Source organism: Schistocerca gregaria, chromosome 10, assembly GCF_023897955.1.
Source record: "Schistocerca gregaria isolate iqSchGreg1 chromosome 10, iqSchGreg1.2, whole genome shotgun sequence".
NCBI classification, from domain to species: domain Eukaryota; kingdom Metazoa; phylum Arthropoda; class Insecta; order Orthoptera; family Acrididae; genus Schistocerca; species Schistocerca gregaria.
This window is the reverse complement of record NC_064929.1, coordinates 72,456,329-72,711,059: the sequence shown is the minus strand read 5'-3', so window position 1 is coordinate 72,711,059 and position 254,731 is coordinate 72,456,329. Positions and strand designations below refer to the sequence as shown.

General features: G+C 41.7%; 1 protein-coding gene across 3 annotated transcripts; it reads right to left on the bottom strand.

The window, feature by feature from the left end:
* Positions 1-27,094: 27,094 nt before the first annotated feature.
* LOC126293435 (uncharacterized) lies at positions 27,095-146,578 on the bottom strand. Of its 3 annotated transcripts, none has more exons than XM_049986660.1 (9): positions 146,039-146,578; positions 145,563-145,771; positions 126,143-126,571; positions 113,535-113,736; positions 95,257-95,564; positions 85,225-85,410; positions 62,264-62,443; positions 47,400-47,624; positions 27,095-27,743 (listed from the first exon to the last, which is right to left on the bottom strand). In XM_049986660.1, the coding sequence occupies exons 3-9, from the start codon at positions 126,544-126,546 to the stop codon at positions 27,422-27,424; spliced, it is 1,827 nt and encodes a 608-aa protein (XP_049842617.1). In that variant the 5' UTR covers positions 126,547-126,571; positions 145,563-145,771; positions 146,039-146,578; the 3' UTR covers positions 27,095-27,421. The 3 variants fall into 3 exon arrangements, with proteins under 3 accessions (XP_049842617.1, XP_049842618.1, XP_049842619.1); XM_049986661.1 differs by having other exon boundaries at positions 145,909-146,530; XM_049986662.1 differs by having other exon boundaries at positions 146,410-146,520.
* Positions 146,579-254,731: the final 108,153 nt, after the last annotated feature.

The window sequence follows — 254,731 nt, the reverse complement described above, 5'->3', positions numbered from 1 at the left end:
TGTCCCCTACAGCCTCCCAGAGTTTGTCGGTTTAAGTACTTTTCACCCTGTATTGATTGTCTTAGTGCTTGCCAAACCCTACCTTGGCCAGCGAGGGCACTGTATCCCTCACCAGTTGAGAACGTTTGGAGCATTATAGACATAGCCCTGCAGCCGGACTCTGTGACCGAGCGGTTCTAGGCGCTTCAGTCCGGACACGCGCTGCTGCTACCGACGCACGCACGAATCCTGCCTAGGGCATGGGTGTGTGTGATGTCCTTAGGTTAGTTAGGCTTAAGTAGTTCTAAGTCTAGGGGACTGATGACGTCAGATGTTAAGTCCCACAAGCCGGCCGCGGTGGCCGTGCGGTTCTGGCGCTGCAGTCCGGAATCGCGGGGCTGCTACGGTCGCAGGTTCGAATCCTGCCTCGGGCATGGGTGTGTGTGATGTCCTTAGGTTAGGTAGGTTTAAGTAGTTCTAAGTTCTAGGGGACTTGTGACCTAAGATGTTGAGTCCCATAGTGCTCAGAGCCATTTGAACCATTTGTTAAGTCCCATCGTGCTCAGAGCCATTTGAACCATTTGAGCCCTCCAACCATCTCGGCATTTTGTTGATCTAACGCGCCGATTGGACAGAATTTGCCACGATATCCCTCCGGAGGTCATTCAGCTACTCTATAAATAAATGCCAATCCGAATAACTGCTTGCTTAAGGATCAGAGGTGGACCAACACGCTATTGACTTTCTCAATGTGTGTAGCTTTTTCTCTTGAATAAATTATCCAAATTATCTGAAAATGTAATAATTTGTTTGTGTGTAACTTGTGACGGTACGTCACATAAATGTTGACATTTTTATCGGTTGTAAACCGCAGTTAAAGTATTCTATGAATATAATTAGTGTAAAAGATATAGTTAATGTTCTTGAAACAACTGATATGCAGCGATAATTTAAAAGTAGCATCTTTATTTAATGTCTATGAAAACAAAAAAGGATCGAAAGACACGCGATTGTACAGCCGAGGAGGAAGGACGTATTTTATGGTGCACACACTATTTTGTTTCGCTATACGGAAGACAGCCATTGAGCAGCTACACATATTTTATGTAAGTTATTCGTATTTTTGATACAATAAACTTGTTATTGTTATCACAAATTGAATTTCCTTGTAATGGTTGTCACCTCAAATGCTCGCAGTGGCTAATTATTTTTAATAAGCATTTTTCCAGTAATTTGCCCTGCGAGAGGCTCATCTTCCGATGCAGCCTCTGGTCGGCCATTACGCGCCGAAGTATTAATTTATTTTTCAGAGTTAACAGTAACTGTAAATGCGAGAGATTTCGTTGTAAGAACCTTTTTAAATTTCAACAGATAATTAATTTACGTTAAAGTTCATTTTTTAAATTATACAGATTCCAGGAGTTCAGTAAGTTTTATCTCGGCCGCTCCACGGCAACAATCGAAATTCTCTCGAGCCTTGCTTTGCAATCAATAATTAGAAATTAACAAAATTATATTCAGTTCAGTTAACAACAACTATATTTTAGTCATCACGTTCAAAATCTAAAGTTGGTACATGAATAACAGCGGCCCTTCAAGAACCCGTTTCATATTTACTTATGCACGAAAGTAAAAATGATAAGAAAAGACAATATCCCTGAGAGAAAGAATCATGCTCTAACTAAAGAAAAATTCATGCTGATAAATTAAAAATAAAAATATATATCTAATTTTTTTTTGTACATAACGTAACGAATGGCACCGACGTCACAAACTATACATCTACTGATTCCCGTCCCTTCCGATGACTCCTTCATAATGCGGCGCATCTTTTTCTTTGCTTTTTTGTATCTTAAAGTGGTAGTGCATCCTCTTCGGGATTTCGATAACAAAACTAGTTACAGCGCACGCAGAAGCCTGTAAGCTATTATTTCCTCACTCGCGAATAGAATTGTGTGAGGCCCTAATAACTGGTACGGTGCGAAGTCCCCTCCGCTACGCACTGTGCTGTGGCTTGCAAAATCTAGATGTAGATGTTGGCGAACGACAAAGGTAAACTGTCTCCGAAATCCGGTTTTCGCCTCCCGCAAGTTGTGCCGCCTGTACCGTGGTGAGGGGGCGGTGGAGAGACCAACATACTGGTGTGCGCATTTGGGGTCGCGCTATCGCAGATTTCGCTGTTGAAACGGCGCCCATATATGCTGGCGATGACTGCTTCTATGCGTGCGCCCCGGAGCGGCATGCGGGATGAACCGAGAGCGAGAATGTCCATCTCAAAACGGGTGTCAAAAGATTTAACTTTCATTTCATCCGGAGCTGACGTCCATGATTAACATCAGAATGACCTGCGATTTGTGTTGCTATACGTACTGGGTACGTACCATCTGGTGAGCTAGATGTATGAGACAGACGAAATTCCGTCAGACTTCAAGAAGAATATAATAATTCCAATCCCAAAGAAAGCAGGTGCTGACAGATGTGAAAATTACCGAGCTATCAGTTTAATAAGTCACAGCTGCAAAATACTAACGCGAATTCTTTACACACGAATGGAAAAACTGGTAGAAGTCGATCACGGGGAAGATCAGTTTGGATTCTGTAGAAATGTTGGAACACGTGAGGCAATACTGACCCTACGACTTATCTTAGAAGCTAGATTAAGGAAGGGCAAACCTATGTTTCTAGCATTTGTAGACTTAGAGAAAGCTTTTGACAATGTTGACTGGAATGCTCTCTTCCAAATTCTGAAGGTGGCAGGGGTAAAATACAGGGAGCGAAAGGCTATTTACAATTTGTACAGAAACCAGATGGCAGTTATTAGAGTCGAGGGGCATGAAAGGGAAGCAGTGGTTGGGAAAGGAGTGAGACAGGGTTGTAGCCTCTCCCCGATGTTATTCAATCTGTATATTGAGCAAGCAGTAAAGGAGACAAAAGAAAATTTCGGAGTAGGTATTAAGATCGATGGAGAAGAAATAAAAACTTTGAGGTTCGCCGATGACATCGTAATTCTATCAAAGACAGCAAAGGACTTGGAAGAGCAGTTGAATGGAGTGGATAGTGTCTTGAAAGGATTATATAAGATTGACATCAACAAAAGCAAAACGAGGATAATGGAATGTAGTCGAATTAAGTCGGGTGATGCCGAGGGAATTAGATTAGGAAATGAGACACTTAAAGTAGTAAAGGAGTTTTGCTATTTAGAGAGCAAAATAACTAATGATGGTCGAAATAGAGAGGATATAAAATGTAGACTGGCAATGGCAAGGAAAGCGTTTCTGAAGAAGAGAAATTTCATAACATCGAGTATAGATTTAAGTGTCAGGAAGTCGTTTCTGGAAGTATTTGTATGGAGTGTAGCCATGCATGGAAGTGAAACATGGACGATAAATAAAAAACTGGCAGAAGTAAAGCTGTGAGTACCGGGCGTGAGTCGTTCTTCGGTAGCTCAGTTGGTAGAGCACTTGCCCGCGAAAGGCAAAGGTCCCGAGTTCGAGTCTCGGGCGGGCACACAGTTTTAATCTGGCAGGAAGTTTCATATCAGCGCACACGCCGCTGCAGAGTGAAAATCTCATTCTGATGGACGATAAATAGTTTGGACAAGAAGAGAATAGAAGCTTTCGAAATGTGGTGCTACAGAAGAATGCTGAAGATTAGATGGGTAGATCACATAACTAATGAGGAAGTATTGAATAGGATTGGGGAGAAGAGAAGTTTGTGGCACAACTTGACCAGAAGAAGGGATCGGTTGGTAGGACATGGAGAGCTGCATCAAACCAGTCTCAGGACTGAAGACAACAACAACAACAACTGGAGTATCGCCCGGCGTGATGGTATGGGGTGCCATTGGTTACAGGTCTCGGTCACCTCTTGTTCGCACTGACGGCGGTTTGAACAGTGGTCGTTCCATTTCAGATATGTTACGACCCGTGGCTCTACCCTTCATTCGATCCCTGCGAAACCCTACATTTCAGCAGGATAATGCACGATCGCATATTGCAGGTCCTGTACGGGCCTTTTTGGATACAGAAAATGTTCGACTGCTGCCCTGGCCAGCACATTCTCCAGATCTCTCACCAGTTGAAAACGTCTGGTCAATGGTGGCCGAGCAACTGGCTCGTCATAATACGCCAGTCACTACTCTTGATGAACTGTGGTATCATGTTCAGCTGCATGGGCAGCTGTACCTGTACACGCCATCCAAGCTCTGACTCAATGCCCAGGATTATCAAGGCCGTTATTACCGCCAGAGGAGGTTGTTCTGGGTACTGATTTCTCAGGATCTATGCACCCAAATTGCGTGAAAATGTAATCACATGTCAGTTCTAGTATAATATATTTGTCCAATGGATACCCGTTTATGACCTGCATTTCTTCTTGGGGTAGCAATTTTAATGGCCAGTAGTGTAGCTACCAGTGTTGCGGAGTAGTACGTGAGGCGTGCACTTCTGGGTTGTTCAGGATAGAGAAATCCCTCCACAATCCTGTTCTGGGAGAGTATGAGGAAATCGGTGTTTGACGTCCCGTCGACAACGAGGTCATTAGAAACGCAGCATAAGCTCGGATTAGGGAAGGACAGAAGAGTAAATCGGCCCTGCTCTTTCAAAGGAACCATCCCGCCATTTCCCTTAAGCGATTTAGGGAAATCACGGAAAACCTAAATCTGGATGGTCACACGGGAGTCTCAACCGTCGCCCTCCCGAATGCGAGTCAAGTGTGCTACCTACTGCGGTACCTTGGTCGGTAGTCCCGTCTTGATTTCATAGAGAGAAGAATAACATCCACATTAAATAAAGGAAGTAGAATTCGGCATGGCAGATTATATAAAGAAAATGTTATTTTTATTCTATTCGTGTAGGACCAAATTGAGGAGCAAATCTCCAACATCGTGGAACGTTGTCAGTACATGAAATTGCAACAGAAAAGTAATAACACATAAAAATAAAATGTTTATGAACCCAAAGAAAGTCAAGCCATAAGTAAACGCAATTAACAATACAGGTAGAATTCGCTTAATTTCTCAAGGAACTCCTCAACAGAATGGAAGGAGTGAACCATGAGGAAACTCGTCAGTTTCGATTTGAAAGCGCGTGGATTACTGCTAAGATGTTTGAATTCTTGTGGTAGCTGATTGAAAATGCTTGCAGCAGTATACTGCACCCTTTTCTGCACAAGAGTTAAAAAGCCTGATCCAGATTCATGTTGAATTTCTGGTCAAAATACCCGGACTAGAAAACAGGGGTCGACAAGAGGTTCGCGAACTTATGCCACTTATGGCACGAACCGCACGCTCCTGAGCCAAAAATATTCTTTTAGAATGGGAAGAGTTACCCCAAAATATGTCATACAACATAGGCGAATTAAAATAAGTAAATGAGAACAATTTTTGTGTCGAACAATCAATTACTCGTACTTCAGATACCGTTTGAATAGTAAAAATGGCATCATTAAATATTCGAACAAGATCCTGAGCATGGGCTTTCCCCGTCAGTTCACTATCTGAACACGTAGAAACTTGAACTGTTCAGTTTCACTAGTCATATGCCCATTCTGTGAAATTAAAACGTCAGGTTTTGTTGTGTGTTAGAAACTGTAAAAACTGAGTCTTACTGTGATTTAGCGTTAAGTTTATTTTCTACATGCCATGAACTTACCTCATGAACTGCACTATTTGAAACCCAGCCAATGTCGCAAAACATCCTCTACTACCAAGCTAGTGTCATCAGCAAACAGAAATATTTTAGAATTACCTGTAATGCTAGAGCGCATATTATATATATATAAGGAACAGGAGTGGCCCCAACACTGATCCCTGGGGCAAACCCCATTTGACTGTACGCCACTAAGACCCCACATCACAGCCGTTGTCAACATTGAGCATAACGACCTTATTCTGTCTGTTGTCAAAGTAGGAGGTCAACCAATTGTGAGCTACTCCCTGTGTTCTGTAATTGTCCAACTCCTGGAGCAATATTTTGTGATCAACACAATTAAACGCCTTAGTTAAATCAAAGAAATATCCCTAGCTTTCGAAACCTTTTCTTTAATCCATCCAGTACCGCACAGAGAAGAGAGAATATAGCATTTCCAGTTGTTAAATCTCTTCTACATCCAAACTGTACATTTGATAGCAAATTGTGTGATATAAAACTATCAATTATCCTTACCTACACAGCCTTTTCAATAACTTAAGCAAACAATGATGGCATATAAATAGGTCTAAAATTGTCTACATTATCCCTTTCTCCCTTTTTATAAAGCGTCTTTACTACTTCAATCGTTCAAGAAACTGAGCATTCCTAAAGGAAAAATTACAAATGTGGCTAAAAACAGGGCTAACATGTGCAACACAGTGTTTTAGTATTGTGCTAGGCACTCCATCATATACATGAGAGTCCTTAGTCTTCAGTGATTTAATTATTGACTCAATCTCCCTCTGTCTGTATCACAGAGGAGTATTTCAGACATCAGTCTCAGAAAGGCATTCACCAAGAGAGTTTTATGATTCGCTGTAGAAACTAAATTTTTACTTAATTCACCAGCAGTACTCAGAAAATACTGTATATATATCTGACTTCTGTGTAACAGAAATATATTTACTACGACCTTGTGCTGCTGACCAGACACTTCCTTCACAACTGACCATAAGGTTTTAATTTTATCCTGTGAATTAGCTAGCTTATTTGCGTACCACATACTCTTTGCCTTCCTAACAACATTTTCAAGCACGTTACAATAATGCTTGTAATTGGCTACATTAGCTTGATTGTGACTACTTCTAACATTTTGATATAGTTCCCGCTTTCTTCTACATGATACCCTTATCGCACTACTCAGCCACCCAGGCTGCCTTTTACTGATAGTACCCCGTTTAGAACGTTCTAATGCAAAGCAACTCTCAAAGAGCATGAGAAATGTGTTAAGGAGAGCATTATATTTGTCATCTATGTTATCGGCACTATAAGCATCCTGCCGCTCTTGTTCCTTGACGAGTTTTAAAAAACTCTCCATTGCCTTTGGATTAACTTTCCTTCATAGTTTGTAATTATATGTGACATTTGTTTGAGTACAAAAGCCTTTTAGTGTTAAAATTTGTGTGTCATGGTCTGAAAGGCCATTCATACTTTTACTAACAGAACGCCCCTCTAGTAATGAAGAACGAATAAAAATATTGTCTACGGCTGTACTACTGTCCCCCTGCACCCTAGTTGGAAAGAACACCGTCTGCATCAGATCATATGAATTTAGGAGATCTACCAACCAGCCCTTCCTCAGATTGCTGCATATTTCAGTTCTAGGCCATCAACAAGCATCAGTGTGCAAACCATTCAACGAAGCATCATCCATATGGGTTTTCAGAGCCGAAGGCCCACTTGTATATTAACGACTGCACGACACAAAACTTTATGCCTTACCTGAGGCGGTCAACGCCGATATTGGACTGCTAATGAATTTAAACATTGCCGAGTCTCGTTTCAGTTTGTATCGAGTGGATGGTCGTGTACATGAATGGAGACAACCTCATGAATCCATTGACCCTGCATGTGAGAAGGGGACTGTTCAAGCTGGTGGAGGTTCTGTAATAGCGTAGGACGTGTGCAGTTGGAGTGATATGAAACACCTGATACATCTAGATACGACTCTGACAGGTGACACGTACGTAAGCATCCTGTCTGACCACCTGCATCCATTCACATCCATTGTGCATTCCGACGGACTTGGGAAATTCCAGGAGGACAATGCGACACCCCACATGTCCAGAATTAGTAAAGAGTTGCTCCAGGAACACTCTTCTGATTTTAAACATTTCCCCAGACATGAACATTATTGAGCGTATCTGGGATGCCTTGCAACGTGTTTCTCAGAGAAGATCTCCACCCCCTCGTACTCTTACGGATTTGTGGACAGCCCTGCAGGATTCATTCCAGTTCCCTCCAGCACTACTTCAGACATTAGTCGAGTCCACGCCACGTCGTGCTGCGGCACTTCTGCGTGCTCGCTGAGGCCCTACACGATTTTAGGCAGGTGTACCAGTTTCTTTGGCTCTTCAGTCTATTTCTCTACCGTTCCACCACCGAAAATCGGAAGGGGAAACACGAACATGTAAATCTTTCATTGAGAGCTCTATGTTTCCTTATTTTATTACGATGATCATGTCTCTCCATCTAGGACGGCGCCAAGAAAATATTTTCGCATTCCGACGAAAAAGATGACTGAAACTTCGTGACTAGATGTCACTCAAACGACAAAACCTCTTTGTTTTAATTATTATCAGCCCAATTTACCTATCATATCCGTGGCACTGTCTCCCTTATTTCACGATAATACAAAACTAGCTGCCCTTCCCCTAACCTATGAGATACCTATGCCACACCAAGCAGCAATACTCCAGAAGAGGATGGACAATTGTAGTGTAGGCAATCTCGTTAGTAGAATGTTGCATTTTCTGCGTTCTGCCAACAGAACGCCGTCTTCGGTTCAATTTCCACACAACATTATCTACATGATCGTTCCAATTTAAGTTATTAGTAACTGTAATTCCGAAGAATTTAGTTGAATTCACGGCCATTAGATTAGTCTAATTTATCGTGTAACCTAAATTTAAGGGATTCCTTTTAGTACTCATGTGGATGACCTCAAACTTTTAATTATTTTGAGTCATTTGGCACTTTTCGCACCGTAGAGTTATCTGGCACATATCATTTTAGAATTGGTTTTGGTCTTCTTTTGATTTCCAGCAACCAGAAAATGGCGTGTCACTGTCAACGGACAGAAATCTTCAGACGTAAAAGTTACTTCGTGCGTACACCAAGGAAGTGTTGCAGGTCCACTGCTTTTCACGATATACATAAACGACATATCAGACAAAAGAGGAAGTCCTATGTGTTTTTTTTTAGTAAGATGCTGTTGTATACAGAGAAGTCGCAAAGCTAGAAACTGTAGCGAAATGTAGTAAGACCTGGAGAGAATCGACGCTTGGTGTAGGGATTCGCAGTTGATCCTCAGCATAAACACACGTAACGAATTTGAGAAAAAGAGGCAGTAAGATCCATTATTCTATTACTGCACAATTGCAGCCGCATCCATAAAATACACGGGTTGGATAAACATTAGCGGTAACACTGGCATAACATGGTGTGCCCGCTGTCTGTAGGTCAGGGTCAGCTGAAGTAATGTAGTGAGCGGCGACAGCTGTGTCTAAGTCAGTCGGTGTGTCTTCTGTCTGAAAAAGCGGGAGGCCAGTTCAGGAGCCCTACCAACACAGGGTGTATTAAAAAAATCATCCAATTTGGTACATATATACGGGGATGAGTCGAATGAAAACCTTAAATCTGTGATAGCAAATCGAAATTTTGCGCTGTTATCCAATAAGTTGGTAAGCACGCTACAAACAAAGTGCAGAATGGCTTTTAGGTGGCAGCATACTGCAGATGCACACATACCGTCGCAATATCAGTATAAAGATGGCCGCCCCACTTGCGACTTGCACCCGCGAAGACCAGCGTTCTGTTATTCGGTTTTTGCCTACTGAAGGTGTGAAACCTATTGAAATTCATCGACGAATCAAGGTTTAGTACAGTGATTTATGATTGTCACAGCAGCATGTCTGCGAATGGAGTGGAGGTTCGCAAACTGTGCGACTTTTGTGGAAGATGCTCCTCATCCAGATCAGGCACGACGAGTTGTGACTCCACAAAACATTGCAGCAGTTGAAGCCGTAGTGAAGGAAAACCGCCGAGTCACACTGAATGACACTGCAGCATGTTTACAGATTAGTGATGGGTCAGCACACCACATTGTGCATTATGTGCTCCAGTTTCACAAAGTGTCTGCATGATGGGTACCACAGCAGCTGACTCCTGAAATGAGAGAACGACGTGTTGATGCTTGTTTAGATCTCATTTGGCACTTTGAATGAGAAAGTGATGGCTTCCTTGCAAGAATCGTTACTGGAGGCGGAACCTAGGTTCACTTTCACCAACCGGAAACGAAGAGAGTGAGCAAGGAATGGCACCATTCCTCATCACCAAAACCAAAGAATTTAGACCAATCAGCAGGGAAGGTTATGCTGACTATCTTTTGGGACGAAAAAGGCGTCATTTTGGAGCATTACATGCCTAGAGGGACCACTGTCACCAGTGCATCATACACACATCTCCTAAAAAATCATCTGCGGCCTGCAATCAAATCGAAGCGACGTGGATTGCTGTCAGCAGGTGTCCATTTGCAACGTGACAATGCAAGGCCCCACACTGCCTGTACGACAGTTGCAACAATCACAGACGTGCATTTTGAGTGTCTTCACCTTCCACTATACTCACCAGACCTTTCCCCAAGTGATTTCCATATGTTTGGACCACTCAAAGACGCAATGGGAGGAAAGAAGTTCCGTTCTGATGAAGAGGTACAGCACACAGTGCACGAGTGGTTGCGCGGACTACCAAAAGAATTTTTTTCTAAAGGAATTTATGCACTCTGTAAGCGCTGGAGGACTTGCATTGAGCGTGGGGGAGATTATGTTGAAAAGTGATACAGCTTTGTACTACTTCTGCACAATAAATAATATTTAAGGTTTTCATTTGACACATCTTTGTATTTCTGAAAGTAATAAACATGTACTAGGCATAGATCAGTGCAGTATTAAAATTGTTCCCACACTGCAGCGAGCACGTCTTGAGTTACAGCTTCCACAGCTGCTGTTATGTGATGTCTCAGTTTATTCATTGTTAACGGGGCGGGGGCACATAAACAGTCTTTTATAAATACACACAAGAAAGAATCACATACAGTGACCTTGGATCATTTGGTCCAATGCGACTGATCCATAGTTCAGTAAGCCTTTGATTAAAAATTCCCGCACTTCCAGATGCCAGTGTGGCGGTGCCCTATCCTGTTGGTAAATGAAGTCGTTCGAATCAGTCTCCAACTGTGAGAAAAGAAAGTTCTCAAGCATGTCGAGATATGTGCTTCTTGTAACAGTGTTCTTGGCAAAGAAAAATGGACCGTACACCTTTTGCTGTAAAACTGCACAAAACATATTAAATTTTGGAGAGTCTCTCATGTTGTAAAACTCCATGTCATTGTTCCATACCCCATATTCTTACATTGTGATGGTACACATTTCCTTTTAAATGGAATGTTGCCTCATCTCTAAGCACTAAGCATGGAAGAAAACTGTCAACCTCCATCTTGCCAATAATGGAATTACACAACTCCACACACTGTTGTTTGTCACCTTCACGAAGCTTGCAGTAGCTGAATTTTGTAAGATTTAATGTGTAAACGACGACACAACACTCGCCAGAGAGACATTGGGGGCATTTTGAGCTGTCTACCTGCACGGAGAATAGATTTCTGCAAAGTCTTTGTGAAACTATGGCGGATGTGTTCTACGTCTGTATCAGACACTCAGAGTCGGCCCGGCAATTTGCCTTTTCACAAAGAACCTGTTTCTCAGAATTGTTCATGCCGTTGTCTAATGCTCTGGGAGAGGATCCACACTAGACCTAGCATGAAACTCACATTGAACAGTTATTACTTACCCGCACTGTGCAAAACAGAACACAAAATGTCCTGAAACCATTTTTACTGGAACTGAAGCGAGCACACACTACTGCCAGTTATCGGGTGTTTTCTCTTTCCAACAGTATATTTTTCATGCACATATCTGAAATAAAATAACAGATGTGATGTTTTAAAATTGGATGATTCTTTTTGATACATCCTGTATGCATAGGAAACAAGAACAACATACGTGGATCAAGATTAAAGTGGCACATGGTAGGAGTGCACAGTACTGTTTCCTTCTGGCACTGCATTCCATCATCCTTCTTCACAATGGCACAAGGCCATGCAGCAGACCACATGCTGAAGTTTCCTAGTACATGGGGGCGAGAGATACTGTAACGTCTATCGAATTCACCCTATACGTGTCCGTGTGATTGCGACCTGTTAACCAAAGTGAGAGAATTTCTTCGTGGCATGCTCTACAACACAACAGATGACATCATCCGTTCCACAGGGCACTCCTTGGGAGTCATCGACAGAGATGAATGCACTGACGGTGTATGAGACCTTCCATCTCTGTGCTGGAAGGTGATCACAATGTGCAGCATGTAATACGTTGCACATATGGCAACAAATTCTGGTCTTAATTACAATCACATTGCCACTACTTTTTAACCAGCCCACGTATCTACGAGTATGTGTACGGAGCAATTTGAAATGACGCAGCCACATAAAATTAATTGAGAGTAAGACATATGCCAGACAGTTTCATTGGAAGAATCCTCAAGAAATGCAGTCTATCAACAACGGAAGTAGGTTACAGAACCCTTGTTCGACCAACACTTGAATACTGCTTGTCGGCCTGGGAGTCATACCAGATATGACTGGTAGAAGAAATAGACAAGATCCAAAGAAGAGCAGCACATTTTGTTACAGGTTCATTTAGTAACAACAAAAGCGTCAGAGAGATGAACAACCAGATGCTGCTGCAAAACAGGCATAATGCATCACAGTGTGATTTACTTTTACAAGTTGGAAGAGTATACGTGCCTATAAGAGTCAACCAATATATTGCTTCCTCCTATGTATATCTCAAAACAAAAGACCATAAAGGTAAAATCAGTGAGGTTCCAGCCCACACAGACACTTGCCACCAATCGTTTTTTCTGGGAACACTTTGCGATGGGAACAGGAAAGTAGTAAATGACAGTGGTACACAAACTACTCTCTGCCACACACCATAAGGTGCTTACAGAGGCAGAGAGGCATTAGTTTTCAACACACTTACTGGATCAGATCAGGGGGAACAGACTGGAGTAAGAGATCATATTGATTATAGTGTCAGTTTCATTTGATCACCTAAGTTAGTAGCCAGAAGAACCAACATATCAGCAGTTCAAATTTTAGCTACGCTCACCGATTCAGTTCCAGGAAGACCGGGTGGCAACGAAATGTGTATCTGTACTAAGAATGCAAATTGCACTGGCACAACTTATTTAGTTACATAGTATGCACAAACAATAATTTCAAATCACATTTCATTTCATATATAATACACTATCATTTAAAAGGCCTATTAGTTTTCTGATAAAATTGAATTTAATGTTTGAAATTGGTCTACAGTCATTGGAAATTCTTACAAATTTGTATTACTTCCTACAATATGTTCATGGAAAACCAAGACACAATGGCAACACGCTCGACATGATGAACAATGTCTATACAAGTGAATATAAAGATCCCTTGGCACAAAAACTTCATAGAATAATATACAATTTGCAGTATTGTGATTTTCCTGTAATTATTTATATTTATAATACTGATGCTACTCTAGTACAAACTTCCTGTGTGTACACAAATATTAGTGAATATAGTTGTTTCCAAGTTCAGAAACGTTATTTGATTGAGTAATTGTTAGAAGTCATCTCAATAAGACAATCATTTTACCAGTTAACATTTCGTCATATCAGAAACAGGATATGAGAAAACCACCGCATCTCCCAGAAGACAACGAGGCCAGCAATTGAATACCAAGATTAATATTTTATAACTCTGGATGAGGGGTTTGACGCAGCTTATTTAAAATAATCAACGTCTGTTTCAAAGACAGACTATCAAACAAACACCGAAGGCGCCATTACACGCTGTCATCGTTCCTTCGTGTTACCACTTCACATCTCGTCGATAACAATTGACTTGGGCAACTTTAGAAGGCTTGAAGTTTTCCTGATGGATTTGTAACTCATGTGACATTAAGTCATTATTAGCCCACATTTGAAGTCACTGAGCTCTGCTCATGCCCATTCTGCTGTTTCTGCTTCTTTCCTGACGACACAACACTGCCCGCCTCCTTTCACACTGGCAGGTTTGCCTCTCATGGGATCCAGTGGTCAATACTGTACTACTTAACACCGTCTGGATTCTTTCTGTCAAATAGTGTACACATGAGAGAAAATATGGCTGTTTTCATATGTGAATTAATATGTCACTTGATTTCAATCCGTCCACACAGTGTTAAATAATATCCTGAAGCAAAAAAATTATGTATTGTAAAATATGCAATTGTAAAAATATGAGGTTTTTTTATAGCATAAATTGACTTTAATGTATGAAATTACCCTTGTACATATTCTGTGTTTTCGCACAGTAATTTGAAGATAAATGAGCAAGACTTCTATTAATATATACACTGGTGTGCAAAACTTAATGAGTAAAGTAACTTTCGCACGTAATGTAGCTTGATAAATCTATAACCGTATGTTGAAAGAGGAATACTGAAATAAATATGCAATGAGACAAACAAAATTGACACAATTACGCTAAAGAATCGCAATTCATGATGGTCCAATGGATATTGTTTTTAGTAGGACATGTAATTACTACAGACAACAATGCATGTTCTGCAACATGTTTCTCTACTGTCCACAAGGTTGGTAAGGAATTCTTGTGGCAGAATGTTCTATTTCATTACCAGATGCACCCCTGAAAAAATGCACATGGTGAAGGAATACAGTGTTATTTAAACGTTGACCAGTGTGTGTACTGTATTCAAACATTTGCAGCTCAGTACGGCCATGCAACATTACGCCTCCCCAAATCATAACACCTGCCCCAGCAAAACAATCATATTTGATGACGCTGGACATACCCTCTTATGGTGAGAGACTGAAACACTTATTGCACCCAGGAACATTGTCAAACACGATCATTTTGGTGGTCCAGGTGTTACGGCTTGGCAAGGCATTATACTGCATGGCTGTACTGAACTCCAAATCTATGGTTACAGTACACACACTGGTCAATGTCACCTGAGTCGTGTGTGGCTCGTGTTCCCACCATCGAGTATTTTACACCTTGTTTTTAACATAATTACATCTTATTAAGTTAATTTAAATTACTGTCACCGAGTTGCTGCTTTGCCTGGCCGTGACCGGCACTAGCAGTGCGTATCGATATATTCCCTCTTGTAGTATCTTTGCTCGATTGCTATTACTTCCCGCTCATTGTCTCTTGTAAGGGAGTTGATCGCAGTTCGGCACTAGTGCAACCGTGTGTGTGTGTGTGTGTGTGTGTGTGTGTGTGTGTGTGTGTGTGTGTGTGTGTGTGTGTGTGTGTGTAATACCTCCGAGAGCTCACTCGCCTCATTGGGCAACGTGTATCTGGTCCTCAGAGTACTTCTGGGCCCCTTCATTTACCATCTTGTGGAAGTTGGGTCTGCCCTTTCCTGGTGCAGGGATGTCGTTTAGCCAGTGGGCGTGTTTCCTGCGCAGGGTTGGGTCCGAGCCAGTATTTCCGCCTTAGTGTGCCGGAAGTGAATGGGAGACAGACCAGCAGTGCAGTCAAGATGGACTAGCAGGCAGTCGATCGGTTGCTGCGAACCAGGGAAGTTACCTCCATGTGGTGCAGTCCCTTGGGTCCGCTGCCGACCCCTGTGCAGTGTCGGAGCAGGTGTGGAGCTGTCCGATCGTTACAAGCTTCACGGTTCACCGGCCCAGGACGCCAAAGTTCAGTGTGGTTTTAAATACCCAAGCCTCGTCAATTCGTGTTGTGGTTCGTTTCGGTGGTTCACTGTTGGGGAGGTTTTCCTGTGACCCACAGAGAGTGTTTGTACATATTTGAGTGTTGATAATTACGTCTGCAACTTTTTCTGTTCGAGTTCTCATGTACTGATTGATGGGAAGCAAGTCGTCGAGTCGGTTGGTCAGTGGCTGTCCCCTGGTTGCCGACGGATCAAGTGTAGTTGGGTTCACCACCTGTCTCGCCTAAGTGAACGATGGGAGACCGACCTCCCTGGAGGCTTCTGAGTGCCACCGGTGTTAAATTATCTGTTTTCAGCTGCTTAAAATCTAAGGCTTATGGTTATTTTCAGATTTTCTTAAAAATTTTGCAAAATTAATTATTAAATTTATCTCTCAACCTTCAACATTGTGGCCTTTTGCCTTTAAAAGCTTATGGTAATATATTTTAAAATTTTGAAACTTAATTGTGGCCTTCAGTAATTGGTGTTGCACCTTGCATATGTTTGTTCTATCTACTTTGCCTTGAAGCTTCCCACTTAGGCATGATTTTTTAAAATTTATTTTATTTGCCTTTTAATTGCATTTCTATCTTGTTGATGTTTAAGATTTCTTGTTTTTAAACATTGTGGCCTTCTGCCTTTAAAAGTCTATGGTAATTTATTCTAAAATTTTTAAACAATTGTGGCCTTCAGCCATTTGTATTGTGCCTCGCATATGTTTGTTATATCTAATTTGTGGTGATGTTTTTATTTAATTGTTTTATTGGTATCCTAATCTGATTTTATCTTATAGACTTGGTAAGATTTCTTGTCTGGAGGCCTTCAGCCGTGAAAGAGTTGTATTCGGTAAAGGTCTAGCTATGTGCCGCTTTGGTTGTGAAAATAAATTGCAATTAGAAGATGAAACTGACCCCAACCTATTTGGCCCTGTCCACAATCCTTATTACCTGTTATGCCCAGTGGGTTTAGCAGGCGTATCATTACCGTGACACTGTACTCCTTCCTCACATGTGTCTTTCCAGTGGTGCATTCACTCCCGTCTTCATTTTTATGGACGACAGTGTGCGATTCCATCAAACGGCGCAGGTGTAGTAGTTCTCGGAGTGAGAAGATATTCTGTGAACGGACTGGTCTGCCCATTCCTCCGACTTAAATCGCATCAAGCATGTGTGGGATGCACTGGGGAGACAGACTGCAGAATGTCCACATGCACCAACCACCATCTAGCAGTAGTCAGCCACACTGCTGGAGAAATGGTATGCCCCATCACAAGTAAATTTTACCAACCTTGTGGCCAGTGTGGAAGCACGTTGCACCACAAGTATTGCTGTCCACAGTGATCACACATCTTATTAAGAATCATCTCCTGCCCTTGGTAATGCCCAGGAAACTATAACGAATTGTTGTGATTTCAGTGTAATTACTGTCTTTGAATAAAAGTGTCATTTCTGTTTGTCTTGTTGAGTATTTCTTTCAGTTATCTTGTGCACTGTAGCAGTTGTTTCTATGTACAGTTCAACAAGTTTCATCGAACTATGTTACTCGACTGTGATTCAAGATGCGAAAGTTACTTTCATACCATACTTGCATACCAATGTATTTGTGTAGCCCTGTCTAACACATACAAAAAATGTATGTAGGTACTAGTACCTATGTATATTAAAGTAATCATTCACTTTTCTGAAATATGTTTACAGATATGCACGGACTTTACAAGCGTAATTTTTAAACTCCATGAAAACATGATGCATCCAATAACATCATAAAAATGGTGCACGGACAAATAAAACTATTAGTATTACTGCTATTACTAGCATGCATCCATTAACACTTCAATCTTGGAACTGTATTCTGAAGTGTAACGATTGTAAATGTTTGATAGATCCTTGATGTGGAGTTTTTAAAGTAGCCCCTCAAGAGCTCTTGTTACCTTACATATAAACCCACCACTACAGTTAAATAAAGCAAGAGAATAAATGAGGGTAACAATAAAATGAGCTGGAGATAAAAATTAACTAACTTTGATGGACTTTGCAAAATGTGACTGACGTGAGTAAGGATAATACAAGAATTATATTATAAGCAGTAAAATAAATATAACTTCCGCAAACTTGACAGTTATTTGCTCATCACAGTACTAACAAACTTTCATGAAAGCAAATTAATTTTCCCCTGAAAAGACATACATAGCCCCACTTACCTTAGAACAGAACAAGAGGCTGCTGCACATTGGATTAAAATAAATCTAGTGGTAATGCAGGGTATTTGGTCCCTAGTGAACCCCACAGCTTACATTGGGAGAGGGCACACTGACAAAACATTCGGTTTTCGCAACATGCGCAACCAATGAAAATAATCGCAATTAATCAGTTTCAGACATAACACGTAAAATTGAATAAGTATGACTTTTTCTTTTTATAAGAGTATATTAACACACATTTGTCTACACATCCATAAATATAGGCCATTAAGAGATAACACAAACATTTTTCAATAAATAAAACACTTATTACACCACAGTTTAAAAGACTTCCTCACGTGAAATTTGACCTCCAAAGGAACTACTTAGGATGCCACAGGTGTATTCACATATGGTAATACAACTAAGATACACATCAATTCACAACCACAGAAAGAAATGGGGGGAAAAGTGAATCAGTCACTAATCAGTCTGCCTCATAAATACATTTCACAGCCACTGAAATAGCGTTGAAGTTTACATCAGATTTAAATTTTTTATAGTATTTGGCTGATCCAGTCACTTTATAGATTCTAAACTTTTATCAGTTTTGAGCACAACACTGATCATTTTCAGGAGACAGTATATCAAGCAGCAGCTCACACACAGAAATCTCACTTTATCACTAAAATACACAAAGTGTATGATCCTTTGAAATGAGCAATGATTGGTCAAAGCAGATAAAAGGTTGCTAAAGTAAAACGACTGTTCCACTTGAATAAATACTGTAGAATAACAAATACCTCACTTGTACAATTTTTATTTCAGGGGACTGGTGTTGAGTTATAACATATATACAAAATTGGTGATTTTGACAAATCTTCTTCTTACTGTCTTGCAAAAGTGATCTATTCAATGATAAAGTACTGGGACTCCTGAAGCATATTTACAAATACACTTTACTGTCATAATAGCATATTACCTTATACATCATTTTGGCTCCCTTTGCAGTACCATGGGATCGAATGACATAATAGTACACCTGGAGATATGTTGTTTTGACACCAGTGGGTGTATATTTTTAGATGTGCATTGAAAATGTGGAGTGACCTTTACTTTAACATACTGCTGGTGCTAACGATTTATTGTGCAAATGATCCCCGGAACATACAATTAATTAACAAACTTGCAATAAACAATATCTGGAACAGTACATATCCATTATTGTGGTGGGTGATACACACCAATTCATTGCCAGCAATATGTCATTCAAGCCATTGTTCTTGTGGTGTCATGTCTTTTAGAGAAATAAAAACACTTAATCTTAAGAAAAACCAAAAGTGTGCAAATGAAGAGAATTCAAGTACACTTACCCTACCACAATATGCTTTCATCATCAGGTAGGAATTCTGTTGCAGGTTGTGGTAAGTTATGTTTCATAACAGACTTACTAGATTAAACAGACATACTAAATGCTGAGTTAAAGACACTTTTGCATTATTCGGTACTTGTACTGCAGAAAATGATGGCTGTATTAAAGAAATCACTTCCATGAAAGCTGAAGTTGACCGTAAACCTTTCAAAACTACTGGTGATTTTTATTTAGATTTGACATCTGACAACTCCATGAAGGATCCTAACAACCAGCCAGCAACAAATCATCGTGACAGTGATGGTATGTATAAGTCATGCAGTGTTAATACGAAGGAATTGATTCAGCATAAAAGTATAACAATTATTTATACATAAATAAGAAACTACACAATTCCTCTCATGTTATTAAGGTTGTTGATGATGATGAGTCCCATACTCCTTTACAGAGTGTAGGGGAGCGACGCAGGAGACCCACGCCGCCTTACTAGGCAAGGTCCTAGTGGAGGTGGTTTGCCATTGCCTTCCTCCGACCGTAATGGGGATGAATGATAATGATGAAGATAATGAAGATGACAACAACATCCAGTCATCTCGAGGTAGGAAAAATCCATGACCCCGCCGGGAATCGAACCCGGGACCCAGAGCTCGGGAAGCGAGAACGCTACTGCGAGACTATGAGCTGCGGACATTATTAAGGTTACATTTCTCAATATTATGCAATAGTATGGAAGAGACTAATGTGAACAGAAATAATTTGCAAGTGGAATTTTTCGTTCTCAAAAAAACTTCCAGGAGACATCAACCCATCGAAGGCATCTTCAGTGCCAAATGAGAGGACAATGCATGCTATGTCCAAGTCAAGAGCTGTGCCAGCGGGAGCACAGCTACCGACAGGGTCAACTGACCCGGAGTGGTCTTGACCGAGGAGCCACACAAAGTGTGTCCCACAACACAGGCCAGTGCCGGCTCTAGAGGTGTGGTGAAGCCAGCTTCTCTAAGGGAGTAAATCTCATACAAATCCTGGCCCCCAGGCTGAGGTTTTGGCATCGGCTGATAACCCCATGCTGTTAAAAAAAAATGGAAAATACGCAGGCAACTCAGCCTGGAACAATGAAAGAAATAGCCAATTAAATGTTAAAATTTAAAATTTTATGTATAACACTGTAGACTACAGGAAATAAGATGGCAAGGAAATGAGCAGATCAACAAACCCAAGAATTCATTAGCGTATTGTGGGTCAGAGGAAATACTGGGTCAATTTGGAACAGTTTTGTAATAACAAGGAAAAATAGTGACAGCTATTAATGACGGACTGTGCAAACCTACAATAAGAGTGCAATTTTGTAACATATCAACAGTAAGTGAACATGGAAGAACAGGTGGATATAATAATAGAACAGTTTCATAAAGATCTGAAAAAGTACATTGCACAGTACCTAAGCACGGCTCGATGCCAGTAGCCAGAAGTTTTAACACGAAAATTGGAAGGAATGAACTTTAACATGGAGTCTCTGGAAAGCATTCAGTGCACAAAGAAAGCAATGAAAAAGGAGATCTACTATGCCAGATCTCAGGAAGAAATAATATGATAACTAAGAGCACCTGCTTCCCACACAAAGGGATTCACCTCCGTTGAATAATCAACCATACTGACCACATTTTCACGAATACCCGTAGCTTCACCTCAATTATACATGTACAGACCTGCAAAGGACAAAATTGTGACACAGATCACAAGGTAGTAAAATGAGTCTCTAGAGAGAAACTGTCAATAGTGGATAGCAGTAGAACAGAAAATAGCACAAACTGGAATGGCCAGAGATAGCAGTCGTGTGTGTGAGGTGTGCTTGCTTATGTGAATATGCATGTGTTTCCTTTCTGAAGAATGCTTTGTCCGAAAGCTCAATGCATAACAGTCTTTCTGTTGTGCCACTCTGCAACTCAACATGTCATCTTTGCGGTAAGTCGCAGTCTATCCTTTGCACAATATTTTTAATACACATCTTAGTATCAGTAACATTAAGAAAAAGTTGGTAAAGATTAAAATTGATCAAGGTGGCAGGGCCTGATAGAATCCCCATCAGCTGCAGCTGCTATAGCCTCTGTTTTAACCATAATATATCATACATTAACTGAAGAAAAAACTGTACAAGGGTCTAATGGAAGCACAGGTTCTTTCATGTGAGTTCCACAGAGAAAGAAATTCACCATTCGGAAACAAGATGCCCACATGTATTCAAAGTTTCTGTCGAGGGCTACAAACAACAACATCAAGACCACAAGCTGTATCAGGAAAAACACATGCAACTGAATTTTATCTGGAGGCTGTCTGCTACTATCCAAAGACAGACACTAAAGCAGTGTTTTGTTGACAAAGGCTTCGTGTCTAAAACCTACTTGTACACAATACAACTTTGAAAGAAACCACATGCTACGTGTGGAGTCAAAGGACCGTCACACATGTATATGCAGGAACCACTGTATCGTTGTTTATAGTTTTCTAGGGGCAAAAAAAATTTTTTTTTCCTTTTTGGATACCTGTGGAGAGCAAAACAGAAATGTAGATGTGCTTACTATGTTCCTGTATGCTGTTGCTCATTTTGATAACCCTGTAATAAATCACGTGTTTTTTTGAGCCATAATGCTTGCAACTGGAATGCAGCTATGTTCGTACCTCAGTAGAGAAAAGCACAAGACCGCTTGATATATTTGATCCATCAGGATGGGTCGCAATCACTAGAATTACAGATGAAAATACGATGTCAGTGTAGCTTAGCAGAAGGTTATACTGAATTTCCCAGAATTAAGACGCTATATGAAAAAGAATAGAAAAGTTGAGTGCTGTAAATAATTTCAACTGTCTCAACATAATTTGGTTTTCGCACTGAAAAGAAAACTCTGAGTACATATATTGTAAATACAACAATACTCCTGAAGAATTTAAAAGAATGGAAATCTCCCAAAGAGCTAAAACAAAGCTGCAAGAATCTTTCAAACTACAGACTTTGTAGTCATCTCCAAATTTCACAAAGAAACATATGCTCTAGGATCTTATATAAATTTGCAACATAGGGGTTATACTGAAGCAGTATCATGATTTTGACAAGTCACTATTGGAGATTCAAAAGCTGGTCAAGCAACAGAAATTAATGCTGTTGATGACTAAAGTATATTCAACTTTCAGTAATGTATGTTTCACTGACATTTGCAGAAATAAATACAATTTTATGTTTCTTATTTATTTCACCATGTTCTCATGGTGGTAATCATTTTTAATGTTAAAATCACCTGGCATTATAATTGCTATGGTTTACATAATTTCTGAGGAATCATAACACACTTGCAAATGTATAAAACTGACCACAGTGCAGGAAAATAAATTTTGTATATTAGTGCATTCTTTGTTATCATTGTTATTATTACTATATTGTACCAACATGTTTAAAGTCAAAACAACATATCCATTATAGTGTTCATTTTATTGTCCCATGGTAGTTAATGTTAAAGCTGACAAGTCTAAACACACTCGCAGAACCATGAGGTATGATGATTTTTAGCAACATGAACTTATTTCCAGCAGTGGTAGTGTCTTCACTGTTACCTTGAAACACTCATTCTGTATGTACTTTTTATGGCTCTAAAGCCCCAGATCTGTAACGTGATGGCCTAATACATCACAATCGTTGTCTCTGTATGTTACTATCTAATTAAACCCATTTGTTTCTGAACAGTAAGTCAAAAACTTCTAATTACAATTTTGCAATGTACGAAAATATTTTGATTACAGTATTTATGATAGCAGACCTCATTTTATGTGACCAATACACATTTTTTTAAATTATTACTGTTATTAAAATCTTAAGTGACAGTAGAGGAAGCTGTGGACGAACTGCGCAATTTTAACCACTGTCTGACACAAATGTGAACAGTTCATCCACAGCTGCCCATTCAGGGGAATCACTCACAAGGATTACACTGATACACCTAAATTCTAATGATCACAGCCCATGTAAAGCATCAAATACAGCACAAAGCGAAGCATTGACACAACACCGAGTGGTTATAGGAAACAGTACCAATATCATTAGCTGCCACAGCAGCTTTCAGTATGAACTGTCTGTATAAAGCTGAAAACTTATGCTATCGTCGTTAGGAAACACCTCACCATCTTATCCTTTTGCTCATTTACTCGTTAGGAAGCACCTCACCACCTTATCTGTTTGCTCATTTACTATTCACATCTTCCAATGTCTTCTCAATTATCATAATTTACTACTAAGAGTAGAAATACTCTCATATTTTGACAAGAATCCAATACTCAACAAATCTGCTATAAGTAATCATTCTTGTTGATACAATCAAAAGTACAGATAATCCCAACCAGCCTCACCAATATGTTATCAGTTCACGTTAACATTCAAGTACTCTCTTGCTACACTGTAACACAGTGCTGGTCAACACATCCAGCATGCATAATTTTGCAAACTGAATTGCGGTACCGTAGACTGTAAGTACAGCAGTCTCTCTCTCTCTCTCTCTCTCTCTCTCTCTCTCTCTCTCTCTCTCTCTCTGTATTTTTTAAGGTGATGGGTGGGTGGTGCAGGTTGAAATGAGGGAGGGTGGGGTAGAACACACAATATGATGAACACAGCAGTCGTCTATCTTATGTAACAACTCTGTGATTATTACCAAGTTGTGTCATTGACAAAATGGAACACACCTCCTTTTTCTTCAAACGTATTTACTGGCTTGTAAGTTTTACACATTACCGAATTTGAAGCAAAGCAGCATCTCTAAGCACCTTGATAGGATGCATAAAGTAACAGATATTTGCAAACTTCTGCTGCCTCATACAGACCTGGGGTATTACACTACCAGTCTGTCTATACCAACCTTACCAGCAAAATGATATTACAATAAAATTGCTGGAAAGAACTCAGACAATTGGTCTATACTGGGGTGATGTGGCTTTCCGTTGTGTCACCCCACCTACAGATTATATTTTACAGCTATACTGTTACTAGCAACATGGCCCAGCTTCACATAGGTAGCATTAAGTATTTTGCTTGTATCTAGATCTGAAAGTTGAATGTTGTAGGGAAGTTCTTGTAGAATGTAAACACTTTAGACTTAGAGGAGATCACTCACTGAAAAGCAGAAGCGTTCATTTGTCAATAGGCACACATGAAAGGAAGAAATCTTGCTAACTTTTGCAGTTACTCTCTGATGAGCTAGAGGTAATGACATGTGTGCGCACATACAGTGCCACTGCTATTTTGCAGCTGGTGGACTGGTTGTGGAGGGGGTAGTGTCAGGAGCGGGAGGGGGTGTAGAGAGAGAGAGAGAGAGAGAGAGAGAGAGAGAGAGAGAGAGAGAGAGAGAGAGAGAGAGAGAGAGAGAGAGGAAGGCAGGAGGCAGAGAGAGGGATTGGAGACGGGTGGCTAGTATCTCGGAGGGAGGTGGCTAGTTTGGCGGCTAGGAATACTGGGAGGGAGGGGTGGCAGGTATATGAGCCAGAACAATTGTAGTGGTCAGTGGGTAGTAGCACATGCTGAAGGTGACAAGGAGACATGAACTGGGAGGAGGGTAACAGGACGGAGTACGACGAAGCTTTTGGGTGGGGGATGTGGGGCAGTGAGTTACCTAAGGTTGACACCACCCACCACCCTACAGTTTCCACTTCCTCTATCCTGTCGCCCCTCCCAATTAACTTCCCAATGTTGCCGTCAGTGTGTACCATTTCCCACTGGCCATACCAGTTGTGCATTATGTGCCTAACCCACATACCTGCCACCTCTCCATCCCACATTCCTAGCTGGCAAACCGGCCACCTCCCTCCAAGCTGCCATCCACTCATCTAGGCCCTCTTGGTCTCCTCCTCCATTTACCCACCCAACCCAATACCACACCCACCACAACCTGGCCACTTCTTGCAACATAGCTTTGGCACTGTCAGTCTAGCTGGTACTATGAAGGGGCTCAGGTGTAGGGGTGTGTGTGTGTGGGGGGGGGGGTGACCTCTAGCTCAGCAAAGGATAACTCCAAAAGCTAGCAGGTTTTCAGAAAGGAAGTGTGCACTGATATGAAACTTTGGGGCAAATTAAAACTGTGGATCGTACCAAGATTCGAAATTGGGACCTTTGCCTTTCACAGGCAAGTGCTCTATCGACTGAGCTGCCAAAGCATGACTCGCAACTCATCCTCAAAGCTTTACTTTTGCCAGTGTTCACCAGTACCTCATCTCCCCCACTTCACAGAGGCTCTCCAGCAAAACTTGCATGACTAGCACTCCTTGAACAGAGGATATTGTGGAGTCGTGGCTTAGCCACTGCCTAGGGGATGTCTCAAGAAGGGAATTAATCCATGTCTACACAGGATCCTTTCTTTGAAGAGAGCTAGTCTTGAAAGTCTCACAAGAGAGCTTCTGTTAAGTTTGGAAGGCAGGAGACAACGTACTTGTGGAAGTAAAGCTGTGAGAACTGGTTGTGAGTCACGGTTCGGTAGTTCCGTTGGTAGAGCACTTGTTTGCAAAATACAAAGGTCCCGAGTTCAAGTCTCAGTCCGGTACAAAGTTTTAACCTGGCAGGAATTTCAAGCTCCTTTCTTTTGTGTGTGCATATCAACAACTTAAAACTCCTGCTTTTTGGTGAGTGGTCTTCTTAAACCCAAATCCAATTGTTCCCATTGAATCTCCACATCACTTAGTGGTGAATGATACAGTAGTTTGAAAGGCACATTGGTAAACAGTGACCCAGTGGGGATTCAATTCTACAAGCTTCCCATTTCTAACTAGACGCATTATCACTAGATCACCGTACCATATATGAGCTTGTAGATCTCAATACACACATCCTGTCAAGGCATAAAAAAATGAAGCTATCTAGCTTCAAAACAGATAGCGAGTAAAACTGTCACCAATAAATATAGCTGATGAAAAACGGGAAAAAAGTTTTGTTCTAGTAACACTGAACAACTCACATCCCTAAGCACTGCCTTCTGTATACATGGAAGAATAAAGGTGTGGCATGTTCCAGAAACATAATAGTTAACATACCTAGTGTGTTCTGGTTGCTGGATCATTGTGTTAAAGAAGATGAAACAGTTTTTAAAAAATAATCATCAGTAGAGATGAAGTGTAATTTTATCATTTTGAAATGTAACATCTTGGAATGAAAACAGCCAGAGTCTGCACCCAAAACGAAATTCTTGAGTGAACCCTCTGTAGGAAGAGTGAAGGTCTAGTTTTTGGCACACACAAGGGCCAGTTCTGGAACATTACCTGCACCTGAGGACAGTGGAAACCTTGAGCAACAATGGAAGAAGTGCACTGAAAAAAAAGGGCAGGGTCACTATGTAGACAAATTATGTCAATGTAAATTTAGTAGAAAAAATGTTGCAGATACTATTAAGCTTAAAATCTTGTATGTAGAAGTACAGGTACTAGGGAATGAAACAAGGTGAAAAACAATGGATCTAAGGAGATTATGACATTAGCAGTAGGCCTTTATGTTTTCCAGCACTGAATGTTCACTTTTGATCAAAGTATTTTAAATGTAATTCATTTATCAACTGTTGATTTGGTTTTGCCAACTGTCACTTACTCTCTCCTTTAACTCCAGCAATTTAGAAGATGCAGCCACAGAATATAGGCACTTGCTCTGTGCGCCAATAATGACAGCGAAATATGGGGAAGCATCAATAATCAATTTTGTTTGGAGTTTCCCAATAAGGCAGTTATTTTGAACATAAGAACTTTAAAAAAAAGGCTTATTTCATTTTCAGTAGTGCACCACATGGGCATTTCCTTCAGTTTTCAACTTTTTGCACTAAAATACATCCCAATAACAGCTTTGTTCACAGTTGCAACAAGAGAAATTAACTGCATCACGAAACTCCTAATTTAACTTAACTGGTGTCTTTGGACAAACCTGAAAGCTGTCCAACAATCCTAACTAATACACTTGATATGTAACATCGCCATAGCTAAATGTTTAAGAAAACTGTAAGGTATTTGTTTGAGCAATAATGAATCCATCACATATATAACACAGATACAATTAGTGACTAGAATAAATTCTATGAAACCTAATACAAAATACAAAATTGACTTGCAACATTATTTTGAAATACTTGTTGGTACTATTAAAAGAAAATTATCCACCCTTTAGAAACAGGAGCCATAAAATAACATTACTGCAAAATTGCAGGTAATGTTACAGAAAACTTTTCTTCTTTCTTTCAGGTAACAAATTTCATCAAAGATCAGAGCATTTCACACTGTAGTGACAATTTTCATATTCTGAATCACACATGCAAATTCGTTTATTCTTCAAATGTGAAATTTCAGGGTCACTCTCAATGCTGGGTCACTCAAGCTCCCCATTCTCCAGAAAGAGGAGCGAGACGTCGACGTCTTCAATGTCGCTGCAGCCACCGCCGGCGCAGTAATTCTCAGAGTTGTAGTTTCCAGCTGCATTGCCGCCACCTGGACCCGCTCCATTCCCTCCACCCACATCGTCATCATCGTCATCATCATCATAATCGGAGGAGTCGTCACTCAAGTCGCTCTCCGAGAACACCGACGGAGGCTCGTCACGCACCATGCCAAAAATCTGCAGATCGGCCATTCGCTCGTGCAGTTCTTCCACGACACTTCGATCACCCTCGCTGTTCTCTAGATGCAGCTTCCTGTGCACAGATTGAAAAAAGTTAATTGTTGATACAGTTAGCATTATATTTCCAACTTACTTCCTTTCTTTCTTCAACAGTCATATGACGACACTGTAGAGCAAGGTAACTGACAAAACGAAACACTGAGGGCCATTCAGTTACATTTCACTAATATACTGTTACTGGGTAATCCATTCAGGTGTTTTATTTATGGTATTTAATTCAGATAACAGAGTCTGCACCGGATACCGTGGCCGATGTACAGTAACCAATTTGCATCCAAAGCACTGTGTGAGCTCATTTGTTTGTTAGCAAAGGGAGGCCGAAACTGTTTGCCCCATTTTGGCTGGTCAGCAATGACACACCCCGCAATCTTCCTCAAATGATTTTACAGAAACTATTTGTTAAGAAAAGTCATTTTGCTATTACTTTTAGTTTTACATGTCAGCTTCTTGATGATATGCCCATCATTTCATTCATGGCCATAGTTATTGTGATATTTCCACAGAAGTAAGACACTGCACAAAGTTCAAAAAAGCTTGCAATGGAAAATAGGGCTCTCTATGTTTTTGCATATTACATAATATGTTGCTGCATATGAAATTTAGCTAAGACGTTCTTTGGACTTGGGTGGTGGTTTCTGTCACAAATCTCATGAAAACTGATCTGATGCAGCACACTTATTTGCTATCACACACACCTGCAGAGAGAATTGCGAGAGAATTCTGTAAACATGTTTTATTAAATTTATTAAGTAAGGAAATGAGGAAAAACGAGTCAGTAGCTTATGAAAAAAATATGTCCTCAGCACAAAAATGTGTGTTATGTCTTCACTTATGCTGTTCCACAACCCACAGCACTTCTCGTTTAACCAGCTAACGATGGCCATTAAAAATTATGTTTTCACTGAAAGAGTATGTTTTAATAGAATAACATGGTAGATAATAAAGTTTTGTTTAATAACCATATGGCAAAATACTCTCCTCTTTGCGTTCTGTCATTTTCCAAAATCTCATTTTGATATTTCAAACCGTTTATGAAATATGAGCAATGTTGTAGATATTTCCCCTCTGGCTTTTTAACGGTGCCATGTACAGTCACAAGCGAGTGTGCCACACCAAATTAATTTTCTCCAGATTGGTGACAATGTTTAAAGAAAACATCAGTATTTTAGCTAAATTACATACGCAGCGACATATTATGTAATATGCACCAAATGCAAAATCATAGTGAGCCCTATTTTTCATTGCAAATTTTTTCGAATTTTGCACAGAATCTTACTTCCATGTAACTATCACAATAGCTATGATGATTGACAAACTGATGGGCACATGATGAATAAGCTGGTATATAAAACTATAAGTAACACAAAAATGATTTTTTTTAATAAAATAGTTACCGTAAAACCATTTGAGAAAGATTGAAGGGGGTGCACTTTGAGTCTGTGCATCACTGTCCTGCCAAAAGTAGACAAACTGTGTCAACCTCCTTCCCGAACAAACAAAGAAATTAACATATAGTTCTTTTCATAGAAGTGACATGTCTTGCTGTGGTAGGGAACCAGCAGAAAATGCTCCTGTTGGAGCACAAAAGAGGTGAGGTCATGTTAAAAAAAAATGACTGACAAGTGTTGTATCAGCTGCCTCACTATCTTTCTCAGCATCTCAAATTCTCCCAAAAATTTGGGCATGTAAATATGTTCACAGTTTTTATGCTGGGAGAGAAGGAGACAATGGCTGTGTGAGAGAAAGAGAGGGACACACTGGCAGTTGAACATAGTGAACACAGTTGACAGTGACAGAACAGTGCTAGGAAAATGTACTGACTTGGCAGAAAATACTAAGAAATTTTGGTCTTGTATCAAAGCAGTAGCTGGATCAAAACAAAATGTCCAGCCACTCTGCGACAAAAATGGTACTGAAGCAGAGGATGACAGACTAAAGGCTAAAATACTAAATGTCTTTTTCCAAAGCTGTTTCACAGAGGACTGCACTATAGTTCCTTCTGTAGATTGTCGAACAGATGACAAAATGGTAGATATCAAAATACATGACAGAAGGATAGAAAAACAATTAAAATCGCTCAAAAGAGGAAAGACCGTTGGACCTGATGGGATACCAGTTCGATTTTACAGAGTATGCGAAGGAACTTGGCCCCCTTCTTACAGCGGTGTACCATAGGTCTCTAGAAGAGCATAGTGTTCCAAAGGATTGGAAAAGGACACAGGTCATCCCCGTTTTCAAGAAGGGACGTCGAACAGATGTGCAGAACTATAGACCTATATCTCTAACATCGATCAGTTGTAGAATTTTGGAACACGTATTATGTTCAATTACTTTTCTAGGGACTAAAAATCTACTCTGTAGGAATCAGCATGGGCATCGAAAAAGACGATCGTGTGAAACCCAGCTCGCGCTATTCGTCCATAAGACTCAGAGGGCCATAGACACGGGTTCCCAGGTAGATGCCGTGTTTCTCGACTTCCTCAAGGCGTTCGATACAGTTCCCCACAGTCATTTAATGAACAAAGTAAGAGAATATGGACTATCAGGCCCATTGTGTGATTGGACTGAAGAGTTCCTAGATAACAGAACGCAGCATGTCATTCTCAATGGAGAGAAGTCTTCCGAAGTAAGAGTGATTTCATGTGTGCCGCAGGGGAGTGTTGTAGGACTGTTTGCTATTCACAATATACATAAATGACCTTGTGGATAACATCAGAAGTTCACTGAGGCTTTTTGCGGATGATGCTGTAGTATATCGAGAGGTTGCAACAATGGGAAATTGTACTGAAATGCAGGAGGATCTGCAACGAATTGACGCATGGTGCTGGGAATGGCAATTGAATCTCAATGTAGACAAGTGTAATGTGCTGCGAATACATAGAAAGAAAGATCACTTCTCATTTAGCTACAATATAGCAGGTCAGCAACTGGAAGCAGCTAATTCCATAAATTATCTGGTAGTATGCATTAGGAGTGATTTAAAACGGAATGATCATACAAAGTTGATCGTCGGTAAAGCAGGTGCCAGACTGAGATTCATTGGAAGAATCCTAAGGAAATGCAATCTGAAAACAAAGGAAGTAGGTTACAGTACGCTTGTTCACCCACTGCTTGATTACTGCTCAGCAGTGTGGGATCCATACCAGATATGGTTGATAGAAGAGAGAGAGAAGATCCAACGAAGAGCAGGGCACTTCGTTACAGGATCATTTAGTAACTGCAAAAGTGTTACGGAGATGATAGATAGACTCCAGTGGAAGACTGCAAGAGATATGCTCAGTAGCTCGGTATGCGCTTTTGTTGAAGTTTCTAGAACATACCTTCACTGAGGAGTCAAGCAGCATATTGCTCCCTCCTACGTGTATCTCGTGAAGAGCCCATGAGGATAAAATCAGAGAGATTAGAGCCCACACAGAGGCATACCGGCAATCTTTCTTTCCACGAACAATACGAGACTGGAACAGAAGGGTGAACCGATAGAGGTACTCAAGGTACCCTCCGCCACACACCGTCAGGTGGTTTGCTGAGTGTGGATGTAGATAATGAAGGAGACAGTACCAGTGGGGCATGAAAAAGGAGGAGGAGAAAATAGAAGTGGGCGAGAGCCACTGGTAATGAGAGAGAGTGAGCTTACGACAATGACAATGAGGAAGGGAGAGAGAGAGCAACAGTGGGAAGGAGTGAATGAGATATTAGCATTAAGAGAGAGCAAGGGGGAGGCAGTGTTGGCGAGAGGAGACTGTAGTAGGAGGACAGAATGAAGGAGACTGCGGCTGTGACACAGGAGACAGCGACAGTTAGAGAGATAATAACAATGAGTTGTGCAGAATGAGTGAGTGAGAATGTACAACTGAGAGTGGTCGAGTATGAGTGACTTACAGCAATGTGAGTGTGACCGAGTTAAAGTTACCGGAGCGTCGGGATTGAGAAGTGACTTGCATGTTAAAAAGACCAGAAATAGGTTCGCATACCAAAATTTTTGGGAAAATTTTTAAACGTGCTGAGGAAATTAGACTGAGGCAGTTGATAGCCCACTTTTCAGTCCGAGTTTTTTAGCTTGACTGTACATGACTAAGTCGTGGTAAAAAACTGCTGTTTTGAAGAGCGCGCCGCAGCGCGTAGTGTGAAGCAGTCGCCCTCCGTTTCTGGCGGTGGTGCTGCTGTGGCAATCGCAGCTTTGGTGTCTCCCTCTGGTGGGAAAGTGGAAAGGTTGCCTGTTCACGTGCATTTAAAGGGTGCTATCAGCTCTGCAGGGGGTCAGTCGGAGTGAATCTGGGTCAGTCACTCGTCACCAGTTGCTGGTCCGTCTCTCGTTCGCATTTGTGCAGCAGTTAGTGTCTGCCTGTCGTCGGAATGCTAGTATGTCTGTCGTTTGGATCAAACTTTAAAGCCAGAAAATAAGAGTCTTGCCACTCCGCCAGTAACAGAAGTCAGCTAGTAGTCACCCGGTTGGGCTGAGTTCCTGCATCTGAGTTTGCGTGTTGGGCCACCAGTCTGCTAGAGTTGCTCGGGCAATGGTAACTGGCGGTTGGATCGGTCGCGTACTGAGACACGAGATGACTTGTCCGCCTGGAGCGTCGGCGCACGTGAGGTCCCCACGCGAGTCCAGTGGGCAGTGGGCAGTGCTGTATAAAAGGGGTAGTGGCTTTGCGGTTCACACGAGAGCAACAGGAGCAAAACCATAAAATCGGGCTGGCCGGGGCGAGCTGCGACTGTGAGACGGGAGTCGGCCCGCCTTCCTGCGTCCGTTGAAGCAGCTGGCAGCGGACGGTTCGAGACAGCGTTGGGGGTGGAATGCCAGGTCTTTGGCAGAAATCACAGTTTATTAGAAGTTAAGTGATTGGAGATATGTTGTTTCATTTACTTGTTAAATTCTACTTGTTTTCTTGGTGAGGTCACCAGCTGCTTTGTTTTGGGGTCGTCCCACCATTCTTCTCCGTTTGCCCACCCGCGGGAAGGTTGTTATTTGTGAACTGGTTGGTACGTTTTTCCCTTGTAGAATTGGGGAGGTTTAGAGCAATCTGCGGTTCGGGTTGTTTAATAAACCCTACAACATGATTTCATATACTACCATGGTCCTGTAACACTTGCTCTGGCAATGGGATCCCCCTCTACCACTCAGCGTTGCCGAACCTCAAAAACCAAAAACCCACAGCCCATTATGCTGACAGTACACTTACTTTATGAACTAGTGTCATAAATTCAACGTGCGGAAATTAAAAATGGCTGGCCAGAGTGGCCGAGTGGTTCTAAAAAAGCGACCACTACGGTCGCAGGTTCGAATCCTGCCTCGGGCACACCTGTCGTGGATACTCTCTGAAATCAAGCACCTCAATGGTCTGAGGCAAGTGGGCTCACTGACATCAAGTATCCCGGTAGCAATAGACAACTATTACATCACATTGTCATTCCTGGATCGAGCTAAACATAGTATCTAACCAGACAGTGAAATGCTAACTATATTGTACTGTACAATGAAATCTGCATCACTAAATTAAATTTCCGATATAAATATCAACTGTCAGAACACAAAGGTTTACATTTACATCATATAAATGAAATGTAGAATCAAATGCATTGGTTCTTAATTACAAAAAAAGGCACACTTGATATAGGTCAATCACAGCGACATCTACCATGAATTAGAAACAATCGTTCGAGTAAACCATATATATTTTTTGGCCTGGAATCCAAATATGTAATAAAAATGGGGACTTTCCATTTGAAAATACAAAGCTGGCCCGTTCCATGCAGGAGGAGCAGTTAGGAGGAGGCCCGTTGTAGCAAAGACATATGTCTCTTTTACTAATTTCAGCTATTCATCCAGAACACTTTTTTCATATGGTTCTGAGATGTTTAGCTGTCTCAAGTTAATACAAAAACCCTGCATACTCATATAGGCCTACATCACTGAGGATCTTTCATGACTCTTACATCCTTGCTCAGCGCACACCTTACTAAAATGAACTGTGCAGAACTTGTAATTTTTATCCACTGATACTCTACATTCTTTGACTGAAGTATGCACATCAGAGACTTTGTAAAGTCAGGGCATCACACAGATTACACGACCTGCATATTAGTCAAACCAGAATTCTGTGTTGCGCTAAGGATGCCACAACCATGGTCCCTTCAGGATGTACAAATCACACACAGAAAAAAGGGAAAGCATAAGTACAAAAGTTCGTAGTGCCTAAAGGAGAGTATGAGGGGCATTTGAAAAGCCTGTGCAAAGTCCAAGAGATGGCACCACTTGTGCATTTCGAGGTCATATTTAGTTAGTAGCATCTTTGGAAAGAACGCACATCAAGTTTCAGGCATACTGATCTATTTCTTTGTGTTTGGGGAGTGATTGTCAAAAAACGGACAAAAAAGAATTTTGTGTTGTGATTAAACATTACTCTATGAAAGGCAAAACGCCTCAGGAGAGTAAAGAGAAGCTTGATGAACATTACAGTGACTCTGCACCTTTTGATTAGAACAGTTTATAAGTGGTTTCAGAATTTTCGGAGTGGCCATAGGGGCACAAGTGATGCTGAACATTCTGGACACCCTGCGGAGGTTAAGACTCCAGAAATCATTGATAAAATTCATGATATGGTGATGGAAGAGTTAAGGTGTGTGAGATTGGTAGTGCTGTGGACATCTCAAATGAATAGGTACATAATATTTTGCATAAGCGTATGGACATGAGAAAGCTACCCGCACGATGGGTTCTGCGATTGCTGACGCTTGACCAAAAATGGAATTGTGTGAAGTGTTGCAAGGACGGTTTGCAGCCCTTCAGGAAGAATTTGCAGGACTTTAATGTTGTTTCGTCACTATGGGTGAAACATGGATACATTACTATACTCTGGAGACCAAACAACAATCTAATCAATGGGTTATCAAGAAAGAATCTGCAGCAAAAAAGGCGAAGACCATTCCTTTGGCCGGAAAGGTTATGGCGACTGTCTTTTGGGATTCACAAGGGATTATCCTCATCGACTATCTGCCTAAAACTATTACAGGTGAATATTATTCATCATTACTGGACCGTTTGAAAACCAAGCTGCAAGAAAAATGCCGGCAATTGGACAACAAAAAGAGTCCTTTTCCATCACAATAATGCACCAGTACACACCTCAGTAGTTGTGGTTGCAAAATTAATGGAAATAGGATTCCAACTAGTTTCACATCCTCCCTATTCTCGAGACATGGCTCCCTCGGACTACTATTTGTTCCCCAGTTTGGAGAAATGGCTGGCGGGACAAAGATTTTATTCAAACGAGGACGAGATTGCAGCAACTAATAGTTATTCTGCAGACTTGGACAATTCCTATTATTCGGAAGGGATCAACAAATTAGAAGAGCATTGGACGAAGTGTATAAGTCTAAAAGGAGACTATATTGAAAAATAAAAAAGGTTTACCCCAAACACGTAAGTAGTTTTTATTTTTGCACGGACTTTTCAAACGCCCCTCGTACACCAAGCAAAAGCATGTAATGCACAGCTGACTGTGGCGGTTATTCTCCCAGCCAATGTGCTGGCATACACGGAATATGACCCTGCTAGTTACTATCTTAGCTTTCAGTTTATCATCCACCATCCGATGTCTGTGGTGAATGCCTACTGTACACTGTAAATCATGTCAGTGCATTTTCTAGATGCTCATACAGTCATTTGATGTCTCAGTGCCTTCATTTACAAAAAAACAACACTGTAAACAAATGATGCTTAACAACTCTCAAACAATTTTTATCAGCAGTTATCTGCATCATCCTCACTTTCATCGTCATGACAGGAATAGCGATCTTTCTTACTACCATCAATTCAAGCCGCTACTCTCCTGACCATACTGTGTGTGGTGTCTATTTTCTTCCTTTTTCTTTGCACAATTGTATTACGACAGTAAAATTACATTACTTATTTCAGCTAATCATCTACAATCCAATCAAGTCAAATTAATTGCAGTCAACTTTCTCCTTCAGCATTTGCATACACGGTGCCGAGTTAGATTCTCACGACTATCCTGTAGCATCCAGAGTGGCTGCTGTCTGTGAGACACGCAGCTAATAGTTAGCAGCTGAAAAGTCTCCACACATATCTGTAGCCACACTATCTGCAGTGCACTCCACTTGTGTCGAGTCAGTGCCGCAGTGGACGATCCACACAACAAACACAATCATTTACAACTACATGTTGTGATATTTTTCAAGAGTGACAGATTCCACATAGACAGATATTACAAAACTCAGACACACTGCACTTACACAATAAAAAATATCCCCTGAACCAGAAAGTTGCTGCAAGATAATACATTCTAGAAGCAAAAAGTACAATATCAGCAGCAAAATTAAAGTGGTTCAGACGTGTTTCGTTACTAAGTATTTTTTCTTTACAAAATTCCTTTATGCATTTTTTACCCTCATGTCACACAAAATAGTGCCATAACCAGTTTTGCCTTCTTAGGAAGTCATCATCAGATCATCTGAATACAATACATGGTAACTCGTCAAATTACAACTGCGCGAAAGAGCAAGACCGGACTATCCTACTTGTTCTTGTACCATTCCTGATGTCAATGTCATTTTTTTCCTTACTATGATCTAAATGTTCAAATGTGTGTGAAATCTTATGGGACTTCATTGCTAAGGTCATCAGTCTCTAAGCTTACACACTACTTAACCTAAATTATCCTAGGGACAAACACACACCCCAATGCCCGAGAGAGGACTCAAACCTCCGCCGGGATCAGCCACACAGTCCATGACTGCAGCGCCTTAGACCGCTCGGCTAATCCCGCGCAGCATAATATGATCTCATTTTATTATTAGTACATATATAATAGCGCCACGAAATATCCGTTTCCTTATTTAAAATGAGAGTCATAAGATTTCATTATTCACTGATGAGTTTCCCGATTATTGATGACATCAGTATTGTTAGTTTGATTGAAAATATTTAATTTAAAGAACTATTCATTATTTACAGCACATGCAAACTATGGGAAGTTGAAATTTCTGATTACGCTAAAAGTTGATCATTTCTAGACTGGTACAGCCCATTTCAAAGCTCTGATTTTCTTCTTTTAAAAAATGCTTAACCTTCGGCAAAGGCTTCATATTTGAAAAAATTTTTGCATTCGAAAGTTGTGTTTTCTGGAATGTCCCAATCTCCAAATGTAATTATTTCCAAAATCCAGTACCATAGTTTTGAAGCTCTGATTTTGCTGTTTTCAAACATGCATATTTTCAACTAAAATAATTTGTTAGTTTGTTATTTATTCCGATAAGAAAATTTAATTTTCCCTAGAACTTTTAGTGGATGTCAAGAATCCCCTATCACAGTGAACAAATTAATGGAAAAACTGATAGAAGCTGACCTCAGTGAAGATCAGTTTGGATTCCGCTGAAAAGTTGGAGCACTTGAGGCAATACTGACCCTACGACTTATCTTAGAAGAAAGATTAAGGAAAGGCAAACCTACATTTCTAGCATTTGTAGACTTGGAGAAAGCTTTTCACAATGTTGACTGAAGTACTCTCTTGCAAATTCTGAAGGTGGCAGGGGTAAAATACAGGGAGCGAAAGGTCTTTTACAATTTGTACAGAAACCAGATGGCAGTTATAAGAGTCGAGGGGCATGAAAGGGAAGCAGTGGTTGGGAAGGGAGTGAGACAGGGTTGTAGCCTATCCCTGATGTTATTCAATCTGTATATTGAGCAAGCAGTAAAGGAAACAAAAGATCAATTCGGAGTAGGTATTAAAAGCCATAGAGAAGAAATAAAAACTTTGAGGTTCGCCGATGACATTGTAATTCTGTCAGAACAAAGGACTTGGAAGAGCAGTTGAACGGAATGGATAGTGTCTTGAAAGGAGGATATAAGATGAACATCAACAAAAGCTAAACGAGGATAATGGAATGTAGTCGAATTAAGTCGGGTGATGCCGAGGGAATTAGATTAGGAAATGAGACAAAGTAGTAAAGGAGTTTTGCTATTTCGGGAGCAAAATAACTGATAATGGTCGAAGTAGAGAGGATATAAAATGTAGACTGGCAATGGCAAGGAAAGCGTTTCTGAAGAAGAGAAATTTGTTAACATTGAGTGTAGATTTAAGTGTCAGGAAGTCGTTCCTGAAAGTACACTACCGGCCATTAAAATTGCTACACCAAGAAGAAATGCAGATGATAAACGGGTATTCATTTGACAAATATATTATACTAGAACTGACATGCGATTACATTTTCACGCAATTTGGGTGCATAGATCCTGAGAAATCAGTACCCAGAACAACCACCTCTGGCGGTAATAACGGCCTTGATACGCCTGGGCATTGAGTCAAACAGAGCTTGGATGGCGTGTACAGGTACAGCTGCCTACGCAGCTTCAACACGATACCACAGTTCATCAAGAGCAGTGACTGGTGTATTGTGACGAGCCAGTTCCTCGACCACCATTGACCAGACATTTTCAATTGGTGAGAGATCTGGAGAAAGTGCTGGCCAGGCCAGAAGTAGAACATTTTTTGTATCCAGAAAGATCCGTACAGGACCTGCAACATGCGGTCGTGCATTATCCTGCTGAAATGTAGGATTTCAGCAGGGGTCGAATGAAGGGTAGAGCCACGGGTCGTAACACATCTGAAATGTAACTTTCACTGTTCAAAGTTCTGTCACCGCAAACAAGAGGTGACCAAGACGTGTAACCAACGGCACCCCATACCATCACGCCGGGTGATACGCCAGTATAGCAATGACGAATATACGCTTCCAATGTGTGTTCACCACGATGTTGCCAAACATGGATGCGACCATCACGATGCTGTAAACAATACATGGATTCATCCGAAAAAATGACATTTTGCCATTTATGCACCCAGGTTCATCATCGAGTACACCGTTGCAGGCACTCGCATCTGTGATGCAGCGTCAAGGGTAACTGCAGCCATGGTCTCCGAGCTGATAGTCCATGCTGCTGCAAACGTCGCCGAACTGTTTGTGCAGATGGATGTTGTCTTGCAAACATCCCCATCTGTTGACTCAGGGATCAAGACGTGGCTGCACGACCTGTTACAGCCATGCGGATAAGATGCCTGTTATCTCAACTGCTAGTGATACAAGGCCGTTGGGATCCAGCACAGCGTTCTGTATTACCTTCCTGAACCCACTGATTCCATATTCTGCTAACAGTCTTTGGATCTCGACCAATGTGAGTAGCAATGTTGTGATACAATAAACCGCAATCACGATAGGCTACATCCTGATCTTTATGAAAGTCTGAAACGTGATGGTACGCATTTCTCCTCCTCACACGAGGCATCACAACAAAGTTTCACCAGGCAACGTCGGTCAACTGCTGTTTGTGTATGAGAAATTGGTTGGAAACTTTTGTCATGTCAGATGTTGTAGGTGTTGCCATTGGAGCCAAGCTTGTGTGAATGCTCTGAAAAGCTAATCATTTCCATATCACAGCATCTTCTTCCTGTTGGTTAAATTTCGTGTCTGTAGCACGTAATCTTCGTGGTGCAGCAATTTTAATGGCCAGTAGTGTATTTGTATGGAGTATAGCCATGTATGGAAGTGAAAAATGGACGATAAATAGTTTGGACAAAAAGAGAATAGAGGCTATTGAAATGTGGTGCTACAGAAGATCAGATGGGTCAATCATGTAACTGATGAGGTGGTACTGAAAAGAATTTGGGAGAAGAGGAATTTGTGGCACACCTTCACTAGAAGAAGGAATCAGTTGCTAGGACACGTTCTGAGGCATCAACGGATCACCAATTTAGTACTGTAGGGAAGTGTGGAGGGTAAAAATCGTAGAGATGAATACACTAAGCAGATTCAGAAGGATGTAGGTTGCAGTAGGTAATGGGAGATGATGAAGCTTGCACAGTATAGAGTAGCACGGAGAGCTGCATCAAACCAGTCTCTGGACTGAAGATCATAGCAGCAGCAGCAGCAGCAGCAGCAGCAGCAGCAGCAGCAAGAAGATAGATGCACCCCCACTCTTGGATACTTCCTATTGGAGATTCATCCCACTCTCTAGCAGCACATGAATGTGTGTGTATTTGTTCTTACATCCCTCTCCATACATGTAACGGGGTGGAAATCACCCCCCCCCCCCCCCCTCTCCTGCAGAAATCAAAACAATGTTTTAATATCCCCTCCTGGAACAAATTCAGCCCAAGAGTCTTATCCTTAGCTACTAAATGTATGGTCTTCAGCGATATAATATTAAATGTTGTTTGCTTTGGCTGGTGAATCATCTGGATTTTGGGCACAGGATCAGAGCCTTAGGCTATAAATTGTGTGCCAACACACTGAAGCTAAGAGGACACAGCTCTGGGGGAAGTAGAATTCTATTCTAAGAATGTGTGAATATATCAAGAAGTTTTGATCTGAATGTCTCTAAAGCTGCAGGGTAAGTCGGAAAGCTAGTTCCCTTCTTTTACATCCATAACTCTGCTCAAGACATGTTTGTCTTTCTTGTGCTGTGATAGGATGATTTTTCATTCTAGTTCCCAACTTTCATTGTTGTAGGGTTGGGTGATGGCTGATCCAGTTTAAGGTTGTTTTCTCTCTCTCTCTCTCTTTTTGAACCATGTTGCTTAGTCCTGGGAATGGATAAAGCTTTCACAATACAACAGGACAACCATTAATGGCACTTATTTGTTTACATTCTTACCAATTTGCACGAGTTTGAAACCCAGAAGCAGCGCATAATAAAACTAACCAAGAAATGTTTTTTGCACATAAAATCTGAAAGAAGCTAGATTTTTTTAAAAAGTAAATTTTCAGATTAATAGAAGGAATGCATTTTCTATTTATCTCATTCACTTCAAACCATTTCCATACATATAACTCGCACAACAAATTTTACATGCTACAGTTAGCTCAACTTTAAACCATCGCAACTCATCAAAAGCTAATTGATGCGTAAAAGTTCGAAGTATAAGGGAGATGCGCTTCAAAAATCTCCCAGAAAAATGTGTGTTTTGCATATTTTTGGAAGTAAAATCCAAATGGTGCACATACAAATTGTGTCATTAGCTGAGCATTACTTTCAGGCCAATTAAAATCTTTTGCAATTAGGAATTTAAGGATTTGCGCAACTTGGCTAAGCACCAGCTCCTGTCCATCACTGAAACCTTCCTTAATATTACTGTAACATAGCTGCAGCAAGACATGTTTGAATAACTTGCCAAATGGCCAATGGCTGGGGCTACATCAAAAATTTTTTTGCACATAATATTTAAAGGTATCAAGATTTTTGAAAGTGAATTTTGAACTTAATTGTAGGAATGAATTTTTTATTTATCTGATTCACTTCTAACTGTTCCCACCCTTCAATTCACATAAAAACAAATTTTACGTGCCCAAACAGGAATCGAGCACTAACCCAAACCCTCACCCCAAACTGCGATTCTGCACATGTCCCTTTCAGACATTTTTGTTACAGCGGGGAAGGCCCGTCCACGGGGTAGAAAACCTGGACATTTGTCTGGGTTACTAAAATTTAGAGGTGCCATTTTGGCAGTAAATGTAAGAAAAATATTGATGTAATAAATATTCAGTAACAGAAAAACATTACTGCATGCAAACATAAAATGTAAGTTGCAGTCATGTTAGTGGTTTCAATCGCTTCAGTTAATAAATTTTCATTACTGTTAAACATCTCTTGCAGCGTGGCCTGTTGCTGCACAATCGAGAGCATCCGAGTTTCATCACTGTCCGCAGTGGCGAAGGTTCTCCATTCATTCTAAAACTCCATTGTCACAGTTGTATGAAGTATTGTTACATGACTCATGGTAAAGTGAGTGGCAGCCATGTTCCATTCGTGTAAAAATTCACCATAAGAACATAAAGGAAGTTCTCATACGAAGCACAAGATAGGCCCATGAGGCCCATGAAAGATCCAAAAAACAACATAAATTTTTTTTTTTAATTTTACAATTGATTAAGCATGAAATGCAGTAATCATACTAACTGTTTTAATTCTTGTATGATGTATATGGTTTAAATACCATGTCCAAAGAAATGCTACTAAAACACGGTAAGTATTTAGAATATATTGTAACTGATGATGAGTCTGTTGACATAAATGAGTTTGAATTACCAGAGGAAATTTCAACAGTATACCAATGGCACGCAATGAAAACCATGAACCCCACTCTGCTAAATTTTACAGGAGAAGCAGGTACGGTTTCATAAAAAATAACAAAGTACACCAGTTGCTCCATGTGTAACTATACAATAGAAGACTAGTCAGTGACAGATTAGAGAAATCCATGCACTTCTGAATTTCTCTTCGATACTGGAGTTGTTACTGGAACAACAAGGTAATCACAGACAGATGGAGTTAAGAGGTTTTCATTGCCTATCACTAGTATGTGCTTTTGGGCAGAAAAGCCTAAGCTATGTACTAAGTTTAATTCCAAAGTTCTCCAAATCTGGTTCTTTAAGTATATTGGTAATGGCACCAATAACTGTAGCAAATGGCGAAAGGTGTTTCTCTAAGTTAAAACTTCTAAAAGCCTTTTATGTTTCATACTGCTTGATTATCAGTGTTACCTTATGTGTTTCTTTCTAAAAATGTGTTTATGAAAATTTAATTTTAATTTTAGTCCGGGGTGAAGTAACCGCTACAGTATCAGGATCCTCTAGTTATATGGATTAACATTCCTGAATCCAATATTCTGATAAATTATACGAGATGTAGCTAAAAGGTATTCTCAAACACTGGAAATTTCAGGGCAAAATTATATCATTGTATGACACACAGTTCAGGAGATACAATGTAAATATTGGGACACTTGAGACGTTTGCTTTTGCTTAAAATTGAGTGCACAATTCGAGACCATATTCAGCCAATTTTTCATATTAATAAACTCTTAATTGTAGGATACAAAGTAAGAGGTGTATGACGTCATAAGTATTGAGATGCAGGAGAAACTTGCCTTTTATTCTTCAAACATGTGATGGCTTCACAAATGAATTAACATTTTAAATGCTTGATGTTAAGCTCATAACTGACAAAAAATTTAGAGATGGCTTGAAGTTGTGCTTAAAAAGTTTATTGGAAATTGCTGAGCGCTCTCAATATGAAACACTGGGTGAATATGGTCTTGCATTTTAAGCAAAAGCACGCTTTTCAAGCGTCCCAATATTTACATCGTATCTCCCGACCTGTGTGTAATACAATGATATAATTTTGCCCTGCAGTTTCCAGCATTTGAGAATAGCTTTTCAGCTACATCTCCTATAATTTATGAGAATATTGGATTCAGATCTTGACACTGTCAGTAGACAGATAGTTGATAGTAGTCTGTGTAAAGTTACACGAATGCTTTGTTTGATGCATCAGATGATAACAGCAGCTGAGGAGCAGCAGTGGCATTTTTAAAAATATAAACATTCTTTCTCCTGATACACTCACTATCAAGTCAAGAAGCAGTCCGTGTACCGAGACTGCAAATATGCTGAACTATGTTGTAGATAGTGCACGATCTCCGATTAGAAGTAGCACCTAAACATATTGGCTTTCAATTGTCAGCAACAATATGTCCGTTATCCTAACTGCAATTAGTAAGACCAAAGAAATTAATTGGCTGTTTGGCACTAGCTTCGCCACGTCATCCCAGCTCTAAATGACCAATGAAAAGTCAGAACTTTAAGGTCAATCAGAAAACACTAAGCTTCAACTGCATGGAAGTTTATGTTAATGTTCATTTTCATAAAAAAGTAGTTTTTAGTGCATTGAAGATTTATTACAAACATGTCACCCTTCGAAGGATTTCTTAGAATTAAATACGAGTTACAGAATCCCCCCCGAAAAAGTCATCTGGAGATCCTAACATGAAAAATGACTTAAGTGTTTTCACTATTTTCTTTGGCCATGTAGTTCTATTTTTAATTTTAGCGTTTCTGATGGATGCTGAGGCCAGCAATGATATTTCTATTCTTGTAGTGATATTTCTATTCTATCACAAATATTTGTTAGTTTTTTTCCCAACTATGTCACAATCTCCACTAGTACATGCACAAGGTGGTGTAAATTAACACGGTCGATTGTCGGGATCAAATAGTCTTTAACAAAGATGTGTTTTCTGAGACTGTGGAGGGGGTACGATGAAAATTAATTGATGCAAAGCACACAATTACAAATGTGTTCCATTTGAGGAGAAGTGACATCTGGGCTGGCCACATGTCCCACTTTTGCCAGGGCAGTCCTGGTTTTCACATGGCATTCTGCTATCCCACGAAAACCATTCAGGACACACATTTGTACCCATTTTTAATCAATAAACAAAACGCATGCGATAATAATTCTCACTTATTTAAATACATTTTCTAGAATTAGAAAGTATAGAAATACATGTTTTCACAATACCTCCTATAGCACTATCACATTGGGTTTAATTACTCTTAAGCCTACAGAAAGAGTAAGAGCACATATCCATCCTCACCTCTAACTTGTCGGCCTTCTATTTTGTAGTCCTCGATACAAGTGCTTAACCAAATCCAAACAAGGTATGAAAGTGCTTTATTTAAACCCTTTATCCTAATGGGACTGCAGCCATATGCAAGAATTTTGTGAAGAGAGTGGGCGATGCGGCATGTGTTAGCAGTCCTTATTGAATATTGTTTGGCACGTATGACGCTTGCCCTACCAGCCTGCAGTCAAACAAAATCTTAAATTTTAGTATGAAATGTATCATATGTATCTAATTACTGATTATCAATAATACACAGTTTTTTAGAATGAACAAATTGTACCTAAGCACCTATTATGGGAATTAACATTGTAGAAAATATATCCAAGTTATTGCAGTGAAATTCACATGTTGAACCAACGACGTCGTCAAGTGCAATAGCAGTGGGCACGGAACCATCACGGGTTCGATTGTCGATCAATGGTAGTGTGTCAGCACTTCAGGTGGCGTCACATTTTGCTACACTAGGAAGATGGTTGTCTCCACAAATGCCGTTACTGAGGTGAATGGCAGCTTTAAACGTGCAGCGCACCACGGAAGAAGCCTGGTGGGAGCAGTATTATGCTATGGGAGACATTCTTCTGCACTTGCACTGGACCTGTGGTAGCAACCGAAGACATGCTGATGGCTGCGTACCACCTGCCCACTGTCATGCTTGATGCCTTCCACCCAATGTAATCTTTCAGCAGTGTAACTATCCGTGTCTCTGAGTCAGAACAGTGCTACAGTGGTTTGAGGAACATTACTGTGAACTCATGTTGATGTCTTGGTGACCAAATCTGCCTGATGCAAGTCCTATGGAGCCCATCTGGGTTGCTACCAGGTGCTATCACCACGTATGCAAATCACCAGCTCTTTATTTATGTAGTTCGGTATTTTTTTTTTTTTGGTGGGAGGGGGGGGGGGGTATTAGGGCGCACAGCTACAGTGGTCATTAGCGCACAGACTAAATTATGAATGCACTGCGAGGCACAAAGTTAAAACAGCAACTAAAAAGGACAACAGTATAAAAGGCACATTAATAGGCAAGGGATTAAAAGAAAACAGCATAATCAAATGTCCTTAGACAGGTTTGTCAGGTGGATAAAACGAAGAATGCGAGCAGCTGCTCCTGGGCCATCTGCTAAAATTTCATCCAGAGTACATGGCAGGCCAAGATCAATGCTCAGTGTATTAAAATTCAGTCAGGACGTTAAAATGTGCCGTGCCATCAGTAAATGGCGGGGGAAGTGGCGGGGGAAGTGGCGGGGGAGGGGGGCGGTGATGTGTGGCGGGGGAGGGTGGCGGGAAGGGGAGCGGGGAAGGGGGCGGGGAAGGGGGCGGGGAATGAATTAAAAGGGAGAAAGGGGCAGGATGGGCAAGGGGGAGGGGGAGGGGAGGAATGGGCAAGAGGAGGGGAGGGGAAGGGGAGTGGGAAGGGAAAGAGGAGGGGAGCGATAAGGGGAGGGGAGGGGGAGGGAGAAGGGGAGTGGGAAAAGGAGAAGGGGTTGGAAAGGGAGGAGTGGGAAAAGGAGAGGGGGTTGGAAAGGGAGGAGTGGGAAAAGGAGAGGGGGTTGGAAAGGGAGGAGTGGGAAAAGGAGAGGGGGATGGGAAGGGAGGAGTGGGAAAACGAGAGGGGGATGGGAAGGGAGGAGTGGGAAAAGGAGAGGGGGATGGGAAGGGAGGAGTGGGAAAAGGAGAAGAGGATGGGAAGGGAGGAGTGGGAAAATGAGAAGGGGATGGGAAGGGAGGAGTGGGAAAAGGAGAGGGGGATGGGAAGGGAGGAGTGGGAAAAGGAGAAGGGGATGGGAAGGGAGGAGTGGGAAAAGGAGAAGGGGATGGGAAGGGAGGAGTGGGAAAAGGAGAGGGGGATGGGAAGGGAGGAGTGGGAAAAGGAGAGGGGGATGGGAAGGGAGGAGTGGGAAAAGGAGAGGGGGATGGGAAGGGAGGAGTGGGAAAAGGAGAAGTGGATGGGAAGGGAGGAGTGGGAAAAGGAGAAGTGGATGGGAAGGGAGGAGTGGGAAAAGGAGAAGTGGATGGGAAGGGAGGAATGGGAAAAGGAGAGGGGGATGGGAAGGGAGGAGTGGGAAAAGGAGAAGAGGATGGGAAGGGAGGAGTGGGAAAAGGAGAAGAGGATGGGAAGGGAGGAGTGGGAAAAGGAGAAGGGGATGGGAAGGGAGGAGTGGGAAAAGGAGAAGGGGATGGGAAGGGAGGAGTGGGAAAAGGAGAAGGGGATGGGAAGGGAGGAGTGGGAAAAGGAGAAGGGGATGGGAAGGGAGGAGTGGGAAAAGGAGAAGGGGATGGGAAGGGAGGATTGGGCAAAAGGAGAGGGGGATGGGAAGGGAGGAGTGGGAAAAGGAGAGGGGGATGGGAAGGGAGGAGTGGGAAAAGGAGAGGGGGATGGGAAGGGAGGAGTGGGAAAAGGAGAGGGGGATGGGAAGGGAGGAGTGGGAAAAGGAGAGGGGGATGGGAAGGGAGGAGTGGGAAAAGGAGAGGGGGATGGGAAGGGAGGAGTGGGAAAAGGAGAAGGAGAAGGGGATGGGAAGGGAGGAGTGGGAAAAGGAGAGGGGGATGGGAAGGGAGGAGTGGGAAAAGGAGAGGGGGATGGGAAGGGAGGAATGGGAAAAGGAGAAGGGGATGGGAAGGGAGGAGTGGGAACAGGAGAGGGGAATGGGAAGGGAGGAGTGGGAACAGGAGAGGGGAATGGGAAGGGAGGAGTGGGAACAGGAGAGGGGGATGGGAAGGGAGGAGTGGGAAGAGGGGGGGTGAGGGGACAAAGGAGCAGGAGGGGGGTGAAGGAGGGGGCAAGGGGAAGAGGAAGGGGGAATGGAAAGGAAAGGAGGCCGACACATTCCCACCTAGCTCCACATGTCTGCAGGCTCTGTCCATGTCCTTCACACTCTTTAGATCCCGCCGTTGGTTTAATGTTGTCGTGCATCCTCATTGGAAGTTGTGGATTCATAGCCCACCAAGATGAATCAGTTATATGAATGTGTGGTGTCTGCTTTTCCAACATGACTGAAAGACTAGACATCGTGCATTCGTATACTCTATCTTTTCCTTACATTCTGAACTGTAGCTTCCACTGTTTCATTTTATCCAGAAGCTAGTTATTACTCACCTGGATGACAAGGAACTTCACAAATGGAGCTCCATCAAATGCATACCTACTGATGTCTAACTCTAGTACAAGTGAGGAGCGAGAACGGTACCTGAGGTTTATCAGCCTGTCGGGGAACTTGGCGAACGGCACAGCTCGGACGTTGCAGGAGTTGAGGTTCAGACAGCGCAGATTGGTCAAGTCGAGGATGCAGGCGAGGCCCGGCTGGAGTTGCGACAAGTTCATCTCCTCCATGAGCAGAGCGCGCAGCACTGGGAGCCGCGCGAGGTACGGCATCAGGGCACCACCCAGTCCTTCACACGCGGACAGGTCCAGGCTGCACAGACAGACAGTGTCGTCTAGGAAGAAAGAACATTCTGTCTACAGAGAAGAGTGGCTGACATACTAAGCCCATTTTACACGAGGGACTCTGATCAAAATTTACTATTCTTGGTGGTTGCACGTACCACAATGTAACTTGGCCTCTAATCATGTTACAATTGGATTTGTGACACTGATAAGCAGTAATCAATAATCAACTGATTGTGCAAAGAGTAAATTTTTAAAATTTTTAAAACCTATATATATATATACTCCTGGAAATGGAAAAAAGAACACATTGACACCGGTGTGTCAGACCCACCATACTTGCTCCGGACACTGTGAGAGGGCTGTACAAGCAATGATCACACACACGGCACAGCGGACACACCAGGTACCGCGGTGTTGGCCGTCGAATGGCGCTAGCTGCGCAGCATTTGTGCACCGCCGCCGTCAGTGTCAGCCAGTTTGCCGTGGCATACGGAGCTCCATCGCAGTCTTTAACACTGGTAGCGTGCCGCGACAGCGTGGACGTAAACCGTATGTGCAGTTGACGGACTTTGAGTCAGGGCGTATAGTGGGCATGTGGGAGGCCGGGTGGATGTACCGCCGAATTGCTCAACACGTGGGGTGTGAGGTCTCCACAGTACATCGATGTTGACGCCAGTGGTCGGCGGAAGGTGCACGTGCCCGTCGACCTGGAACCGGACCGCAGCGACGCACGGATGCACGCCAAGTCCGTAGGATCCTACGCAGTGCCGTAGGGGACCGCACCGCACTTACCAGCAAATTAGGGACATTTTTTACTCCTGGGGTATCGGCGAGGACCATTCGCAACCGTCTCCATGAAGCTGGGCTACGGTCCCGCACACCGTTAGGCCGTCTTCCGCTCACGCCCCAACATCATGCAGCCCACTTCCAGTGGTGTCGCGACAGGCGTGAATGGAGGGACGAATGGAGACGTGTCGTCTTCAGCCATGAGAGTCGCTTCTGCCTTGGTGCTAATGATGGTCGTATGCGTGTTTGGCGCCGTGCAGGTGAGCGCCACAATCAGGACTGCATACGATCGAGGCACACAGGGCCAACACCCGGCATCATGGTGTGGGGAGCGATCTCCTACACTGGCCGTACACCTCTGGTGATCGTCGAGGGGACACTGAACAGTGCACGGTACATCCAAACCGTCATCGAACCCATCGTTCTACCATTCCTAGACCGGCAAGGGAACTTTCTGTTCCAACAGGACAATTCACGTCCGCATGTATCCCGTGCCACCCAACGTGCTCTAGAAGGTGTAAGTCAACTACCCTGGCCAGCAAGATCTCCGGATCTGTCCCCCATTGAGCATGTTTGGGACTGGATGAAGCGTCGTCTCACGCGGTCTGCATGTCCAGCACGAACGCTGGTCCAACTGAGGCGCCAGGTGGAAATGGCATGGCAAGCCATTCCACAGGACTACATCCAGCATCTCTACGATCGTCTCCATGGGAGAATAGCAGCCTGCATTGCTGCGAAAGGTGGATATACACTGTACTAGTGCCGACATTGTGCATGCTCTGTTGCCTGTGTCTATGTGCCTGTGGTTCTGTCAGTGAGAACATGTGATGTATCTGACCCCAGGAATGTGTCAATAAAGTTTCCCCTTCCTGGGACAATGAATTCACGGTGTTCTTATTTCAATTTCCAGGAGTGTATTTACAATCTATATATATTTCTGAAGAAGAGAAATTTGTTAACATCGAATATAGATTTAAGTGTCAGGAAGTCGTTTCTGAAAGTATTTGTATGTAGTGTAGCCATGTATGGAAGTGAAACATGGACAAGAAATAGTTTGGACAAGAAGAGAATAGAAGCTTTCAAAATGCGGTGCTACAGAAGAATGCTGAAGATTAGATGGGTAGATCACATAACTAATGGGGAGGTATTGAATAGGACTGGGGAGAAGAGAAGTTTGTGGCACAACTTGACTAGAAGAAGGGATCGGTTGGTTGGACATGTTCTGAAGCATCAAGGGATCACAAATTTAGCATTGGAAGGCAGCTTGGAAGGTAAAAATCGTAGAGGGAGATCAAGAGATGGATACACTAAGCAGATTCAGAAGGATGTAGGTTGCAGTAGGTACTGGGAAATGAAGGAGCTCGCACAGGATAGAGTAGCATGGAGAGCTGCATCAAACCAGTCTCAGGACTGAGGACCACCACCACCACCACCACCACCTCCCACCAACAACAACAACATACAAGGTGCTGCCTGAAAGCTCCCATAATACATCAGTAAATAAAATCACAGTATCCAGATCTCACTCCCCATCATCGCCTTCAAAATAGCCCCATTGAGCCTGTATATACTGCTTCCAGAGATTTTTCCATGAACAGAAAACTCCCTGCAATGTATTTTTTCAAGAGTGTGTGTAGTATGACTTGTGATTCTGATTGAGTTTCCTCAATTGTGTGGAATCTCCAGCCTTTTATCTTGAGTTTCTGTCCTAGGGAACTAAAACAAACAAACAAAAATCATTCAGAGCAAGACCGGGAGACTACAGCAGATGGGGAACAATCATTAACTTGTTATTCACCAGAAACTTCTGGATGGCCAATGAAGTGTGTAACCTCACATCGTCACGATGGAGGAGCCAACCGTCCACATGCCACTTTTCCAGATTTTTCTTCTTATGTTCTTCCTCAACTGTTTCAGGGCATCAAGGTATAACACTCCATTAATGGACTGACAACAAGGGTCGAAGTCCTAACGAACAATTACTTTCACATCGAAGGAACAGATGAGTGTGGATTTCACAACTCTCATCACTTGCAAATGTTTCTTGGAATGGGGTGATTATGGATTCTTCCATTGTGTACACTCAGCTTTCATAAGCAGTAATAATTATCAACATAAAATATAATTCACTTTCTAGCCTTTCATGAAATCCTCTGTGGACTAGTGATGCTGTTTCTGCTAATTGCTGAGAATTTGCAGCACAAAATTTATGGCAATCCATTGCTTGTACAATTCATTGGGCTTGGCCCATAAGACATCCCCACAAAATTTCATATGTTCTGGATAGTCTGTCTACCGTCTTCCAGCAACGTATTTTACACAGCAGCACCATCTTGAAGAGTAAAGCCGGCAGATGGCTGTCCTGTGTAGGGATCATCATGATTTTCAACCATTTGGAAAATGTTTAAAGCAGCTGTTAGTCCAACTCTGATGTAACATCTCTGTTTCTGCCACTGTTTTTCAAAGTCTGAAACAAAATTTTATGCACACACACTGTTCTTGGACACCTAAAAATGTCAATTTCACAAAACATGCAATACATGACAATGGGAAGTTTTTACTATACACAATCACCTATCAAAAAGCTACTTGAGATACTGACTCGTTAACGATATATGAGTTATCACCTGGTGGTGTTTTTTTTGCACTTGCTACACTTCAGAAGCTACACATATGTTTTGGGAACTTGTAGAGAGCATCTCTTCATTTCTGCATGCTTCAATTGCCATTTTTATACAAATGGACTACTACTTATTTTTAATTACATGTCACACACAAAAATCAATTTCTCATTGCAAACATACATTCTTCAATACTGATTTTTATAACCAATTGTTAATAAAGATTGTTTACATTAAAAACATACAAATCAATTTTTTTCAACTATGTATCTTACTTCTATCTTTAAAAAGGGCAATAACAATAAATGTAGTAACTATTGAAGCATAAGCCTCCTGGATTCAGCCTATAAATTATAAGCCAAAATTCCTAATGCAAGCTCTAAAAGATCATGGAAAAGCTAATCTCTATAGAACATTTAGGTTTTAGGAAAGAACAATCAACTATTCACAATGTTATTACAGAGCAACAAATTATAGAAAAAGAGACAAGAGTTCAGAATGGAAACCCACACTGCTTATATGGATTTTCAGAAAGCATTTGATACTGTGAATCGAGAAATGCTATGGAATATCCACCTCACCTCATAAATACCAGTAAGAGAATATACACAAACTCCAAAATTGATATAGATATGGGAAATATAACAACAAAGCCAATGAACACACAAACAAGTTCATTTATATTGATTTGACCATCAGCGAGAGCAGCACTGCTAGTTACAGCTACTAATAAGGCAAGTACACCATTCCTCGTGACATATTTTTACAAGCTTCAAACAGGAGCGACTGCAGTAATGGATATGAACTGTGATGGTTGTGTACAGATGCGAGCCGAGTTGGTGACCCTTCGCTCACAGCTCCAGGCTGCTTTGGATTCCATTACACGGCTTGAGGCTGCTGCCAAGGGACATCACTGTGGGGGATTGAACACGGCGATGGAACGGACATCAATCCCACGTGCCCTCCGATCAGTCCTCAGCTGTGGCTGCCCCGGGTACTGCCTGCACTGAGGGTGACCCCTCACCCACCGTCAAGTGGGAGATCATTCCAAAGTCTGCCACGCAGCGAAAAACTTTCCGAGGTGCTGATCGTAGGGCCTCCCCAGTTTGTTTGACAAACAGGTTTCGGGCGTTGTCTGTGGCTGACGATGTGTCTGAGCCTGATGCAGTTGTCCACCCTGTTCCAGAGGAAGCTTCTACACCCGCAAGGTCTGGGCATTCACAGAGGGTGGGTTTGCTGGTAGTTGGGAGCTACAATGTTAGACGTGTAATGGGGCTCCTGAGGGACATGGCTGCAAAGGAGGGGAAGGAAGCCAGTGTGCACTCTGTGTGCATACCGGGGGCAGTCATTCCGGATGTGGAAAGGGTGCTTCCGGATGCCATGAAGAGTACAGGGTGCAGCCAACTGCAAGGTGGTGGCTCATGTCGGTACCAGTGACGTGTGTCGCTTTAGATCAGAGCAGATTCTGTCTGGTTTCGGGCGGCTAGTGGAAATGGTAAAGACTGCCAGTCTTGGCGAAGCTCACCATCTGCAGCAATGTCAATAGAACCGACTGTGGTCCCTTGGTGCAGAGCCTAGTGGAGGGTCTGAATCAGAGGCTCAGGCGGTTCTGTGACCATGTAGCCCGCAGATTCCTTGACTTGCGCCATCGGGTGGTGGGTTTCCGGATTCCGCTTAATAGGTCAGGAATCCACTACACACAGGAGGCAGCTACACGGGTAGCGGGGGCTGTGTGGAAGAGACTGGGAGGTTTTTTAGGTTTGAGGGTCTCGGGGAATCACAGAAGGAACGTCCGTCTAAACTAGGACAGGTAAAACACAGTTAGGTAGTTGCAGAAACGATTTGGTATTGTAGTTTTAAATTTTCGTAGCTGTGTTGGGAAAAAAAAACAGAGCTCTAAGCCCTAATAGAAAGCACTGAATCTCAAATAGTTGTAGGTGCAGAGAGCTGGAAAAAGTCAGAAATAAGTTCAACCAAAATTTTTTCAAACAATCTAGCAGTGTTCAGAAAGGATGGATTAAATATAGTTGTTGGTGGAGTATTTATTGCTGTCAAAGGTAGTTTGCCTTGTAGCGAAACTGAAGTAGATAGTTCATGTGAAATAGTATGGTTGGAGGTTACACCTGACAATCGGACTTAACTATTAATTGGATCGTTTTACCAACCCCCCCGAATCAGAAGATAAGTAGCCTGCTCATACAATTATAGTTGGTGGTGACTTTAATCTATCCTCGATATGGTGGAAAAATTATACGTTTAAAGTTGGCAGCAGGCATAAAACATCATCCGAAATTGTACTGAACGCTTTCTCAGAAAATTATTTTGAACAATTAGTTCATGAGCCCACTCAAAGCGTAAATGGTTGCGAAAGCATTCTTGACCTTCCAGCAACAAATAGTTCTGGACAAACAGTGAGTATTGTGACGAATACAGGGATTAGCGACCACAAGGCAGTTGCTGCTAGGCTGAATATTATAACACTTACAACCATCAACCCCCCACCCCCATGAACCATGGACCTTGCCGTTGGTGGGGAGGCTTGCATGCCTCAGCGGTGCAGATGGACCGTAGGTGCAACCACAACGGAGGGGTATCTGTTGAGGGGCCAGACAAACGTGTGGTTCCTGAAGAGGGGCAGCAGCCTTTTCAGCAGTTGCAGGGGCAACAGTCTGGATGATTGACTGATCTGGCCTTGTAACATAACCAAAACGGCCTTGCTGTGCTGGTACTGCGAACGGCTGAAAGCAAGGGGAAACTACAGCTGTAATTTTTCCTGAAGGCATGCAGCTTTACTGTATGGTTAAATGATGATGGCGTCCTCTTGGCTAAAATATTCCGGAGGTAAAATAGTCCCCCATTCGGATCTCCGGGTGGGGACTACTCAAGAGGACGTCGTTATCAGGAGAAATAAAACTGGTGTTCTACAGATCGGAGCGTGGAATGTCAGATCCCTTAATCGGGCAGGTAGGTTAGAAAATTTAAAAAGGGAAATGAATAGGTTAAAGTTAGACATAGTAGGAATTAGTGAAGTTCGGTGCAGGAGGAACAAGACTTTTGGTCAGGTGAATACAGGGTTATAAATACAAAATCAAATAGGGGTAATGCAGGAGTAGGTTTAATAATGAATAAGAAAATAAGAGTGTGGGTAAGCTACTACAAACAGCATAGTGAACACATTATTGTAGCCAAGATAGACATGAAGCCCACACCTACTACAGTAGTAGAAGTTTATATGCCAACTAGCTCCGCATATGATGAAGAAATTGATGAAATGTATGATGAGATAAAAGAAATTATTCAGATAGTGAAGGGAGACGAAAATTTAATAGTCATGGGTAACTGGAACTCGGTAGTAGGAAAAGGGAGAGAAGGAAATGTAGTAGGTGAATATAGATTGGGGCTAAGAAATGAAAGAGGAAGCCGCCTGATAGAATTTTGCACAGAGCACAACTTAATCATAGCTAACACTTGGTTCAAGAATCATAAAAGATGGTTGTATACATGGAAGAATCCCGAAGATACTAAAAGGTATCAGATAGATTATATAATGGTAAGGCAGAGATTTAGGAATCAGGATTTAAATTGTAAGACATTTTCAGGGGCAGATGTGGACTCTGACCACAATCTGTTGGTTATGAACTGCAGATTAAAATTGAAGAAACTGCAAAAAGGTGGGAATTTAAGGAGATGGGACCTGGATAAACTGAAAGAACCAGAGGTTGTACAGAGTGTCAGGGAAAGCATAAGGGAACAATTGACAGCAGTGGGGGAAAGAAGTACAGTAGAAGAGGAATGGGTAGCTCTGAGGGATAAAGTAGTGAAGGCAGCAGAGGATCAAGTAGGTAAAAAGGCGAGGGCTGCTAGAAATCGTTGGGTAACAGAAGAAATATTGAATTTAATTGATGAAAGGAGAAAATATAAAAATGCAGTAAATGAAGCAGGCAAAAAGGAATACAAACGTCTCAAAAATGAGATCAACAGGAAGTGCAAAATGGCTAAGCAGGGATGGCTAGAGGACAAATGTAAGGATGTAGAGGCTTATCTCACTAGGGGTAAGATAGATACTGCCTACAGAAAAATTAAAGAGACCTTTGGAGAAAAGGGAACCACTTGCATGAATATCAAGAACTCAGATGGCAACCCAGTTCTAACCAAAGAAGGGAAAGCAGAAAGATGGAAGGAGTATATAGAGGGTCTATACAAGGGCGATGTAGTTGAGGACAATATTATAGAAATGGAAGAGAATATAGATGATGAAATGGGAGATACGATACTGCGTGAAGAGTTTGACAGAGCACTGAAAGACCTGAGCCGAAACAAGGCCCCAGGAGTGGACAACATTCCATTATAACTACTACATTCATGTCCATAGTGTATTCCAACGGACTTCAGCAATTCCAGCAGGACAATGCGACACCCCACACATCCAGAATTACTACAAAGTGGCTTCAGGAACACTCTTCTGATTTTAAACACTTCTGCTGGCCACCAAACTCCCCAGACATGAACATTATTTAGCATATCTGGGATGCATTACAATGTGCTCTTCAGAAGAGATGCCCACCCCCTCATACTCTTACCGATTTATTGACAGCCCTGCAGGATTAATAGTGTCAATTCCCTCCAGCACTACTCCAGACATTACTCGAGTCCATGCCACGTCATGTTGTGGCACTTCTGCGTGCTCGCAGGATGGCCTACACGATATTAGACAGGTGTATCATTTTCTTTGGCTCCTCAGTGTGTAAACAATTTAGGAAAAGATAGATTGCTACTTACTATATAAAGATGACACAAATAAAAGCCATTTGCATTTAAGCTTTCAGCCACAGCCTTTGTTAGAAAAAGAAATACACGTAATTCATTCACACAAGTAAGCACAACTAATACACACGACTGCAACACGTGGAAGCTGGGACAAGAATACAACTGCTGGAGTTGGTGGTCATGTGTGCATGAGGTGTGCTTGCCTGTGGGAATTAATGGTGCATGTTTCTTTTTCTGATGAGGACTGTGGCTGAAAGCTTATGTGTAAGTGTCTTTTGATTGTGCCGGCTGCAAGTTAAAGTGTCATCCTTATGGTAAGTAGCAATTTATCTTTTCCTACATTGTTGATATTCCAACCTGGAGTTTCCACAGGCAAATATAATTTACTTTTATACATATTTTCCTCATTTGGAAATACACTTTTCCCAGGATAAGGAAGGTTTTTAAGCCTGCATTGCAGAATGAAAGTGGTTGCATCAGGAGCCAGTTGTGCACAACCCCTCCTCATCTTCAAATTCTTGCCCTCCTAGGGCTCCTTTAAGTGGCCCAAACCAGCGAAAATCACAGGATGACAGTTCCAGGCTGTAGGGAGAATGATCCAAGCTGTGACCAGTGTCTAACTTCAAGTTTTGAGACAGGCAGAGTTGCAGGACAGAGCTGGAATTATTGTGGAGGATGATGTGCTCTCGAATCGGTCGCTCACATCTATTGTGACGCTATGCAGCCCTAACGTGGTTTGAGAGCTCACAGTAGTAATCAGCATCAGCTGTGTGTCACTAGTGCAAAAAGAAGTCAATGAATAAAATACTTCACCGAGAGCCAAAAACGGTTCAAAGAACCTTGCCAATTGCCAGTTGAGTCTCGGCTTTCACTGGCGCTGTCTCACCTTTCCTCCGACAAACCCTATGGGTTCGATTCAACTTGAGAGTGATCGGTTGATCAACGTTTCTTCACAGGTGACAGTCGGACTCAAATGTACATTATCTTCTTTCACAAACCTAGCTACAAGCCTCCGACTCACCTCCGAAGGTCTCAACTTCTGATCTGCAGTCGAAAGGGAAGGGATCCACCTGGCACAAACTTTACAGATCTTTAGGTCATTTGTGGAGACCACTTGATAGCTCCTGACCTGTTCTGCAGTTCCGGATATACACAACTGTCAATCTTTCTCAAGAATGTCTCTAACTATGCACAATTTTCCACTTGTAATACTGGGTCAACGGTGGCGATTGTGTTTCCGATTTTTCACTCATTCTCATCCCGTCCTTAGCTCTTTATGCCAGGTAAATACACGAGTCCTTGACCGTGTTTTATCCTCAAACTGTGCAGACACTCGCTCAACCTGAACTCCTTCACAGGCAAAATATTGTATACTTATGTGTTGCACCTGTTGCTTTGATGCCATGAACGTCACTGATGAACTGGTTGGGAGTGTGGAATGGCTAGCTCGCCCCACTTATAAAACTTCCTGGCAGATTATTACCGTGTGCCACCCCGAGACTCGAACTCGGGACCTTTGCATTTCACGGGCAAGTGCTCTTCCAACTGAGCTACCCAAGCACAACTCAAGCCCCATCCTCACAGCTGTAATTCTGCCAGTATCTCATCTCCTACCTTCCAAAGTTCACAGAAGCTCTCCTGCGAACCTTGCACAACTAGCACTTTTGGAAGAAAGGATACTGCGGAGACATTGCTTAGCCACAGCCTTGGCGGATGTTCCCAGAATGAGATTTTCTCTCCGCAGCAGAGTGTGCACCGATATGAAACTTCCCGGCAGATTAAAACAGTGTGCTGGACCGAGAATCGAACTCGGGACTTTTGCCTTTCGCAGGCAAGTGCTCTATCATATCAGCGCACACACTGCTCCAGAGTGAAAATCTGATTCTGGAAACATCCCCCAGGCTGTGGCTGTCTTCACAATATTCTTTCTTCCAGGAGTGCTAGTTCTGCAAGGTTCTCAGGATAGCTTCTGTGAATTTTGGAAGGTAGGAGACAAGACACTGGTAGAATTAAAGCTGTGAGGACAGGGTGTGAGTCGTGCTTGGGTAGCTCAGCTGGTAGAGCACTTGCCCACAAAAGGCAAAGGTCTCAATTTCGAGTCTCGGTCCAGTACACAGTTTTAATCTGCTAGGAAGTTTCATATCAGCACTCACTCTGCTGCAGAGTGAAAATCTCATTCAGGAAGTCTCCCCACTAAAGCCCCCTCCCACATCACCCCAAGATAACTAGATGCACAGGTCCAACCCTAACAAATGTAGATGCTCAGGAACAAAAATCCTGTTTATATATTTACTCATATTTGATCTCCACTAATACAAATATAAAATCCCTGATAACACAACAGAGGGCTGGTCATGAGCTGTGATCACATAGCTCAGTCAGTAGAGCACTGGTTGACTAAAGCCAAAGGGTCCTAATCTGCCAGGAAGTTTCAGATCAGTGCACACTGTGCTGCGAAGTGAAAATTAATCCTGGATTATCATCACTGCCATATTCTTAATTCTGTTACTATATTTAGACTTGTCATAAGATGAACAATCTGTCATAACCTCATTTTCATTCTTCAACTGCTAGACTGCACAGCAGCTTGCACTCTATAACATAGGCAATGCTGGCATTGCTGTGTGTGTGTGTAACAACCAGAACTGTTTTAGGTATACACCGAAAATCTTCGGATTCTGCAGTTATTGGTGGCATTTTGTCTAAAATACAATGAGTGTACGGTCTTTGGCGAATTACAACTAACACAACATAATGAAATTAAGAAATACAGGGCTACTATAAATGAGTCATTTATTTTCAAAGCTCTATATTTGGCAAAGTATTAAATGTCCAAATACTACTGACATGTGAACAGGGCAGTAAACTCAACAAGTTTACATTTTCCACTCGACAAACATTCTACGAGTGCCCTTCTACTCACACTACACACATCCAAGAGGTAGTCAAGTTTGTTCCATAGCTAATGTAGCAACATCCTGTAAGTGGTCATCCCAGCAGAATTTGTGTTCTCTGAGCTGTTCCAGAGTTCCTGGCAGTGGGGGTACACAAACACGGTCCTTAATGTACCCCCAAAGGAAAAAGTCAAGGCATTAGTTAAGATGACATGGGGGCCAACATCTTCACCATTAACCCCAATCCAGCAATGCAGTAGTTCGTCATTTAGGTAGGAACTCTTGGGTCAGTCCATGATGGATGCCGAGACAGAGAGTAATGTGTATGGACTCTCGTTTACTTAACTTTCTTCTGCAAGTACAAGTAATATTCCACACTAGTCCGTTACACAGACACATTCGTCATAAACAATCACAATGATAGAGGGGCACCCTAGCTAGCCTGCAAAGGCTCCAAGTAAACTCCACGATTAGACGGGATGGCATCAGTGTGGCACCTTCTGAAGGTGGTTCAGCAGTGGCATTACTCAGCTGTTGATTGGCAGGATAGTCACATATGTTATTGCCAACATCTGGACACAGGCAGTATACGACACCACAGCATTGAACACTGATGCTCCAATTAACGGGTGCTTCATCTTACTGTGAAATTCTCAGAATCAGCAGTAAGTTGTGGAAATAAAACACAAGTGTAACATGTCCAAGTGAGACATACTGGACATAGTCTTCTCACAAAAGAAAAAAAAAGAAAAAAAAAATTACCTTTGAGGAATCTCATTCATGCACCACAATTCCATGAGGATGTTCAGTACCCCAACATACTCAGTTTGTGGCAATTAACACTTCCAGATAAATGGAAGACTGCTTCAAAGCTGAATGTCAGCTTGGAGGCAAAATGTTCGTATCGTTTCCTGCATTGTCATGCAAAACTGAAGGCACCACCCGTAGTCTTCCAGTTTTACATGTTGCACTAGCTGTAAATGATATAGTTCAAAATTTAGCTGCCAGCACAAAACCTTCCACACACTTTGCTACAGTATTCCAAATTCGTGGCTTGTGTGAACCATACCTCCCCCCCCCCCCTCTCCCCTCCCCCATACAAAACTTCCCCTCATCCTCTCCCCGGTTGCATCTTGCGTACTTGATCAACTTATATAGTGGAGATGGTGAATAGCAACTATACTTTCATAATATTGTTTCATCCCATTCCAGATTTTCCATTGTTTAATTATTGCCACTTGATCAACCAGTAATTTTCTGTTTACAGAGACAACTAGTGTCCCTTAATTGCTGATACCATCAAACAATGCTCTGTTTACATGGTCGTCATTTCCCGTAACTCCTCCTGAATGTATGCTGCACTGTTACAACAGATAAGTGTCTTGCTTACTTCCACACATAGAAACTCTTTTCTTGCTTTGTCAAAAAATTTTTAGGCCTACCAATATTGGGCACAATGCAAACACTGTGGGTTATCAGTTGTTTTTACGAAGAAAAGTAATGGATCTTTTACAGTATCCTTATAGTTCTTTTTATCTTGCATAAGTGTGACTGGCACTGTTGGGCAACTGGTAGCACTGATGATACACTGTGTGATAAGTATCTGAACACCTGGCTGAAAATGACTTACAAGTTCATAGTGCCCCCATCGGTAATGCTGGAACTCAGTATAACGTTGGCCCACCCTTAGATTTGATGACAGCTTTCACTCTCACAGGCATACGCTCAATCAGGAGCTGGAAGGTTTCTTGGGAAATGGCGGCCCATTCTTCACAGAGTGCTGCACTGAAGAGAGGAATTGATGTCAGTTGGTGAGACCTTGCACGAAGTTGGCGTTCCAAAACATTGCAAAGGTGTTCAGTAAGATTCGGATCAGGACTCTGTGCAGGTCAGTCCATTACAGGGATGTTATTGTCATGTAACCTCTCCGCCACAGGCCGTGCATTATGAACAGGTGCTCGATTGTGTTGAAAGACGCAGTCTCAATCCCCTAATTGCTCTTCAACAGTGGGAAGCAAGAAGATGCTTAAAGCATCAATGTTAGCCTGTGCTGTGAGAATGCCACGCAAAACAACAAGGGGCGCAAGCCTCCTCCATGAAAACACGACCACACCGTAACACCACTGCCTCCAAATTTTACTGTTGGCGCTACACATGCTGGCAGATGACGTTCACCGGTTATTTGTCATACCCACACCCTGCCATCGAATTGCCATATTGTGTACTGTGATTCAACACTTCAAACAATGGTTTTCCACTGTTTGATCATCTAATGTTTACACTCCTTACACAACGCTAGGCGTCGCATGGCATTTCGCAGCGTGCGGTGTGGATTATGAGCAGCCACTTGACCATAAGATCCAAGTTTTCTCACCTCCCGTCTAACTGTCATAGTACTTGCAGTGGATCCAGATGCAGTTTGGAATTCCTGTGTGATGGACTGGGTAGATGTCTGCCTATTACACCTTACGACTCTCCAACTGTTTGCGGTCTCTGTCAGTCAACAGATGAGGTCAGCCTGTACGTGTTTGTGCTGTATGTGTCCCTTCACATTTCCACTTCACTATCACATCAGAAACTGTGGACCTAGGGATGTTTAGGGGAGTGGAAATCTCGTATACAGACGTATGACACAAAGGATGCCAAAACACCTGACCACATTCGAAGTCTGTGAGTTCCGTGGAGTGCCCCATTCTGCTCTCTCACGATATCTAATGACTACTGAGGTTGCTGATATGGGGTACCTGGTAGTAGGTGGCAGCACAATGCAAATATATGAAAAACATATGTTTTTGGGGGTGTCTGGATACTTTTAATCACATAGTGTACTAAACAAATGTCATCATATAAGCATCACTCCGACCACGAAGAGTTGTCAAAACATTGTGTTTACGATATAAGAAGGCCCTGTATGAGAAATAATGTACCTGACCTGAATTTGCTTGCAAATTTGGTGGTGAGGCAGTTACTTTTAATACAAGATTTACTAATTTATCAATAACAAATTATTCTTATTACTACTTGTGACATCAACTTACTTGCCTCTGCCATCAAGTTGGTTCAAGAAACTGGCAGACAACATTTAACTTGTGACAAACATGCTATCCTACAATGGAAAGTCCAGGGCTGACTTTGATGGAGCCTTTGTGGCTGGAGACAGTAGCCATATTTGCATGTGGCTGCACCCACACACGCACGTGTTTTACCAAAACGTATTTACACAGGTGCGTGCGCACACCTGCGCATGCACACATGAATGAGCATGGTGTGTGTGTGTGTGTGTGTGTGTGTGTGTGTGTGTGTGTGTGAGAGAGAGAGAGAGAGAGAGAGAGATAGAGAGAGAGAGCGACAGAGAGAGAGAGAGAGAGAGAGCGACAGAGAGAGAGAGAGAGAGAGAGAGTGACAGAGAGAGAGAGAGAGAGAGAGAGAGAGAGAGAGAGAGAGTGACAGAGAGAGAGAGAGAGAGAGAGCGACAGAGAGAGAGAGAGAGAGAGAATACATTTGGGTAAAACTGAACAACTGTGTCGTTGTAAGAAATAAATCATTCTCTACTCCCTAAGCAACTTCTACGCCCAAAAAAAAAACCACCTACTTACAGTTGCAAACATTTGAGATGGTGGATCTGCGAAAATGCAGCATCAGAAATCCGAATAGCATGACGCAGCCTCAGCTCCCGCAGAACAGGGCACCCCAGTGATATAGCGACTACAGCGTCGTCTTCCAGGCCGTATCCGTCCCACAGATCCAACAGCTTCAGCTTCGACAAGCCTCCATCCCTAAAACACAAAGACTGCATTGTATTATCTTATGTAACAAGCCAGAAGGTTATTTTTCTTCAATAAGGTTAATTCATGGTACAGTGTATTGTTAATCAACATGAAGTTAGTACAAGGGTCACTCCAAAAAAAATGCACACTATTTTTGTAAAAATACAGTTTTCATTCTGCATATCTGAAAGTTTTACAGAGTGTCGATACATCCTTCCTGCCTATTTTCAAACTTAGTTCAACCTCTTGCCGTGAGTGGCGTCGTCACAGCATGTCTTCAAGATGGCTGCTACACTTGACGTTTGTGAGAAGCAATGTGCTGTCATAGAATTCCTGTGCTGTGAAAATGAGACAGTGCGAAACATCCACAAGAGGTTGAAAAAGATGTACAGAGATGCCGCTGTCGATCGCAGTACAGTTAGTCGGTGAGCAAGCAGGTTACATGATGAAAGCGGGCACGGCAATATTAAGGATTGTCATCACAGCAGCATGCCTTGTACTGCACACATTCCAGACAATGTGCAAAGAGTTAACGAATTGGTGACTGCTGACACACGCATCACAGTGAACGAATTGTCACGCTACATTGGGATTGGGGAAGGAAGTGTTTGCAGAATACTGATAGTGTTGCTGTTCAAAAAGGTTTGTGCCAGGTGGGCTCCCAGGATGTTGACAGTGGCTCACAAAGAAACAAGAAAAACGGTATGCAGCGAACTTTTGGAACAGCACCAGAATGGTGGAGATGAATTTCTTGGAAGAATTGTGACAGGTGATGAAACATAGCTCCATCATTTTTCACCAGAGATGAAGAGGCAATCAATGGAGTGGCATCATGTAAATTCACCCAAGGAAAAAAAAATTCAAAACCACACCTGCTGGAAAAGTCATGGCTATGGTGTTTTTCGATTCTGAAGGACTCTTGCTTGTGGACATCGTGCCAAGTGGAACCACCATAAATTCTGATGCATATGTGACGGCACTAAGAAACTTCGAGCTCGGCTGAGTCGTGCTCGACCACATCGGCAAAAGCAGGAAGTTTTGCTTGTTGCACGACAATGCACACCTACATGTCAGTCAAAAAAACCATGGAAGCGATCACAAAACTTGAATGGACAACACTAAAACACCCGCCTTACAGTCCTGACCTGGCTCCATGAGACTATCATCTATTTGGGAAACTGAAAGACTCTCTTCGAGGAACAAGGTTTGAAGATGACGACTCCCTTGTGCACGCTGCCAAACAGTGGCTACAACAGGTTGGTCCAGAATTTTACCGTATGGGTATACAGGCGCTGGTTCCAAGATGGCGTAAGGCAGTTTAGAGGGATGGAAATTATGTGGAGATATGAAAATATTGTTCCTAAAGGATGTATCTACACACTTTAAAACTTTCAAACATGTAGAATTAAAGGTGGGTTTAAAGAAAAATTGTGTGCATTTTTATTTTTTTATTTTATTTTTTTGGAGTGATCGTCGTACTAATGGTGACAGAGCAATAAAGATTTCATTTCCAGTTTCAAAACTGGAGAGAACACTCGGCAGTGTGCTGAAGACCTAAAAAACTGTGACATCTGTGGGTGAGCAGGTGAATGGATACAGCCTTACCTAAACAGCAGATAATTAGCATGCTGAATTCATAGGATTGCTTCCATTACAATGCACATGCGCTAGACACAATCAGTCCATACTCACATACTTGTTTCTAAAGGGAAATTTGTTCTACATAGACTTCGCTCATTGAAATAATTCAAGAGCTGCACCTGAAAATGTGAGACCAGACCAAAGATGCTCTGCTTTTCTAGAATGGTTGCCTTAACCACCTCTGCCCCCAAACACGCTTCTCATTTGACATAAATTCCCAAGTGCTGCTTGTCACTAATGTTTTGTCCTGTTCATTTTCCCCTTGCATCCCACAATGGGATGAATGATGGTAAGCCTTTGCATTGAAAGTCATATGCCCATCAGGGCATATCCAAATAACTACATACTGAGCTGACAAAAGTTGTGGAATACCTCCTAATATTGCGCTTGACCTCCTTTTGACCTGTGTAGTGAAGCCACTTCATGTGGCATGAACTCAACAAGTCGCTGGAAGTTCGCTACAGGGATACTGAGCTGTGCTGTCTCTACAGCTGTCCATAGTTGCTAATGTTTTTTACTTATTGATTAATTTAACATGGCAAGAGTAGGGCCATCAGGCCCTCTCTTGCATCTAACCAGGCATTCTACTAATTTTACTTTCTTATGTTTCATGTGGGCATATTAAAATACATCTAGTATGAAAAATGAAATAAACAACTACAAAGGCTCACTTGGAAAAATACATACACATACAGTTTATATTCATAGATGCTGTTGTTGTCGTTGTCTTCAGTCCTGAGACTGGTTTGATGCAGCTCTCCATGCACCTCCATCCTGTGCAAGCTTCTTCATCTCCCAGTACTTACTGCAACCTACATCCTTCTGAATCTGTTTAGTGTATTCATGTCTTGGTCTCCCTCTACGATTTTTACCCTCCACACTGCCCTCCAATGCTAAATTTGTGATCCATTGATGCCTCAAAACATGTCCTACCAACCGATCCCTTCTTCTGGTCAAGTTGTGCCACAAACTTCTCTTCTCCCCAATCCTATTCAATACTTCCTCATTAGTTACGTGATCTATCCACCTTATCTTCAGCTTTCTTCTGTAGCACCACATTTCGAAAGCTTCTATTCTCTTCTTGTCCAAACTATTTATTGTCCATGTTTCACTTCCATACGTGGCTACACTCCATACAAATACTTACAGAAACGACTTCCTGATACATAAATCTATACTCGATGTTAACAAATTTCTCTTCTTCAGAAACGCTTTCCTTGCCATTGCCAGTCTACATTTTATATCTTCTCTACTTTGACCATCATCAGTTATTTTGCACCCCAAATAGCAAAACTCCTTTGCTACTTTAAGTGTAGCATTTCCTCATGTAATTCCCTCAGCATCACCCGATTTAATTTGACTACATTCCATTATCCTCATTTTGCTTTTGTTGATGTTCATCTCATATCCTCCTTTCAGGACACTGTCCATTCCGTTCAACTGCTCTTCCAGGTCCTTTGCTCTCTGACAGTATTACAATGTCATTGGCGAACCTCAAAGTGTTTATTTCTTTTCCATGGATTTTAATACCTAATCCGAATTTTTCTTTTGTTTACTTTACTGCTTGCTCAATATACAGATTGAATAACATCCTGGACAGGCTACAACCCTGTCTCACTCCCTTCACAACCACTGCTTCCCTTTCATGTCCCTTGACTCTTACAACTGCCAGTTGGTTTCTGTACAAATTGTAAATAGCCTTTTGCTCCCTCTATTTTGCCCCTGTCACCTTTAGAATTTGAAAGAGAATATTCCAGTCAACATTGTCAAAAACTTTCTCTAAGTCTACAAATGCTAGAAATGTAGGTTTGCTTTCCTTAATCTATTTTCTAAGATAAGTCGTAGGGTCAGTATTGCCTGACGTGTTCCAACATGATGATAAGTACTGCTATAATTACACGTAATGAAAGAGACAGATAGGAGTGCTAGCAGCAGGGAGTGTGAGGGCAACTGATGGTGAAGGGAGTAGTAGAATAGAGACATGATGAATCATAATTAAGGAAATAAAGGAAAAGAAGATTGTTTGGCTAATAGAGATAGATGAAGAGGAAGGCAACCCAGGAGCAAGATAGGAGACACTAGTTTTGCTATTGGACAGAGGGGAGGATTGGCCTTTTACATTAATTTCGTGGAGAACTTCATGAGGATGATAGTAGGAAATGCTTCAACTTCTTCTTAAAAGCAGCAGGGGATTGAATTTTGCAGAGGGTAAGGGGCAGTTGGTTCCAGAGGCGGGCAGCGGCAACTGTGAAGGAGTTTGCAAAAGTTTTTGTTTTGTGGTGGGCAAAGTTAGGATACCAAATAACAGTGACCTCGTGCTTCAATTATGATAGCATGAAAGGTGTTTTATCTCTGAAGCAAGGTACTGGGGTGCTTGCGCAACGAGGAGTTGCTGATGTAGACAGAGTGGGGTAGTCACACAATTTGTCCGGCCGCAGCCACCATAGCTGGGAGTATGAAGCACTAACATGATCATATCGGCGAATGTTGCAGGTGTAACGCACATGGGCATTCGTGGTTAGTTCTAGCCGTCTTTTGTTTTCACTACTCATATTTTATTGAATTACATCACAACAGTGGAGGTTTGGTAGAATGAGTGCTTGCATGAGCTGGCATTTCATGTCCTATGGAAATACATTCCAAAACTTTTTGAGTGCATAGAGACAAGTGGATGTCTTCCGGCCCACTGCGACTGTATTCTCCGCCCAGTTGAGATGTTCATCCAAAACTGCACCCAAGTTCTTAACTGTTGTCTGATATGGTATTGGAATACAGTCGACCAGAATAGGAGGCAGCCATTTGCGGAAATCTGAACTTATTAATTTATGATGAGCTATTACTATTACTTGTGTCATTTTTGCATTTAGTTTAAGCTCCAGGCTTTTCGCCCCTGTCACTACCGAAGACAGATCATCATTCATCTGAGTGACTGCAGTGTTTATATCTTCAGGTCTGATGCTTAGGTAGAGCTGGAGGTTGTCGGCATAGAAATGATGTTTACAGGAGGACAGAACCGACAAAATATCATTAACATACATAGAAAACAAAAGTGGTCCTAAGGACTGATCCTTGTGGCACTCCTGATGAGACATGTTTCCAGGAAGAGTTTTCATTTATGCAGGCAACATATTGCTGTCTGTCTTTTAAGTAGCTATCAAACCACCTTATTGCACTATCTGAGAAATTAAGCTGTTGCATTTTTCTGAGCAATATGTCACAGTTAACAGTGTCAAAAGTTTTGCTGAAGTCTAGGAGTGTCAATATTGTGGCATTGTGGCCTTTCGGCTGCTGGTGGCGTATTTCAGGCCATCAGTTACTTTAATTACAGCAGTGTTTGTGCTGTGGTGTTTACGGAAACCGGATTGAAATTTGTCATATACGCTGAATTCATGCAGGAGTTCAGAGATTTGATCATGAACAATATATTCAAGTGCTTTGGAAAGAGCAGGCAGTATGGTGACTGGCCGGTAATCACTTGGCAGTTGGGGGTTTTCGATCTTAGGGATGGGTCTAATCATGCTTCTTTTCAATGCAGTGAGGTATATTCCGTTCACAAGGGAGAAATTAAATATGTCAGTTAAGACAGGTACTAAGATATCTGCAACATTGTTAATCATGGTTATACCTATCACATGAGAAGAGATTCTCATTATTGCTTTTCTTGCTGTGTTTACGGTTACATGTTTTAGATGGAAAGTATTGTTGTTAGGAGATTCTTGTGGACAATAATGATCAGCCATATGGGTATTGAGAGGCGCAGAGAAGAAGTCATTTAATTCATTAGCTGAGACATGAAAAGCAGTTTCCAATTTTGCCTTTCTGACCCCAAGCTACGTAGATTCTTCCAGAGAGACGATGTCAGATCACTGCACACAACGGAGCAAGTGTGCCTGATATTAGCATTGCAAATGCATTGTTTCACTCTGTTCCGTGGCTTTCTATATTCTTCGAAATGCTCAGATTTCCGATCTGCCTTGAAACGCCTGTGGGCAGCATCCCTATTATTCATCATTTGACGTAAATCAACTGTCAGCCATGGAACAGGAGATTTTCCTACATGGATTGGGCCTAATGTTTCTGCTGCAGGATTTTGTGCACGAACTGACCTCTCGATTATGTCCCATTAATATACAGTGGGATTCATGTTGGGTGATCTGGATGACCAAATAATTCATTTGAACTGTCCACAATGTTCTCTGCACTAATTGTGAACTATTGTGCCCCAGTTATGTAGCTCATTGTCATCCAAAAAAATTCCACCATTGTTTGGGAACATGACATCCATGAATGGTTGCAAGTAGTCTCCAAGTAGCCCAGCATAACCCTTTTTCAGTCAATTATTAGTTCAGTTGGACCATAGGACTCAGTCTATTCCGTGTAAACAGAATCCAAGCCATTGTGGAGCCACCAACAGTCTGTAAGTGCCTTGTTGACAAACTGGAACCGTGGCTTTGTTAGGTCTGTGCCACACTCGTACCATACCATCAGCTATTACCAACTGAAATCGGCACTTGTCTGACCAGGCCACAGGTTTCCAGCCATCTAGGGTCCAACTGATAGTCATGAACCAAGGAGAGGCACTACAGGTGATGATGTGATGTGCCATTAGCAAAGGCACTTGCACCAGTCATCTGCTACCATAGCCCACTAGTGCCAAATTTCGCCACACTGCCCTAATGGATACATTCATCTTATGTCCCACAATGACTTCTGCAGTTATTTAATACAGCGTTGCTTGTCAGCACTGACAACTCTATGCCAAAGCTGCTCTCTCGGTTGTTAAGTGAAGGTCATCGATCACTGTACTGTCTGTTGTGTGAGGTAATGCATGAAATTTGGTATTCTTGGCACACTCTTGACTCTGTGGATCTTGGAATATTGAATTCCCTAACATTTTACAAAATGGAATGTGCCTCTTGCTCAAACTAACATAGCTTGGTTCGTCAATTCTCATCATGAGGCCATAATGTGTTGCAAATATTTCCACAGTAATCACGTAAGTACAGACAACAATTTCGTCAATGCACTACCCTTTTTATACCTTGTGTACATGATGCTACCGCCATCAGTATATGTGCATATCACTATTCCACAGCTTCTGTCACCTCAGTGTATGAGTGATGTAGTGTCTATCTGAAAGGACAGACACAACACAAGTACACTTGTTTCTAACATGCCACATACATTATCTGATGGAAAATATCCACACACCCCTATATATTGCAGAATTGGCCATGTCATAACAGGCAGACCTGCCAGTATAAAGGGAGATGGGGAGCATTGTGATGTCAGCAGAGAAGCGCTAACAGGAAGTGGGGTTAGTCAGGAGGGCTCAGTGGCTTCAAACATGGACTAATCACTGGATGTCACCTGAGTACCAAATAGATCTGGAACATTTCAACTGCTCTAAAGCTGCCCAGTTCAACTGTTGTCGATGTGACTGTCAAGTGGAAATGCAAAAGTGTGCTGTAGCTACACTGAGACTAGGCAAATCCCATGCACTAATGGACAGGGACTGCTGAGCACAAGGAGTGTGCTTGTAAAAAAAAAATCACACAAAATCAGAGGGAGGAATCACTTGTGAATTCCTGTGTATTATCAACAGCTAGCACAATGATTGTGCACGAGGAATTACAAGGGGCATTTGAAAAGTCAGTACAAAGTCTGGGAGATGGCACTACCGCTCTATATCGAGATCATGCTTGGTTATTAGGATGTTTGGAAAGAACACACATGAAGTTTCAGCCATACTGGTTTATTTCTTTCTGTTTGGCATTCGTGTGAATCAAGGAAATCGAGCGAGTGTCAAAAAATGGACGAAAATGAATTTCGTGTGTGATTAAACATTACTTCATGGAAGGCAAAACGCCTCAGGAGACTAAAGAGAAGCTTGATAAACATTACGGTGACTCCCATATGGGCACAAGTGATGCTGAACGTTCTGGACACCCTGTAGAGGTTACGACTCCAGAAATCATTGATAAAATCCATGATATGGTGATGGATGGCAGAAGAGTTAAGGTGTGTGAGATTGCTAGCGCTGTGGGCATCTCGAATGAATGTGTAAATAATATTTTGCATAAACATTTGGACATGAGAAAGCTCTCCGCAAGATGGGTTCTGTGATTGCTAATGCTTGACCAAAAACTGAGTAGTGTGAAGTGTTGCAAGGATGATCTGTACGACTTCAAGCGTTGATTCGTCACTGTGGATGAAACATGGATACATTACTATACTCCTGCGAGACCAAACAACAAACTAAACAATGGGTTACCAAGGGAGAACCTGCACCATTTCTTTGGCCGGAAAGGTTATGGTGATTGTCGTTGGGGATTCGCAAGGGATAATCCTCATTGACAATCTGGGAAAGGTAAAACTATTACAGGTCCATATTATTCATCATTGCTGGATCGTTTGAAAACCGAGCTGCAATAAAAATGCTGGCAATTGGACCACAAAAATGTCCTTTTCCACCACAACAATGCACCCACACACACCTCAGCAGTTGTGGTCACAAAATTAATGGAAATAGGATTAGAACTCGTTTCACATCCCCCCTATTCTTCAGATTTGGCTCCCTCGGACTACCATTTGTTTTGCAATTTGAAGAAATGGCTGATGGGACAAAGATGTTCTTCTAACGAGGAGGTGATTGCAGCATCTAATAGCTATTTTGCAGACTTGGACAATTCCTATTATTCGGAAGGGATCAACAAATTAGGACAGCATTGGACAAAGTGTATAAGTCTAAAAGAAGACTATGTTGAAACATAAAAACGGTTTACCCCTAACATGTAAGTAGTTTTTATTTTTGCATGGACTTTTCAAATGCCCCTCGTAAATGGAGTGGGGTACAGTGGTAGAGCAGGTTCTCATAAGCCACACACTTCTTCAATCATCACGAAGCAATGACTGATGTGGTGTACAAAGCAACACTGTCCAAGAATGACTGGAAATAATCGATTGGAGTGAGAGTCACTCTATAGCTGCAGTCAAAGTAATGGACCATGACACAATCAGACCACAGAAGACCAAAAACTGAACAGCCAGAAAAATTTTTTAAAGTATAAATTACTCAAGTAAATTATTTAAAAAATGTTCTGTAGATCACAGTGTGTTTGAGTAGAAAGAGTCTTTCCTTCTCATCCCATACAGTAAGTCTCCCTTGAGCTGCAGTTCTGGGTGACTTTCCCAAAATCTACCCTTTTTCCTAGACCTCTCCAGTCCTTTTCATTCACACTTCTTCCTTCCCCTTCAACCCTTCTGCCTGAAGAAGGAGCCACTGGCTCCGAAAGCTTGTCAATCACAACAGTCTTTTTCTGTGTCTTCTGCTGCCTCTTGGTCAGTAGATATTTTTATCTATCCCATTAAATAATTTAATCAATAATCGATTGTTTTCATTGCCACATTATTCTTATAGTATTTTGTAGTAACTGTGTGACTGATTTCAGCTCTGTTGTTAGGAGGTAGATTAAGTAGACAGCTGCTGTGCTGTCTAACACAGGACAGCGCACAGAAGAGTGGGGGCAGAAGGAATTGAACTGGTTGGCCGGCACAGTGTGTTATGTTGATCCAAATAAAAGCTCTGTACGCCCGAAGGAAAAGAAGGTAGGAGATGAAATACTGGTAGAAGTAAAGCTGTGGGGACGGAGCGTGAGTCATGTTTGGGTAGCTCAGATGGTAGACCACTTGCCTGCGAAAGGCAAAGGTCGCGAGTTCGAGTCTCGGTCTGGCACACAGTATTAATCTGCCAGGAAATTTCGAAAAGAATTTTATTTGATGAAATAGAAAATTTTATAAATCTATGTCTGACTAGCAATTTACTAAACCTCTTTTAATTGGAGCACGCATATTCATTATAAAACAATTTTTGTGCTTGTAACTCAAACAAAAGCTTAACACCATTTTATGAATCTTTGATGTGAAATGACAAATTTAGCTTCTGGGTGGGTGTACGTGGTGGTGATTACCTATGACAGGGAAGTGGCTCCTTTGCAGTGTGCCACTGTACACACTGATATTGAAGCAACTTTTTTGCAGTGTGACGATACACATTTTGTGCTTGGCGGCAGTATTTTTGTAAAGAATGACTCCAAATAAAAATAAATAAATTTCATCATCACATTGTCAGTAGTTGTTGCAATCTCATATGGAACTGTTGTTTTTGAAGATTGTAATTTTTTTACATTAATACAGATCCTAAAAATCATGAAGTTGATAGTGTAAATAGGTAGTTTTTGATTAAGTTGACTGAATAATATTGTTTTACGCTACCAGGCAGGCCTGGAGCTGTCCCAGTTTACCTTACAAGCAAAGAAATTGTTGCTCTTGTTAGAAGTGTCAATTTAAAGTGCCAAAACAAAATAATTTACCAGCAGTTCAATGAAAATATTCCTATGGGTACTGGAAAAACTCCATGCAGATCCAGCTTTTCACAAAATAAGCACAGCCTTACTAAAGCACTCTGTGAATGGGGAATGAAAAATCCGTCAAAGCAGCATTGCATGTGTGTTGGATGCTTAATAAACACCAGAAGCTATTCTCAGTTTCCAAGATAAATTTTTTACTATGTTTTAAATCACTGTGGAATTTTTTTAAAGAGAAAAAGGATGTTGCTGCCACAATTGTAGGTATCCAATTCTTGCCAAGAGGCAGCACAATGAGAACCAAAATTTTGGCTGCTGACAATAGAAGTAGTTTACGTGAACTTCTGCAGCAGACATCTTGCTCACCATAGCACTTCCTGAATCATGTGACATTGTTGATTACAACAAATGTCTCCTTTCATCCGATTTGTGGACACTGAAAGTAAAGCATTTAGGGAATACTCGATAGCAATATTTGCGTTTAAAGGCAAGACTCACTGAGAAGATTTATTTGAGACTTTTGATGATTTCATGAGAAAACCAAATATTAATTATGATAAAATGGCATCCCTTTCAACTGACAGTGCCACAGCAATGACTGACAAAAAGGGATTAATAAAGAGAATCGAGGATAGGAAAACTGAGCTACTACCATATCCCCAGTGCATAATTCACCAGACTTCATGCAACTATGAAAGAAGAGAAGAACAGCTTGATCAAGATGATTAATTTAATGAGGTGTTATTCTCCTTTTCAGCCCAGAGTTTCTACTCGAGTGTGATTCGGCACATTCTGACTTATTGCAGCACAACAATTTTTGTTGACTAAGTAAAGGTCAAGTGATTGAATCGTTTTGGTAAATACAAGAAGTAACCTCCTCCTCACACAACTTGGGTGCATGGCAAGCAAGGAAATATCTGGAGTGCCTAGCAAACGGACACTATAAGGTACCAGTGACTTTCTTGAAAGATATTCTGAAACATACAAATATGCTCAATACTGACCTACAAGGAAATGGGAAAGTAATGTGTGAGTTGATACAAGGTGTTTTCTTTCTGTTGCAAGTTCAATAGCTTCAAAAAAGAAATAGTCAACAATTATTCATTTTCCAACAATTTCTTGAATATAAAAATAATTCTGAAATAGACACTGCAGTATTTCCAAATTTCCTGTCAAATCCTAGGAAGAAATTTGCACCAAGTTTCTAAGACTTCACAGAGATAGGGAAGTTGTCACAATTCTTAAAATTGCTCTTTGAAGTTCTTCCAATGGCAGAATGGACTGATGTCACTGCAAAGTTCTTCCATCTTTCAAAGTCTCTAATGCAACTGGAGATAATGAACTTGCAAGAACATATAATCATGAAAACATATAAAACTGCATCTGATGAAGAATTCTGCAATGCAGCTTATTACTTGCTGTACAGTAACGAACCATAGCACAGCCAAGTTGACTCAATTTGTTTTCGAGTCTTGAGTGGTTACTGATTTGGAACTGTTGTATTTCTGCATTGACTTCATGGTGTCACAGGCTTGTTAGTGTGTTATTGCGTTATTCAATTCATGAACTTAGTCTATTGCAGACTTACCTACCAAATGGTGCTAGTGCACAATAAACTAGTACTGTATAGGGAATAGATCCTTTAATTGTAGGAGCACACTTTGCCACCTTTCTGACAACTTTTAGCTGGTGGCCAGTGCCTACAAAAAAAGGTGTGACTTCCACCAGATCACACTGCATCAAAGTAACCCAGCATCAGTATCCTTTCAGAAAGCAAACCTCTGAACTATAGCCCATAGATAGCTACAGCACCTAGTTCACCAGACCTACCCACTGTCAACTGTAGGTGTTCAGTTGAACTAAGATTTTGCCAGGTAATACCGCAGTTCTCCCATTTTTTGACTGCGTTTGCACATGTCCATGACTTGTCTGGACTTGGTACTGCATGGAAACAGTGCTGTGTCGACAGGGAACATATATATCAATCAGAAGCCAAAGCTGTCAAAAACAGATTGCCACAAAGTTCATTAACCCATTAACTGCTTTCAATGAAATATAATGCTTAGCCAACTGCAATCCATCTTGATTTTGGCAAAATATTACATTTCTGCACACAGTCTAATATTTTGTTTGTTTTGGAAGTCATAATTTGTAATATAACCTGTTTATGGTTGGTGCTGCACTCTGTTGGTATCGTCGGAGCTATTTTAGTGTTTTCTCCGCTTCCTTTAGCAGGAAGTTCTGTAAAAGGCTATTTAGAATGTGGTGACCTGGCAGGTGTTAGAAGTGCATGACTAAATGTCACCAGTTCATTGCTGTATTGTGCTTGGGATGATCCTGAATGTATTCTTTTGTGACCAGAAGTTTTCAGTGATGAGGAATAATTTGAAACGTCCAGCGAAAGTAGTGAAGCATTTAGTAGCAGTACGGTAAGTGACTCAGAGGACTGCAAGTTTGACATTTAAGTTTGTTCATTTACATTCTTTCATTAGCAGAACTTAAGGAACTTTAAGTGAATGTATTCCTTAACATTTATGCAGCACTAATATGTTCATTTAGTGGAAATCCAGGACTGAAAGTCACAATAAACGGGTGTGAATGAAAACTCTGAAAAGTGAAGCTCCAAGGCTTGCATCAAAGAATGTTAAGAGTCACGTTACCAATACGAAGGGTGTGGTGTTGGACTGTGTGTGGCCATCTGCTAGTAAATCTACCATTCACATAGAAAATTCTAACCTTATGATCAAGACTTTTTTTAATTATGGCATTCTGAAACACCTTCTGAATAAACTGCAAAATTTCATGTCTGTAAATCAAACATAAATTCAATTATCATGCACCCATCCTGCTCATGCTCTCAGACTAGAACACTGGGGAATGTATCAGTGAGCCAAATCGAAACAATTAAGGAGTTAATATGGACATTAGCATTTAACTGTTTGCAAATGATGTAGTTGTCAAGGAAACAGAGAAGACAGTATTATGTCCTGATTGCATGTTGATACTGAATGATGATTAAAATGTGGAATTGCTAGAGAGAAGAACATTTATTTCTACAACATCTGCAAGTTCCCTATGTATTTCTGTCACTAATCAGCTAAACTGGAAATGACAATCACACTGTCCATCAAAAACGAAGATCAATCATGATTGTTATGAAGCAGCTATCACAAACCAAAAAAGTTTGCCTTTTGACATCAGTTGGACAATAAGATCATAGCAACAGAACACAAACTCAGATTAAGGAAGGGTGGGAACAGAAATCAGATGTGTCCTTTTTGGAAGAACCATCCCAGCATTTGCTTGACCAATGGAAAATGTAAACCAGGGAACCATTAAAAGAATTTGATTTATTGTACTCCAGAATGAGAGTAATGTGTCTTACCACTGCAACACTTGGTGCCTCTGTCATATGCACACAAACAGCTTCCATCCACTGAGTTCGGGTTGTGTTGTTTGGGGAAGGAGACCAGACAGCGAGGTCATCGGTCTCATCAGATTATGGAAGGATGAGGAAGGAAGCCAGCTGTGCCCTTTCAAAGGAACCATCCCGGCATTTGCCTGGAGCGATTTAGGGAAATTACGGAAAACCTAAATCAGGTTGGCCGGATGCGGGATTGAACTGTCATCCTCCCAAATGCGAGTCCAGTGTCTAACCCCTCCGCCACCTCGCTCGGTCATGCACTGAGTAATGTAACGCCAATGTGTAGTAGTACTGGAGAACACAATACTCGAAATTAGTGTACAACCCAAAATACAAGTATATTTATATTCCGAAATTCTCTCTTCACCCTTTGCATTGACTTTCAGTTTTGCACTGGTATTTCTCAATTTTGATTACTTTTCAGGGATTTTTCATTCACTTTTATTGTCTACTTAGTAATTGAATCAACTAATAATGTCAATCAATAATACACACATACAGAGCAATGCAATGTTCACGTCCCTTAAATCTCATAATTTCCTTCACAATATGCCAGTGTAACAAAAATTATGTTCTCTGTAAAAGTAAACACAATAATAAATGTTAGAATTTATGTGGATAAATGTTAAAGACTTCAGTAACTGAGGAAATTATTAAATTAGAAGAAATTAAATTTTTGACATTTCACCAGAAAAAAAAATGTTAAAAAGTTATGATATTAATTACGTTGGAGAAATGTGAAAAGTAATCTGTCATGGGAAATGTACTGTTACATAACTTGAATTACAAAAAATTAATTACATAGTAAGCAGTAACGAAGGTAAGTTTAAGTTCATAGTCAAAAAGTTTGGACCAGTTAGTCTTCGAGTCATACATATTTGTGCAAGTTTATATGCGAGTCGAGGGGCAATGGCCTTGCCGCAGCGATAACACCGGATCCCATAAAATCACCGAAGTTAAGCACTGTCCGGCTACACTAGTGCTCGGATGGTGACCATCCGGTCTTCCGAGCACTTTTGGCTAGCGGGCTGCACTCAGACCTTGTGAGGCAAACTGAGGAGTTACTTGATTGAGAATTAGTGGCTCTGGTTTTGGAAACTGACATACAGCTTGGAGAGCGGTGTTGACCACATACCTCTCCGTATCTGTATCCAGTGATGCCTCTAGGCTGAGAATGACACGGTGGTTGGTCAGTACCGTTGGGCCTTCTCGGCCTGTTAGGACGGAGTTTTGTTTTTATATGAGGGTCTGCACTGGTGCTTTGAACATATTTGTAACTATGTCTCCAAAAAATAAATAAAAACTTGAGTGAAGATTGCAAGGGATTATTACTATAAAATAATAATCAAGGACCAGTAATTCTGTTTCCAAGTGAATGTCAAATATTTATTATCGTCCAAACAATGTTCACAACATTACTGGCATGTGGTGGTATGTTTCAGACAATCTTGCCAAATAAATCACTTGTCGATTTAATTTTATAAAAATATCTAATTTTTGGTAATGTTTAGATGAAGTATGATTATGTTAGAATTGCATATCACGCATCTTTGGACTATACCTACCATACAAGAAATTCACATTCACAAAATAAAAAAGTGCTTGCTCATATTGCAAAAAATGCAGTTAGGATCATTTTAAGGAAATCACCGTATGAAGCTCACAGGAACTGCTTTGAGAGACCACACATCTTGGTCTTAACATCTCTATAGATGTATTCATCAATGATATTCAAACGAGATAGCTCTGAGTGGAAAGCAAACGATGTGTCCACACCTATTACATAGAGCAGCAAAAGAGGAGGAAAGAGATGGAAGCATATTCAATTGACTAGTTGGTTTGTGGGGGTTAAAGGGACCAGACTGCTATGGTCATCGGTCCCTTTTTCCAAATACTAAAAACACCCACAGAGAATAAAAACAATCAACAGACGAGAAGACAGACGACACAGAACAAGAGAAACGTAGACAAAGACCAGACAAGATGAACTAAAATCACACAGAGTGTGACAGTGGTTGGCCGACCATACAAACAAAAAGCGAAAAGCCAACCACCGAGAAACACATGAAAAAACCAGACAAATCATATGCCATAGGCCAGAATCAACACAAAAACACACACTTACATTAAGCGATAAAATCACCCTGCCCGAATAAAACGCAGAACTAAGTCCGCTATGGAAGAGTCGTCAGATAAAAGTGCAGAGAGCGTATCAGGCAGTGCAAAAGTCTGCCAGAGCACAGTTAAAAGGGCGCACTCCAACAGAATATGGACCACCATCAAGGATGCCCCACAATGACAAAGAGGGGGATCCTCACGACACAGTAAATAACTGTGCATCAGTCAGGTGTGGCCAATGCGGAGCCGACAAAGGATGACTCAGTCCCTGTGGTTGGCTCGCATGGATAACCACCACACAGTCATCATCTCCTTGATACGACGGAGTTTGTTTGGCACGGGCAGGTTGTGCCAATCAGTGTCCCATAAATCAAAAACTTTGCGGCGTAATAGTGCCCGCAAATCAGTCACTGGGAGCCCAATCTCCAGAGATAGTGTACTGGTGGCCTCTTTCGGCAGGCGGTCAACAGTTTCATTGCTGGGTTTCCCAACATGGCCTGGGGTCCAAACAAAGACCACAGATCTGCCGCAACAGGCAAGAGTATGCAGGGACACCTGGATAGCCATCATCAGACGAGAACGAGGGAAACACTGGTCGAGAGCTCGTAAACCACTCAGGGAATCGCTACAGATAACGAAGGACTCACCTGAGCAGGAGTGGATATACTCTAGGGCTCAAAAGATGGCGACCAGCTCAGCAATGTAAACGCTGCAGCCAGCCGGCAATGAACGTTGTTCACAATGTTCCCCTAGAGTTAGCGTATAACCGACAAGACCAGCAACCATTGAACCATCAGTGTAGACAACGCCAGAGCCCTGATACATGGCTAAGAGGGAATAAAAGCGTCGGAGGAAGGCCTCTGGAGGGACTGAGTCCTTCGGGCCCTGCGCCAAGTTGAGCTGAAGGCAGGGGCAAGGAACACACCACGGGGCTGTATGCAGAGGGGCCTGGAAAGGAGGTGGAACAGGGAAAAACCCAAGCCCGAAGAGAAGCTCTTTGACACGTACGGCGATCGGACAACCCGACCAGGGCCGACTTTCTGGCAGATGGACGACTGACTGCAGGAACAAGACACAATAATTTGGATGCCCGGGCAAGCTAAAAACATGGGCAGCAGAAGCAGCCAGTAATTGTTGGTGTCTTAACCGCAGTGGAGAGACACCTGCCTCCACTAGTATGCTGTCCACAGGGCTGGTCCGAAAAGGCACCAGTGGCAAGTTGTATCCCGCTGTGTAGTATTGGGTCCAGCACCCGCAATGCAGATGGGGATGCTGAGCCATAAGCCAGACTCCCGTAGTCCAGACGGGACTGGATTAACGCCTGGTAAAGCCGTAGGAGAGTAGATCGGTCAGCTCCCCACCTGGTGTGGCTCAGGCATCGCAGAGCATTTAGATGCCGCCAACACGCCTGTTTAAGCTGCCGGATATGAGGCAGCTAAGTCAACCGGGCATCAAAAACCACCCCCAAAAACCTATGTGACTCTACCACTGTAAAAAGCTCGCCGTCAAGATAAAGCCGCTGCTCCGGATGAACAGTGCATCACCGGCAGAAATGCATAACGCAGGTCTTGGCTGCCGAAAACTGAAAACCATGCGCTACAGCCCAAGACTGCGCCTTGCGGACTGCGCCCTGTAGCTGACGTTCAGCAGCTGCAATGCCAATAGAGCTATAGTAAAGGCAGAAGTCGTCAGCATACAAGGACATTGAGACAGATGTTCCCACCGCAGCAACGAGCCCATTAATTGCTATTAAAAACAGGCAGACACTTAAAACAGAACCCTGTGGCACACCGTTCTCCATATTCCATTGACTGAATAATCCGAAAAGCAGCTCGGTACTTAGGTAATGTGGCTAAGAAATATGCCGAAAAACTTACAAAACGCTGACACATCAGAAAATTTGCAAAGAAGTGAGCCCTCCCAGCTCATATTGATAAATCAATCACTAGATTGTGGTATTAGTACATGATCTTTGGTGGTTCTCTGTGTGAGAGGCTTTGATTGGCACAAAAGCGGACAGTTAGAATTTGCTGGCCGAACTGGAAGGAGCACTAGTGGAGTGTGAGGCTGGTTTACCTCAGTTTTCTGGAGAGTAAATGACTTTTGAAGAGCAAAGGTCTCATCCTGTGAAGATGGTGCTTTGGTTTGTCTGTGGTGGTGGTGGGACTCTGGAAATTTGCCTGTGCTGAGCGTGTGGAGCTTTTGAGTGTCACTTCGCAACCGACTCTTCAAATATTTTGGTTAGTCTCTTTTTGTGGTTTCTGCAGCTTATTTGTTAACGCTTTAGTGCTGTGACTATTTTCTCCTTCCTGGAAGGTCTGCTGTATTCACTGTTTATGGGAGTTTGCTGCAAAAGAACTGAAGTTTGTCTTAATGGAAGCAACTCTGTTTCATTACAGACATTAGTCACAACTGTTTGTAAAATGTGTGGAAGTTGCATGGTCTATGTTACAGAGATGGTCGAGTTATATTAATCAGAATGGTCTGTTTAAATTGCTCATATTTTGAGTGGCTTACCATTTATCATGTTTAGGGCTGAACTGTGTGTTGTTCTTCCTTTTAAATAAAGTTAAGTCTAATTTTATTAGAGAGGCCCAATGACTGTAATTATTTTAGTTAAGCATTTGCGAAACATTTTAGTGGGGTTAATCTAATTTAATGAAAGTGCCTTTAACTGTAAAAATTATAGTTAAGTAATGTAAAACATTTTGGTAGGGTTGTTAGTTGACCCATTAAGATATTTTCTGTTTTAAATTCTGCTAAAATAAGAATGTACTTTTCCACTGTAGTTGTTATGGTCAGCCCGGTAATCTCAACTTTAACATCTGAGATTCAGTTGCTTAGCTATTTGAAATAGAGTTTACATTAGTAAGAGCTGTCCGATCTGTTACTTGTGGCTGGTGTCTTAGTGCAAATCATGTTAGAAGTTTGCAACTTTGAATTTTCTTCCACTTCAAAATAGTGTTTAATGACTGCTCATGCTGCATAATTAGTACAATCAACTGTTTGTCAATTCTGGGGCATTTAAGTGTTACTGATTTTCTTATTCCTGTAATAAGAGTGCTGCCAAGTGGTTAAGTGCTTGGTTGCTGATAACCATAATCACTGATTGGGCAGATGCTTATTTTTTATTTATTTATGTTTGGCTCCTAAATGGTAATACAATCAAATATGTGGCATCCATTGTAAAACAGTATACTGTTACTAGTTTTCTAAGGTTAGTCTGTTGTTGGTCACATTGTACGGGACCTGCCCTATCCACCAGCATCCCCACTGGTGCAGAGTTCACACTACCCACCCTGTATGTCGGGTTATCCCGCCTCTCACGAGGCTGAATTGTATCTGCATAACTTCTCCTAATTATGAACTTATGTCACCAATGGACATGATGCACTGCTTGTGTGGCTCTTGGGTGGCTCCTGTTAATTGTTACCAAATCTGCTGCAATCGTTTAAATTTTATATTTAAAAGCCAATTGAAAACTTGGCTGACTTCAGATACTTGTTAATTTTTGACAAATTGCTTGGTTTCCTCAATTGTTTAACAGATCTTTTGCTAGTGTCAATTGCTATTCTCATTTCCTCATTAATATTAGACAAGCTGTTCAATTTCTTACTTGTTTTTAAAAACTAGTGTACTGACCTTACGAGGTTGTTAACTTTTATTTAAATACAATGATTATGCATGTTTCCAACTGTGAATGCTATGTTCTTGCTTTCTGGCCCCGCCCTACTGTTCAACAGCATATTAAGCTGCTTTAGAGGAACTACCCACAGTTCCAGAAGCTCTAAGCCAGTCTAGGGGAAAAGGAATAGCACAGAGCTAAAGACTGCATAGTAAATTACACTTGTAAATTATGTAACTTAACAAGCAGTATTGCCAAGGCTAATAAAGATAGTTTCCCTGAGTAAACATGTGAAACTAAATGCTTCATATTCTTGGCTTTTCCTATGTTACATATACATTCCCTGCACACAATGTAACCCTTCAGTATCAAATAAAAATCAAATCAACTACGTAACACACAACTAGATCCTCTTTTGAAAGAACACATCATCAAAATACAGTGTGAGGCAAAAAGATGTTAACATTAACTGGGTGTTCTCTTTTTTGTTTTTTCGCAGACTAAACCATGGCCTCCTGATAATGAGGAATGGAGGAAAACAGCAACCTGCATGGAGTTCTTTTAGTCCCCAAGCATCATACAAGGAAAACTCGAGGCCTGGCCCAGACGGGATGCGTCATCATGCCTGACAATTGGAAGGATCACAGTATATACAGTTCCGTACAGTAAATGGCACAACTCCAGTAATAAATATAGACTTTGAACAGAAGTCTGTAGCTAAGGTAGAATTTTCAAAATTTTTAGGTGTGTCCATTGATGAGAGGTTAAACTGGACGCAACACATTGATGGTCTGCTGAAACGTCTGAGTTCGGCTACGTATGCTATTAGGGTTATTGCAAATTTTGGTGATAAGAATCTCAGTAAATTAGCTTACTATGCCTACTTTCATTCACTGCTTTCGTATTGTATATTGTGGGGTAATTCATCGTTGAGTAGAAAAGTATTCATTACTCAAAAACGTGTAATCAGAATACTTGCTGGAGTCCACCCGCGGTCATCCTGCAGACATCTATTTAAGGATCTAGGGATCCTCACAGTATATATATTCACTTATGAAATTTGTTGTTAATAATCCAGCCCAGTTCAAAAGTAATAGCAGTGTGCATAGCTATAACACCAGGAGAAAGGATGATCTTCACTATGCAGGGTTAAATCTGACTTTGGCACAGAAAGGGGTAAATTATGCTGCCACAAAAGTCTTTGGTCACCTACCAAACAGCATCAAAAGCCTGACAGGTAGTCAACCAACATTTAAAAATAAATTAAAAGAATTTCTAGATGACAACTCCTTCTACTCACTGGCTGAATTTTTAGATATAAATTAAGGGAGGGAAAAATCTAACTTAAGCATTAGTATCATGCAATATTTTGTGTAATGTAATATCTTGTACAGACATCTTTCATTAACCTGACACGTTCCACATCATTACGAAGTGTCGTATTCATGATCTATGGAACAAGTATTAATCTAATCTAATCTCTAATCTGAGAAGTTCGGAAGGACAAGACAATTGCAAGGGAAACAGTTGCAGAAAGAGATCTGTCTGAACTATAAAGATCATCATCCTCACCTAGGAAGCAATGGCAGCCAGCTCAATTGTGTTCTGACACAGACTTTCTCAAGAGACTAACATTTATCACTGGTGAGTGGTTAAAATTTTGCACCACGGTTTAGGAATGAAGCAATACCTCTTGCCGATTGTGGTGCAGTTCACAAATATGGGCATGCAAGCACGTGTGAGTGCTGCGCAAATTATCTTGGAAATGGTGCACATGGATCCCAACATTTCATTCATATTTCCTGATGAAGCAACAATCAGTGGCCATGTGTACTAGCACAACAGTGTCATCTCGGTGCCCGAGCACCCCCTCGAACGTCTTGCTTGGGTGATGGTCAACGGCATGTACAAATTTTAAAAAATACGTAACACTGTGCACTGTGCTGCCTTTAATATTGTCATTTTATTTTGCTAATGGTCTTGGTTCTAATCCATCACCAATGGCAGGAAAATTATCACAGATTTATCACGTCATACATGCTTTAAAATAAATTATCACAGGAAACCATAACTGCCAAGATAATATAAAACCAAAAATTTTTAGCTTGTTACAATTTTTTATTTTATATTAGCTTGGGCACAGGAAGGTACTGTCATTGAGCACCTATAGGAGGATACAAGATGATGTAGATAAAATTTTGTTAATAATAAATGATAAGCACCAGTTTGCTTTTGTTCTACAATGTTACTTTTATTGCTAACCGGTTTTCGGCTTACAAGGCCATCTTCAGACATTTACTGAGTATTATCACCAAAGAAGTTAAATGTTAGTTGGTGATAATACTCAGTAAATGCCTAAAGATGGCATTATAAGCTGAAAACCGGTTAGCAATAAAAGTAATATTGTAGAACAAAAGCAAACTGGTGCTTCTCATTTATTATTATAATGTTGTTCTACCAAGAACTGACGGAAGATTCTGTTAATACGAAAATTTTTGTTTGTGTGATGAATGGAAGTTAGCTCCAAATGTGAGAAACTTAAGTTAATGCAGATTAGCAAGAAAAACAACGCAATAATGTTTGAATACAACATCAGGTCTAGCATTGCAAAGCAACATGATATGGTATGAGCATGAAAGGATTGCAGTATGGAAGGGCAATCGCTGACTTTAATTTATTGGGGGAATTTTAGGAAAGTGTGATTCATCTGTAAAGGAGACCCATACAGGACACTAGTAAGACCCACTCTCGAATACTGCTTGAGTGTTTGGCATCTGCACCAGGTCAGATAAATGGAAGACATTGAAGCAATTCAGAGGCAGTGTGTTAGATTTGTTACCAGTAGGTTCATCAACATGATATATGCTTTGAGAACTCAAATTGGAATCCCTCGAGGGAAGATGACCTTTTTTTTTTTCTAGAAGTATTGTTGAGATCATTTAGAGAATTGGCATATGAAGCTGGCTGCAGAGCAATTCTACTACCACCAACATACATTTTGCATAAGGACCATGAAGATAAGAGAAATAGAGAGGCATATATACAGTCATTTTTCTCTCATTCTCTTTGTGAATGGAACAGGAAAGGAAATGAATAGTAGTGGTACAGGGTGCCCTCTGCTACTCACCATATGGTGACTTGTGGAGTATGCATGTAGATGTAGATAAGTGTGACTTCGTGTTTTGTTATGATAAGGTAACCTGCAGTTTATCTCTCATGTGAATTAGTGGATACTGTTTGTTTCTCTCTCATAAATAATGGATATGTGTACAATAGGCCATAAATTAGTGTTAGTTACACACATACAGGATGAACTAGAGAGGCACCGACAACTTCCACAGCTGGTAGTGTGGATGAAAATGAGGAAAATATGTCTGGTAAACACAAACTCTAAAATGCACAGCTTATGAGCTAATAGCACTGTTTCATCGCCACTAATGTGAAACACATCTCTTCTACTGAAGACATGCTAACAGCTCCTAAGATACACATTTCACAGTCCATGTTTACTTGCCACTTTTTGTCTTCTTTTGGTCCATACTATCACCTCAGAAAGTTTGTTACTGGGCTTCTGGTTCATCCTATATATGACACATATAGACTTAGCATTACTTACCTGAATGCCAGAGGAACAATTCCTGTCAAAGACGAGTCCAAGGACATTGAAGTGAGCTCTTGCAGGTTCTGAAGCTTGCCCAGAGCCACGAATGCCTCACGCGCCTCATTGCGAGGCACATCGTACTGGTAAAGTTCGAGGCGTTCCAAGGTGTCTGCACACACTGTTAGCAGTGGGACAATACATCTGCAAAACAACAGTGAACCAGATTGTATTATTTATTTATCCATTTATTTTACCTAGCCTTCATGCACTCTTTTACATCGATCCAGACATTCCTAATGAGTTTATATTACAGCAGTTGTAGTAAATAAACAATAAAAATAAAAATAATAATAATAACAATAGCAGATGTAGTGGAAAGAAACAAATTACAGGCAACTCCATCCTCTGTGGATGATATTGTGGTACTCCTGCAAGCCATGAGGAAGCGACCATCCAGATCAGGAAGCAGGAAAGTTGACCAATTAATATGCATGAATGTAATACTTCAACTAATATTGAGAACATAATAAAAAATTTTGAGGCATTTCTTTTCAGCACATCTTTTTACATGACTGACACTGAGTACTACACAGTGAGGGACAAAGTTTTATGATCAGATTAAGAAGAAAGAGAGAAGAAGGCAGAAGATAGCAGATCAATTTCTAATTTCAAGGATATCCTGGAGAAAATAGCCACTATGAAATAGCAATAGCCTGGGCATGTTGCCAGAAGAAATGATGGCTGGTGGACAAATGTGGCACTGGAATGAAGTCCAAGAGAGAGAGAGAGAGAGAGAGAGAGAGAGAGAGAGAGAGAGACAGACAGACAGACAGACAGACAGACAGACAGAGACACACACACACACACACACACACACACACACACAAAACAGCTGATTCCTCAAACTGGGGTGCTATCAAGCACGGGGTCCCACAGGGTTTGGTCTTAGGTCCTTTACTGTTCTTGATATACATTAATGACTTACCATTCCACATTGATGAAGATGCAAAGTTAGTTCTTTTTGCTGATGATACAAGTATAGTAATAACATCCAAAAACCAAGAACTAAGTGATGTAATTGTAAATGATGTTTTTCACAAAATTATTAAGTGGTTCTCAGCAAACGGACTCTCTTTAAATTTTGATAAAACACAGTATATACAGTTCCGTACAGTAAATGGCACAACTCCAGTAATAAATATAGAATTTGAACAGAAGTCTGTAGCTAAGGTAGAATTTTCAAAATTTTTAGGTGTGTCCATTGATGAGAGGTTAAACTGGAAGCAACACATTGATGGTCTGCTGAAACGTCTGAGTTCAGCTACGTATGCTATTAGGGTTATTGCAAATTTTGGTGATAAGAATCTCAGTAAATTAGCTTACTATGCCTACTTTCATTCACTGCTTTCGTATGGCATCATATTCTGGGGTAATTCATCGTTGAGTAGAAAAGTATTCATTGCACAAAAACGTGTAATCAGAATAATTGCTGGAGCCCACCCACGGTCATCCTGCAGACATCTATTTAAGGATCTAGGGATCCTCACAGTAACCTCACAGTATATATATTCCCTTATGAAATTTGTTGATAATAATCCAACCCAATTCAAAAGTAATAGCAGTGTGCATAGCTATAACACCAGGAGAAAGGATGATCTTCACTATGCAGGGTTAAATCTGACTTTGGCACAGAAAGGGGTAAATTATGCTGCCACAAAAGTCTTTGGGCACCTACCAAACAGCATCAAAAGCCTGACAGATAGCCAACTAACATTTAAAAATAAATTAAAAGAATTTCTAGATGACAACTCCTTCTATTCATTGGCTGAATTTTTAGATATAAAGTAAGTAAAAAAAACTTAATCATTAGTGTCATGCAATATTTTGTGTAATGTAATTTCTTGTACAGACATCTTTTATTAACCTGACACGTTCCACATCATTACGAAGTGTCGTATTCATGATCTACGGAACAAGTATTAATCTAATCTACACACACCACAAATAAGACTGCCAGGCCAACACGACAAAGACCTGCAGAAGGTCGCTGGAGTCAGTTGGCTACATATTGCCTGAGACTGTTCCCTGAGGAAGAAGTAGTTGCAAATACATTGTATCTGAGCACAGTACTCGAAAGAGATCTCGTGATTTAATGATAAAAACAGCTGATGATGATGGAACATTTAATACATATGACATAAGGACTCTCATGGTTATGATGGAGTGTCTAGCAGAATATTAAAGTACTGTGCTGCACATGTTAGCCTTATATTTATCCACATTTGTAATTTTTCCTTTAGGAATGGTCACTTTCCTGAGGGATTAAAGTACTCAGTAGTAAAGTTGCTTTATAAAAAGGGAGCAAGAGATAATGTAGATAATTTTAGACCTATTTCTATGCCATCAGTGTTTGCAAAAGTTATTGAAAAGGCTATGTATGTAAGGATAAGTGATCATTTTATATCACACAATTTCCTATCAAATGTACAGTTTCGGCTTTAGAAGTCGTTTAACAACTGAAAATGCTATATTCTCTTTGCTCTGTGAGGTACTGGATGGGCTAAACAAAAGGTTTCGAAAGCTTGGCATATTTGTTGATTTAACTAAGGCATTTGATTGTGTTGATCACAAAATACTGCTCCAGAAGTTGTACCTTTACGGAATACGGGGAGTAGCTCACAATTGGTTCATCTCTTACTCTATCAACAGGCAGCAAAAAGTCATTATTCGCATTGTTGATAACGGCTGTGATGTGGGGTCTGAGTGGGGTTCTGTCAAGTAAGGGGGCCAGGGATCAGTGTTGGGGCCACTCCTGTTCCTCATTTATATAAATGACATGCCCTCTAGTATTACAGGTAACTCTAAAATATTTCTGTTTGCTGATGACACTAGCTTGGTAGTAAAGGATGTAGTGTGCAACATTGGCTCGGTTTCAAATAGTGCAGTACATGACCTAAGTTCATGGCTTGTAGAAAATTAAACTAATGCTAAGTCACAATAAGACTCAGTTTTTACAGTTTCTAACACACAATTCAACAAAACCTGACATTTTAATTTCACAGAATGTGCATATGATTAGTGAAACTGAAGAGTACAAATTTCTAGGTGTTCAGGTAGATAGTAAGCTGTCGTGGAAAGCCCATGTTCAGAATCATGTTCAAAGACTTAATACTGCCATTTTTACTATTTGAACGGTATCAGAAGTGAGTGATCGACACGAAAATAATTAGTCTACTCTGCTTATTTTCATTTGCTTATGTAGTATGGTATTACATTTTGAGGTGACTCGACCCATTCTAAAAGCATATTTTTGGCTCATAAATGGGTGGTCCATCAATAAGTGATGTAAGTTCATGAATCTCTAGTCGACCCCTGTTTACGAGTCTAGGTATTTTGACATTGGCCTCTCAATATATATATATTCTTTACTGTTATTTCTTGTTAACAATATTAGCTTATTCCTGAGAATAAGCAGCTTTCACTTGGTTAATACTCAGCAGAAATCAAACCTGCATTTGGATCGGACTTCCTTAACTCTTGTGCAAAAAGGTGTGCAGTATACTGCTGCATCCATTTTCAATAAGCTACCACTCAAATTCAAAAATCTAAGCAGTAATCCACACACTTTCAAATCGAAACTGAAGAGTTTCCTCATGGGTCACTCCTTATATTCTTTCTAGGAGTTCCTTGAAAAATTAAGCTGATTCTTATTGTATTGTCAATTGGGTTTACTTAAACTTAGGAAGTGACTTTTTTTCGGGTTCATAAGCATTTATTTTGATCTGTTATTACTTTTATGTTGAAATTTCATGTACTGACACGTTCAATGACCTTTGAGACTTGCTCCTCAATTTGGTTCCACGGAACTTGATGCGTATATAAAATTTTTAAAAAATAATAAATAAATAAGGGGTGACCAAAACCTTTAGTGTCAACATCATACACATGAGAGAGGATCAAAGAAAGTGCTTCAAGATACGGGACTAATATTTGTAAATGAATATTTTATTAAATGGTCTCGAGTGCTTCTGTTAAAGACCTGCAATAATTTATACGGTTACAGTACAGTGGAGTAAAGAACATCAGATGGTGGCTGCTAAGTACTTTGGCAAGATGCAGAGACTGGCCTGCTTAGCCACAACAGGTGGAATTAGCAGCACATCCATTGTTCATATGGAGAGCATGCCGGACATGTCCCCATTACACCTTTGGATTAAAATGGGGACAGTGGCAGGGGCATACAAATTAAAAACTGGAAATATTTGGAAATCTTTATACTACCCAGCACTTCACACCAGCATAGTGCGTTAAGTATGGTTGAGAAAGTGTCGGCTGACCATACAGTAACTTCCAGCTGCTTCAGTAAGCCTTTCTATATAATTATAGGAGGTAGGGAACAGTAGAGGAAAGAACCATGACATTGTTCAGGAAACATAATCCGCTTTGCTGATGGGTCAAAAACAGATGAAGGTGATGGGGCTAGGTATACTGGATACAGCCTAGACCAGAAAGCACAGTCACAATCTCTCTAGGCAAGCCAGGTATGGTATTCCAGGTGGAGATCTTCACAATCAGAAAGTGCACAGAGCAGAATCTACACAGATGCTACAAAGATCATGGCATTTAGATTCATTCAGGCAGCCAAGCAGCTCTGAATGAGATCAAAGATCACTGCAGAATGCCATGAAGGCCTCGGGAGACTATGGGAAAGCTGGTCACTAAGGAATGGGTGGCAATGAACAAGCTGATATGTGATGGTTAAATGAAATGATCAAACTGAATAAAAAACAACAATGCAGAAGACTAATGATGCTAAAGCCATGTTTTAAGAGAAGTTCTGTAATCCTGGGCTTCAATAAGAGGCAGATTAAGTTTCGTGCCTGGTCATAGGAACTTCAGGAAACACCTGCACACAATGGGAATAGAGAAAGAAGATCCTAAGAGCAGACTGTGGTGTAGTGGACAAAACTGTACCATATTTAATTATCCGATGTAAAGCACTGGTGGCCAAAAGATGCACAATATTTGGGTCACAAATTCCTGAACAGATAGTGTGTATCAAAGACATACTAAAGGAACTCCCACTGCTCTTAAAGAGCATTGGCCGGCTTTCCTAGAATAGCATGGAGAGAACACATACAAACACAGTTTCAGTGTGGGCAATGGGGCACTAAGTCCACTGTGGTTTTGTCTCTGATAAAAAAATCTAATCAAATTAAGTTAAGTTTTCAAAACTAAGCTTCCAATGTATCTGGACAAAAAAGTTTGAGCCACTTTATCTTACCAGTTTTGACTTCTAGCAGCCAGACTTTCATTTTAATGCAAAATCCTTTCATTTAGAAACTGGAGGTTCTTCAGTGAGCTGTGCTGAAATGCACATTGGGAATCACTGGGAGAGAGAGGGGAACAGATAAGTGGGTCAGGGACAGAATGCTGAAAAAGACAATTAGAATAATGCAATGGACGTGGGCAGGAAATGTAGACAGGCTAATGGACAGTACATGGAGCGAGGGAGCTATCTGCTGCAGTCTGAGAGAGAGGACACTGATCTGACAAATGGCAGGCAGAAGACATTGCAAAATATGTGGTTGACACATGGAAGCGTACAATGAAAACTGTAATGCATTGAAAAGTGTGTAGTGGACTTTTCTATAGCAGTGAATGTCAAACAGTTGATGACGATCATGTACATGTAATGAGAATTACAAAAAATGTAAAACAACATAATTCCGGGTTTTAATTGAGAAAAACTGTTTTTCAAGCATCTCAATGTTTATTATGACATATCTCCAGAGCCGTGTTTCATGCAATGATATCTACATCTACTTCTACATGATTACTCTGCAATTCACAATTAAGTGCTAGACAGAGAGTTCATCTAACCACCTTCAAGCTGCTTCTCTAATATTTCACTCTCAAAAAGTGTAGGGTAAAAACAAACATTTAGATATTTCTGTGTGAGCTCTAATTTCTATTATTTTATCATGTTGATCTTTTCTAACTATGTAGATGGGTGTCAAAAAAATGTTTTACTCTGAGGAGAATGTTAGTGACTGAAATTTCACAAGAAGATCATGTTAGTGACTGAAATTTCACAAGAAGATCATGCCGCAATGCAAAATTCCTTTGTTTTAATGATTCCCACCCCAACTCGTGCATCATATCTACAATATTATCTCCCCTATTTCACAGTAAAATAAAAAGAGCTGACCTGCTTTGAACTTTTTTGATGTCCTCCATCAATTTTATCACCGTGCAGATCCTGCACTGCTCTACAACCTTCCCACAGAAGGTAAACAAGTCTTCGGTTTGCTTCCCCCACAACATTATCTGTGTGATAATTCTAATTTAAGTTCCCTGTAATTATAATACCCAAATATTTAGCTGAATTCACGGCCTTAAGATTTGTGCAATTTATTGTGTAACCATACTTTAGCAGATTCCTTTTAGTACTCATGTGGATGACTTCATGCTTTTCACTGTCAGAAATTACACTCAGCAAAAGATCATGTATCTAACGAGCGTGTGCAAAAACTCACCCATATTGAAACCCACCAACTCACTTCCTCAAAAAGTCAGTACTAAATGTGACAAACTCTGTGTTTTCCATCAAAATACGAGGGGCCTAAGAAGTAATGAAAATTAGCGACAATAATACTATTGATAATGCCGATACCATTTGTTTTACCGAACACCATGTAAATGAGGGTATCAATATGCTGAATCTAGATGGCTATCATATTGCCTCTCACTTTTGTAGAAACAGTGTGCAGAAGGGTGGTGTAATTATATGTGTAAAGAAGAATAGAATGTATAGATCTCTAGAGCTCACAAAATACTGTTTTGATCAGCATTTTGAAGCTTGTGATATAGAAATTAGCACCAAGACCCTGTCACTCATTGTAGTAACAGTGTATAGGGCCCCATCAGGGAAGCATTGTATGTTATTTAATCAACTCAAATCTCTTCTATCCCATAGGTTGTTTGTTGTCGTCTTCAGTCCTGAGACTGGTTTGATGCAGCTCTCCATGTTACTCTATCCTGTGCAAGTTTCTTCATCTCCCAGTACCTACTGCAACCTACATCCTTCTGAATCTGCTTAGTGTATTCATCTCTTGGTCTCCCTCTACGATTTTTACCCTCCACGCTGCCCTCCAATGCTAAATTTGTGATCCCTTGATGCCCCAAAACATGTCCTACCAACCGATCCTTTCTTCTAGTCAAGTTGTGCCACAAACTTCTCTTCTCCCCAATCCTATTCAATACTTCCTCATTAGTTACATGATCTATCCACCTTATCTTCAGCATTCTTCTGTAGCACCACATTTCGAAAGCTTCTATTCTCTTCTTGTCCAAACTAGTGATCGTCCATGTTTCACTTCCATACATGGCTACACTCCAAACAAATACTTTCAGAAATGACTTCCTGATACATAAATCTATATTCCATGTTAACAAATTTCTCTTCTTCAGAAACGCTTTCCTTGCCATTGCCAGTCTACATTTTATATCCTCTCTACTTCAGCCATCATCAGTTATTTTACTTCCTAAATAACAAAACTCCTTTACTACTTTAAGTGTCTCATTTCCTAATCTAATTCCCTCAGCATCACCCGATTTAATTTGACTACATTCCATTATCCTCGTTTTGCTTTTGTTCATGTTCATCTTATATCCACCTTTCAAGTCACTGTCCATTCCGTTCCACTGCTCTTCCAAGTCCTTTGCCGTCTCTGACAGAATTACAATGTCATCGGCGAACCTCAAAGTTTTTACTTCTTCTCCATGAATTTTAATACCTACTCCGAATTTTTCTTTTGTTTACTTTACTGCTTGATCAATATACAGATTGAATAACATCAGGGAGAGGCTACAACCCTGTCTCACTCCTTTCCCAACCACTGCTTCCCTTTCATGCCCCTCGACTCTTATGACTGCCATCTGGTTTCTGTACAAATTGTAAATAACCTTTCGCTCCCTGTATTTTACCCCTGTCACCTTCAGAATTTGAAAGAGAGTATTCCAGTCAACATTGTCAAAAGCTTTCTCTAAGTCTACAAATGCTAGAAACGTAGGTTTGCCTTTTCTTAATCTTTCTTCTATTCCATATATCTCATATATATACAAAAAATAAAAATACTGTAGTCTTAGGAGACTTTAACATTAACTTTCTAGATTATGATAGTAATAGAGCTGACCTGCTATATATATAATGAACGCATACAATTTCACACCCATGGTAGATTCCCCACAAGGGTTACGAACTATTGTTCAAGTCTTATGATAATATTTTCAATGATGAGAATAGAAACACCAATGCAACAGTAAAACAAGTCCTAAATGGTCTTTCAGACCATGGTGGCCAATTGCTAACTATCAACGATATATGCCCACACAAGAAGGACTAAGTCTGTAAAAGGTCATTTAGGATAACTAATAATGAAAATCTCATGATCTTCAACAGTAATCTTCAACTCATTGACTGCAGTCCAATTTATAGAAGACTGAAAGTCAATGACAAATTTAACCTATTTATAAATGAATTTATGTGCCACTTTGAAGCTCTTTTTCCTCTAAGAACGGCAAAGAACAAGTACCAGAGCCATACCAGCAAACAGTGGCTCACAAAAGGAATAAAAACATCATGTAGGACTAAAAGACTGATTTATGTTTCTCTCGGAAATACTGATGATCTTGAAATAAGAGCTCATTATAAAAGGTACTGCAAGATCTTAAATGAAGTTCTGATACAGGCAAAAAGCATGTTCATCAAATCATGAATAGATAATTCTGGCAACAAAATAAAAACCATCTGGGGTATTATTAAAAGAGAAACTGGTGGTTACTTAAATGATGTAGAAAATATTGAAGTTAGACATAATGGGAATACCATTGATAAAGGTGAAAATGTTGCAAACACTTTTAATAAGCATTTTTTGACTGCAGCAGATAAAATAGGGTGTAATAATGGTTCTATAAATGAGGCTCTAAATCTATTACAAAGAAGTGGACTTAGTGCAACACCCCAGATTGGTATGCCTCCTGTCACTGTTGAGCAAATTAAGAAGATAATAAGGACAATGAAAAACAAAAACTCAACTGGTATTGATGGTATTTGCATCAAAGTTTTGAAACACACACACACACACACACACACACACACACACACACACATATTTTCATCTGTGAAGTCCTGTGCCACATCTTTAATGAATCACTGATATTAGGAAGTGGTGAAACCATTGTAGAAGAAGGGTGACAGAAACAAAGTAACCAATGACCGTCCTATTTCACTCATAACTTGTTTCTCCAAGATTCTCGAGAGACTTTCACAAAGAAGGATTCTTGAACATCTTAGTAAATACAATATTCTCAATAAAAGTCAAATCGGTTTCCAGAAAAACATCAACAGAAGATGCAATATATTCTTTCACCAATGCAATTCTTGAATCAATCAATAATAAAATGTCTCCAACTGGAATTTTTTGTAACCTTTCTAAGGCGTTCCATTGCGTGAACCAAGAGATTTTTCTGAGAAAGGCAGAATTTTATGGGTTAACTGGAGAAGCAGGGATGTGGCTTGTCTCCTATTTAAAGGGCCGGAAACAGAAAGTCATGGTAAATGACACTAATGGGGAACCAGTGTCCTCTTCTTGGGGCACAATAAACTGCGGAGTCCCACAGGGCTCTATTCTGGGTCCTCTACTTTTCATTATTTTCATGAATGACCTTCCAATGTGTATAAGGGCTACCATAAAATTTACTTTGTTTGCCAATGACACGACGATTCTGGTAGACAATTCAACAAATACTACTCTTGAAATCACTGTAAATGAAATTTTTCATGAGACCTTTGACTGGTTTACCTCTAATCGATTATCACAAAATTTTGAAAAACCTCAATTGATTCAATTCCATACAAGCCAAAATATTAAAGGGGAGATTAACATAGATACACAGTTTGCCCATGAAACAAAAATTAATATTTGTGACACCAGGTCAGTCAGTTTTCAGTACCACCCTCTCAACAAACTTGAGAACACGCACCTCCTCGACTCCATGGACCACCGGACACCCAGGTACTTGAGGTTGCGGCTCTTGGCCCTGAGGAAGTAGGCGAGGTCCTCGAAGTCGTAGTACATGTGTCCGAGGTCGACCTCGGACAGCTGCGGGCAGCCGTCGGCCAGCGGGCGCAGCAGGACGCGCTGGTCGGTCGCCGAGTACTCCTCCAGCTGCAGCCAGTGCAGGTGCTGTAGCTGCGACAGCGCCTCCACGAACTTCGGGCTCTGCAGCAGGTGGTTCGAGATGCGCAGCGTGTGGATCTTCGAGCATTTCTCCACCAGGCTCTTCATCACCTGCAAGCGGACACCCGTCTCGACACTACAATGACGTACGGAGTGTTTGCTGCAAAACTGACTTGTCCGCAATTTTTTTTCCTCGACCAATTTTTGTCAAGTAATTGCGGGATTTGTTGTGGCGGCATAGTGGAATGTTCCCCCTTATAATGGTACTTGAATTACGTAACCATTACGGCAGCTCACCTGAACCTCTCGATACCGGCAATATCCTACTGTATTTATGTAAAGTAGCTGACATATTTCTGAGACAACATTCAGATTTGATTTCACTTTTGATACATCGATATGTTTATATTGCAATGATATTATTCTTATGTGTATTCATTCTTTTGTCACTATGATCTTTGTCGTACTTGTAACTCAATTTTTGGGTGCTTAAGCGATTATTAGAGTTAGAGTTGGACCTCGAGAAAGTCGAGTCTTGGACGTCATGTTGGAAAGACGCATATTGTAGTCAGCTTCTAAAATGTGAACTTTAATAGTGAGGAAGATGTTTTCAAGTATGTTTTGTATTGTTAAGTGATGTTTTGTGTGTTACGTGATACTGCACCAAAAGTAATAAAAAAGAAGTGTAACTTAAATTCGGAGTGCTGATTATTTTTTTACATCACCATTGTGCTAACTTTCAAAGGTTTAATCTTAAAGAATGGTTTGTGAAACACATCTATAAAACTTTTGAATATAGCAGAATAAAACATAGGCCTCTTTGCATCCGAGCTTGGAATCATCACCACCTAAATTTTCGACGATTGAGCCACGATTTTACAATGAGACCAGCATGGGAAACACAAAAAGATGAGTGCCTAGTTTATTCATTATTACATGAAATGACTTTATTAACTGTGCTCTAATGACACCTGCCACATAATAACTTTGTTGTTGCCCGAAAATGCAGTATTTAGCAGTGTGAGAAACACCACAATCATCATTAAATTTTGACCTTTGTTGTGATAGGCTTGTTAGACCCTTCAGCCCCCTGTAGTCTCTCAAATTCCGATAGATGGCAACACTATATGTAGCCTATAAAATGGTGTCTTTAATGGAGGCACATTCCGAGCAGAAAGAATTTCATTTGGAAGAAAACTGGAGCACTGCAGATCAGGGTGGCTATTCAAACATGGAGGGGAAAATAAATAAATAAAATATTAAAAAAATGAATTCCTTGAGAATTCCAGGTTGTGAGGAAGAAGAAGATGTCAAGAAGTTCCTGATAAATTAATGGTGAGAGGGGGCAGCATACCACAATGAGCCATACACTAGCCATAAGCAGTACTTTAACCAGTTTTCAAAGAGCGATAATTTATATTGAATTATATTCATATAACTAACACACTCTGAAATATTAAGTATTTTAAAATTTGTGATTTATAAAACCACTCGGAAGTTCAATTTCAATGCTAGGTTAAAAGTGCAGAAAAAATTTCCTGAGATTTTATGAAATTCCATGATATTTCCTTGACTTTTCCATGTAACAGGCAATTCCCTGAGATTCCAGGTTTTCCAGAAGACTCATCACTCTGCAGATATTCATAGGAGCTTGCAGAATTTATACAGAGACCTGACGATGAACAAAAAAAGTCACTGGGCGAAGAGTCTCTCATCATTGCAACGAAGTCACACTGATCTGTCCCCTCCACCCACCGTTCCACATGTGGTTGGCAGAACAACCAATGAAGAATAAGATTCACAAATAGCATATATACTATTATAAAACCTCACACTCTATAAGCAAACATAATAAAATGTTAGTTAAAATCCAGAAAAAATAAATACCTGTTGTGATCTACACTGACTGCTTTTTATTAGACCAAGGTCTGTGAATGATACTGTCCTTGTCAGGGACAGTAAAGGAGTCTGAAGATCATTCGAACTGAATAGATAATGCCTCAAAAAGAGTTTCTAATATGAATATCAATAAAAGTTAAATGAGGGTAATGGAATGTTGTTGAATTAAATCAGGTAATGCTGACGCAATTAAATTAGAAAATGAGAACATAAAAGTAGAAGATGACTTTCAGTGGAGGTGCTGTTCCTGAAGCCCTCATGTATCAACCAGTGGCACTGTGCTCGACATGGTCAGCCAATGCATAAAGCAGCAACCACGTAGGCTGGAGTGTCGCAGTTAATGGCACAGGTGGCAACTCGAAGAAGACTTGCCACATTCACTAGGTTCAGGCAGCATCAAACCTCAGACCCCGTAGATTGTGTCCAGGGTTGCTTGGCAGAGGCTATCTGCTGAGCTCTGTTGCCAAACTCTTGACTGCTGGTAGGTTGTCAAGTCAGAATATTTATAGCTGTCATAGGCAACATTTGGTAACTTGCAGGGCTGATTCCCATACTTAAGTTTGTGGGTCGCCTCATTCTGTGATGCGACAACAGTAATCCTAGTCAATGTTAATTTTATGCTGTAACACCCCTACGTGAATGGCACTCCTTTCCGGCAAGCCATGCTAACAAATTATGCTTCAAAAATACACGTTTGTGACAGTGCATTCACTTATGTTCATTGCATCTTCAGATGTTTACACTTATTTACACATCATGCACATTCTTTCTTTACTCCTTCCTGAAGCCCTTCAAGTTAGTGAGTGATTTCTCCCACTTTCCACATGCATGTGAGCACATTGGTCACAACTTTATGCTCAGACTGTCTTTCAAATCCAGTGGCAGCTGAATCGCATTGAGCATGCACAGAGTAAGGAAAACTTTCACTGGCCTGCATTGAGAGCCGCAAACCTGAGATGAGTCATGTGTCAGTGGAAATATAAAAAAATGTAACACTGGTAAAGTTCAATAAGAGTCCCTTGCACTCTCTCCTGCAAACCACATTGAAACCAATCACAAGCTGGATCTGGCCTCCCTCAGTGTTTATAGTACACCTGTGTTGAGTTGTGTCTTGCAGCAGAAGGCACACATGTTGATCAATGCAGTGCTGAATCGGTGCACAGTTACAGGAGTCTCAGCACAGTTTGACGTAACACGGAGAGGTTAGGAAGTCAGAAATATCGGTCACGTTCCTTTTGGGACAGTAAGTGGTTCTCTGTGTTTCAAAACCTCTCTGCAAAGTAGAATTCCCTCCACACTGTGGCAATGTTAAAAGGCAGAAGCAACCAATGCTCTTGTACCACCCAGCTACTTTTTACCTACTGATTCAAACAAAGCATTTACAAGGCACAAAGGGATAAAAAACAATAGCTGCTAGTGGGTGTTGATTTATACAGTTGGGGAAGTTGAAAATTTGTGCAGGACCAGGGTTTGAACCTGGATCTCCTGCTAACTAGGCAGATGCACTGACCACTATGCCATTTGGACACACTGGTAATCGCAACCACACCGACTACCCGAGTGTGAAATTCTAAACTTGTAACACATGCCACTGATGTAGTGCGACATATCCGAAAGAACAGAGGCCACATATATAATTAGTTAGGGCAATGACACTAAGTACAAATGACTCCACATTTGTTTTTCTTTAGTTTCCTAAGGTCCCTGTACATATGAAACACTAAATTACAGATCAGCTTATTTACAACTATCTTTAATGTACAGATTCCTACTGAAGAACATTATTTTCTTTCAAGAACAATAAATGGCTGGTAAACAGAAGAAAACCTGACTATTTGCAGAAAGACATTGTGTATCTAAAGAACAATTTGAAGTTTTCTTTACTTCATTTCTAGTCAAGTCAGTGCAAGTGGAATGTAGGTAACATATCTCTGTAACACCTACATTATTTAAGAAGATAAATAAGCTGCCACAACAGTAGTTGAAGGAAAGCCACATGGACGTGATGATAAAACATCAAAAGCAGTAAAACTGTTTCCCAAGACAGAAGGAACAAATTCTACAACTGCTGCTACATTGAGCCACAAATATCAAGAATCATTCACTTTTGAAGTAAAAGTAATTACATTTACACAAATATTCATATATTAGAAAGTGGGGCAAAGTGTAAGAATGTGTGTGAATCATTAGACTCAGTACAAAGTGTTGTGTGTCAAGGAAAGTGCCTATCACAATAAGAACAGACGACGACAGAAATACATGATTGGCATGGATGAAATAAGTGTTTATGTTCACTTGCTTTCAGCAAAATAAGCCACATCTATACACATATTCGGAAGATTTCTTCATGAGTAAGTTATAGCTTATGCCACTGAATCAGTGACATTCAGGTTTTTTATATTTATTTCACAATAATTCATGTCTCTTGATAATTTAATGATGCTTGGAATGCAAAAACCTAATAACTATTTCATTAAGTAGAAAAATAATTAGAAACAAACATTAATGTTGCGGTTGGCTTTCTTGCTGATAGGACAACTGGTGTAATTCCAACTGTCAAACAGTAATCATTTTCACAGCAGTGAGTGCACATGTTAGATTATGGTTAAAACTGTGTTGCTATTCCATACTGGATTTTCCACTGTTTCATTTTGTTCTTTTAATTTTTTCATATTAGTAGATTTGCTATTTGCTGTCTGGTGTGCATCATCGACCAGTTATAGACATTTCCAACAAAGTATAAAATTCCATTCCGAGCCCTAGCAGGGATGCATGGTCTTCATCAGGAGAGAGTAATAGTTTTGGGTCAGGGGCCATACTGTGGAAGCAGAGATTAGCAAAGAACCAGACCTTTTAAAATGATTGCATGTGTTACCTTTCATTTCAGAAAAGACAAACCATTATATAAAACTTCTGGCTGTCTTAGTGGTGCATACAAAAATCATTAGCTGGCTCATACCTGGTCTGCATAGAAAATATCTTCATTTCTAATACTATGGCTGTAAATTGTTAAGTTTATCCTAAATTATCTCTTATTATTAAGTACAAATACAATTATGGAATATATATTGGTATTTAAATGTAAGAATCACTGTGCGCCTGAATGGCTTTTCCAAGACATTCAGTTACCAGCTTTACACAATACCGCTATTGGACACTTCTGTAGAACAAATAATTTTTGCACCTTAGCTCCAGAAGATTATGCCGAGGCCAGCATTCAGTGAAAGTATGCGAAGTATACTAGCAAAGATATCTGTAGGAAAAAACAATGAGAGCGATTTTTAAATGCAAATCAGGCGTAACTTATCCACATCGGAACACAAACTGTGCCAACTGAAATTTTAATCTATTAACACAGCCTACATAGTCATTAGTCAAGCCATCAGGTTCAAACTGTGTACTGGCCTGGACCTCAGTAGCAGATTTCCTTAAGCTGTGAATGTCACTAGAGAATGACCTATCTGACAGCACACATGACACAATTAGAGTTCCCATCTGCTCTGATTTTTCTGGGGCAGTCTCTAGGTTTTACAAACTATCTCAGCTATCACTAAATGGTCTTTGCTGACAAGAAGAACTGGATTTTTGTCTTACAGTGTGATGTGCACTTTGTTTTATTTTTCATGCTGAAACAAATTACCTGACTTACACAGACTAGACATATTGCCTTAGGCAGATACAGTGACCACTTTGTAAACTAATCTTTTTCATATTAATTTTCAGCCTCTCGTCACACAGATAATATTACAACCAGTTTTGATTTCTTAGCAAGCCATCAACAGATAATTTGTTTAAAAAATTAGAAAAAAGGTGATGATAAATACTATGGAATTAAACTGCAAGCTCAAACCAACCTCTGGACGCAGTTACTCATACTTTAATGATGATGATGATGATGATGATGATGATGATGATTGGTTTGGGGGCACTCAACTGCACAGTTATCAGTGCCGGTACAAACTCCTAATACTTACACAGTCCAATCTCACCAAATTGACGAGTGATAATGAAATGATAAGGATAACACAAACACCCAGTCCCCAGGGAGAGAAAATCCCTAACTCAGCCGGGAATAAAACCCGGGACCCCGTGATCCAGAGGTAGCAATGCTAGTCACTAGACCACGAGCTGCAGACTCGTACTTTAATACATTACACAGATACTCGTCAAAATATAACAGGCATTCAGAAAGTAATGTAACCCTTTATTTCTGAAAGCAGGTTCATTTTATTCAGGATTCTAACAGACTATTTCCCACTCTTTTGGCTACAAAACCATATTTTTCAACATAATCTCCATTCAATGCGACAGCCTTACACAACCTTATTGGAGGGGCCTATGTGCCCACATGGTACCATTCTAGTGGTTGATGCTGAAGCCAACGTCATGCTGCATCAACAACCTCCCCATAATCCACATACTGCTTCTGGCAAAGTGCATTCTCTATTGCGTCAAACAGATGGAAGCAAAAGGAGTGAGATCTGAGCTGTAGGGTGGATGTGGAAGAACAGTCCAATGAAGTAAGGTGCACTACTCTGGCAATTCTGCGAAAATCGCAAGAGAAGTTTTACGTGCCTGTTATGTGGCTTATGTATACGGGTGTAGGTGCTGGATTTTACGAGTTCATGGCGGTCAAGTGGTTAGCGTTCGAGCTCCCAAGACAAACGTGTATACGGCCATGGCTCGACTGATGCTCGAACATAATTTTTAATCTATATCTTCGCTGGTCATATAACTTAATTTACAAGATATTTAAGAGGTAAGAAAAAAGTATTGGCATGAAGAGTTAGTGAATTTAATGTTATTTGGCTACTTACTATTTTTAATAAAATTTAATTATTAGAACAAACATATTTATAACTATTGGCAAGTAAATGAAGAAAAAACAGTTTTCCTGAAATTGTATGCTTCTCATGATTTGCAAAATCCCTTATACAAGCAATTTGCTGAGATACCCAGACCTACTTCACATCTCAAGGCTTGAAGCTGCAGACAGAGGCAGGCCACATTTGGCAGTTAACCTGCGTAGCGGTGAGATGTTGCTAATGTAGCAAGAACAAATAGTGTACATGCAATTTTTTAAATGTCACAGAATTAACACTTGTACCACAAAAGTGAAGTGACTCCCTGTTCATCGACTCCTGCTGACAATGAATGTCATGAAAATTCGAACCGTCTCCTCGTCCACAACCTTCTTGCAAAGCACAAATGCTAACCGCTTGACCACACTGACTTCTTACAGCGTCCACCTTTGCACAGATAGATTAGTTATGCAATAGACACACAAACCTTCTCTCATGTTTTTCCCAGAATTGCAAGAGTAGTGCACCTTACTTCTTGCACATTATGTTGTTTTAATGGCCTGCTAAAGGTGAAAAAATTTTGAAGTAAATCTGTGATCCAATGTCATGGCCTCCCACAATCTAAACAAATGCTACAATCAATTCTTGCAAACGCTATTTTTGTATTTTGTCTAGAACTTTGAACCAATATATGACCTTTCCAGGATACGAACATGTGACCTCCTCCTCTGCAGTTGGAAACCCCACCCATTGCACCACAGAACACCTGCTACACATATTATCTCTGCTGAAGGTCTTCCAGAGAAAAAAATCAATACTAAGTTTTGCCAAGAATAATTTTACTGTGCTTTGGGTCGTAGCTCACGACTGATAGTCGATAATCTAGTTATAATATATGGACCCATTCGCAAATGTACTACAATTCCATAGCTTTAAGTGAGCTTAATGTTGCAGGGAGCAGGGAAAATAATGTCTGTTGTTGAACATATCACCACTCTAAATGGGTGGAGCATAAACACATCAACTTTTGCAAGGCTTCCACTATCGGTGTTCACAAAATTCCTTTCTATTCTTATTTAAAAGTAGTAATTGCATTTTCCATCACTAAATAGCTAAAGTGTTTGCAGAAAGTAACTTTGGCTAATGCTCCTGTAACGCAGGTATAGCTTCGTCTTCATCCTCAACTGTGGCGTCACAAGAGCATCAGCCAATAACAGAGTGTTTTCTATCACATGACCCGATCTTAATATTTAATGATTTTTAACCTTTAATTGCATAAAAATAACAGATATTTTGTGAGAATGTTGACAATAAATGCTATTTAAATGTTATAATCAATCAGAATAACAACAATCTGAAACACATTTTTGTTTTTGTTGTTGTTGTTGTTGTTGTTGTCTTCAGTCCTGGGACTGGTTTGATGCAGCTCTCCATGCTACTCTGTCCTGTGCAAGCTGCTTCATCTCCCAGTACCTACTGCAACCCACATCCTTCTGAATCTTCTTAGTGTATTCACCTCTTTGTCTCCCTCTACGATTTTTACCCTCCACGCTGCCCTCCAATGCTAAATTTGTGATCTCTTGATGCCTCAGAAGATGTCCTACCAACCGATCCTTTCTTCTAGTCAAGTTGTGCCACAAACTTCTCTTCTCCCCAATCCTATTCAATACTTCCTCATTAGTTACATGATCTATCCACCTTATCTTCAGCATTCTTCTGTAGCACCACATTTCGAAAGCTTCTATTCTCTTCTTGTCCAAACTAGTGATCGTCCATGTTTCACTTCCATACATGGCTACACTCCAAACAAATACTTTCAGAAATGACTTCCTGATACATAAATCTATATTCCATGTTAACAAATTTCTCTTCTTCAGAAACGCTTTCCTTGCCATTGCCAGTCTACATTTTATATCCTCTCTACTTCAGCCATCATCAGTTATTTTACTTCCTAAATAACAAAACTCCTTTACTACTTTAAGTGTCTCATTTCCTAATCTAATTCCCTCAGCATCACCCGATTTAATTTGACTACATTCCATTATCCTCGTTTTGCTTTTGTTCATGTTCATCTTATATCCACCTTTCAAGTCACTGTCCATTCCGTTCCACTGCTCTTCCAAGTCCTTTGCCGTCTCTGACAGAATTACAATGTCATCGGCGAACCTCAAAGTTTTTACTTCTTCTCCATGAATTTTAATACCTACTCCGAACTTTTCTTTTGTCTCCTTTACTGCTTGCTCAATATACAGATTGAATAACATCGGGGAGAGACTACAATCCTGTCTCACTCCCTTCCCAACAACTGCTTCCCTTTCATGTCCCTCGAATCTTATAACTGCCATCTGGTTTCTGTACAAATTGTAAATAGCCTTTCGCTCCCTGTATTTTACCCCTGCCACCTTCAGAATTTGAAAGAGAGTATTCCAGTCAACATTGTCAAAAGCTTTCTCCAAGTCTACAAATGCTAGAAACGTAGGTTTGCCTTTTCTTAATCTTTCTTCAAAGGTAAGTAGTAAGGTCAGTATTGCCTCACGTGTCCCAAAATTTCTACGGAATCCAAACTGATCTTCCCCGTGGTCGGCTTCTACTAGTTTTTCCATTCGTCTGTAAAGAATTCGTGTTAGTATTTTGCAGCTGTGACTTATTAAACTGATAGTTCGGTAATTTTCACATCCGTCAGCATCTGCTCTCTTTGGGATTGGAATTATTATATTCTTCTTGAAGTCTGAGGGTATTTCGCTTGTCTCATAGATCTTGCTCACCAGCTGGTAGTGTTTTGTCATGACTGGCTCTCCCAAGGCCGTCAGTAGTTCTAATGGAATGTTGTCTACTCCCGGGGCCTTGTTTCGACTCAGGTCTTTCAGTGCTCTGTCAAACTCTTCACGCAGTATTTCCATAATATTGCCCTCAAGTACATCGCCCTTGTATAAACCCTCTATATAACATAGAAAAATAGCCTAAATGATAAAGTTGGTGTATTTTTAACTGCAAATAAAAAATTAAAAATAATCACAATATAAAATTCATTGTCTGATATGCCCTCCTCAAGCTAAAAACTATGCAAAATCAAACAATGAAAAGTCCTAGATGGAATAACAACACTATGGAAGGAGCAGATTGCTACTGTCCACATAGGTGAGGTCTTGAGACACAGACAGACCCCTGTCTTCCTCTATGTGATTAAAAACTAGCCAAAAATTAAGTAACAACTGGTGTGATAGGCTAGAAGTACATTCAAAGTGGGTTAGATAACATCCCCCAATAGGTGTTACCTGCAAGTGGAAAACTGGTTATCAGCAGCCATAAACATGTACTAAACAGCCAGTAAGAAACAGCTGTTGAATCAAGCAACTGTTACAGAAATATGAGCCACCAGACTAAGGGTTCCCAACAAAGGAAAAAGTAAGAAGATACAGAGGAGAGAGAGGAGTCAGAAAATACTAGAAAAAAGATTTGTATGAAAACTGAATTGTTTATTTAATAACTAAGCAGGACTTTTTTTTAAATATGTAAAAATTTCGAGTTCAAGTGTAGCCAAATGGCAAAAATTATGTTATCGCCTCAACTTATGGGACGCTTTCTTTCAGAACACTGGAACACAAATTGGTGTTATGATATATCAGTTATGATGTGAATACAGTGAGCACTGTCGCTATATTAAACTGTCAAGTCTCAGGTTTAATATACTTATTTTATCATAAATTCATAGGCTCATGGTACCATCAACAATGTGACACGTTCAAAATTTGGTGTTTAGCTACCACAGCAGTATTTTTGTTTGTGTGTTTTATGTCACAATTATTATTTAATACATAGTTGGTTACCATACTTGTAACTGTGATTTGGTAAGTGTTAATGTAGTATTTCCTATGTTTATTATGATGAATCATACTTGCAAAGTTAACACTAAATTACTGCAAGATTTCTCATTCAGAAAACATAGTGCAAGAATGTTAGCAGCACAGTTCGTGGAGCAAAGGCCTGCAATTGGCACTGAGGACAAATCAACATTATAACTCTTATGAAGTCAAATAAAGTGAAGTTCGTGCCGAAAATAAATTGTTGAGGCTCAAAATCAGTAACCATCTGTCAACATAAGCAGTTACAAATGTGAAAAACTACTTGCACAGTAAGTAGTTCCATTTGTACTGTGATGTGCAATCAGTGTTTCAGGCGCACTGATCACACCTGCGATACATTTAGTAAGCTGTTTCATCACAACTTTTCATGCTCTCAAAGTATAACAAAATCACTTATGTCTGCAACAACAAATTAAATAATTACTTAATTATTAATGATCAGTTTGCTTTTATTGATTATATATTTTGTACTTCTGATATGACATTAAACAAATAAATAAATAAACTATTGTATACAGGATGTTTATCAATTAGTTACAGCAAGGTAACATTTCATTATGGGAAAAGAGAAATAACTTACAGAAATGTTTGATACAGCACTCAGTGCAGCATATCATCAAGTTTTATTTAAAATGTTCTATGTGGCTACCTTTTGTTACAAGACAAATGTCTCATCTGTAATCAGTTTCCTTCCAAATCCCATGAAGCAAGTCTTGATGTATGGTGGCAACTGCTTGTGTTATCCTTTGTCACAGCTCTACATCTACATCCATACCCCGCAAGCCACCTGACTGTGTGTGGCGGATGTTTCCCAGACGGGGAGCAACAAACATTCTTATCTTTAATGCAATCCTACACACATAAGTCCACTGGCATTAAATCAGGTTACCGTGATGGCCAGGGAATTGTTCCACCATGTCCAGTCCAAGTCAGCACATTCCTATGGAGATACGCGACAACTTCATAATCATATTTTGGTTGCGCACCATCTTGCTGGAAAACAAATTCTGTGCCCATATCCTGCTGTAGTTGAGACAATAGATGATGATCAAGCATGTCCAGATATGATGTTTCAGTTACACTTGACTTGGCAAAACAGAAAGGATCGTAAATCTCGTTACAGGCTGGACTGCAAAAAACATTTACCTTAGATGAATGCAATTCAATTACATGATGCAATTTCTGTTCACCACATATCCAAAGAGTACGTCGCTTCACTTTACAGCAAGTATAGAAGGTGGTTTCATCACTGAAAATAATTTCATTAAGAAAATCATCTTCAGTTAGCTTTCTGTTAAATATTTCTGCACAAAACTGAACTCTTTTTTCATCGCTTTCTCTTAAAGCTTCTCACATGACACAATGACCGCTTTGGATCAAGGTAACCAGGTGGATACAGTGTTTCTTGAATTCTGAACAGCATTTGATTCAGTACCATACCTGCATTTGTCAAAAGTACGATCATATGCGGTATCAAATGAAATTTGTGACTGGACTGAGGACTTTTTGGTAGGGAGTACACAGTACTTTATCTCAGATGGAGAATCTTTGTCAGATGTATAAGTAACTTCTGGTGTGCCCCAGAGAAGTGTGTTGGGAGCCTTGCTGTTCATGTTGTATATTAATGACCTTGTATACAATATTAATAGGAAAATCAGGGTTTTTGCAAATGATGCAGTTATCTACGATGAAGTACTATCTGAAAGAAACCTCATAAATATTGATTTCAGCATGGTGCAGAGATTGATAACTTGCACTAAACGTTCAGAAAACCAAAATTTTGCACTTCACAAATCGATAAAGTGTAGTATCCTATGACTATAATATCACTGAGTCACTGTTGGAATTGGTCAACTCATACCAATACCTAGGTGTAACACTTTGTAAGGATACGAAATGAAATGGTCACATAGGTTCAGTCATGGATAAACAGGTGGTAGACTTCGGTTTATTGGCAGAATACTGGGGAAGAGCAATCAGTCTACAAAAGAAATTACTTACAAATCTCTCCTGCAACCAGTTCTAGAAATTGCTCGTGTGTGGGATCCATGCCACATAGGACTAACATGGGATTGTGAACGTACAAAGAGATGGCCAACACGAATAGTCGCAGGTGTGCTCCCGGCCGCCGTTGGATAAGCAGCTGCAGCAGCAAGTCATATACTTCTAGCTCACTCATTTGTTACATAGTTTAATTCTTAATTTCTTTGCATGTTTTTGGTACTTGCATTGTTTAATTCATAAATTTTGGGCGTATTATAGTACTTGAGAGTTGTAGCATCGCCTTTTTAGTACCTGAATAGTGTAAAATCGCGTAGTCTCCTTCCGCTGCCAAGCAGTGTGTCAGCAGTGCGCAAGTAGCAGCATTACTGCATTTACTAGGCACTCTTGTATTTTAACAACAGTTTAAATTTTGTGTCGAATTGTTTGTGCTCTCTGTAGATTAATTCAGACGTTCTTTGCATAACAGTTTTTAGCATGGATAGGGACTGCAACTGCTGTGTTCGGATGCAGGCTGAGTAGGCATCCCTTCGCTCCCAGCTTCAGGCAGTGTCGGCTTCGGTCACACAGCTTGAGGCTGTTGCCAATGGGCATCACTGTGGGGGTCCGGATAGGGGTTTGTTGGGGACGGCCAGCTCGTCCCACGCATCCCCCGAGCGGACTACGACTGTGCCTACCTGGGATACTGCCCACATTGAGGCTGATCCCTCACCTGTGGTAGAGTGGGAGGTCGTCTCGAGGTGTGGCAGGGGGCGAAAGACATTCCGGAGGGCTGAACGGAAGGCCTCTCCAGTTTGTCTGATGAACCGGTTTCAGGCTCTGTCTCCAGCTGATACTGATGTTCGGCCGGAGATGTCTGCTTGTCCTGTTCCAGAGGTTGCCCCTCAGTCTGCAAGATCCGAGCAGTTGCAGAGGGTGGGCTTACTGGTAGTTGGGAGCTCCAATGTCAGGCACGTAATGGGGCCCCTTAGGGATATGGCAGCAAGAGAGGGGAAGAAAACCAATGTGCACTCCGTGTGCATACCGGGGGGAGTCATTCCAGATGTGGAAAGGGTCCTTCCGGTTGCCATGAAGGGTACAGGGTGCACCCATCTGCAGGTGGTCGCTCATGTCGGCACCAATGATGTGTGTCGCTATGGATTGGAGGAAATACTCTCTGGCTTCCAGCGGCTATCTGATTTGGTGAAGACTGCCAGTCTCGCTAGTGGGATGAAAGCAGAGCTCACCATCTGCAGCATCGTCGACAGGACTGACTGCGGACCTTTGGTACAGAGCCGAGTGGAGGATCTGAATCAGAGGCTGAGACGGTTCTGCGACCATGTGGGCTGCAGATTCCTCGACTTGTGCCATAGGGTGGTGGGGTTTCGGGTTCCGCTGGATAGGTCAGGACTACACTGCACGCAGCAAGCGGCTACACGGGTAGCAGGGGCTGTGTGGCGTGGACTGGGCAGTTTTTAAGGTTAGATGGCCTCGGGCAAGTACAGAAAGGGCAACAGCTTCACAGGGTGCGGGGCAAAGTCAGGACATGCGGGGATCAAGCAGCAATCGGTATTGTAATTGTAAACTGTCGAAGCTGCATTGGTAAAGTACCGGAACTTCAAGCGCTGATAGAAAGCACTGAAGCTGAAATCGTTATAGGTACAGAAAGCTGGCTGAAGCCAGAGATAAACTCAGCCGAAATTTTTACAAAGGCACAGACGGTGTTTAGAAAGGATAGATTGCATGCAACCGGTGGTGGCGTGTTTGTCGCTGTTAGTAGTAGATTATCCTGCAGTGAAGTAGAAGTGGATAGTTCCTGCGAAATATTATGGGTGGAGGTTACACTCAACAACCGAGCTAGGTTAATAATTGGCTCCTTTTACTGACCTCCCAACTCAGCAGCATTAGTGGCAGAACAGCTGCGAGAAAATTTGGAATACATTTCACATAAATTTTCTCAGCATATTATAGTCTTAGGTGGAGATTACAATTTACCAGATATAGACTGGGACACTCAGATGTTTAGGACGGGTGGTAGGGCAGAGAATCGAGTGACATTATACTGAGTGTACTATCTGAAAATTACCTCGAGCAATTAAACAGAGAACCGACTCGTGGAGATAACATCTTGGACCTACTCATAACAAACAGACCCGAACTTTTTGACTCTGTATGTGCAGAACAGGGAATCAGTGATCATAAGGCCGTTGCAGCATCCATGAATATGGAAGTTAATAGGAATATAAAAAAAGGGAGGAAGGTTTATCTGTTTAGCAAGAGTAATAGAAGGCAGATTTCAGACTACCTAACAGATAAAAATGAAAATTTCTGTTCCGACACTGACAATGTTGAGTGTTTATGGAAAAAGTTCAAGGCAATTGTAAAATGAGCTTTAGACAGGTACGTGCCAAGTAAAACTGTGAGGGACGGGAAAAACACACCGTGGTTCAACAACAAAGTTAGGAAACTACTGTAGAAGCAAAGAGAGCTTCACTCCAAGTTTAAAGGCAGCCAAAACCTCTCAGACAAACAGAACCTAAACGATGTCAAAGTTAGCGTAAGGAGGGCTATGCGTGAAGCGTTCAGTGAATTTGAAAGTAAAATTCTATGTACCGACTTGACAGAAAATCCTAGGAAGTTCTGGTCTTACGTTAAATCAGTAAGTGGCTTGAAACAGCATATCCAGACACTCCAGGATGATGATGGCTTTGAAACAGAGGATGACACGCGTAAAGCTGAAATACTAAACACCTTTTTCCAAAGCTGTTTCACAGAGGAAGAATGCACTGCAGTTCCTTCTCTAAATCCTCGCACAAATGAAAAAATGGCTGACATCGAAATAAGTGTCCAAGGAATAGAAAAGCAACTGAAATCACTCAACAGAGGAAAGTCCACTGGAGCGGACGGAATACCAATTCGATTCTACACAGAGTACGCGAAAGAACTTGCCCCCCTTCTAACAGCCGTGTACCGCAAGTCTCTAGAGGAACGGAAGGTTCCAAATGATTGGAAAAGAGCACAGGTAGTCCCAGTCTTGAAGAAGGGTCGTCGAGCAGATGCGCAAAACTATAGACCTATATCTCTGACGTCAATCTGTTGTACATTTTTAGAATATGTTTTTTGCTCGCGTATCAAGTCGTTTTTGGAAACCCAGAATCTACTCTGTAGGAATCAACATGGATTTCGGAAACAGCGATCGTGAGAGACCCAACTCACTTTATTTGTTCATGAGACCCATAAAATATTAGATACAGACTACCAGGTAGATGCTATTTTCCTAGACTTCCGGAAGGCGTTCGATACAGTTCCGCACTGTCGCCTGATTAACACAGTAAGAGCCTACGGAATATCAGACCAGCTGTGTGGCTGGATTGAAGAGTTTTTAGGAAACAGAATACAGCATGTTGTTATCAATGGAGAGACGTCTACAGACGTTAAAGTAACCTCTGGCGTGCCACAGGGGAGTTTCATGGGACCATTGCTTTTCACAATATATATAAATCACCTAGTAGATAGTGTCTGAAGTTACATGCGGCTTTTCGCAGGTGATGCTGTAGTATACAGAGAAGTTGCAGCATTAGAAAATTGTAGCGAAATGCAGAAAGATCTGCAGCGGATAGGCACTTGGTGTAGGGAGTGGCAACTGACCCTTAACATAGACAAATGTAATGTATTGCAAATACATAGAAAGAAGGATCCTTTATTGTATGATTATATGATAGTGGAACAAACACTGGTAGCAGTTACTCCTGTTAAATATCTGGGAGAATGCGTGCGGTACGATTTGAAATGGAATGATCGTATAAAATTAATTGTTGGTAAGGCGGGTACCAGGTTGAGATTCATTGGGAGAGTCCTTAGAAAATGTAGTCCATCAACAAAGGAGGTGGCTTACAAAACACTCGTTCGACCTATACTTGAGTATTGCTCATCAGTGTGGGATCCGTACCATATTGTGTTGACGGAGGAGATAGAGAAGATCCAAAGAAGAGCGGCGCGTTTCGTCACGGGGTTATTTGGTAACCGTGATAGTGTTACAGAGATGATTAACAAACTCAAGTGGCAAACTCTGCAAGAGGGGCGCTCTGCATCGCGGTGTAGCTTGCTCGCCAGGTTTCGAGAGGATGCGTTTCTGGATAAGGTATCGAATATACTGCTTCGCCCTACTTATACCTCCCGTGGAGATTACAAATGTAAAATTAGAGAGATTCGAGCGTGCACGGAGGCTTTCAGACAGTCGTTCTTCCCACGAACCATATGTGACTGGAACAGAAAAGGGAGGTAATGACAGTGGCACGTAAAGTGCCCTCCACCACACACCGTTGGGTGGCTTGCGGAGTATGAATGTAGATGTAGGTTTGTTTAATTTGTGGGTGAATGTCACAGAGATTATGAAGAAACTGAAATGGCAGACTCTTGAAGACAGACATAAAAATTATCCTGAGGAAGTCTATTAAAGTTCTAAGAACTGGCTTTAAATGATTACTCTAGGGATACGCTACAACCCCCTGTGTGTTACTCACACAGGGATCATGAGGATAACATTAGAATAATTACTGCATACACAGAGGCATTCAAAACAATCTTCTTTCATGCTCCATACATGAATGGAACAGGAAGAAACCCTAGTAACTAGTAAAATGGGACGTACCCTCTGCCATGCACGTCACAGTGGTTTGCACAGTAGAGATGCAGATGTAAATGTAGATGTAGTAACAGTTCCAATTCACACGGTTTGAAAGACAAGATTTTCCATAACACCTTCTCCACTGCAACTCTAGGCACATTCATTTCTAAGCAGGCACGTGTCACCAATTTACCCATACTACGAATGTAAAACTGCTGAACTTGTTCAAATGCTGTGTCAGAGGTTGCAGGCTGATCCTGACCCGGCATCCTGCATGATACTCAACCAGTTTCAGTGAAACGATTGTACTGATTAATAATACTTTGTCTTTGAGGTGGTGGATGAATTGTGTGTGACCTGTAGCAGCAGATTTGGATTCATGAAACCATAAACAACACCATGCACACTCTGCGCCATTATGCGACTTCTTCATCACTGTTTGAGTAATTCTTTCACACATGCCACCCAGCGGGAAAGTCGGGAACTGTAAGTTTAGGTGGCAACAAAACTTTAAGAAATGCTGCATTCAGTGATCTATCAAACATTGATGTGAGTTAGTTACCCTTTCCACATTTAAGATTATTTTTGTTTAATTTATAAACGCCCTGTACCTAAAAAAATATTGTACTTCTTCAACAATTGCTTTTACTTGTATCCCATATAATGAACATCATTTCATGCATAAATAGTAGTAATAGTAACAGTAGTCTTAATCATAGTAGTAGTATTAGTATTAGTATTAGTAGTAGTAGTAGTAGTAGTAGTAGTAACAACAATAACAAAGTTTTCCAGAGCTGCATTTTGTTAACAAAATATACTTCTTGATAGTATTGTAGTCAAATGGCTGTTACTTCCTGCATGTACTTATTCTACACCAGAATACGTAACAGAGGTGAGAAAGAGGACTTACCGAGTAGCTCAATTTCTGCGTGGCACCAATCTGCAGATTGGTGAGCTGTCGGCAGTTGGTGTAGAGTGCGCGGAAGACGCTCGACTTGGCTCCCCGCTGGATGAGCACCGTGCGCAGGTTGGGCGCATTGTAGAGCGTCTGCACCGCCTCCCGATCCGTTTTGTCACCCCTGCGAGTGGCGGAGTGGCTGCAGCACCAGCTCCTGCAACAATGACACACTGCAGTCTCCACTTCCACACTGTATCTATGGCACATCAACTAGAACCACTCGGCAGATTCGGTCGAACAATTAGTAACTGAGTTTCCAAGTAGCGTGCTATTAACATCACCTATGTGCATCACCTAAAACTCCAACTTTTCTAGGTGGAACAATGCCTATTAACATTAACATACCAAAAGTAGGGTAAATTAGAATGTCAGTGGTGTTTGTCACAGGATTCTAGTGCGAGTCATCTATGAGATACTGTATTTTGAAAAGTTCCCACTCTGATACTTGTACAATGCCTGTGGTAGCACAAATTAAAGAACGACAAAGTGCACTTATTAGTTATGTGGATTCTGACCAGTGACATGACGACTGACCATCACAGGTTGAGTTCAAAATGACTACCAGCAGTACCAATATTGCTTTCAGTCTGGTATGGAATGACTGGTGCACACATGCTAGCATTTCAGCGGAGATGTCTGAGCAGGCTGCAGTAATACATCATTACGTATCATTGAGTGTAGTTGGTACATCTTTCTAGACAGCAGCTTTCAGTTTTCCCCGCAGAAAAAAGCCTACAGGCATCAAATACAGAGAACGGACCTGGAAAGGTACAGGCTCTCTATGTATAATCCAACAATTTGTAAACAATTTGTGAAGACGTGCAGTAGTGCTTCGTGCACTATGGGCTGGACAGCCAACATGTTGTACCACAGGTTCCTCCTAGTCTGCAGAGGAACATCCTCTAGCCTATGTGGAAGATGCTCTGTTAAGAGGCTGCGATACTTATGCGCATCTAGTGTTCTGTCGAGGAAAAGCGGACCTATTAGCTGATGCTTCACTATCCCACTCCACAGTTTTACATTCCATGGGCACTAATTATCCACCTGACAAAATCAATGGGGATTGTCAACAGTCTAACAGCGCATATTTTGACAGTTTACCTGGCAATAAGTGGTAAATGTTGCTTCATCACTAAAGACACATGATACATCCAGAGTATCCTCTCTTAATACCCATCCAGAGAAATTAACACAGTTCTCATAATCATTTCCTGCTGCTCTTGGAGAGATGTGATAGGAATGGGACCTGTATCGATTAAAATTGCTTATGGCACTTTTCTGACTCTCGCCACTTTGTCATGCGATCACATAAGAGTTAATGCGTGTATCAACTGCAATAGTAGCAAGTACATTAATTTCCCCCTCTTCTGACATTACTTGTTTCCTTCTGTTACATTTCCGGGTGTACACTAGCACTTTCACATGACAGGTTGAGGTGGTTGACATAATTGCGAAGATGGTTGACATCTACTGGGATATCTTGTCGTATACACCATACAAGAATGAACTGCATTCCTCCTACACTCTTCATACACCATGAGCATGCCAGCTTTTTCTACACCGGTAAATCTCATTGTCCATGCATGAGCTACTGCTTGGACTGTCACACACTAACTGACTAATCCTTAACCACAAAACCTTTCAAATGGGCAGCTGTCCCACCAGTCCTGCTCTTACTTTTATCAAGAAATTTCTTCAAGCCCACTTTGGGAGTAAGCAATGACATTTCTTCCATCACCCACCACACCATCACATAGAACACACATCTCACTTAAATCTCATTGGGTAAAACCATTTTGTAATCTTAATTTAATTTACCAACTGTAGTAGTGTTCTAAGCAACCATCTGAGGGCCAACTCGTAAAGAACTACTGGCACAGAAGACCAACACAGAAGACCAAATTTCCCCCGTCAAAAGAGGGCTGATGATCAATAGCATCTTGAAAACATGTTAATCCTCCTCCACAGCACGTATCTCCAACTGCCAGCCACTCCATTAGCATCTTAGTACTACTGGAACTCTAACAACACACAAGCACACTGTAAGCAAACATAACAACATTGTACCTAGTTGTAAAATGTAGACTTTCACTGCCAGAAATGTCACAGTTAATAAAATCTTCTGCACTATTATGTTGTGGTCGAATGAATTTCACTCTAAAACCCGATGTTTTGCCCCCATCTGTGGAGGACTGTCTCAATGGGTTGTGTGGTTGATTGAGGGGAGGGAGAAGACCAAACAGCGAGGTCATCGGTCTCATCAGATTAGGGAAGGATGGGGAAGGAAGACAGCCATGTCCTTTCAAATGAACCATACTGGCACTTGCCTGAAGCAAGTTATGGAAATCATGGAAAACCTAAATAAGGATGGCCAGACATGGGTTTGAACCGTCGTCCTATCAAATGCGAGTCCAGTGTGTTAACCACTGTGCCGCCTCGCTCAGTCATTCTCAAGGGGGGTCGTAGCTTTGTTGAATGTCCGAATCACTCTCTGGTTTGCTCCTGACTACTAAAAAATTCTGCTTCTTCGAGCTTCCACACAGTGGTCTGACATCACCTGTACTGAATATGTGAGCGCAAATGGTGGTAGTCAAATGCTGTTGCTATCATCCCACGGTGGAAGACTGGTACACACCTCCTTCAGCACCAGAATCCAAATCATTCAATTTCATGCCCTCCTCCTTCCTACTGGAATTCCTGGGGTGTTTTGCAATCTCTATGGCATTTCAGTATAGCCTTCACACTATCCGCTTGCTGATAGTACTTGAGTCCTATCAGACTGAATATGGTGGTCTCCTGGGTGTAAGGCATGTTCCACAACAGCTGATCTGTCATCGACCCTCTTCTGCAACTGTCCTTGCGCACTTCGAGTCATTTTTTGACAGTTCTTTTTGTAGTACACACAAACACCTCCCAATAACTACACATAATCCTATAAGTTCCACTTTTCCCAGCAGTTGGTGAGCATTCTTGACTGATTTTTAGTGATCTTGTATCATCCGTGCAGGTGTGTAGATTACCGCAATATCCCACTTTTTCACGATTTTTTCCAATGCCGTCAGTCACGTTCTTAATGAATGACAGGAAAACTTCTGATTTCACCGGCACTTGAGAATCATTATAATTTCTACATGGTGGTCTCAACATTCTTTACACCTCAGTGAATGAATAACCATTATTGAGCAATGCACTGGTGAGATGTTTTAATTCTGCTCCAAGCAGCTCTGGTTCGCATGTTTTCCTTGCTCTATCCACCAACGTTTTATGGTGCCTCGCTTTTGTTGTAGGTGGTTGTTCGAATCCTGGTGTAGGTAACATGTGGCCCAAGCTACCATCTTCTTTCTTGAGAACTAGTACATAAAGAAAATTTAATCTTGCACCTGCCTCCTCCACCTTGGTAAACTCAGTCTACCGACAGGTCACGTTTGTGAAAATGATTCAGTTCCTCCCTGCCAAGCCACAACAGAAAAAACATATCACCCATGTAACGGAACCAGATAATTGGTTTCTTGTTCGCAGTTTCCAGTGCCTGCTCCTCAAATTTTTACATAAAGAAGTTCGCTATAACTGGGCTACTTCATGATAACACACATCCCTGTACAGCAAATGTCATAATGCAAAAGTTGCGTCAACTCAAGAATGAGGCACTTGAGCTCCCTCACTATAGTCCTGATCTCCCCCCATGCAATTATCACTGCCTTTGGTCCATTAAACAAGGCCTTAAAGGGTCAAAAATCCCTGTCAGACAATGTAATGCAGCAAACTGTTACAGACTTTTTCACATAGCAGGACATAATGTTTTACAAAATGGGTATCTTCAATCTGGTGCTCAGTGAAATGATAGTCTCAATGCTCACAGATATTTTGCCTGATTGGTATACCAATCCTTGACTGTATCGACTTCAGATGGAAAATTTTTGGTTGCCCCTTACATGTTCATTTCACATTTCATAGCTACATTTATGTCCCTGATTAGAACAACAATTTTGCACAATGGAATACGTCTAGAATTAAGAATGCTCCATGTTAATAACATGTCTTGGCAGAGAGATGAAATACCAGAAGAATCGAGGTGCACTAAAGTTATTTCATTGTTCAAAAACTGAGACAGAAGTAACACAACTAATTGGAGATAAGCCAGGGGGTATGGCAAGGTGTAGTATATCACCAAGACTATTCAGCATCTACATTGACTACCCGGTCAGGGACTGGATGAAGAACAGAATACCTCAATTTACAAGAACTGGGCCAGGCAAATTTCTAAATACAATGCATTTTGCCAACGACCAGGAAATGATACAGGACTGTGAAGGCAATTACAAATAGTGGTACAGAGATTAAACAATTGCTATAGTGGGAATGATTTGTGGTACAGTTAAGATACAATGACATACTGGTACAGGTTGTGCATAGTTCTGAACACACTGACTGGACAATAGTAATACAGGTTACAGAATAGGCCAAGCACTCATTTGCGATCACTTAAATAGTACTGTTTCTTTGGCTGCTCACCAGAGGTCATCAGCGGCCAACACAGGTGGCCTCTATAAGTGGGCCTCTGAACTGTATGGACACGTGACCTCTGAAATCACAGACATCTTCAGTGGAGGTACATCACTCATCCCTTCTATGGGGATGGTAAAACCACATACATACATACATAAAAACCACATACATAAATAAAAACCACCAGACACAGAAAAATATATGGCACCAAAAAATACATAGTACAGAAAAATGCATGGTACAGAAAAAAAGCACTGGTACTGTGAAAGAGAAGCACTGATCTCACAAGACACTGAGATTACAAGTCACAGGAAACACCGATGATGGCACTGACATCCATTTCATTGCCCAGCAATGGCAGCTGCAGCAGCATGTTGTTGTTAGGCACCTGCAAGTTGGGGCAAAAGTGACGAGGGAGCAGGCTCGTGCACTGTGCCCCCCCCCCCCCTCCCCCCAATTTTGTGAGAGGCCATAGGGTAGGACAGCGGGCGGCATCTCCATAGCAATGTCCTCATCAAGGTCAGCAGTCGGTGCTGGATGCGCCAGTGAGGGTGACGGAGATCTTGGACGGACAGGATCCAGCAAAGAGGACAGCAGCGGCTACAGTATCAGGTGCAGGGGGCCCGAGAAGGAGGGGGGAGGGGGGGGGGGGGGAGGGCAAGCATCAGGAAGCCCAGCCAGCGACCCCCGCTGTGAGATACGAACAGGCATCGGCAGTGGCTGGAGCAGCACGGGAGGCGTTGGGCCCTCCGGAACATATCCCACTCTGTGTGGCCACAGCTGCTTGAAGTGATGGGACATTCACCCATCAGGAATGCAGAAGATACACATGTGCCGGCTCGACAGGTTTGCCTTTCCTTAATCCTTCTTCTAAGATAAGTCGTAAGGTCAGTATTGCCTCACGTGTTCCAACATTTCTACGGAATCCAAACTGATCTTCCCCGAGGTTGACTTCTACTAGTTTTTCCATTCGTCTGTAAAGAATTCGAGTTAGTATTTTGCAGCTGTGGCTTATTAAACTTTTTGTTCGGTAATTTTCACATCTGTCAACACCTGCTTTCTTTGGTATTGGAATTATTATATTCTTCTTGAAGTCTGAGGGTATTTCGCCTGTCTCATACATTTTGCTCACCAGATTGTAGAGCTTTGTCATGACTGGCTCTCCCAAGGCCATCAGTAGTCCTAATGGAATGTTGTCTACTGCGGGGGCTTTGTTTCGACTCAGGTCTTTCAGTGCTCTGTCAAACTCTTCACGTAGTATCTTCCATTTCTTCTTCGTCTACATCCTCTTCCATTTCCATAATATTGTCCTCAAGTGCGTCGCCCTTGAATAGACCCTCTATATACTCCTTCCACCTTTCTGCTTTCCCTTCTTTGCTTAGAACTGGGTTTCCATCTGAGCTCTTGGTATTCATACAAGTGCCTCTCTTTTCTCCAAAGGTCTCTTTAATTTTCCTGTAGGCAGTATCTATTTTACCCCTAGTAAGATAAGCCTCTACATCCTTGCATTTGTCCTCTAGCCATCCCTGCTTAGTCATTTCTCACTTCCTGTCGATCTTATTTTTGAGACGTTTGTATTCCTTTTTGCGTGCTTCATTTACTGCATTTTTATATTTTCTCCTTCCATCAATAGAAATAGTGGCCGCCATGTATGTGGACGGAGAACGCGCCACACACGCACGTGGGTGTGTACTATGAAGAGCCAATACTAATTCAGGAAGGGCCCAGTAAAATCAACATTTAGACACTCCCAAAGGTACTGCAGTGTCAGGCAGGAGGAAAAGGACGCCTGCAGGGCTGCCTGTTGCTGAATACAGAGAGTGCAAAAATGCTGTGTAATATTCCCAACTATGCACAGCAGCTCCATTATGTTATGGGGATCATTTACACGGGCACCCAGTGGAGTGTACAACCCTTCATAACCACAGTGTTTCCCAACGGGAGTGGCATTCTTCAGCAAGATAATGAGCCCTGTCTTAAAGCCAGAAGTGTGATGGAGGGGTTCGAGAAACACAGCAGTGAGTTCCAATTGATGTGTCAGCCTACTAACACATCAGATTTGGACCCGATTGAACACATCTGGAATACAATTGAACATGGTGTCAGAACTCATTTTCCCCTCCCTGGAATTTATGGGAATTATGTGACTTGCGTGTGCTGATATGGCGCCAACTCCCTCCAGTGATCTACCAAGACCTCACTGTTTCTATGTCTAGATGAGTCACCACTATTATCAGTGTGAAAGGTGGACATACCGGCTATTACGAAGGTGATCATAATGCTCTGGCTGATCAGTTTATCAGTCACGGACTGTGCATTAGTCGTGACACTGTGTGCCGTGTCAAAACGCACAGGTTATGTTCGCTCTTACTGGTGCTGAGCACCCTACACGGTAACTCAATAACAACACCTGGTGGTTACTGTAAATATACGTGTATGATGTATTAAGATAGGAAAAAAAAGTTGTAGATGAGTCGCGAACATCTAAGAAAAAACAGGTGGTCAGCCCGTGTGACTTCAGCAATGCAACAACTCGCCTTCGCTGGATCCATAGATACTGCCTGAGCGACATGCAGCAGCCTGCTGCTGTCGTAAAGAACTGACAGCAGCAACGAATAATTAATTAATTGTCAAAAGTTGATGTGGCGCTACTACCTGTTTGTTCATTTTAAATGATTCCTATGGTATGACAAAGAGTTAGTTCCCATATAGACCTCTCACCGACTAAGTTGATATATCGGTGTGAGTCTACGTCTGATAGTAGTACGACCCACTGCGTGATGTAGTGAGGCACCGCAGCTGGCGGTTAAAGCTTGGGAGAGGGAAAAAGAGTTTAGATTGGAAGCACCAGTACTTTAATTTGGGTACACTTCGTGGATGCAGCATAGCTATTTAGTCTGTCAGGCTTCTGCTCATATATGTGGCAATGACGGTTGTTTGCTCCCAAAGCTGAGCAATGGAATATACAGAGATTCTTTGGGATTTTCCGAATAGTCGCTGGTGATACACCGGTTTTGGTGAATTTAGGTGCACGACCTATCAATTGATTGTCGTCTTGTGTGCAGTTTCTGTCGTAAAGTTTGCTGTGGTAAATACAGCATAAGCCAGGTTAGAGAGAGAAGTAGATTTGTAGGTGCTGACTTTTTGGGAATCAGTGGAATCGTTATCCTGTGCGTGTTGTACAATTAGTGGTAGCAGCTCACCCAGAGGTAATTGGGTTGTTAGCCGTTTTGTTGAAGTGGTCTGGTAGTGGTTGGTGTGTGGGTGTCGAAAAGGGAAAGCCTCAAACACACGTTCGTAAATACCACTATCTTACAGCACACCGAGAATTAGCTTGAATAAATACGAACTGTTTCACTATATTGTGATAGAGTGCACCAGTAGTTGAGTGGTAAGTGACGAGAAAATAAAGGAACCATTTTACAAGCAGCACACAGCTTAACAAAAAAGCTTGATTAGCCAAAGTGAAGAGTGACCAAATTCAAGTAGGGAACTTAGCGGGTTGTGTATTGTCAACACCTGAAGAAGTTCAGAATTGTTTTAAATTGCCACTTAAGATTAGATTTAAAGTGTCGGTGGCACTTAGCGTTTTTCTTTAATTTTTTTATTACTGAATTTCCTTGTTGTGGGGTGTAGTCTTTGATGGCACTCGCTCACTTACGTGACTGAAAGTGTGTTGAAATACCTAGAGAAAATAAATTCAAGTTTCTTGGGTTAACATAAACCTTACATGTATTTAATTAGTATCTGGTGTGTGTATGTATATTTTACGAGAAAACAAAAGGGTGAATTCCAGGGATCTTAATACCGCGTTGCAGGACACAAGTATACACTGGTATTTGTAAGTTTGCCTAACCAAAAGTTCACTGATGGAGTGGAACAACGATAAACCTACAGAGGGTAGATATACTACGAAGTTAAAACTATTTCATTAATGGAAAGAGTGTCTAAGTAAACGCAAGTAGAATTGAAATTGTCGTAATTTATTATGGAACGGCCAACAAATACACCAAGGGCAAAGATTAGTAAATCTGTGAAGTAAGTGACATTGTATTATTTACATAGCAATGCTGGGCTAAGTGAAAAAAGATTTAGCGGTACCACAAACTATTTCAATTCTTATCGATGTTGGTGAAAGCTTCTCAATACAAACTGGTCAAACACGACGGTATACGGAACAGGAATTTTGTAAATAATTAAAAAAGTTACGAGTCTTTTCGAGAGATGACATACTGCATTGTGAGAATTTCGTTGTGTGGGAGAGCAATTGCAAGCTAGTTGGGGCATTTATCTCAAAATAATATAAACAGGTACAGTATTTAAAGAGATTTGATGCTTGGATTTGACCAGTAGCTTAGATAACGAGAGTTGTAATCTAAATCGGCATATCTCGTAATTACTGCTTGATATTGGTGATTATTGTCATCAGAATGTTTGGATTTGTCTATTCATAGTGTAATCATGTCACTGTTCAATCTCAACGTTGTGTAAAGTAAGGGAGCTGTCTTTCAGAATTTGATATTCGAGCCAACTGCCTAGTCATTGGTTGAGGTTGCCGCTGTAGTAATTATACTAAGGGTGATCTGTCTTCAATTTGTTCCTTGAGAGTGTGATTATGGTACGAGCTAGACTTCGAGTAGTTGCCAAGTGCTCCACTACAACTGGAACCTTCTAAAATCAGATAGCGGTCCACAGTTATAACATCAACTGTGAAATTTAAAAAAAACTGTACCTAATTAAAGCTGTAGTGGTCGTTTGGTTCACCCAAGTATTTGGAAGGCAGGAAGCCATACATTAACGGCACAGCAACACTGGTACAGTACGATCCATTGTCATCGTAAGTTTGATGTTGGGTACCACCAGTCGGCGCGTTACAACAGAAGTCGCTGCAGAGGTGAAGTTTACCTGTCAGCTTCTTAACAGACACCTGTGGTGTACCCATTCGATGGAAGAAATATGCCAAATGACAGAGTGACATCAAACAGTCTAATTTGGCCTCGACAGAGTTGTGCAACACGACAGGCATCTGCTGCACTTGAAATAACAAATGAGGGCAGGCGGAATCTTTGATGATAATGTGGGCCTGAAAACAAGTAGCACAACCAAGCCCAAGGGAAAAACAGATGCAAACTCAGAGCAGAGGGGCTCCAGTTGTTGATCCAAAACTCAATCTGACACTTAATTTACCTTATTGGCAATGGAGAAATCTAAAGCATTAAACACATCTAACCCTAATACGTCTGCAGTATGGGAATGATCCACAACAAGGAAGGTGAGAGGGCAAACAACAGATTTAAAAGAGACAAGAACAGAGAACTGACCTAGAGTCATAATCTGCTGTCTGTTATAGCTAACCAATTTCCATGAAACCAGTGTGAGGGTAAGGGAGCCCAAGTGCACATACGTTTGTGTATTTACAAAAGTCACTACGGATTCTGTCTCCACTTGCGTTTTAAGGAGTTTATTAAACACATTCAAGTCAATAAAAAATTTGTTCGAGGAAACAGTCTTTGTAGAGATATAATTTATGTCCATCAGTACTACTGTGTCCACCATGTTTGAAGACGAGTTACACACTCGTGTCAGACGAATAAATACAGGTAAGGCGGAAGATGATCACGCAGCTGCTGTTTGCAACATGGCCTGCTGCTGCTGTGGCTGTAACCGACACTGTCCCGTGCGATAATGAGTCAAACGCTGTACTGCTGCAACAGCTTTCCTATCATCCTGAACACTTGCAGCGTGCCTAACAAGGGTTGACCAAGCAACTTCCGATATCTCCCCAAAAGCAGTAATCTGATTACCTGCAGTCTGTGACACTTCAAAGACTGTGCTATATTGAGTACATCTCTAAGGGTCATATTCTCACACTAAGTGGTTTTTGACTGATTTTCCTAATCGGGGCCAGTCGCATATAACATCATGCACCATGTGATCAGTGTAGGATTCTAGGATTTGTGATGGGTACTAGTGACAAATTTACGATGACAGCTCAATCTGTAACATTCTGCAGCCCAGGCTTTATAAGATTGGTTTGGGTGTTTCCAAGGATGGTAAGATTGTAACGTGTTGTAATGACACATGTCCTGTCATAGTAACAGATTGAAAGAATATTGCACATTTTATCAAATGATAGGCTGGCCAGTTCTTGCAAAGGTGCAAGGTGGCACAACAACTGATAAATGTGTTACAAAAGCCAGGAAAGAAAGCAAGCCCTACATCAAGTTTGCATCACCCACATGAAAAACCTGCACATGTTGGTGGAATTATGTTTTGTAGGAGTCCCAATTTCAGCTGATAGGTCATATGCTGGAAAGGGCAATGGTTGCACTGGCAGGAGAGTAACCTGCCATGAACACGCAGATGCCACCTCATCCAAGGCGGCAGTGAGAGCCTGCTGCTGTTTTTTGAAAGCCTGCTGCCGGACAATAATGCACTGGAGTATTTTTTCCATCAACATGTTTGTCCGGTGACTCAGCACTGACATTAACATGTGGACAAGACGTAAACCTCCCTCACTACCAAGTTCACTACAGCAAGAACATATACAATTTATGAAACATAGTACTTTATAGAGCAACACATAAGATACAATGATGCACAAGTTATGCGTAGCACTGAACATATTGAGAGGACAACAGTAACACAGGTTACAGAATAGGCAGAGCACTCGTTTGTGATCACTTAAATATTACGGTTTCTTTGGCAGCTCACCAGAGCCTTTATAAGCAGGCCTGTGAGCTGTATGGCTGCACAATATCTGAAATCGAATGCATCACGTGTGAAGGCACATCAACGATATAAGTCTAAAAGTGGTACAGAGAGTAAACAATATAAGCCTAAATTATAATCTAGAAATTTCAACAACAAAAACAAAAATAATGGCCTTTTAGTAAAGTACCCCACAAGAACTAAGATAATCATCAATAACATAATGAAACAGGTGTCCCATTTCCAGTATCTAGGACATGACATAACTTTTGAATAAGAAATGGCAAATATGGGGCACAATAAGAGGAACACTGAAGGATAAAACTAGAAGAAATTTTATGTAGTCACAGCAGTACCCAAAGTACTATATGGAGCAGAAAACTGAACATTAAGATCAAAAGACTTGAGGCAAATTCAAACATCAGAAACATTGGAAGGAGCACATAATGTGTTTGTCACCTCAGAGAATCCCTCAACAAGCAATGGAATACACTCCTGTTGGAAGTAGGAGTGTGAGAAGGCCAGAACAGGTTGTGAGGCCTGGAGGAGGAGGAGGAGGAGGAGGAGGAGGAGAAATAATGAGGCTTTAATTTTAATTTCTACTGCTTTGTCCTTCATCTCCTAGGTATTTTGAGTAGTTGCTGTATTTCCACCATGGGTCATGATATTTGAGTGCAGTAGAGACATGCAAATGGAAGCAGTTTTTGTTTCGATTCACTTACTGTTGTCAATCTTCTGGCTTTGATATCCTCACAGTTTGCCAATCCTATGAACAGCTGCTGGGTCACTGACACAGTCAGAGAGGCCTGACAATTCGTAACCAGAAAATTACCCTAGTCTTACAGGGTGATCCTTTTACAGTCATGACAGAGACCCAATTCATTTCAGTTAGAGATATTCACAGATGGTGCTGGAGACAAGTAATGAAAAAAAAAGGGGGGGGCGGGGGGGACATACACAAGTCTAGTACACTAACACAATCCAGAACACTGTTCTCTTCAATAGGCAGACATCACCATCAAAGCATCACCCACAAGAAATAAACATTCCCGACACCTCAAAGAATATACCACTGGCTCACCTGAACTCTTTAGTACTCCAATTTGGGTTCATCAGATTTTTTCCATATTAAAAATGACTGGTCTGATTCTAGAAATAGTTTAAATTAATGTCTACGCACCCTCTGTCACTGCCTTAAAGGATATGAAGATAAAACAGGTTCTCTGTTCAAATAAAATAAAACGTGACTACGAATACCAATTTTACATTTTAACCAGATATCAAGAAGATTGCTCTCCCCCAAAACATGCAAATAATCTTATTACACATTATACACATCTTACCTGACAACGTATACTTTGTCGTACCACAATTCCGCATCTTGGGACAGACACTTCCAACGCGAGCACACTTTCTGCACTACGTCTAAGAGCTCACTGAAGGTCAGGTACGACATGATCTTTATCATAATCTCATCCGGCAAGTCGAGAATGCTCGCACGATAGGTGGCCACGCTGCTGCCAGTCTCAGAAGTGCACCCATTTTCCGATTCCTCCGCAGTTTTTGTCCCGGCTGCCTCACAATCTCCTTTAATTCCACCAGTTTCATTAGACTCTGTGCAGTAACACAAGGAACTGTTTCCATCTGCTTTTGGATGATGTCCGTCTTCTTCAAATGCTGGACTCCCACCACTGGCAACTCCACCGCTGGTACTGGAGTTCTCGTGATACGTCGGATAGGAGGCCATGACCAGAGTTGTTGCGGCACGGTCACTAAAAGCAAATGACAACACCATATTACAGCGTACATTACAAAAGACAAAAGAGAAAAGAGAAAAAGAGAGAGAGAGAATGCACACGCACACACACATTTTAATCACTCTTGGTAGACATCACACTTACTGCCAAGAGACCATTACCATGAAGTTAACAACTCAACTGATTTAGAGGAAATTGAGTTTTAATATTTTGGGCATGCTTATATACTTTGTATGGTCACTATTATATCACGAGTCCATAGCTGAGCAAGTAAGCATTTAGTTTCATAATGTCAAAGCCTCTGGTTTGAATGTCACTGCTTGTACTTCTTTCTTCCACTTCCACGTAATCCCAACAACAGATTTATTATAACTGTGCAAATTATTAATATTAAAGATTTATTATTTTTCCATAATCTTTATCCAAAAAAAGGAGAATTTTTTTAAGGGAATTGGGAATTAAAAAAAGGTTATACATGAATTTTCAATCAAATCATTTATGTTATTGCATCTACATTTTTGACATGTGTAATACGTAATCTATAGACAACTGTGCAAACTGGAATGATACTTAGAGCAGAGACATGGAAAACAATAATTATTTTGACACACAGCACATGCAATGAATGTTGAATTTTTGCATGCAGATGGTTTTTCAATGTGCCTATTGCAAAACAAACTTTGCTTAAATCCATAACCAGTTCTCAGTCATCATACACTTTCGTTACATATCATGCACGTCTGTCGTTAGAATTTCGTGGGAATCTAGAAAAAATAAGTACAGGCAGAGAGATTCGATCCAGAGAACTTACGCTTATGACACTGACCGCTTAGTTGCCCGGCTGTGGAATCCTTGAATACTAGAGACCTTAGAAACTATATAAACATGCGTAAAATTTTCAAGCTCTATTTTCTCGAAAATGGTTGAGAGTTGCGTCTTCCTGTTTACATAACAACAATATTAGCAAAAGGATAGATTGCCACTTCCTGTAACTGACCAAAGACTTCTGTAGCAAACAAACACACACACACACACACACACACACACACACACACACACACACACACACACACAAAACTGCTACCACTAGCAGCTCCAATCGAAATCCAACTGTTAGGTGAATAGCCTGCATTATCATCAGCAGATAGATCATGATGATCCCAGTAAAGTTGCTTCTTGTAAGAGGCAGATGGATATTTTATAAATGCCAATACTTATCAAGAACCTACTAAGATCTTTTAGCACTTTTCCCAATGTGCCATGAACTAAAGGGACCACTTTCACCGATTTCCACCATCATCACTGTTTTTTAGTTTTCAACTCACATCAGGCAAATTTTTCCAGTTATTTCGTGTCAATTCTGCCATCACCTCAGACAGCAATGTCAACTCTTACAAATACCTGGATGTAACAATTCGTAGGGCCATGAAATGATCACATGAGCACAATCATAATTAAAGGAAGTGGCAGACTTCAGTTCATCGTTAGGTAATGGGAAAACACAGTCAGTCTACAAAACACTCATGCATCCCATCTAGGTGTGTGGGATGCACACCAAATAGGAGTAAGGGAGATATGATTATTATTGACAGAGGATATCTAGTTGATCCCATATTTTTAGATTTCCAGAAGGCTTTTTGACACCATTCCTCAAACAGTGAGTTCTAATCAAATTGCGTGCCTATGGAATATCATCTCAGATGTGAAACTGGACTCACGGTTCCCTGTCAGAAAGGTCACAGTTCATAGTAATTAATGTAAAGTCATTGAGTAAAACTGAAGTAATATCTGGGGTTCTTCAACGAAATGTTACAGCCCTCTGTTGTTCCTGATCTGTATAAAAAATTTAGGAGACAATCTGAGTAGCCTTCTGTTTGAAAATGGTGCTGTCATTTATCATCTAATAAAATCATCAGAGGATCAAAACCAACTGAAAAATTATTTAGACAACTTTTCACTAAGTGGCAACTGACTCTAAATAAGTGTGATCTGACCCAAAAGTGTAATAAACGGAATACGCTAAATGTTAGTTACGTGATAAATCACACAAACCAAACTAAACTAAACATTTAGATATCACAATCATGAATAACTTAAATTCAAATGACCAGATAATGTTGTGGGGAAGGCAACGCAAAGGCTGTGATTTAACAACAGAACACTTAGAAGATGCAACAGGTTTACTAGAGACATCCCATACTATGCCTGTCCATTGTCTTCTAGAATACTGCTGCACAGCGTAGGATCCACATCAGGTAGGACTGATGGACGACATCTAAAAATTTCATCGAAGGAAAGCACATTTTTTACTATCACGAAATAAGCGACAGAGTGCCATGGATATGATATGAAAATTTGGGTTGCAATATTAAAACAATCATTATTAACAATTTACGTTTATAGTCTTTATGTGTACATATTTATTTCTCAACATAGTCATCAATTTTGCTGGCACAGCCACAACCTGAACTACGCTCACATTGTTTCATCACTTGTTCTTGTTGTTGTTGTAGCCTTCAGTCCTGAGACTAGTTTGATGCAGCTCTCCATGGTACTCTATCCTGTGCAAGCTGCTTCATCTCCCAGTACCAACTGCAGAGCCTATATCCTTCTGAAACTGCTTAGTGTATTCATCTCTTGGTCTCCCTCTACAATTTTTACCCTCCACGCTGCCCTCCAGTACTAAACTGGTGATATGTTGATGCTTCAGAACATGTCCTACGAAGCAGTCCCTTCTTCTTGTCAAGTTGTGCCACAAACTTCTCTTCTCCCCGATTCTATTCAATACCTCCTCATTAGTTATGTAATCTACCCATCTAACCTTCAGCATTCTTCTGTAGCACCACATTTCGAAAGCTTCTATTATCTTCTTGTCCAAACTATTTATCGTCCATGTTTCACTTCCATACATGGCTACACTCCATACAAATACTTTCAGAAAAGACTTCCTGACACTTAAATCTACATTCGATGTTAACAAATTTCTCTTCTTCAGAAACACTTTCCTTGCCATTGCCAGTCTACATTTTATATCCTCTCTACTTTGACCATTATCAGTTATTTTGCTCCCCAAATAGCAAAACTCCTTTACTACTTTAAGTGTTTCATTTCCTAATCTAATTCCCTCAGCATCACCCGACTTAATTAGACTACATTCCATTATCCTCGTTTTGCTTTTGTTGATGTTCATCTTATATACTCCTCTGAAGACATTGTCCATTCCATTCAACTGCTCTTCCAAGTCCTTTACTGTCTCTGACAGAATGACAATGTCATCGGCGAAACTCAAAGTTTTTATTTCTTCTCCATGGATTTTAATACCTACTCCGAAATTTTCTTTTGTTTCCTTTACTGCTTGCTCAATATACAGATTGAATAACATCGGGGAGAGGCTAAAACCCTGTCTCACTCCCTTCCCAACCACTGCTTCCCTTTCATACTCCTCGACTCTCATAACTGCCATCTGGTTTCTGTACAAATTGTAAATAGCCTTTCGCTCCCTGTATTTTACCCCTTCCACTTTTAGAATTTGAAAGAGAGTATTCCAGTCAACGTTGTCAAAAGCTTTTTCTAAGTCTACAAATGCTAGAAACGTAGGTTTGCCTTTCCTTAATCTTTCTTCTAAGATAAGTCGTAAGGTCAGTATTGCCTCACGTGTTCCAACATTTTTACGAAATCCAAACTGATCTTCCCCGAGGTCGGCTTCCACTAGTTTTTCCATTCATCTGTAAAGAATTCGCGTTAGTATTTTGCAGCTATGGCTTATTAAACTTATTGTTCGGTTATTTTCACATCTGTCAACACCTGCTTTCTTTGAGATTGGAATTATTATATTCTTCTTGAAGTCTGAGGGTATTTTGCCTGTTTCATACATCTAACTCACCAGATGGTAGAGTTTTGTCAGGACTGGCTCTCCCAAGGCCGTCAGTAGTTCCAATGGAATGTTGTCTACTCCGGGGGCCTTGTTTCGACTCAGGTCTTTCAGTGATCTGTGAAACTCTTCCCGCAGTATCGTATCTCCCATTTCATCTTCATCTACATCCTCTTCCATTTCCATAATATTGTCCTCAAGTACATCGCCCTTGTATAGACCCTCTATATACTCCTTCCACCTTTCTGCTGTCCCTTCTTTGCTTAGAAATGGGTTTCCATCTGAGCTCTTGATGTTCGTACAAGTGGTTCTCTTTTCTCCGAAGCTCTCTCTAATTTTCCTGTAGGCAGTATCTTTCTTACCCCTAGTGAGATAAGCCTCTACATCCTTACATTTGTCCTCTAGCCATCCCTGCTTAGCCATTTTGCACTTCCTGTTGATCTCATTTTTGAGACGTTTGTATTCCTTTTTGCCTGCTTCATTTATTGCATTTTTATATTTTCTCCTTTCATCAATTAAATTCAGTATTTCTTCTGTCACCCAAAGATTTCTACTAGCCCTCATCTTTTTAACTATTTGATCCTCCGCTGCCTTAACTACCTCATCCCTCAAAGCTACCCATTCTTCTTCTACTGGATTTATTTCCCCCGTTCCCAACAATTGTTCCCTTATGCTCTTCCTGAAACTCTGTACAACCTCTGGTTCTTTCAGTTTATCCAGGTCCCATCTCCTTAAATTACCACCTTTTTGCAGTTTCTTCAGTTTTAGTCTACAGATCATAACCAATAGATTGTGGCCAGAGTCCACATCTGCCCCCATTATATGATCTATCTGATACCTTTTAGTATCTCCAGGGTTCTTCCATGTATACAACCTTCTTTTGCGATTCTTGAACCTATGATTAAGTTGTGCTCTGTGCAAAATTCTACCAGGCGGCTTCCTCTTCCATTTCTTAGCCCCAATCCATATCCACCTACTACGTTTCCTTCTCTCCCTTTTCCTACACTCGAATTCCAGTCACCCATGACTATTAAATTTTCATCTCCCTTCACTATCTGAATAATTTCTTTTATTTCATCATACATTTCTTCAATTTCTTCGTCATCTGCAGAACTAGTTGGCATATAAACTTTTACTACTGTAGTAGGTGTGGGCTTCGTATCTATCTTGGCCACAATAATGCGTTCACTATGCTGTTTGTAGTAGCTTACCCGCGTTCCTATTTTCCTATTCATTATTAAACCTACTCCTGCATTACCCCTATTTGATTTTGTGTTTATAACCCTGTAGTCACCTGACCAGAGGTCTTGTTCCTCCTGCCACCAGACTTCACCAATTCCCACTATATCTAACTTTAACCTGTCCATTTCCCTTTTTATATTTTCTAACCCACCTGCCCGATTAAGGGATCTGACATTCCACGCTCCGATCCGTAGAACGCCAGCTTTCTTTCTCCTGATAACGACATCCTCCTGAGTAGTCCCCGCCCGGAGATCCGAATGGGGGACTATTTAACTTCAGGAATGTTTTACCCAAGAGGACGCCATCATCATTTAATCATACAGTAAAGCTGCATGCCCTCGGGAAAAATTACGGTCATAGTTTCCCCTTGCTTTCAACCGTTCACAGTACCAGCACAGCAAGGCCGTTTTGGTTATTGTTACAAGGCCAGATCAGTCAATCATTCAGACTGTTACCCTTCCAACTACTGAAAAGGCTGCTGCCCCTCTTCAGGAACCACACGTTTGTCTGGCCTCTCAACAGATACCCCTCCGTTGTGGTTGTACCTACAGTACGGTTATCTGTATCGCTGAGGCACACAAGCCTCCCCACCAACGGCAAGTTCCATGGTTTGGGGTTATACTACAAAAATTCTACAAATCAACCTACCTATCACCAAAATAGGAAGAGTAGGAAGAAACATTTAAACAAACAGTTGAGGTGCCCACTCCTAACAGACAGAGCATTCAGTGCAGAAGGAAAGACTGCATCAGCTGTCCTTTCAGCACAGAGAGACAGAATTGCCCAGCACTCGGGAAAAATATCTGTATCTGGGCATGTGCAAAGTTATTCCATATGAGCCCTACATATACCTACATTATCTTCCACATTCCCCATATGGCTTATTCATTTTTTCCGGTGGTTGTAAAAGGGCTTAATTCATTTCTCCGTCACAGTGTGACTGATTCTCACGAAGTACTTACCATAAAGTAGAGATGTCAATTTGCAGACAGGAACCATTAAAAGACACTTACATGAAGCTTTTGGCCAGAGCCTTCATCAGTAAAAGGAACACGCACACTATTCACACACAAAAGCAAGGCCACCTCACGCACACATGACCACCAGTTGTGTGTGCTTGAGGTGTGCTTCCGTGTGTGTGTGTGTGTGTGTGTGTGTGTGTGTGCGTGCGTGCGTGCGTGCGTGCGTGCGTGCGTGCGTGCGTGCGTGCGCGTGTGCGTATTTGCCTGCCAGCAACTTGACATGCTTTTTTTTACAGTAAGTATCAATCTGTCTTTTCGTAAGTATCAATCCGTCTTTTCCTACATTGTTGATATACCTGCCTGAAGTTTCCACTGTTTGATTCTCAGAAAGGCTTTACCAGCATATAGTAGGGAGGCACACTCTTCTTTCTGCTATTTCACCCTCTTTGCTGCACCTAGGAAGCTTCAGTGCATTCTAACAACCTTCATTAATGCAGCTGTTATGAGCAAATGTCTTTTTCAGACAGTGCAGTTCTGCTGGTATGTTACCACCAATCACAAATCTTTTGGTCTGAGTACCGAAATTCTCACTACCGAATATCATTGTTCAACACACCGCTGGCAGCTAGCCACTGGGATTGATTTAATTACTAATGTGAGAAGACTTCATTACACTGATATGCCTGAAAAACTGCATACATACACTAGCAAAAATATTTGTATACTTTTAGCATGGTGCAGTAGTGTCAGCAACTGTAAAATGTAATTATATTAAATTTCAGCCTACAGTTGCATAAGCAAAAAACATTACCTAGGTTTCGGCTATAATAATGTAGCCTTCTACAGAAATGTCACAATATAAAATTAAATCAAAACATGCCAGATATTGGCCTCGTCAAACTTAAAATGTTAGTACTACAGTACATAGTCGTAAGACTGTATCACTTATACTAATGTTCTGGGCACTGCAGGCAGCGACGCAGTGAGCTCTGCTGGTGGTCACTCACATGCGTGTGCAGAGTAATACAAATTAAACTGGTAAATGTTAAACGAGATTATTATGGAAAATAGCTTACTACCATAGTTCGGACTATTAATGGCATTAAAACCATAAGTTAACTGAAGTCTATGAGAGGCAAACTCTGACTTCAGAGAGGCAATTGTGACTTCAGTTATTACGGTTTATTTGTCAGTAACATTTATAGCTGTAGTAATAAATAATGTTGTCAATTAATGTTTATTCATACTTTTGTACAGTACACCTTTTATATGTCTTTTGCCTTTTACAGAACGGTAGCTTCAGTGACTTGTGGTTTTAATGCCATCAACAGTCCAAACTATTGTAATAAGCTATTATATAAAATAATCTCAGTTAACACTTACTGGTTTCAGTTTGTATTACTCCGCACGCACATGCGTGCGACCACCAGCAGAGCTCACTGCGTCGCTGCCCACAACGCTCAGTTACGACTCGGTGCCTGCAGTCCACCCGTCTGTCCCGTTAGTGTGAGCTAACGGCAAAGCATTAGTACAAGTGATGCAGTCTTATGACTATCTACTGTAGTACTAACATTTTAAGTTTGACGAGGCCAATATCTGGCATGTTTTGATTTAATTTTATATTGTGACATTTCTGAAGAAGGCTACATTACTATAGCCAAAATCTAAGTAAAGTTCTTTTGCTTACACAACTGGAGCTTGAAATTTAATATAAAAACATTTGTGGCTAGTAGATTCTGTGTGTATGCGAGACATTCAGTAAGTAATACAACACACCTTTTTTCTGAAAGCATGTTGGATTTATTCAGGATTCCAACACAAGATACTAACCCCACTCTTTTTGATACAAACTCTTATTTTTTAACACAATCTCTGTTCAGTGCAACAGCCTTTCACCACTGTACTGGGAGGGCCCATATGCCCACACAGATCAGTGATAGCAGACGTCGGAGCTGACTTATTGCTGTATCGACACCCACCCCGCCGTCCACATACTGTTCCAGTGGAGTGCATCCTTCACTGGGCCAAAAAGATGAAAGTGAGAAGTTGTGATATCTCGGCTGTAGGTTGGGTGAGGAAGAACAGTCCAATGAAGTTTTGCGAGTTGCTCTCGAGTGCACAGACCTGTGTGAGGTCTCGCATTGTCACGGAACTGAAGCAGTTAGTTTTGATTTTTGTGGCAATGAACACACTGAAGTCATTTCTCCAATTTCCTGAAGGTAGCACAATAAACTTCAGAGTTAAATGTTGCACCACAGGGGAGGAAATCTAACAGAGTTGCCATGACTTTACTGGCTCAGGGTGCAACTGTGAGCTTTTTCTTTGGAAGAAAGGTGGTCTGATACCGCTCCACAGATTGCTGTTTTGTTTCCAGTTCAAATTGATGAACAAGTTAGATTGTCAGTGAAAGTGTTCCACATAACATTTTCACAAACAGCCTCAAAATGGTCAAGTAATTTCGCATGAATGGCCTTCCGTCTCTCTTTATTGTCTTCTGTCGGGTGGCGAGGAACCCATCAGGTACACCAACTGACGGACGAATGTTTCAGCATTACCGACACAGCCGTCCTGATGTGCAGCAAGGTGTTTGTTTGTGAGCCACTAATCACCTTGAATGAGTCTGTCCACACATTCCAACATTGCAGCAGTCACAGCTGTGTGGGACCAGACAGCACGTGAGAGATCGGACAAGTTTGTGTGACCTCATTGCAAAGATGACAGACGCCTTACCCAACAACTCACTGTGCTTTTGTTAACTGCCAGATCTCCATAGACATGCATACCTCCATCACACATGCAATTTTTGAGGCTATATATAGCACCGCCACCTATCGTGAAACTTCAGGGGTTGAAGTGTGAGTAGTCAATGCGGTCCCACAACAAATTCTGCATTTCTTCAACTGAAGTTGACCTAGAAAAAAATGTGTTGCATTACTTACTGAAAGCCCTTTGTAGATATGAGTGGTCCACCACTTTCCAACAATAAGGTAGACAGTAGAGCCTTAAGAGTGGCACATTAAAAAAGAAAACTATGAAGATGATCTTTCATCCAAACAGTAATGTCACTTCAAAACTAAAGAGAAAGTAGAAAATCATTGAGGCTCACTATTTTTGAATTACTGCCTGTTGACAATCTCCTCAGAATTTTAGCCTGTTGATTGTCGCTTTATTTGATGCTGATAAGTTTTGCTCGCTACAGTTTCATCTAGTGAAAACATGATGATTGCCTCAGTATATAGAAAATTAACTAATATGAATCAGTACATCGATGTTTCCTTCCATCACCATTGCATCTAAAAGCACACTGTTCTAAGGATCTCTGATGCAAAAAACTTGCCATAAGAAGTAAACTACCTACAAACTATATATCACAAGCAATTTCAGGAACAGAGCACAGCTGGGGAGGGAAGTAAAAAGCTTGCACTTCGCTGTTATGTGGATCAGTGACAGGAAAGATTAGCTGGCTCCTGAAGAGACATAGTATTGAGTCAATATTCAGGTGGCTGGTTAAAATAAGTCAATTGTTGAAGTACATGAAACACAATGTAGGCCTCAGAAATGCAAGCATTTACAAAATACCACATAACGTATTTTATGGCATAAAAGACACAACAGACTATAAGACAGACCATAATTTTTAAGAATTTTTTTATAAACATATATAACATTTTTACCATTTTTATTATTAGGCTGCAAAGCCAGACTAAAATAAATTCTTAGTTTATAAAACCTAACTGACCTATAAAACCCCTGGAATTTGTTTTTTTCTGTTGGTGGAGGGTCAAAATGTCAGTCTGCTGCTGTGTTTCTGTGTTGTTCTGCATATGCTATTACTTTCATGAATACCTTTTATTTTTTTCCATCACAAAACTAGCTCCTGACAAGAACATTGTACTGTTACCAATAACACAAATTACTTTCAATTCTAGTTCACGGGCATCATAGACTGCAACAACGCATCATTGGCTAGTCAGTGTTCTAGGTTTGTAATCGCAGGGTGCAAGGTAAACATTGTTAACAAGTTTGCGAATCCCCACAACTCATGTTTGTGTGCATCGATGCGCTACTGCTGCCAGATGAATCCAGTGTTGCCAGATGGAGATAGGTTCCCACATTACTAAATACATGGCCATTTTTAAGACTGGCAGGAATTTTAAATCGAACACTCGAAATTTTTATAATAACTTCAAGCATAAGACACATCTGAACTGTCATTCTCAACTTTGTAAATAAGCAAGGCATGGTTTACAGAAACAAATATCTTTGCGAAGTCGCAGAAGATTCCTGTCAACTTATTGCTTTTTTCTAATGATGTACTTATCTTCTCAACAAACCTGCTTACAATGTCTATCATGTTTTTTCCTTGTCGAAAATCAAACTTTTCTTTTTTTTTAATAATGAAATATTTTGGATCCAGGTAACAGCAACTTTTTCAAATATTTTAGATATGACTGGAAGTACTGAGATAGGATGTCAATTTCCCATGCCCTCTCTTGATCCCTTTTTGAAAAGTGGTTTAACTTTGGCACATTTCAGTACCTCTGGGAAGCAGCCCTCTTCAAAACATTGATTTGACACTTGAGCTAGTGGGTTTGATATTATGCTGTGCACTACTTTAATAACTGTAGCTGGTACTCCATCTCCATTCATCAAGATTTAGGGGGCCTAGTTTCTTTAATGCTAAGACTGCATCTTCTACATCCTTCACAGAAACTTTTTAATAATTTCTAAGATTTTCAGAGTTTTCATCAAGGCAAAAGGGATTTACTCTGCTGTGATAATCTGTTACAATGACATCAGGCCTTGCTACATATATAATTCACCGAAGAACTCTGGCATTTGAAATGGACAAAACAACAACACATCCTTCAATGTCAGTTCTTGAAATTTATTGACTATGAACTTTAACATCAAGCACTGAGAGTTGCCCAGATGGGGGGTGAACTTTTTGAAACCATCTATATGGTAATGGAGGTTAAGATCCTAGTAGTTACAATCTACAGCCATTCATCATGGTGGGCTCTCATTTGCAAGTATAGACAAAAAAAAATTCAGAATTTTGAGTGATTCTCTACAGCTTTAAACATAAATATTACAAGGACTGGTTGTGTAACATAATGGGTATATAACAAACCTCATATGCAAGAGCTTCTGGGTTCAAACAATGTCAGATGTTGCAGTATTTTTTATTTTTAAATTATTGTCGAAATGACTGATCATTATTTTTATTCAATTAATTGATTTAAGTGTATATTTTATTCATATTCCATCGCCACATCATTTTAAGCACTATATTAACTATTTCAACTGTCTCAATTTTTTTCTTCCCATAATTCTTTTCTATATGGAATCTTCGTGCATATGATTTTAATTATTTCCCTGCCTTAACATCAATTTAATTTCTTCTATTTTCTCATCCTATATTTTTAATCATGTTATTGTATCCATTATCCATTATTTCTTTTACCATTTTTGCTTGAATTTTTTTCATTTCAGTGCGTTCTTTCATTTAAATCTTCATCTGTGTCATTTTGTCCACAGTGCACTAAGAATTTATGTTTTAGATGTTTGCATGACAATTACCACCCAATAAAATGCACGTCTTGCAATGAAAACTACATTTTCTGGTACCACTGTACATATAAACAAATTATTCCAGATTTTGTTTTTTAACTGGTAGAGTTGTTGTTGTCTTCAGTCCTGAGACTGGTTTGATGCAGCTCTCCATGCTACTCTATCCTGTGCAAGTTTTTCATCTCCCAGTACCTACTGCAACCCACATCCTTCTGAATCTGCTTAGTGTATTCATCTCTTGGTCTCCCTCTACAATTTTTACCCTCCACGCTGCCCTCCAATACTAAACTGGTGATCCCTTGATGCCTCAGAACATGTCCTACCAACCGATCCCTTCTTCTAGTCAACTTGTGCCACAAACTTCTCTTCTCCCCAATCCTATTCAATACCTCCTCCTTAGTTACGTGATCTACCCGCCTAATCTTCAGCATTCTTCTGTAGCACCACATTTCGAAAGCTTCTATTATCTTCTTGTCCAAACTATTTATCGTCCATGTTTCACTTCCATACATGGCTACACTCCATACAAATACTTTCAGAAAAGACTTCCTGACACTTAAATCTACATTCGATGTTAACAAATTTCTCTTCTTCAGAAACACTTTCCTTGCCATTGCCAGTCTACATTTTATATCCTCTCTACTTTGACCATTATCAGTTATTTTGCTCCCCAAATAGCAAAACTCCTTTACTACTTTAAGTGTTTCATTTCCTAATCTAATTCCCTCAGCATCACCCGACTTAATTAGACTACATTCCATTATCCTCGTTTTGCTTTTGTTGATGTTCATCTTATATACTCCTCTGAAGACATTGTCCATTCCATTCAACTGCTCTTCCAAGTCCTTTGCTGTCTCTGACAGAATGACAATGTCATCGGCGAAACTCAAAGTTTTTATTTCTTCTCCATGGATTTTAATACCTACTCCGAAATTTTCTTTTGTTTCCTTTACTGCTTGCTCAATATACAGATTGAATAACATCGGGGAGAGGCTAAAACCCTGTCTCACTCCCTTCCCAACCACTGCTTCCCTTTCATACTCCTCGACTCTCATAACTGCCATCTGGTTTCTGTACAAATTGTAAATAGCCTTTCGCTCCCTGTATTTTACCCCTTCCACTTTTAGAATTTGAAAGAGAGTATTCCAGTCAACGTTGTCAAAAGCTTTTTCTAAGTCTACAAATGCTAGAAACGTAGGTTTGCCTTTCCTTAATCTAGCTTCTAGGATAAGTCTTAAGGTCAGTATTGCCTCACGTGTTCCAACATTTCTACGGAATCCAAACTGATCTTCCCCGAGGTCGACTTCTACTAGTTTTTCCATTCGTCTGTAAAGAATTCGAGTTAGTATTTTGCAGCTGTGGCTTATTAAACTTATTGTTTGGTAATTTTCACATCTGTCAACACCTGCTTTGTTTGGAATTGGAATTATTATATTCTTCTTGAAGTCGGAGGGTATTTCGCCTGTTTCATACATCTTGCTCACCAGATGGTACAGTTTCATCAGGACTGGCTCTCCCAAGGCCGTCAGTAGTTCCAATGGAATGTTGTCTACTCCGGGGGCCTTGTTTCGACTCAGGCCTTTCAGTGATCTGTCAAACTCTTCACGCAGTATCGTATCTCCCATTTCATCTTCATCTACATCCTCTTCCATTTCCATAATATTGTCCTCAAGTACATCTCCCTTGTATAGACCCTCTATATACTACTCCCACGTTTCAGCTTTTCCTTCTTTGCTTAGAAATGGGTTTCCATCTGAGCTCTTGATATTCATACAAGTGGTCCTCTTTTCTCCAAAGGTCTCTTTAATTTTCCTGTAGGCAGTATCTATCTTACCCCTAATGAGATAAGCCTCTACATCCTTACATTTGTCCTCTAGCCATCCCTGCTTAGCCATTTTGCACTTACTGTCAATCTCATTTTTGAGACATCCGTATTCCTTTTTGCCTGCTTCATTTACTGCATTTTTATATTTTCTCCTTTCATCAATTAAATTCAATATTTCTTCTGTTACCCAAGGATTTATACTAGCCCTCGTCTTTTTAACTATTTGATCCTCCGTTGCCTTAACTACCTCATCCCTCAAAGCTACCCATTCTTCTTCTACTGGATTTATTTCCCCCGTTCCCAACAATTGTTCCCTTATGCTCTTCCTGAAACTCTGTACAACCTCTGGTTCTTTCAGTTTATCCAGGTCCCATCTCCTTAAATTCCCACCTTTTTGCAGTGTTTTCAGTTTTAGTCTACAGATCATAACCAATAGATTGTGGTCAGAGTCCACATCTGCCCCTGGAAATGTCTTACAATTTAAAACCTGGTTCCTAAATCTCTGCCTTACCATTATATGATCTATCTGATACCTTTTAGTATCTCCAGGGTTCTTCCATGTATACAACCTTCTTTTGCGATTCTTGAACCTATGATTAAGTTGTGCTCTGTGCAAAATTCTACCAGGCGGCTTCCTCTTCCATTTCTTAGCCCCAATCCATATCCACCTACTACGTTTCCTTCTCTCCCTTTTCCTACACTCGAATTCCAGTCACCCATGACTATTAAATTTTCATCTCCCTTCACTATCTGAATAATTTCTTTTATTTCATCATACATTTCTTCAATTTCTTCGTCATCTGCAGAACTAGTTGGCATATAAACTTGTACTACTGTAGTAGGTGTGGGCTTCGTATCTATCTTGGCCACAATAATGCGTTCACTATGCTGTTTGTAGTAGCTTACCCGCGTTCCTATTTTCCTATTCATTATTAAACCTACTCCTGCATTACCCCTATTTGATTTTGTGTTTATAACCCTGTAGTCACCTGACCAGAGGTCTTGTTCCTCCTGCCACCGGACTTCACTAATTCCCACTATATCTAACTTTAACCTGTCCATTTCCCTTTTTATATTTTCTAACCCACCTGCCCGATTAAGGGATCTGACATTCCACGCTCCGATCCGTAGAACGCCAGTTTTCTTTCTCCTGATAACGACATCCTCCTGAGTAGTCCCCGCCTGGAGATCCGAATGGGGGACTATTTTACCTCCGGAATATTTTACCCAAGAGGATGCCATCATCATTTAATCATACAGTAAAGCTGCATGCCCTCGGGAAAAATTACGGCCGTAGTTTCCCCTTGCTTTCAGCCGTTCGCAGTACCAGCACAGCAAGGCCGTTTTGGTTATTGTTACAAGGCCAGATCAGTCAATCATCCAGACTGTTGCCCTTCCAACTACTGAAAAGGCTGCTGCCCCTCTTCAGGAACCACACGTTTGTCTGGCCTCTCAACAGATACCCCTCCGTTGTGGTTGTACCTACAGTACGGTTATCTGTATCGCTGAGGCACACAAGCCTCCCCACCAACGACAAGGTCCATGGTTCATGGTTCATGGGGAGAGTAGCATTTTAAAATGTTTAAATATTCTGACATACAGATAAATATAGAATTAAATTCACATGCAAGTGGAACAAGAATTATGAGAAGAAGAAAAAAGAGAAGTTGAGTAAGTTAACACAGGGATTAAAATGACACGACAAAGGAAAAGAAATAAAAAAATTACACTTAACCCATTTAACTGAATAAAAATAATGATCGAAGTTATTTCAATAAAGATTAAAAATAAAATTCACAGAGTTTGACAAAATACAAACACATGACCTCCCCAGTGAAACTATGGATGATGGAAAATACAGTTCCAAGTGGAGAAATCAGGACTTTGACATATGTTTCTGTTTGAGTTCAATAGATATGTGACAGCAGCAGAAGCAGCCAAAAACATTTGCGCCGTGTATGGGAATAAAGACACTGGACAGAGCACATTCAGGAAGACTTTTGTGCTTTGATGAAGATAGTTTAAATGCATTAATCAAAAATGATACACACCAGTGCACTTGAGAACTGGAAAATGTGTCGATTCCACTACCATGCGACATTTGCATGTTATAAGGAATGTCATAAACAGTGTTCAGGGGTACCACAAGCTCTATGCCAAAGTCGGTCACAGTTCTTTGAATACTACCTAGTATTATCCAACGAACTGTGACTGATGCCCAATGAACAGGAAATTAACATGCATCGAGGTTAAAAAGAAGTGCATTCATAATGGCTAGGCACTAGCCGAAATCTGGATTTAAGTAATAATACCTGGAGAAAAAAGGAAAGGATGACCGATTGCTGCACTCTATAATTTATCTTACTTATAGTAGAAAGGATAGGAGAAAAATCACGGCAATATGTTGAAAAAGCAACTGTCATAAATTTCTGTCATATGAATGTATCACCAAATGTCTCATCCTCAAATTAAGACAATTCTATATTTGCTCAATAGTACAAGCTAATGGTATTTCCAATAGAGTGCTCTTGTTTCTATATAATAAGCCCTGTCTTACCGAAATATGTGATGTTCACCAATTGAAAGTATATTTCCCGAGAGACTGAAATATGCCATTGCTAAAGCCCTCTTTAAAAGGGATGTCAATAACTACTGACCTATTTCACTACCGACATTTTCCAAAATTTTTGAGAAGGTGACGTACTCTGAAGTAGTATCTCATCTGAGAAACAATATCCTCAACGAATCATAGTTTGAATTTCAAAAGAGTTACTTCACTGAGAATGTCATTTAAATGTTCACTCACTATATTTTACGAGCTTTAAATAACAAAATAGAGGCAGCTGTTATTTTATTTGACCTATCTAAGGAATATTACTGCATGAATATTTTCCTAAATGAACTGAAGCTTTATGTGATTGATGGCATGCCCAGCAATAGATAATGTCATACCTAACCACAAAAATGCAAAATATTTTACTTAGCAACTCATCCAACATAGTCCAGGGACATTACTCTGACTGGGGAGAAATCACATATGGCATTCCCAAAGCTCAACCTTACATCCACTATCGTACCTCGTATATGTAAAGGATCTTCCATCTAATATGCTACAAGCAGAATTAGCTCTTTTTGACAATCACACCAGTATTGTAATCAATCCAAGCATACAAACATCAAGAGAAGTGGTAAACAAGGTCCTTAAAAGTATCGTTGAATGGTTTTCTGTGAATGGCCTCACTCTCAATTTTAAAAAGACACATCATATTCAACTCTGCACATCTAGGGGTACTACACAAACGACGAATGTAACACTAGGTGTGGAAATAAGAAATAGGTCTCCAAACTGATGAGAATTTAAACTAGAAAAAGCACATTTTGGAGCCTGTAAAATAACTTAGTTCAGCCACATTTGCACTTAGAATCATTGCAAATCTTGGGGAGAGACAGAACAGCAAGATGTTATTTTCATTCAATAATGTCGTATAGAATAATGTTTTGTGGTAACTCATCTTTAACAAAGTAAGTATTCATTGCCCAAAAATAGCTGTATGAATAATGTGCGGTACTCACTATTGATAATCTTTTAAATATCTGTTTAAGGAGTTGGGTTCTGTTACTACTGCTTCACAGTATTTATTCACTCTTAAAGTTTGTTGTTAATAATCCACTGTAGTTCAAAAGGAACAACGCAGTACACCATTACAATACCGGAAGGAAAAATGACATTCATTACTTCACCTTAAGGTAGTTTCTAGCACAAAAATGCATGCACAATGCCACAACTAAAACTTTCGATAACTTACTCAGTGATAGAAAATTTGAAAACAAGTTGAAAACATTTATTTTTGATGACTACTTTTATTCCAAAGGAGAAATTCTATTACTGTAAATGGTGGTGGGTAGCAATTACTAACTCTCATCTGCATATTTAATAAAAACAACAACAATAATAATAATAATCATAAAACTCATAAATTATCAGCGTGTAGCCACATTTACAAATCAGCTTAATTTGCAGTATGAATGAAACTGACTTGTTCCACATTATTACAATTTATTGTGCAATTGGCTCATGGAAAATGCAACTAACGAGGCTTGTAAAATTCTGTTACCAACAAGGTGAGTAACAATGTTCCTTGTACAGGTACACGAGAAGTAATAATGTACTATACACCAATGTATTTGAGTAAATATTAAGAATGTAATGCGTGGTTTGTCTGAGACCGCAGTCGTGTGTGTGAGTTGCATTTGCGTGAGTGGGTGTGTGTTGTTGACGAAGGCCATTGGCTGAAAGCTTTAATTGTGAAAGTCTTTTTGTCGTACCTATCTGCGACTCAACAGCTCCGCTATATGGTGAGAAGCAAATTTCCTTCTCGATATTGTTAAGCATATAATAGGGAGACAAACAGCAATTAGTTAACTAAACTGGGAAGGCAGCATTATTTCATAGTTCCCACCAAGATGGAGTATAAGAAGCTCCAAGGATGTGCCATGTGTGAAGGCATATTTTAACAAAATACAAGGTATCAGCCAGCACAGCAGTATGTTGTGCGATTAATGCCACATCATCTGCATAGGCTAGGTACTGCAATAAACGATTAAAAATGGTTCCTCCTCTATTTACCTCTAGCTGATTTATGACTTTTCTCGCTCCCCACCAAATACCCTTTTTATTTTGTTTTAGGGGCACTTCCTTTTATCTAGCTATTTCATAAATGCTTCTAGTGGCATGGACGACGGGGAGAGGCTTCAAGAAAAGCATTGAAGAATGTTGTAGACATAGTTATGCAAGCACTTAATGTGCATGTTTATTCTACTCCATGTAACAGTAATCACTGAGCCTGTGTGTAAAGAAACATTGTAAAATACTTTCTTTCTAATGCTTGTTTAGATCACTTAAGATGCACCTAATCTGGCTTGAAACCAGGCATGGTATCAGTAAACTTTCTACAGGCAGAGCATTGTTTGTAGCCCTCAAGTGAAAATGTGGACATTCGGCTGTAATTGCCTACAGTTTAAGATCAGGAAAACTTCTTGCGGTGACAACACTGAACTGTAGATTAGACCATTTGAAAATAATGGTCACTGATATCACGTTACAGGCATTGTGTTGTTTACTGTGTTTGGCACACATTTCCTATGTTACTGGTCAAAGTTGACAACTCATGCTGGATATTCTTCTTCATAAAAAAAAAGCATTCAGGATTAAAGGACTGAACATGTGAGCATAAGAATTCCATGCTCTTTAAGAAGGCTTCTGTAAGATGTAAACTTATCTACTTCACACAATATTCCAACAGGTCACTTCTGCTGAATAAACACTTAACTTGCAGTCCCCTTATGATGATTCCACAAGACGCAAAATAGAAACTTTTCTACAGGTCAACACAATATGAGATGTTTCTAAGGACTAATCGAGCTAAACAGAGCTTTTTGAGCTCATTTGCCTAGGATGGCCTATAATCTATTGTTTTAAGCCTAATGATAAATTCAACTGTTGATAAGCATATTACTATAATCAGTACTGACCTAGTCGGACCGCCGTTTTACAAAAACCGCCTTTTCGCGTTGTTGGTAGTTTATGTGCGATATATCATATGCATCAAAATAACTGTCAGATTTGTCTATTATGAAATACTCATTTCCTGGATATACCTTCAAGTTTTATGGATTAAATAATATTACACTGGTTGGTACAATGACGCACGTTTGTGGTTGTGAGAGAGTGTTTTCATCATCTGAAATAACAAAAATTGAGAGAATTAGTAACCGTGGTAGTAGGCTAGTACCTAAATGTAGAAATGATATATAATTGTTACACATATTTATACAACTGAAACACAGTTAATAATATGTAACTTTCCTATCGTGATACCTGTATCACATAGCAAAAGTTTTGAGTCCAATAAGATCTTTTTCCGGAGCCTCTAATAACATGTTTGCGATTTCAACGAATAGAACAATTAAGTGCCATTAGATTATAATCACAATCTGTATTTACGAACCTTCTTTAATCACTTTATCATCTCTACATCACCGGGAACGCGAAGTTTTTTTCATAATACTGCGTATCCCTCAAACTCTTAATTCTTGTTTGGTACGGGATTTTTCATAATTTTTTTAGTTGCTGTGCTACAGTTTTCTCGTTAGTATTTAGTTCAACATTAGTATACAATCATGTAAAAGCAGAACGCAGAAAACGCAGCTGGGGATGGCAGCAAGCCTGTATTTATTTCACAAACATTTTGTATTTAATAAACGGTTGACACAATTGCGAGCACCACACCGGGCGGAGTAAAAAAAAAAGAAAAACACGGCAACCTGTCACAGCGGAATGAACGACTATTACACACTTTTAATTATTACCAACACACACCTCTCGCTGTCTCTATTCGAAAATTCATTTTCGTTACTCGTATATCATGGCTTTGTTTTGTTCCCACTAGCCTACCCTCATAACAACTTCGGTTCACAACCCCCTCCTCCACCCTCCCTGACAGGTAGCCATATTATTCTTCATGGGGGATGAAGAAACGTCATTGTATTCCGCATCCAAAGATGACAGATGAAGAAGAAGCGGTTCCTTATCATGATTTTATTTATTAGTCCATAGACCATTTGGTGTAATAATATCGGATATGTCAAAAACGAACAGAAATAATATTTATATATAAAAAATTTACAAAATACGGTCGGGTAAGGTGAGGAGAGGGCAGGAATTCTACAATAGCCTATCGCCGAAGTAACACCTTACGTTTTGATTGGTTGGAAGGCGTGACCTCATCAGCAGCACTGTGGTTCTATGGTGTCATTTCTTTCCATCCAATCAGTGAAGAAGGCGTTCCTATCCATTGAGCGCGTCCTTTGAATGACCAACTTGCTTTTTAGATTTTGGTGGTGTATCAGATAGCAGCGAAATATAAGAAATTTGCGGACAATAAGAATCCCATAAGACAGAGAAAGGGCTCGAAACCGAGAAGGAAACTGTTTGGAGCCCGCGGCTTCGATAGGCAAACATTCTTGGAAATTACCATGAAATGTACGAGATATTTATAAAGAAAAGTAACTTTAAATGCGAACATTTTTAGGTTAGGCTTTACCGTGACTGTTACTGACATTAAATGAAACAACAAGTTCACTGTTACCAGTCACCGTTTTATTTATTTGCACGACGCGTTTCGAAGGTTTAAACCTCCATCATCGGGTGGATTTACATTAGTAAGTATTACATTTGTGTGTGTGTTGTGTAACGATTTTTGGAGGAACTTGTGACACTGCCTAGTGGAGAAAACAAGACACTGTTTACCATTAGATATCAGTTTAATTTTTTTGTCAAAAGTAATCCTGAACCATATTCTGAAATAGTGCCTTGTTTTCTCCACTAGGCAGTGTCACAAGTTCCTCCAAAAATCGTAACACAACACACACACAAATGTAATACTTACTAATGCAAATCCACCCGATGATGGAGGTTTAAACCTTCGAAACGCATCGTAGAAATAAATAAAACGGTGACTGGTAACAGTGAACTTGTTGTTTCATTTAAAGAAAAGTCATATTCACTCCGGTATACAATATTACTTTGCGCGTCAGGTGAGCTACTTCACTTAAACCTGTATTCATAAACATAGATATTGCTTGTTCATTTTGTCATACCCGTGAAATTTTATTTTAGGAAAAAACTTAAACCTGTAGCAATTGTTGCGGTTCTGTTTAATTTCTCCTGATTACATCTAATCGCAGTTCAAACAGTACTTCTGCAAGAAGTACTAAGAACAATAAGTATTGTTGTAAAAAATATGTTCTTGTGTATACAAGTTTTCCAGTGCCAAATTCGGACTTTTTATCATCACATTGATGTTATTAATTCCGTGTTTAATGTAAATAATTTGAAGGATACACTGACAATGCTGTGCGTCAACATTTGTGACACATTGTGATTCTTGCATCTCAGTTCAATAAAAGATTATGTTAAAGTAAAAATAAAATTAATATTCTTCTGTAACTGAAAGGTTACTGCCCTTGCTTTCAGTGTGGAGGGATATTGTACCTCCTCAATAAGGTCTGGAATGATATCCACTCAGCCATATGAGGAGGAGATGAATAAAAAAATTAATGGCAGCATCAAAATTCATCTACAGTACTCACAATAGTGGCTGGAGACATGCTGATCACATCGTTGCTCACAGTGTCTTGTAGGCAGCAAGCTGGAACAGAGCTAAAGCCTAATCCCTGAGCGATGTTTTAAATGAAAGCATTTAGTTCAAGTAATTCTCAAACATTGCAAATGCATAAAGTATTTAACTTATTCCAAGAGAATTATTCCACTGGTTGACTGAGGAAAGGCAACTGCTGCTTGTATGTCTAATGTTGTAAAGATCTCTGGTTAGTGATATTTTGCACTAAGTATGTGAACCAACAAAAACAAAAATATTATGGCAACTGCCCACTGTGTGAATGAATGCTACATAGTGGCACTGAGTGCACATGATGAGGTACAAAAATTCTATATGCAAAGCAGAAAGCAATGGGGAATCATTCTAGTGATTCTCTCTTTGTGTAGCTTTAAAATGCAAGTCCTTTCCATACACATTTCATGTATTTAACTGTATTTGTGGATTCACTTTTAATACAGGGATGAAATAATATTCTGCAAATTCATTGTTTCACTAACAGTACAGTGTTTGGTTAATGGAAGAATAGTATAACAGAGTCCAAAACAGTTTATTATTCCTGCCCTTCAGAACAATCGAGGTGTCACTCACTTGTATCAGTGCTGTATCAATATGAAGGACAGTTCATTGCAGAACACAAAGTTCAGACATTTTTCAGCTTTTCTTGCAGCTGTGTATTATATGCTGATTCTTGCAACACCTAAAGAATCATAACATAGTGCCAAATGTGTCACAGTAACATTGAAGGTTAGACTGCTAATATCCAGAAACTTTGTTTCATATCAGCCCCACCATTCATAGCCTCTAATGAACTGTTCTAATTGCCAGTTTGATATAAAATCCTTCTGCAAAATTATACTATGAACCCAATTACCACAAGTATTAAACCTTTAGTGAGTAGTATGAGCCCACACTACTTTCAGAAACAGAAGATGTAAAAATTTCCATCTTCAGCAGGTGAGTAATTATTTTTACAATCTGTCATGGGTGCAGATAGCAGTTATTGTCATTAATTCGGTGAGAGTTGTCTGCTGTTTGCTAGTTTGTGTAGTCTCCTGTTCGGTTTGTCAAGCGTGGAGCAGAGACCGTGTACTCAAGGGTTTTTATTTGAGATGACACCCCAGCATAATTATTTGAATGCGTGGAGTGCTTTGATGACAAGTGCTAGGCCACATTTGCTATGTGCATAGCACACAGACTATATCTGAAAGAATTGTTTTCTGCACTGCTGAGATAGCTTGATACACAAAGGAACACTACAATTTGGTGGCTATTTTAAAGGAAGAAGGAGATTCATGTTTAACATCCTGTCGACAATGAAGTCATTAGAGATGGAGCAGAAGCTCAGATTAGGGTAGGATGGGGAAGTAAATCGGCCGTGCCCTTTCAAAGGAACCATCCTGGCATTTGCCTGAAATGATTTAGCGAAATCACAGAAAGCCTAAATCAGGATGGCCAGACATGGATTTGAACTGCCATCCTATTTTAAAAACACTTACACCAGTTGACCTGAATTCTAGGAATATTGCCACAGAAAATATACTGGCACTTATAAACCACACACATGGTCCTGAGATATGCCTGTTTTCAAAGAAAGAAAAGTAAAGAAGTAGACTAGGGTACTATTACTTCCCTTTCGCAACTTGTTAAGAACAAGTTTTTTCAGATAAGAGTGAAATTACCCAAGAGTTGCCTGACTATAAGACTGAAGCCATAAATTCATCACACAGAAAAGAACAAGACCTAGAAAAAGCTAACACTTTTGTGCAGAACATCAGTCTCAAAGTGGAACTTGTAATTGTGAGAAATATAATAAATATTTTGTAAAATTTTCTGAAGCAACTTGCATTTTGCCCATAAAAGGCAGAGGAGATTCTCTCGTGACAAATGTCACTTGAGCTGTAAAATGTATAGGATTTGTGTTCATGATTATAGCACGAGCAAGCATGATGCCACAGAGTGCAAGTACAGCTGCTGCCTCAACTCTAGTTTTCTACAAAAACTATAACATTTTGTCTAGAAGGAAAAACCTCATGAAATTGCAAACGTATAAACTTAGAAACCATTAACACCACAGAGAAAGCCTGGAGGACAACAGTAACTCCTTCTATATTGTGGAACACTGGTCTAGATATTTTTAATTTAGCACTATTAATATTGGCTAGTCAGTGTTCTATAAAGAATGAGGAACGTGGAAGTGTGCATATTTTTCATGACTAGGACTTCAAATGTAAAAGGTGTGAATCAGAAGTGTTGCAAACTTGTGTTGAGGCATCTGATGTCCAATTGCAAAGCAACAACAAGATATAATAATTATGACAGTATACAGATGACCTAGTGCAGACAGAGAAACATTTATTAGAGGCCTTTCTAAATAAAGATGTGCAACATGGATTCAGAACTGGCAGATCAACACAGTCAGCTATTTATACCTCCTTAAATGAAATTCTAACTGCAGTAGATAATAAGCAACATGTGTCTGGCATATTTCTTGACATTAGTAAAGCCTTCGATGTAATTGATCATAATACTCTGTTGCAGAAGCTAGGTAATTATGGAATACGAGGCCAGCCAAATAAGTGGATACATTCCTACCTTCATGACTGTCAACAGATCACTCAAATAAAATACAAGACATGAAAACACAAAAAATTGTAATTTTTACAGTAATGCACAAAACATTACATATGGAGTTCCTCAAAGGTCAGTCCTTGGGCCAATTCTTTTCATTCTTTTAATGATTTGTCAGAAAAAATAACTAAAGGGACAACAGTACTTTTTGCAGATGACACAAATATCCTAATCAAATCACATGATGAGGAAAGCCTACAAACAACAGCTACAGGCATAATACAAAATTTGACACAATGGTTCAGAACAAACAAGCTAATAATAAATAATGAAAAAACAGTGACAGTCAATTTACACAATTCACATCCTGCAAGACCAATTTTTAAAATTGATGTAAAAACTGTCTCATCTGTGAGCGACACAAAAATTTTAGGTATACATTTACAGCAAAACCTAAAATGGGAGACACATCTTAACCATGTAAATAAAAAGCTAAACACGCTTACGTATGCAGCAAGAATCCTCGCACAAAATACAAGTCGTGCGTCTGTGGTCACAATTTACCATGGCAGTATTCAGTCACTGCTGATGTACGGCATTATCTTTTGGGAGAACTCCATAGAAAACATTTAGGCTACAGGAAAAGATTGTTACAATAATAAACCATGCTAAGTACAGAGACTCCTGTAGACCAATATTTAAAAATCTCAGTATACTGCCTCTTCCTTACTTATATATGTATGAAATATGAAATTTCACAAAAGGAAGTATTTTAAAAGTATAACTGTGATTACCACCCTCATGACACTAGGCAGAAACATTACTTGCATGTCAATGCAGTAAGTACAAACATTTGTAAGAGAGAAGTGTATCATACTGGCATAATGCTGTACAATCACAAGCCATCCTATTTGAAACATATGCAAAATTTACAAAAGTTTAAAGTGAAACTGAAAGAGTACTTGCTTGACCACTGCTTCTATTCTGTTTCCGAGTTTTTAGAGTATCAGAAAAGTGTAGTGTAATTGCTCAAATATTCTTAATAAGTCTATCATTTTATTTTATTATATTAAATTTCTCATCAATATTCAACATGTATTGAATAATTTTTAATTATTTATCCTTTCAAAATAACAATGTGTATGATGATGTATATACTGTACCAACCTGACTTGTCCTACATCGTTTGTGCAAAATATGTACCTAAACACAATTTACAGGACCAATAAAGAAATACAAATACATTATGGTTATTTAAAAAGCAATTTAAGATGCACTTTCAGCATTTCTAAACTCGGAAAAGGCAGGAAGATTATAAGTCTGATTAAAATTACTTGGTTGTGTACTTTGCTACATCCCGCTATCATATTGCTACAAATGCTGTCAGCTGCCTAGTGTTTTATTTATTTACTCACTATAGCCTTTTCCCTGCAGCTTTCCTCACATACATGTTCAACAAATATATATTGAACACACCTCCTCCTTCCCCTCCCTATGTCCAAGTCTTCCTCCCTCTGTCTGTGCACATCATCCTCCCACCTCACTCTGTCTGTCTCTCCACGTGCCTCATGCACCTCCCCATCCTACCTTCTCTCTATTTCCTCCTCCCTCTCGCTCTGCCCACACCTCCTTTATCCATCTCAACCTGTCCCCAACCGTGCTCATCAACACATGTAGCCCCTGCAATTCAGTTCAATAAACCAGACTGATGCTACTCTCACAGAATGCCTGTCATACATGGCGGTCTACATCAGGCGCTTGAAAATCATTTATTTGTCACTGAAGTACAGGCCGCAATGCAAAGCAGGTATATAAAGCAGGCCAATACTATTCCAACACAACATACCTGTCACGCACGGCAGCCTACGTGTCAGGGCTCGAAACCTGTTTCTATCCCCTGACACGTAGGCCGCCCTCGAAGCAGATTGATTTGGCATGTCTGTCCTATAGGGTAGTCTATACACCAGGAGCAGGAAGAAACATGCAACGGTCAGTATCTCCATTCCTACTGGAGTGAGGACATAATAAACCCACAGTGCTGATATTAATGAGGCCTGCTGTTTCTGTGCCACATTTGGTTGAAATCGATCCACTGATTTGTAAGGGTATCCTGGACATACACAAGTGCACTGTGATTTACATATGTAAACAGACTTATTGGTCCTGTGAACTAGTATTGTACAGTGTACAAATGATATTGAAACAGTCCTTAATTATCAAGAACACTTCTTGGAATTTTTTACCTACATCATTTTAGGAAAAAGTAATATTGCACAACATTTTAGTACTCTATACACTTTACAAATACAACATTAACTGGTACTTTTTCTAGATACTTTCTTACTGTATAAAGTAGTCTTTTACCAAGCAATCCTTCATGGTTGATTTGGAATTGTTTCTGTCTCTTTTTGTAATTATTTTTTTATTATTATTATTGCATAATGCTTTATACAGTTTGATGCCAGGACAGAATATTCCTTTCTGTAATAGCACTGTATTTCTTGTTTTACATGTACATTATTTATTTGTCTTGTGTTGTGGCTGTGTCCAGATCTACTACGGGTGATGCATGGGCTTTTACTGTTTAATTTCTCCTTTATAATGATTACATTTTCTTCTGTGTAAATGCAAGGAAATGGTAGTATTTTATTTTTCCTAAATAGTTATCTGTATAATGAACTTTGGTTTACCCCTCCCATTAGTCTAATAATACCTACTCTTTTTCAGTAATGTAAATGATTTCCAACTCGCTCCACAGTTTCCCTAAAATACAACACCATATTTCAATGCCTACTGGACAGAAGCCTGAGATTATCATGTGACACACGGATTCTTATCATTCATCATAGGAAACATGTTTTGCTCAGTTTTCTGTTTATGTAGTCTACACATGTATACCATTTCATGTTTTCTTGTATCCATATACTGAGATATTTTGTATTCTGTTTTTCCAATTTTTTGTCCATTTATTTTAATATGAGGAATAGCTGGTGTCCTATTCTGGGTAGCGAATATTTCCATTGCAACTGTATTTTAAGACACATAATGAAACTGCCTCATCTCTCACTGATGTATAATTTAGTCCAATTATGGACTGCTCCCCTAATACCCCAATTCTGAATCTTACTAAGTAATTTATAATGATTGGTGGTATCGAAAGCTTTTGACAAGTCTAAGAATATGCTCGAGGCTGTACCTGCTGTGGCAATTCATACAGAAAAGATTTATGCCTTGCTTGGAGGACTTTTGCTCCAACTATATTGTGATTCTGTCAGTAAATTATATTTATTTAAGGAATTGGACACTGTATTGTCTAATAGGGAGAAGGCTACCTGCATGAACAAAACTAACTGTTGCTCATTGTGGTCGGTGATAAGCAGACTCTAGACTACCGAGAGCATCAGCTGCAGTGCAGTGACACTTGGTTGTGGCACACTGGCTGTGTGAACAGCTCATGCAAAATGCTGTGAGGTCTGGTTGAAGAGCGCAGTTCCGAAATGTGTCATGTGTCAGCCACCAGGTATTTTTATTAGATCCTGTCAAATTTATGTATGTCTTACATTACTGTAGCGTTCTTCACTTAAATAAACTGTTAAGATAACTGCTAAGTCAACCAAGACTCTCTTTTCAAATTTAGACTTCTTCTACATAAAAAAAAGGATCAATACAGAGCTACAGATGGCTTATCATAATCCACACATTCTCAATATTTCTTCATGCTTTACAATGCATTTACAGCACATGTCAAGGGGACAGAAATGATAAAGAGATTTAGTAAAGAATTTCACTGTGTGAATATGTTGACTTATACCAATTCCCTTTCTGAACGAAATAGCATTGAGTGGTGCTTGTATGAGTGTTTGATGAAAATGAAATGAAATCTCACAGAATGAACAGAATTCACCAATAACTACTACAATGTGTCCACACTTCTGCATCTATACTCCACAAGCCATCCTATCATGTGTTGTGGAGGTTACTTTGTGTACCACATTCAGTTCTCTCTTTTCTTGTTCATGATGTGCAGGGTTAGCAGGAAAAACAATTGCTGATAAGCATCCCTGTGTGCTCAAACCTCTCTATTTTTATCTTCTTGGTCTTTCTGTGAAATATATGTAGGAGTAAGTAATATATTGGTTGACTCTTCTAGGAACACACCCATAGACACAGAATTTTAACAGTAGACCATACTGTGATTTAGACTGCCTCTCTTTCAGTGTCTACCATTGGAGTTGGTTGATCGCCCCCTTGATGCTTTCATGTTTACTAAATGAACTTGTAACACAATGCAATGCTATTCTTTGGATCTTCTAATGTCTATTAGTCCTGTGTGATACAGGTCCCATATTGATGAGCAAAACTTGAATATTGGTCAAGTGAAAGTTTTGTAAGCTACCTCCTTTGTTGATAGACTAAGATTCCTGAGGATTCTTCCAATGTGTCTCAGTCTGGCACCTCCTTCCCAGAAATTAGTTTTATGTGGTTGTTCCACTTTAAATCATTCTGTATGCTTACTTTAAGATATTTTATCAAAGTCATTATGTCATTTATATGCAATATGTTACATTTGTTAATGTTTAGGGTCAGTTGCCACTCCCTGCACCAATTGTAGATTCTCTGCCATTCTTTCTACATTTCATTATGATTTTCTAATCTTGTGAATTCTCTGTATACAACAGAATCATCCACAAAAAGCCTCATGGAACTTCCAGTGTTGTGTGCCATGTCATTATAACAGGTGTCTCTCCTAACAGTTGTCAGGTGAATTTTCTGTGGTGTTTCAGCAGATATTTGCAGTTTCATTTTTGCATTGTATAGCTGAGGTGGAGTCACAGTTCTTGTGTGACACCCAGTGTCAACAGACAGTGTCAGTCTGTTTCCCATTAAAAACAAAATGAATTTTAAAGTGCAATTTGACATGCCCATTTGATAGAACTGTCCCAAATTAGTCTATTGCGATATTCATTTTAGCGATATATGTTAACAAGCACAGTAAAACACGAAGAATAACCAATGCTTCAGCAGCACCTCAATAGTGCTGCATGCTTGGTGGTAGCAGTTAGTGTGGACCAAAATAAATATCGCATTTGAGCAATCTGAGACTGCTCTATAGAATGGGCACATAAAGTTCCTCTTTAAAAATCATCTTCTTGTTAACGAGAAACAAACCGATGCTTCCTGTTATCAATGGGAGTTGCATGAAAGATGTGATGAGCAGTATTTGTTTGGGTTGATTCTAGCTCCACAATGCAGTTGAAATTGAAAATATCTGATGAAATATCAGCGAGTCTGATGATTCTTAGGAGAGATACCCTGTTATACTGTGAACAGTAATGGACTTATAACACTTACTTGGGGAACATCCAAAGTGACTTTTATGTATGAAGACCTGTCTGCATTGTGAATGACATGCTGAATTCTGTTTGCCAGGAACTCTTGAATTCCATCACACAACTGGTGTGATGTACTGTGTGCTCATATTTTGTTCATTAGACAGCAGCGTAGAAATGTACTGAAGACCTTACTGGAGTCAAGGAACACAGCATTTACCTGGAGGCCAGTATCTGTTGCCTTCGGGGGTCTCGTGGACCAACAGGCTGAGCTGGGTTTAACACAGTCATTGTTTTCAGAACCCATGTTGATTCCTATATAGGAGACATTCAGTTTTCAGAAATATCATAATATACGGGCATACAACATTCCAAAACTCCGCAGCTGACTGACATCTGAGGTATAAGCCTATAGTTTTATTCGTCTGTTCGATGAACCTTCTCGAAAATGGGAATGACCTGTGCTGTTTCCCAATCATCAGGAACACTTAACTTCCCCAGAGGCCTGTGGTGGACAGCTGTTAGAAGAGAGACAAGTTCCTTCACGTACTCTACATATAATCGTACTGGTACCCCATCCGATTCAGTGGCCTCCCTTCTGTTGGGAGATTTCAGTTGCTTCTCTATCCTGTGATGACGTACTTCAATATCAGCCATTTTGTCATTTGTGTGACTAAATGAAGTACTACAGTATGATCTTCTGTGAAACAGCTTTGGAGAAAGATGTTTGCTATTCTGGCCTTTTCTGCGTCATCCTCCATTTCAGGGTTGTTATGGTCACAGACTGTGAGGACAGATGGTTTTGACCCATTTACTCATTTAACATGAGACCAAAACTTCTTAGGATTTTCTGTCAAACCGTGAATTTTCCTTTTGAATTCATTCAATGTCCCCTTGCCCCAATTTTGGCTTCACTTTATTGTTGTAGGTCTTTGAGGCTTTGGCTACATTTAAATTTGCAGTGTAGCTCTCTTTGCTTACGTGCAGCTTTCTAACATGTATGCCAAAATACAGGAGATCTTTTCCAATCCTCACAATATCGCTCAGCACATCGCTGTCTAAAATGTATTGTACAATGCTCCTGAACTCTGTCCAGAAGTGAAAATTTCATTTGGCTGGCCAGGTAATCTGAATTCTATTACTTCTCACTTTTGATAAGCAGAGAGATGTTCATTCTTTTGACCATTGGTACTGCACTTATTTGTATACATTCGATATTATCCCCACTAAGAACTATTCAGTGTGGATCCCACACAGTTGGCCAGTATAGTAAGAGAGGATGCATAAGTGGCTTGTAAGCAAGTTCCTCTACAGATTGATTGCATTTTCCTAGTATATTACCAAAATGAACTGAACTGCCACATGAACCAAAGTTTGCCACTTCTTTTTTCTATGATGAAGCCTATATGGTCAATCCATTTGATATCTATACATATTGTTATTCTTAGCTATTTCAATTTTGCTTGATACTTCATACGACTGTACTTTTGGTAATAAGTGCAAATGTGGTGCTGAGTCGACTCTCATCAGGCATTAACCCAAGCTAGAGCAGTCAGCTTCACAGAAGATAATGTTAAAGCTAATATTTTATCATTGCTGGACTGTTGTATCCATTGATATTCATTGTTTCATTATAGAGACAGTGCTACTGCACTCAATATTTGCTATTAGTCTTTGTGAGAGAAAGTACAACCAAAGCATCTGAGATGCAAAATTTTCAAGGCAGTAATTACTATTGCATCTCTTCATGTAAACTTAACTTATATCTACATCATTGGTTTACTTTTTACAATGCTGCATGACATTTTACTGACTCCGAAAGATTTCATTTCCCTCTACCTGTCTTCACAATTTTCAATGGTTTTTGTTATTCATTCACATACAGCCTTCAATAAATCCTACCATACTACTTGTCATAGGTCAAATTACACATTGAACAGCTGAAAGAATTGCTGCTGGTTATTTCTATAAAGTTACTAAAACCAGTTTCAGTCAGTGTCAGTCTCCTTACATTAATGTGAAGGGAATTACTACCAAATTATGTACGCTTTGAACAAAACTGCTGTTCTTTCTCTTAGATTAGTAAGCTAATATTTTTATCTAATACTTCATACAAAACATTAATGTAACCTGTATGATTTCAAACAACACTTCAGCTGTCTATACGGTAGCAAAATATTAAAAATCTGTAGGCTGTGGTATGGGCATTAGTGCTAATTGGAATTTACACCCACAAGTCCAGATAATCTGATAAATTGTAAGGTTGGTTAAAGAAGGCAAGCTTTTGCTTACTTTTTTTTTTAGTTATTGGGGGATATTCTGTTTTCCTGACTGATGGGTACTGGTAGCCTGTTGAAATTAGTGCTCCAGCTTCTTTCCTCAGTTACAATATTCTTCACAAATAAACTATGCCCGCTAGGTAAATTGTGGGGCAGTTTCTGGTCCACATGCACAGATATGATGCATACTGATATTTGGGCAAACAAATTATAGCATGACATGAGCCTGAGACTGGGTATGTGTTATGATTAATTAAAGTCAGTTATGTCATCACAAAGACAGTTTCAGGCAGTTCCACATGCTATGGTTGTTAATGTACATCAGCTCTTGTCTCAGCCTGAAGAGAATTATGTGAAAGTTTGCTGTGTTTTAGATGTCTAAGAAAATCAATATAATTTCTACAGGTGAGGTTAAATATATATTTGTTCATTTGTGTATCATTTTATGAAAAATATGCCAAGTCCATAAGATTGAATCAGCAATTACCATTTACATTTTAATATGAGGGCAAGATTTAACTGCATATTGCCTAAAAATGTGAGAACCATACTTAATACATTGATCATGCAAATCTCAACTCACACTTTTTTTGTGACATATTGAAAGCCATGGGTCAACGCAGTCAGGTAAATGAAGTATTTCACAATTCTGAAAAAGCATTTGACTCAGTACTATATCTATGCTTGTTATCAAAAGTACGGTTGTATCGGAGAAATTTGTGACTCGATTGAAAATTTTTTGGTGTGGGGGATGCAACATGTTATCTTGGATGGAGAGTCATTGTCAGATGTAGAAGTAACTTTAGGTGTGGTCCAGGGAAGTGTGTTGCAAACCCTTGCCATTCACATTGTATATTAATGATCTTACAGACAACATTTATAGTAACCACACATTTATTGCAGATGATGCAGTTATCTGTAACGAAGTACTGTTTGAAAGCAGCTTCATAAATATTCAGTGTGAGATATCAAAGTGATGCAACGATTGGTAACTTGCTTTAAATGTTCAGGAAAGTGAAATTGTGCCCTTCACAAAACAAGAAAACATAATATCCTGTGCCACAACTAGAATTGGTAAACTCGTACAGATACCTGGGTGAAACTCTTCAAAATGGAATGATGACACAGTCTCATTCATGGGTACAGCAGGTAGCAGACATCTGTTTACTGGTAGACTACTAGTGAAATACAATTTGTCTACAAAGGAGATGGCTTATAAATCACTTGTGTGACCCATCATAGAATACCACTTGAGTGTGTGAGACCCAGACTAGGTATGACTGACAGGGGGTATTGAACATATACAGAAAATGGCAGCAGGACAAGTCACAGGTTTGTTTGACCTGTGTCCTCGGAGTTTGACCTGCTTGAAAGTGTCACAGAGATGCTGAAAAACTGAACTGGCAGACTCTTGAAGATGGACGTAAACTATCTCAAGAGAGCCTACTTTCAGATCTTCAAGAACCAGCCGTAAGCAAGGAATCTATAAATATACCACCACCCTCTCTCTATATATTACTTCTGTAGGAGTACATGATTAACTTAATTAACGTGCATACAGAGGCATTTCAGCAATCACTCTTCCCGCATTTTGTACGTGAAATGAAAAGAAGACCTAATATCTGGTAAAATGTGAAGTACCATTTGGTTAATATATTTTTAGATTTCTGGGCACAGTGCCCCATTACAGGCTGTTAAGGAACGTACGAGTATATGGAATAAGTTCACAGGTATGTGAGTGGCTCAAAGACTTCTTAAGTAATAGAACCTAGCATGTTGTCCTTGACGGCAAGTGTTCATCAGAGGCAAAGGTATCGTCAGGAATGCCCCAGGGTAGAATGATAAGACCGCTGTTGTTCCCTATATGCATAATTAATTTGGTGAACAGGGTGAGCAGCAATCTGCAGTTGTTTGCTGATGATGCTATGGTGTATTGTAAGATGTTAAAGTTGAGTGACTGTAGGAAGATACAAGACGACTTAGATAAAATTTCCAGTTGGTGGGATGAATGGCAGCTAGCCCTAAATGTGGAACAATGTACGTTATGTGGATGAGTAGGAAAAACAAACCTGTAATTTTAAGAAAGAGTGGTTCAGCTGTAAGGAGGCTGCATATAGGATGCTGGTGTGATCCATTCTTGAGTACTGCTCGAGTGTTTGGACTGCTCGAGTGTTTGGGATCCACACCAGATTGCATTGAAGGATGACATCAGAGCAATTCAGAGGCGGGCTGCTAGATGTGTTACTGGTGTTCAAACAACATGTAATCATTATGGAGATGCTTTGGACACTCAAATGGGAATCTCTGGAGGGAAGGTGACTTTCTTTTCGAGAAACACTATTGAGAAAATTTAGAGATTCGGCATTTGAAGCTGACTGCTGAAAGATTCTACTGCCGCCAACATACATTGCTCGTAAGGACCATAAAGATAATAGACGAGAAGTTATGGCTCATACAGAGGCATGTACACAGTCATTTTTTCTTCTCTTTGTTTGCAAGTGGAACAGGAAATGAAAATGATTAGCGGTGGTACAGGGTGCCCTCCACACCGTGCACTGTACAGTGGCTTGCGGAGTATCCATGTAGATGTAGATGGTATGTATTTCACAGTGCTTCCAGACTGTAGATATATGAGGATGCACTGAAAAGTACTGCCTTGAAACTTTTTATCTGAAAACTCTTAAAGCTTTTTAAATGAAGCAGACTTTATTAAAATTATAAATCTTTATTCTTCATTTCTACATACTTATTTCTCATCATAGTCAGATTGGTTAGGAACAGATTTCTCTCGACAAGAGACTAGCTTGTTGATACTGTTACTGAAGAATATTTGACTCTATTGACAGAGCCACAGCCTAACCTCGGCTTGCACCACTTCATTACTGTCAAAGTGAAGTCCTCAAAGGTGTTCTTTAAGTTTTCAAAACAGCTGAAAATCAAAATGGTTCAAATGGCTATGAGAACTATAGAACTTAACATCTGAGGTCATCAGTCCCCTAGAACTTAGAACTTCTTGAACCTAACTAAGCTAAGGACATCACACACATCCATGCCAGAGGCAGGATTCGAACCTGCGACCGTAGTGGTCACGCGGTTCCAAACTGAAGTGCTTAAAACTGCACAGCCACACCAGACAGCAATGCAAATCAAATGGCACAAAGTTGGAACTGTGTGAAGTATGCTCAATGGTGGGTGAAGCATCAGATTGTTGTAGTATTTGCGTGTGGTCTGGAACTGTCGAGCTGAAGGAGAGAGTGCGCCATAGTTTGACAAACTCTTCGGATTTGAAACTTGATTACAGAAAGCTGTTTCTCAAGGGCTGATGTAGTTACATTATGCACTGCTATGTTACAGCACTACAATTTGGAACCTTCTAGGGGCAGAGAGCTACAAATATGTAGGCTTGAAAAATAAAGATGTGGAATGTTAATAATATTTACTTTATGTAATAAGCTTTAAGGGTTTTCACATGAAAATTCTGGAGGCGTGACTTTTCAGCATACATTCATCAATGAAACATGGAATTTGCAGCTCGCAGACAAATCAATGAGTGGACCATGGGTGTCTGCCAAAATTTTTCCAACAGGGGGCAAAATTCAGCAATCAAGATTAGTGATACCACCTTTTTCTTTCAGTGATCTAAAATTTCATCCTCATATCATTATATCCATGGTATGCAACGAGTTGTGAAGTAAGATTAGAAATTTTTTTATAACACCGTAAGGTGGTATGAAGGGAACATTTAAAATCTTAAACAGAAAAAATTACAACTACTGAGTAAATTGTGTTGCATGCAAATAAAAATGACAAACATTAATACCCATCAAAATAGGGGACAGGCTATAAACTACACAAAAAAAACTTATCAGATTTGATGTCATCCACAGTACTTTCTTTCCCTAAAAAAACACACCTGATCACGCTAATGGATATATGGATCTGTTTCATCATTTTAAAGCTTAAATGTTGATCAACAAAACTAAAATTGAAATAAGTGTGTTTTGAAAACTAGAGTTTTGGCAAAGTGCGTGTAGGGCCTGTAACTGACTAAATGAACGTGAAAAATCGTGTTAAACCACTCTCAAATTGGCCAGTAGAATTTACTTTCAACAGCCTGGGACTTATTCCTTAAGAGCACATTTCTTCGACCTCGATATTCAACAGTTATAATGTAATGCCTCCAGATAGGATTTATGTTTCGACCGATGCCTATGAACTCATTGGTAAGTGCATACGGCTGCGTTCTTCGGATCTATTGCAAAATGCTCGGCCGAGAAAATCTGAGTGTAGAATTTGCGACCATCACGTCTTCTTTGTCCGCAGACAAACAGTAAACTAGTATTGATATTCCGTTGTGCAGCAAAGAGTTCCTGAGGAGGTAGCGGTTATCGCTGAAACAACTGGTTTTCGGTTATATCGTTTTTTTCCACACCGTTCAAAATAACTGGTTTCTGAAATAACCGTTTTTTTTTATTCTTGCTTTTTCCTGTACTAAACGTAGAAATCGAACAAAGATAGAAAGATTTTGACTCCCTCAGTTTCAATATACATAAATTCAAAATATTACATTAAATAAATAAGTAAAAGAAAACTTAGTCCGTTCACTTTTCGCTTCTTTTCATGAAATGTGGTATGTGGCTGAATATTACAAAAAATCACCAGTAGTCTCTACTGACGAATTTTTTGAAACTGTTCAAAAATTACTTTGAGAACACTGAGCATACACTCACACCGCTATTTGAACATTATAAATAGTCAGTGGGAAAAGGTGAAAACTAAGGTTGAATACCTCTATTTCCCTTGTCCGTTTTCAGTGACTACAACCGCATAAACGGACGTTATGTAGACACAGGCAACAGATCAGCAACTTTTTTATTGTAAATAATGAAAAATTGTTACTTTTTTAATTTATTACTGTTGCCATAATTTCCTTCCCCTTTCATTGCTTCTTAGAAATGGCAGACAAATTTGTAATCTTTTAAAGAAAAAGAAGCAGTGTACTTCATTGCTACGTGACTTCGCAAATATTTCGAGACTCTGGATGGTTCCATTCTGATAATGAGAAACTACCACACAGACAAAGAGGGGCAAGTGTTTCACATTGCATTTAGACGCGAACGATCAAACAGGCCACACCACATTATCGTTTCAGCCGTGCTGTTCCTTTTCTTACGCCATGTGTTTGATGCTCCTTTCTGTCGACATTGTTATTAAAACAGCACTGATCGCGTTTCCCATTTTCTATAAAAACGCAATATTTCAAAGAAAGGCAAATTTTAGAATAAATATTACTCGTTTTTTATTTTAAAAAAAGATTTATTTAACAGGGTAAAAAAGTAACACTGCAGCAATGGCTAATTTATATTTTGGTTTTTTATCCAGTTATTAGCAGAAAATAAAAAGCACTTGTTATAACTGAGACCAAATACCGAAAAATATTGGTTATTCAGAACCAAAATACCGGTATCGGTTTTAACCGGGCGGTTTTCTTCATCCCTATACTCCCATGCGTATTTTTTTCCTACAATCCACGCATCAAGGTATTAGAACGTTCGCTTTTTACAGCTCGAAAAGGGCTGTATTACGAAGACAGAGAAAAGGTCGGCGGCACTATTTCAGCGTTGTTTTGTATAGGTTAGCATCCAGCTAGACTGTAGAATGTCGTAGAAACTGCTGCCACACTGAGGAATCGGTATAATTTGTCGTGGACGGGATGAAAACCAAAAGCATCTCAAGGCAAGCATCATTGGTAAAGTCACAGTATTTCCCGCCGCTCTGGGCAGTGTGAAATGTATAGTTTCGTGGAGTCGTAGAAAGTCGTTACGGAAAAATCGTGATAATTCTGTAATGAACGAAAAGCGTGTACTCCACAGATTCAGTAGTGGGCAAGTACCCGCTCTAGCGGACTTCTATTCAGAGAACGGAACTTAAATGACGTCATGAACATCTGTCCATAAGCATGTACAGCCAGTCTCTGGCGAGACGTGTGCGCGGTCCACGAGTTATCACGAACTTCTTGTCTCTATCGAGCTTTTGTCGCGTAGCGTTGGCTATACTGGTCTCCAATAGTACGTATGGCGGCCGCAAGAGGTCAGTCTCTCCCCTCACGTCACGAGTTGGACTTCAGTAGGCGATCAAACATCGCGCTGTGGACACGGTTGAGAGGTCGGTGAAAGCGTCGTGCGCGGTATATGCCGCAAAGCTTCAAGTGCTCGCCTGCTGCGAGGAACTCTTACATAGATCGCAAGCGGCGGCCAGCGTTGGCGACGAACGGAAGGTATGTCCAGCGAGCGTCCTTTATTTCGCCACCTGTTTCCACCAGTTTGTGTTTCGAAAGCACCTAAGTCCTTATGTTGAAGACAACAGGGTTTTGCGAAACATGCCCACCCTTGTCTGGAATGCGCAAAATGAGGTTTGGCCGCAGCGCATGCTCGTGGAAATTTGCATAGAATGAATTACAACTTTATTATATAAAGTAATTTACTGTATGGGACGTTAAGAGATAGCTGTCACAGAGAGATTAACAATGATGCACAGGCGTCCACATGAGGGGGGAAAATGCTCGCGATGAAATCCACGGTACTGGTGGAAGCGCGTGTTAGAAGCTTTCGGCCACAGGTGGATTCGTGTCGCAAGCCTACACTGAGAAGTTGTGCTACGAATTTGTCCGTTGCTACAGGTGTCTACAGAATCACCTGCAGTCACAAAACATCTCTACAAGCGAGCTAAGCGCGTGACACGCCATTAACATTGCAACCTGTTACCCCTTATGCATTGTAGATATTTCTTAACGCACTTCATATAACAAACTTCCCGTAGTTGCGGAAACCTGGTATTTTCAGTTTCCATAGGACGGTGTAAGCCAGAGGTGCTGCCATGGAGCTATGTACTAGGACGCAATTCACTGAAAGGTCGTTTAAAAAGAAAAGACTAAAGCAAGATATGTCATGGTGATTAATAAGCAATATGGGATCTTCCAAAGTTTATTCCCCGCCGATTAGTATCAGAGATTACTCTTTAATTCTAAAACACGTGAAATGTAGAATGTTACATAATGGCAGATACTAATTTTTAGATGTTTGACTAGTTTCATGTTTCTGTACAAAACTATCAATTTTTACTGGTTTTTTCCATCTTAGGCTTACAGCAGATAGTGTTTTTCAATATACGCGGTTCGCCTTTGCTCATAAAGTATCTTCCATCGTCATTCTGGAAATACCGCACCGCATGCATGTATTTTCATTTTAGTATTTACAGATTAAAACAATATCTTTTACAATTGGAGCGCTATTTACTCAAACGTTCTGATTCTGTTTTTCTTCCTTCGTTGTTTGGAAAGGCTGAAATCGAAGAAACGTGGATGTACATTCACTTTTAGCAAGTTTTTGCTCTTTTCTTACTCTGCATTTTTTTCCCACTTCCCTTTACTTTCGTAAACGTCGGAGAACCTGCTCTAGTTTTCACATGTTCCGCACTCAACACAGTGTTTGTTTATTCATTTGTTTGATATGTACGTTCGGGTATTGCCAACATTCCGAAATCAATTGCTTTTCAGGTGTACGCGTGTATGTTTTCAGCTGAGACGTGAATGTAGTTGGGAAGAGGAGCGGGTTTACTTTTCGTATTTGTTAATAATGCCACGTGCCTAATATGCTTTCCTCATACAGCAGGTCATCTGAACCAAGTGTTTGTTCTTAATTTGTGACCTTGAATAACGTCTGTATTCTCTATCGGATATTAATGCTGTATTTTGACGATTTCGCCGGTACTGAGAGTCATGTGACGGTGCTTGGCCTCGATTTACCAAGTGACTGCATTGAATAAATCCTTGTGTGCGTTGAGTGTGATCGCCCATGAATAAGATCTAACGCGGAAAAAGTTTGAAAATGTGCTCTATGCGACAGACTTCACAATAAAGGAACTCATGCACGAAATAAAAGGTGTGAATGTGTGCCACAAGGAAGCGTTTGGACTTTAGAGTATTTTTTCAGCTTCTGCTGGATACGTATACGGGAAAAGGAAGCTCCGAGACAGCGCGCTTGAAATTCTAAACGAGTATTGCCAAAACAAATCCGTTTCTGTCTAGTGTTCAATAAGCGGCTGAGGTAGCTCCTTGAATGAGTTCAAAAAAATGACGGTGTGTACAGGAATCGTCCGGTTTAGAACATTGGGACGTCATTAACGACATACGCAAAGTTCGCAAACCGACACCACAGTGGTCGAGCGGTTCTAGGCGCTTCAGTCCGGAACCGCGCTGCTGCTACGGTCGCAGGTTCGAATTCTGCCTCGGCCATGGATGTGTGTGATGTCCTTAGGTTAGTTAGGTTTAAGTAGTTCTAAGTCTAGGGGACTGATAATATCAGATGCTAAGTCCCATAGTGCTCAGAGCAATTTGAACCGACACCGCAGATATTTTCCACCGACCTCGTCGCTGTGAATATTGTGAGACTTCACTGTCATCCGTAAATTATACTACAGATTGTAATACAGTGAAAAACACAATTTTCTCAATTCTGGGTTGTTAGATTGGAAAAAATCTCGTATTGAAGACCGAAGTAATCGTCTCTTGTGCGCAATCGTGAGATACAGTATTTCGGGGTTAACTGTTCATCTATGCAAACGACTGAGATGTGCGGGATCGAGGGTGCATTCTATCGTACCAGTTATTAGGGTTTTTTTCCATTTACACACGCAGTGCGGGAAAAATTACTCTTAAAATCCATCTTTACTTGCTGTAGTTAATCTAATCTTGTATCACGATCCCTACGGGAGCGATACGTAGGGGGGTTGTAGTATATTCGTAGTCACAGTTTAGAGTCGGTTTGTTGAAACATTCCAGTAGGCTTTCTTGGGATAGTTTACATCTATCTATATATATCAGCCAGTACGTTTCTTCAGAGCCTCTGACCCTCCCACAGGACGAACAAACCTGTGACCATTCACGTTGCCCTTTCATGTGTACATCTTATATACCCTTTTAGTCCTATTTTGTACAGATCCACAAATTTGAGAAATATCCTAGGGTGGGTCGCAAGAGTGATTTTTAAAGTTTCCTTTGTAGATTGATTGCATTTTCCCAGTATTCTACCAATAAATCGAAGTCTGCCACCTGACTTACCCACGACTGAGTCTTTGTGATCATTCCATTTCATATATTTGAGTTCACGGATTGCAGGTGTGACTGACATACTCATAGGATACTACGATTTTTCGCTTTGTAGAGTACATAATTTTACATTTCTGAACATTTAAAGTAAGTCACAAGTATTTCCACCACTTTGAAATCTTATCAAGAGCTGACTAATTGTGCAGCTTCTTTCAGACAGAGCTTAGTCATAAGAGAGCGAGCTGAAAAGTAATCCCCCGAATTTGAGCGAAAAGTCAAAGCATTTTAAAGAAAATTATCTTATTATTTTGCGTCTTTATTTTTCATGTCTACATATTTATTTCTCAACATCTTCACTAGGATGGCGAAGACACGTCTTCCAACAAGAGATCAGTTTGTCGATACTGTCACTGTATATGGAATGAAACTTCCTGGTAGATTAAAACTGTATGCCGGACCCAGACTCGAATTCGTGATCTTTGCCTTTCGCGGGCAAGTGCCCTACCAGCTGAGCTACTCAAGCACGATTCGCACCCCGTCCTCACAGCTTCACTTCTGCCAGTACTTCATCTCCTACCTTCCAAATTCGCAGGAGAGCTTCTGTAAAGTTTAGAAGGTAGGAGACGAGGTACTGTCAGAAGTAAAGCTGTGAGGACGGGGCGTGAGTTGTTTTTGGGTAGCTCAGTTGGTAGAGCACTTGCCCGCGAAAGACAAAGGTCCCGAGTTAGTCTCGGTCCCACACACAGTTTTAATCTGCCAGGAAGTTTCATATCACCGCACATTCCACTGCAGAATGAAAATCTCATTCTGTATATGTTGACGGAGCTACAACTTGACCTGTGCTTCCCGCACTTAATCGTTATCAAAGTCCTTTGTTTTAGAAGCAGATGAAAAAGTGAAAATATGGCTGGACCAAGTATGATCGATGGAAGTTAACCCAGTGTTCTGGATTGTTGTAGGCGTCGCAGGGCTCATGTGAGGTCATGCTGCAGGAGAGGGTACTCCACGTGTGGAGAAAGTTTTCTGGTTTTCTGCAGTTACAAACTCTCTTACAGGGCCGTTGCTACGTGTATTGACGCACCAGGCAAGAAGTGACTACCATCGGTCTCCCCAATACCTCCCCCCCACCAATAACCAACGGCACAACAATGCAAATCCCTTGTTATACTTTGTCATTAAACCAAGATGACCAGACCTCATTTTCTGAGGACGGTCCTCAATTTTCCTGTTTTGCCTTAAATTCCTTTAAAACTGGTTGAGGGCAACGAATGTCCTCAGTTTATTTTTGTCTACAGTTTTTGTAATTTCTCAAAATAATTGAAATTGGAAGAATCTGCTGAACATTTTAAACTAGAACTCAGCTGTATATACCAATAAAAAAAATTGACATGCGTTATTTTTTTGTTTAATTGCAAGAAATGGACTAACAAATGTGTGGAACTCTTTTTCTGATGCGAATGAATTTTCTCTCGAATTTAGAAATTATGCTATATTCAAGGGAGAAGCGGTTTTTCCGTTTTAACTGAAATATTTTTAGAATGAGGAATAAAGCTTGTGTTTTTCAGCATTCACTTACTTGCAATTAAATAAATAAATGACGCCTTGTTTGCATTTTCTGAGAGTTCAACTTTAACTAGCCGACCTGGTGGCGCAGTGGTCTAAGCGACTGGCTTCTGGTAATTCATCCGAAATGTGTTCGGCTTCAAATCCTGGTGACTCATGGATTTTATTTGTCTAAAAGCAGTGGCCCTGGAGTCATTGGCCCTAAGTGCATTTTTTCATTAGGCGTATAGTGTTTCTTCACGGATAGTTGCTGGACGTGGAATATTTCTCCTCCTATACAATAAACTTTTGACTTCAGGTTTTTTTCTTGCGCAGTATCACAATGAAACTTCAGTAGGAAATCAAAATGTAGCTTTGTTTTTATGTGAAGTTATATTTATGAATAAGATTTAAAATTTATCCGAAGTAAAGACCTGAATGATTGCACTTAATTTTTATTTTATACTTCTTCCATATGAAAAGTGCCACTCAAATTCACCGTATGTTTAATGGACAATCATGATACAGTTCGTAAGTTCTTGACAAACCATCTGCAAGCCAGCTCATGTGTCCCGCTCAAGCGCTGAATCAAGGTCACGTTTCTTTCCGTTTTGTACTCAGTTTGTTTTGAGGCAGGTGTTTACTAACGTCAAAGTAAGTAGTGGCAGAAGTAACTGTTCCGCACGCTTTTGAAAACAATAAGGTATTTTAGTTTTCCTCTTTTTCCATTTTTCTTTTCATTTGCTCAATTTTTCACTGTTTGGTTTGAAATTAGTTCCACCCTTTGCCACTTCCAAGATTTTGGCGCCCTAGGCGGCCGCCTCGCCTTGCCTAATGGTAGAAACGGCCCTGTTATGTTAGAGCACCCTGTTTCTCACGCACCGACACCGCTACGCCACAACAAGGAGCACTCCAGCGATAGAGGGGTACAACTTGCGTCAGCAAAGCGGAAAAGTCTACATGCATGACATGTAATACCTCAACCGGTCTTGAAAGCTGAACTAAATTCAGATGCTTTACTTTTCAGCATGACCTCGTGGATAACTCTCCATCTGCAAAAAGTCTGAGGTTATTATTGATATCATCACGCCGTAGCCTATGCTATATCCATTGAACCCGCTTACTGTAGTCAATCTTTCGTCTTCCTTCTCGTAATTATGAAATTGACAATTCTTCGAGGCCTGCTTAGTACTAAGTTTCAAAAGTTTCTATACTTTAGTCTGGACTGCTTATAGTTCACGTTCCACTTCCGTACAATGCTTCACTTCAAATACAGTCAGATGAAACCTACCATTTACATTTATATTCGATTTTAATAATTTCTAGTTTTTATTAGTAGTTTTCTTGGTATTGCGAGTCAATATTTTTTATGCTTTGTACTTTGTTCAACGTCAGGTGTGAGGAAGGGCCTTGAGTCGTGCTTGGATAGCTCAGATGGTAGAGCACTTAGTCGCGAAAAGCAAAGGTCCCGAGTTCGAGTCTCGGTCCGGCACACAGTTTCAATCTGCCAGGAAGTTTCACATCAGCGCACACTCCGCTGCAGAGATAAAATTTCGTTCTGGTAGAAGTACGTGTTTGGTGTTTCCTAAGATATGCCCTAGGTATGTAGTTTTTCTTCCATTAAACGTTGTTAACATATCTTGCTGTATGTGTGTTCGTCGCAGTACTTCGGTGTTAGCTATTCTTTATGTGCACGGTATTTTAAGCATTCTGCAGTAAATCTACATTTCAACGGCCTCGATCTTCTTTGCTGTTGGCTGTATTTAGTGTCCTTAAGGACCACATAGAAGAACTTACTACTACCGTTTCTTTAATTTTGTGATCTTCAGCTTATAAACTCATTTCATGATCTACCCATTCCATTGAACTGATCTTCCAACTTCTTTAACTTTTTGTTTCTTTGCTTTTAATTTCAATGCCCTCTCCAAATTTCTCCCGAGTTTCCTTTACTGCTTGCTGAATGTACATACTGAATAACGTTCGTTATAGACTACAGCACTACTCATTTACGTCTGAACTGCTTTTTCGTCTCTTGTACGAGTTACGTGTCAACATTTCGCTGTTACCATCGAGAAGAGTAAGCATACTAGTCATACCTTATCGTAGGAAAATAAATACTTGTTTTGGAATCTGGTTTCAGTGGACGCTGTCATTTTACGTTCGTTCCGCGTTCGTAGCGAGTCGGGAAAACTTGCAACTCATCTCGGAAGCGACACAAGGTCATTACTTCCGCGAGATAGGTCGACGGACGTACAACTGCTGTCTTGTTTCGAAATGGCCGTGTGGAGTGATGCAGAACGGAGAAAAGGAAAAGCGTACTTAGGATGCCTCTTGCACTACTGCGGCTATAGGACGTTTCGCACTGGGTTTCAAATACTTCAGCGTTCGGCGAAAGGCGCCTCCCGCTGTCTGAAGACAAGCTTGTAATAAGCGTGTCTGTGTGCCTTTTATTTCTTACATCTTTTTTAGATGAAGTGATTCTTACATTTTTTAAGTTTCGAAACGCAAATTGTACACTTCTCTTTTAGAAATGAGATTTTAATTTCATTTTCCTATATATTATATATTTCTTAAACGTACTACAAACAATTTACAATAAATTCGCACATTATAGAATAATTTGCCCTCTATGAAATTTACAATATTACAATAAAATACATGGAACCTTACATACAGTAAAATATGGAGATGAAATGGGAGATAGGATACTGCGTGAAGAATTTGACGGAGCACTGAAAGACCAGAGCCGAAACAACGCCCATTAGAACTACTGACAGCTTTGGGAGAGCCAGTCCTGACAACTCTACCATCTGGTGACAAAGATGAGACAGGCGAAATACTCCCAGACTTCAAGAAGAATATAATTCCAATCCCAAATAAAGCAGGTGTTGACAGATGTGAAAGTTACCGAATTATCAGTTTAATAAGTCACAGCTGCAAAATACTAACGCGAATTCTTTACAGACGAATGGAAAAGAAAAACTGGTAAAAGCCCCCCCTCCCCCCTTTTTATTGTAGTTGGTGAGGTTTTCAAGGTTCTCAATATCCTTGTAGTTTTATGTCTCAACTGCTATTGCCCTATCATCAGCATAAAAGAAAGATCTTGATCGGGGACTAATAGGCTGGTCATTTGTATAAATATTGAATAACATGGGGGCACCGGAAAGTTTTTTTTTAGGTCTTCATCTGCTCTTGTTACCCTGGAACTTAACAAAATATCTTTTAAATAGAACTGATTTGCGTACAGCAGTGAGTTGAGCGCTTTTCGTTGTTTTTTGCACTTTCGCAATAAGATGTCTGAGGTAGGTGGTATCATATACAGCCGCCAATTCTATGAACACCACCCATGTAGCTACTCTTTTCTCAAACCCATCTTCAGTATATTTGGGTTAGACTGAGAGCTTGACTGGTACAGGATTTGCCAGGCCGAAATCCTGCTTGCTCTTTTATTAGGATACCCTCAATCAGCTCTTTGAATCTGTTTAGTATCAGTCTTTCAAACGGTTTGTAAGATGTACACAACAGAGAGATCGGCCGATCTTAGGATCTTGAGGGTCCTTACCATGCTTAACACTTGTAATTACTTTTGCCTGCCTGCAGATCTTTGGGATTCGTCCAGTTGTCCAACAGTAGTTGATAAACTCCAAGAGCCACAATTTAGAGCGAACACAAAGATGTATCAGCTGTTCATTTGTAATATCATCTATGACCTAATATCGGCGATCATTTAAGGCAGGCATGTACAACCTTTGGTGACCCGCCGGCCTGATTCACATACTTAAGCACGCGACCCCACCTCGCGGGCATGACAGCAGTGCTCGTAGCGCAAAAGCCGAAACTAGAGCGTCCATCATCGCATTGTTTATGGGGTAATGCACCGACAAGAATGGCACACCTTTCCTCAAACGCCATGACCTCAGATCGTGCCTCAGAAAATCCGTCTTTGGGAGTACATTCGTGATAGGTTCACACTGTCTTCAGATGTACACATTTGCTTATGCATCGTGCACGTTTTCATTACTTAAAACGTTTTACACTAACGGTCTTAAAATATTCCGTTGTAAAATTTTGCATCTCCGCTAATAAGAAGCGATAACCTAAATAAATAAAACATCTGAAGGTGGGATACCAAGCACATCCAAATATCCTTTCCTTGATGTTCTCATTGGAAGACGCTATCCATTCCGCTGAGGTGTCTTCAAAATACTTTGCAATGTGACAGAATTACATCTTGAATCAATCTGAAAGCCTTTATTTCCTCTACCTCAAATTTCGCTTAAGTTTCCTCTACCATTTATTCGGAGTACAGACTGAAAAACACAGGGGATAGGTTACACTCCCTGACTCACTTGTCAACATCTTGCCCTTACTCTTCCCGCTACAGTGTGGTTTGTGTACAGATTATATGGAGCCTTTAGCTTCCTATATTTCAAGGAGTGCATTACAATCAGCGTTGACAAAATCTTTGCCTAAAACTAGAGATGTGCGTTTGTCTATCTTGTGAGGTCGGTATTTGTTTCGTACCCAGAGCATACGTTATTAGTTCTCACCAGCGTTTGAATTTCTCTGTATTGCAAGGGAAGAGAATTTAGTGTTTCGTCGGAGTGGCAGGATCATGTGTACGCCTATATTTTTTCTCTTTTTTGAGCAACGCCAGACCATGTGGAGGGTATACGAGAGTTCTTCCGCGACAACGGAGAAGCTGGAAAAAAGAAGAAAAAGGCTGACGAGCTTTTTCTCTCCTCCTCCTGACTGACTTACGTGGCGTGAGTAATACAATACAGGAGCGTGACAGCCACTACAAAAGCACGTGACAATTGTGCTCTTGTTCGACTTTTTGTCTTAACCCTTGCATAGCGGTTTCATAAAAGCCAAGCCGGGAAGTGATGTGCACTTTCTGCTTGAATAATTTTTTTTAAAGATACACGAGGTGTGATAAAAAATAGCTGGATTTTTTAAATTTCGATGGCTTTATATATATATATATATATATATATATATATATATATATATATATATGTTTTTTAATTATAGCATTATATCTTCAAATTGTATCATTCTGTTACCGCACACGTTCCTAATGACTGTTTACAATTTCAGCTGTATTAAATTTTTAGTTTGTTGACAATCGAAACGTGTTTTCGAGTACTCGGCGAATTTTTACTTTCGCGAAAGACGGATTAAAAAATTTGCGTTAAATTATGCTTGTAAGATGAAGTGCGGCACCGCATTCGAAATTTTGTAAGAAAGACCAGAGGTTGAATTGTTCTGTAAAATCGCCGAATCACCGTCAGAGGGGCTGCTGATGCTGTCGGCGTATCCTTTAGCTCTTTCCAAGCATTTTTTCGTATATTTTTTGGCATGAATACAGTAAAGTTTTGGTCTGAAATTCTTGAATTTCGACCAAAAAACAGACGTCGCGTAGACATCGCTCAGGAATTGCCGAATGAAGTCGACAACGATCCAGGACTTCCAAATAAAGGAAACATGTATATACGGGTATGGCGTCAAAGCCAATGCCCTGTAGTCGCAAAGGAAACTGCTTGAAGAGCCAAGACCGTAAATAACTCGCCAAGTTCGATCTGAAGATTCTTCTCACTGTTTTCTTGGATTCGGATAGGATAGGGCATCTTGAGTTTCTGCCGATACTGCGTGAAGAGTTTGACAGAGCGCTGAAAGACCCGAGTCGAAACAAGGCCCAGGGAGTAGACAACATTCCATTAGAACTACTGACGGCCTTGGGAGAGCCAGTCATGACAAAACTCTACCAGCTGGTGAGCAAGATATACGAGACAGGAGAAATACCCTCAGACTTCAAAAAGAATATAATAATTCCAATCCCAATGAAAGCAGGTGCTGACAGGTGTGAAAATTACCGAACTATCAGTTTAATAAGTCACAGCTGCAAAATACTAACGTGAATTCTTTACAGACGAATGGAAAAACTGGTAGATGCGGACCTCGGGGAGGATCAGTTTGGATTCCGTAGAAATGTTGGAACACGTGAGGCAATACTGACCTTACGACTTATCTTAGAAGAAAGATTAAGAAAAGGCAAACCTACATTTCTAGCATTTGTAGACTTAGAGAAAGCTTTTGACAATGTTGACTGGAATACTCTTTCAAATTTGGAATGTGGCAAAAGATCATTTACAATTTGTACAGAAACCAGATGGCAGTTATGAGTCGAAGGGCATGAAAGGGAAGCAGTGGTTGGGAAGGGAGCGGGACAGGGTTGTATCCTATTCCCGATATTATTCAATCTGTATATTGAGCAAGCAGTAAAGGAAACAAAAGAAAATTTCGGAGTAGGTATTGAAATCCGTGGAGAAGAAATAGAAACTTTGAGGTTCGCCGATGACATTGTAATTGTCAGAGACAGCAGAAGACTTGGAAGAGCAGTTGAACGGAATGGACAGTGTCTTGAAAGGAGGATATAAGATGAACATCAACAACAGCAAAACGAGGATAATGGAATGTAGTCAAATTAAATCGGGTGATGCTGAGGGAATTAGAATAGGAAATGACACTTAAAGTAGTAAAGGAGTTTTGCTATTTAGGGAGTAAAATAACTGATGATGGCCGAAGTAGAGAGGATATAAAATGTAGACTGGCAATGGCAAGGAAAGCGTTTCTGAAAAAGGGAAATTTGTTAAAATCGAATATAGATTTAAGTGTCAGGAAGTCATTTTTGAAAGTATTTGTGTGGAGTGTAGCCATGTATGGAAGTGAAACATGGACGATAACTAGTTTGGACAAGAAGAGAATAGAAGCTTTCGAAATGTGGCGCTACAGAAGAATGCTGAAGATAAGGTGGATAGATCACGTAACTAATGAGGAGGTATTGAATAGGATTGGGGAGAAGTTTGTGGCACAACTTGACTACGAGAAGGGATCGGTTGGTAGGACATATTCTGAGATATCGAGTTCTCACCAATTTAGTATTGGACGGCAGCGTGGATGGTAAAAATCGTAGAGGGAGACCAAGAGATGAATACACGAAGCAGATTCAGAAGGATGTAGGCTGCAGTAGGTACCGGGAGATGAAGCAGCTTGCACAGGATAGAGTAGCATGGAGAGCTGCATCAAACCAGTCTCAGGACTGAAGACAACAACAACAACAACAACAACAACAAACGAGTTTCTGCCTAACGGTCGTACAGTCAGTAAGGAATACTACGCGGGAGTTACGCATCCTTTGCACGAAGCAATCCGAAAAAATTCAAAGTTACGGCAAAATCACTCGTGAAAACTGCATCACACTAATGTTCCCGCCCACACCTTACTGCTTGCTCCTGTTTTTTTTTGGACAAAAGACAAAACCATTGTTACGTCAGCCACCGTATTCCCCGGACATTGCCCTCTCAGACTTCTGTTACCGAGGCTGAAGAGAAACATGAAAGGACATCATCGTTTTGCCACCACTGATAAGATGAAGAGAGAATCACTGAAGGAGCTTAACGCCATAACGAAAAGTGAGTTCTAGAAGTGCTTCCAAGATCTGAAGAAGCGCTGGCACAAGCATATTATATCTGAGGGGGGCTTTATTTGAAGAGAACAAGGTTGTCGTTAGTGAAAAAATTATTTAAGAAAAAAAAACAAATTCCCGATACTTTTTGATCACTCCTCGTGTGTAATGAGTTTAGAGGCTATTAGTGCATATTGACAAGCATTTTCGAAAAAAAAAATATTTTGCGAAGTATGAGACTAAAACTGGTGTGGCACCTATCGTGCATACCATGCATGTAAGGTGGTTTAACTAACAATTTAGTATTTCCAGAATGAGATTTTCACTCTGCAGCGGAGTGTGCGCTGATATGAAACTTCGTGTCAGATTAAGGCTGTGTGCCGGACCGAGACTCGAACTCGGGAACTTTGCCTTTCGCGGGCAAGTGCTTTACTATCTGAGCTATCCAAGCAAGACTCACACCCCGTGCCTCGAGGTACTGGTGGAAGTAAAGCTGTGAGGACGGGGTGTGAGTCGTGCTTGGGTAACTCAGATGGTAGAGCACTTGCCCGCGAAGGGGAAAGGTCCCGAGTTCGAGTCTCGGTCCGGGACACAGTTTTAATTTGCCTTTACTGTTACACTACCGAACATTTTGTAACAGTTTGTGTCCGTATTCACACAGAAATGAACTTCACACCGAACAAAGGATTTATCCATCCTTCAGTTATCGAAATTCGCTTATCTGTTGATTTCTCCCCACAGATAAGTGTCCAACATCGGCTCATTTATGTGTGAATTAGGACATAAACTAATTAAATGTTCCATACTGCGTAAGCAAAGGAGTATTGATGTAGACCGTGTGCCATTGGACAAGATCAGCAGTGTAATAAGTATTTCGTGTAGTACGGTATTCTTAAAAAGAAACATTGAACTGGTAGGTATTACACCTGACATGCATGGTGTCCCAAAAATGTGCCAAACCATTTTTTCTTGTTTTGAAGAATAAAATGGTTTTCATTCAAAACTGCTTGTCAATATGGTCTAGTACCCTCAAAAGCCAACACACACTCTTTTTAACTAGAAACGCCCGGGTTCCCGGGTTAGATTCCCGGCGGGGTCAGGGATTTTCTCTGCCTCGTGATGACTGGGTGTTGTGTGACGTCCTTAGGTTAGTTGGGTTTAAGTAGTTCTAAGTTCTAGGGGACTGATGACCATAGATGTTAAGTCCCATAGTGCTCAGCCATTTTTTTAACTAGAATAAAAAATCATGGGGAAAGGTATTAATGCACTACCTAGCAAAAAAGTGAGGCACCCAGAATGGGAATGAGGAAGCCGAATGAAACTTCTCTGGTTGGAAGGGTATGTGATGTTCTTTCACAGAATACGAAACAGTAGAATTTTCAATGAACTTGGCAGTGAGCCCACTTAGCATTTTGATGTTGCGCCCCCGTTCCCCACCCCTTTGGCCAGGATGCATGCGCTGATTCGATTGGGCAGCCATTTTATCCTCTCCTGCGGCAATCCGGGCCACAACTGTTGTTATTGGTCCTCGGTATCCTGGAGGAGGAGGAAGAGGAGCTTACTGTTTAACATCCTGTCGCCGGCCTGCAGCCGAGCGGTTCTAGGCGCTTCACTCCGGAACCGCGCTGCTGCTGCAGTCGCAGGTTCGAGTTGTGCCTCGGGCATGGATGTGTGTGATGTCATTCCTTACGTTAGTCGGGTTTTATTAGTTCTAAGTCTAGGGGACTCATGACCTGAAATGGGCTCAAATGGCTCTGAGGACTATGCGATTTAACTTTTGAGGTCATCAGTCTCCTAGAACTTAGAACTAATTAAACCTAAGTAACCTAAGGACATCACACACATTCATGTCCGAGGCAGGATTCGAACCTGCGACCGTAGCGGTCGCTCGGCTCGAAGACTGTAGCGCCCAGAACCGCACGGCCACTCCGGCCGGCTTGATGACGTCAGATGTTAAGTCCCATAGTGCTCAGAGCAATTTGAACATCCCGTCGACAGCGAGACAGAGCACAAGAGAATATCAAGCATGAAGATTGGTTGATTTGGGGGAGGGGGTTAAACAGTGAGGTCATCGGTCCCATCGGATTAGGAAAGAATGTGGAAGGTAATCGGTCGTGTACCCTTCCAAAGGAACCATCCCGGCATTTGCCTGAAGCGGTTTGGGGCCATCACGTAAAATCTATAATAGGACGGCCGGACGCGGGTCAGAACTGTCGTCCTCCCGAACGCGAGTCCAGTGTGCTGACCTCTGCGCCTTCTCGCTCGGTCGATGTCCTGGATACTGACGCTGGGACTGGCATCTGAGCTGGTCCCACATACGTTCTATCAGGTACGGACATGGGAGACGAGCCGGCCACGGGAGTACGGCAGCACCATGCAGACTATTCATAGACGTATGTTCTGTGTGTGGACGAGCGTCGTCCTGCTGAAAGTTGGCACCACGACACCGTCGCATGTGGGGTAACTTGCATGCAACACTACCAACTGGTACATGAAGTCCTACCCGATGCGACCAGTGTTTCTCTCGGGACCCTTTGGTGCGCGGTACACATGATGCTGTTTTTGCTCTCGCAGAGTGTGGTCGTTCAGCGACGTTTGTGTGGACCCCGGGCCACATCGGCATTCCAGGAAACAAACGTGTCGATAGATTGGCCACCTCTTCGCCACCCCTGGAGCTTGGTCTCGTGGAAAGAGACCTCCGGTTAGCCCTACATCGCAAGATCCGCGATGTCTGGAGCGCTCTGAATGGTCTGTCTTGAACACGCCAAATAAGCTCCGCACGGCCGTATGGAGCTCATCCTTGAGGAGTACGCGTAGGGACTCAGTTGTTCTCTGCCAATTGGACATACGCGGTTGGCCCACCGCTATCTCCTTCGCTGTGAGATCCCGCCCAAGTGTCGCTGTGATTCAGGGCTGACAGTGGTCCATCTTCTGATGGACTGCCCCTTTTAGCCCCCTTGCGGCAGTCCTTTAATTTACCAGCGGCACTTCCTTTAATTCCCGGTGACGATGCCTCTAGAGCTGACTCAGTTTTAAGTTTTATTCGCGCAGCAGGGTCTTATCATTCGCTCTAGTGTGGGCGCTCTCGCATCATTTCTCAGGCTACACCCACTCCAGCGACTTTTGTGACGTGGATACCAAAATAGTGTCTTTTATGGTAACAAGTTCTGTTGGTACCTCTATCGACGCTTTCCAGCTGGAGGTTCTTCGTTTGTCGTTGAGTAGTTGACCTTTTACCCGATCCATCAACCACTGTAGTCTGTTTTACTCTAGTCAACTATTTGCTCTGCTCCTTTTAAGTGTCCTCTATTTTGTGTTACTGCGGTGTTAATTTTAGCTCTGTACCCCTTGGTGTTACCTCCCTCTGGGTGCAGAGGTTACGCTTTTACTGTAGAGTAGACTTTGCCACTGTTTCTATGTTTCCATACAGTGTATCGATATGTGGAACTGTTTCAGTGTTTCGGATCGGCTGTGGATCACTGTTTCGAAACAGTGGTGTTTCATTCCGCCCCCGTCTCGGGTAACCGGATTCGATTCGATCTCGAACCAGACACAGAAACTTCGTTTCAAAATAAGGCTGTTTCAGTCCACCTGTGCTTGGAACAGACTAATTGTATCGAAACAGTGATGTTTCATTCCGCTGTGTGTCGGACGAGATTCGGGCTCGGCAAAGGTACTGAAACACAACATACCACTTCGTGAAACACTTTCAAGATCGTCGAAATCTTTTTGACAGGCAGTAGCATGAAGCTTAAGATATCCGAAAATAAAGCTTCTTTAACTGACTGCCCTATTCCGAAATGGAGTAACATCTGCTTTATTAACAGTAACCACACAATATAGCAACGCATACTATTCACATTCAAAGTAATCATCATCATCATTTAAGACTGATTATGCCTTTCAGCGTTCAGTCTGCAGCATAGCCCCTTACAAAATTCCTCCACGATCCCCTATTCAGTGCTAACATTGGTGCCTCTTCTGATGTTAAACCTATTACTTCAAAATAAGGATGTAGAGGCTTATCTCACTAGGGGTAAGATAAATACTGCCTAAATCATCATAAATATGTGAAAATCATTCAGTTAAATTACACATTTTTTATAACATACGCTTCACTGTTCATGTACAGTAATCATATTAAGAAACGCAAGTAAGCCTACAACATTTTGAATAAAAAAAGGCGTAGAGTGAGAGTTATTAGAAATATACATAAATTTGATGTAGGTACAATTGCAAGCAATATGTTTGACGTATCACTGATAGTGTAATGGCGAACGGGAAGGGCTGGGAAGCATCGTTAATTTATACGAACGGTTCGAAACACCTTGAAAGACAATTTTTTCTGTTATATTTGGTTATTTATTCGAATTATTTGGCGTTATTTGTGAGTCTATAGTCACTGTACCTGTTATCCACAATGATTCCCTTTGTTTTGTGTGAATGGAAATTAGCAGGATGGGTACATTACCCATACTAACAGAATATGGGACTCCCAGTAGCATATCCGTTGTTTCTGCAGTTTGCTCCCACCTCCAGTTCCGTTCGTGGCGGTTCTTCTGTCATCAGCTATGGCTGTCCTCAGCCAATTGGAAAGTAAAGCAACGCATTTGCTGCAGGAAATACGAAACTGCCAAAGACGCCTAAGTGATAGTTTGATGCTTTCTGCGATATGACTAGCGCTCTCGCACCTCTTTTGTGTTTATATGGACGTACTTATAGAGTAGACATTAAAGATGATAAAATGTGTAGGTTTATTAGATTACAAAACACAGTTTCACTGTTTCGAAACATCACATTCTACTGTTTCATTTGTTTAGAAACAGTTACGTGTTTGTTTGCCAACATGTACTGTATAGGCCTTTTACAAGTATGTCTGTTTGGAACTGGGGACTGATGACCTCGATGTTCAGCCCCCATCAAACTCCAAAACCAACCGACCGACCTACCCGATGGCTCCCCATACTGTGCCTCTCCAAAACACTAGAAGAATGGGACCTCTTGCCAGACCGCCATACTAGAAGCCGATGGTCTTCAAAGAAGCGTACTGACGATGGGTGGGAAACCGCTCGCGGGTGGAGGAGACTACCGTCGACGGACTCGGGACAGCCGGTGGCGCCGCGGCTGCGCTGGCCCGCCGCCAGCGCACTGCTCGATTGTCGGTGTTTTTCTGAGCCGTCATCTGCCAGGAGCAGCAGGCGGGCGGCTGGCGGCTGGCCGTGACGCAACGGCCCGGGCCTCCGTGACCCACGTCGCCGTGTTGCGGAACCCCAGTTTTTGCAGCGTCCGCGGTCAAGGCCGCGCCAGCGTCGGTGGCGCGACTTGCCTGCTAAACTCTACCCCCCACACCCGCTGTCCCACGCGACGAGGCGCGTTCAAAAATACAACGGGAATTCTTGTTCTCTTCGGAAGAATTTTATTCACTCATCCCAATCAATGGGTGTGCCCATAGACGACACGTCACCTTAAAAATTGGCGTTTGGATACATGGAAGGTGAGTGGGATGTTGGTGATAAGGGAAGTAGACTGCACGACTTCCTCCCTGACGTAAGGGAGCGGTTGAGAATCAGGCATATCGAACCCAGCCGCGGTATGGTACATTTCTTAACCGGGCACGGACCTTATCCCACGCACTTAAACCGCGTGAGTCTGAGGAGGCAGGCACCTACATGCACGTGCGGGGAAGAAGGTTCCCCTGAACACACTGTCATTTTCTGCGGGCAATACGCGAACAATAGACATACACTACACTTAGATTACACAGATACATAGACATATACACAGCAATATGAGACGAAAAACAATGGGCACAATTAAACGCACTGCAAACAGTAATTCAAAAACAACACATGAAAAGTACATGCGGACACGACATCATAGACATGCCTATGTGCAGTGTAACAGCAATCCCCAGACAGCGATACCCACAGTGACAGGGAAAATAGTGACAGGGAAAATAGTGACAGGGAAAATAGTGACAGGGAAAATAGTGACAGGGAAAATAGTGACAGGGAAAATAGTGACAGGGAAAATAGTGACAGGGAAAATAGTGACAGGGAAAATAGTGACAGGGAAAATAGTGACAGGGAAAATAGTGACAGGGAAAATAGTGACAGGGAAAATAGTGACAGGGAAAATAGTGACAGGGAAAATAGTGACAGGGAAAATAGTGACAGGGAAAATAGTGACAGGGAAAATAGTGACAGGGAAAATAGTGACAGGGAAAATAGTGACAGGGAAAATAGTGACAGGGAAAATAGTGACAGGGAAAATAGTGACAGGGAAAATAGTGACAGGGAAAATAGTGACAGGGAAAATAGTGACGAGGAGGAACAGGAGGAGGAAGCTGAGATGTGACAGTAAATAAGCAAATTGCTAGCAATCTAGCCAAGAAAACACCAAATGCTGTACATGGATGCACACCTAATGTAGTTAATACATAGGATTAGTAATAAATAGGATACGCTACATAATTTCTCTATTAATAACCGTGTGTGTGTGTGTGTGTGTGTGTGTGTGTGTGTGTGTGTGTGTGTGTGTGTGTGTGTGTGTGTGTGTGACGGGCGGTCAACGGCTCGAAGAAACCATTCCGAGGTATTCACCGTCAGTCACATTCGGTGATGGTACTAACAAATCTCTCATCTATTCTATCTTCTTTTTATATTCTTCTTAAAAAACAATCAAATTTTGTTTTTCAACCTTAATTTATTGTTATTTTGAAAAGTATCAATCTTTGTAAATGTAGATAAAACAAAAGGAAAGAAAACTGTAAAAAGATGAAAAACGAAACGAAAATTGTAAGATGTTCGACCTGTTTTAAACATCAGGTAACAGATCTATCATTTGGCAATAAATAAATATACTTCATAACGGAAGAACAAAGTAACGCCACGCAGGTACTTCATTTGGCAACTCGAGAGCCCAAAGTGAGAGCCCACTTTGCTCCCACGCATGGGGCAGTCTACTGACTGGTTTGGTGCAGCCGGCCACGAATTCCGCTCCTGTGCCCACCTTTTGATCTCAGAGCAGCAATTTCAACCCTACGTCTTCAGTGACAGATGTGCAATCCTTTCGCAAATTGCTGCAGATTTCAATGCAGGGCCAACAACAAGTGAGAGTCCGAAAGGACAGGCACCATATCCGTATAAGTATATAGTTCTGGCAACACGGGCCATGACCTTCCTCTTCTGTGCGGATGCACACATATTCCCCGGACTCTTACGGGACTTGGTAAGAATGTCTTCCACTAGTAACGAGTGTATTGGGACACTACGAATGTTGTGTGTGGACATACAAGGTGAGAATGTGGGTCTTGCCGGAGGCGTGCACGAGATAGTCCCTGCAGGCGCGCTATACTCTGTGCCCTCGGTGGCTCAGATGGGTCTGCCGGCACGGTAGCTCAGCGTGTTCGGTCAGAGAGCTGTTTGGCCTCTGTAGTAAAAAACTGAGTGGATCAACAAACGAAGTTGAACGGATGTCCTGTAACAACCGCAACGACCAAACCCAACGATCAATAACTAAGAGAAAAATAAAAGATGGATAGAGCGTCTGCCATGTAAGCAGGAGATCCCGGGTTCGACTCCCGATCGTGGCACACATTTTCACCTGTCCCCGTTGATACATATCAATGCCCATTAGCAGCTGGAGGTATTAATGTAATTCTAATTTCATGTCTGAAATAGTGCTTTAGGGAACTGACACCATGAATCCTGCAGGGCTGTCCATAAATCCTCAAGAGTACGAGTGGTTGGAGGAGGTCTGTTCTGAACAGCACGTTGCAAGGCATCCCAGATGTGCCCAACAACGTTCATGTCTGGGGAGTTTGGTGGTCAGCGGAAGCGTTTAAAGTGACAACTGTGTTCCTGGAGCCACTCTGTAGCAATTTGGGACGCGTGGGGTGTCGCATTGTCCTGGTGGAATTGCCCAAGTCCGTCGGAATGCACGATGGACATAAATGGATGCAAGTGATCAAACAGAATGTCACCTATCACAGTCATATCTAGACATATCAGGGGTCCCGTATCACTCCAACTGCACACGACCCACACCATTACAGAGCCTCCACCTGCTTGAACAGTCCCCTCCTGACATGCAGGGTCCATGGATTCGTGAGGTTGTCTCCGTACCCGTACACGCCCACCCGCTCGATGCAATTTGAAACGAGACGCGTTCGACCAGGCAACATGTTTCCAGTGATGAACAGTCCAATGTGAGTGCCGATGGGCCCGAGCGAGGCGTAAAGTTGTGTCGTACAGTCGCCAAGGTTACACGAGTGGGCCTTTGGCTCCGAAAACCTGCATCGATGATGTTTTGTTCGCGCTCTGACACTTGTTGTTGGCCCTGCATTGAAATCTGCAGCAATTTGCGGAAGGATTGCACTTCTGTCACGTTGAACGATTCTCTTCAGTCGTGTCGTCCCCTTTCTTGCAGGATCTTTTTCCGGCCGTAGCGATGTCGGAGATTTGATGTTTTACCGGATTCCTGGTATTCACAATACACTCGTGAAATGGTCGCACGGGAAAATCCGCAGTTCATCGCTACCTCCGGGAAGAATTCCAGCACGCAGAATATACTAATAAATAGCCTATACATGTTTCCATTCAAAATCCAAAGGCATCAGGACATACAAGCACAGACTGTACGACGGAAGACTGACTTTGTGAACCACATTCTCTCAGTGATTGATAACGAAGGATTTGATGTTAGTTGAATATGGTTCACAGATGCACACTTGCCCTCGCAATTAACAAAACTTGCTATTTTGGGGGCCGAAAATCCCCATTCCTGTGAAACGAAACCACTGCATTCTCCCAAAGTTACTGTTTCGGCTACAGTATGCGCCAGTCATTATTGACTCATTTACGCAAGAAACGATCTGCTTCACGTCTGCTGTGCAGCGAGCTACCTTAATTTAAGTATTATCTGTATTTTTCTTACTTGTCACTTCTTCTGCGTGTTTTTGCTTTTAGGAAGCTTTAATAGTAGAGTGCTATTAAGTGTTCCATAGATCTCGTGTTTGTTTTGAATACAGTCAGAGAGTCCCTTTAGTCAGCCATAGTGCTAGTAGTGCTAGTGTTTGTTTTCAATACCGTCCAGAGACAGGTAGTGCTATTTTCCTTGTTTCTACAAGAAGTGGTTAGCAATCACAGTTTAGTCAATAATCAACCGCCTTTAGTGAATTAGCAGTCTAGTTAAAAGTTGATTAACACTCTATAGTAAATTGATTTCTTAGGATGGATAGGATGTGTGGCTGCTGTGTACGGACGCAGGAGGATCTGGCCACTCTTCGCGAACAGCTGAGCGTGTTGATGGCCGCGGTCAGCCGTCTTCAGGCTGCTGCCTCGGAGTGTAGCGGCAGTGGGGTGTCTGGTGCGTCGCATGGTGCACCCCAGGTGTTAGATGCTTCACCCACTGTCCCTGCTGTCGAGACATCTTCGCGGGTACCGGGCGCTGTTGGGCCACCCTCTCCCCAAGGGGAGTGGCGGGTTCAGCTTCGTTCGCGGCGCACGAGGCGGAGGGTCAATGTGGAGGCTGGCCGTGTGGCGTCGCCCGCTCTGCCTGTGAGTGGACATGTGGCTGCTCCTTCAGCAAGGTCTGAGCAGGCACACGGGGGGAGGGGTTTATTAGTTATTGGGAGCTCCAACGTTAGGCGGGTGATGGAGCCCCTTAGGGAAATAGCGGAAAGGTCGGGGAAGAAGGCCAGTGTTCACTCTGTCTGCCAGCCGGGGGGGCTCATCCGAGATGTGGAGGAGGCCCTACCGGCGGCGATAGAGAGCACTGGGTGCACCCGACTGCAAATTGTTGCTCATGTCAGCGCCAATGACTCCTGCCGTCTGGGTTCAGAGGTCATCATCAGTTCGTACAGGCGGTTGGCGGAGTTGGTGAAGGCGGAAAGCCTCGCTCGCGGGGTGGAATCAGAGCTAACTATTTGTAGTATCGTTCCGAGAACCGATCGCGGTCCTCTGGTTTGGAGCCGAGTGGAAGGCTTAAACCAGAGGCTCAGACGATTCTGCGGAGAGCTGGGGTGCAAATTTCTCGACCTCCGCTATCGGGTGGAGAAATGTAGGGTCCCCCTGAATAGGTCAGGCGTGCACTACACGCCGGAAGCGGCTACGAGGGTAGCGGAGTACGTGTGGAGTGCACATGGGGGTTTTTTTAGGTTAGAGAATTCCCTCCCTAGGCCCGACAAGACGCCTCCTGAGACGCGGCAAGGCAGTAGGCAAAATGCAACAAGGAATAACAATATTAATGTGCTTATAGTAAACTGCAGGAGCGTCTATAGAAAGGTCCCAGAACTGCTCTCATTAATAAACGGTCACAACGCCCATATAGTACTAGGAACAGAAAGTTGGCTGAAACCAGACGTAAACAGTAATGAAATGCTAAACTCGGATTGGAATGTATACCGCAGAGATAGGCTGGACAGTGAAGGGGGAGGCGTGTTTATAGCGATCAGAAGTGCAATAGTATCGAAGGAAATTGACGGAGATTCGAATTGTGAAATGATTTGGGTGAAGGTCACGGTTAAAGCAGGCTCAGACATGGTAATTGGATGTCTCTACAGGCCCCCGGGCTCAGCAGCTGTTGTGGCTCAGCACCTGAAGAATAATTTGGAAAATATTTCGAGTAGATTTCCCCACCACGTTATAGTTCTGGGTGGAGATTTTAGTTTGCCGGATATAGACTGGGAGACTCAAACGTTCATAACGGGTGGCAGGGACAAAGAATCCAGTGAAATACTTTTAAGTGTTTTATCTGAAAACTACCTTGAGCAGTTAAACAGAAAACCGACTCGTGGCGATAATATATTAGACCTTCTGGTGACAAACAGACCCGAACTATTTGAATCAGTTAATGCAGAACAGGGAATCAGCGATCATAAAGCGGTTACTGCATCGATGATTTCAGCCGTAAATAGAAATATTAAAAAAGGTAGGAAGATTTTTCTGTTTAGCAAAAGTGACAAAAAGCAGATTACAGAGTACCTGACGGCTCAACACAAAAGTTTTGTCTCAAGTGCAGATAGTGTTGAGGATCAGTGGACGAAGTTCAAAACCATGGTACAATATGCGTTAGATGAGTATGTGCCAAGCAAGATCGTAAGAGATGGAAAAAGCCACCGTGGTACAACAACCGAGTTACAAAACTGCTGCGGAAGCAAAGGGAACTTCACAGCAAACATAAACATAGCCAAAGCCTTGCAGACAAACAAAAATTACGCGAAGCGAAATGTAGTGTGAGGAGGGCTATGCGAGAGGCTTTCAATGAATTCGAAAGTAAAGTTCTATGTACTGACTTGGCAGAAAATCCTAAGAAATTTTGGTCCTATGTCAAAGCGGTAGGTGGATCAAAACAAAATGTCCAGACACTCTGTGACCAAAATGGTACTGAAACAGAGGATGACAGGCTAAAGGCCGAAATACTAAATGTCTTCTTCCAAAGCTGTTTCACAGAGGAAGACTGCACTGTGCTTCCTTCTCTAGATTGTCGCACAGTTGACAAAATGGTAGATATCGAAGTAGACGACAGAGGGATAGAGAAACAATTAAAATCGCTCAAAAGATGAAAGGCCGCTGGTCCTGATGGGATACCAGTTCGATTTTACACAGAGTACGCGAAGGAACTTGCCCCCCTTCTTGCAGCGGTGTACCGTAGGTCTCTAGAAGAGCGAAGCGTTCCAAAGGATTGGAAAAGGGCACAGGTCATCCCCGTTTTCAAGAAGGGACGTCGAACAGATGTGCAAAACTATAGACCTATATCTCTAACGTCGATCAGTTGTAGAATTTTGGAACACGTATTATGTTCGAGTATAATGTCTTTTCTGGAGACTAGAAATCTACTCTGTAGGAATCAGCATGGGTTTCGAAAAAGACGATCGTGTGAAACCCAGCTCGCGCTATTCGTCCACGAGACTCAGAGGGCCTTAGACACGGGTTCACAGGTAGATGCCGTGTTTCTTGACTTCCGCAAGGCGTTTGACACAGTTCCCCACAGTCGTTTAATGAACAAAGTAAGACCATACGGACTATCAGACCAATTGTGTGATTGGATTGAGGAGTTCCTAGATAACAGAACGCAGCATGTCATTCTCAATGGAGAGAAGTCTTCCGAAGTAAGAGTGATTTCAGGTGTGCCGCAGGGGAGTGTCATAGGACCGTTGCTATTCACAATATACATAAATGATCTGGTGGATGACATCGGAAGTTCACTGAGGCTTTTTGCAGATGATGCTGTGGTGTATCGAGAGGTTGCAACAATGGAAAATTGTACTGAAATGCAGGAGGATCTGCAGCGAATTGACGCATGGTGCACGGAATGGCAATTGAATCTCAATGTAGCGAAGTGTAATGTGATGCGAATACATAGAAAGATAGGTCCCTTATCATTTAGCTACAAAATAGCAGGTCAGCAACTGGAAGCAGTTAATTCCATAAATTGTCTGGGAGTACGCATTAGGAGTGATTTAAAATAGAATGAGCATATAAAGTTGATCGTCGGTAAAGCAGATGCCAGACTGAGATTCATTGGAAGAATCCTAAGGAAATGCAATCCGACAACAAAGGAAGTAGGTTACAGTACGCTTGTTCGCCCAATGCTTGAATACTGCTCAGCAGTGTGGGATCCGCACCAGATAGGGTTGATAGAAGAGATACAGAAGATCCAACGGAGAGCAGCGCGCTTCGTTACAGGATCGTTTAGTAATCGCGAAAGCGTTACGGAGATGATAGACAAACTCCAGTGGAAGACTCTGCAGGAGAGACGCTCAGTAGCTCGGTACGGGCTTTTGTTAAAGTTTCGAGAACATACCTTCACCGAAGAGTCAAGTAGTATATTGCTCCCTCCTACGTATATCTCGCGAAGAGACCATGAGGATAAAATCAGAGAGATTAGAGCCCACAGAGAAGCATACCGACAATCCTTCTTTCCACGTACAATACGAGACTGGAATAGAAGGGAGAACAGGTAGAGGTACTCAGGGTACCCTCCGCCACACACCGTCAGGTGGCTTGCGGAGTACGGATGTAGATGTAGATGGTGAACATTGCGTTGGGTTTTTGGAACAATTTGTCGCCACAGAGCGAACGTTGGAGGTTCGCCCAAGCTCTGAGTGGTTCATGCAAGATAGGGCCAGACTACATCGCACCGAACAGGTGTTCCGCTTTCTTGATGAACACCGTATTTGAGGAATAGTGTTTGCTTTGCACTATTGCAAATTCATTGGCACAAGGGTGACACGGTTCGATTGCCCTTCATATTCGTCCGCTCTGACTCCGTGTGAGCACTTTGTGGTACAGAATGAGATTTTCACTCTGCAGCGGAGTGTGCGCTGATATGAAACTTCCTGGCAGATTAAAACTGTGTGCCCGACCGAGACTCGAACTCGGGACCTTTGCCTTTCGCGTGCAAGTGCTCTACCAAGTGCTAGTTCTGCATGGTTCGCAGGAGAGCTTCTGTAAAGTTTGGAAGGTAGGAGACGGATACTGGCAGAAGTAAAGCTGTGAGTACCGGGCGTGAGTCGTGCTTCGGTAGCTCAGTTGGTAGAGCACTTGCCCGCGAAAGGCAAAGGTCCCGAGTTCGAGTCTCGGTCGGGCACACAGTTTTAATCTGCCAGGAAGTTTCACTTTGTGGTACAATTGAAAGACACTGTTTACCAGAACCATCCCACCACGGTGGACGAGCTTGAATCCGCAATATGTATGAAATCCGAATCCACTTCCGTTGAAAAACTGCAAGATGTGATGACAAATTTCGTTGTTCGTTTGTGCCACCTTTGTACTGTGAGTGGAGGACATTGCAAAAACAATCTGATGTGACTCCGAAGATTGGTTGCAGAGGACGAGTTTAGTTATGCACACAGATACTGCACAATTCACAGCGCCACCTGTTAGCACCCTTTCGAACTGTTTAGAAGCCGGCCGCTGCGGTCCAGCGGTTCTAGGCGCTGCGGTCGCAGGTTCGAATCCTGCCTGGGGTATGGATGTGTGTGATGTCCTTAGTTTAGTTAGGTTTAAGTCGTTCTAAGTTCTAGAGGACTGATGACCTCAGATATTAAGTTCCATAGTGCTTTGAGCCATGTGAACAACTTGAGCTGTTTAGAATCTTTCGTATAAAATTCTTACAGCTATCACAATAAACATATCGTTTGTTGCGCTCGTCTACTGGTCATAGTTTTAGAGATAATTAATTCTGAAATCACGGACACGCTGTATTTCGTAGTGAAAGTGATGGAAAACAAACGCTGTCGAAAACAAGTTACATCAGTGGAAACGTCCGCCATGAGATATTCAGTACTCCTGCCACGGAAAGTCCTGTAACCACTAATGATCTGACGGAACTACACGGCAATGCCGCGCGGGTGTTCGTCCCCTTTGCCATTAGCTGAACGGCGAATCAGCATAACGTCTGCAGCGCTTGCTATAAAGAGACTAGCTGTTGCAGCCGCCGCATTCTTAAGTTTGCGTAAAACAATGGAGAAAAATAACTTTTTGGTAGCGATGTACAGGTTAACTCTTAACCCTTACATCGCTTCATACAACCATAACTTGATAACCACTAGCGAATGAGAATCGCTTTCAAAATCTTTTCTTAAAGAACGTACTTTATTTACTAGCGATTCACCAAGAACATTAACACATTTAATCACACTAGGTGAGCGTGGAAGTAGTTACCAGGAAGTAACTGATGGAAAATAAAATTACCTTTAATAAAGGTGAATTTTATTCCTAAAAGCCTTTTCAAAAACAGATTTAAAATTACTGTCAGAAAACACCCTCTAAATATCAAGTTGCAATTATTCAAAGACAGAACAACTTTTTTCCCAGTAGGAGCCTTCACGCTGAGAAGCTTCCGCTCCCTTTCAACACGGCCGTGGTCACGACCGCTTACCACGACCTCTGAAAAACTACACTGGTGCAAATCTGCAACACACCAGATTACTTTAAACTAAAAATTTTAACAACTCACACACACACATAACTATGCACCCGTAAGAGGGATGGAAATGCTACAAACATTCACACTAAGAAATTATTTGCCACCAAAAGTGTAATTTGTTTTTAAAAAGGGTCTTACGGTGGAAGGGTGACTATTTAAATAAAACTCATGGAATTAAAACTTACATAAAGTGTGGAACATGCTGTACATTACACATATATCGCCTCGCAAGATGATAGGCAAGATAAAGACATATTTCAGGAATTCGGCCTTGACCTTAATTCTATAAATTCATTAACACGGGATCCGACAAACATGACAGAGGCAGCTACTAACGTACGGTAGATTGATAGGGAGATTACCTAACAACCCGAATCGCAGGTGGCTCTAACCTACTCCACAAGGGAAAAACGGACCACCCAATCCATAAATAACCACCTCCCTGCGGATGGGCAAACGCAGAAGAGTGGTGGGGCGACCCCAAAGCAAAACGGCTGCTGACCTCACCAAGAAAACAAGTAGAATTTAACAATTGCAAATGAAACAAGATATCACCAATCACTTCTAATTATGTGCGATTTCTCGAGAAGACCTGGCGCAGCACCCCGAAATCGCTCTCCCGAACCGTCCGCTGCCAGCCGCTTCAACGGACGCAGGAAGGCGCGCCGATCTCCCGTCGCACGGCGCCGCAGCTCGCACCGGCCAGACCGATGTCGTGGTTTCGCTCCTGTTGCTCTCGTGTGAACCGCGAAGCCACTACCTCTTTCTATACGGCGTTGCCCGCTGGACTCACGTGGGGACCTCACATGCGCCGACGCACAAGGCGGACAAGTCATCTCGTGTCTCAGTGCACGACCGACCGACCGATCCAACCGCCAATGACCGTTGCCCGAGCAACTCGAGCAGACTGGCGGTCTAACGCGCAGATGCACGAACTCAGCCCCGACCGGGCGACCGCTAGCTGAGTTCTTTTACCAGCGGAGTGGCAAGACTCTCATTTTCTGGCCTTAAAGTTGATCCAAAGGACAGACATACTAGCACTCCGACGACAGACAGACACTAACTGGCGCACAAATGCAAACGAGAGACCAGCAACTGGTGACGCGAGACTGACCTAGCCTCACCCCGACTGACCGACTCAGTGACTCACCCACTGCCGAGCTCACAGCGCCCCTTAAATGCACGTGAAAAGGTAACCTGTCCGATTCCTTACCAGAGGGAGACACCAAAGCTGTGATTGCCACCTCTTCAAAACAGCAATTTTTTACCACAGCTCAGTGGTGAAGCAGCTCGCGAAGTTGTTTTTTCCTTTATTTTTCTTCCAGATTTGAATGGAGAGTATGAAAATAGCGACAGACTGGGAGAAGGCGCAATGTGTCATCTCGGATGCAGAATCCAAATCTGTGACGACATTGCGGAATTTTCGCCGCCAGTATGGGGAGGGACCACCAAAAAACCGAGCATAGAGTGTTAGTTCAAAAACTTTCAGAAGACGAGCGGTGTCAACCATCTCCCAAGAAATGGACATCGCGCTGTGTCACAAGCACGTGTTGAGAAGAGTGTAGGTTGCATCTCAATACTGGTGTGTTCGGTTGTGTAGTTTGGATCCAGTACTCTCCATTATATAGAGTTGACAACTCATTTCCTACTATCGTGTCGGACTTCCTTTTGTCCGACTCTGTGCAGCAAATCGACGTGGCATGGACACAAGAAGTCGCTGGAAGAGCCCTGTTGAGTAACTGTCATACTACCTCTACAGACGTCGATAATTGCGAAAGTGTTGCCGGCGCAGGATTTTGTGCCCGAACTGACATCTCAATTACGTCCCATAAATGTTCGATGGGTGGCCAAATCATTTGCTCCAATTGTCCAGAATGTACTTGAAGCCAATCGGGAACTTCTGCAGCCCGGTGACATGCTGCATCATCCTCCATAAAAGTTGCGTCGTTCTTTAGGAACGTGAAGTCCATTAATGATTACCAATGGTCGGATACTAGCCGAATATAACTATTACCAGTCAATGTCGGTTCAGTTGGACCGGAGGACCCAGTCCATTCCGTGTAAACACAGCCCACACTATTATGGAGCCACCACAAGCATACAGTGCCATGTTGACAATTTCGGTGCACGGCTTCTTGGGGTCTGCGCCATACAGCTCTTACCAACTGAAATCTGGACTCATCTGACCTGGACGCAGTTTTACAATCGTATAGGGTTGAACAGATATGGTCACCAATCCAGTAGAGGCGCTGCAGGCGATGTCGTGCTTTCAGCAAAGGCACACGCATCGTTCATCTTCTGCCATAGCCCGTTAAGGCCAAATTTCGCCGCCCTGTCGTACAATTTGTACAGGAACCAGATGGCAGTTATGAGTCGAGGGACATGAGAGGGAAGCAGTGGTTGGGAAGGGAGTCAGACAGGGTTGTAGCCTCTCCTCGATGCTATTCAATCTGTGTATTGAGCAAGCAGTGAAGGAAACGAAAGAAAAATTCGGAGTAGGTATTAAAATCCATGGAGAAGAAATAACTTTGAGGTTCGCGATGACATTGTAATTCTGTCAGAGACAGCAAAGGACTTGGAAGAGCAGTTTAACGGAATGGACAGTTTCTTGAAAGGAGGATATAAGATGAACATTAACAAAAGCAAAAAGAGGATAATGGAATGTAGTCGAACTAAATCGGGTGATGCTGAGGGAATTAGATTAGGAAGCGAGACTCTTAAAGAATAAAGGAGATTTACTATCTGGGGGGGGGGGGGGGGCAAAATAACTGATGGTGATGGTCAAAGTAGAGGATGTAAAATGCAGACTGGCAATGGGAAGGAAAGTGTTTCTGAAGAAGAAAATTTGTTAACATCGAATGTTGATTTGAGTGTAAGAAACTCGTTTCTGAAAGTATTTGTATGGGAGTGAAACATGGATGATAAATAATTTGGACACGAAGAGAATAGAAGCTTTCGAAATGTGGTGCTACAGAAGAATGCTGAAGATTAGATGGGTAGATCACATAACTAATGAGGAGGTACTGAATAGGCTTGCGGAGAAGAGAAATTTGAGGCGCAACTTGAATAGAAGGGATATGTTGGTAGGACATGTTCTGAGACATCGAGGGATCACCAGCTTAATATTGGAGGGCAGCGTGGAGGGTAAAAATCGTAGAGGGAGACCAAGAGATGAAGGCACTAAGCAGATTCAGAAGGATGCAGGTTGCAGTAGGTACTGGGAGGTGAAGTAGCTTGCACGGGATAGAGTAGCATGGAGAGCTGCATCAAACCAGTCTCTGGACTGAAGAGCGCAACACAACTGTCGTATCGGATACGTGCGTTGTACGTCCCACTTTGATGTCTGCGGTTATTTGTGGCAGTGCTGCTTGTCTATTACCACTGACAGTTCTACACAAAAGTCGCTGCTCTCGGTCGTTATGCGAAGGCCATCGGCCACTGCTTTGTCCGTGGTGAGAGGAAATGCCTGGAATCTGGTATTCTCGGCACACTGTGGATCGCGGAATGTTGAATACCTTAACGATTTCCTAAGTGGAATGTCACATGCGTCTAGCTCAAAGTACCAGTCCTCGTTCAAAGGCTGTTAATTCCCATAGTGCGGCCACAATCACGTCGTAAACCTTTTCACATGAGTCACCTCCATCAAATGACTGATCCACCAATGCAGTATCCTTTTATACTTTGTGTACGTGACACTACCGCCGTCTGTGTATGTGTGTGTCCCTATCCCATGACTTTAGACACCTCAGTGCACATGCGGTGCGCACGAAGCCGCTGTGCTTTCTTTCGCGCTAGACAGATGAAAGCCGCTTAAGGCAAGTTTGGCTTACCGCTATGCAATTAGCGCTTTCAGGGGGCCACTAGGCAAGTGGAGTGGGGCGCGTATTGTCTGGGGCAACAGCAGCCGGGATGTGAACACGAGCAAGCGGCTACTGCGACGCCACCTTTCCAGACTCCACTACAAGCCGTTTTCACGTTAACATATGCACCATCTGATCAGTCCGCAGCTCGTGGTCAAGTGGCTGGCGTTGCTACCTCTGGTTCACGGGATCCCGTGTTCGATTCCCGGCCGGGTTGGGGGACTTACTCTGCCCGGGGACTGGGTGTTTGTGTTGTGTAACACCTACAGCGCCTTTCGGTGTTGAAAAAACAGAAATAGCTCCCAAATTAGCTCCCATGTCCTTCAAATATCAATTCACAAAATGACCCAACTTCAAATGGCTCTGAGCACTATGGGACTTAACATCTGTGGTCATGAGTCACCTAGAACTTAGAACTAGTTAAACCTAACTAACCTAAGGGCATCACACACGGCCATGCCCGAGGCAGGATTCGAACCTGCGACCGTAGCAGTCGCGCGGTTCCGGACTGAGCGGCTAGAACCGCTCGGCCACAGCGGCCGGCATGACCCAAGTTCCTCCTCAAGTAGTAATTACGAAAAATAAATAAAAAGCAAATAGAGGGAAATACCTAGTATAGAAAGCAAAAGAAAAGGAAAATTTAATTATAAACTTTTGGAACATGGGAAGGGGGAAAACAGTAGAAAATATTAAAATATTAGTTATTCCAATACGTAAGAAAATCAATATTATAGTCATAGAATGTAGGTCTGGGACACCAAAGATAGTGTTTATTAAAGTATAAATAGCCATACGTTGTAATTACGATACTCCAGTCTCTATTATGTTCTAGTTCAGAAGTTACTTAGGACGTACAGCTTTAGAGAACATCAATTGGGGCTTTATTAAACGGGGGTCAAGAATATATCGTGACGAGATTGTTTTTGAGGATTGTCAATTCAAGACTTTAATTTGGACATTTATCAGATTAGGTGAACGGGAAGGAGAATAGAAATCTTTTTGGCTTTAATGTCTGTTCGTGTGAATATTTAAATGCTTTACTGAATTGAGAATTTTAACCGGATTCGGTTCAAAATGGTTCTGAGCACTATGGGACTTTAAATTTCTGCGGTCATCAGTCCCCTATAACTTAGAACTACTTAAACCTAACTAACCTAAGGACTTCACACACACCCATTCCCGAGGCAGGATTCGATCCTGCGACCGTAGCGGCCACCCGGTTCCTGACTGTAGCTTCTAGAACCGCTCGGCCACTAACCGGATTCGGACTTTGAATTGTGATAGTGGGAAACTTTAACTTCACGCGACTAGTGGTCATTGTTAATGACAGTTTGCGGATATTAAATAGAAATAACTCACTTACCGAAAGTGACAGGATATTATCTAACATCTCTGATGCTAGCGGGAATCCTACTTAGAAGTCTAATTAAACCAGTTCTTTGAATGAGATCGTATGCGTGAACCTATTTATTAATAATTCTTGTCAGTAAACTGACGTTGTTAATTTGAAACATAATACAAGTCTTGAACATTAACTTAGATTAATAAACGTTAACCTTACGTGATCTATGCCAAGAACAAACTAGCGATTCGTAACTAAAACAACTGAACGAAAGGTTAAAGTATCGTCGTCTGTAAACATTGGTAGTTAAGCTACTAAAGATTTTTTTCTCTCACAGTTGGGAAGACTATACATGTAGTGACCCACGTTTAACATTGGGTTTTAAAAGTAATCAAACTGATACTTAGCCGGAACAATATTAAATAAAAGTAAAACCCTTCAATGACAGTCAGTGTGTAAAAATTAAAATCAAACTTTCACCGATTAGACGAAAAAGCGAAAACAGAAAAAGGTCTGCTACAGTTGTCCTCACCATTTCATCATTATCGTCGTCATCATTATCGTCGTCATCATCATCGTCATCATCATCATCATCATCATCTGTGACAGTGGCTACATTGAACTGTGAAGAGAGTTGGGCGGCTGTGAAGAGAGTTGGGCGGCTGTGAAGAGAGTTGGGCGGCTGTGAAGAGAGTTGGGCGGCTGTACAGGCGCTGATAATCTTGCAGTTGAGCACCCCACAAACCAAACCATCTCATCGTATCCGGACACCTGTTAGTGGGCATTAATGTGAGGATGTGGTCACCCCCCCCCTCCCCCGTCTTCATGACGGCTTGAGATCTGCTGGACACTTTGAATGAAGTGTCTGAATGTCTGTGGGGAAATAGCAGCGCATTCTTCCTCAAGGACCGAAATTACGGAAGGCAGTAATGTCGGACGCTGCAGTCTGGAGCAAAGTCGACGTTCTGATTCATCCTAAAGGTGTTCCATTGGATTCAAGCCGGGTCTCTGGGTAGACCAGTCCGTTTCAGGAATGTCAGCATCTTGAGATGCTGCCTTAGGACATAGTGCATTGTCATGCTCACACAATCATCGTCTGTAAACTGTTCCTGTACTGTAAGCGTTACAGAATCCTTTAAAATGTGTGCTTACAGAATCCTTTAAAATGTGTGCTTAGCGTTCCGCACCTGAAGTTTTCTTAAGTGCAGTATTGAGACTGCACCCAAACGACGATGAAGACCCTCGCACCGTAACCCTGCCTCCTCTGTATTCCCATGCTGGCAGGTAATGTTCTCTAGGCATTTGACAAACCCAAACCCCTCAGTAGGATTAATAATGGGTACAGCGTGAATCATCGCTAGAGATCAGTCGTTCCCGATCATCCACTGTCCAGGGGGAGCTCACTCTCCACACTACCTCAAGTGTTGCTTAGAAGTAATCACCTTGTGGTGGCGCAGTTCATGTTTTGTCCGTGCTGACCATTCAGCTATCAGGGCGGACTGTTATCCCGGTGACGTCCAGTGATAAATCACTGAGCTCTCTGATCACCGACCTAATCCGCTGTCGCTGCTTCTGTACTCAGTACACAAAGTGCGCGCCTCCTTTTATACTGGCGGGTCTGCCTTTCGTTACATCTAGTGCTCGATGCCGCGTTAGATAAGGGTGTCCGGGTACTTCAGATATTGTATACGTGATTCCCTTCAGTTACGAGGTCTGTTCAAAAACTCGCGCAACATTCGTAATTTCGTGCATCAATGGTGCGTTGGAGCGAAAAGCACCTGGCATCCCTGCTCAGTACTATGGTTAATATGTAAGAGCTGGAACTTTCATGGTTGTAAGTCTGTTATTGTTCAGTGCTGTACTGAGTAGAAAGTCGTGTCGCGCACTTTGCGAATTTCGAGATGGAAGAGTTAGAGGAGCAACGCGTCTGCGTTAAATTATGCGTGTAACTCAAGAGAACCTTTATAGACACACACCAAATGATGCAGTAAGTCTACAGCGATGAGTACTTAAGCCGTACTCGCTGCCACGAATGGTTCACACGCTTTAAAAATGGCCAGATAGAAGTTAAAGATGTCACTCGTACACGAAACCCTTCGACGTCTACCGACGACGGTCATATCCGGAACGCCAACGAAACTTTGCGTGCAAATCGAAGAGTGATTGCAAAAGAATGTAACATTTCAGTTGGAATACGCCGTGTTGCCGCCAGGTTCGTCCCGCGGATCAAGAGTCAAGAACAGAAACACGTTTACCTCGCAGTCTGAAGAGCCATTGGATCTTGCAAAGGAAAAAAAAAGCTCATCAGACCAGGTCAAATGTCAGAGCCATGCTGATAGTTTTCTTTGGCTTTGAAGGTTTAGTTCATCATGAATTCGTGGCACAGGAACAACCTGTTAATTGATGGTGCTATCGGGACGTGTTGTGACGCCTGCGAGAAAATGTGGGAAGGAAACTGCCTGAAGTGTGGCCAGACAATTCATGGATCCTGCATCACGATAACGCACCCGCACATTCATCCCTCCTGATGCGTAACTATTGCACTGTGCTGCTACATGGACCGTACTTTCCAGACCTTGCCCCTGCGGTTTTTTTTTTATTCCCAAAGTTGAAAACACTGTTGAAAGTACGAAGATTTGCAACGATAGACAAGGTAACAGAAAATTCAGACAACGCTTCACGCGATCCAGCAATAGCAGTACCGAGGACTGCTTTCAGAAGTGGAATTGGCGTTGGCAGTGGTGTATCAATTGTGAAGGGAGAGTATTTCGAAGGACACCGTGCTGATTACTGACAAGTGGAAGGTAAGGGTAGAAAAAATTTGTGGACAATGTTCCGGAATTTTTTGAGGAGACCTCGTATGTGCTCCGCCAGAACCGGAAAGGAAATGATTAGTAGTGGTACAAGGTAGCCTGTGCCATACACCATACGGTGGCTTGCGGAATATGTATGTAGACGCAGACGTGGATATGTTCATTCCCAGGCACGGGGCCGTAACAGTCTGCCATTTGTCGAAGTCAGTTATGCCGATATCCCTATTTCCGGTCCCTACCGTCGCTCAGTGATTGTCCGTACGCCTCTGTGCCGTATAGTAGTATACGAGTATTTACGATAATTCTCATTTATTATTCCGTCTCCGTTGTTTTTAGTTAGGTCACAGGTTTCGATAACTTGGTATCACGTGCAGATGTAAGCAGTAGCGTCAGAAACACGTCTTCTCCACTCAGAACCAGACGCCAGAGTACTGAGTACAGTCTTCTGCTATGTGATTCTGAGTAGCAACAAGTCTACCTTTTGCCTTTGCCATGTCCGACGGTTCATTAGTTTCTCTTGAAGATTCCGCATAGGATGATACGCACTAGGCTTTGTGAGTCAAACATTGATCGAGCATGTCCGAAGAAACTACGTGTAATTGTTAGCGTCATCGTCATATACCGAGAGGCGGGAGCAAAGGTAATTACCCGGTCACTGCGTGATGGGAGTGTAGCGACGGTTTTGGCCGAAAAGAGTGCTGATCTGTGTTGCAATACAAAGGAGGCAAAGAGGCTGTGGTGTTGCGTCAACTGATGTTTATATCCCTTCGTTTTCATGATCGACCTCACACAGCGGCAGGTAACAGGGTACGTAGAGCGACGATGGCAACAGTGATAAACTTATTGCGTATCGGGCGCCATTAGCGTTTTATAAGTCGTCACTGAACCGTACAGAATTTCCGTATATTTAAAAAAAAATAGTAATGAAGATCGGGGAAAGGATAATTGAGAAGAGGTTGCGTCTAGAAACTTATGTGAACAACAGTTTGCGTTATGCTGAGAAGAGGAACAACCGACGCAATATTTGCACTAGGCAACTGATGGCGATGCACAGGGAAGTGCAAGCCGAACTGCATATGGCCTTTATCGATCTTGAGAAGGGATACGACAGAGTACCAAGGTAAGAGATATGGAGGTGTCTGAGAAGTAAATGCCTGCCAGAAATACATATATCAGATTGGTGGAAGACATGTATAAAGGTGCAATGACACAAGTCAGGAGCAGTGCAGGTGCAACAAAGACATTTTCAGTGAGAGTAGAACTACATCAGGGATCTGCTCTCGGCCCATATCTCTTTGACCTTGTCATAGATGTATTAGTCAGATATGAAAAAAGGCACCTTGTAGCATGTTCTTTGCCGATGATATAATCTGTGAATCCACCCAGGAGTCACTTCAAGACAAGCTTTAACAGTGGAGAAAAGCGGAATGAGAATTAGCAGGGTCAAAACAAAGTATATGTGTACAAAGGACGCCAAAGACCTATATATTAACCTGCAAGGAGAACTGACGCTGGTCAAGAAATTTAAATACCTATGCTCTTACATGCAAAGTTATGGAGGACTGGAGTCCGAAATACATAGTGGACGAATGAAGTGGAGGAAACTGAGCGGAGTAGTGTGTGATAAGGTTAGCTGCAGAATAAAAGGAAAGCTCTCAAAGTCTGTGGTGAGGCGTGCGATGCTGTATAGTGCAGAAACTTGGACCATTACAAAAGCCCAAGAGATGAAGATGGAAGTAGCAGAAATGAGAATGTTAAAGTGGATGAGTGCGGTGAGACGAAAGGACAGACTAAGGGATGAGTACATCAGGAGAACAGTGAAAGTGGGGTCCATAGTAAGATCCAAGAAAGTGTAGGCTAAGTTGGTATAGACGTGTTATGAGAAGAGGCGGGCACTACGTGAGGAGGGCAAGAATTGAAGACCTAGAAATCGAAGGACCAAGGAGAACAGGAAGACCGGAACTGAGATGGAAGGACAAGATAGAAGGGGACCTACGGAAGTACGGATGGCTCAAAGAGGCAGCACTGGATAGGCATTTATGGAAGAGACGGATCCAGCAAAGCAACTCCACCCCCGTATGACGTGGGAAAAGGCGATGATGATGATGATGATGATGATGATGATGATTACTCTTCCAAAAAACTGTCAGTTTCTATTTAATCTGTAATTAACTGCAAGAGCAGGTAAGTGGGAGAGTTCTCGCACAATCATTTTAACATCTGATATCCAAGTTGCTGACAAGACGGAAGAACGCAAAAGAAAATTGAGGATCTGTTAGGTGACTATCAATTTGGTTTCAAGAAAGATGAAGGCACCAGAGAGCCAGTTCTGACGTTGCGGTTGACCATGGAAGAAAGACTGAAAAACAAACATGTTCATACTATTTGTCAACAATTGTAAAATTCTGAGAGAAATAAGATTAAGCCGTAGGAAATATGTACAAGAACCAAGAAGAAACAGAAAGAGTGCTAGACTAAGAAGAAAGTGCTGGGATTAAAAAGGGTGTAAGACGGGGATGCAGTCTTACGTCACTGTAGTACAAACTACACATCGAAGAAGCAATGACGGAAATAACAGAAAAGTTAAAGAGTGGACTTAAAATTCAAGGTGAAGTGCTGTCAGTGATAATATTCGCTGATGACACTGCTGTCATCAATGAATGTGAAGGAATACAGTATCTCCTGAATTGACTGAACAGTCGCATGAGTTCAGAGTATGGATTGAGGGTAAATCGAAGGAAGACGAAAGTAACGAGAAGTAGCAGCAATGAAGTCAATGAGAAACTTATCAGGACAGGTGCTCAAGAAGTAGGTAAAGTTAAGGAATTGTGCTACCTAGCCAGCAAAATAACATGACGGACGTTGCAAGGAGGTCATTAAAAGCAGACTGGCACTGGTAAAAAGGGCATTCGTGACCAAGAGAAATCTACTCGTGTCAAACACAGGCCTTAGTTTAAGGAAAAAAAATTCCGAGAATATACGTTTGCAGCACAGCATTGTATGCCAGTGAGATATGGACTGCCAAAAAGCCGGAACAGAAGACTAGAAGCATTGGATATTTTACTACATACTAACGGTGAAAATTAGGTAGACTGATACGGGAGGAAATGAGATGGTCCCCCGCAGAATTGGCGAGGAGGAAAGGGGTGTATGGAAAATAGTGACATCATTGAATAATGTCCATATTACTTGAAAGAGGTGTAGAGGGAAAAACTGCGAAAGAAGACAGAGATTGGAATACATCCAGCAAGTAATGACGTATAGTGCAATTGCTGCTCTGACACGAAAGGTTTGCACAGGCGAGGAATGTGTGGCGGCGCCCGCATCAAACAAGACTAGTAACTTATAAAAAACGAACTCTTATCTTCTGTAAACTGGTAACAATAAAATATCACACGAGAAAAATAAATTTCGCCATTTTAATCGCGACATACCCTCTATTAATACACAACTTCATGTGGATGAACATTACCAATTTCCGCACAATTTTCTATTCGAAGTTAGGCTGACTCTCAAAAACATCTCGTTAATAAGTGAACCTAAATTATCCATTTCCATTAAGATTGAGTTACGAATTGATGATCAGTGTCTCAAGGGGAAAAAACGACAGTATCTGAACGCTCCTCTGAAAGTCGATAAACTTCAGCGAGTTTGTAACCAGCTTTTAGACAGCACGTCCCTGTCCAAGGGCGTCGGACATTCTCCCCGTGATCAGTCGTTACATGGAAAGACAAAGTTTGGTGACTGATGACCACAGCAGTTGAGTCCCATAGTGCTCAGAGCCATTTTTGAACAAAGTTTGGTAGTCCCGTAAGATACATGCACATAATTTAAAACGTGATGAAAAAGCTTGAGTAAAATTTATCGAACAACGTACATTGAGTCAGCGCTTACGGAAAACTAATATCTATATAAATAAAAATATAAAGACCTAAAAAGAAAAATCATTCGAAAAATACTTGAACCACCAAAGAATACGTATGGAATTTAAGAAGCAATGAAAAAGTTTATCGCGACACAGAGAAACATTAAACGAAACACTACGAAAGAGGCTACTGCTATTTTTTAGGCACTTCTACAGAATGAACAGCAACAGGTTGACCAAACAGATTTTTAAATATCTTTGGGACAAGAAGTCAACAGTAGCCTGGATTCAAGAAGGTAGGAAAGATTTTGAAAGAAACAACAAAAGTGAAAAAGCTGCAACAGAAAGAGAGATTTTAAAGTGGAAAGTGTTAAAAATGGAAGGATTCCAAGGCAAGAGGGGAGAAGACAGGGTCAAAATGGTCCGAGGAGAGAAAAAGGAGACATAGTGAAAAGATGAAAGAATACTGTAGAAACAAAACAGAAGGAAGCATTGCAATTGGTGTGGTCCTTAGATGACCCAAACAACGAAAGAAAGAAGAAAAATTTAAAGTGATTACGTACAGTTCTCCGCGGTTTTGGTTGGCATCTGCGTTTCCTTTGGCCACTTGCTGAAAGTCACACTGAAACTTCACTTACGAAACACGTCGTTTCTATGTTAGGGAACTTTTTTCTTCAGTTTTCATATTGTTTGCCCTTATCTGCTGTGGAACACTGTTAGTCGTCTGCTACTTCAAATTTTTACACGTTACTGTAAACAACACACACACACACACACACACACACACACACACACACACACACACACAGGATATACACATACATAATGAAAAGTTGTTGGCTAACAGGAAAGTTGTATTTATGACTCATTGGTTTATGATTAGAGAACTACTGCAGAATTTGAATTCGCTATGACAATAAATAAGGTGATGGTCTGAGAGAGGGGAAGGAGGAGGAGACTGACAAAGAAAGGGGGAATGGATATGAACAGAGATGAGGACATTAGGATATGTATCTAATTCCCATACATATTAGAAATGTTTGCTTTCTCTTTTCTTTCTTTGCCGTTTAAGTTGACTGAGCCAAGGCGAAGCATAGGAGGGTACAGGCAGTTGCAAATAAATTTGTGACACTACACGGCGAACATGTAATAACGTAAGAATGGACACCATTCTGCGTGCAGAAAGAGATTTCGAAGATATGAGGACGTGGAGCCTGAAACGGGGGTACCGACAAATACATAATAAAGAGTGGTTCCCCTTACGCAGTTTCGTCTTCAACGCACGGAAGTACTTGTTCTACATCTACATGAATAGTCTGCAAATCGCATATAAGTGCCTGGCAGAGGGTTCATCGAACCACCTTCACAATTCTCTATTATTCCTGTCTCGTACATTGCGCGGAAAGAACGAACACCTATATATTTTACTGTACGACCTCTGATTTCCCTTATTTTATCATGACAGTTTCTCCCTATATACGCCAGAGTCCACAAAATATTTTCTCATTCAGAGGAGAAAATTTGGTGATTGGAATTCCGTGAGAAGATCCCTCCGCAACGAAAAATGTCTTTGTTTTGATGATGTCTAGCCCAAATCCTGTATAATTTCAGTGATACTCTCACCCGTATTTCGCGATAGTACAAAACGTTTTGCCCTTCTTTGAACTTTTTCAATATATCCAGAATGATATTTTCACTGTGCAGCGGAGTGTGCGCTGATATGAAACTTCCTGGCAGATTAAAACCGTGCCTGACCGAGACTCGAACTCGGGACCTTTGCCTTTCACGGACAAGTGCTCTACCACCTGAGCTACCCAAGCACGACTCACGCCCCGTCCTCACGAGGTAATGGCAAAAGTGAAGCTGTGAGGACGGGGCGTGAGTCGTGCTTGGGTAGCTCAGGTGGTAGAGCACTTGGCCGCGAAAGGCAAAGGTCCCGAGTTCGAGTCTCGGTCAGGCACACAGTTTTAATCTGCTAGGAAGTTCATTTTTCGATGTACTCCGTCAATCCTGTCTGGTAAGAATCCCACACCACGCAGCAGTATTCTAAAAGAGGACGGACAAGCGTAGTGTAGGCAGTCTCATTAGTAGACCTGTTAAATTTCCTAAGTGTCCTGCCAATAAAAGGCAGTCTTTGGTTAGCCTTCCCCACAAAATTTTCTGTGTGTTGCTTCGAATCTAACTTGTTCACAGTTATAATTGCTAGTTATTTAGTAGAATTTACGACCTTTAGATTTGACTGATTTATCGTGTAACCGAAGTTTAAGGGATTCCTGTTAGCACTCATGTGGATGACTTCACACTTTCCGTTATTTAGGGTCAATTTCCAATTTTCGCACCATACTGATATCTTTTGTAAATAGTTCTGCAATTTTTTGACCTTCCGATGTCTTTACCAGTTGATGAACGACAGCGTCATCTGCAAACACCCTAAGACGGCTGCTCCGATTATCTCGCAAATCGTTTATATAGATAAGGAACAGCAAAGGGCCTATAACATTACGTTGGGGGACGCCAGAAATCACTTCTGTTCATCAGTAGATGTCTTGCCTGAGCATGCAAAATGAGGTGCTGTTTCGCTGATAACATGACGGTCGTACTGTGAGCTCAAACCTGGCTGGATACTCCACACTTGCGTTTCGTCTTAAGGAGACAACGGTACGATACTGAGCGGAAAGCTGTTCGGAAGCATCAAAACATTGAATGCAGCTGCTTGGCTCACTCTCAGCGGCTGTTGCGATGTGACCTGTGAGGAGCGCGAGGTTTTTTTTCCGTATTGGTGTCAGTCACTTGATACCTACAGTTCACGGTTGTGTAACATTGGCCTGAATAGCATGCGAGGAACCGGATCGCTGTAATTGCTGTACTGCATTACGCGTCGTGGCAGAGAAGGGAGACGGGGAGAGCAGTATCACGGCTTTACGTGTGTGTGTGTGTGTGTGTGTGTGTGTGTGTGTTCTAATAATAATAATAATAATAATAATAATAATAATAATAATAATAATTAAATAAATAACTAAGAGGAAATCTACTAAATGAATCCGCCCCGATAGCTGAGTGGTCAGCGCGTCGGTCTGTCACGCCAAGGGGCCCGGGTTCTATTCCCGGCGGGGGCGGAGATTTTCTCCGCTCAAGGGCTCGGTGTTTTTTGTCCCCATTATCATTTCATCGTCAACAGTGGAAGGCAACGAGAAACTACCAGTGGAATCACTTCCCTAGACGCTTATGCGGTGGACCCCTCTGACGAGGTTTCCCCCATGGCAAGACCTGCCGTACGGCAGAACAGTTTTTTTACTAAATGAAAAGTAAAATGAACCTAAATATTCACACCCACACACACGCCCCTTAGTCTCTATAATGAAAATTATTTTATGTCCGAAAATGCACTCGATATTATCGACTACGTAAAAAAATAAATCACTTCACTCCATATCTAATTCTACTCTTTTTTACCTTTTTTATTGTTTGAAGTGAAGGTCGGTAAACTCGTGGAGTGCTGAAAACGTTTAATTTGGATTTCTATAATATCAGGGAAATTACTGTCTTCTCGCCTAGCGGGAACATTCAGAATAGTTTAAGAAAAAATGTAGGAAAGCAAAATCTGTAACATTTATAAATTGGGGATTGATGTTCGTTACTATGAAATGAAAGAGCAAATGCCAAATTAAACAATTATCGATATGAAGATAGTAACTGTTCTCGAAAGAACAGATACCATAGATGAGATGACTGTGCAGCTTCTCTAGAGTAAATGATAATTAATTGAAACCCTCAACTGCCGACAGGTGTTGTTGTTATACCTCTATTAGGACAGCTGAAAATTATCATTTTTTCTAGAGGAGCTGCACAGTCATCAGTGGAATTTTTTCTTTCGAGAATTTACTATCTTCATATACATAGTTAAACGCTACCCAGCCATTGACCTTCGTCTGTGCGAATGCGCACAGGTTGCCGGAACTCTACGGGAATCGTCGCCTTAGTGTGCGCGAGTAATGAGTGGATGGGCAAATATCTATTAGGTGCATTACGTATGTAGATTGTGGACAGTTTTGGAATGTGGGTCTCACGGGAGGAGTGCCAGAGATAAAGTCCCTGCAGTCGCGCTGTTCATTTGTGTACTCGGTGGCTCAGATGGATTGCCGGCACGGTAGCTCAGCGTGTTCGGTCAGAGGATTAGCTGCCCTCTGTAATAAAAAAAAAAAAAACGGAGTTAATGGATCAACGAAGAACTGAAACGGGTGTCTTGCGACGTCCGCCCCGAGCAGACACAACGAATAAAAACGAACAAAATGAGAGCGTCTGCCGTGTAAGCAGGAGATCCCGGGTTCGAGTCCTGGCCGGGGCACACATTTTCAGCTGTCCCCATCGAGGAATATCAACAACACCCGTCGGCAGCTGAGGGTTTCAATTAATTATCATTTAAACAATTATTATTTAACGAAAGAAGCTTTTTATACAGACATCTGACATCTGACATCTAGTGCATTAATCTCCTAGCTTTGTACACTACAAAGAATTGTTGCCGTATTCCGGCGAAATATGTAAAAATTACAATAATCATAGCCCGACTCTGGAGCGAAAGAAAAAAGTATTCATAGTAAAGTCATATCAGCAATCGCATTTGGCGATAAGTGTCACAATTAAACAATTTCAGGAATACAATTTCAGTTCATTTTAACAAAATGGAAGAAAATAAGAGTCTGATAGCGTAAGATGCTGTCGGAAAGGCGCGCGACTAAACAAGAGAATTAAGACGAACGCACATTCTTATATAGAACAAAATGCAGATGATAATGCTACGCCCCTCTCATTATCCTAGGCGTACATATTAGATAGCTTGCAGCGCGGATCATTGACCCGGTGGTTAAATTATATCTTTGACTCTTATTTCGATAGGAAAGTAAAATAGTATGTAATTACGTCGCAGGCAGGGCACTATATTACTGTGTGTGTGTGTGTGTGTGTGTGTGTGTGTGTGTGTGTGTGTGTGTGTTGCAAGTCATGCGTGTGGTCACGCGAGACCATTACCATACCAGCGACATCATCATATGCTACTGAACACAATCATTTGACGATGCCCACAGAGAGATTTAACACAGCCATATGGCGTTTTGGACACGTGACACGGTAAAGGAGAATATATATACGCGGTGCAGAGCCGAGTGGCCAGTCATTATAGCGACGAGACGAAAGTTATTTTGACAAAGGGTAGATTAAATTCTTCCCACTCCATGGCTTGTCTGGTACAGCAACCGTAGGTAACATTTCGAAAGAAAAACAGTCTTTAAAGGGAAACAATATTTTTATTCATACTTCTCGTCCTTCTGGTACTTCATCAGATACGAAAAAAACCAGAAAATATTAGATACAGGCTCCCATGTAGATGGCATTTTCCTTAGCTTCCGGAAGGCGTTCGATACAGTTCCGCACTGTCGCCTGATACACAAAGTAAGAGCCTACGGAATGTCAGACCAGCTGTGTGGCTGGATTGAAAAGTTTTTAGCAAACAGAACGCAGCATGTTGTTCTCAATGGAGAGACATCTACAGACCTTAAAGTACCTCTGGCGTGCCATAGGGGATTGTTATGGGACCATTGCTTTTCACAATATATATAAATGACGTAGCAGACAGTGTCGGAAGTTCCATGCGGCTTTTCGCGGATGATGCTGCAGTATACAGAGAAGTTGCAGCATTAGAAAATTGTAGCAAAATGCAGGAAGATCTGCAGCGGATAGTCATTTGGTGCAGGGACTGGCAACTGACCCTTAACATAGACAAATGTAATGTATTGCGAATACATAGAAAGAAGGATCCTTTATTGTATGATTATATGATAGCGGAACAAACACTAGTAGCAGTTACTTCTCTAAAATATCTGGGAGTATGCGTGCGGAACGATCTGAAGTGGAATGATCATTTAAAATTAATTGTTGGTAAGGCGGGTGCCAGGTTGAGATTCATTGGGGGAGTCCTTAGAAAATGTAGTTCATCAACAAAGGAGGTGGCTTACAAAACACTCGTTCGACCTATACTGGACTATTGCTCATCAGTGTGGGATCCGTACCACATCGGGTTGATGGAGGAGATAGAGTAGATCCAAAGAAGAGCGTAGCGTTTCGTCGCAGGGTATTTGGTAAGCGTGATAGCGTTACGGAGATGATTAGCAAATTCAAGTGGCAGACTCTGCAAGAGTAGCTTGCTGTCCAGGTTTCGAGAGGGTGCGTTTCTGGATGAGGTATCGAATATATTGCTTCCCCCTACTTATACCTCCCGAGGAGATCACGAATGTAAAATTAGAGAGATTCGAGCGTGCACGGAGGCTTTCCGGCAGCCGTTCTTCACGCGAAACATACGCGACTGCAAAAGGGAGGTAATGACAGCGGCACGTAAAGTGCCCTCCACCATACACCGTTGGATGGCTTGAGGAGTATAAATGTAGATGTATAATTAGTGTTCGTCGGGATGTGGTCCTATTCTGCACAGCTATACTGGAAACTGAGATATTTACTGGAGAATTTAGTAAAACTATTACACAGGGGATTCAAATGGCTCTGAGCACTATGGGACTTAACATCTATGGTCATCAGTTTCCTAGAACTTAGAACTATTTAAACCTAACTAACCTAAGGACATCACAAAACACCCAGTCATCACGAGGCAGAGAAAATCCCTGACCCCGCCGGGAATTGAACCTGGGCGTGGGAAGCGAGAACGCTACCGCACGACCACGAGATGCGGGCAAGGGATTCAAATGCAGGAGCTGAGAGTCACTAGACTTACTTACGCATATGATGTCGCATTAACAAGTATTGGTCGTTTTACCGTAAGTTTAATAAACATCGCAAATACACATAATACTCCAGTCATCAGTAATCTGTTCTTCACTATTTACAACAGTCTACCTACGCTGCGGTAACATTTCCATTCTGTAATTTGAGGCTAAGAGCTCGTCCACCGATGTTCGGAGCTCATTTTCATCCGTAAAGGATGTTCCTTGAAGGTAGGTAGATAGAGAGCGGAAAAGGTGAAAATCTGAGGACGCAACACCAAGTGAATAAGGCGGGTGCCGAATGAGTTCCCAACGCGATTATACGAGGGTCACTCCAAAAGAAACGCACACTATTTTCGTAAAAATACAGTTTTCATTCTGCATATGTGAAAGTTTTTCAGTGTGTAGATACATCCTTCCCGCTTGTTTTCAAACTTAGTTCAACCTGTTCCCGTGAGTGGCTCCGTCACCGCATGTTTTTAAGATGGCTGCCACATTTGACGTTCATCAGAGGCAACGTGCTGTCATAGAATTCCTGTGCTGTGAAAACGAGGCAGTGGGAAACATCCACAAGAGGTTGAAAAAAGGTGTATGGAGATGCTGCTGTCACGCTACGTTGGGACAGGGGAAGGAAGTGATTGCAGAATACCGAAAGTGTTGGTGTTAAAGGTTTGTGCCAGGTGGGTTTCCAGGTTGTTGACAGTGGCTCTAAAGAAACAAGAAAAACGGTATGCAGCGAACTTTTGGATCAGTACGAGAATGGTGGAGATGAATTTCTTGGAAGAACTGTGACAGGTGATGAAACATGCCTCCATTTTTCACCAGAGACGAAGAGGCAATCAGTGGAGTGGCATCATGCAAAGTAACCCAAGCAGAAAAAAAATTCAAAACCCCACCTTGTGTTGGGAAAGTTACGGCTAAGGTGTTCTTCGATTCCGAAGGACTCTCGCTTGTGGACACCATGCCAAGTGGATCCACCATAAATTCTGATGCATATGTGACAATGAAGAAACTTCAAGCCCGACTGAGTCGTGTTCGACCACATGGCCAAAATCAGGATGTTTTGCTGTTGCATGACAATGCACTGCCACATGTCAGTCAAAAAACCATGGAAGCGATCACAAAACTCGGATGGACAACACTGAAGCACCCGCCTTACACTCCTGACGTGGCTCCATGTGACTATCATCTCTTTGGGAAACTGAAAGACACTCTTCGTGGAACAAGGTTTGAAGATGATGACTCCCTTGTGCACACTGCCAAACAGTGACTCCAACAGGTTGGTCCAGAATTTTACCTGCGGATATACAGGAGCTGGTTCTAAGATGGCGTGAGGCAGTTGAGAGGTTGAAATGGCTCTGAGCACTATGGGACTTAACAGCTGTGGTCATCAATCCCTTAGAACTACTTAAACCTAACCAACCTAAGGGCATCACACACATCCATGCCCGAGGCAGGATTCGAACCTGCGACCGTAGCAGTCACGCGGTTCCGGACTGCGCGCCTAGAACCGCGAGACCACCGCGGCCGGCGCAGTTGAGAGGGATGGAAATTATGTGGAGAAATGAAAATACCGTTCCTAAAGGATGTATCTACACACTGTAAAACTCTCAAACATGTAGAATAAAAGATGGATTTAAAAACAGTGTGCATTTCTTTTGGAGTGCCCCTCGTATATGGCTTCATTTTTTAGTATAGCGTAATGCGGATGGGTGTTACCGTAGAGGATCACCACTTCATGCGGGCTTCCTGGTCGTAGTTCTTGGACTGCGTCTGCAAGATGTCTCATTTGACAACTAATGGCAGGAGTGATGGTTACATCACTTCGTCGCTGTTCCACCAGATGCATAAAGTTACTTTTTGTAAGTGCTCGCGGATCTTTGAACAAGGAGATGCTGCTTTGTTTGGTCTCTACCATCCCTTTTTGTCTTATTTCAGCGTCACAAGTAACGATACAGGATGATGATGGTTGGTGTTGTTCGCGAGCCAATTGATGACACGCAAGAAGAGGAGCACATATGGTTACACGTTGACTTTTTAGATTTTGGCTTAGAGCATGCGGTACCCATACACCAGATTTTTGCTTCCCCATTGCACACAAATGTCGCACGATTGTGGAATGATCACAGTTCATCTCATTTGCCAGTTCTCGAGTACAATGACTTGGATCATTGTGGATTAATACGTTTAAACGATCCTCATCTAAGCCTGAAAGTCTTTCTGAATACCAACATGCGAAACAAAGGTGCTACGAACTTATGCACCAACCTAATAAATTAGCGATGCTAAAGACGAATGGGGAATCATTCTAGCGACGATACGGGTCGCAAATGGGGAAGGCTAGCGATATAAGGGACTTTGACAGAGAGCAGATTGAATTCTTCCCACTTGCAGTAGGGTTTTGGAGCATATACTGTACTCGAACATTGAGTCACCACGAAGAAAATGACTTAATGATACATAACCAACACAGATTCAGAAAATATCGTTCTTGTGCAACACAGCTAGCTCTTTATTCCCATGAAGTAATGAGTGCTGTTGACAAGGGATCTCAGGTCGATTCCATACTCCTAGATTTCCAGAAGGTTTTTGATACGGTTCCTCACAAGCGTCTTTTGATACTGTTCCTCACGAGCGTCTTTTTGATACCGTTCCTCACGAGCGTCTTTTTGATACCGTTCCTCACGAGCGTCTTTTTGATACCGTTCCTCACGAGCGTCTTTTTGATACCGTTCCTCACGAGCGTCTTTTTGATACCGTTCCTCACGAGCGTCTTTTTGATACCGTTCCTCACGAGCGTCTTTTTGATACCGTTCCTCACGAGCGTCTTTTTGATACCGTTCCTCACGAGCGTCTTTTTGATACCGTTCCTCACGAGCGTCTTTTTGATACCGTTCCTCACGAGCGTCTTTTTGATACCGTTCCTCACGAGCGTCTTTTTGATACCGCGTCTTTTGATACCGCGTCTTTTGATACCGCGTCTTTTGATACCGCGTCTTTTGATACCGCGTCTTTTGATACCGCGTCTTTTGATACCGCGTCTTTTGATACCGCGTCTTTTGATACCGCGTCTTTTGATACCGCGTCTTTTGATACCGCGTCTTTTGATACCGCGTCTTTTGATACCGCGTCTTTTGATACCGCGTCTTTTGATACCGCGTCTTTTGATACCGCGTCTTTTGATACCGCGTCTTTTGATACCGCGTCTTTTGATACCGCGTCTTTTGATACCGCGTCTGTTGATACCGCGTCTGTTGATACCGCGTCTGTTGATACCGCGTCTGTTGATACCGCGTCTGTTGATACCGCGTCTGTTGATACCGCGTCTGTTGATACCGCGTCTGTTGATACCGCGTCTGTTGATACCGCGTCTGTTGATACCGCGTCTGTTGATACCGCGTCTGTTGATACCGCGTCTGTTGATACCGCGTCTGTTGATACCGCGTCTGTTGATACCGCGTCTGTTGATACCGCGTCTGTTGATACCGCGTCTGTTGATACCGCGTCTGTTGATACCGCGTCTGTTGATACCGCGTCTGTTGATACCGCGTCTGTTGATACCGCGTCTGTTGATACCGCGTCTGTTGATACCGCGTCTGTTGATACCGCGTCTGTTGATACCGCGTCTGTTGATACCGCGTCTGTTGATACCGCGTCTGTTGATACCGCGTCTGTTGATACCGCGTCTGTTGATACCGCGTCTGTTGATACCGCGTCTGTTGATACCGCGTCTGTTGATACCGCGTCTGTTGATACCGCGTCTGTTGATACCGCGTCTGTTGATACCGCGTCTGTTGATACCGCGTCTGTTGATACCGCGTCTGTTGATACCGCGTCTGTTGATACCGCGTCTGTTGATACCGCGTCTGTTGATACCGCGTCTGTTGATACCGCGTCTGTTGATACCGCGTCTGTTGATACCGCGTCTGTTGATACCGCGTCTGTTGATACCCTTCCTCACGAGCGTCTTTTGATTAAACTGTGTGCATATGGAGTATCGTCTCAGTTGTGAGACTGGATTCGTGATTTCCTCTCAGAGGGGTCAAGTTATTAATGATAGACAGTAAATCATCGAGTAGAACGGAAGTGATATCTGGCGTTCTGCAAGGTAGTGTCTTAGGCACTCTGCTGTTTCTGATTTACATAAACAATCTGGGTGATAATCTGAGCAGCCCCCTTAGGTTGTTTGCAGATCACGCTGGAATTTACCGTCTAGTAAAATCATCAGACGATCAATTCCAATTACAAAATCATCTGGAGAGAATTTATATACGGTGCGAAAAGTGGCAATTGGCACTAAACAAAGGAAAGTGCGAGGACAACCGCATCGGTACTACAAGAAATCCGATAAATTTTGGGTATACGATAAATCGCACAAATCTAAGGGCTGCATAGTCGACTAAATACCTAAAAATTACAATTACGAGCAACTTAAATTGGAAATACCACATAGATAATATTGTGGGGAAGGCAAAACAAAGACTGCGCTTTGTTGGCAGAACACTTAGAAGATTCGACGAACCCAGTAAAGATACAGCCTACATTTCACTTGTCCATCCTCTGCTGGAATATTGTTGCGCGGTATGGGACCCTTAACAGGTAGAATTGACGGAGGACATCGAAAAAGTGGAAAGAAGGGCAGCTCGTTTCGTGTTATCGCGCAATAGGGGTGAGAGTGTCACTGATAAGATATGAGAGTTGAGGTGACAGTCACTGAAACAAAGGCGGTTTTCTTTGCGGCGAGATCTATTTACGAAATTTCAGTCACCAACTTTCTTTTCCGAATGCGAAAATATTTTGTTGACACCCACCTACGTAGGGAGAAATGATCATGATAAAAGAGGAATCGGAACTGGAACGGAAAGATTTAGGTGTTTCTTTTTCCCACGAGCCATTCGAGAGTGGAATAGCAGAGTAGTAGTATAAAAATGGTTCGATGAACCCTCTTCCAGGCACTTAAGTGTAAACTGCAGAGTAACCATGTCGATGTAGATGTTTATGGCGTGTCTGGTAGAAGACCTGTTGGTGATATTTCGAATGAAAAAGTGTTGGTTGCAGGGCAAGTACACTTTTATTGACGCGTTTTGACATTCTGGGGTATCATCACAAAATCTAGAAGAAAAATAAAATAATTTTCATCAGGATGTCGTCCTGCCCTGCAGAGTTATAATGTAAATTAAAAAAGTTACTAGAGAATTTAGTAAAACCAATAAGGGATCGAAATGCAGGACATGAAGATTAGTAGACTTGATTACGTAGCAGTAATAAGCAGTTCCAAAAGAGAGTTAATCAGAATGATGCAAAATTAGTACAAAATTGGTGGCAAAACAGGATTATTTACTAACGAAGAAGAGGAGGAATATCTGGCCATAAGTAAGAAAATCAACAGTGGTGCACCTTTGGCTCTACATCGATTCACTTTCAAGACTGTTGACCGCTTCAACTACTTAAGCACTCTTTTTCCTAACAACAATATGACGAATATGAAAACAGATGCCGACCTCTGTGGCCGAGAGGTTCTAGGTGCTTGTCAGGAACCGCGCGACTGCTACGGTCGCAGGTTCGAATCCTGCCTCGGGCATGGATGTGTGTGATGTCCTTAGGCTAGTTAAATAGTTCTAAGTTCCGGGGGACTGATGACCTCAGATGTTAAGTCCCATAGTGCTCAGAGCCATTTGAACCATTTTGAAAACAAGTGCCCGCCTAGCAACAGCAAACAAAACTGTTAAAGAAAAGAGCACTTAGTACTGATTTCAAAAATCGTTTATATCAACCGACTGTTACCTGGCAATACTGTATGGATGCGAAGCGTAAATATTTAGAAAGATTAATATTAGAAAAAATGGAAGTGAAGAGTAAGCATTACGAGAGCTGCGCACGCGCGCACACACACACACACACACACACACACACACACACACACACACACACACACACACACACACACACACATAATCGAATGGACTACCGAAATTACAGGACGTATGTACAGCCACTTCGGTTGCACAAAATTTTGTCATTTGACCACGGTTTCGCTTGCACTATGGCAATCTTCATCAGAATAAAAAGTTACATGGAATACATCTAATCACACCATGGTTTAAAACTTCTGAGCAAAAGTGCTATCGCCAAACAGAAATGTCATAGAAATAAAAACTAAAATGTAAAAGTATAACATCTGGTTGAGTCATGTTATACTTTAACATTTTAGTTTCATTTTAGTAAAACGTAGTCTTTGGCGTTCGGAAGTTGTGCACCAAAATGATGATCTGTTACTAATATCGGAAAAACTAATCAGTGAATTTACTTCCATTTCATACAAAAACAACTCTCAATAGCAGGCTATCATTCCATCATTTCGGAAGCATTAATAATCAGCAGAGCAGTAAACAACTGCTAAACGAAAAGGCAGACGAAGCACTTCGGTGATTTTCGAATAGCCCCAAACTTCGATGGCGGTCGAAATGGTTCGGCTGTAAGATCAGAGCCTATTCGGCTGTCTCGTAGGGCAGACATGTCTACGACGGTTTGAGTTCGTTAAAACTTTATTAGCTATTACTGATTATGCGGACAATTGATTACTGAGCACAATTTGAGAGTAATTACGCAAATACGCTGCTCGTTGTTTCGTTTTTGTGAATGTGCAAAGATTTGAGATTATTTGTGACTCATAAAGTAGAATATAATTGTACAGTTTCTCGTATTCTGCTAATAAAATCGTGCGGCATCTCGATAAACGAACTAATTCGAAATTTAATTACGTGTAAAATATCAGCTCCTCGCTAGAAGTTTATTACAGCCTTAAGATAATAGATTCACGACTTACGTGCTGTCTTCTGCTCAGAGGACAACTCCTGGAGAAGACTACAGGTTAGTCAGCATTAATTACAACTTAAGCATTCCACTGAAGGCGGTGGAAACAAATACAGATGAAGCAGAGAAATTTTCGAGGGAAGGGGTTGACCATACGCATGTATATAATATCAGCGTCTCTCTCTCTCTCTCTCTCTCTCTCTCTCTCTCTCTCACACACACACACAAACACACACACACACACACACACACAGATTTTTTTCTGTTCTTCATCTTGCGGTAATGAGCGGCATCTCCACACCGACCCACAATCGGCCCTCAGTTTACGGGAACTGGACGACCTATGAATAGACAACTGATTACACATACCGTCGGAAATTTACCAAGCACGCCGCAAGCATGCCACGCAGAATCACAGCTGCATTGCATTCCAAAGGTGAACCAAACCGCTATTAAGTACGGATTCGTAATGTTTCGACCCATCACTGTATCAGCGGAAAAATGTACCTATCGGAGCACTAAAACGGCGAATATGTTTGTTTATTAAGACTGTCGTTGATAAGTGGTGTACCGGCTGCCTCAAGTCCCCTGTAGTTGAGTGGTCAGCGCGAGAGAATATCAATCCTAAGGGACCGGGTTCGATTCCCGGCTGTGTCGGTGATTTTCTCCGCTCAGGTACTGGGTGTTCTGTTGTCCTAGTCATCATTTCATCCCTATCGACGCACAAGTCACCGAAGAAGCGTCAAATCGAATGACTTGTACCCGGCGGGAGGCCCTAGCCACACGACATTTGCTTTTTATTTAGCTGCCTCATGTTACCTTCCTCAGCACCTTAAAAGGGGGTAGGACGTCGAAACGGGCCGACTTGGAGCAGGAGAGGCACCACAGGACATTTTATTTTCTACTGTCTTTACTTTTACAAATTCATAAAACTTTGTCAGCATGACCAGGAAGGATCCAGGATTCACTCTCATAGCAGTGGAAGTGCAAAAACATAAAATAATTTTTTCTAGATATGAAATTTCATCATTTTTTCACTTACTGTTGGCTGCATTTGTTGCTATAGGTACATTTTTCTTCAAAAGTAAGAGATGAAATTTGCACAGCATACAAACCATACTTACAGGTGTATGAAACTCTAGAATTTTCGAAATCTATTAAAAACTGTGGTAAAAATTGAGAAAATTATCTACAAAATTTGATTTTTTTCTAAACATAGAGCTTAAAACGTTACAGCTCATTCATTTTTTTATAAATTAAATAGATTCTACAGTTTCAGACACCTGTAAGTATGGTTTGTATGCTGTGCAACATTCATCGAACGGTCTCTCTTACTTATGAAGAAAAGTGTACCTATAGCAACAAATGCAGCCAATAGTAAGTGAAAAAGATTTCACATGTAAAAAAATTATTTTCTTGTATTTTTGAACTTCCGCTGCTACGAGTGTGAATCCTGAATCCTTCCTGTTCATGCTGACAAAGTTTTATGAATTTACTTGTAAAAGTATAGTCAGTGGAAATTAAAATGTCCTCTGGTGCGTCTCCTAGTCCAAGTCAGCTCGTTAGACGTCCTACCCCCCCTTAAGATTTTTTTCTAAAGTTATTGTATGCGAACATACACTGAAGTGCCAAAGAAACTGACAGGCATACGTGCTCAAATACAGAGATATGTAAATAGGCAGAATGTGGCCCTGATGTCGGCAACGCCTATATAAGACAAGTGTCTGGCGACAAAGTTGTTAGATCGGTTACTGCTGCTATAATGGCAGGTTATCAAGATGTGAGTTTGAACGCGGTGTTATGGAACGAGATTCGCAGGAGAGCTTCTGTAAAGTTTAGAAGGTAGGAGACGAGGTACTGGCGGAAGTAAATGTGTGAGGACGGGGCTTGAGTCGTGCTTGGGTAGCTCAGTTGGTAGAGCATTTGCCCACGAAAGACATAGGTCCCGATTTCGAGTCTTGGTCCGGCACACAGTTTTAATCTGCCAGGAAGTTTCATATCAGCGGTGTTATAGTTATGTTACTTAAAAACCGTCTTGATTGCAAATATTTTTATTCATATGACCGGTTTCGGTCATATGTGACGTAGCATGTGAAAACTGCTGGATTTGGACGGGTTACTCCTATAACTGAAATATCAGATCTGAAGATGGTTCTGAATGAACCGAAACCGGTCATATGAATAAAAATATTTGCAATCAAGACGGTTTTTAAGTAACATTATAATTTCACAGATTGCTGTTGTCCCATAAGACATTGTTTTTGCAAAGGTGTTATAGTTGGCACACGAGAGTTGGGACACATACCATTTCCGAGGAAGCGATGAAGTAGCGATTTTCCCTTACGGGCATTTCGCGAGTGTATTGTGAATTTCAGGAATCCGGTAAAACATCAAATCTCAGACATCGCTGCAAGAAAGTGTCCAACGACGACGGAAGAGAATCCTTCAATGTGCCAGAAGTGCAACCCTTCCGCGAATTGCTGCAGATTTCGTTGCTGGGCCATCAACAAGTGTCAGCGTGCGAACCATTCTACGAAACATCACTGATATGGGTTTTCGGAGCGGAAAGACCATTCGCGTACCCTTGATGACTGTACGACACAAAGCTTAACGCCTCGCCTGGGACCGTCAACACCGACTTTGGACTGTTGATGAGTTGAAACATGTTGCCTGGTCGGACGAGTCTCGTTTCGAATCGTATCTTGCGGCTGGACGTGTACGGGTATGGAGACAACCTAATGGATCCAAGGACCGTGCATTTCAGCAAGGGACTGTTCAGGCTGGTGGATGCTCTATAATGGTGTGGGACGTGTGCAGGTGGAGTGGTATGGGACTCCGATACGTCTGGATGCGATTCCGATAGGTGACACGTACGTAAGCATCCTGTCTGCTCACCTGCATCCATTCATGTCGATTGTGCGTTCCACCAGGGCAAAGCGACACCCCACACGTCCAGACTTGCTTCACAACGGTTCCAGGAACACTATTCTAAGTTTAACCACTTCCGCTGGCAACCAAACTCCCCAGATACGCACATTACTGGGCATATCGGGGATGCCTTGCAATGTGCTGCTCAGAAGTGGTCTCCACCGCCTCGTAGCCTTACTGATTTATGGACAGCTCTGGAGAATTCACAGTATCATTTCCCTCCAGCACTAGTTCAGACATTAGTCGATTCCATGCCATGTTGTGTTGCGGCACTTCTGCGTGCTCGCGGGGATCCTACACAATATTAGGCAGGTGTGCCAGTTTTATTGGCTCTTCAGTGTATTTGTGCTGTTTTCAACATGCAATTCACGTCACACTAAAACAAGCTACCCTAACTTTAACTCGCTCACACTGTAAGGTGTCAGGCAAATCCAACACCTTCCATGAAAACCCTGACAGGATAAGCAAATCCAGTAGTATATCACATAGCTTGGAATAAATCGGGACATTAAATTAACCAAAGTAATACGAGTAACGAGTGAGCAAATGGAATACCACAGACTAACACAAGAATGCCTAAATGCATGTCGTACCTTCCCACCGTGAGGCCGACGCAGTTCCGAGGGGAGAAACGAGAACAGAAGCCGAGAGCAGAACCGTGTTAGGCTAGAAGGCCCTACGATAAGGGACGGATTGGACACCCATGTCGCCAGCTAGCCACTAGCGCCACACAACCCGCACGTTTTAGCGTGAGACTGTTTCGCGTCTCTGTTACGTCAAGGACCACCCCCCAGCCCATGTTAAAAGATAGCCCTCCAGAAAAACAGTATAGATCTTGCGATAACACAAAAAGGGCCACTACCACCCGCAAGTTTTAGCGTGAGCCTTTTCGCCTGTCTGTTAAATTAGGACCACCCCCCAGCCCATGTTAAAAGATAGAGCCCTCCAGAAGAACAGTATAGATCTTACGATAACGCTAAAAGGACCACACCAGCTCCAGGTTTTAGCGTGAGACTTTTTCGCGTCTCTGTTACGTTGCAAACTTTAAAAACATTGCCCCACCACGAAAAGTATGTTTCTCATTGGATAGACAGAATTTTTGTAGGCGGAGCTTAAGGTTATCATTGAGACCCTGATTGGTTAGATGAAAACACAGCCAGATAGTTTTTTTTAAACCAACTTCGGTAAATTGTAGTAAGGCGAAGTTAGGGGAGAGTTGCTTCCGAGATGGCGAGGTGAGGTGAGCGGAGCTGTGGTTCCCGCCGCTGCCCTGACGCTGCCTAAACAGCGACAAGGTAATGAACGCACGCGACGCCGCATTTTTGAGCGCATAAGGCTTCACTCAGAACTGCAGAAGTCTCATCTGTTACACCCCCTTTTTGCGTAATACTAGTGTCGATCGTTAATTAAAACTCATGGTGTTCACATTTGCCACTTGAAGAACAGATCTGAAACGCGATGATTTTTCTTTTATACAGTTATTGAGAAGCCACATCAGCCACTGTAATTTACGACAAGTTAGATAAGTAATTAAAGATAATTGAGGGTCGCTGTAGACCATTTTGATAGTTTTCTCTTTTGTGAAACTTAAATTAAACCTAGATTATAGATGTGATATGGCATAGGTCATCCTTCAATCCATTGTAGAACTTGGAAACCCATTCAGGGAATATTCGTTCACATTTTTGTAGAACGCAGTTGGTTTTTACCATCCTGTATTAAAACATTTCCTTTTATCAATAGTGCAATTTATAAACGATGTTTTGAGAGTAGAATAAAATTTCCAATGCTAAACTTAACTGCTTTTTCGACGTTATTTTACCAGCTAACTTAAAATAGGAAAGCCTTGAACCCCTTCCATTAACTTTAGTTAGTATTAAGATTCTTTTACAGGGAGTGCAGTGGAGCTGACGCTGAGATCATTTAGTATTTGGTTATATCATCGCTAGTCTCACTGAACTCTTCTGAATTCTACATGTCATGTGTGATCTGGCGCCTCCTTACCAGCAACAGGTCCCAGGTTCAAACTAGTTAATTCCCTAAAAAACACGCTCAGAGCATCGTTGCGCGAAAGTGGTAGGGAGACACGATATAGAACAAAGACACCACCATGAATGTTTAGAACACCCACTAGTCCATCGCTGTAATTCGCTAATATGTATAGAATCCCACTTGCCCTTTCTCACCCACTCGTTCAGCCCAATTCATTGTCATTATTTCTTTGTAGCTCTGCAACTGTCACTCACCCCGGCTCATAGCCAGTCTCATTCGTTCTGTCCTACTACAGAAGTCTGTCAATATGTCCTCCTTGCTCTCTCTTCCTGCTTCTACCTCATTTATTCATTCCCACTGTCACTGCCACTGTTTTCCTATTCCCGTGTTGTTGTCATAGACGCTTTCATTATCACTGGCTCCTACCCACTTGCACCTTCTTCTCTTTGTTCATGTCTCACTGGCACACACTCCTTCGCGCTATCACTGTCAACTGTGTTCCACTGCGAGAGTCCCCCTCCATGCCACTGCAATTGTCTTCTTCGTTCTTTCCATAACACAATCACTGCTATCTTAAAATGTTTATTACTATTCTGTTTCTTACCCACTACCATTCTTTCATTGCCTGTCAGCATAAACAACCGCGAATATATTCGTATGCCAAAATATTTCGGAAAATTTTCGAAGGTGCTGAGGAAGGGACAATGAGGCAGCTGGTATTGCACTTTCCATTCGGTCTTCTTAAACAGGAGCATATTCGCCTTTTTTGTGCTCTGATAGCATTTTTCCGCTGGTTGCTTGCCGCACTAGGGCATGTCACTCATATGGAAAGATCTTTAATGGTCAGTAATATTTTGTTTGCTTACTCCTGTTGATTGGTTGCTTGCTTGCTTTGGTTGGTTGGTTGGTTGGTTTGTTTGAGGTAGGAGCCAAACAGCGAGGTCATCTGCTCCATCGGATTATGGGAGGAAATCGGCTGTGCCCTTTGAAAGGAACCATCCCGCCATTTGCCTGAAACGATTTAGGAAAATCACGGAAAACCTAAATCGTGATAGCCGGACGCGGGTTTGAATCGTCGTCCTCCCGAATGCGAGTCCAGTGTGCTAACCACTGCGCTACCTCGCTCGGTAGTTTACTTCTCTGAAATTGAAATAACGCATAACTAGTTTTACACCTCGGTGGGATTTTTACCTGCACAAAACGTTTGGAAGTGCTTCATTGCTACAAACATGGGGTTCCCAGAACCCTTTTGATAACAGACACGTCCCTGCTACGTCGCATTACAAAGTTTTCACCTCTTACCGGATTTTACGTGTAGAAGTAGGGTAACTTCGAACTTCTGTATCTCGGAAACAGATAAATGTATCAAGGAAATTATCAAGGTAGTTAGAGATCTTACGAATACAACGCAAAAATTATAGCCATTTACTGTGCATAGCCGTCTTGGAGTCCGCGACTCGGTTTTGGTACGAAAAAGTGTTTAAAAAACTCTTTCTTGGGCCGGCCGTTATGGCCGAGCGGTTCTAGGTGCTACCTCCCGGAATCGCGGGACTGCTAAGTTCGCAGGTTCGAATCCTGCCTCGGGCATGGATGTGTGTGATGTCCTTAGATTTAAGTAGTTCTAAGTTCTAGGGGACTGATAACCTCAGATTTTAAGTCCCATAGTGCTCAGAGCCATTTGAACCTTTTTTTGGGGGGGGGGGGGGGGTTTAAAGAATCGCTCATGAGCTAATTGTGTCCCCATAAGACCCTTAAGGCCTACCGTCGACCATGTCAAATATAAAAACGACCAACCGATTTCCTCCATTTGTCTAGACAGGAAGTAAGTGTTCAATATTCAAACTTCGACCTATACCGTATGAAAGTTACAATAAGACGACTCTTCTGTTGGGTAGACAAATGGTCGCTAGCCCGAGGGGTATCCAAAACACTTGACCCTACCTCTCTATTGCCAATAGTACTCGATTAAAGAGCCCCAGAAGAGTCCTGTTTTTATGCGCGGCGTTTTGTAACACATTATCTAGCGTATGCTGCTGGGTGCGTATCGAAGTGCTTGGCAGATCAGTATAATGGACACTCGTACTGTGTAATATCTGGCACTTTCCCAGTGACATGCACTCCAGGAACGCTTCCGTCGGAATTTTCCGCGTGATGCCACAAGCTGCCTGCGAAGCAGATCCTGAATTCACGCTTCGTTTCTCAGAGAAGGCACACGCAATTTCTTTCCTCTTCCTAATCTTACGTAGCTGTTCCTCAGTCTCAAGGGGTTTTCTGCTCTATAGGTGTGATTTTTTACCTCATTTTCAATGTTTTTTTAGGTGGAATCAGGAGATAAATCAAACAATGCATGCATCGTTTTATTCATCCATTTTACCTACATTAAAAAGCATTTTTGTCCAGAAATACGAGAGGCGGTGGAAAAGTTTGTAGCCAGAGATAGTTACCGTAATGTCTCGCACAACCACCACCACCACCACCTACTTTTACGAGGTTCATTCAAGTTCTAAGGCCTCCGATTTTTTTTCTAATTAACTACTCACCCGAAATCGATGAAACTGGCGTTACTTCTCGACGTAATCGCCCTGCAGACGTACACATTTTTCACAACGTTGACGCCATGATTTCATGGAAGCGGCGAAGGCTTCTTTAGGAGTCTGTTTTGATCACTGGAAAATTGCTGAGGCAATAGCAGCACGGCTGGTGAATGTGCGGCCACGGAGAGTGTCTTTCATTGTTGGAAAAAGCCAAAAGTCACTAGGAGCCAGGTCAGGTGAGTAGGGAGCATGAGGAATCACTTCAGAATTGTTATCACGAAGAAACTGTTGCGTAACGTTAGCTCGATGTGCGGGTGCGTTGTCTTGGTGAAACAGCACACGCGCAGCCCTTCCCGGGCGTTTTTGTTGCAGTGGAGGAAGGAATTTGTTCTTCAAAACATTTTCGTAGGATGCACCTGTTACCGTAATGCCCTTTGGAACGCAATGGGTAAGTATTACGCCCTCGCTTTCCCAGAACATGGACACCATAATTTTTTTCAGCACTGGCGGTTAACCGAAATTTTTTTGGTGGCGGTGAATCTGTGTGCTTCCATTGAGCTGACTGGCGCTTTGTTTCTGGATTGAAAAACGGCATCCACGTCTCATCCATTGTCACAACCGACGAAAAGAAAGTCCCATTCGTACTGTCGTTGCGCGTCAACATTGCTTGGCAACATGCCACACGGGCAGCCATGTGGTCGTCCGTCAGCATTCGTGGCACCCACCTGGATGACACTTTTCGCATTTTCAGGTCGTCATGTAGGATTGTGTGCACAGAACCCACAGAAATGCCAACTCTGGCGGCGATCTGTTCAACAGTCACTCGGCGATCCCCGAAAACAATTCTCTCCACTTTCTCGATCATGTCGTCAGACCGGCTTGTGCGAGCCCGAGGTTGTTTCGGTTTGTTGTCACACGATGTTCTGCCTTCATTAAACTGTCGCACCCACGAAAGCACTTTCGACACATCCATAACTCCATCACCACATGTCTCCTTCAACTGTCGATGAATTTCAATTGGTTTCACACCACGCAAATTCAGAAAACGAATGATTGCACGCTGTTCAAGTAAGGATAACGTCGCCATTTTAAGTATTTAAAACAGTTCTCATTCTGGCCGCTGGCGGTAAAATTCCATCTGCCGTATGGTGCTGCCATCTCTGGGACGTATTGACAATGAACGCGGCCTCATTTTAAAACAATGTGCATGTTTCTATCTCTTTCCAGTCCGGAGAAAAAAAAATCGTAGGCCTTAGAACTTGAATGCACCTCGTATGGTGACCCTTTATGGGTGTGCAAGTCAAATTTCGCGGGGCCAGCTTCGTTAGTTTTGCCGCTAGGATGCGTTGTATACCGTAGTGTAAGCAAAATGGCGAATAATGAGAGAATCAAGAACCGTGCTGTGATTGAATATCTTCATTTGAAGGGAATGACGCCGGAGGAAATTGCCGAGGATATGCGGAATACACTTACGGGCAGTGTTCCGTCTGATGCAACAGTACGATTTTGCAGGATCGTCGAACGACGTCGCAGCACACTGAAACCACACTGGGATCTCCCGTAGGCCTGCTCATGACATCGTTGTGGATATTTTGGGAATGCGGAAAGTTTCATCTCGATGGGTCCCGAAATACTTGAATACAGATCAGAGACGGGAGCGTGCGCAGTATTGTGAAGAAATCATCCGCCAATTTGAAGTGGATGAAGGCGGCTTTTTTGCGAGATATGTGACAACGCACGGAACGTGGGTTCACCACTTTGATCCTGAGACAAAACAGTTACAACAATAGAAACATCCTTCATTCCGTACCCCAAAAAAGTATCCGGGTGCAAAAATCAGCAGGTAAGGCAATGGCATCTGTCTTCTGGGATTCGGAAGGAATGATTGTGGTGGATTACTTGCAAAAGGGCGTAACTATCAATGCTTCATAGTATTGCAGCCCCCTGCGCCGTTTGAGAGAAGAACGAAAGAAAGAAAAAAAAGGCGCGGAAAATTGGCGCGCGGAGTTCGTTTACATCAGGAAAACGCACCGGCACACAAAGCTCTCGCAACACTGAAAAAACTTCGTGACTGCGGGCTCTACTTGTAACGTCATCCGCGATGTTCTCCAGATTTGGCTCCAGCACATTTTTTTTCTTTCCCCCAAAGCTAAAAGGAGGTCTCAAATTATTTGACAATAATGCAGTGATTGATGCAGTGAACGCATGGTTTGACTCGAAATCGAAGACCTTTTATTTGAATGGTTTGCAGAAGTTAATTGAGCGTGCCCACAGGTATATTGGTGTAGACGAGTATTACATTGAAAATTTGCTTGTTAGGCTAAAAACTTTTCGATCCCCTCGTATTAAGGGGTTATTATACAAAATGGCGCCGAAGATTGTAATGCACGCAGTGCACCGATAGGCGGATGGATCTGGTTCTGGTAATTGGGTGGCTGAAACAGACCGCTTGAAAAAAGTAAGACAAAATTCACTTTGTTTGAGCATTCAAACTTGCATTAAAAGTCGATATTGTGAAAATTTTTAGACGTTCCGACCATAGCCAGTTCAGTTCTCTACAAAAATAGCTAAGTGACATCAAAATCGACAGTGATTTTTTGGCATTCTAAACACGCAGGAAAAAAGTTTGTTTTGGAAAGGGTTTTCGTCGTTTTTATAGGATTTACCATCAGTCTGCGATGCCTGGAGCACATAGTACGGCTTTCTGTATCACGTAAATTTCGTTGGCGTGCATCTTTTATCCCGGGCCGCAGATCTGGCTTCTTTCCTGGCCGTAGACGTACAAGGTATTCCGCGTTACGCCTTCTGCGAAATTCGAGAGCCTTGTTGCCAAGTTGAATGTCGTTGACAGTCATTGTCTGTGCCAATCCCATGAAGCCGTCGTTGAAGATAACTGTAGCCTACTTGTTTTCAATTTCGACTCTTTCCCTACAGGAATATGTGTTTTTTGGCGAAAGCGTCCAAATCAGAGAATTTATCGACTCGTTAGAGTTCCAAGTTTTCACATCAACACATCTTTCCACTAAATTGTCATTCGAAAGGTCTTCGTATACAGGTCTGATTGTGGGCGAAAGCAGTCCGTAGGCACACGATGATTCTAAACTGCCTATCCGATGGTTGCGTATTTCGAATATATCCAATAGTTAGCGGGAAAGCAGTTCCGCCCACATGTCCTCCATAATGTAAGGTATCGAAATATGCAATAAAAAACAGATTTTTTGAAACTTCAGAAAACCACCTTAATGACGCACTCAGGAGCGAAGTTCTCTACCTTCCTGGCAGGCTATGCACAATCGCACCAAAAAGTATTGGCACAGTTACATTTTAGTGGTTGTAGGTTAAACGAAACATATATTTCAGAACAGAACCCAGACACGTTCCACCTTACATTACATAGGTTTATGTCCAAATCACGTGCCTGTAAAGTAACATGAAAATAAACATCGCTCTTCTGCATCCAAAACAGTACTGGCACAAGCGTATGAATCGGACAGTGTGTTCGTTTTCTTCATTGATGTTCGCCTTCTAATAGCTAGTATGCACCCCTTTAGCATTTTTTTGTCGTCAGTCTACTGACTGGTTTGATGCGGCCCGCCACGAATTCCTATCCTGTGCTAACCTCTTCATCTCAGAGTAGCACTTGAAACCTACGTCCTCAATTATTTGCTTGACGTATTCCAATCTCTGTCTTCCTCTACAGTTTTTGCCCTCTACAGCTCCCTCTAGTACCATGGAAATCATTCCTCATGTCTTAGCAGATGTTCTATCATCCTGTCCTTTCTCCTTATCAGTGTTTTCCACATATTCCTTTCCTCTCCGATTCTGCGTAAAACCTCCTCATTCCTTACCTTATCAGTCCACCTAATTTTCAACATTCGTCTATAGCACCATATCTCAAATGCTTCGATTCTCTTCTGTTCCGGTTTTCCCACAGTCCATGTTTCACTACCATACAACGCTGTACTCCAGACGTACATCCTCAGAAATTTCTTCCTCAAATTAAGGCCAGTATTTGATATTTGTAGACTTCTCTTGGCCAGAAATGCCTTTTTTGCCATAGCGAGTCTGCTTTTGATGTCCTCCTTGCTCCGTCCGTCATTGGTTATTTTACTGCCTAGGTAGCAGAATTCCTCAACTTCATTGACTTCGTCTTTCTCCGATTTACTCTCAAACCATACTGTGTACTCATTAGACTGTTCATTCCGTTCAGCAGATCATTTAATTCTTCTTCACTTACACTCAGGATAGCAATGTCATCAGCGAATCTTATCTTTGATATCCTTTCGCCTTGTATTTTAATTGCACTCCTGAACCTTTTTTTTATTTCCATCATTGCTTCTTCGATGTACAGATTGAAGAGTAGGGGGCGAAAGGCTACAGCCTTATCTTACACCCTTCTTAAAACGAGCACTTCGTTCTTGATCGTCCACTCTTATTATTCCCTCTTGGTTGTTGTACATATTGTATATGACCCGTCTCTCCCTACAGCTTGCAACATTTTATATTGTCGAACGCTTTTTCCAGGTCGACAAATCCTATGAACGTGTCTTGATTTTTCTTTAGCCTTGCTTCCATTATTAGCCGTAACGTCAGAATTGCCTCTCTCGTGCCTCTACTTTTCTTAAAGCCAAACTGATCGTCACCTAGCGCATTCTCAATTTTCTTTTCCATTCTTCTGTATATTATTCTTGTAAGCAGCTTCGATGCATGAGCTGTTAAGCTGATTGTGCGATAATTCTCGCACTTGTCAGCTCTTGCCGTCTTCGGAATTGTGTGGATGCTTTTCCGAAAGTCATATGGTACGTCGCCAGACTTATATATTCTACACACCAACGTGAATAGTCGTTTTGTTGCCACTTCCCCTAATGATTTTAGAAATTCTGATGGAATGTTATCTATCCCTTCTGCCTTATTTGACCGTAAGTCCTCCAAAGCTCTTTTAAATTCAGATTCTAATACTGGATCCCCTATCTCTTCTAAATCTATAACAGCACATATTAAATTCCGGGTGATATCAGGGGTAATTTTCGACCATTTCTCCAGGTCGTTTCTACCGAACGGGCGCCTTTTTCTGACTTGTGTGTCAAGATGAGCCCACAGGTTCTCAATGGGGTTCAAATCAGGGCTCTGAGGTGGTGTTAGAACCCTTCTGGGGGCAGTGTACAGTAACCACTCCCGGGTTTTCATGGCGGTATGTTTTGGGTAGTTGTCTTGCAAGAGATGAAACACCACAGGTAGGCCCAATGTCTGTGCATTAGCGTGTAAATTATCTCGCAACACGTCCATCTATCTCATATGATCCATTGTACCGTAGATTACAGCTAGATTTCCAACGCCGGACGCCACCATACAGCTCCAGACCATGATACCGCCCCCACCGCGTTGGACTGTGGGATTCACGTGTTTGATGTCGAGGTGCGTAATCGGCTTGCGCCAAACTTTTCTTTCTTGCATCAAATCCGAATACATTGACCTTCGATTCGTCGCTAAATATCACAGTGTTCCAAAACTCCGTACCGCTTGCCGACGTAGTCCTTAGCAAACTGCCGGTTAATTTCCGATGTCTGGCTTTTTCCTGGGAGAACGTCCATGCATCTCAGCATCATTCAACACATTTCTTATCCAGAATGAGATTTTCACTCTGCAGCGGAGTGTGCGCTGATATGAAACTTCCTGGTAGATTAAAACTGTATGCCCGACCGAGACTCGAACTCGGGATCTTTGCCTTTCGCGGGTAAGTGCTCTACCATCTGAGCTACCCAAGCACGACTCACGCCCCGTCCTCACAGCTTTACGTGTGCCAGTACCTCGTCTCCTACCTTCCAAACTTCACCGAAGCTCTTCTGCGAACCTTGCAGAACTAGCACTCCTGAAAGAAAGGATATTGCGGAGACATGGCTTAGCCACAGCCTGGGGTACCGGCAGAACTGAAGCTGTGAGGATGGGTCGAGAGTCGTGCGTGGGTAGTGCAGATGGTAGAGCACTTGCCCGCGAAAGGCAAAGGTCCCAAGTTCGAGTCTCGGTGGGGCACACAGTTTTAATCTGCCAGGAAGTTTCACATTTCTTATCGTTCGAACACTGACCGTCTTGTCGGACGTTGTCTGAACAACCTCAACAATAGTTGCTGCACTTGTAGCAGGTTCCTTCCGAGCAAGTGCGATGATACGGCGACGCTCTCGGGTTGTAAGCACTTTTGGACGTCCAGGACGACATTTATACACTGTTGTTCCAGTCTCTCTATATTTATGAATGATGGCTCGTACCGTGGTGTAGCTAACAGACACATGTGTACCCGCCGGCCGCGGTGGTCTCGCGGTTCTAGGCGCGCAGTCCGGAACCGTGCGACTGCTACGGTCGCAGGTTCGAATCCTGCCTCGGACATGGATGTGTGTGATGTCCTTAGGTTAGTTAGGTTTAAGTGGGACTGATGACCACAGCAGTTGAGTCCCATAGTGCTCAGAGCCATTTGAACCATTTTTTTGAACCTGTGTACCGATTTGTCGATAGCTTCTCCCTTGTGAATGGAGCAATACCAGTCTCTCACGCAACACCACTGAATGTTCCTTCTTCGGGCCCACACTTACCACTGTCGCGCAATACAGCAACATACTAGCGACTGGACCGTGAACAACACGCAGTGACTATTGCGTCAGCAGATGTTGTTCCGGTACCTGAAAACCCAGCAATATTCAGAGAAGCCAGTACTTTTTGTGTGCAGAGGAGATACATGTTTGCCCTTAACACTGCATTTCTTTCTTAATATTAGGCACTGCGGGCAGAACTGTAATGTCCGGTATGTGAGGTAGGCACGTACATGTGCTGTGTAAAGGAAGGTGCAACGTTTAAACCAGCAACGATAAATACGCACATGTGCCAATAATTCTTGGTGCAATTGTATGTGCGGCCACCACCTGTTGACACTGACATCGCCATCCAGAGCTACAAGGACTTGTTTAATTCTTTTCAATGACTTTTGTTGGCTGTTAGTTGCCCGCGAGGCTGTCCCAGTCATACAAGAGTGGGCCACACCCGACAAGAAACCTTGCGCCAGCCGTGATGAACACAAGCGGTAGACGTTGAGTCTCATTTCTACGGTTTCTCTGCCCGTGAGCAAAGGGCTGTTTATTCCTAGCGTTGTTGACGTGCAGCTGGCGAATAAAAACTCGTCAGGCCTCGAGATACAAGCGTACTTCTTCTGCACCGCAGATAACCCACCTCCCCCCATTTCGAAACGAGTTTATATACGCGGCCGGCAGGCTGTCACATGTTTGTGTCACACGTGTTCGTCACGTGCCTGCGCGCCTCTCGCGGTAGGAGCTGTTCTGTTTACAATCGTACGGAAGAAGCAGACAGAGGCAGCACCTTGTCCGGGAATACGCCGAACTATAGTAGTCTAGATGACCAGGGACGCTGTTACGATAATTCGCTGCGCTTGGCACCTCTTCCCGTCAGCTGACCTTCATTAGATTCTGGACGCTGCTGTTTTACACGCATTGCTACATTTCAGCCTCGTTTGCGCCGTGACAAACAACTGAACGAGCAGTAGCGAACGAGAATTGTCTGATGTAAACTGTAGGAGTGCGTGAGAGAAATGCATTCCATTGTGTTCCGCCGGTTGTCAGTCTCTCAGCAAACCTTCAAAGGAAGTTCGCTTCGTCTCCGCTTCGGCGCCAGCGGTACGGGAAGCTTCTGTCTGCCGTCTTTTCTACACGAGGGACGTGGGACGTCAAACGGGTCGACTAGGAGCAGGTGAGACACCACAGGACATTTTAATTTTCGCTATCTATACTTTTACAAATAAATAAACAAAAGTTTGTTAGAATGCAGGATACACACTCATAACAGCGGTAGTTCAAAAACATTACAAAATAGTTTTTTTACATGTGATATTTCATCGTTTTCTCAGTTACTGTTGGCTGCATTTGTTGCTATAGGCACTCATCTTCATAAGTAAGAGAGGTTCTTCGATGTATTTTGCACGGCATACAAACCATACTACAGGTGTGTGAAACTCTAGAGTTTTCCAAATCTACTAATAACTGTAGTACAAATTACCTATGAAATTTGAGTTTTTTGTAAACATTAAGTTTAAAATATGTAACTGCTCACCCTTTTTTCGTAAGTAAAATAAATTGGAGTTTCATACACCTGTAAGTATGGTTTGTATGCCGTGCAAAATTCATCGAACAATCTCTCTTACTTATGAAGGAAAGTATACCTATAGCAACAATTGCAGCCAATAGCAACTGAACAAACGATGAAATATCACATGTAAAACAAATTTTGTTATGTTTTTCAGCTTTCACTGCTATGAGCGTGAACGCTGAATCCTTCCTGGTCATGCTGACAAAGCTTTTATGAATTTATTTGTAGAAGTATAGACAGTGGAAATTAAAATGTCCTGTGGTGCCTCTCCTGCTCCAAATCGGCCCATTGGACGTCCTACCCACCTTACGTTGTTCGAATGAGTTGCGTGAGCGATGTGATGGTCTCAAGTGAAAGCAGTGTTTGCGACTCGAGAATAAACACTACTGGCCATTAAAATTGCTACACCAAGAAGAAATGCAGATGATAAAAACGGGTATTCATTGGACAAATGTATTATACTAGAACTGACATGTGATTACCTTTTCACGCAATTTAGGTGCATAGATTCTGAGAAATCCGAACCGCGAACAACCTCCTCTGGCCGTAGTAACGGCCTTCATACGCCTGGGCATTGAGTCAAACAGAGCTTGAATGGCGTGTACAGGTACAGCTGCCCATGCAGCTTCAACACGATACCACAGTTCATCAAGAGTAGTGACTGGCGTATTGTGACGAGCCAGTTGCTCAGCCACCATTGACCAGACGTTTTCAATTGGTAAGAGATATGGAGAATGTGCTGGCCAGAGCAGCAGTCGAACATTTTCTGTATCCAGAAAGGCCCGTACAGGACCTGCAACATCGGTCGTGCATTATCCTGCTGAAAGGTAGAGCCACGTGTCCTAACGCATCTGAAATGTAACGTTCACTGTTCGAAGTGCCGTTAATGTGAACAAGAGGTGACCGAGACGTGTAACCAATGGCACCCCACACCATCACTCGGGGTGATATGCCAGTATGGCGATGACGAATACACGCTTCCAATGTGCGTTCACCGAGATGTCGCCAAACACGGATGTGACCATCATGAGGCTGTAAACAGAACCTGGATTCATCCGAAAAAATTAAGTTTTGCCATTCGTGCACCCAGGTTCGTCGTCGAGTACCGACCTTTATCAAAGTCGGAAACGCGATGGTTCGCATTTCTCCTCCTTACACGAGGAATCACAGCAACGTTTCACCAGGCAACGGCGTTAAACTGCTGTTTGTGTATGAGACATCGGTTGGAAACTTTCCTCATGTCAGCACGTTGTAGGTCGCCACCGGCGCCAACCTTGTGTGAATGCTCTGAAAAGCTAATGATTTGCATATCACAGCATCTTCTTCCTGTCGGTTAAATTTCGCGTCTGTAGCGCGTCATCTTCGGGTTGTAGCAATTTTAATGGCCAGTAGTGTAGGTATCAGACACACTTCTATGATCCAAGAAATTCACAGCACAGATGCCGAAAACAATTATGATAGGTAGAAAATAGCCGATGACCTTGAAGTTTCATTAGATATTTGCATCAGGTGTTAACGAAGTGGATAAGCACAAGGTATGTAATACTTTTTATTTAAAATGCAACGCACAATAAATTTCCTTAAACTCAAACTAGTACGTATATATATATATATATATATATATATATATATATATATATATATATTAAAAATATATGAAAGACCATATCATTGACGTTCTTTACGTTCTTGGCAGCTATAATTATAGGGATGATGTAGGACTATTAGGTTAGAGATTTCTGCTGGTAAATGAAAATGGCTTACCTGGGATCACGCTATCTGCCCTATAACAAATGATATAGGAGATTATGTTGTTGCGGTCTTCACTCCTGAGACAGGTTTGATGCAGCTCTCCATGCTACTCTATCCTGTGCAAACTTCATCTCCCAGTACCTACTGCAACCTACATCCTACTGAATCTGCTTAGTGTATTCATCTCTTGGTCTCCCTATACGATTTTTACCCTCCACACTGCCCTCCAGTGCTAAATTTGTGATCCCCTGATGCCTCAGAACATGTCCTGCCAACCGATCCCTTCTTCTAGTCAAGTTGTGCCACAAACTTCTCTTCTCCCCAATCCTATTCAATACTTCCTCATTAGTTATGTGATCTACCCATCTAATCTTCAGCATTCTTCTGTAGCACCACATTTCGAAAGCTTCTATTCTCTTCTTGTCCAAACTATTTATCGTCCATGTATCACTTCCATACATGGGTACACTCCATACGAATACTTTCAGAAATGACTTCCTGACACTTAAATCTATACTCGATGTTAACAAATTTCTCTTCTTCAGAAACGCTTTCCTTGCCATTGCCAGTCTACATTTTATATCCTCTCTACTTCGACCATCATCAGTTATTTTGCTCCCCAAATAGCAAAATTCCTTTACTGTTTTAAGTGTCTCATTTCCTAATCTAATTCCCTCAGCATCACCCGACTTAATTCGACTACATTCCATTATCCTCGTTTTGCTTTTGCTGATGTTCATCTTATATCCTCCTTTCAAGACACTGTCCATTCCGTTCAACTGCTCTTCCAAGTCCTTTGCTGTCTCTGACAGAATTACGATGTCATCGGCGAACCTTCTCCGTGGATTTTAATACCTACTCCGAATTTTTCTTTTGTTTCCTTTACTGCTTGCTCAATATACAGATTGAATAACATCGGGGAGAGGCTACAACCCTGTCTTACTCCCTTCCCGACCACTGCTTCCCTTTCATGTCCCTCGACTCTTATGACTGCCATCTGTTTTCTGTACAAATTGTAAATAGCCTTTCGCTCCCTGTATTTTACCCCTGCCACCTTTAGAATTTGAAAGAGAGTATTCCAGTCAACATTGTCAAAAGCTTTCTCTAAGTCTACAAATGCTAGAAATGTAGGTTTGCCTTTCCTTAATCTTCCTTCTAAGATAAGTCGTAGGGTCAGTATTGCCTCACGTGTTCCAACATTTCGACGGAATCCAAACTGATCATCCCCGAGGTCCGCATCTACCAGTTTTTCCATTCGCCTGTAAAGAATTCACGTTAGTATTTTGCAGCTGTGACTTATTAAACTGATAGTTCGGTAATTTTCACATCTGTCAACACCTGCTTTCTTTGGGATTGGAATTATTATATTTTTCTTGAAGTCTGAGGGTATTTCGCCTCTCTCGTACATCTTGCTCACCAGATGGTAGAGTTTTGTCAGGACTGGCTCTCCCAAGGCCGTCAGTAGTTCCAATGGAATTTTGTCTACTCCGGGGGCCTTGTTTCGACTCAGGTCTTTCAGTGCTTTGTCAAACTCTTCACGCAATATCATATCTCCCATTTCATCTTCATCTACATCCTCTTCCCTTTCAATAATATTGTCGTCAAATGCATCGCCCTTGTATAAACCCTCTACATACTCCTTCCACCTTTTTGCTTTCCCTTCTTTGCTTAGAACTGGGTTGTCATCTGAGCTCTTGATATTCATACACGTGGTTCTCTTCCCTCCAAAGGTCTCTTTAATTTTCCTGTAGGCACTATCTATCTTACCGCTCGTGAAATAAGGCTCTACACCCTTCATTTGTCCTCTAGCCATCCCTGCCTAGCCATTTTCACTTCCTATCGATCTCATTTTTGAGACGTTTGTATTTCTTTTTGCCTGCTTCATTTACTGCATTTTTATATTTTCTCCTTTCATCAATTAAATTCAATATAAATTCTGTTACCCAAGGATTTCTACTAGCCCTCGTCTTTTTACCTACTTGATCCTCTGCTGCCTTCACTACTTCATCGCTCAAAGCTACCCATTCTTCTTCTACTGTATTTCTTTCCCCCATTCCTGTCAATTGTTCCCTTAGGCTCTCCCTGAAACTCTGTACAACCTCTGGTTCTTTCAGTTTATCCAGGTCCCATCTCCTTAAATTCCTACCTTTTTGCAGTTTCTTCAGTTTTTATCTACAGGTCATAACCAATAGATTGTGGTCAGAGTCCACATCTGCCCCTGGAAATGTCTTAAAATTTAAAACCTGCTTTCCTAAATCTCTGTCTTACCATTATATAATCTGTGTGATACCTTCTAGTATCTCCAGGAATCTTCCATGTATACAACCTTCTTTCATGTTTCTTAAACCAAGTGTTAGCTATGATTAAGTTGTGCTCTGTGCAAAATTCTTCCAGGCGGCATCCTCTTTCATTTCTTAGCCCCAATCCATATTCACCTACTATGTTTCCTTCTCTCCCTTTTCCTACACTCGAATTCCAGTCACCCATGACTATTAAATTTTCGTCTCCCTTCACTTTCTGAATAATTTCTTTTATTTCGTCATACATTTCTTCATCATCTGCAGAGCTAGTTGGCATATAAAATTGTACTACTGTAGTAGGTGTGGGAGGTTATACCAAGTAGAATATGTGAGAAGTCGTATGTATATTTTACATATCATTAATCATATTTTATTGACGTTACTTTCCTTATACGAACTTTAATAAAATCTCTGAAGTGCTCCGCACATGTCATTGAGGACATGAGAGACTATTGGATACGTAGCAACTGCTGAAAAGCGGAACAACCACTAACGTAAAAGCCGTCAGTTGTTAATAACCGAAGTGTTGGTGGTGGTTATTTAGTGTCCTGTTTTAAATTTTCTCCTAAATTGTAATCGGAAGTCACCGAGAAGCGATAGCCGAAAAGTTTTGGAACAATGCTAAGGAGAGTTACCACCGCAGTTCAGTTTAAGTGCACTCCCCTATCATTTTACTATCAAGTACAGATTCAGACACACAAATTCTTGCATTACTACACCATCTTGCTTATATTCTTCAAAAATAGTGAGTTCGTCACGCAAAATAATCTTCTCTGAATGCCAAAGGTTTGCGTCCTGGCTCTAACTATAAAAGCTTGTAAGCGTGCTGCTGCGTAGGTCGCGCTGAGAAATGATTCGATTTGTATTGCCGTTTCCGAATTAATTGGCATTGAAATTAGCCGAATAGGCAGTTGGCACGCACAAACACAAGCGGCTCACCACAAACAGCGTCAGTTGTTCTCATTCTACCCTTACTATTGTGCCATGTATAATTTTTGTATCGCTCTCTTGTTCGGCGTTCAAAGGGCACGTTTGGCGACACCGTGTCTGTTGGGCCGCTTGAATTTCTGCGCGCGACGGCCTGATTGGCTGACTTCAATGCCAATTAACTCGGAAGCGGCACAACGTATCCATTTTTTTTCCTAAGTATTACTTCCTACCACACTCTATCCTGGAACCCCCCCCCCCCCCCCCCCCACAAGCTTTTTAGACTGTTTCTGACCAACCTGTATAGTGCATGTACACAAAGAGATAGGTCCCCTGTACGTACATGGAAATATGAATTAAAAATTATCATGGAAATGTTTGACATGATACTACTGTAAAATGTGAATCTATTCACTAATTATTATGAGATGGTTATGTGGCCAAAAGTCAGAGAATCAGTAAAGAACCGACAATGATGAAAAAAACAAACGAGTATTTAAGACGTATCACACGTTGGAAATCGAACTCTTATATAAATGGTTTTACGACACCAACAGTAGGTTGCTTGTATACGGAGCCCATGATGATTTTACATGATGCTACAATGTACATTCGGATGGAAATAGGCTACATATTGTGATATCTATAATATATAAATAATCTGTAAACAGGAAACGTTGTTACCAAAAACCTCAAACTATTTCCACCAATTTGCTGCTCATTTCTATTCGATACTCTAATAAACGCTGAGATGCTCTTCAGGTTTTCTGTTCATACTGCGAGAAAGAAAATCCTGTGCCGCGCTCTGCTCCGAAAATGTTCTGTTGTGTTTCGTTTCTCGCATCAGTTTTAGCGACAGGAGGGCCGTGTGCATTAGATATTTTCTCTCATACATATTCTTTATCACCACATTTTTTAACAAATATTGTCTACACAGCAGTGTACTGTTTTATTTTCTTTCTCGTAGTCGATTCTCACAGAAAAGTTGTATTTGTATAGCTTATGATCAGAATAGTACTACGGTATGTGAATTCACAATCATCTTAACCAAGGCTCAAGATCAGTGCGAGGGGGTAAGAGGTGCCACAATGGGGGAGGAGGGGGAAGAGTATATGCACAGGAGAGAGAGAGAGAGAGAGAGAGAGAGAGAGAGAGAGAGAGAGAGAGAGAGAGAGAGAGAGAGGGGGGGGGGAGGAGGAAGAGATTAAGCCGTTTATCCAAGCATTGCCGGATTCGCTAGTCGTGTATATAGATCTATAAGAGTAAAAGAGTGTAGTGCTATTGATAAAGAGATGGTGAATGACACGCGTTCGACTGTCTAGAGAGCAACGCGTGATGCCTTCAATGAGTACCGTAGCAGAATATTGTCAAGTGATCGTTCACAGAACCCAAAGAAAGGCTGTTAGTGTCCAGTTCCTAGCGAATGAGACAGGAGCTGGAATTGATGGTAGCTAGGCAGACATGCTTAACTCAGTTTTCAAACGTCTCTTTACAAAGGAAAACTCAAGAGACTTGCCCTAATTTCATCCTCGTATCACTGAAAAGATGAGTGAAATAAGTACGAGTGTCTGAAGAGTTGACAAACAGCTGAAATCGTTAAAACACATCAAAGCTTCAGGCCCCGATAGAATTCCTGTCGGATTCTATACTGAATTTGCGGCTGAGTTTTCTCCTCTTATAACTATAATCTATCGTAGATCCCTCGAACAAAAAACCGTGCCCAGTTCTTGGAAAGGCACACCTATCCACAAGAAGGGGAGTAGAAATGATCCACAAAACTACCATCCAATATCCTCGTCATCGATTTGTTGTAGAATCTTAGAACATATTCTGAGCTCAAACGTAATGTATCTCGAACATAATGACGTCGATGCCAACCATCGTGGACTCCGAAAACATCGACTATGTGAAACCCAACTCGTACTTTTTTCACATGACAACTGAAAGCTTTGGATCAAGGCAACCAGGTAGAGGCAGTGTTTCTTGATTGCCGAAAAGCATTTGACTCACTACCGCACCTACGCTTGTCAAAAGTACGATAATAAGGGGTATGAGATGAATTTTTTGGTTGGGGGTGGGGATTTCTGGAAGGGAGGGCACAGTATCTTACCTTGGATGGAGAGTCTTTGTCTGATGTAGAAGTAACTTTGGGTGTGTCCCAGAGAAGTGTATTGGGACCCTTGATGTTCATATTGCATATTAATGACCGTGCAGACAATATTAATAGTATAATGAGGATTTTTGCTGATGGTGCCGTTGTCTACAACAAAGTACTGTCTGAAACAACCTGCATAAATATTGTCAGATCTTGATGAGATTTCAACGTGGTGCAGATTGGCAACTGGCTCTAAATGTTCAGAAATGTAAAATTGTAGACTTCACAAAACGAAGAAACGTTGTAACCTATGACTGTAACATGAGTCACTGTTGGAAACATCCAACTCGTACAAATACCTGGGGGCAACACTCTGCAGGGATATTAAATGGAACTATCATATAGGTTGAGTCGTGGGTAAAGACGTTGTGGACTCCACTTGGTAGAATACTGAGAAGTGCGATCATTCTACAAAGGAGGCTGCTTAAAATCACTCGTGTGCCCAGTTGTAGAATACGACGTGCGACAATAAAGTAATGAGACTGATTTTGTTTGCAAGATGTGGCAACCCTGCAGGCTTGCATAGGAATAATATCTTTGACTTTGGTCTGTAAGCTGCGTCTAGTCCATTGATGCACCTGCTCAGTCGTGAGTTGTGCTGTAATAAGTTAACGCATATTTGTCTCTCTCGTCACGGAAATGGAACTGCAAAATATTGCACAACGGTATGCCATTTCTTTTTGCGTTAAATTGGATGAAGTGTTATAATAATTATCCATGCAGAAGTGATGCCTCTTTCCATCAGAAGGTGTCAATAGTTCCGTCGCTGTTTTTGCTAAAGGTTTTCCAGCGCCGGAATATGTCTTGAATAAGTAAATCTATCCAGTACTCGAATCTCACAGCATCCGAATGAGCACGTTGTATTTCGCAATTTTCGTCGGATTGTAAACTTTAAAATTTAACCGTCCACGCCACGGTATCTTTCCTTCATCAGTTGAGATGTTTTGACTTATATTAAACGTTTCTTTAAACTTTTTGGAAAAATAATCAATTACGAATTGCACTTCGTCAAGCCGCTCGGCATTATCCAGTTTACTGTTTCTGTCGGGAAAATGTAAAAATATTTGTCTGAATCGGTTGCGGGACACCGTTTTGCTAAATATCGGTGTGTCTATCAACGGATCCGTTGACCAATAATCATTTCTTAAAATTCCTATAAGGATAGCAAGCCCAAACCATTTTCTAAGTTCGGGTCCCGTAACGTCGACAAATTTGACATTTTTTAAATCCAGTTTCCTTCTATTGCAATTTTGACTGTAGTACTTTTTGGTTTCGTTCCCAATATATTGAAATAGATCGTTCCCAATATATAATTGTTCGATATCCGCGACGCTCTGTGTATCTTTGGAAATATATTTGGATCCGGGGATCCTTCAAATTTATTATTGGCCCTCAGTAAATCATAGTCTTCTTCGTCTGATTCAGCCGAATCAGTTGACAACCGCAGCGTTCGCCGAATTCTTCTTGGACGTATTTTACTACCTTCCTACGATTCTGCTTCCCTTTCATTTTTTTGATGTCCAGTGTGTTCTTCCTAACCGACCAAGGCGTCCGGAACGTCACCCAAGACGTCCGCGCTTTCATCGTAAATAATCCTATTGCCTCTTTCGTCGCCGGCCGCGGTGGTCTCGCGGTTCTAGGCGCGCACTCCGGAACCGTGCGACTGCTACGGTCGCAGGTTCGAATCCTGCCTCGGGCATGGATGTGTGTGATGTCATTAGGTTAGTTAGGTTTAAGTGGTTCTAAGTTCTAGGGGACTAATGACCACATGTCCCATAGTGCTCAGAGCCATTTTCTTTCGTCCGCCATGACGAAAGGGCACAAGTACTTATAAAGACAAAACACTTGTTGACGTGTGTAACTTTTTGTTCCCTAAACAAAATACCAACAGAATGCAAGAGACACTAAAGTGCTGTCGCAGGCCACTGCGTTATACTATGCTGACGTCACCGCTGTGGTGTCGTCGGCCGTTTGTAAGTAGGCTGTTTAGGTTTTTTTATTTGTAACGCCACATAGTGCTCTGTATGAAAATCACTGGCTGTGCTGTGTGAAGGCTGTGGTTGGTTGGCATTGTTGTAATATTCGGGCAGCTGGATGTTAACAGCGCGTAGCGTTGCGCAGTTGGAGGTGAGCCACCAGCAGTGGTGGACGTGGGGAGAGAGATGGCGGAGTTTTGAAATTTGTCAGACTGGATGTCATGAACTTATGACTATTGAGGTAAATACATTGTTTGTTCTCTATCAAAATCTTTCCTTTGCTAACTATGCCATCAGTAGTTAGTGCCTTCAGTAGTTTGAATCTTTTATTTAGCTGGCAGTAGTGGCGCTCGCTGTATTGCAGTAGTTCGAGTAACGAAGATTTTTGGTGAGGTAAGTGATTTGTGAAAGGTATAGGTTAATGTTAGTCAGGGCCATTCTTTTGTAGCGATTATTGAAAGTCAGATTGCGTTGCGCTAAAAATATTGTGTGTTTAAGCACAGTCTTGTATAATTTTTCCAAAGGGGACGTTTCACGTTGACCGCTATTTCGCGCACGGCACCACTGTGGTGTCGCCGGAAGGCAGTGTTAATGGCGCCACAGCTCAGCAGACTCTTGAAGACGCACGTAAATTATCCCGAGAATGAATATTAACAAAGTTTCAAGAACCGGCGTTAAATAATGACTCTAGGAACATACTACAATCAAATACGTATCGCTCACACATGGAGCCTGAGGATAAGATTAGAATAATAACTGCATGCATAGAGGCAGTCTGTCTGTCTTCCTGCACTCCATATTTGAATGGAACTGGAAGAAACTGAAATTATTCGTACAGTGGGGCGCACCCTATGCCATGCACCTCGTGGTGGTTTGCAGATTATACAGGGTGATTCAAAAAGAATACCACAACTTTAAAAATGTGTATTTAATGAAAGAAACATAATATAACCTTCTGTTATACATCATTACAAAGAGTATATAAAATTTTTTTTCACTCAAAAACAAGTTCAGAAATGTTCAATATGGCCCCCTCCAGACACTCCAGCAATATCAACCCTATACTCCAACTCGTTCCACACTCTCTGTAGCATATCAGGTGTAACAGTTTGAATAGCTGCTGTTATTTCTCGTTTCAAATCATCAATGGTGGCTGGGAGAGGTGGCCGGAACACCATATCCTTAACATACCCCCATAAGAAAAAATCGCAGGGGGTAAGATCTTCTTGGAGGCCAGTGATGAAGTGCTCTGTCACGGGCTGCCTGGCAGCCGATCCATCGCCTCAGGTAGTTGACGTTCAGGTAGTTACGGACAGATAAGTGCCAATGTGCTGGCGCTCCATCCTACTCAAATATGAATTGTTGTGCTTCTTGTTCGAGCTGAGGGAACAGCCAATTCTCTAACATCTCCAGATACTGTAGGCCAGTTACAGTAGCACCTTCGAAGAAAAAGGGACCAAAAACTTTATTGGCTGAAATGGCACAGAAAACGTTCACCTTAGGCGAGTCACGTTCATACTGAGTTGTTTCTCGCGGATTCTCAGTGCCCCATATACAGACATTGTGACGGTTGACTTTCCCGTTAGTGTGGAAAGTTGCTTCATCACTAAACACAATCTTTGAAACGAAAGATTCATCTATTTCCATTTGAGCAAGGATAAAATCACAGAAATCGATTATTTTAATCTTATCAGCTGCAGACAGTGCTTGAACCAATTTCAGACTTTAAGGTTTCATAACTAATCTTTTTCGTAGGACTCTCCATACAGTTGATTGTGGAATTTGCAGCTATCTGCTAGCTCTGCGAGTCGATTTTCCTGGGCTGCGAACAAATGCTTGCTGGATGCGTGCTACATTTTCATCACTCGTTCTCGGCCGTCCAGAACTTTTCCCTTTGCACAAACACCCATTCTCTGTAAACGGTTTATACCAACGTTTAATACACCACCTATCAGGAGGTTTAACACCATACTTGGTTCGAAATGCACGCTGAAAAACTGTCGTCGATTCACTTCTGCCGTAGTCAATAACACAAAAAGCTTTCTGTTGCGCGGTCGCCATCTTAGCATCAACTGACTCTGACGCCTAGTCAACAGCGCCTCAAGCGAACAAATGTACAACTAAATGAAATTTTATATCTCCCTTAATTCGCCGACAGATAGTGCTTAGTTCTGCCTTTTGTCGTTGCAGAGTTTTAAATTCCTAAAGTTGTGGTATTCTTTTTGAATCACCCTGTATTTATAGGTTCTTTGCGAGTATCAAAATGTCGTAAGTAGCTGTAACTTTTGGGTGCATTGACAAATTTTTTTACTAAAAGACACCGTAGACCTTAGGAAGTGACTCAAATTTCGACTTGATACAATGAGAAGAGCAATAAAAGACGCACGCACGCACGCAGTGACGCATACAGACAACAAAGTGATCCTACTAGCACAACGGTCTAGTTTATACCGATCGAGGTAGGGAACCCTGAAAAAGGAAAGTACTTACAGTGTAGAAAGCGCACAGCGTTCTGTATATTTTTGTCGCAAGGTCTTCAGCCAGCTTTGCCGGGTAATACGTGACGCGCGCAGTAAACTGTGTCAGCAGAGCAACGTGTAGGCCCGCCGCTGTAGTACGTTGCCCAGCCCAGCCCCGCCCTTCAACCCACGCTGTTGTAAAGAAACAGGCCTGCGAGTCACAGAGACAAACAGGAAGAACGTTTACTGAACCGTGGAAAGGGAAGCAAAATCGAAACAGAGAACGATCCAAGCTCAAGATGTGAAACATTGAGAGCAGCTGAGTAACCACTGCGACGTGGTGGTGTCGTCACGATATTGGATTGCGAAAGGGAAGGTCTACGTTATAATCCCCATCAACACTTTTTTTTACAAAATTATGAACTGTCCATCCGGTCATTGATGCCCCTGTTTGCTGTATTCCAATTTGTGTCTGTGCCATCGTGTAACGTCCGTTTTCAACAGCGAAGTGTAACTACGGAATCTCCAGACGTGCTTGTAATACACAAGTACATGTTACGACTTCCTTTTGAAAGTTTTGGCTCTTGAATTCCTTTGTTGTAACATGGTTCATAAGCATTTGTTGTTTCCATTCCTGTGAGGTCTATGTGGCGTCTCGCATGCTCTCACTGTTTATCGTATTTCCTTCCGACGGTGATATATTCTTACCACATGGCTCATATTCTATAACCAATCCCCAAAACTGGATGATAAGACACGCCAATGACCAGACGGAAAGTTCATAATTTTGTGAAGAAAAAACTGTGTACAGGGTGGTCGGAAATTCCCGTTACAGACTTCTAGGATTTTTAGAGGAGAGTGAGTACATCGTGTTTTGAATAGGAACCCATGTCCGGAAACGTCTGTAAATGTACGTATACACGGGGTGATTCCGTGACGATGTTACAGACTTTCTAGAATAATGGAGAACGATAAAGGTATTTATTGGAAGTAAGGATCACTGTAAAGGTTCTTGTGTTGCGAAAAGTGTAGGGCTGGTACCTTTCAGTGGCGGTAGTGTGGACAAAAACGAGAAAAAAGTCCAATAAACATGTGCTCAATTCCATACCTGAGGAGCTATGAACATTCGTTCATTTTCGCTAATGTGAAACACATCTCCTCTACTGACCAAGTGTTCATAGATGCTAAGGTATACGGGATACAAGGGAGATTTGATCATGGGTCTCCCGCTTTGCTGTCCAATATCGTGACCATATAACCACGGCGCCGTGTTTCTTGGAAGTGCCTCAGCGTTTCATATCTTGAGCTTGGCAGTTTCCCTCTACGGCCCTTCAAGTAGGCTCTCCCAACATTCCACTGTTTCGTTTATCTCGGCCAGCGTCAGTAGTGTCGTTGGGGTGTGTGTGTGTCGTTACGTGTTGACGTGAACGTTTAAGTTTAGTTCCTTTGTTCGTTTCTTTCCTTTCTGTCACTGTTAAAATGCTAACCACTGAAGAACGTCTGTTTTTAGTCGAACAAGTGTTCACAGCTGGCGGTAAATACAGTTTCAGCTCGTCAAAAATTTAATTCAGTTTTCCCGGAGACAACACTCCGACGTCGTGATACTGTGCGAAATTTGACTAACAAATTTCGAAGTACGGGTTCAGTGACAGATGCACCGAGAAGTCGTCGTCCTGCGGTTTTGGAGGGTAAACTACTCGATATTTCCGACAAAATGTCCACGAGTCCGAACAAGTGAGTAAGAAAACTCGCCCAGGAAATCGATGTTAGTGTCGGAAAGGCCCTTACGGCAGTAAGGAAAAAATTAGAACTTTTCCCACACAAAGTGACAGTCGTGCAAGAACTAAAAAATACTGATCATGGCAAGAGACTGCATTATTGTCAATGGTTCAAAAATTTCTTTCGACAAAATGGAGGTGGAATTCTTCATGAAAAGTTTTTCACTGCTGAGGTGTAGTTTCATTTATCCGGGTACATGAACTTGCAAAATTCTCGCATGTGGAGTACTGCAAATCTATTGTGCATTCATGAGGAACCACTCCATTCTCTGAAAATAGGAGTTTGGGTTGCAATTTCTGAATGTCGGATTGTGGGTCCCATATTTTTGTACGAAACAATAAACGCACAACGATATTGCTGTGATATTCTGTACCCATTCATAGAATTTGGGTTAAGTGAAATACTGAACTGTTATTTTCAACAAGATGGTGCAACCGCGCATACAGCTCGCGTTTCAACGCCACTGCTTGCTGATGTTTTTGGTGATAGCATAATTTCACAGGGGCCTTGACCTTCACGATCGCCTCACCTAACTTCACCTGTTTCTTCTGGGGTGTACCGATAGCAACTGTCTATAAAAACCGTCCAAAATCCATCGATGAATTGAAAACTGCAATATCCACTTTCACTACTTCTTTTACAGAAGAAATGCTACAGCTCGTGTTTGGATACATGATTAGACGAATTGAATTGTGTATTCAACAACAGGGGGACACTTTCAACATTTAATGTCAAAAATTTGTAAATAAAAATAAATATTCAATAATTTAATAACTTGTATTTCACTGAGTTACATTTCGGTATATTCACTGCGACATACGGCACGCACGGCTAACGATCATACGGCACTGCGGAGAGACTTTGTGAACACCCCGTACTAATTAAGTGGTTTGGCTTTGAGGTGTTGTCTTGAATTATTTAATCCAGAATTGTCTCTGAACTGTAGTGGTGGATTTGGATTCACTAAACCGTAAAAACTGCTGACTCTGCACCATTATACGACTCCATTGTTGGAATAACTTATTCATGCCTCCTAGCGAGAACGTTGGGAACCAACAGTATTAGGCGGGAATAAAAATCGAAGATACACTGCATTCAGTGCTGATCAAGCATTTCTGCAAATCATTTACCATTTTCACAGTTAATGGTTACTTTCGTATAATTAATTTACAAACACAGTATGTGTAAATTTTCATGATAATCTGCTTTTCTTTCCCTTCATTTTTGCTTTCTGAACATCCAGTAAAGTTTACAGGGCCTGCCTTTATTTCTCGCTACTACTATCGCTTTAGCATTTATGTGGCTCCATAACGCTACTCACCATCTAGCCTACCCATGGCATCTTGGGTCTTGATTTAGTGTAGCAGGAAAAGTTATAGGTTTTCATTAATTCAGAGTATCTTGATTTATTTTACAGTTGTCTTTATACCTGCTGCTATTCTGTTAAAACAGCATGTACTATTGCCACAGTAACAGACAATGTAAGTGATACAGTAATGAAAGGTCCGTATTGCATCTACCACCGCCTTGATCTTAAATAGCATGTTGCCTTGCGTAGCTTCAATATTTCTCTTTACCGCCGTCTGAGCTGTTGCTACTGATGGAATGTGTCTCGTTTCTCTCCATCTTCCGTACCAGATCTGGCGTCACATCGTGTCCGCCAACATTTTGCTGCCTCCACGCTGTAGGCGGACGCATCAGAGTGGATGTAACTGATTTTTCCGGTCTTCTTAGGTACGCTTCTGGTATCCTTTCTTCACTCTTCTGTTACTGGGCCAAGCGATCATAGTGCTGTGGTATTCTTTCTCGTTCCCTAGGGTCATACACAGGCCCCGCTCGCTTCTGCTGTGGTGTCTGTTGGCTGTGGTTACGCCTCGCTGTTTCTGAGTCAGCACCAGGTACAAAATTTAATGTACCAAACTTCTATCACTCACTTCCGTCATACACAATTTTCTCTCTTAAAACTGGCCTAGCAGTCTTAGTCATATGTTCAACTAGGAACATTCCCACGTCGGGCGTTTGGAAAGTCCGAGAGATGACTTCACCGGTACGTATCGAGGTCTTGTGTAGTTAGTAGCATCTTTGGAAAGAACGCGCACCAAGTTTCAGCCATATTGTTCCATTTCTTTGTGTTTGGCTTTCGTGTGAATCAAGGAAGTCGAGTGACTGTCAAAAAAATGGACGAAGAAGAATTTCGTGTGGCGATTAAACATTACTTTATGAAGGGCAAAACGCCTCAGGAGAGTAAAGAGAAGCTTGATAAACATAAAATCCATGATGTAGTGATGGATGACAGAAGAGTTAAGGTGCGTGCGATTGCTAGTGCTGTGGGCATCTCGAATGAACGGGTACATATTATTCTACATAAACATTTGGACATGAGAAACCTATCCGCAAGAGGGGTTGCGTGATTGCTCACGCTTGACCAAGAACGGAATCGTGTGAAGTGTTTGCAAGGATGATTTGCAACTCTTCAGGTAGAATCCGCAGGACTTTAAGCGTCGTTTCGTCACTGTGGGTGAAACATGTATACATTACTATACTCCTGAGACCAAACAATTTAGACAATGGGTTACGAGGGGAGAAACTGCACCAAAAAAGGCGAAGACCATTCCTTCGGCCGGAAAGGTTATGGCGACTGTCTTTTGGGATTCGCAAGGGATAATCCTCATCGACTATCTGGAAAAGGATGAAACTATTACAGGTGCATATAGTTCGTCGTTATTGGACCGTTTGAAAACCGAGCTGCAAGAAAAACGGCGGTGATTGGACCGCAAAAAGTGCTTTTCCACCACAATACACCAGCGAACACGTCAGCAGTTGTGGTCGCAAAATTAATGGAAATAGGATTCAAACTAGTTTCACGTCTCCCCTCCCCCCATTCTCCAGACTTGGCCCCCTCTGACCACTATTTGTTTCCCAATTTGAAGAAATGGCTGGCGGGACAAAGATTTTATTCAAACGAGGCGTTGATTGCAGCAACTAATAGCTATTCTGCAGACTTGGACAACTCGTATTATTCCGAATTTATCAACAAATTAGAACAGCGTTGGACGAATATAAATCTAAAAGGAAACTGTGTCGAAAAATAAAAATGGTGGTACCCCAAACACGTAAGTAGTTTTTATTGTTGCACGGTCGTTTCAAATGCCCCTCGTATGTGGCATGATCTAGTGTGCCGATTTCTCTACTGTCGCAACTGATCGTTGCCGTCGTACCAACTCGTATCAAGTTCCCAACGTGCGCCTCCCGTAAGTGACGGCCTTCCAGAAAACAGGCGCTTCTGTACGGGACGGGATGTGACCCTTTGGTTGGTCAGTCTGTTTTGTCCGTCGGCGCTGTTTGCCGTTGACGAGTGTTATCACACGAACCAGCGCCGCTCAGATAACTGAGGCATGGACGCTATTGTCTCGCCGGATCGCTTAGAGTTGTAGGTAATCCGGTGGTACTGACTGCTACAAGTATACAGGGTGGTCCACTAATCGTGACCGGCTCAAATATCTCACGAAATAAGCGTCACACGGAAAAATTGCGAAGTACGAATCTTGTCTAGCTTGAAGGGGAAAACCAGATGGCGCTGTGGTTGGCCCGCTAGATGGCGCTGCCATAGGTCAAACGGAGATCAACTGCGTTTTTTAAATAGGAACCCCCATTTTTTATTACATATTCGCGTTGTTCGTAAAGCAATATGAATGGTTTAGTTGGACCACTTTTTTCGCTTTGTGATAGATTGCGCTGTAATAGTCACAAACATATGGCTCACAATTTTAGACGAACGTTTGGTAACATGTAGGTTCTTTAAATTAAAATACACAACGTAGGTACGTTTGAACATTTTATTTCGGTTGTTCCAGTGTGATACCTGTACCTTTGGAAACTTGTCATTTCTGCGAACGCATGCTGTTACAGCGTGATTACCTGTAAATACCACACTAATGCAATAAATGCTCAAAACGATGTCCGTAAACCTCAATGCATTTGACAATACGTGTAACGACATTCCTCTGAATAGCCTTCCGTAATGTTCGCACATGCATTGACAATGCGCTGACGCATGTTGTCAGGCGTTGTCGGTGGATCATGATAGCAAATAACCTTCAGCTTTCCCCACAGAAAGAAATCCAGGAACGTCAGATCCGGTGATAGTGCGGGCCATGGTATGGTGCTTCGACCAATCTACCTGTCATGAAATATGCTATTCAGTACCGCTTCAACCGCACGTGTGCTATGTGCCTGACGTCCATCATGTTGGTACATCGCCTTTCTGTCATGCAGTGAAATTTCTTGTAGAACATTACATAGGAAATCAGCATACATTGCACCATATAGATTGCCATCGATAAAATGTGGGCCAATTATCCTTCCTCCCATAATTCCACACCATACATTAACCCTCCAAGGTCGCTGATGTCCCACTTGTCGCATCCACCGTGGATTTTCTGTTGCCAAATAGTGCATATTATGCCGGTTTACGTTACCGCTGTTGGTGAATGACGCTTCGTCGATAAATACACTCCTGGAAATTTAAATAAGAACACCGTGAATTCATTGTCCCAGGAAGGGGAAACTTTATTGGCACATTCCTGGGGTCAGATACATCACATGATCACACTGACAGAACCACAGGCACATAGACACAGGCAACAGAGCATGCACAATGTCGGCACTTGTACAGTGTATATCCACCTTTCGCAGCAATGCAGGCTGCTATTCTCCCATGGAGACGATCGTAGAGATGCTGGATGTAGTCCTGTGGAACGGCTTGCCATGCCATTTCCACCTGGCGCCTAAGTTGGACCAGCGTTCGTGCTGGACGTGCAGACCGCGTGAGACGACGCTTCATCCAGTCCCAAACATGCTCAATGGGGGACAGATCCGGAGATCTTGCTGGCCAGGGTAGTTGACTTACACCTTCTAGAGCACGTTGGGTGGCACGGGATACATGCGGACGTTCATTGTCCTGTTGGAACAGCAAGTTCCCTTGCCGGTCTAGGAATGGTAGAACGATGGGTTCGATGACGGTTTGGATGTACCGTGCACTATTCAGTGTCCCCTCGACGATCACCAGAGGTGTACGGCCAGTGTAGGAGATCGCTCCCCACATCATGATGCCGGGTGTTGGCCCTGTGTGCCTCGGTCGTATGCAGTCCTGATTGTGGCGCTCACCTGCACGGCGCCAATCACGCATACGACCATCATTGGCACCAAGGCAGAAGCGACTCTCATCGCTGAAGGCGACACGTCTCCATTCGTCCCTCCATTCACGCCTGTCGCGACACCACCGGAGGTGGGCTGCACGATGTTGGGGCGTGAGCGGAAGATGGCCTAACGGTGTGCGGGACCGTAGCCCAGCTTCATGGAGACGGTTGCGAATGGTCCTCGCCGATACCCCAGGAGCAACAGTGTCCCTAATTTGCTGGGAAGTGGCGGTGCGGTCCCCTACGGCACTGCGTAGGATCCTACGGTCTTGGCGTGCATCCGTGCGTCGCTGCGGTCCGGTCCCAGGTCGACGGGCACGTGCACCTTCCGCCGACCACTGGCGACAACATCGATGTACTGTGGAGACCTCACGCCCCACGTGTTGAGCAATTCGGCGGTACGTCCACCCGGCCTCCCGCATGCCCACTATACGCCCTCGCTCAGAGTCCGTGAACTGCACATACGGTTCACGTCCACGTTGTCGCGGCACGCTACCAGTGTTAAAGACTGCGATGGAGCTCCGTATGCCACGGCAAACTGGCTGACACTGACGGCGGCGGTGCACAAATGCTGCGCAGCTAGCGCCATTCGACGGCCAACACCACGGTTCCTGGTGTGTCCGCTGTGCCGTGCGTGTGATCATTGCTTGTACAGCCCTCTCGCAGTGTCCGGAGCAAGTATGGTGGGTCTGACACACCGGTGTCAATGTGTTCTTTTTTCCATTTCCAGGAGTGTAGAACGCGTGCGAAAATCTGTCATCCCGTAATTTCTCTCGTGTCTAGTGGCAGAACTGTACACGACGTTCAGAGTCGTCGCCATGCAATACCTGGTGCATAGAAATATGATACGGGTGCAATCGATGTTGATGTAGCATTCTCAACACCGACGTTTTTGAGATTCCCGATTCTCGCGCAATTTGTCTGCTACTGATGTACGGCTTAGCCGCGACAGCTAAAACACCTACTTGGGCATCATCATTTGTTGCAGGTCGTGGTTGACGTTTCACATGCGGCTGAACGCTTCATGTTTCCTAATGTAACTATCCGGCGAACGGTCCGGACACTTGGATGATGTCGTCCAGGATACCGAGCAGCATACATAGTACACGCCCGTTGGGCATTTTGATCACAATAGCCATACATCAACACGATACCGACGTTTTCGGCAATTCGTAAACGGTCCAGTTTAACACGTGTAATGTATCACGAAGCAAATACCGTCCGCGCTGGCTGAATGTTCCGTGATACCACGTACTTCCACGTTTGTGACTTACAGCGCCATCTATCACAAAGCGAAAAAAGTGGTCCAACTCAAACATTCATATTTTTTTACGTACTACACGAATATGTAATAAAAATGGGGGTTCCTATTTAAGGAAACGCAATTAATATCAGTTTGACTTAGGCAGCGCCATTTCCCGCTTTAGGCCAGACGAGTTTCGTTATTTGTAGTTTTTTTTTTTCGTTTGGCGCTTATTTCGTGAGATATTTGGCCCGGTCACTATTAATGGATCACCCTGTATATAGTTTGCTGGAATGGGTATAAGTGAAGATGTTTTTGTTGATGACTGAGGACAATGTACTCAACATTACACTAGTATTTACTTAATTTTTATTCTAGTAACTATCTATTAGGAGGGGTATGTTTTTAGGTTGGTTAGTACCTCCAAGTACATGTGGCAAAAGGACACCATTAATATATACTACCCCCTGGGCAGCAGATCACGTGTTGAAGTGTGGACATGTGGACGCAAAAGAGTTAGTCTATACTGACAGGCATAGTCCACCTAGTAGTGCAGATGCGATCGTTCAGAAAACTTCAGGTAGATAATTCTTATAAATGTATTTGTGGGAAATGGTGTTCGACACTGAGAAAAAACCACCAACTAATGTGTATGGATATGGAGCTGCCATATATATAAAAATATTTGCACTTGCACCTGTTACAACCCGTGTGTATCATATACTCAGTCCCATAAGAAAGTTTACGCTATAATTTTAAATGTAACGTCCGCTGCAACATCTCGGGTAGTGGTCTTGAATCTGTATTCATTTGCGCTTTTGCACAGTGTATATATAAACTGTGTGAGAGTTGAATGTTTTGTCGGATGCAGTTTGAAATAAGCGCGAAATATCTGAAGCGTCAAGAGGCAGTGTTCCTTGTAAATCAAAGGGACGAAAGCTTTCATAAAATTCTCGAGCTTTCGATCGTCATCGTCCTCGGGAGTAAAATAACTGATTGCCGGGTCTGGCACCGAGATTTTATTCATAACCTCTCAGCTCCGAAAGTTTCATTCCCTGCCCGCCTTTTAGATGCCTAACTCTTCTAGTAGTTTGTATTATGCAGTCACTGGATTGGGTTGCAGGCCGCTACACACTACGGTAATATAGTGATGAACTGCGCTTTGACCCAGTATCCCCTGCGCGAGGCGGAGGGCGTAAATAATGAAAACCCTATTCGGCGAGCTGTTAATAAGACGTAAGGGCCCCCGGGAAACCCTCAAAGCCCTCCGCTAACTAGGTTGCGCCAATATAGCCAGCAGGGGAAGTTTTGAACCAGCTGCTGTGTAGGCGCGGAGATAGAGGATCGCAGTCATCTAAGGTCTGTGGACTAAGAAACGCTGGGTGCGAAGTGTGAATGATGGAGGAGACATAAGTGAACGGATCCGAAACCTCAGCAATGTTGTGGTAAATGAAACCGTAATAAATTCGGCACCTACTGCAGGATATATATCGCTAGAAATAACAAGATTGTATACGAGTTGTGGCTCTAAAACTATGGCACTATTCCTGTAAATCACTTTATTTTTAAAAACATACATATTGAGTTACTGTCACCCTCAATACACACCTCTCCTCTATCCCTCCATGCGAATTCTGCATTGATGGAATCAGCGCTGGAAGTCGCCTTCTGTGAGTTGCTTCACGACGTGTACCAGTGTCTCTGTCATACCATTAACGGACTGAAACCTTGTTCCTTTTAATGCAAATTTGACCTTGTGGAATAAATGAAATGTCGTGTGGCGAGGGCCTCCCGTCAGGTAGACTAGACCGGTCGCCTGGTGCAAGTCTTTTTAGATGACGCCAATTCGGCGACTTGTGTGTCGATGGCGATGATGATGAAGGCAACTCAACACCTAGTCCCTGAGCGGAGAAAATCTCCGACCCAGCCGGGAATCGAACCCGGGCCCCTTCGCATGGTATTATGTCGCGCTGACCACCCAGCTGTCGAGGCGGACCTGGAATAGATGTCACGTGGTGCTAGGTGAAGCGAATGAGGTGGGAGATGATTCACTTTTTTTTGTCGTCATTCTACTGACTGGTTTGATGCGGCCCGCCACGAATTCCTTTCCTGTGATAACTTCATCTCAGAGTAGCACTTGCAACCTACGTCCTCAATTATTTGCTTGACTTATTCCAATCTCTCTCTTCCTCTACAGTTTTTGCCCTCTGCAGTTCCCTCTAGTACCATGGAAGTCATTCCTCATGTCTTAGCAGATGTCCTATCATCCTGTCCCTTCTCCTTATCAGTGTTTTCCATATATTCCTTTCCTCTCCGATTCTGCGTAGAACCTCCTCATTCCTTACCTTATCAGTCCACCTAATTTTCAACATTCGTCTATAGCACCACCTCAAATGCTTCGATTTTCTTCTGTTCCGGTTTTCCCACAGTCAATGTTTCACTA

Coding starts and splice junctions, on each gene's coding strand:
- LOC126293435 (XM_049986660.1), bottom strand. CDS start 126,546: ATGGCCTCCTATCCGACGTATCACGAGAACTCCAGTACCAGCGGTGGA. Junction 62,444..85,224: donor ATTGTTCCTCTGGCATTCAG/GTAAGTAATGCT, acceptor TTTGTGTTTTAG/GGATGGAGGCTTGTCGAAGC. Junction 47,625..62,263: donor CATCTCAAATGTTTGCAACT/GTAAGTAGGTGG, acceptor CTGTCTGTGCAG/CCTGGACCTGTCCGCGTGTG.